We start from the raw sequence: 288,358 nt of genomic DNA, 5'->3' as shown, positions 1-288,358 counted from the left end.
ACCGGGATACATTTTTGGTTTAATGTAAATATTAAAAGACAGATATTTGAAAATGAGATGGCAAAGAACAGTAAGGACCGGCAGGGACTTAGAAGACAGTTAATGGCGAAAACACAACACCCTTATTGTCAGAATGAAAAAGCAACCTAGAATTACGAAACTGATTATCCCATAATTCAAGAGCAACTAAAATAGGAAAAATTTTAAGAAAAACAATGTTCCAATTCAAACCTCTGTCTAACCAAGACAAAGGCCACAGAGAAGCCGACCAATGCCCATTCCAGAAAACACCATAACTGAAGGATCCAGTAGCATTGGTAAAAAGCGAAATGGCAAAAGCATCACAAAAAGGAGATAGCCAAAAAGAAAGGGCATTAAAAGAAGCCAGAAAACAGTCCCAAACTCTTAAATCCTCTCTCAAGTCAGAAGAAATCCTAACAAAATGGTGAAGATACTTTAAACCAGCTAGCGCCTTATAAACTAAAATACCCTACCAACCGCTATAACCCAAGTCACGAAAGCCAACAATCCCAATAAAGATTGCAATGTATGCAGTGTAACTTTTGGTCTACTAATAACAAAAGAGACCAAAAAAACGTAAACTGCTCACTTTGTCGGAAGGTAAACAGAATTCGATCTTATCTGTATCAATTGTGATACCTAGAAATTCAAGAGAGGTCATTAGCCAAACTGATTTTTCATCAGCCAAAGGCACACTGAACTTCCTACAAATCATCCAAAATACCGTAAACAAATACAAACACTCAGTCGAAGAGGCAGGACCTTTAAACAGAAAGTCATCGAGGTAATGGATCAAATTCTTGGAACCAGTGACATGTGAAACCGTCCATTCCAAAAAGGAGGAAAAGTCCTCAAAATAACAACAAGAAACAGAACATCCAATTGGGAGACAGCAATCAAAATAAAAACACCCATCGAAACAAAACCCCAGCGAATTAAAAGCGGAAGGGTGGATCAGTAACGGTGGAATGCCAACTTGACGATGGCTTTATACAACAAAGCAAACCTACCAACGGCACAAACTATAGTAATCGCATCATCGAATGAACTATTGCAACAACTAAACAACCCAAGCCAAAAACTTAGGGTAATAAGAAACCAAAGCAAAAACCATTAATTAACTCAAATTAACTAATTTGCTTGAATGTGGAGAAGCGGCAACATTTCTATTCAAAGCCATCTTCTTAAAGCTGCTGAGAATTTGATGTCAGTGAAGAGGGAATCATATTCAGGGGAACCGGAGGCAGAGTTGCTGCAGGAAGAGACATAATAGCAGGAGACACAGATACGCAATCTTCCTGCCCGGCCACAGAAGATGGAGGAGAGGGAGACAGGCAGCGCATCACCCACTTGTCCCCGTGGGGTGCCGCTGCTCGATCCATCAGCTTACCCATGTAAAATTCCATTGAGGGGAGCGCAGAGAGTGTGTCTTCTGAATCATCACCACCGCTCTGCTAAATAAATAAATAACTTATCCACTCTTATGTAGCGGCCACAACCTTTGCTGCGTGGCCTTGACTTAATGGGATTACCGGTTACCTTCTCCTGGCCTGCTCTTCCGCATCTAGGGGTTCCCAGGGTTGATACCCAACAACTTGTACACTGACACAGATAAAGTCCTTTCAAAAGGTTTTATTTTGCAGTAGAACTTTCACAACATACAGTCTCTTTGGGAACAGAGGGCATGGGTGAAGAACTCGGATACCTTGAACTGCAGGTTTAACAATGTCTCTACTTCCGCCCAGAGAGTAGCCACTCGCAACTGGGTACTTTAAGGCTGAACAGACCTCTAGCCAGAGGTCATGGCAGTCAGCACGTTGACTCAAACTTGAACAATCAAACTGAAGATAATCAGGAACCTTTTTCCAACTGTACCTGGAGCGTTTCCCGCTTCCTTTGAGGTACTGGAAAAGTGTGGACTCGTCAATGTCCTTCCCAACTCAGTAACCAGGCACTTCTTAGGATGCCACTTGTCGGCCCTCCTTCGAGTCCTCCCCCGGTCACTTGCACGAGCTGTGGTGCCCCTCCAAGCCGAGAGCACATCCGGACACTCGGAATCCTCCTTCAGTTACAGCACCTTGGACCAGCCGGTTCTGAGACTCAGGAAGAGACGGATCCCTACCCCAGACGGGTCTATCAGGGGCCACTGACAGGAACATGTTGCGGGATGTCAAACACCCCATGACCAGGACCCCTCACGGGGCTACCCCAGCCCTGGAAACAGAACAGACCACACAGGTCTCTCGAACAACTCCAGAACCCCAAACACGTGACCCACACCTGTTTAAGTAACCTCTCTCAGACTCCTCAGTGGGCCTGGCACTCCTGCGGATTGGCTCTGAGAGGGCCATACTCAAACATCCAACCAGGCCTGGTTCTAGCCTGTCATGTGCACCTCACCGCTCACATGACCAGGCAGAACATCAATCATGGCCTGGCCAGACTGGTGTTAAGGCTTACCTACACAATTAGCCCTCATTACTATAAGGTTCTGAGGCAAAAACTAAATTTACAATGCGTGTGACATTTGATCCCAAATGTCATCCGCTACACTAATTTATAGGTACCCCAGGATCCAACTGACAAAGGGCTTGTGCATATAGGTAAGTAACCAATCATTTAAAACTTAGCACATTTTTTTTTTTTTACAGCTTTATCCCTTATTCTGTCTCATTCCCATATGATGGGCAACTAATCGTTCCCCCTCTTTTATTGCATTCCTTTCTTCTCTTCTGCTCATCCTTTTGGTTTAGTTTGATTTCTAAGGACTACGTATCTCATGGTACCTTGCTGACTACGAGCAGTGATGTCACATGTGGTGGGATTTCTGTACTAACTCCACCTCCTGAACCTCCTTCTTTCCACGCCCCTGCAGTTCAGAAGCCAGGCTCTGTGAAATATATGACACATCAGTGTATATTCACAAGAAAATAAATGTGTGGATTCTTGAAAAAATAAGTTTACAAACTTCAAATTAAAGTGATTATAAAAGTCTTGTTTTTTTAATTATTAATAAAATAACAAACCTGTCATAATGGCATAATTATCTGCTCTGTGCAGTGGATTTGCACAGGGAAGCCCGGATCCTGCTTTTCTCAGGTCCCTGGCTGGAGCTCCTGGCTCCTCCCTCCTGTTGAGTGCCCCCACAGCAAGTAGATTGCCATTGGGGCACCTGAGCCAAGCTGCTGCTCCTCTGTCACATTTAAAAAAAAAAACTGTTGCGCGCACTAGGTAGTTTATTGATGTTTCCAGTCATTGTGTAACTGCCTGCCCGTACGAGGTATGAGCAGACAAACACTGACAGTCTGCAGGAGCCTGAGGCCGCGTACACACGGGTGGACTGTCTGTCCAACTTAGTCCGCTGAAACGTGTTTCAGCGGACAATCCGCTCGTGTGTGGGCTTCAGCGGACTTTTTCAGCGGACAGTCTGGCGGACTTTGTTTTTCGGAATTTCCGTAATTTTGTCCGCTGAAACTTGGTTTTGTCCGTCCAAACTTGGTTTCAGCGGACAGTCCGCTCGTGTGTAGGCAAGTTGGACGGACTAAGTATGGCGCATGCTCAGAAAGGATTTACATGGCCGAAGGTTGCATTGCAGTGTATTGGACGTTGTTTTTCTAGTCCCGTCGTACGTGCTGTACACGTCATCGCACAAGTTTTCAGCGGACTGTCTGTTCATCGTGTGTGGTCAAGTCCGTTCATTCAAAATTTGAACGGACTGTCTGTCGGATTGTCTGACGAACTTAGTTGGGCAGACAATCCGCCCGTGTGTACGCGGCCTGAGACTGCACCTACGATCTGCTGATTGCCTGTACAATGCTTTGCAAAAAGATGTGCATTTATAATTTTTTTTTTTTACAAAGGTGAACTTATCCTTTAATCACAACGTTCTGCCCTACACATACATCAGTGGTGTGACTTCATCAGGGCTAGATGAAATTACTCCTAAGGAGGTAGCCCCTGACAGACTCTGTTATGGCGCCAAAAAGCTCTGCTCTGTGTTAGACCGCTGTTGAGCAGTTTCCAGGACTCCACATGCCGGGTTGTGCTGTTGGACATGCTTATACAGTTTAGTGTGTTGCTGTTTTAGTACCCGTTGACTAGGACTTCTAGTACACTAGGTCCCCTAGTCTGATCTTACTGTATGCCCTTTTATATGTGCTTACGGTGATTGCTCTGTGTGTAACCCCACAGATGGCGATCAGTGTCCAGGCTCATGTTTGTTTCCTGGCTAATGAACTACCATATCATTTATCAGGATCACCTGGTGTGCTAACCTGCAATACACCTGTGGTGTCCACCTACAACAGCAACCTGTTCATACATACTTACCAGTTCCTCTCTTTGGTGAGTATGTATGTATATATATGTGTGTGTGTGTGTGTGTGTGTGTGTGTGTGTGTGTGTGTGTGTGTGTATATGTGTGTGTGTATATATATATATATATATATATATATATATATATATATATATATATATCGATACTTGCCCTGCACACTATTACATTTGTTTATGTATTCTTTGGCTACTATGGTGTTTCCCTGTTTGATCTCCTTCTATGAGCATAGGTGCTGTGCACTGGATATTACTGCCCAAACGGAATGTTTGGCTTTCAGCTTTACGCTTATTTCACTTATACCCTTTTCACTGTATTCTTTGTGGTGGTTCCACTCTTTCTACTGATTCCTTATCTCTTATTCCTTTCTATCCTAACTTGGTTAGGTCCTTTGGTAATTTTCGTATGTTTAGGACACCTTTGAATGCACAATTAAGCACCCCTTTTTTTTCAGGATCTCTGTAGCCCTTATGCACACTCTATTCTTCATCTCCTTTCACTTAGGCCGCGTACACACGCGGGGACTGTTCGCCCAACTTTGTCCGCTGAACAGTGTTTCGGCGGACAGTCCGCCCGTGTGTGGGCTTTCAGCGGACAGTTTCAGCGAACAGTCTGCTGAACAAAGTTTTTCGGAAATTCCGAAAAACTGTCCGCTGAAACTTGGTTTCAGCGAACAGTCCCCTCGTGTGTAGGCTTGTTCGTCAAACTAAGTTCCGCGCATGCTCAGAAAGGATTTACACGCCGAAAGTTGTAATGCAGTGTATAGGACGTCGTATTTTCCGTCCCGTCGTACGTGCCGTTCACGTCATCGCGCACGGTTTCAGCAAACTGTTCGTTCGTCGTGTGTGGGCAAGTCCATCCATGCTAATTTTGAGCGGACTGTTCGCTGAAACTGTTTGACGAACAAAGTTGAGCGAACAGTCCCCGCGTGTGTACGCGGCCTTATACATCGCTCTTTAAGTGTGTATAGGTTAGTGTCTCATCTCACTATAACTCTCATATCATATATATCTGTTTAAATTTGAAGAGTTCTTTACAATCCCCCGCATCTGCCTTGGGAGGAAACCGATGGGTCCTGTGATCTACTGCTTCCTCTTTTGTGGGTGAGCTGATCCCCTCACTATTTAAATTATTGTAAATCTTCTGTTGTGTCATTATGATTCCCTGTTATTTGATTATTTGTAAATATTTTTATTTATTCTGTAGACTATCCTCCTAAAGAAGCGGTTCACCACGAAACCGGTAGAGGAAATGTTTCTATACCCCTCTTCAACAGAAACCTTACGGGGTCACCCATCAGTAGTTTGTTAAACTTGGTGTATGATTTTAGCATTATGAATGTTTGATGGATTTAATTTTTTTGGCCTTTATTAAATTATTTGTAATTTCTTATAATAAAGTCTTCTGTGTATTTTCTATCAAGTACTGAGATAGTCCTTATAACAAACATTTTTGGGTGTGAATACCAAGGGAGCAGCCTCAGCATCTGCCCCGATATTCCTAGAATTCCCATTTCTTGACAATTATCAATTGGGATGATGGTACTGTTATGTGTATTACGTATATTTTTTATTTGAGGCTATACTCAGTCTATGGTTTCAACTGAATCTGTTCAAATAAGATCAAGTTTGACCAAGCTTCTGTCGGTTTCTTGTGACTGTAGTAGATTCCTAGTAACCTTGCTGCTGTGAAGTGAAATCGTGCCACGTTAAGCTATGCTAGACTGCACATTTCATTATTTATCAACACAGATAAAAAGGATCCTGGTGTAACCAACTGTTTGCAAACCTGTTCAGGCTAGGGGATGGTGGTGGATACAGCGGGGATCGAAAGTTTGGGCACTCAAGGTAAAAATGTGTATTAATGTGCATAACGAAGCCAAGGAAAGATGGAAAAATCTCCAAATGGCATCAAATTACAGATTAGACATTCTTATAATATGTCAAAAAAAAGTTACATTTTATTTCCATCATTTACACTTTCAAAATTTCAGAAAACAAAAAAATGGCGCCTGCAAAAGTTTGGGCACCCTGCAGAGTTAATAACTTCTACTCCCCCTTTGGCAAGTATCACAGCTTGTAAACACTTTTTGTAGCCAGCCAAGAGTCTTTCAATTCTTGTTTGAGGTATCTTTGCCCATTCTTCCTTACAAAAAGTGTTCCAGTTCTTTGAGATTTCTGGGCTGCCTGTCACGCACTGCTCTTTTAAGGCTTATCCATAGATTTTCAATAATGTTGAGGTCAGGAGATTGTGAAGGCCATGGTAAAACCTTCAGTTTACACCTCTTGATGTAATCCCCCATGGATTTTGAGGTGTGTTTAGGATCATTATCCGTTTGTAGAAGCCATCCGCTCTTTAACTTCAGCTTTTTCACAGATGGCATCAAGTTACCATCCAAAATTTGCTGAAATTTTATTGAATCCATTTTTCCTTCTACTGGTGAAATGTTCCCTGTGCCACTGGCTGCAATACAACCCCAAAGCATGATTGATCCACCCCCATGCTTAACAGTTGGACAGAGGTTCTTTTCATTCAATTCTGTGCCCTTTCTTCTCCAAACGTACCTTTGCTCGTTTCGGCCAAAAAGTTCTATTTTAACCTCATCGGTCCACAGAACTTGTTTCCAAAAAGCCTCAGGCTTGTCTATATGTTCATTTGCAAACACTGATTTATGTGGTGAGGACGTACAAGAGGTTTTCTTATGATGACTCTTCCATGAAGACCATATTTGTACAAGTATCTCTTTATAGTGGAATAGTGTACCACAACTCCAGTGTCTGACAGATATTTCTGGAGGGATCGTGCAGTCAAACGTGGGTCTTGAATTGCTTTTCTGACAATCCTGCGAGTTGTTCTGTCTGATATTTTTCTTGGTCTTCCAGATCTTGCTTTAACTTCCACTGTTCCTGATGACTACCATTTCTTAATTACATTCCGAACAGAGGATATTGACATCTGAAAACGCTTTCCTATCTTCTTATAGCCTTCTCCAGCTTTGTGAGCGTCAACTATTTTCAGTTTTCTAGACAACTGCTTAGAAGAACCCATGGTGCTGATTGTTGGGGCAAGGTCAGATGAGTCTGGCCATTTAAAACCTTTGAGATTGACATCACCTGGTCTTCCCAGAGGATGACTGAGAACAATCCATGACACTGGCAGGTCTCAGCTTTGCAAAGGGGGCAGTGCATGCTATAAATTCTGCAGGGTGCCCAAACTTTTGCAGATGCCTTTTTTTGTTTTCTGTAATTTTGAAAGTGTAAATGATTGAAATAAAATCTAACTTTTTTGACATATTATAAGAATGTCTAATCTGTAATTTGATGCCATTTGGAGATTTTTCCATCTTTCCTTGGCTTCGTTATGCACATTAAAGTGGAAGTAAACCCATCAAACAGTTAAAAAAAAAAAAGGCATGCCGGGAATGCTAACTGTACATTGGTTGTGCTCTCAGCCAAACTATCAAACCATCCAATGGCTGGTGTCATAACGAATCACATGTGCAGCACCATAGCAGTCGAAGATTAAAGAGAGGCAAAGATGGCAGCTTCCTTGGCTGAAAAAAGATAGGGGAGTTTACTTCCACTTTAATACACATTTTTACCTGGGGTGCCCAAACTTTTGATCCCCACTGTAAGTAATGGTAATGAGAGCCTGTCCTGTAACTATGTGCAAGATGTCATACCAAGCGCAAAAGGTGTCCCCAGTTAAAGTGGCAGAATTACCAAGGAGGACCAGTTGTATGGCGAGTGTGTGTATTAGGCACTCCATGTTACACATACACTATTCGTTCAGGAGTGAGGGAAGAAGACTGAAGTACTGGAGGGCTGTGGACTATAGTATTGTCAATGTTAGATGACGTTTCCCATAGTGCCTCCAGCTAATAATACTACCCATGTTGTTGAATACTGTAGCCTACTTATAGGCAAGACTGCTGGGATTAAGTTATGGTTCCCCCGCTTCCTGTTACTTTAGTTACTATAAATATTTGGTATTTATATTTTATTACAGACATTCCTAGATTACATTTGCTCCTGATAAGTGGAATTTATCCTCAAACATGCGTAGAGCTATATACCGATGTATTGTCACAGCTACAATGCGTTTACTATGCGACTACCTTGAAGAACTTTGAATCAATTTTATATTATCATGTGTGCGATCAATAATGTTTATATGCAAGTGTCTGCTACATTTAATACATTTTTAAATATTTACTATTTAGGAACATTTATGTATACATTTCTATGTATTTATTATATTACTATGTTATTTGTTACATGCTATTTACTGTCCCACATGCTTCCATGTGCACCATAAATATTAAATAGTATCTACCAATTTATTCCTCTGGTTTTGGTGTTGTGCTTCGTATAAAATCCCACCATTCCCCTTTCCCCTCTTTTTTTCTATTGCCAATGTTAGGTCCAAGTGAGCTCTGATACAGGTGGATCCCTGGATAATTATGTGACATTTAGTGGGATCTGCCCACAAAAGGATGGAAGGTGAAAACAAGTATTTATTTGAGAAATGGCTATGAATCCCAATGCTTTAGTAAACTACATGATATTCATTTAAGGTTTACTTCTACTTTAACCACTTATGGCCACTATTTAAAGCTAAATTCCAGGCAAACATAAAAGACACAAATAAATCACCACATGTGTTTTTTTTTTTTTTTAATACAACTAGTCTAACTATTTGAGTTTTATACAATATACAGCAGCATTAAGGCAGAAAGAGGTAAGGGCAGGTCTGGGTGGCAATCCGGTGTGCTACATGCAAATATGTTGACAAGGAACATGCTGACAGGTGAATGTGCAGCAGGCTGCTGACAGGACAATTTGTTGCAGTGTCAGGGATACAGAGAGGCATGGTAGTTGACATCTCCTGGACAGTGGGAACACCACTGTCAAGCCTGGTGCTGCCACCTGGTCACGGGGAGGTCATCACTGCAGCTGGTATCGCAGCGCCCCAGATGGAGAGTGGAACAAGGCAAGTCATCATCCTATGTGTTGGTGAGAGGCCGCTGGCCATCCTCTAGTGCTCCCTATTTAAAGGAACAGTATTGCTCACTTAGTACACTGGTACTTGGAAAACTGCTTAGGCCCACGTATACTTGAGTTCAGAGGGACTTATATTTGAGTGTTCCAATGCTAGATTTGGGCACCAAAGCACTGGCAAGTGAGAGGAGGTTTGCCAGGGACTGTTGGACCTCTATTCTTGCTTGGCCCTGTTAGGACCGAGTTCGCCTGCTGGTGACACTGTGGTGTTCTGGGCGGAAAGCTTCAGTTTTAGTGTCCACCAGCAGCCAACAGGTTCCAGGGATCAGCTCCACTTGGCTATACCTGCTAGAGAGTACTTACATTCCACCTTTACTACTGCGCCTCGCCACAGTGTTTTGGCAGGAATCAGCAACTTGGAAACCAGATTGATGTAGCTACACAAGGAATCTTTAAAGTGAGATTATGGGGGTGTGACTGGATGTAAACTGCGGCGGCCACTTCTCACCTGAGTTCCGGGGATCCTACTGGCGATCCCACCCTGGCGATCCAGCACCCGGTGATTGAGGTTTTCTCCCATGCAGCCTGCCTGTTGCCTCCCATAGCGCGCTCCAATGTCATCGTGGAGCCACTCATTGAAACTTTAGCATCACAAGCAGCTGCCTTCCTCCCCTGCCTTCCTCCCCTGACACACCGCCCAATTCTATCTTCATTGAATAGTTGAGGGCGCTACTGGCTGAAACCAGGATGGAGACAACTGGGACCTTTACAGTAGCGGCGCCGGCTCCAGCAGCTCAGGATGGGGCAGCAGTGATCCTGGTGGCCATTGAGCAAAGCAAGACCTCCCTATTGGTGTGCATTGACCATTTGGTAAAGGAGTGCACTCTTATCCCGAGTGGTCTGGATAAGATTCGGGAGCTGGTGGATGTTAGAGACCTTGCACTCCTCCTCCTTCCATTTTGAGGATGCCTCACAGATGCTCAATAGGGTTTAGGTCTGGAAACATGCTTGGCCAGTCCATCACCTTTACCCTTAGCTTCTTTAGCAAAGCAGTGGTCGTCCTGGAGGTGTGTTTGGGGTCGTTATGTTGAAATAATGCCCTGCTGCCCAGTCTCCAAAGGGAGGGGGATCATGCTCTGCTTCAGTATGTCACAGTACATGTTGGCATTTATAGTTCCCTCAATGAACTGTAGCTCCGCAGTACCGGCAGCACTCATACAGCCCCAGACCATGACACTCCCGCCACCATGCTTGACTGTAGGCAACACACACTTGTCTTTGTACTCCTCACCTGGTTTCCGCCACACATGCTTGACACCATCTGAACTAAATACGTTTATCTTGGTCCCATCAGACCAAAGGACATGATTCCAGTAATCTATGTCCTTTGCCTGCTTCTCTTCAGCAAACTGTTTGCAGGCTCTCTTGTGCATCATCTTTAGAAGAGACTACCCTCTGGGATGACAGCCATGCAGGCCAATTTGGCCTGAGCACTGACAGGCTGACCCCCCCCCCCCCTTCAACCTCTGCAGAAATGCTGTCAGCACGCATATGTCTATTTCCCAAAGTCAACCTCTTGATATGATGCTGAGCACATGCACTCTACTTCTTTAGCCGACCATAACTGTTCTGAGTGGAACCTGTCCTGTTAAACCACTGTATTATCTTGGCCACCGTGCTGCAGCTCAGTTTCAGGGTCTTGGCAATCTTCTTATCGCCTAGGCCATCTTTATGATCTTTATGTAGAGCAACAATTCTTTTTTTCAGATTCTCAGAGAGTTCTTTGCCATGAGGTGCCATGTTGAACTTCCAGTGACCAGTATGGGAGAGTGAGAGCGATAACAACAAATTTAACACATCTGCTCCCTATTCACATCTGGGACCTTGTAACACCGAGTCACATGACACCGGGGAGGGAAAATGGCTAATTGGGCCCAATTTTTACATACTCACTTGTTGCCAGCTGTTTACGCCACATACACATGAGCGGAAAATACAACCCTAGAGGTTCTAGCCCTTCCCTATTCTTAAAAAAAAATTGTACATTAATGTAAACCAATTTGTATATATGATTCATAAAACAGATGGCCAAAAAGTTAGGAGTTTTTAAAAGGGTAGTATTGGGGGCATTAGTGGTAGGTTGACCAAAGCACATAAACCCAAGGTAAGTATAGGAGCAAGTCCTAGTTGCAATCTCGGAATACCCAATAAGAGGATAATATATGACCGATCTCAACTACGTGGCATGATCACCACTGCCAGGAGCCTGGTGGACATAATGGGTGAACTAGACATACTACTGTACGAGGAGGATTTGGATTTTGTGGTAATTTCAGAAACCTGGTTCAACAGCTCTCATGATTGACTGGCAAACATTCAAGGGTATACCCTTTTTCGTAAGGATAGAGAGGGTAAAAAAAAGGGGGGAAAGGGTATGCCTATATATCAAGAATAATGTACAAGTGATTGTGAGAGATGACATCGCTAAGGGAGCTAGAGAGTAGGTGGAATCCTTATGGGTAGATCTCCAAAAGGGATGAAGCTAAGGGGAAAATACTGGGAGTATACTATAGGCCCCCAAACCTGAGGGAGGAAGGGGAGACAGATCTCCTATCACAATTTGGATTAGCAGCAAGGATGGGAAGTGTTATCATAATGGGGGATTTTAATTATCCAGACATAGACTGGGCAGAGGGAACTGCGCATTCTTCTAAGGCACGCCAGTGCTTAAATGTCTTGCAGGACAATTTTATGGGTCAGATGGTAGATGCACCAACTAGAAATAAAGCGTTACTGGATCTACTGATTACCAACAACACAGACCTGATCACGGATGTGGAAATACGGGGAAATTTAGGGAACAGCGATCACAGGTCAATTGGCTTCCATATAAGTAATACAAATAGGAAGCATAAGGGGAATACAAAGACACTGAATTTCAAAAGAGCAAACTTCCCTAAACTACGAACCTTACTAGAAGGCATAAATTAGGATAAAATCTTAGGAACAAAGAACGCGGAGAAGAGATGGATTTGCTTTAAGAGCACATTAAATAAGGGCATTAGCCAATGCATCCCATTGGGTAATACATTTAAAAGAGAAAACAAAAGTCCTGGATGGCTTAACTCCAATGTAAAAATGCACATAAAAAGCAAAGGAGAAGGCCTTCAAAAAATACAAGTTGAGGGATCATCATCAGCATTCAGACTTTATAAAGAATGCAACAAGAAATGTAAGGGTGCAATAAGGACCGCTAAGATAGAACATGAAAAACACAGCGGAGGAGAGCAAAAAAAAAAATTCCAAGAAATTCTTTAAGTATGTAAACAGTAACAAAGGGAGGCCAGGCCATATTGGCCCCATAGAGAATGAGGAAGGACATCTGGTTACAAAGGATGGGGAGATGGAGAAGGTGTTGAATTTATTCTTCTCAATCTTCACAAGGGGATCGGGGGGGCTTCAGGTAACCAAAACTGCAGTGTTTATCCTCATGAGACCTCATAGGAAGCGCCTCCATGGTTAACAGAGGACAGAATTAAAATTAGACTTGGGAAACTTAACATTAATAAATCACCGGGACCAGATGGCTTGCACCTGAGGGTACTTGGGGAATTTAGTCAAGTTATTGCCAGACCATTGTTCCTAATTTTTACTCACAGTCTACTGACTGGACTGGTACCAGCTGATTGGAGAAAAGCCAATGTAACACCAATATTTAAAAAGGGCCCAAAATACATCCATGGGAATTACAGACCAGTTAGCCTAACATCAATAGTATGTAAAATCTTGGCGGGGATGATAAGGGACTATATACAAGATTTTAGTAATGAGAACAGTATCATTAGCAATAATCAGCATGGATTCATGAAGAATCGTTCTTGCCAAACCAATCTACTAACCTTCTATGAGGAGGTGAGTTGCCAGCTACATAAAGCAAGGCCTGTAGACGTGGTGTATCTGTACTTTGCAAAAGCATTTGACACAGTTCCCCATAAACGTTTACTGTAAAAAATAAGGTCCGTTGGCATGGACCATAGGGTGAGTACATGGATTGAAAACCTGGAGACTGAAAATGACCTGGAGGACGGGGTAAACTATAGTCGATACTAAGCTAAGCAGGGCAATAACTCCTCCGCAGGATGTGGAAACCTTGCAAAAAGAAGATCTGAACAAATGAATGGGGTGGGCAACCACATGGAAAATGAGGTTCAATGTGGAAAAATTTAAAATAATGCATCTGGGTGGCAAAAATATGCCTCTGGGGGAATCTAGGATGGAAAAGGACCTGGGGGTCCTAGTAGATGATAGGCTCAGGAATATCATACAATGCCAAGCTGCTGCTAACAAAGCAAACAGAATATTGGCATGAATTAAAAAGGGGATCAACTCCAGAGATAATGCGATAATTCTCCCGCTTTACAAGACTCTGGTCCGGCCGCACCTGGAGTATGCTCTCCAGTTCTGGGCACCAGTCCTCAGGAGGGATGTACTGGAAATGGAGCGAGTACAAAGAAGGGCAACAAAGCTAATAAAGGGTCTGGAGGATATTAGTTATGAGGAAAGGTTGCGAGCACTGAACTTATTCTCTCTGGAGCAGACGCTTGAGAGGGATTTCAATATACAAATACCATACTGGTGACCCCACAATAGGGATAAAACTTTTTTTTGCAAAAGGGAGTTTAACAAGACTCGTGGCCATTCATTAAAATTAGAAGAAAAGAGGTTTAACCTTAATCTACGTAGAGGGATCTTTATTGTAATGCCGCGTACACGCGATCGGAATTCTCGTTGGAAAAAGCTCTGATGGTTTTTCTGATGGAATTCTGCTGAAGCTGTCTTGCCTACACACGGTCACACCAAATTCCTATCTTTTAGAAAGCAGTGCGTACAACACGTACGACGGGACTAGAAAAAGGAAGTTCAATAGCCAGTAGGCAATAGCTTCCGTCTCGTAGTTGAATGTGAGCATGAGTGATTTATGGCCTTTCGGAATTGCATACACACAATCGGAATTTCCGATAGAAAGCTTTTCCGTCTGGAAAATTGAGAGCATGATATCAATTTTTGGCTGGCGGAAATTCGGACAGCTAAATTCCAATGGAGCATACACGCGGTCGCATTTTCCGATAAAAAGCTCTCATCTGTCTTTTTCTGGCCGGAATTCTGATTGTGTGTACGCGGCATAAGACCGGCAAGGATGTGAAATTCCTTTCCACAGGCGGTGGTCTCAGCAGGGGGCATTGATAGTTTCAAAAAACTGTTAGATAAGCACCTGAATGACCGCAACATACAGGGATATACAATGTAATACTGACATATAATTACACACATAGGTTGGACTTTATGGACTTGTGTCTTTTTTCAACCTCACCTACTATGTAACAATCCAAATTATCAACTGTACAGTCATTCTATGCTACATTATTGGTATTCCATAATGTAATAGGATTTTCATCATTTGCAATGCTTACCCACCTTCCACCACTTGCCGACAGCATTACTAGTGCCAGGCATCCAAGCATTGGTCCTGCAGCATCTCTCCCCACCGACTGCCACCCCTCACACTGGTTTAAAAGAGCCAAGGAAGCTTCCACTAGGCTCCTCCTCGGCTCTAAACTTGCCTGGGAGGAAGAACCTCTAGCACCCCCCATTGAGCTGCATTGTATCTGAGGTCTGTGTTGGAAGGGGAATATTTAAGGGGGAAGGATAAAAAAAAATGCTTTGTTGGCACTTGTACAGCTAGGGGGAGAGGGGAATCGTGATGGCAGGATAAGAGGATTTTCAGTGGATTGGGGGCTAGGGAGGGCTTTTGCTAGGATTGGGAGGATGGGGGTGGGAGGAGAAATCTGTACTGGAGGAGATTTGGAGTAAAAATGGGGAGTAATTTTTGCTTTAAACTGGCTAAATGCTCCTTAACTCTGCACTCTATAAATAACACGCTCCTGAACCCTGCACTTTGTACTCTGTACATTGTGCACTCCTGATTTATTTTCTATTTAATGTCCCTTTAAGACCTTCCCATTCTTAGTGTAATTTGGCCACCCCCACCATTTCCTGCTCTCTCCAAGCCCGAAGAAAAGTGGGGTCATGGTTGAGTTTCTGCACCTATTCTCTGAGAAAAATGCCATGTGTATATATTGTGATATTGGGGGATTGTTCAGCTCAGTGGTAGATGCGTTTTCATGTAGTGAGTCCACATCAGACAGGCGTTTATAGTTAAGTGCCTGGTAGCCCACATTTATTAAATGATAAAAACAAAACAAAAGTCCACTCAGGAATCCCACGCAGGGGTTTAAACATCATTCAGACACAACTGAAAATACAAGCCCACCTGGCTACCCTTCAACAGCACTGCTACTACAGGTACTGGTCCCTCAAACCACCAGCTCTTCCAGACCCACAGTCTTGGCTGCAAACAGGCTTCAAGCCCCTCAATGCACATAGCTTCTGTCTTCACACAGAGACACTCACTAGGAGCCACTGCTCCAATTCCACCTTCCTTCTTCTGCTCTCACCAGCCCCTCGTTCTATGGGCTGTGTGCAGCTAGGCACACACCCTGCTTGCTATAGTCAAAACCCGGACACAGGGTTGGAGATCCCATCCCACCCATGACTCTCGGGGTTCTCCAAACGACTGAATCCCATCCAGAACTAGCAAAACCTGACAGAGCAGTTTTCTCCACTTAAACTCTACACTCTGTAGTTTTGCAGTCCACAGATATGCAAACGCTGTGTCTCTTTTACCTCCATTTTCATAGGGACAGAGCCTCACTCTGCCACAATATCTCACACACACACACACACACACACACACACACACGGGGCATTCAAATCTAACAGGGACTTTCAAGTTTATATAATAAAAGAACACATTTCAGGAATTGGAAACTGCATTTATTTTTCGAAAATACTTCCCTGCTACATTAATACACTTATCCCAGTGTTTAATGCCTTTAACCATCCTAGGACATCAAACAGCAAAAATATTCTTGAGCATAAGTATGATGGTACAGATAAAAGTGGTAGTTCACTTCACAGAGGATATTGCTTCAAGCCTTTCTGCCCCCTAGGATTGGGGGTGTCAGTGGTTGCCCACGCACTGTGGGCGCACGGGCGTCGCCCCCCCCCATTCATGTGCCCGGCCCCTTTCAGGATGCCAGATGCATGGATTTCTATGGCGGGGTGGGAGGGGGTGGTACTTTTTGAAGCACCTGATTAGAGCCAGAGGCTCTAATAAGCTTCAAAATAGGTAGGGCTTAGGGCACAGATTGTGCGCCCTGATCCCACCCAATTGTGTGACAATAGCGAATTAATTTTCGCTATTTCTACACTAACCTTCCTCCCCACCAATCAGGAGACATGGTGTCAGACCTGCTTCCTGATTGGCCAAAGCGCTGGGCAACCCTATTAGATGCCTGGCGCTTAGGAAGAGGAGTGGAGGAGATATGCGCTGGAGTGGAGGTCGCCGCCACTCTGAGAGGAGCTGTTGCAGTGCTATGGTAAATCCCCTCAGCCCACGTGGGGGGAGGTGCTGCCAGAGCCGCAAACCCTGCGAGTGGGGGGGGGGGGGTGGGCACGGTGGCTGCATTTGATGGGCTCAGTGGCTGCATATACTGGGCACAAGTGGATGCCTTTGATGAGCAAGAAGCTGCATATGATGGGCACAGGTGGCTGCATCTGATGGGCACAGTGGCTGCATATACTGAGCACAAGTGGCTGCATTATATGGGCACAAGTGGCTGCATTTGATGGGTACAGGTGGCTGCATTTGATGGGCACAAGTGGCTGCATTTAATGGACACAGGTGGATTTGTGTGAGGGGCACACGTGGCTGCATATGAGGGGCACACGTGGCTGCATATGAGGGGCACACGTGGCTGCATATGAGGGGCACACGTGGCTGCGTATCGTGGGCACACGTGGCTGCGTATCGTGGGCACACGTGGCTGCGTATCGTGGGCACAAGTGGCTGCGTATCGTGGGCACAGTGGCTGCATTTTATGGGCACATTGAGGCTGCAATTAATAGGGGGGTTCAGTATTTTTCAGTTTGTTTGCGCCCCCCCAAAAAAATTTGAGCATCTGCCGCCACTGGGGGTGTCCTTATCATCTCTAGAAAAAGTAAAGAAAGAGGGCACACCAGCCTAGTGAATTACCCCACATGTTTTTTTTTGCAAAATAAAATCATCAAAAATACTCACAAGCATGAGATAATCAGTGCACTTAAGCAAGCCACATTTCTGTAGCTTCAAAGTCCCAGAATCAACAGCCTCCAAACCATGGGAGAACCATGCTAGGGCCCCCGCTGGCTGAAACATTTTGAAAGGTTTTCCTTCTTCCTCAGAGCCTCCTGGAATGGGGATTGGCAACAGGTCGATCGCAATCTACTCATTAATCACTGCCATGTTGAGGCATAGAAGATTTTGAAAGAATTTACCAAACCCTGGTTTCCCTAAGGTTGAGGACAACTCCTCTAGATTGAACATGGATTCCTTGTAACTTTTTTCAAGTTAATTCATTCAGTGTGTTAAAGCGGGAGTCCGCCGTTTTTTTTTTTTAAAGGCCAGCAGCTACAAATACTGCAGCTGCTGACTTTTAAAATAATGGCACTTACCCGCCCAGCGCGCCCGCGATGTCGGCACCCGAAGCCGATCTCTCGATACTATCTCGGGTGCTCCCGCCGCCATCTTGGGTATGGGAATCAGGAAGTGGAGCCTTTCGGCTTCATTTCCCGGTTTCCTACTGCGCATGCGCGGGTCGCGCTGCGCAATAAGGATGGTCCCCGCTGTCTCTGGGATCCGTGTGTTTCCCAGCAGGCAGCGGGGGACCTTCGGAAAGGGGCGTAGATTCTGCGGAAAGGGGCGTACCTTCTGCAGAATCTACACCGGAAGTGGGTGCAGATACCTGTACTGTACAGGTACCTGCACCCACCTCCCCCCTGAAAGGTGCCAATTGTGGAGCCAGAGGGGGGGGGGGGTTCCAATGATCGGAAGGTCCACTTTAGGGTGGACCTCCGCTTTAAGGTTGTTTAATCCATACAGATTAAAGTTGAAAAAAATGCACCTTTCAGTGATGAACAAGACATAATACCTTGTTCCTCACTGCAGTGAGCTTCCTCCGCACTGTAAAATTCTTCCCCAAAGCCACTCCTCTTCAGCACTTTACAAATCATACCTTTCTGCATCATAACATATACTGTCAAGGGTCTGCCTGTATTTAGGTTGTAAATAAGTTGACCTCAGTTAATTAGTGGCTAGGCCAGGCTCGGGGAAATGGTTAAGCGAGTTCAGTTCCTGTGCTTTTTGGTTCCAGCAAGCCCACGTTAGCTATAAAAAGAGGAATGGCTAAGGTCCAAGGGCTTGTCCTTGGTAAGTACTGTTACAGATCTTTGTATCAGGACTGCTGCACCTTGCAGTCCACTGAAGGCACCATAATTTTTGGACGACAACTAAGCCATGGAGAATACCAAGATGGCCTAACACCCCATGGAGGTATACCTAAGCAGCCACACAACTGTAGTTAGATTAGGGACAAGGACATTGCTTATGTTGAACTGTTATGCCCTGTACACACGGTCAGACTTTCCGATGGAAAATGTGCGATCGGAGCTTGTTGTTGGAAATTCCAACCATGTGTAGGCTCCATCGGACTTCTTCCATCGGAATTTCTGACACACAAAGTTTGAGAGCTGGATCTAAAATTTTCAGACAAAATCCATTGTCAGAAATTCCAATCGTGTGTACAAGTGCCACATATGTTCGGAATCAAGCAGAAGAGCAGCACTGGCTATTGAACTTCATTTTTCTTGGCTCGTCATACGTGTTGTACATCACTGTATTCTTGACGTTCGCAGTTTCCGACCAACTTTGTGTAACTGTGTGTATGCAAGACAAGTTTGAGCCAACACCTGTCGGAAAAGATCAGATGGATTTTGTTGTCGGAAAATCTTATCGTGTGTACAGGGCATTATGCTGCAACTTGTTTATTAAAGTTACATTAACTGTGCCAAGCCTGGTCTGAAGTTGTTCAAAGGGATGCATGTTGGTTCTGGAGTATCTAAAGAACCAGGGTCTGTATAGCACAAAAATATATCAAGCAACACTACTACAAAAGGGGTTAACGCTGCAAAACAGGGAGAAGAAGTATAGTTGCTAATAGAAACCAAGCACTAGCTCAAGACATTAAGCAACCAATCATTTGGAATGGTACCTGGTAAGGTGACAGGTACTCTGGTAATGAGGGGGGGGGGGGGTCACTGTCTGGCTTCCTGCCTAGTGGTCAGTATCCAAAAGCAACTGGATCTGAAACCACGTTATGGAGATAATATCCTCCTGTTGCCACACTTTTGACACCCACAGTGGCAGTGATACCTTCCAAGATTTTCCCCACACCACCAACCTCATGGATTTACCTGTTCCTGACCATGATGAGCTGCTGTGTTAGTTTCTGGCTGCTTCCTCTGTGTTCGCTGCTCCTGATCCACTGGAGTCGCCGGTCTTAATGAGCATGCATGAGGTCTGCGCTATGTGCTTGCCGGAATCCCATTCTGTTACTAGGAGTGAGGCAACAGAGGCATGCTGGACTAGTGTTTGGTTCCTTCTTAAAGTGGATGTAAACCCTCACATTTACCCAGTGAAGTGAAAAGCCTCAGATGATACACAGAGGTGAAACAAATCTCCCTACACAAGTTTTATTTGTATATCTGCTGTCTTCAGCTTTCTACACTTTTAAGAATGTGCAAATTGTGTTACAAATCTTTCCTCTTGTTCCAGCAGTGGGTGTGGAATGTGGGCATACACTGTGTGAAAGCTGATTGGAAGAAAGGCACACACCCCCACTTCACTTAGGCAGAGGAATGAAGAAACTTGCAGAGCTGCAGTGTCAATAGACCAGCTCTCTGCTAATTTATAGCCCCCTTCCCGACATGAATTTCATGCTGATAACAGAGGAACAGAGCAGCAGAAAGACACAGAACTTAGTGCTCTGGAGAGAGATAAGTAAACACCACGAATATACAGTATCTCACAAAAGTGATTACACCCCTCACATTTTATTATATCTTTTCATGTGACAACACTGAAGAAATGACACTTTGGTACAATGTATTGTAGTGAGAGTACAGCTTGTATAACAGTGTAAATTTGCTGTCCCCTCAAAATAACTCACACCTCCATTAATGTCTAAACCGCTGGCAAAAAATTGGGCCCAATTAGCCATTTTCCCTCCCCGGGGTCATGTGACTCGTTAGTGTTACAAGGTTTCAGGTGTGAATGGGGAGCAGGTGTGTTAAATTTGGTGTTATCGCTCTCACTCTCTCATACTGGTCACTGGAAGTTTGTCATGGCACCTCATGGCAAATAACTCTTTAAGGATCTGAAAAAAATTATTTTTGCTTTACATAAAGGTGGCATAGGCTATAAGAAGATTGCCAGAATCCTGAAACTGAGCTGCAGCATAATGGCCAAGAGCATATAGCAGTTTAACAGAACAGGTTCCAAGCAGAACAGGCCTTGTCATGGTCAACCAAAAAAGGTGAGTGTATGGCTCAGCATCATATCCAGAGGTTGTCTTTGGGAAATAGACATAAAGTGCTGCCAGTGTTGCTGTAGAGGTTGAAGGGGTGGGTGGTCAGCCTGTCAGTGCTCAGACCATACGCTACACACTGCATCAAACTGGTCTGCATGGCTGTTCCAGAAGGAAGCCTCTTCTAAAGGTGATGCAAAAGAAAGCCCGCAAACAGAAATGCACAAGAAAACCCGCTGAAGACAAGCAGTCTAAGGACATGGATTACTGGAACCATGTCCTGTGGTCTGATGAGACCAAGATAAACTTATTTGGTTCAGATGGTGTCAAGCATGTGTGGCGGAAACCAGGTGAGGAGTACAAAGACAAGTGTGTCCTGCCTACAGTCAAGCATAGTGGTGGGTGAGTGTCATGGTCTGGGGCTGCATGAGTTCTGTCGGCACTGGGGAGTTACAGTTCATTGAGGGAACCATGAATGCCAACATGTACTGTGACATACTGAAACAGAGCATGACCCCCCTCCCTTCAGAGACTGGGCTGCAGGGCAGTATTCCAACATGATAACAACCCCAAACACACCTCCAAGATGAGCACTGCCTTGCTAAAGAATCTGAGGGTAAAGGTGATGGACTGGCCAAGCATGTCTCCAAACCTAAACCCTATTGAGCATCTGTAGAGCATCCTCAAATGGAAGGTGGAGGAGCGCAAGGTCTCTAACATCCACCAAGTCCATGATGTCGTCATGGAGGAGTAGAAGAGGACTCTAGTGGCAACCTGTAAAGCTCTGGTGAACTCCATGCCTGAGAGGGTTAAGGCAGTGCTGGAAAATAATGGTGGCCACACAAAATATTGACACTTTGGGCCCAATTTGGACATATTCACTTAGGTGTGTACTCACTTTTGTGGCCAGCGGTTTAGACATTAATGGCTGCGTATTGAGTTATTTTGAGGGGACATCAAATTTACAAGGTTATACAAGCTGTACACTCACTACTTTACATTGTAGAAAAGTGTAATTTCTTCAGTGTTGTCACAATAAATATTTTCAAAAATGTGAGGGGTGTACTCACTTTTGTGAGATACTGTACATGCCCAGATTAGATTTAATGAATGGGGTTTGAGGGCAGCACAGTGGTGTAGTGGTTAGCACTCTCACCTAGCAGTAAGAATGGTCGCTGGTTCAAATCCCAACCACGACACTACCTGCCTAGAGTTTGCATGTTCTCCCTGTGCCTGCGTGGGTTTCCTCCAGGCACTCCAGTTTCCTCCCACAATCCAAAGACATGCAGGTAGGTTAATTGGCTTCTGTCCAAAATTGGCCCTATTATATAAATGGGGACCTTGGATTGTGGGCTTCTTGAGGGTAGGGACTGATGTGAGTGTGCAATGTACAGGGATAGGGACAATTGTAGACACTCACTCAGGTTGGACTGGTGTCTTTATTCAACCTTACTAACTATGAAACTATGAAACCACTTTAAATCATAATGGTTAGAGAAATTACATAAATGGCCCTGATCAAAATTTTACATACCCTGGAATGTTTGGCCTTGGCACAGACACACAATGTGACGGGGTGTTTTAAATTGGAATTAGTGTCTATGTATAAATAGTCAATGAGTTTGTTAGCTCTCCTGTGAATAGACCTGAATAGCAAGGTAATGGGAATGGGACATTATGAAGATGGAAAAGGATATACAAAGATATCCAAATCCTTGGCTATGCCAGTCAGTACTGTTCAATTACCTATTAAGTAGTAAAACATTTGGGGATCTCTTGATACCAAGCCAAGGTCAAGCAGACCAATAAAGATTGCAGCCCCAACTGCCAGAAGAATTGTTTAGGATACAAAGAAAAATCTGTAAATACAGGCTGCTCTGGAAAAATATGGTATGGTTGTTTTTAAGGAGCACAATACTGAACTCACCAAATACCGATTCCATCCACAAGATTCTTTTTTCTGAACATCAGGTTACAGCAGATGACAGGAAACAACAGCTGAATAGGTTGCGGTATTTATGCGGTCAAAAGATGATATTGTCTGTAGCTTACAATGCAGAATACATGTGCCCTGCTACATGTGGCCTGGATCTGCATCCATGACACAGGAAGTACAAAACACAGGAAGAAGGGTGGAGCATTACATACAAAGGAAGTGTGTCATAACATCAGGAAAAAGACTTGTGAAAACAAGTGCATTACCACAAAAGGTCACTAGATGGCAGCATGTGAACTAAATATAAACATCCATAGAGAATGGTTAGGAAAACCGTCTATATAAATTCTATGCCCTATTGGGGCAGCACAAGGTGTGTAAAGGTTTTGTTGGGCATATTGTCAATGTGCTTTTTTGTGGCAATGGCTTCTTTCTGACAACTTGACCATGCAGCTCATGTCCCCTTTAAAGTCAGGACAGGGCTCCATAGACAAATTCAGCTCACTCAATGCAGAGATCTCCCATTATGATGATGAACTCATAAAAGATAAAAATAAATCATAGTGCTCTCTATAACATTCAACAACTTTATTATAAGGATATAAGTTGCACTCAAGTGTGTTTTAAAACAGTCAGACTTATCTTGTGACTGCAAGAAAACACTAGTCAAAGGCTGGTGCAGTGCAAACTCTCACCACTCACATAGCACTATCCCCTTCGGGCATTCCTAGGCAGCAATAGCACCACCTACTAGGGTTGCCACCTTTTCTTCAAGCTAAACCTGAACACTTCAGCGGCGCAGGGCAATTTTTAAACACTATATGATTATAAAAGACCTGGGAAACATTTGGGTGCCCCAGTGAGAGTTGTAATGCGGAGCGCACACAGTGGGTGTGGCCAAACTGCTCTTACTGACATCACTGCCTTTCAGTGATGCCAAACCTGCCCCCAGACAGCCGCCCGCAGCTCCCAGATGGCAACAAAGCCTGGTCTGAATAATGTGTCCGGGTTCCAGGGGGACTGAAACCCGGGCACATGATTCAAAACCCAGACTGTCCAGGTGAATCCTGGACAAGGGGCAACCCTACCTCCTACATGCAAGTCAGTACATGTGAACATTGCCCAGGTGTGAGGGCTTACCTAGGTTGGAGTCCATGGTACAGAGATGTAGGCTCACCCTTGCAAATAGACACAGCCTACGGTAACAAAGAGATAAGCTACCTGGGCTGTGAATCTGTGCATGGGGGCTTGACAGGAATTTGCCAAAGGATTGTCCAGGTAAAGACATAGTCAGGGATTCCAGAAGTCAGAATAAATGATATACAAGCCAGAGTCAGAAGCCGGGGTCAGTCCTGGAACCCTGGAACACTGGAACAGAAGCCAGGCGCACAAGGCCACTTGGCAAACATGACAGAATGAACTGCCAAAGTGACACAGGGTTTTATACCCAGCTAATTAGGTAACCTGCCTCAGCTGATCCAGGAGTGACAGGTACAAACAGAGAATTGCCCACGGTACTTTATGCTAAACTAGGCATGGCTGGAAAGCAGGCTGAATAGAACTGAGGTGTGGCTCAGAGGTAAAAAAACAGTAGCAACAACTGGCAGTCTTGAGTTCAATACCACCCAGAGCCACTTGGGGTGCAACCACACCTAGCCATCTAAAAGACACAGTAGGGACCATGACACCAGGTTAATGACACATGCCATATTTCTGCTTTCAACACATCGACTTCATGGACACCATGTTTAATTGCTGCCTAATATATCCCACTGACTTTCAGATGCCATTGTAATAAGAGTGTACAGTATGTTAATTTTCAGCAGAAGGAAAGTGTGACTTGAGTCACTTTAGGCAGGGGGGCTTGTGGAACCCAGCTTACCTTGGGGAGCACTGGAAGATCCTTGTCCAGCTCCCATGGTGCCTCCTATGTGTAAGTTACCCTGTGTCCATTCGTGGCACAGCGTGACTGAGAACCCCAGTCTGATCTGTACTAATCAGACTCACTGTACAACTATACTTGAATGTTGTGTATATATATGCATTTTGTCTCATACTGTTGTGGACTGTTTGCTGGGTCATTTGGGGTGTGGCTGTAATCCATTGTTGTATTGTTTGTGTCTGCCTTAGTATTATGGGATGTATGTCTATGTGGATAAGCTGTGAGAGGGGAGGGGAATTCCTCCAGCACCCCCTCCCAAAGACAGTCTACTATTGGATAGTTGAATACCTGTGTGTCATGCTACTGGAGGAGGTAAAGTTAACCCGCCCTGAATGCAAAGGTGGGGGGAATTGTCCGAGTGTTACCTCTAGTGATGGACGAACTTCCGACGGGACGTTTCGCGAACGCGAAACGCGAACGGACACAAACGTTCGCGAAAACGACCGTTCGCCGCGGGCTCCATTGACTTCAATGGGAGGCGAATTTCGCAAACCTTTAGGTCGAATTTGCGGCCACGGGGTAATTATTAGGGGGTAGCACGTAGTCCCACCACCTGGACAATAGCATAATACATGTATGAGGTGAATTTGGGATCGATAACTACAAGCATTTTTTTTTTATTTGGGAAATTGTTCTGACAATTCAGGACTATGGAGCTAATGAAGGCAATGGAGGAGAGGGAAGGTCAGGGACCAGGGTAGGCAAACAAGAGGGTGCAGGAGATACAGAGCACTGACAGCAGCACCGTAATACAGAGCACTGACATCAGCACCGTGACATACAGCGCTGACAGCAGCTCCGTGACATACAGCGCTGACAGCAGCTCCGTGACATACAGCGCTGACAGCAGCTCCGTGACATACAGCGCTGACAGCAGCTCCGTGACATACAGCGCTGACAGCAGCTCCGTGACATACAGCGCTGACAGCAGCACCGTGACATACAGCGCTGACAGCAGCTCCGTGACATACAGCGCTGACAGCAGCTCCGTGACATACAGCGCTGACAGCAGCTCCGTGACATACAGCACTGACAGCAGCTCCGTGACATACAGCGCTGACAGCAGCTCCGTGACATACAGCGCTGACAGCAGCACCGTGACATACAGCGCTGACAGCAGCTCCGTGACATACAGCGCTGACAGCAGCTCCGTGACATACAGCGCTGACAGCAGCTCCGTGACATACAGCGCTGACAGCAGCTCCGTGACATACAGCGCTGACAGCAGCTCCGTGACATACAGCGCTGACAGCAGCTCCGTGACATACAGCGCTGACAGCAGCTCCGTGACATACAGCGCTGACAGCAGCTCCGTGACATACAGCGCTGACAGCAGCTCCGTGACATACAGCGCTGACAGCAGCTCCGTGACATACAGCGCTGACAGCAGCTCCGTGACATACAGCGCTGACAGCAGCACCGTAAGCAGCCCCAGGAGGAAGTCAGCACAGCACAGGGATGGTGTGATCCCCTCATAATAAGAACCCCCAGGAGGAAGTCAGCACAGCACAGGGATGGTGGGAGCCCCTCATAATAAGAACACCCAGGAGGAAGTCAGCACAGCACAGGGATGGTGGGAACCCCTCATAATAAGCAGCCCCAGTAGAAATATGACACCGCTCAACCTCTTCAAAGAGGAGGGTAGGGGCATATAGTACGGTGTGCTTTTTTGGGTCAGGGAAGTGAGCCAAATGAATTAAGAAGGTCTGTGTGCTTGATTCCAAAAATTGTTTATAGACATATACATGGTCTACTGATCACATGTGTTGAATTCCTCCGAGATCCATGCCTCATTCATTTTTAGAAATGTGAGGTAGTTAACACTGTGGTGAGCTAGGCGAGTACGCTTATCGGTCACAATCCCCCCTGCTGCGCTGAACGTCCTTTCGGACAGGACACTGGATGAGGGGCAAGCCAACAGTTCGATTGCAAATTGGGCAAGCTCTGGCCAGAGGTCAAGCCTGCCCACCCAGTAGTCTAGGGGTTCATCACTCCTCAGAGCGTCCACATCGGCCGTTAACCCAATGTAGTCGGACACCTGACGGTCTAGGCGTTCCCTGATGCTGGATCCGGATGACACCTGTCGATGGGTCGGCTGAAAGAATGACCTCATATCCGAAGTCACCAACACATCTTCAAACCGGCCTCTTCTTGCAGGCGCTGTTGGATTGGTACCCGCAAATCCTTCTCTGGGAGTGGGAATTGCTCCTCTGCCAGCGCACGCAAAAGCAGAATGCAGCATTTCTCGAAGCAAGGCCTGGAAGTGCTGCATTCTGACAGCCCTCTGCGACGGCGGTAACATTTCCGCCATTTTGTGTTTGTACCGGGGGTCTAAGTACGTTGCCACCCAGTACTGGTCCTTGACCCTCATGCTTTTTATACGGGGGTCCCTATTAAAACACTGGAGCATGAAGGCCCCCATTTGCACTAAAGTGGAAGCGGTGTGGTGGCCTGGCTCCTGCTCATCATCCAGGATAATGTCGTCCTCTTCATTCTCCTCTCCCCATCCTCGCACAACAGGGATCCCAGAAAGGTTTAAAGCATGCTCTTCTTGCTCCTGCTCATCCGCCCCGGCACCATCCTCCTCTGACTCCTCATCAGACTCCTGTTGTTGACTTGTCTCAGATAGAGTAGCCCCCCCTGGGAATTCATCCAGCATTGCGACTTCCTCATCTTCCCGCTCCTGCTCCTCCACAGCCTGATCAATGACACGACGCAATGCACGCTCCAGAAAGAAGGCATAAGGTACCATGTCACTGATGGCGCCATGGCTGCGACTGACCAGTTTGGTGATCTCCTCAAATGGCCGCAGAAGTCTGCATGTGTCGCGCATGAGCAGCCACTGGCGCGGTGAAAAAAAACCCAGCTCCCCAGAACCGTTTCTTTCGCAGAGTTCATACAGGTAGACGTTAACTGCACGTTTCTGCTGGAGCAGCCTATCAAGCATATAGAAGGTTGAGTTCCATCGCGTCGGGCAATCGCAAATAAGACGTCTGACCGGCAGATGGTGTCGCCGCTGAATGTCAGCAAGGCGAGCCATGGCCGTGTAAGATCTTCTGAAATGGGCCGAGATTTTCCTTGCCTGCCGCAAGATGTCCTGGACCCCAGGGTATTTGACAAGGAATCGCTGCACGACCAAGTTTAAGACGTGTGCCATGCACGGCACGTGCGTGATTTTGCCCTGTTTCAATGCGCTAAGCAGATTGGCACCGTTGTCACACACCACTTTACCAACTGTCAAATTGAGCGGTGTTAGCCACTCATCTGCCTGTGAACGCAAAGCTGAAAGGAGTGCCGGGCCAGTGTGGCTCTTTGCTTCCAGGCACAACAGACGCAGCACGGCATGGCAACGTCTCACCTGGCATGTGGAATAGGTTCTGGGGAGCTTGGGCGGTGCAGTGGAAGAGACGCTAGCAGCGGAAAAGGAGGAGGCAGCTGAGGAGGAGAGGGAGGAGGATGGAGTAGGAGGAGGAGAAGAAGAGTCAGGCCTGCATGCAATCCGTGGCGGTAAAACCAAATCTACACGGGTGCCACGGGTTACATGCTTGACGGCCGTCAGAAGGTTCACCCAGTGGGCAGTAAAACTGATATACCTTCCCTGCCCGTGTTTGCTAGACCACGTGTCTGTGGTCAGATGTATCTTGGCACCGACACTGTGTGCCAGAGATACATTCACTTGCCGCTGAACATGGCCATATAGCTCTGGGATGCCCTTCTCTGAGAAATACTTCCTTCCTGGGACCTTCCATTGTGGTGTTCCAATGGCCACAAATTTGCGAAAGGCCTCCGAGTCCACCAGTTTATATGGCAGTAGTTGGCGGGCTATGAGTTCTGACAAGCCAGCCGCCAACCGTTGGGCAAGAGGGTTATCCGGCGTCATCATTTTTTTACGCTCAAACATTAGGCCCACGGAAGCCTGCCTTTTTGCAGAAAAATGTGAGCTTGGCGTGATGGAAGGTGGAGTGGAGGACAATTGTGAGGAGAGAGGAGAAGGAGAAGTAGAAGACGAGGCTGGACGGTGAGAGCCTGCAGTGTGGCTTTGTGTGTTCCGTTGCTCCCACTGGGCTCGGTGATGGCTGCTCATGTGCCTTCTTAAGGCGGTCGTCCCTAGGTGAGTATTGGGCTTACCGCGACTAACGCGTTGACTGCAAAGATTGCAGATGGCAACGCTATTGTCAGCAGCGGACACGTTAAAAAAAGCCCACACTGCGGAGCCATGTGCCGGTGTCCTGGGAGCGCCAGATGTGACCGTACATGGTCGATGACTCGCTCCTGATACATTTGCAGTCTGCTTTGTCCCTGCTGTGCAATGTAAGTCATTGCTGCTTCTCCTCCCTATCTGCTGGTCCATATCTCCCTCTGAACTCCCCTCCTCTTCCTCTCTTGTGGGCACCCACGTGACATCACTAGACACGTCATCATCAACGTCACCTTCCCCACCGCTATAAGTAGAGTAGGCAGCAACACCGGGGACCAACCTCCTCCTTGGGCTGATCTGGGTACTGGCGTCAGACTGCTGAGTAGCGCTTGTTGCTACCTCCTCTTCCTGATCCAATACCAAGAGTGGCTGCGCATCAGAAATGTCCTCTTGATATGGATCGGAAAATAATTCCAGTGACTCAAGCGGAAGGTATGTGGTGGTGGTGGTGGTGGTCGTGTTGTTGGTGGTAGTGTCTTTGGGGGTGCACATAGCAGAGAGTGAAGAAGAGGGTGCAGATCGAGAGGATGAGGAGGGTGCAGAAGAGTAAGGCTGAGCGAGCCACTCAACCAAGTCTGGTGCATCCTTTAAAGTAATTGAACGCACCTTCTGCAACTTCCCACTTTGGCTCAAGCCTGTTGCTCCTGCCCTACCCCTACCACCCCTGCGGAAGGGCCTGCCTCTTCCTCTGCATGTCATTTTTTAAATGACCCTGTGACAAAACTCTTAGTCCCTATACCAATGAAGGACTGCTGCAGTATAGGGCAGCGGTCAGCAGTAGTGCACGGCAACCCTATGTATTGTGGACCGATAGCGGTCCTTACAGAACAGCAGACTGTAACGCACTCAGGCCTATGTACCGTAGCACCCTATACCAAGTTACCAGTCCTTATAAGAACTTTTGTGGAACAAGCAGGTTGTGTGTTAGTGATTAGCAGACTGTACGTCAGTCCCTATACCGCTGAAGGACTGCTGCAGTATAGGTGAGCGGTCAGCAGTGGTGCACGTCAACCCTATCTATTGTGGACCGATAGCGGTCCTTACAGAACAGCAGACTGTACCGCACTCAAGCCTATGTACCGTAGCACCCTATACCAAGTTACCAGTCCTTATAAGAACTTTTGTGGACCAAGCAGGTTGTGTATTAGTGTTTAGCAGACTGTACGTCAGTCCCTATACCGCTGAAGGACTGCTGCAGTATAGGGCAGCGGTCAGCAGTAGTGCACGGCAACCCTATGTATTGTGGACCGATAGCGGTCCTTACAGAACAGCAGACTGTAACGCACTCAGGCCTATGTACCGTAGCACCCTATACCAAGTTACCAGTCCTTATAAGAACTTTTGTGGACCAAGCAGGTTGTGTGTTAGTGATTAGCAGACTGTACGTCAGTCCCTATACCAATGAAGGACTGCTGCAGTATAGGGCAGCGGTCAGCAGTAGTGCACGGCAACCCTATGTATTGTGGACCGATAGCGGTCCTTACAGAACAGCAGACTGTAACGCACTCAGGCCTATGTACCGTAGCACCCTATACCAAGTTACCAGTCCTTATAAGAACTTTTGTGGAACAAGCAGGTTGTGTGTTAGTGATTAGCAGACTGTACGTCAGTCCCTATACCGCTGAAGGACTGCTGCAGTATAGGTGAGCGGTCAGCAGTGGTGCACGTCAACCCTATCTATTGTGGACCGATAGCGGTCCTTACAGAACAGCAGACTGTACCGCACTCAAGCCTATGTACCGTAGCACCCTATACCAAGTTACCAGTCCTTATAAGAACTTTTGTGGACCAAGCAGGTTGTGTATTAGTGTTTAGCAGACTGTACGTCAGTCCCTATACCGCTGAAGGACTGCTGCAGTATAGGGCAGCGGTCAGCAGTAGTGCACGGCAACCCTATGTATTGTGGACCGATAGCGGTCCTTACAGAACAGCAGACTGTAACGCACTCAGGCCTATGTACCGTAGCACCCTATACCAAGTTACCAGTCCTTATAAGAACTTTTGTGGACCAAGCAGGTTGTGTGTTAGTGATTAGCAGACTGTACGTCAGTCCCTATACCAATGAAGGACTGCTGCAGTATAGGGCAGCGGTCAGCAGTAGTGCACGGCAACCCTATGTATTGTGGACCGATAGCGGTCCTTACAGAACAGCAGACTGTACTGCACTCAGGCCTATGTACCGTAGCACCCTATACCAAGTTACCAGTCCTTATAAAAACTTTTGTGGACCAAGCAGGTTGTGTGTTAGTGTTTAGCAGACTGTGCGTCAGTCCCTATACCGCTGAAGGACTGCTGCAGTATAGGGCAGCGGTCAGCAGTAGTGCACGGCAACCCTATGTATTGTGGACCGATAGCGGTCCTTACAGAACAGCAGACTGTAACGCACTCAGGCCTATGTACCGTAGCACCCTATACCAAGTTACCAGTCCTTATAAGAACTTTTGTGGACCAAGCAGGTTGTGTGTTAGTGATTAGCAGACTGTACGTCAGTCCCTATACCAATGAAGGACTGCTGCAGTATAGGGCAGCGGTCAGCAGTAGTGCACGGCAACCCTATGTATTGTGGACCGATAGCGGTCCTTACAGAACAGCAGACTGTACTGCACTCAGGCCTATGTACCGTAGCACCCTATACCAAGTTACCAGTCCTTATAAGAACTTTTGTGGACCAAGCAGGTTGTGTATTAGTGTTTAGCAGACTGTGCGTCAGTCCCTATACCGCTGAAGGACTGCTGCAGTATAGGGCAGCGGTCAGCAGTAGTGCACGGCAACCCTATGTATTGTGGACCGATAGCAGTCCTTACAGAACAGCAGACTGTACTGCACTCAGGCCTATGTACCGTAGCACCCTATACCAAGTTACCAGTCCTTATAAGAACTTTTGTGGACCAAGCAGGTTGTGTGTTAGTGTTTAGCAGACTGTGCGTCAGTCCCTATACCGCTGAAGGACTGCTGCAGTATAGGGCAGCGGTCAGCAGTAGTGCACGTCAACCCTATGTATTGTGGACCGATAGCGGTCCTTACAGAACAGCAGACTGTAACGCACTCAGGCCTATGTACCGTAGCACCCTATACCAAGTTACCAGTCCTTATAAGAACTTTTGTGGACCAAGCAGGTTGTGTGTTAGTGTTTAGCAGACTGTGCGTCAGTCCCTATACCGCTGAAGGACTGCTGCAGTATAGGGCAGCGGTCAGCAGTAGTGCACGTCAACCCTATGTATTGTGGACCGATAGCGGTCCTTACAGAACAGCAGACTGTAACGCACTCAGGCCTATGTACCGTAGCACCCTATACCAAGTTACCAGTCCTTATAAGAACTTTTGTGGACCAAGCAGGTTGTGTATTAGTGTTTAGCAGACTGTGCGTCAGTCCCTATACCGCTGAAGGACTGCTGCAGTATAGGGCAGCGGTCAGCAGTAGTGCACGGCAACCCTATCTATTGTGGACCGATAGCGGTCCTTACAGAACAGCAGACTGTACCGCACCCAAGCCTATGTACCGTAGCACCCTAGACAGACCAAGTTACCAGTCCTGATAAAGAGCTTTGTGGAACAAGTGAGTTGTGAATGATTAGCAGACTGCAGCAGAAGGGCAGCAGTCAAGTATAATATTCTTTCTATATTTGGAAGAAAGAATATTATACGTGTACAAGCCTATTACCGTACCACTGATACCAGTCCTGAAAAGAACCTTTGTGGAACTAATAGTAACAGCAAGTCTTTAAAATTATCCTCACTGCCTGACACACTGCTTCCTGCCTGTCCCTATACAAATTGGCAAAAAAGAGTAGGCTGGAACGATTAGCTGGAACAGCTCTTTTGTGGACCTGATAGTAACAGCTAATGATGATGATGATGATGATGATGAAGAAAGACTAATCTGGCTGAGCTGTCCCTAAAATAGCAGCATACAGCGCTCTGTCCCTTTATCTAAACTGACAAAAGAAACTCAGGCTGCTGACCTAACACCTATACCAGTCCTGAAAAGAACTTTTGTGTACCAAATAGCTAGCGTTTTCTCTGTCCCTACTCCACACAGGATCCTTTCCCTACAGTGACAGAAGAAAGAATGTAAAATGGCCACCGGATCGGGTGTATTTATAGGTTAGGGGGAATGTCCAAGTGTCCATGAGCTGTCATGTCTCAATTGGTTGTCCTGTAACACATGATAAACGTGTCACGAAAGGTTAAAGTTCTTGTATACATTAAACACGTAAGTCCGCCGGGGCGAACGACGGAAAAAGGCGTTCGAACCCGCGGACGGCGAAAGTCGGAAATTCGCCGCGAAACGACCGCCGGGCGAACCGTTCGGCCATCACTAGTTACCTCTGTGTACCTGTGTTTCAATAAACAGTTCCATGTTCAGCTTGTAACTAAGCTACTCTCGTCTGGTTCTTGGTTACAATATATGGCTCTAATATTTGATATCTGAAGGTCCAGATTGGAGGAAGCAGTGTGTGATTGAAGCACTCAAGCGGAATACAGGGATCCGTTATATTGGTGGCAAGCAATGGGACGCTTCCTGCAGTCTGGGACATTCAAACCTCCACCTGGTTTCAAGGTCCAGGTAGCAGGAGAGGAGAGATACAGATACCAGCGGCCATGGAAGAGGAATTCGGAAGGAGGTTGCGAGAGATGCAGATACAGCACAGTGGACCAGTATCAGAGCAGGTCCTGCTGGGATGGTATGATTCTATCAGCTGCAAACTCTAGAAGGAAACGCTAGCTCATAAGCAGCAGTACCAAAATTCTCCCCTCCATACAGGAAAGGCACTGGTCGCAGTATGGATTGCAGTTGCTGTTTTGGGGAGAAAAACCACATAAGGAACAGACAGCTGAGTTAAACAAGCTGGTCTGGGCAGAGATGCGGCTGGATGAGAGCTACAGAGCCCTCCGGTGGCATGTATCCCAAGCATGCCCTTGGATAGCGGATGACAGTGGGACATGGGACTGTCGTACGTGAAGCTAACAGGGGACCATAACTTTGGGAGCGATTTGCAGCGGAAGGATTCATGCCTCTGGGATACAGTACAAGAGAAAGGGCGTCCCTGCAACAGACGGTGCAGCAGAATGATGACACCAACCCAGCTGAAGTGCTGGCAACCCGGACAGAGGGTCCGAGACCTCTGCCCCATACCTGCAGCAGATCTGGAGGCCCAGAGAGAGAAGGCTGTCATCTTCCCTCCCCAACAGTCAGCCGGAGTGGAGGAAACTGTCTTACCTCCCCAAGAGTTAGCTGGATCAGATAATGTGAGTGTTGAAGTGCTAACATAGCAGAACACTGTTCTATTGTTTGTGTCTGCCTTGTGAGCAGGGCCGCTGATAAGCCAGTACAGCTGACCCTGTTGTACCGGGCCCAGCCAGTAGGGGGGGCCCGAGCAATCTTAACAGCATTTAGAATAATAAAAAAAAAGAAAAAAGTCTGACTGCACAGGGCTGACCGAGGGAGGAGGAGAGCATCACCCCAGGAGCCTGGATCTCAGATAACAGGGGTCTATGGATAAGAGAAGAGGGGACGTGTATTCCTATCAGCACCCAAGCCTCCCTCCCCCCCTCCTCGGGAAGGACAGAACACAGGAGCTCTCCTAAAGGCAAGATAACAGGTGACAGATTGCATTCTTCTCCTGTGATCCCTTTCTGCCTCTGTACAAATCTGTGCTGTAAACTTGCCCTGCACCTCAGCAGGACAGGTCTGGTGGAAGTGAAAGCTAAATTCATGAATATGTTAGGAAAAGAATGGGACTTTTCAGGGACTACACACAGATGCATTTCACAAAATCATTCTTTTAATATAGTTGTATGTTGAATATATTTATATAGCACCTGAAAAGTCCCAGTATATTCCTAACATATTCATAAAGTTGAGTATTAACAGCAAAGAAAGTGTATACATATATATATATATAATACAGCCCATCTCCAGCAAATGAAATAAAGTCCAACCTTGCAGTGTGTGGAGGGGGGGGGGGGGGGGGGTATAGACTCTTTCACTTACCTGTTTCCATGCTCCAGCCAGCTGCAGAGCCCTCTTCCCCCACCAAACCTCATCACATCGCAGGGGGGCTGAAGTGTGAGCAACTGGGCTTAGGTGTCTGTTTGTGAAGCAGTGATCAGCAGTGATCCAGAGGATCGCCGCTGATCACAGCCCATAAACAGTTTATGAACCAGAGATAATCGGGGGAGAAGTGTTTGAATATGTTCTCCCGCCGATTATCTCCACACACTGAGAATCCTCATTGAATGACACAGAAACGGCCAGTTTATGAAGCTGCGATCTCAGCGCTTCACTGGCGATCTGTGTCAGAATTCACACTCCCCGATTCACCAGCTCAGAGGTGGAGAATCGGGGAGTGAAGAGAGAATCTGGGGGGATCTGAGGAGGAAAGAGGAAGATGATTAACTTCCTTATGCCTCGTTCAGACCCCCAACACTGTAACCATGTCCCCCTGTCATATTTATATATAATGTGTATATATATAATGTTTGTGTATATACATGTATATATAATGTCTGTGTGTGTATACATGTATATATTATGTAGAGGGACTCTTTATTTTAGTAACACTAATCACACCGTGTGTCAGTGTATTGAGCTGTGATAATTTATCACTGCTTAATAAATTGACATCTCTGTGTATTGGTGAATTTCTCGTACTGTAATCTTGTAAAGTCTCACGAGATTACAGTATTAGGGGCCGTTCTCCAGTGTTAGAAGCGTTTGTAGATCGCTTCACTCCTCCAAGGGTGAAGCGATCTACTCCGCTTTATAAACTGACATACAGAGGAGAAAGATCTCCTCTGTGAATGCCGGAGAATGAAGTAGTGAATAGATTTCACTGCTTCATAAAAGGACACCATAGTCAGTAAAACATACACAAGCGCTGTAGGGAACCATTCAGCGCTGGAAGAAGCCAGCTAAAGCAAGAAATTGGGTAAAGCTGGGTACACACACATCAAAATTCAGTTTAGCAGTAATCGGACAAATTTTAAACTATGTGTAGCCCTCCGTGTTAGAAGCCAATCATTATACCACCTTGGTATATTCATATGCCATCCCACATACTGACTCCTACCACCTTTGATCACTTCAAATCACTGAAGTGGTCATTGTGGTTAGAGTGTTCCTTTAATATCTCTCAGAAAAAGTTAACCTCTGTATACTGATTCCATTTCATTTGATCATCCTCTAGTTGTGTTAAATTGGTGGGGGGTGCTGCCTGTATACCCTAGCCTCTCGGTATAGGGGCGGGGCCAGGGATGTGGCTAAAGGGGGCCCCATCAGGTAGGCTGTACGGGGCCCCATGATTTTTATCAGCAGCCCTGCTTGTGAGTAAAGTATTATGGGATGTATGTCTATGTGGATAAGCTATGAGAGGGGAGAGGGGAAATTCCCCAAGCAGCCCCTCCCAAAGACAGTCTACTATTGGATAGATGAATACCTGAATGCAAAGGTGGGGTGGATGGTCCCAAGTGTTACCTCTGTGTACCTGTGTTTTAATAAACAGTTCCATGTTCAGCATGTAAGTAAGCTAGTCTCATCTGGTTCTTGGTTACAATACATGTAATATTTGATATCTAAAGGTCCAGATTAGAGGAAGCAGTGTACTGACTGAATCACTCAAGTGGAGTACGGGGATCTGTTACAGAAAGTGAGGCTTCTTCATGCTTTCTATGGCTTCAGTGGCATTGGGCATTCCAGCAGTATTGCAAAATCCATTTTTCACAAGATCATATTCTGATCTGAAAAATAATTTTTTTATTTATTTTTGCACTAATTGGTACATAGCTTTTAAGACATCCACAAGACACCGTGATAAATAGACCTGAAACATAGGAAATTGAGACAGGAAAGAAACCTTTACTAGGCCAGTAACTACATCTCTATGATGTTCTGGTTTCCAAATGTGGGCAAATTTTCTCATACAGACAATAAATGATATCTGCGGTTAGCTGAAATAACCACTGTGTCAGAGAGTGATCCAAATGACACCTTGGATGAAATAACAACTATCCTTCTTTTCCAACAACTTGGGAAAATGTCAAATTCAAACAGAAAGCCTGAAAAGAGCTCCATAGCATTTATACAGGATCAGATTTAAAGCTGGCACAGAATCGCCCTAAAAGCTGACAGAGAACCACAGCTACAGCACAAATAAATACTGCCAAAAACACAGTGTCTCAAGCCACAGAAAGAAGACAACCCTTGGCCCATAATTATCAATCTGTGCTATGTTTTTATCATTGACTTCAATGCCACTGTCTGTAGTTGTACATATATGAGGGAAATTTGAAATTTGAAATGCGAATACACCCATTAGTAAAGCTTAGTGAATTGACCTTAATGCCCCTTGAACTACGTAGAATAGGAACACCTGTGTAGGTGTAGGGGCTGCCATTTAACCCCATTTGAGCAGGGCCAGACTGGGAATAAAAAACAGCCCTGGAAAAAATTTCATACCAGCCCCACAGCATTATTATACTGGCCCAACAGCATAACGTAATTTCATGAAAGGGAAAACCATACATTTTAAAGCACATTTGATGAGGAGAGTATTATATATATATATATAAATATATATATATATATATATATATATATATATATATATATATATATATATATATATATATATATATATATATATATATATATATATATATAAAATCACATAGGGCTTTATATATATTCATATATATATATATATTCAAATTCCAGACTCCCTCAGAGACTGCAGACATGATACAGGAAATGGTCAGAGACTGCAGACATGATATACAAGAGCTCAATGCAGCCTCCTCAGTGCCCTTCAAATGTAGCCTCACTGTCCCCATCACTGCAGCCTCACTGTGCCCACCAATTCAGCCTCACTGTGCCCACAAATGCAGCCTCACTGTGCCCACAAATGCAGCCTCACTGTGTCCATCAAATGCAGCTTTACTGTGCCGTGAATGCAGCCTCACTGTGCCCATCATTGCAGCCCCTCCTGTGCCCCGTGTCCCAGTCTGCAGTCCCTGTCTGTGAGAAGGTGTGTTGTTGAAGCTCGGTACGGTACCTTGCATGCCAGCAGGATATCCATTACGGCCAGCAGCAGGCAGGGTGTGTTCTCGTTTTGGATGGGGATGGTGCTCCTTTCAGAGGATCTGTTTGCTGTGAGATGTAGTGGTCCCTGGCCACCTGCACCTTTAGCCGTCCTCAAAGAGCAGGGGGGAGTGGAGATCACAGGGGTGGGGAGCGAAGAGTGCTTGGGGGGAACTTGAGAGCACTGGGGAGGGCAAAAAGAACAGGGGTGGAGAGCACGGTAGGCTGAGAGCACTGGGGGGGGCTAAGAGTGTAGGGTTGTGAAGAGCACTGGGGGGGGGGCAGAAAAACAGAGGTGGAGAGGACGGGGGCTGGAGAGTACTGGGGGGTACAAAGAGCAGGGGGGAGTGGAGAGCAATAGGGGGGACCTTGAGAGCACCAGTGGGTGCCAGAAAGAACAGAGGTGGAAAGCACAGGGGACTGGAGAACACTATGGGGGGTGGAGAGCACTGGTACGGTTGGAGAGCACATGGGTGGGGGCAAAATGCAGGGGTGAGTGGAGAGTACAGGGGTGGGGAGTGGAGAGTGCTGGGGGGAGCCAAAAAGAACAGGGGTGGAGAGCACGGGGGGTAGAGAGCACTGGGGGGGGGGGCTGGAGAGCACCAGGGGGCCAGAAAGAACAGGGGTGGGGAGAATGGGGGGCTGGAGAGCACTGGGGTGGGGGCTGGAGAGTGATGGGGAGAGCTGGAGAGCACTGGGTGGGGCGAAAGAACAGTGGGCAGAGCACTGGAGGGAGTGGAGAGCACTGGGGGGGAAAGAACAGGGGGGAGAGCACTGGAGGGGGTGGAGAGCACTGGGGGGGGGGGGAAGAACAGGGGGGAGAGCACTGGAGGGAGTGGAGAGCACTGGGGGGGAGAGGAGAGCACTGGGGGGGAAGAACGGGGGGAGAGCACTGGGGGGAAAGAACAGGGGGGAGAGCACTGGGGGAGTGTAGAGCACAGGGGGGGGGGGGAAGAACAGGGGAGAGCACTGGGGGAGTGTAGAGCACTGGGGGGGAAAGAACAGGGGGGAGAGCACGGGGGGAGCACTGGGGGGGAGTGGAGAGCACCGGGGGGGGGGGAACAGGGGGGAGAGCACTGGGGGGGAGAACACTGGGGGGAGTGCAGAGCGCTGGGGGGAGAACAGGGGAAGAGGGCACTGGGGGAGTGGAGAGCACTGGAGGGGAGAACAGGGGGGAGAGCACTGGGGGGTAGAAGGGGGGAGAGCACTGGGGGGAGGGAACGGGGGGAGAGCACTGGGGGGAGTGGAGAGCACTGGGGGGGAGAACAGGGGGGAGAGCACTGGGGGGGAACAGGGGGAGAGCACTGGTGGGAGCACTGGGGGGAGAATGGGGGGCAACACTGGGGGGAGTGGAGAGCACTGGGGGGGCAGGGGGAGAGCACTGGGGGAGTGGAGAGCACTGAGGGAGGGAGGACGTGGGGGAGAGCACGGGGGGAATGGGGGGAGCACTGGGGGAGTGGAGAGCACTGTTGGGGGAGCACTGGGGGGAACAGAGGGGGAGAACAGAGGGGGGGAGCACTGGGGGGGGGAACGGGGGGGGAGAGCACTGGGGGGAGGAGAACAGGGGGGAGTGGAGAGCACTGGGGGGACAGGGGAGAGCACTGGGGGAGAACAGGGGGGAGAGCACTGGGAGGGGGAACAGGGGGGAGCACTGGGGGAAGGAGAATAAGGGGGAGAGCACTGGGGGGTATAGGGGGGAGCACTGGGGGGAGTGGAGAGCACTTGGGGGTGGGGGGAGAGCACTGGGGGGAGTGGAGAGCACTGGGGGAGAACAGGGGGGAGAGCACTGGGAGGGGGAACATGGGGGAGAGCACTGGGGGAGAACAGGGGGAGAGAGCACTGGGGGGAGAACGGGGGGGGCACTGGGGGGAGAACAGGGGGGAGAGCACTGGGAGGGGGAACATGGGGGAGAGCACTGGGAGGGGGAACAGGGGGGAGAGCACTGGGGGGGAGGAGAACAGGGGGGAGAGCACTGGGGGGAGTGGAGAGCACTGGGGGAGTGGAGAGCACTGGGGGGACACTGGGGGGGAACAGGGGGAGAGCACTGGGGGAGTGGAGAGCACTGGGGGGAGAACGGGGGGAGAGCACTGGGGGGGAGAACAGGGGGGAGAGCACAGGGGGGAGAACTGGGGGGAGAACGGGGGGAGCACTGGGGGGAGTGGAGAGCACTGGGGGGAGAACAGGGGAGAGCACTGGGGGGGAGTGGGGGGAGAACGGGGGGGAGAGAACTGTGGGGGGGGCAGGAGAGTGTGGTGGTGGAGGCGAGCACTGGGGGGGCAGGAGAGTGTGGTGGTCGAGGCAAGCACTGGGGGGCAGGAGAGTGTGGTGGTGGAGGAGAGCACTGGGGGGGGGGGGCAGGGAGCACAAGGTGAACTGGGGACAGTAAAATAAGTTGGATAGGAGAATCGGCAGGGGGGGCCCCTGCAGCCCCCCCCCCCCCGCGCGCCGATCCTCCGATCCAGGCACTGTGGCACACAGGGCGGGCTGTACCTGCAGCATCTCCTCCTGCGGATCACAGAGCTGGCTGGCTCTGTGTTCGGTGGCCGCTCTGTAACATGGCCCCGCACCCTCAGACCTGCTCGTGTGATAGGCGGAAAGTTGATTCTATCTACTATCACACAAGCCAGTCTGGGGGGACGGGACTGTGTTACAGAGCGGCCGCCGAACACAGCCAGCCAGCGCTGTGATCCCCAGGAGATAGCGAGGATGCAGCCGCAACTAAAAGCGGCCCCAGGGCAGGCGGCCTACCGGGAAATCTCCCAGTATCCCGGTAGGTCAGTCCGGCCCTACATTTGAGCATTTGAGCCTAAGGCCGCGTACACACGGGCGGATTGTCTGCCCAACTTAGTCCGCTGAACCGTGTTTCAGCGGACAATCCGCTCGTGTGTGGGCTTCAGCGGACTTTTTCAGCGGACAGTCTGACGGACTTTGTCTTTCGGAATTTCCGTAATTTTGTCCGTCCAAACTTGGTTTTGTCCGTCCAAACTTGGTTTCAGCGGACAGTCCGCTCGTGTGTAGGCAAGTTGGACGGACTAAGTATGGCGCATGCTCAGAAAGGATTTACACGGCCGAAGGTTGCATTGCAGTGTATTGGACGTCGTTTTTCTAGTCCCGTCGTACGTGCTGTACACGTCATCGTGCAAGTTTTCAGCGGACTGTCTGTTCATCGTGTGTGGTCAAGTCCGTTCATTCAAAATTTGGACTGACTGTCTGTCGGATTGTCTGACGAACTTAGTTGGGCAGACAATCCGCCCGTGTGTACGCGGCCTTAGGGTAAAGCGAATATTAATGTCTAAACACTTTTTTTTACAACTTTGACATGGGTTAGTTAAACCGCACATGTCATTGAACTACTGTACCTTTGTGCATCCAGGTGGATTATTCCTTGTTTTTTGCAGGACAACTTGGGCTTTCATTTGGTGGTAAATGGTAATGGATATCTCCTGATTTTTATTTATTATTATCAATGGGTAACTGGCCCAAAATAGTAAAAAAAAAATAATAAAAAAAAAAAAGCTGATAATTTTCTGCTACTACCTTAACCTACCACCAAATTACAGCCTAAAATAAATTCTCCTCCTCCTGAAGGTCCCAGCGATACCACATATGTTTATGTTAGTTGTTGTATGTACCTATAGTACAGACAAGAAGCAATAGTGTACATTTTGATTTTTTTTTTTTTGATTTATTCTAATACATACTGACACTGACAATAACTGACACTCTTACAGATTTAAAAAAATCCTTTTAATAAAATAAAATAATAAAAGCTATGCCCAAAATATGCTGACCATAACCTTTGACCCTGACTTTGACCCATATACTATCCCTGACACTGACCTAGATCAAGCCTTGATCTCAACATTGTTTTCTTTATTTTTTTCTTTTATTTAATTAAAAAAAAAATGTACACACACTTGTTTCTTTCTTACTGCAAGGAGAGAGATACAATGAATCTTTCCCTCTATTCAGAGAGAAAGAAAACACAGAGGCGTGCTGCACAGTGACTGATCACTGTGATAGCCAAATAGTACAGGACCCAGGGCTCCCGGTGAAAGCCCAATCTCTGTGCTGGAAGCTCACTGTGCGGTGTGCTCCCAGCACAAAGACAGATGTGCATGTACGTGGTCCCAATGAAAAAAGTCCAGATCAGTGAAGCTGCAAATTTGCATACTGTTGGCAGGGAGGGTTTAAATACGGTGGCCCCTTCCTACGACCCCACTGGCCTGAGAAAAGAGCAGGCAGCTATGAATAGCATAGCCATGCCATATGAACATTCAAGTGTGACGTCACTTCCGCGCATGCTCCCCGGGTGCGCTCCAGGGTGGTTTTCTGGCACTTGTGGCTTCTGGCTTTCAGCGTCCATCAGCCTCTACCACACCAACCTGGCGGCCTGCGAAAGAAGGAACATGCCACAGCAGTTCCTATGTTTGAGATTTACTTCAGACCATTGAGTGAGTTGCCAACTGTCTGGTAATAAAGTGGATGTTATTAATACTACACTTAGTGGGCACTCCCCTCTTTCTTTTTTTTATCTATTATTACAGAGGCTTCATCATTACGCTGAGGTGGTTGCCCTTCTGCTCCTTGAGGATGTCGTATGATGTTGTATGACAAAACACATAGGGAAAGGGCTAGGACGCTGACGTTACAATGCACATAGTTGCTCGGAGCTCCGGCCGGAGGCAACTTGGCTACCCAAGTGTGCTGTTTGTACTAGTGTCAGTGGAGACACCTGAAAATGTGAGTGTTTTAAATGCTTTTAAAATAAAGGAACCTTTCTGACGATTTTACATCTTTTCTTTCTTCATGTGAGTATGGAATTTATAAGAGTGACATCTGATAATTGCCTTTGGAGTAGAAACAGCTCAGGTGAATTCATCTAGTGATAATGGTGGAGGATTGCACTAGGTGCTTGATGCACCCTGAAAATATTTTTTGGGGGAAAACATTTATCATCTCTAAGATCACACAATCAATGGTTTTGGGACTTTTTCTTGCACGAAATATACAGACTTTGATTTTTTTGCACATAGTTTTTTGCACATTTATCTGAACATACCTTGTTGCACAAGCATATTGCACTATCACTTTATTGCAGAGCTCAAAATTTCAAGTCCTGAGTTGCTCGCCACCATGTACCCCACCCAACCCCCACCCTGCCCTGCCTCTAAGTCTGTCCCTAAACATGCCCTGGTAAATGATCTTATGAAATGACACTGTTAAATGTTTTATGCAGAATTAAGTTACAAAAAAAAAAAAGTAACAACAACTTTAACAATATTAACATAAAACATCTATCAGTACAATATCAGTACATCAGTGCAGCCTCATTAGTGCTCATCAGTGCAGCCTTATCAGTGCCCATCAGTGTAGCCTTATCAGTGCCCATCAGTACAGTCCCATCAGTGCCCATCAGTGTGGCCCCAACAGTGCCTATCAATGCAGCCTCATCAGTGCCCATCAATGCAGCAGGGAGGAATCGGAAGGATCTGGCAGCTGGATAACACAAAGCTGGGATTTCCCGCTGAGACACAGCTTGTATATGAATAGCCGACCACTTTCAAACAAAGTCCCGCCTCCTAGACCAGCATTGGACCAGTGTGCTGTCTATCATAGTAGCTGGTCCAGGAGGCGGGACTTTGTTTGATAGCAGCTGTCTATTCATATACAAGCTGTGTCCCAGCGGGAGAGCCTCACTCTGTGCCCCCCTCCGGGCCACTCTGATGGCTACACAGCTTTGCCAGAAGCGATCAGCCAGGAAACTGTCAGCCCAGTCCGACCCTTGCTCCACACTTGCCCTCCACTAATTTCCACTTGCCAAATGCGAGCAGGCGAGTGGAAATTTTGAGGGTTGCTTTATTTTATATGAATATTAAGCAACATTATTATAATTTGTATTGTATATTTATTGCACTTGTTATTTTTACACATTGTGATATTTGTGATTTTTTATTTTTTTAATATGTGGTAAGGTGTTAGCACACTATGAGAGATTCATGCAGGTCAGCGCTGTCCATTTTCTAATGTTACTAACAGCCAGGGCAGGACTTAGGGTGGTGAGGGCCCCTGGGCTTGAGTCCCCTGGGCTTGAGTCACTTTCGGCCCTACCTTCTATACATTATTGGATTTATAAGCGTATAACACGCACCGGCGTATAACACGCACCCGAAGATGAGGAGGGAAGTTTAAGGAAAAAAACGTACATTTAAATGCCCATCAATGCACCCTTATCAGTGTCCATGCGCAGCCTTGTCCAGTGCCATTGCAGCCATGTCAGTGTCATTTACAGCCTTGTCAGTGTAGCCTTGTCATTTTCAGCCTTGCTACAAAGTCATTTGCAGCCTTGTCATTGCAGTCTTGAAGTTTAAAAATGGCGCCGCTGAGATACAGAGTCCTGCGGCTCTCGGTCCTCTTGGCGGGTTTTCGGGTCCTGTCGCAGTCCCGAGCAGAGCAGCGAGTAGCAGAGTGTACTCGGCTTGGCTCACAGTCACGCCCAGTCCTTGTTTTATGTCCATCATAGGGCGGGACTGGGCGTATCTGTGAGCGGAGCCAAGCCGAGTGCACTCGGCTATGTATCTCGGCGGGGCCCCCTATTTGGCGGGGCCCATGGGCTTGAGCCCAGTCAAGCCCAATGGTAAGTCCTGCCCTGCTAACAGCTTACAAACACCTTTTGTGTGAGCTGGTAGGCAGGGAAGAACTAAGATTTAGGCCAAATGACATTGATCAAATATTGCCATGTAGCCATATTAGGTCAATGATGTCACCAGCATCCCTCTCCCTTTGTTGCATGTAGCTTCACAGCAGGAATTCCTCAGCCACAGCCTGGTGTCATGTGACAGTTTCCTGTAGGTTCAGGCCGAACTGAATTCAACACAAATATTAGTTCAACTTTATATATTTTTTTATACAAAAGATAATACCTGTATTTGATGGAGAAGGAAAAAGATCAGTCTTTAGGTAGATGCAGAATAAGCTTCCCCGAAGAGATGAGTTTTCAGGGATTGCCTAAAAGTGGACAAAATAGGAGAAAGCTGAACAAATTGGGGTAGGGGTTCCAGAGGAAGGGCGAGATTCTAGAGAATTCCTGGAGGCGAGCATGAGAGCAAAAGATGAGGGAACTAGAAACCAAGAGGTCTTGAGGGGAGTGAAGTGGACGGTTTGGGTGATTTTTTCAGACCGGTTTGGTGGTGTATTTTGGAATTGTGGATGGCTTTCTACATTGTTGTTAGAAATGTATTTGTTGGGTGAGCAGAAGCCAGTGGATGCTTTGTTTCTGAATCTTATTATGGGAACAGTGAAGATTGCTGGGAGTAGCTATAAAAGGAGCGAAAAGCCCATGAGAGCTCTTCCTTCTGGGCCTGACGCAAGAAGGACAGGGAGAGAGATCGCGGCCTACCACGCAGAGTCTTACTTCGAACCCGAGGCCTAAGGGGCCTAGCTCTGTCAATCGCTGTCGGACATCCTGTCACCAACATCACTCGGATTGCCTGCCTGTCGGTGTGGGTGCGTGTGGCAAGCTTCACTTCGGAAGACCAAGACAGCGGATCCGTTGCACGAGTGCCACTACGCGAGTTCCTGTCCAGGTGACATCAGAGCGATTTGATCATTGGTGAGAGGGCAAATTGCTCGACCTTTATTTATTCCTTGCCACTACTACAGAGACACATTGCACAGACATCTTTACCCCAAGAACACTTTGCTGCATTACTTGAACACTGTGCTCAGTTGCCTTTAGATCTTTACCACTAGGAATCTATTGCTTTCATTATACCCAAATGGATTACAGTTAACAAGCTCTAACTAGCCAATGAAGAACATCAGATCTGCAACGTGGAACTCTTTTGCATTACGAAGGGCCCGTACTCTTTCTAGAAATGTTCCCTTCATTAGGATAGCAAAGACTGACTAGATTACATCCTTCTCAGTGTGGCAGCATAAGTAGTTAACTGAAACATCCACTATTAGGTGACCTCTGATCAAAAGGGAGTGCACATATATATATATATTATATTGTTATTGCTGAACCAGTGTCTTGTGTCTTTTCGAAGAATTTGTTTGTTGAGTTGGCGCTGTTATCCCGGCACAGCAAATTTATTATCTCTCTTTGAAATAACTTTATCTTGTTTGGTTCATGTAAAATATTTTAGAACCTAATTATACTGAGTTGTTTGATTATTGCCCCACAGTGCTACAAGGATGACTGAACCCAGAATGTCAGGTGGGTTGGAAGGTCCACTTGGTCGTGGCTGTGCAGATGAGCAGGTAATTCTCAGCAGTCCCCTAGAGGGACATGCTACATTTGGGGGCTCGTCCGTGATGCTATCTGCAGCAGGCCCTAGACAACCTAGATTTGAGCCGCAATCTGCATGGGAATCTGCATCCATGGCCATGGTCACTTGGGATAGAAGTTATGGGGCCCCAACAGACACAGGCACCGTTCTGGAGATCTTTGGGAGTGAGCATACTGAAAGGGAGATCAGAAGATGGCTGAGAGCTCTGGCGACAGGACATACCTAACTGGTGGAGACTGAAGACTTAGAGGAGATGGATCAAGTCAGGGCACTGATAGAATGGGAGGAAGAGATGCCACTGTGCTTTCAGGAGGAACAGATCTGCTTAAAGGAGGGATTGACTGCAAGGATATTTCCACTCAAAAGCAAGGTAGGAGGGACTGAGAGGCCATCCCCTACAAAGCATCACAAGAGAAGTCCTGTGCATACAGGGACCGACTCCCAGGGGGCCAGCGCTCCTCCATTCTCTTTCTATACAGATATGAGTCATCTGGTCGATAGCCTGGTGAAGAATGGGTCTGGGAATGCTAATCAACGTTATCGAAGACTTTGATTTCTCTCAGGACAGTTACCAATGCCTGTGGGAGAAGAAGAGTTTGAAATATTGATGAGTCAAGCTTTACAGGCTATGGAAGAGTGGTGTGTTTCAGAGACTGTGAAATGACAACGACTTATTGAGAGCCTTCGAGGCCCAGCGGACGATGTGATCCGTAACCTAAAGATGGGTAAGAGGGCTTGTGTTGCCATGCACTACATTGATGCTTTTTGCACTTTTTTGGAAAAGTTGAAACAACCGCTGATTTGATGTACAACCACACCCATCAACAGAGAGGGGAAAGTCTGTCCGAATACATCTCTTGGGTAGATTGTATGCTACATCAAATCATTTTCAAGAAAGGTCTTGATCCTGAAGACGCTGATCAGGCCCATCTGGTTCGGGTGCTACACGGGGCCTGGCCTGATCATTGTATTGTGCTGAAGCTGTTGCTGAAAAGAACTCAGGTGGTACCCACTTATCCCGAATTGATAAAGGAGGTTCGAAAGGAAGAGGCTCTGTTGGAATAGAAAAGTCAACTACCAAGTGAATTCTGCTACTGGAAACAAAAAGAAAGTGGTGGCCCACCCTGTCCATGGAGAAATAGAGTTTTCCAATGATGACACTGGAACTGAGTCTGAACCGAAGGGACCGGCTCTCCCTGACATCCATAAACCAGTTGCAGAACACGGGCCAACAGAACTGATGGCTCAGATGGCTCAGGCTCAGACTCAAATATACTATGACCTCATGTGAGTGATGGAGACCCAAGCAAAAGTTCAGGAGCAAGGTACTCTTGAAAGTGAACCAAAACTGTAACTAGAGCGAGAAAAGAGATGTTATGGATGCAGAGAGGCTGGACATTTCCGAGCCAAATGCCCCAAGGCTGATGTCAACCCTCAACTCCTCAATGAAGTCTTGAGAGCGTTACAGAAATTACTTTTTCCCAAGCCAGCTGCAAAGTTCAAGGGACCTCAGTGAAGGAGCTAGTTGGGAGTTCCAAGGGAAGACTCGGCTCCAACAATAAGAAGGGAGACCAGAAGAAAACCAAGAAAGGAGGACACAAGTCATCAATTCTCCCTCACCTGTCAGTGTCTAAGCACGACACAAAATTAAAACCCCTGGAGCATGGAAGAAGGGGACAGGAAATCAATGCACACCTTGCTAAACAAACAATTAAATGACAATCGTCACCTCCCACGAGGCATGTTAGAGCACACACCCTAGAGTCACCTGGGGGAAACCTACGCAAGAACTTAGTGGGGCCTTTTTATATAGCATCAATCCAGGTGGAGGGCATTTATATGCAAGCACTGCTGGATACTGGAGCTCAAGTAACATTTCTGTATCAAGACTTCTATCAAAAATGCAGCCTGGGGAAAGAGCCTGCCCCAAAGCTACCATTAAGTAGCGGTAGAAGCTGATCCCACAGGGGAAGAAATCAGGATAGAGATAGTTCCGGAGATTGTAGCCACTCGGGCTTTGTTAAGGAGTGGGGGGCAAATTCCTGTCAGCGTGCGGAACATCACTAGTCACCCGGTCAGCCTGAAGTCTCGAATGGTGATCGGGAAAGTGAGTCCTGCCACCCCGGTAGCAAAGAATAAGACAGCCCAAGTGGGAGATGGAAGAAACACCACTGCTTACTGCCCAAGCCTCCCCCTTTTCTAGGAAGGAAGGATTAAACCTCAAATAGCTCAATGGGAGAAAATTTTCTCGATAAATTACTTTGACATGGGCTGTACTAAGAGTGCTCAACATTGAATCTGATTGGCCGAGGATAAGCCATTTCGAGAGAGGGCAAGGCGGGGCCCCTTATGCAGTTTGGAAGACCTTTGGGAGCAATTGGCTAAACTGAAAAGTTCAGGAGTGATTAAAGAGTCGCGAAAGCACTTACGCTTCTCCGATTGTGGTGGTGAGAAAGTAGAATGGGTCTCTGTTTTATGGAAACTTGAATCGAAGGACTATCCCAGATCAATAAACGACTCAGGGACCAAATGGTTCAATGTGTTGGTCTTGAAGAGTGGATACTACCAGATCTCTATGCACCCAGAAGACTCAGAGAAGATGGTCTTTATTAGCCCACTGGGATTTTTCAAGTTTGATTGGATGCCTCAGTGATTGACTAGAGCTCCTGCCATGTTCCAGCAACTGATGGAGAATACAGTAGGTGATATGAACTTGGTAGAAGTATTAGTCTACCTAGATGACATCATCGTGTTTGGCCAAACCTTGGAAGAACATAAGGCTCGATTGGAGAAGATTTTCCAGTGATTGCATGAAGAGAGGTTGAAGCTGTCATTGGCGAAATTACAATTCTATCAGACCTCTGTTACCTACTTAGGACATGTGGTATCCACAGAGGGGATAGCCGCTGACCCCCAAAAACTGGAGGCGGTCACTTATTGGCCCCGTCCAACTATGGTCACCAAATTGAGGTCGCTCTTGGTTTTCTACTCCTGCTACAGATGATTTGTGAAGAACTTCTCCCAAATTGCTCGGCTATTCAACGAGATGCTACAGAAGCAAATGAACAGAGAACAGCAGAAAACCCAGAAAGGGGAAAGCAGGAAGCCTAGGGTCCTTTGAATGGTTGGAGAGTCTGGTCGAGGCTCCGGTGTTGGCCTTCATTGACCCCTCGAAGCCTTACGAATTACATGTGGATGTCAAGAGATGGTATTGGGGGAGTGTTGTACCAGGAGTCAGAGGTGAAATTCCACCCAGTAGCCTATGTGAGCTTCAGAATTAGAAGAATTATCTGGTTCACAAATTGGAGTTCTTGGCTCTCAAGCGGGCCATAGTGGATAAACTCGGGGACTACCTTTGTGGTGAAGATGGATAACAACCCCCTGATCTAATTACTATCCACTGCTAAGTTGGATGCCACTGGGCATTGGTGGCTAGCTGCTTTATCTGAGTTCCAATTCAGTTTGAAATATAGTCGTATGGATGTGGTGAATGAAAATGCTATGACCGAAATGCTGACTGAACGTCGAGCCAGAAACACTGAGACTGAAACGGCGAGCCAGAAAAAGCTGGGCAGAACACTGACAGAACTCCTAGGGCAGGACCGCTATGACAGAAATCCAGGGGCATAAACTCAATGACAGAAATACAGGGGCAGAAACGCTATGACAGACATGCCGGGCAGAATGCTATGACAGGAACCCAGGGGCAGAAACACGATGACCGCCATGCTGGACAGAGCGCTATGACAGAAATGCTGGACAGAATGCTATGACGGAAATACTGGACCGAACGCTATGACGGAAATACTGGACCGAACGCTATGACAGAAAAACCTGGACTAAATGCTATGACCGAAACCTGGACAGAACGCTATGACAGAAATGCTGGACAGAATGCTATGACAGGAAAGCTGGACAGAACGCTATGACAGAAATGCTGGGCAGAATGCTGTGACAGAAATTCTGGGCAGAACGCGGTGACAGAAATGCTGGGCAGAACGCTGTGACAGAAATGCTGGACCAAACGCTGTGACCGAAATGCTGAACAGAACGCTGTGACAGAAATGCTGGACAGAACGTTATGACAGAAATGCTGGGCCGAACGCTGTGACAGAAATCCAGGGGCATAAACTCTATGACAGAAATCCAGGGGCAGAAACGCTATGACAGACATGCCGGGCAGAATGCTATGACAGGAACCCAGGGGCAGAAACACGATGACCGCCATGCTGGACAGAGCGCTATGAGAGAAATGATGGACTGAATGCTATGACAGAAATACTGGACCGAACGCTATGACGGAAATACTGGACCGAACGCTATGACAGAAAAACCTGGACTAAATGCTATGACCGAAACCTGGACAGAACGCTATGACAGAAATGCTGGACAGAATGCTATGACAGGAAAGCTGGACATAACGCTATGACAGAAATGCTGGGCAGAATGCTGTGACAGAAATTCTGGGCAGAACGCGGTGACAGAAATGCTGGGCAGAACGCGGTGACAGAAATGCTGGACCAAACGCTGTGACAGAAATGCTGAACAGAACGCTGTGACAAAAATGCTGGACAGAACATTATGACAGAAATGCTGGGCCGAACGCTGTGACAGAAATCTTGGACAGAACGCTATGGCAGAAATGCTGGACCGAACGCTGAGAACAGGAATGCTGGACAGAACGCTGTGACAGAAATTCTGGGCAGAATGCTATGACAGCAATGATGGACAGAACGCTACGACAGAAATGCTGGACAGAAACACTAAGCCGGAAATGCTGGACAGAATGCTATGACGGGAATGCTGGACAGAACGCTATGGTGGAAATGCTAGACAGAACGCTATGACAGAAATGCCGGACCGGATGCTATGATGGAAATGCCGGGCAGCGCGCTATGATGGAAATGCTGGGCAGAACGCTATGATGGAAATGCTGGCCAGAACACTGAGAACAGGAATGCTGGACAGAACGCTGTGACAGAAATTCTGGGCAGAATCCTATGACAGCAATGATGGACAGAACGCTACGACAGAAATGCTGGACAGAAACACTAAGCCGGAAATGCTGGACAGAATGCTATGACGGGAATGCTGGACAGAACGCTATGGTGGAAATGCTAGACAGAACGCTATGACAGAAATGCCGGACCGGAATGCTATGATGGAAATGCCGGGCAGCGCGCTATGATGGAAATGCTGGGCAGAACGCTATGATGGAAATGCTGGCCAGAACACTGAGAACAGGAATGCTGGACAGAACGCTGTGACAGAAATGCTGGGCAGAACGCTATGACAGCAATGCTGGGCAGAACGCTATGACAGCAATGCTGGGCAGAACGCTATGACAGCAATGCTGGACAGAACGCTATGACAGAAATGCTGGACAGAAACGCTAAGCTGTAAATGCTGGACAGAACGCTATGACGGGAATGCTGGACAGAACATTATGGTGGAAATGCTGGACAGAACGCTATGACAGAAATGCCGGACCGAACGCTATGACGGAAATGCCGGGCAGCACGCTATGACGGAAATGCTGGGCAGAACACTATGATGGAAATGCTGGGCAGAACGCTATGACAGAAATGCTGGACAGAACACTGACGGAAATGCTGGACAGAACGCTGAGACAGAAATGCTGGACAGAACGCTATGACGGAAATGCTGGACCGAACGCTATGACGGAAATGCTGGACCGAAAGCTATGACGGAAATCCTGGACCGAACGCTGAGACACAAATTCTGGACAGAATGCTATGACAGAAATGCTGGGCAGAACGCTATGACAGAAATGCTGGGCAGAACGCTATGACAGAAATGCTGGACAGAACACTATGACGGAAATGCTGGACAGAACGCTAAGATGGAAATGCTGGGCAGAACGACAGAACGCTATGACGGAAATGCTGGACCGAACGCTATGACGGAAATGCTGGACTGAACTCTATGACGGAAATCCTGGACCGAACGCTATGACGGAAATCCTGGACCGAACACTGAGACACAAATGCTCGACAGAATGCTATGACAGAAATGCTGGACAGAACGCTATGACAGAAATGCTGGACAGAACGCTATGATGGAAATGCTGGACAGAACGCTATGACGGAAATGCTGGACCGAACGCTATGATGGAAATGTCGGACAAAATGCTATGACGGAAATGCTGGACCGAACGTCAGAACGCCATAACGGAAATGCTGGACAGAACGCTGCGTCAGAAAACGCTGGACAGACCACTAGCTGCGATAAAGAACACTGATCAAAGAAAGTAAAACAAGTGAAAGCAGCAAACCTGGCCTCAGGTCTGGCCGTTGCCATGGCTGCAGTGGGTGGTCTGATCCCCACTGACACTGCAGCAAAGATGCCGATTGAGGGGAAGAAAGGAGTGACTGGCGGGAGACTGCCCATCCTCAGTGAGCACCAGGAGTAAACCGACAGCCTGCCCCCCCTCATGAACCAAACATACAGGAGGAGGAGCAGGCGGCCGATCACACCCCCCCCACGTGCGGCGTGCACGCTAGTCAGGTGGAGCTGGGAACCTTAAGAGATGGACGGACGCTCCCCCCGCTCCCCCCGGCATGAGCGCCGGGAAAAACGGGTGGGCCGCTGTGGGGAGATATCGAGGTGGATGGATGGCCGGAAGAACGCCCCCCCGCTCCCCCGGCATGAGGGCCGGGAAGAGCGGGCAGGCTGCGCGCTGGCCCCACGAAGCTGTGGGGAGATTTAGTAAAGGAGGACTGATGGCCAGAGGAACGCCCCCCCCCGCTCCCCCGGCATGAGAGCCGGGAAAAGCGGGCGAGCCGCACGCTGGCCACATGGCGCTGAGGGGGGACTGGGAAAAAGCGGGCGGACAGACAGACGGACGCCCCCCCAGCATGAGCGCCAGGAAAAGCGGGCGGGCCGCACGCTGGCCACATGGCGCTGAGGGGGGACTGGGAAAAAGCGAGCGGACGGACAGACGGACGCCCCCCCCCCCCCCCCAGCATGAGCGCCACAAGAAATGGGTGGGCTGCACGCTGGCCAGGTAGCAGAGGGGAGAAAGTGAGGAGGACAAACCAGGACCGAACGCACCCCCCCACCACCCAGAAATGGCAACCCTGGCCCTGACAGAGGAGGAGGATTAAATAGTCCCTCAGACTCCTCCCACAAATACGGCCAGCCTTTCCACTTATCCAACAGTTGAAGTATCCAGTTGCGAGTGGTTATTCCCTGGATTATCTAGAGAGAGACATTTATTAAGTGTCAGCAGTTTCCAAAGTGCCTGAGCTTTCCTACCCATACCCTCTATTCCCAACTGAGAGACTGTGTTTTTGTTCAACGTTGGATGCAAATAAAAATTCCTAAAGGAATTCAAGTGTCGGTCTCTTCAGTTATTGGACCATCAACCTCGGGAACCCCTAGACAAGAACGACGAGCTACGAGGTGGAGAAGGTAAACGGTAAGCCCAAGAAAACCAGACGCTCCTTTGGGGGTCAGTGCTACACTAACATAATGGAGAGAGAGATAGTCCCCAAACACGAGCCTGAAATAGAACCAGAACCTGAAATAGAACCAGAACTTGAGGTAGAGCCAGAGACCGAGGTAAGCTCTGAACAAAAAGCTGGATGCAGTTATTGGGAACGGAACAGGAACCTGAGTCACTGGAAGACATTCTCAGCTGAGAAAAGATATGCCCCCCAAAGAGGTTAATCTACGACACTCAGATGAACTCATACTCACTGCTCAATGTCCCAGTCATGCACTTGCCTCTTTCACTGAGTCCTTGGTGAAGGATGACCTTGATCGACCCTCTGACACTACTGGGTGGGCCACTGATCTACTTTTGGCCTGTTATAAACTTAACATGACTTGCTCTGCTGTTGATGTATATTGTTTGTTATCAGAGGATCCTTCATTAAGCCAGTTATTAGCTGTTGCAGCCTCTAGTTTAGTAGACAATTAATTGATTAGCTTCATGCAGTAAAGTGATTCTAGGTTATGCCCTGTCTTTAGGGACCAAAGACTTTCAAGTGGGGGGAGGATGTATTGCTATGGACTACCAGCAGAAAGCACCATACCTTTCAGTGTTTCTAGACATTGCTGGTCCTTTTGGTAATCAGTGTAACCAGAGACCTAATATTTCTGTGCCCAACAAAGTGAATTATGGGACATATAGTTCTCCTTCAGATGGTTGCTTTGCACCCATGTACCTTAAGACTACACATCCCAAGGGTCTTTGCTGTAACATGAATATTGCTGGGAGTAGCTATAAAAGGAGCAAAAAGCCCACGTGGAGATCTCTTCCTCCTGAGCCTAACGCAAGGTGGACCTCTCTGTGCAACAGGGAGAGAGGTCGTGGCCTACCCCGCAGAGTCTTACTTCCAACCCGAGGCCCAAGGGGTCTAGCTCTGTTATTTTCTGTCGTTCATCCTGTCACCAACATCACCCAGATTGCCTGCCTGTCAGTGGGGGTGCGTCTGGCAAGCTTCATGTCAGAAGACCAAAACAGCGGATCCACTGCATGAGTGCCACTGCATGAGTGCCGCTACACAAGTTCCTGCCCAGAAGACATCGAAGGGATTTTGTCGTTGGTGAGAGGGCAAATTGTTTGACCTTTATCTATCCATTGCCACTATTACAGAGACACTTTGCACAGACATATTTACCTCATGAACACTTTACTGCATTACTTGAACACTGTGCTCAGATGTTAGAGTTAACGAGCTCCAACTAGCAAGCGAAGAACATCAGGTCTGCAACGTGAAACTCTTTTGCCATTACTTATAAAAGGGCCCCTATATTACCCCTTTGTAGACCTGCTCTCTTCATTAGGATAGCAAAGGCTGGCTAGATTACATCCTTCTTAGTGTGACAGCATAAGTAGTTAACTGAAACATCCACTAGGAGGTGACCTCTGATTAAAAGGGAGTGCACACATATGTATATAATATTGTTGTTGCTGAACCATTGTCTTGAGTCTTTGGGATGAATTTGTTTGCTGTGTCTCAGCTCAGCAGATTTATTATAGCTCTCTTACAAATAACTTTCCCTTATTTGGTTCAAGTTTAATATTTCAGAATCTAATTATACTGAGTTGTTTAATTATTGCCACACAGTGCTACGAGGATGTCTGAACCCAGAGTGTCAGGTGGGTTGGAAGGTTCACTTGGCCATGACCGTGCAGATGAGCAGGTAATTTTCAGCAGTTCCCTAGGGGGCTGTGCTACACTAGTGGCTATAGCTGCAAGTAATAATCTCATGGAAAATCCGACAAATGGTTGTACAATCAGGCCATACATGATTCTAATCTCTGCCTGTCCCTACTGAACCAGCCGAGATTAAACTGTCTATGGCTGCCGATTTAAGCTAAAACTTTCATTTCAATTATATATATATATATATTATATTTCAACAATAAAAAATGTGGAAAATTAAAAATGTATTGCCCCACTGGAGGAGGAGGGTTTATCTTCAGTTTTGATCCTGTGTGACACCAGGACAAATGAGAGAATAGTGGTCTTTGGGACAGGAAGGCATAGACATTAATAAAACCTTTATAGAGGTTCAAATTTCATCCCACTCCAGGAAAAAAAAAGTGTTTTTGTGGTTATCTCTGTCCTCATCTGAGAAAGTTCTTATCACTTTCTGTTCCTCTGAACCCCATCACCAAAACAAGAAGTGAGTGTAATCCCAGAACACCAATATAAACTTGCTAGAGGTTTTAACTCTTGTCCAAATGCTTTGGTCGAGATTAAGTTTATAAATCGCCATGAGTTGTCAGTCTGCCCCTGGTGAAGGCCTCCAGCTGGACACCACTTCTGTATAGGTGGGATGCTGTCTCCTATGGCAACAGTCTTGTAAAAGTTACTAACTGTAATTGTATCCAACTGTTTGCAACATGAACAGTTCTCAGCTTACCCCACAATCACTCACTGTGGGTCTTCACACGATGAGCTCCCTGTCTCTCTCACTAGACTTCAGATCCAGTAGCCACTGGATCCCCTGAGCTCCTTCACTGTTAGCACACAGTATCTTCCGCAAGTATCTTCCTCAAGTGTCACCCCCGCTTCCCTGCTGAGTCCCTGGCTTGGCACTCACAGATACTCTTCAAGTGCCACCACTGCTGACACGCTAGATCCCAGGCTTGACACTCACTGATGCTCCACAAGCGTCACCTCTGCTGTCCCGCTGGGTCACTGACTTGGCGCCTGTTGAGGTTTTCCCACTTCTTCACCATCCCCGGCTTATGAGAATGTCCTCAGCTTACTCACAATGGTCTCCGGTAACAAAGTGGATGGTCCCTTAGTGGCAACAACTTCCCCTCTACCTCTGAATAGAGCTGGTTCCCCGGCTTGCAGATACTTCTGGTTGGACTACAAGCCTACACAGTCCCAACCCTATGCTGCTCTCCTGCTTCTGGATAGACCTCAGGCAGCCTAGCAGCCAGATGTCCCCGGATAGGCGTCAGGCTTCCGACCTAGCAGCCCGGGGCAGTACAACACACGTCCACCCAGACAGCCATCCAGGTGGCACAAAACCCTGATCACCTGACTCCACCCAAATAAATAGGTTCTCCCAGCATGCCAAGGGACTCAAACAAAATCCTGCCAATTGGCTGAGACACCACATTCACTCATAATCTGTCCTTGCTATCCCTTGTCTTATCTAATGTCGCCAGCCACCTAGGGACAGAAGGGAAAAGTGCAGCAAGTCCAGGATTAGGGGGAAAGCAGTTGATCTCCTAACAAATGGCCAAGGCAAAACATTCACCTGGCAACCAAATTTAATAGCAGCCCTGCCTAAACATCAGGTTGCTACATCTGCTATGCATAGAACTGTCTGATGGCTTAGGATTCGGAACATATAGGGACGAGCAAAAATGTACAGTTTTCAGTTTGCCAAGATTTCACTAAACATGGGGTCATTAGAGGGTAATAAATCATGAAATAAGGCTATACATGACTACTGAGGGTTAGAGAAAGTTCCTGTCAGCAATGCTGGACCTGAAGTGTGGCAAAATATACTATCCTTTAACCCTCAGGGTAACACTTACCCTAACGCTAGGGTAAAACATAATAACCCATGCACTTGCCATGTTAGTACTGTCATGATGAGCACAAAACTGTATTTTTTTAACAAACCCATGTGATGTCATGTGTTGGCATGGTGATAAATGGCTTTGTTGATAAACAAATTATTTATCATCAACATCGATGATGAATGGCTTTGTTTATTAACTACTACAGTGCCAAAAGATTTACCCCCCTTAATGACCAGGCCATTTTTTGCGATACAACACTGAGTTATTTTAACTGACAAATGCGTGGTTGTGCAACACTGTACCAAAATAAAATGTATGTCTCCCCCCCCCCCCCCCCCCCCCAAATACAGCTTTCTTTGATGGTATTTGATTACCTCTGCGTTTTTTTGTTTTTTTTTAACGCTATAAACAAAAAAAGACTGACTATTAAAAAAAAAAAGTATTCTGCTACATATTTTTGGTAAAAACAATTCCCAATAAGCATATATTGATTGGTTTAAGCAAAAGTTATAGCGTCTACAAACTTTTTATATATTTATTTTTTGCTAGTAATGGCGGCGATCAGTGACTTATAACGGCCTGGGACTGCGATATTGCGGACAAATCAGACACTAACTACCCAGAAGAGCTGGATCATGTACGTAATCCGCTGCACAACTTCTGCCCTGTAGCGGTAAAACTCCTATGGGGTGGTTGGCAAGTGGGTAAACAAAGCCATTTATCACTAGCTCAGTGTAAAAAATATATAGCTATCAACAAAGTCAAGTCACACAGCAATGTGTAACACGGTTTTGCTGATAAACAAAGCCACATCACACATCAATGAGGTTGGCTTTGCAAAAAAATAAATTAAAAATACTGTCAGTGGTCTTAATATATCTGAACTTTATCCCAAAATTAGAAAGTGAAAGTGAAAAAGGTTTTGGCTTAACATATCCATATCTGTCCGCACGAGTTATAATTTATTTGGGCCATCATAGAAGACTGCCAAATGATTCTTAATAATGGCACAGGTCTTTTTAAAATCCAGACCTAAATCTATGAGAAAAACCAGAGGATTATACCTCTTATTAGCACCAGGAGGTGATTTATCAGTGAGTAAAGCCATGCAAACATTCCTAAGGGCTGTCTGATAATCTCTACCCATCATCCATTTAGAATTCCCCCTGACAAAAATTATTTTCCACATTTTCAACTCTCAAATTAATTAAATAAATTAATCCACATTAGTACTAATCTTTTTATGTGTAGTAAATTGTTTAATTAGAATAGTTTCACGCATGCAAGCAGATGCTTTAAAAACCACAAACTTAAATGACCATTTACATAAAAAAAGAGTCAAATGTATTGAATCATTTTATTGATGCACATATTAATGCAGTTCTTTATTCATATTTGCATCAATACATTTTTTTTTTTAAATGCAAGTGTAACCTGGACTGTAGCTAATAACCGCTGTGGAACTTCTTCCTGTGTTGCTGCTGTATAATCCTTCTGCAGCGTGGACAGGGTTAAACGAAATATTCATCAATTCAAAATGCAATAGTCATCTATAAGGAAAACACTTTGCAATGCTTATTTTTATTTTTGTGTCTTAAATTCTAAGTTTAAGTTTGATTATTTATTAATTATTGTCTGCCCTGTTGTAAGATGGTCATTTGTAAAAAAGATAATGTTATGGTGCTTGGTGCTGCCAGAGCCAAAAGGATGTTTTATGCCTTTAAGACCAAACTTCCATGCCCCCGTAGTACCTATTTAAAGTGGTTGTAAACCCTTACAGACCCCTTTTCCCTACAGGTAAGGCTATAATAAGGCTTAAGCCCCATACACATTATCAGATTTTCTGTTGATTTTTGTCGGCTGCAGAAGGAAGAGGGTTGAAGATGGATGCTCCCACCAGCGGGGACATCGTGGGCTTCGTTTGCAGGTAAGTTGCACATAATATACTAGTATGCAATGCATACTAGCTCATTATGCTTTTACTTTGCAGGGGAATAAAGAGGACGTAAAACCCATCAGTGTTTACTTCCTCTTTAAACTTTCCAGGCTGTTCAAGTCCCATGATTTGATAAAAGGCCATGCCCAAAATGCGTTATTTGGACTACAACCTACTGACACCTTTCCATCTGCTCTACAATTGCACCTTTGTTCCATCCCAAGCCTTGTTACGTTGAGTTGGTTCAACATTGCGCTGTGTTGGTAACGTCACATCCAGCGCACCACCTGACCACCCCACCTGCACCATCCAGCGGTTTGGAGTCTGGCACCTACACCAGATTGAGGTTTAACACCTAGAATTTGTCTGTCAATCATGTTTTAACCCTTTCCATTCTTGGAATCCTTTAACTTTGATTTTACAAAATCTTTTTTGTTGTTTGTTACTCTGCAATGCTTGTCTATGGAGTGTCTCCAATGCAGGGGTCAGCTATCTTGGCTGGGTCTGGATCAATGTAAAAGGGCAGTGATGTGGGGACAGGAAAAAGGAAGGGGAAAAGAAGGAGAGTTGAGAGAGAGCAGTTGCAGTGAAGGTAGAACAATGATATGTGGCCAGAATTTGCTGAAGATATCCGGTGCTGTGCTTCCCAGAAGAAGAGTGCTGATCACAGACTGCTGCTGGTAGTATAGTCTGTACATTTGGGAGAGGACCACTAGCTACTACTGATGGGCGCTAGCTTCAGAGGGAGGACCCTTTCAGAAACTTACATAGAAAGGCTTGGCGTTCGAGAAGAGCTTACTGTGATAGGTGGCCTCTTGGTATGTGGCTTTTCTTGTTTCCTGATTCCATAAAAAAGTTGGGATGGGGTTTCCTTAACGCCCTTTATCTGGGAACAATCTAGTGCCCCTTAAGATTACAAAGACTACACTAGAGAGAATCCCCCCCCCCCCCACACTTATAAAGAAGGGAGAGGGACTGCCTCAGCCGTATTGAAAGAGAGAGATCGCTTCTGTCCCTGTCTGACTTAAACTTGACTTTTACTGAATCAGATAACATGTCCAGAGACCTAGAAGAGGGAGACCTGGGTCTGGTAAAAGACTGACGTATAAATCATATAAGCTAATATGTTGTCTGCTGGGAACTGTTGTGCTTTCTTTAAGGGCCCCAACTTTGCCGGACATTTTTTTCTTCATTCACTGGCCAGTGTGACAAAACAGGGGCTGTTATAGCAAGTCAGGACTGTCTTTGTATACTGTTACTAGGTAAATGCAGTTAATTTCTGTTAGTCAGAATACTGGAGGCATTTAACCATATCTCTCAGAGTAATGTTGTTGTTTTATTGATTCTTTGTATAAGCACACTTGCTAATCCTCTCTTCTTTTCAGCTATGTTTAGCGTAATAAATTCTTTGCAATGCCCAAGGTGTCATCTCCAATTATACAGAGTCATTATATCCAGTAGCTATCCCAGGGGTAGCGCTACAAACACAAAAATACAAAATTCCAGTACCTGAATTTGACTCAATCTCTTGCATAGCACAGTTTACACCGAGATAGGAAAATTCCACTATGCACCTCTCTGATTTGGTTTTGCTTTGTTACTGGGTCCTAAAGATGGCCAACAACTATGAAAATTTCTACTGGTTCCCGAGGAACCAACTGAAACTTGCTCTGTGGGCCTCCCTGTCTCCACTCTCCGAATCAAATGTAACCAGTGTTTGGTATTCTGACAACTGCTGGTTCTGGCAGGAGATCTATACATTCGCACTGTTTAGACTCAGGGATGAGGAATATGTCAGTGCGGCCAGCTTTACTGTCTGAATGAACCGAAGGCTTACTGATTGGGGACATCTGGTGAGTGGCCATTTTGCTTGGTGACGGTGGCACAGATTTGGTCATTTTAGTTCACACAAGTGGACTTTTGATTAGAAGATGAACGGTGATTAAGACGGCACAGTTGGAGCAATCGAATGTAAATATCACACAATAAGGACACTATTTTTGCAAATATAAATTAATGTCTTGTGTATACATTTTGGATAATACGGGGGCACAGTGATTACTTAGTGAATAAATGTATTATTAAGCATAATTTATTGAGAAGGGGGTGGTTAAAATAGTGAGTGGGAGGCGCAATCCCCTAAGATATACATATATACCCTGATTTTTTGGGGGGAGGACTAGGACTGGGATTGCAGCGGACCCTTAAGCACAGGGGGTTGGGCGCCGGTACAACTTGTTTTTTTTTTTTTTAGGTACGTTAATCTACCTGTACGTGCCCTCCTGCCGCAGTATATCTGTGTGAGGCGGTCGGGAAGGGGTTAATGTTTGATTCTTCACATTACCGCAGCCTCCGTCTGGTCCCGGGCATTGGTGAGCACACCTTCAGGCGAGGTGTTAACCCACATGCACAGGCACAGTTAGACCCTGCCCACAAACAAGGCTATGTGAGCAACTGTTGTCACCTTAACAACTTCCACCAGAAACAAGGATGATACATCAAAGCAGTTAGACAGGTTGCCACTCATTATAGGACATACAGTATAAATTGCATTCGATTAGTCAGAGCTATCTTTTGAATGCAATACTATGTATGGTGTTGCTCTCCCTGCATGCAGGTCTCTCTGCATGCTTCCATAATAAATACATCTACATTTCAATTCGGCTTCAGCAGTCAAAATGTTAGTGAAACCCATGAGTTTGGGTTCAGGGGGATTTCTTATACACTTTGCTTGTGTGGATGGAGGAATCTATCAGTTTCATTTTCAATGTATGACCAGCAGTGGCGTAACTAGAACCTTCAGGGCCCCGATGCAGGAAACCATGGCACCCCCCCCCCCCCCGACCTCCGGACAGGGCTCTTTTCTCCGAGCCCGATGGTGGAACACCAGGGCCCAGTCCCAAGTGGGTGGCCGCATATAAAGGAACCGAATTAAAAAACATCAATTACAGCCACTGTGCCCATCAAACACCACCACTGTCCATCAAACGCCACCACTGTACCATCAAATGTCACTACTGTGCCCATCAAACTCTGCCGCTGTGCCATCAAACTCTGCCGCTGTGGCCATCAAGCTCTGCCGCTGTGCCCATCAAGCTCTGACGCTGTGCCCATCAAATGCCTCCGATGTGCCCATCAAATGCTGCCAGTGTACCCATCAAATGCTGCCACTGTGCCCATCAAATGCCGCCACTGTGCCCATCAAATGCTGTTGGTGTGCCCATCAAATGCTGCCACTGTGAATCCCCACCGCCCGCTCGCTGTCTGCCCGCCACTTACCCTGTCTTGGTGGAGCAGAGGGTAACGGCCATGAGCGGGGTCCTCCATGCATCTCCTGCCATCCTCATCTCCCGTCCTCTCCTCCTGATGGGCGTCCAATAGCTGTGTCTATCGTTTCAGCCAAACGGGTGATGGGTAACAGACCCGCACACCTGATTGGTGGAGAGGTGGTTCAGTGTTAGGAAAGTGAATATTAATTCACTTTTCTAACACACCTGGGTAGACTGTGAGTGTCAAGCATGGCGCTCGCAGTTCACCTATTTTAAAGCCTATTAGAGCCCATGGCTCTAATCAGATGCTGCAAAAACACCCCCCGCCGCTGTAATTCAGGCACCCCAAAAGGGACCAGACACCTAAATATGGGGGTGGCAGCGGTGGCCATGGATAGATTCATGCTATGCTATGCATGAATCTATCCATTGGTCATAGAGGAGGTGGAACCTGTGCACCCTTTTGGATGCACCGCCACTGATAAACACATGCACATTCACATACATACATATGCATACATGCACACTCACATACATGCATACATACACATACATATATGAACACACACACATACATGCATGCTCTCACACACACACACATACAAGCATGCTCACACACACACACACACACACACATACAAGCATGCTCACACACATACAAGCATGCTCACACACACACACACACACAAGTATGCTCACACACATACATGCATGCTCACACACACACATGCATGCTCACACACATACAAGCATGCTCACACACACACACACACATACATGCATGCTCACACACATACAAGCATGCTCACACACACACGCACATACAAGCATGCTTACACACATACAAGCATGCTCACACACACGCACATACAAGCATGCTCATACACACATACAAGCATGCTCACATACACGCACATACAAGCATGCTCATACACACATACAAGCATGCTCACACACACACGCACATACAAGCATGCTCACACACACATACAAGCATGCTCACACGCACATACACGCATGCTCACACACACACACAGACAAGCATGCTCACACACATACAAACACAAATACAGTAGCTAGTCTTATTAAAAAAAATGGCAGACATTTACCTTGGCTCTTCCTGCTGTGTACTGCACTGTAGGGGGAGACAAAGAGCACACACTGTGCTTTCACTAAAGGCTAATGTGAGGAGCTCCGTGGGGCCCGGTCACCATGGCGATCTTGGCGACCCCTATAATTCCGCCACTGATGACCAGTGCTTTAGGGAGAAAATTTATCCTTAAAGGGTTTGTAAAGGTTCATGTTTTTTCCCCTTAATGCATCCTATGCAATAAGGTGAAAAAATACCTGTCAGTGACCAGCCCTCAGCCCCCCCGTTTTACTTACCTGACCCCTCGAACTTGACCCACAGGGATGCGCTGCCTCTCTGCCTGGGGTTCTCGGCTGTTGATTAGATAGATTGATAGCAGCACAGCCATTGGCTCCCACTGCTGTCAATCAAATCCAATGACATGATCGCCAGGGGGGCGGGGGCCAAGTCCTGCATTCGGTGTCTATGGACGCCAAATGCAGGACTCCGGAGCGCACCCGCAAGGTAACCCCTTCGGGAGATCTTCTCCCAGGGGGTTATCTGCTGTGGGGAGGAGCCGCGAGAGCCGCTGAGGGACACCAGAAGTTGAGGATCGGGGGCCACTCTTTGCAGGTAAGTATGACATGTTTTAAAAAACAAAAAACAAAAAAACAAAACAACCTTTAGTGTCACTTTAAAAGCTTAAAATCTTTACTTTAACCACTTGCCAACCGCTGTCGGCATATATATGTCAGCAGAATGGCGCGGCTTAGCAAAGTAACGTACCCGTATGTTACTTTCAAATTCCTGCCGAGCGCACACGCACCTGCCGCTAGTTCTGTGACCATGCCCACGGGACCTACAGACTTGATCTCTGGGGGGATACCCTCAAGAACAGGAAGATGCCGATGTAAACAGCATCTCCCCATTCTGCCTAATGACAGAACACTGATAGTCTGCTCCCTGTCATTGGGAGCAGCGATCAGTGTCCACGTCACACAAGCCCATCTCCCAGTCAGTTAGAATCACTCCCCTGGGACACACGTAACCCCTCCCCGCCCCTTGGTGATTAACCCCTTCACTACCAGTGACATTTTTACAGTAATCAATGCAATTTTAAAGCATTGATCGCTGTATTAATGCCAGTGGTCCCAAAAATGTGTCAAAATTGTCAGATGCATCCACCATAATGTCACAGTCACGATAAAAATCGCTGATCACCACCATTAGTAGTAAAAAATTAATTATTAATAAAAATGCCATAAACTATCCCTTATTTTGTAGACGCTATAACTTTTGCGCAAACCAATCAATAAATGCTTATTGCGATTTTTTTGTTTACCAAAAATATGTAAACGAATACGTATCGGCCTAAACTGAGGAAAAAAATGTTTTTTTTATATATTTTTGTGGGATATTTATTATACAAAAAATAATGTTTTTTTTTCAAAATTGTCGCTATTTTTTTGTTTATAGCGCAAAAAAAAAGCGCAGGGGTGATCAAATACCACCAAAAGAACGCTCTATTTGTGGGGAAAAAAAGGACCCCAATTTTGTTTGGGAGCCACGTCGCACAACCGCGCAATTGTCAGTTAAACTGACGCAGTGCCAAATCGCAAAAAGTGCTCTGGTCAGGAAGGGGGTAAATCCTTCCGGGGCTGAAGTGGTTACAGAAGCAAGTGTAAGATGCTTTATTGGTCTGTTGTGAAAAGTACCTGCATTTCCTCATTTTATCCTCCCCTCCCCGAGGCGCATACTGTAGTACCAGTCCCTTGTTTGTAGTATAAAGTTCAGGGGTGTGGTGTGAGAGCTACACATATTTTCTGTAGACACCAGCAGCACAGAGCACTTAGTACAATGTATGGACAAAACTCAGGATACGGAACAGGTCCAAGCAGACAAAGTTCTCAGTCTGGATCTCAGAGTAGGTATCCCTATAGAAGGGATTTCAGCACTGGAAGAATGGAAGATCAGCAGGATCAGCAACAGGACCCAGACCAACAGCAGTTCAATACTCCTACACAGGAACCAACCCCACAGGTATCCCAGGAACCCCAGTAGTAAGTTACGCTTTTTTTTAAATATATATATATATATATATATATATATATATATAAGTGACATCTAAATGATAATCTGTGTACATTATAAAAAATATATATATATAATAATTTTTTATAAAATGTTATCCAGTTAAGTATTGACTACCTATATATATATATATATATAATATATTAAAAATATTTATTTTTATTATTTGATTATGTAGCATTTGAGAGAATGCAGGAGTGTTTACCAATACTTTATTGCTTTCTGATTTCACATGACATTTGTATCAAGCTAGAAAAAGTACAGTAGTTCCCCTTAGTTTCGTTTCTCTAATTCCCATCTGTAGTTTCACTTTCATTTCTCTACCGTACAGACACATCAGCTTGGCAAGGAACATTGACATTGTCTTCTGTCTCTGTAATGGTGGCCATGTATGTTTGAATAAACAATTGATTTATTTTCCAATCGACCTCTTGCAATAGGAATAACCAGTTTATAGATGACAACCCATGTAATCAATATGACACATAAAATCCAATCTTAACTTATGATCTTAAAGAGGATCTCCAGTCATTTTTTTTTATTATTATTAAAAGTCAGCAGAAACAAATACACGTGAGTTTAAAAAGTCACTTTTCTATAAAAAAAAAAGCCACATTAAAGTGAAGGGCCACCCAAAAAAAAAATGCATGAATAATCTTCAAAAAAAAAAAAAATTCACTTACCTGAAACCGCTGTTGCTAGGCGGTCTTCCTAATCTGCCTCTTCCTATTCTGCGGCGCTTCCTCCTATTTGGTGAGCGGCCCCGTTGCCTTCTGGGACACGTGTGTGTCCAAGAAAACAACAGGGCCACTCAGAAAGCACAGCGCGACACGCGCAATGCGCAGTAGGAAATGGGCAGTGAAGCCGCAAGGCTCCACTGCCTGTTTCCCTTCGTTAAGATGGAGGCGCCAGCAGCCAATCCGATGGGCGACATCCATGGCTGGTGCAAGGATTTTTGGCACCCTAGGCGAAATCTAATTTTGCCGCCCCCATTGGCTCTGCCCCTCACTGAGACTTTTGCGGCGCCTCTTCACCAATTTCTTCAGCCGTGGTCCACAGGCCTGTACCTGTGCCTCTGGACCCGGCCCGAAAACAAATAGTGGATGGCACCGGCTTGCTTAATCAAACCAGCTGTGGTCCACAAGCTAGGGCAGTATACAGACAGGCTAACTGTATAATTGCCTGTCTGTACGAGTATACAGATACACTTACCATGCTTTACAGGCACCTACTAAAAATAATGATAAATGCACATTTTTGTACCTTTTTGTATGCAAAAAGATCTTCATTTCTTAATTTTTTTTACAAAGGTGGACTTGAACCTCCACACCTCAAATCACCCCAATTTCTTTATTTTCAAATTTCAGATCACCACAATTCTTCCATCTTCACACGTCAGATCACTCCATCACTTTATCACCCTGAATGCTTGTTCCCCTCTGCACCCCTCCTCTGCATCTCTGTTCCCCTCAAACCCCCCACACACATATCAGTTCCTCTCTCACACACACACAATCTACCCCTCTGTACCCCCCTGCACGTCTGTCCCCCCACCACACATACACACAAATGTTACCCCTCTGTACCCCCCTGCACGTCTGCCCCCCCACACACACACCTGTTACCCCTCTGTACCCCCTGCAAGTCTGACCCCCCCCCCCACACACACATCTGTTACCCCTCTGTACCCCCTGCAAGTCTGACCCCCCCACACACACATCTGTTACCCCTCTGTACCCCCTGCAAGTCTGCCCCCCCCACACACACACCTGTTGTCTTTCTGTACCCCCCTGCACGTCTGTCCCCACACACACACACACACACCTGTTACCCCTCTGTACCCCCCTGCATGTCTCCCCCCCTACACACACACACACCTGTTACCCCTCTGTACCCCCTGCACGTCTGTCTCCCCCCTCCTCCACCACACGCGCGCACACACACACCTGTTATCCCTCTGTAGCCCCCTGCACGTCTCCCCCCCCCAGACACAAACAATCTGTTACCCCTCTGTAACCCCCCCTGCACGCCTGTTTCCCCCCCCAAACACACCTGTTACCCCTCTGTACCCCCCTGCACATCTGTCCCCTGTCCTCACACATCTGTTCCCCCTCTGTACCTCCCTGCAAGTCTGTTCCTCTCCCCCCCAAACACATCTGTTCCTCCTATGTACCCCCCGCACGTCTGTCTGTCTGTCCCCCCCCCACACACACATCTGTTCCCCCTCTGTACCCCCCCACATACACAAACACACACCTGTTCCCCCTACGTACCCCCCCCCCCCCACACACACACACACACACCTCTGTTCCCCCTACATACCCCCTGCACGTCTGTTCCTAACCCCCCTCACACATACACACACACACACACACACACACACACACACACACACACACACACACAGTGAAATACACTATAAACTTGACAGAGTACATTTTTATTTCATGTGATTGCAGGCTGCAGCACTAAGCATGCTGCCTGAGCTTCCACTATACCTGAGCCAGCGGCGGTGATGGCTTTACTCCAGGAGAGTGGCGCTGCTGCCTGCCTGTTCTTCCATAATAGATGCCCGAGCGGCCAGGAGGAGGGGGAGCGGATATCGGCAAGCCCAAAGTTACATGCCATCTCATCCGCCCCAGCCAGTTCCACCGATCATGCTGCACTTCCGGACCGGCCGGTTGTCTCCCCTCATCTTCTCACTGCCGCTGCTAGGGCGGCACTGCAGGCTTGGGACAGGGCGGTCCGGGATGTCTTCACAGGCGCAATCGCCCTCTAGCCTGGCGGCTGGCGCCAAGAGGCAGCATGTTTTTAAAAAATGACAATCCTGGAGATATTTTAATAATCCGAATCACAGCGAGTGGCTGGGGATCCGTATTTTGCCACCCCCCCCTACCCTGGCACCCTAGGCAGCCGCCTGACGTGCCTATTGCTAGCGCCGGCCCTGGCGACATCGCAGGATCGCTGGACGGGTAAGTGTCCTTATTAAAAGTCAGCAGCTACAGTGTTTGTAGCTGCTGACTTTAAAAAAAAAAATTTATTGGCCGGAACGCCCCTTTAAGTCGGATCAAAGTAGGACAAAGCAGGGCAAAGTCGTGCGACTTTCATATGTAAATGAGGCAGGGTCAGTGCAAGGATTTTTGACACCCTAGGCGCAACCTAATTTTGCCGCCCCCTTGGCTCCACCCCCTTTGCCCTGCCCATGTACACCCTACCTTTTTAATGAAGCGCCCAGCAAATACAGCCTACCAGCCTACAAGCCTACCAGCGCCCATCAATGCAGCCTCACCAGCGCCCATCAAATACAGCCTACCAGCGCCCATCAATGCAGCTTACCAGCGCCCATCAAATACAGCCTACTAGTGCTCATCAATAAATGTTTGCTTGCTCCCATTCATTCAGGAGTCGTGACACAGACACAGTCCTCCACTGCATATCTGACACTATGGGGTTGATTTACTAAAGGCAGCGTGCAGTTGCCCTCTGCAAGAGCAGTTGTTCCAGAGCTTAGTAAATGAGCAAAAGCTCTGCTGACTTCCATCATCCAATCATGTGCAAGAAAAAATGCATTTTTTTTCCCTTGCACGTGATCGGGTACTTTTTAAGAAGTGAAGCTTTACTTAATTTACTAAGCTCTAGAGAAACTGCCTTTGTAGAGTGCAACTGCACTTTGCAAAGTGCACAGTCTATTTACCTTTAGTAAATCAACTCATATGCGCAAACAGAGCAGAGGCTGCCTGCTGATGCTGAGACTTAGTTGCTTGCTGCAGAGAGAAGAGAATAGGAACACCAGTGGCCTGGCGCCCTAGGCAGCATTGTGCCCTAGATGGCTGCCTAGTTTGCCTAGTGGTAGCACTGGCCCTGGAATGAGGCATACCTTCTGAGGAACAAGAGTCCAAGGGCCATCAGGGAAGGTGCAGACCACTGGATCTACATCCCTAAGGGGAAAGCAAGTTCAGACCCCTAACAGGGTCTCCCATGGGAGGTGAGCGCATAGTTTGAATGGTGGAGGGCACTTTGTTTTTTTATCAGAGAAGCACACTAATTTCACGGAAGTTTTCTATTGGATATATGATCATTGCACAACATGTGCATCAATTTAATGTAAAATGTATCTATATGATTTACACTTTGCATATGTTTGTATGGTTAAATCAGTTTGAAAGTCTGCTTTGAGTATGAACTTATGTTTCACTATTTTGAGCTAGTCACTATAAAAGGATTTATATGGACATTTATAGTGATGGACGAACTTCCGACGGGACGTTTCGCGAACGCGAAACGCGAACGGACACAAACGTTCGCGAAAACGACCGTTCGCCGCGGGCTCCATTGACTTCAATGGGAGGCGAATTTCGCAAACCTTTAGGTCGAATTTGCGGCCACGGGGTAATTATTAGGGGGTAGCACGTAGTCCCACCACCTGGACAATAGCATAATACATGTATGAGGTGAATTTGGGATCGATAACTACAAGCATTTTTTTTTTATTTGGGAAATTGTTCTGACAATTCAGGACTATGGAGCTAATGAAGGCAATGGAGGAGAGGGAAGGTCAGGGACCAGGGTAGGCAAACAAGAGGGTGCAGGAGATACAGAGCACTGACAGCAGCACCGTAATACAGAGCACTGACATCAGCACCGTGACATACAGCGCTGACAGCAGCTCCGTGACATACAGCGCTGACAGCAGCTCCGTGACATACAGCGCTGACAGCAGCTCCGTGACATACAGCGCTGACAGCAGCTCCGTGACATACAGCGCTGACAGCAGCTCCGTGACATACAGCGCTGACAGCAGCACCGTGACATACAGCGCTGACAGCAGCTCCGTGACATACAGCGCTGACAGCAGCTCCGTGACATACAGCGCTGACAGCAGCTCCGTGACATACAGCACTGACAGCAGCTCCGTGACATACAGCGCTGACAGCAGCTCCGTGACATACAGCGCTGACAGCAGCACCGTGACATACAGCGCTGACAGCAGCTCCGTGACATACAGCGCTGACAGCAGCTCCGTGACATACAGCGCTGACAGCAGCTCCGTGACATACAGCGCTGACAGCAGCTCCGTGACATACAGCGCTGACAGCAGCTCCGTGACATACAGCGCTGACAGCAGCTCCGTGACATACAGCGCTGACAGCAGCTCCGTGACATACAGCGCTGACAGCAGCTCCGTGACATACAGCGCTGACAGCAGCTCCGTGACATACAGCGCTGACAGCAGCTCCGTGACATACAGCGCTGACAGCAGCACCGTAAGCAGCCCCAGGAGGAAGTCAGCACAGCACAGGGATGGTGTGATCCCCTCATAATAAGAACCCCCAGGAGGAAGTCAGCACAGCACAGGGATGGTGGGAGCCCCTCATAATAAGAACACCCAGGAGGAAGTCAGCACAGCACAGGGATGGTGGGAACCCCTCATAATAAGCAGCCCCAGTAGAAATATGACACCGCTCAACCTCTTCAAAGAGGAGGGTAGGGGCATATAGTACGGTGTGCTTTTTTGGGTCAGGGAAGTGAGCCAAATGAATTAAGAAGGTCTGTGTGCTTGATTCCAAAAATTGTTTATAGACATATACATGGTCTACTGATCACATGTGTTGAATTCCTCCGAGATCCATGCCTCATTCATTTTTAGAAATGTGAGGTAGTTAACACTGTGGTGAGCTAGGCGAGTACGCTTATCGGTCACAATCCCCCCTGCTGCGCTGAACGTCCTTTCGGACAGGACACTGGATGAGGGGCAAGCCAACAGTTCGATTGCAAATTGGGCAAGCTCTGGCCAGAGGTCAAGCCTGCCCACCCAGTAGTCTAGGGGTTCATCACTCCTCAGAGCGTCCACATCGGCCGTTAACCCAATGTAGTCGGACACCTGACGGTCTAGGCGTTCCCTGATGCTGGATCCGGATGACACCTGTCGATGGGTCGGCTGAAAGAATGACCTCATATCCGAAGTCACCAACACATCTTCAAACCGGCCTCTTCTTGCAGGCGCTGTTGGATTGGTACCCGCAAATCCTTCTCTGGGAGTGGGAATTGCTCCTCTGCCAGCGCACGCAAAAGCAGAATGCAGCATTTCTCGAAGCAAGGCCTGGAAGTGCTGCATTCTGACAGCCCTCTGCGACGGCGGTAACATTTCCGCCATTTTGTGTTTGTACCGGGGGTCTAAGTACGTTGCCACCCAGTACTGGTCCTTGACCCTCATGCTTTTTATACGGGGGTCCCTATTAAAACACTGGAGCATGAAGGCCCCCATTTGCACTAAAGTGGAAGCGGTGTGGTGGCCTGGCTCCTGCTCATCATCCAGGATAATGTCGTCCTCTTCATTCTCCTCTCCCCATCCTCGCACAACAGGGATCCCAGAAAGGTTTAAAGCATGCTCTTCTTGCTCCTGCTCATCCGCCCCGGCACCATCCTCCTCTGACTCCTCATCAGACTCCTGTTGTTGACTTGTCTCAGATAGAGTAGCCCCCCCTGGGAATTCATCCAGCATTGCGACTTCCTCATCTTCCCGCTCCTGCTCCTCCACAGCCTGATCAATGACACGACGCAATGCACGCTCCAGAAAGAAGGCATAAGGTACCATGTCACTGATGGCGCCATGGCTGCGACTGACCAGTTTGGTGATCTCCTCAAATGGCCGCAGAAGTCTGCATGTGTCGCGCATGAGCAGCCACTGGCGCGGTGAAAAAAAACCCAGCTCCCCAGAACCGTTTCTTTCGCAGAGTTCATACAGGTAGACGTTAACTGCACGTTTCTGCTGGAGCAGCCTATCAAGCATATAGAAGGTTGAGTTCCATCGCGTCGGGCAATCGCAAATAAGACGTCTGACCGGCAGATGGTGTCGCCGCTGAATGTCAGCAAGGCGAGCCATGGCCGTGTAAGATCTTCTGAAATGGGCCGAGATTTTCCTTGCCTGCCGCAAGATGTCCTGGACCCCAGGGTATTTGACAAGGAATCGCTGCACGACCAAGTTTAAGACGTGTGCCATGCACGGCACGTGCGTGATTTTGCCCTGTTTCAATGCGCTAAGCAGATTGGCACCGTTGTCACACACCACTTTACCAACTGTCAAATTGAGCGGTGTTAGCCACTCATCTGCCTGTGAACGCAAAGCTGAAAGGAGTGCCGGGCCAGTGTGGCTCTTTGCTTCCAGGCACAACAGACGCAGCACGGCATGGCAACGTCTCACCTGGCATGTGGAATAGGTTCTGGGGAGCTTGGGCGGTGCAGTGGAAGAGACGCTAGCAGCGGAAAAGGAGGAGGCAGCTGAGGAGGAGAGGGAGGAGGATGGAGTAGGAGGAGGAGAAGAAGAGTCAGGCCTGCATGCAATCCGTGGCGGTAAAACCAAATCTACACGGGTGCCACGGGTTACATGCTTGACGGCCGTCAGAAGGTTCACCCAGTGGGCAGTAAAACTGATATACCTTCCCTGCCCGTGTTTGCTAGACCACGTGTCTGTGGTCAGATGTATCTTGGCACCGACACTGTGTGCCAGAGATACATTCACTTGCCGCTGAACATGGCCATATAGCTCTGGGATGCCCTTCTCTGAGAAATACTTCCTTCCTGGGACCTTCCATTGTGGTGTTCCAATGGCCACAAATTTGCGAAAGGCCTCCGAGTCCACCAGTTTATATGGCAGTAGTTGGCGGGCTATGAGTTCTGACAAGCCAGCCGCCAACCGTTGGGCAAGAGGGTTATCCGGCGTCATCATTTTTTTACGCTCAAACATTAGGCCCACGGAAGCCTGCCTTTTTGCAGAAAAATGTGAGCTTGGCGTGATGGAAGGTGGAGTGGAGGACAATTGTGAGGAGAGAGGAGAAGGAGAAGTAGAAGACGAGGCTGGACGGTGAGAGCCTGCAGTGTGGCTTTGTGTGTTCCGTTGCTCCCACTGGGCTCGGTGATGGCTGCTCATGTGCCTTCTTAAGGCGGTCGTCCCTAGGTGAGTATTGGGCTTACCGCGACTAACGCGTTGACTGCAAAGATTGCAGATGGCAACGCTATTGTCAGCAGCGGACACGTTAAAAAAAGCCCACACTGCGGAGCCATGTGCCGGTGTCCTGGGAGCGCCAGATGTGACCGTACATGGTCGATGACTCGCTCCTGATACATTTGCAGTCTGCTTTGTCCCTGCTGTGCAATGTAAGTCATTGCTGCTTCTCCTCCCTATCTGCTGGTCCATATCTCCCTCTGAACTCCCCTCCTCTTCCTCTCTTGTGGGCACCCACGTGACATCACTAGACACGTCATCATCAACGTCACCTTCCCCACCGCTATAAGTAGAGTAGGCAGCAACACCGGGGACCAACCTCCTCCTTGGGCTGATCTGGGTACTGGCGTCAGACTGCTGAGTAGCGCTTGTTGCTACCTCCTCTTCCTGATCCAATACCAAGAGTGGCTGCGCATCAGAAATGTCCTCTTGATATGGATCGGAAAATAATTCCAGTGACTCAAGCGGAAGGTATGTGGTGGTGGTGGTGGTGGTCGTGTTGTTGGTGGTAGTGTCTTTGGGGGTGCACATAGCAGAGAGTGAAGAAGAGGGTGCAGATCGAGAGGATGAGGAGGGTGCAGAAGAGTAAGGCTGAGCGAGCCACTCAACCAAGTCTGGTGCATCCTTTAAAGTAATTGAACGCACCTTCTGCAACTTCCCACTTTGGCTCAAGCCTGTTGCTCCTGCCCTACCCCTACCACCCCTGCGGAAGGGCCTGCCTCTTCCTCTGCATGTCATTTTTTAAATGACCCTGTGACAAAACTCTTAGTCCCTATACCGCTGAAGGACTGCTGCAGTATAGGTGAGCGGTCAGCAGTGGTGCACGTCAACCCTATCTATTGTGGACCTATAGCGGTCCTTACAGAACAGCAGACTGTACCGCACTCAAGCCTATGTACCGTAGCACCCTATACCAAGTTACCAGTCCTTATAAGAACTTTTGTGGACCAAGCAGGTTGTGTATTAGTGTTTAGCAGACTGTACGTCAGTCCCTATACCGCTGAAGGACTGCTGCAGTATAGGGCAGCGGTCAGCAGTGGTGCACGTCAACCCTATCTATTGTGGACCGATAGCGGTCCTTACAGAACAGCAGACTGTACCGCACTCAAGCCTATGTACCGTAGCACCCTATACCAAGTTACCAGTCCTTATAAGAACTTTTGTGGACCAAGCAGGTTGTGTATTAGTGTTTAGCAGACTGTACGTCAGTCCCTATACCGCTGAAGGACTGCTGCAGTATAGGGCAGCGGTCAGCAGTGGTGCACGTCAACCCTATCTATTGTGGACCGATAGCGGTCCTTACAGAACAGCAGACTGTACCGCACTCAAGCCTATGTACCGTAGCACCCTATACCAAGTTACCAGTCCTTATAAGAACTTTTGTGGAACAAGCAGGTTGTGTGTTAGTGATTAGCAGACTGTACGTCAGTCCCTATACCGCTGAAGGACTGCTGCAGTATAGGTGAGCGGTCAGCAGTGGTGCACGTCAACCCTATCTATTGTGGACCGATAGCGGTCCTTACAGAACAGCAGACTGTACCGCACTCAAGCCTATGTACCGTAGCACCCTATACCAAGTTACCAGTCCTTATAAGAACTTTTGTGGACCAAGCAGGTTGTGTATTAGTGTTTAGCAGACTGTACGTCAGTCCCTATACCGCTGAAGGACTGCTGCAGTATAGGGCAGCGGTCAGCAGTGGTGCACGTCAACCCTATCTATTGTGGACCGATAGCGGTCCTTACAGAACAGCAGACTGTACCGCACTCAAGCCTATGTACCGTAGCACCCTATACCAAGTTACCAGTCCTTATAAGAACTTTTGTGGAACAAGCAGGTTGTGTGTTAGTGATTAGCAGACTGTACGTCAGTCCCTATACCGCTGAAGGACTGCTGCAGTATAGGTGAGCGGTCAGCAGTGGTGCACGTCAACCCTATCTATTGTGGACCGATAGCGGTCCTTACAGAACAGCAGACTGTACCGCACTCAAGCCTATGTACCGTAGCACCCTATACCAAGTTACCAGTCCTTATAAGAACTTTTGTGGACCAAGCAGGTTGTGTATTAGTGTTTAGCAGACTGTACGTCAGTCCCTATACCGCTGAAGGACTGCTGCAGTATAGGGCAGCGGTCAGCAGTGGTGCACGTCAACCCTATCTATTGTGGACCGATAGCGGTCCTTACAGAACAGCAGACTGTACCGCACTCAAGCCTATGTACCGTAGCACCCTATACCAAGTTACCAGTCCTTATAAGAACTTTTGTGGACCAAGCAGGTTGTGTGTTAGTGTTTAGCAGACTGTACGTCAGTCCCTATACCGCTGAAGGACTGCTGCAGTATAGGGCAGCGGTCAGCAGTGGTGCACGTCAACCCTATCTATTGTGGACCGATAGCGGTCCTTACAGAACAGCAGACTGTACCGCACTCAAGCCTATGTACCGTAGCACCCTATACCAAGTTACCAGTCCTTATAAGAACTTTTGTGGAACAAGCAGGTTGTGTGTTAGTGATTAGCAGACTGTACGTCAGTCCCTATACCGCTGAAGGACTGCTGCAGTATAGGTGAGCGGTCAGCAGTGGTGCACGTCAACCCTATCTATTGTGGACCGATAGCGGTCCTTACAGAACAGCAGACTGTACCGCACTCAAGCCTATGTACCGTAGCACCCTATACCAAGTTACCAGTCCTTATAAGAACTTTTGTGGACCAAGCAGGTTGTGTATTAGTGTTTAGCAGACTGTACGTCAGTCCCTATACCGCTGAAGGACTGCTGCAGTATAGGGCAGCGGTCAGCAGTGGTGCACGTCAACCCTATCTATTGTGGACCGATAGCGGTCCTTACAGAACAGCAGACTGTACCGCACTCAAGCCTATGTACCGTAGCACCCTATACCAAGTTACCAGTCCTTATAAGAACTTTTGTGGACCAAGCAGGTTGTGTATTAGTGTTTAGCAGACTGTACGTCAGTCCCTATACCGCTGAAGGACTGCTGCAGTATAGGGCAGCGGTCAGCAGTGGTGCACGTCAACCCTATCTATTGTGGACCGATAGCGGTCCTTACAGAACAGCAGACTGTACCGCACTCAAGCCTATGTACCGTAGCACCCTATACCAAGTTACCAGTCCTTATAAGAACTTTTGTGGACCAAGCAGGTTGTGTATTAGTGTTTAGCAGACTGTACGTCAGTCCCTATACCGCTGAAGGACTGCTGCAGTATAGGGCAGCGGTCAGCAGTGGTGCACGTCAACCCTATCTATTGTGGACCGATAGCGGTCCTTACAGAACAGCAGACTGTACCGCACTCAAGCCTATGTACCGTAGCACCCTATACCAAGTTACCAGTCCTTATAAGAACTTTTGTGGAACAAGCAGGTTGTGTGTTAGTGATTAGCAGACTGTACGTCAGTCCCTATACCGCTGAAGGACTGCTGCAGTATAGGTGAGCGGTCAGCAGTGGTGCACGTCAACCCTATCTATTGTGGACCGATAGCGGTCCTTACAGAACAGCAGACTGTACCGCACTCAAGCCTATGTACCGTAGCACCCTATACCAAGTTACCAGTCCTTATAAGAACTTTTGTGGACCAAGCAGGTTGTGTATTAGTGTTTAGCAGACTGTACGTCAGTCCCTATACCGCTGAAGGACTGCTGCAGTATAGGGCAGCGGTCAGCAGTGGTGCACGTCAACCCTATCTATTGTGGACCGATAGCGGTCCTTACAGAACAGCAGACTGTACCGCACTCAAGCCTATGTACCGTAGCACCCTATACCAAGTTACCAGTCCTTATAAGAACTTTTGTGGACCAAGCAGGTTGTGTGTTAGTGTTTAGCAGACTGTACGTCAGTCCCTATACCGCTGAAGGACTGCTGCAGTATAGGGCAGCGGTCAGCAGTGGTGCACGTCAACCCTATCTATTGTGGACCGATAGCGGTCCTTACAGAACAGCAGACTGTACCGCACTCAAGCCTATGTACCGTAGCACCCTATACCAAGTTACCAGTCCTTATAAGAACTTTTGTGGAACAAGCAGGTTGTGTGTTAGTGATTAGCAGACTGTACGTCAGTCCCTATACCGCTGAAGGACTGCTGCAGTATAGGTGAGCGGTCAGCAGTGGTGCACGTCAACCCTATCTATTGTGGACCGATAGCGGTCCTTACAGAACAGCAGACTGTACCGCACTCAAGCCTATGTACCGTAGCACCCTATACCAAGTTACCAGTCCTTATAAGAACTTTTGTGGACCAAGCAGGTTGTGTATTAGTGTTTAGCAGACTGTACGTCAGTCCCTATACCGCTGAAGGACTGCTGCAGTATAGGGCAGCGGTCAGCAGTGGTGCACGTCAACCCTATCTATTGTGGACCGATAGCGGTCCTTACAGAACAGCAGACTGTACCGCACTCAAGCCTATGTACCGTAGCACCCTATACCAAGTTACCAGTCCTTATAAGAACTTTTGTGGACCAAGCAGGTTGTGTATTAGTGTTTAGCAGACTGTACGTCAGTCCCTATACCGCTGAAGGACTGCTGCAGTATAGGGCAGCGGTCAGCAGTGGTGCACGTCAACCCTATCTATTGTGGACCGATAGCGGTCCTTACAGAACAGCAGACTGTACCGCACTCAAGCCTATGTACCGTAGCACCCTATACCAAGTTACCAGTCCTTATAAGAACTTTTGTGGAACAAGCAGGTTGTGTGTTAGTGATTAGCAGACTGTACGTCAGTCCCTATACCGCTGAAGGACTGCTGCAGTATAGGGCAGCGGTCAGCAGTGGTGCACGTCAACCCTATCTATTGTGGACCGATAGCGGTCCTTACAGAACAGCAGACTGTACCGCACTCAAGCCTATGTACCGTAGCACCCTATACCAAGTTACCAGTCCTTATAAGAACTTTTGTGGAACAAGTGAGTTGTGAATGTTTAGCAGACTGCAGCAGAAGGGCAGCAGTCAAGTATAATATCCTTTCTATATTTGGAAGAAAGAATATTATACATGTACAAGCCTATTACTGTACCACTGATACCAGTCCTGAAAAGAACCTTTGTGGAACTAATAATAACAGCAAGTCTTTAAAATTACCCTCACTGCCTGACAACACTGCTTCCTTCCTGTCCCTATACAAATTGGCAAAAAAAGAGAACGATTAGTGGTTACTGGAACAGCTCTTTTGTGGACCTTGATAGTAACAGCTAATGATGATGATGATGATGATGATGATGAAAGACTAATCTGGCTGTCCCTGTAGCATACACCGTCCTTTCCCTTTCTCTAAACTAACAAAAGACACTCAGGCTGCTGCAAGAATCAGCAGCACAGCAAACCTATCAACACCTAACACCTATACCAGTCCTGAAAAGAACTTTTGTGTACCAAATAGCTAGTGGTTTATCTCTCCCTACTCCACACAGGAACCTGTCCCTATCTTAACAGAAGAAAGAATGTAAAATGGCCACCGGATCGGGTGTATTTATAGGTTAGGGGGAATGTACAAGTGTCCATGTGCTGTCATGTCTCAATTGGCTGTCCTGTATCACATGATAAACGTGTCACCAAAGGTTAAAGTTCTTGTATACATTAAACACGTAAGTCCGCCGCGGCGAACGACGGAAAAAGGCGTTCGAACGTGCGGACCGCGAATGTCGGAAATTCGCCGCGAAACGACCGCCGGGCGAACCGTTCGGCCATCACTAGACATTTATACTTTTACCATTTTTGGGGTCATCTCTATTATTGCCATTTATGTATTGGAATCTAGATGCCATTGGTATCAATATCAATGGCATCATAGGAAACAGTATTAATTTTTCAGTTTGGTTGTTAGATATTTGGGGAGGTAGCGGTTCACTTTTATTATAGCATTATTGATTAGACCCCTTTCACACTGGAGGCGTTTTTCAGTCGCTTTAGCGCTAAAAATAGCGCCTGTAAAGTGCCTGAAAAATGCCCCATCTGCAGTCGTGCTTTCACACTGGGGCGCTGCGCTGGCAAGACGTAAAAAAAAAAGTCCCGCAAGCAGCATCTTTGGGGCGCTTTAAGAGCGGTGAATACACTGCTCCTAAAGCACCCCTGGCCATTGAAATCAATTGGCAGTGCCGCCGAAGTGCCTGCAAAGCACTGCTTTGCGGGTGCTTTTAACCCTTTATTGGGCTGCTAGCCACTAGGGTTAAAAGTGCCCCGCTAGCGGCCGAAAAGTGCCTCTAAAACGACGGCAAATCGCTGCTAAAAGTAGCGGCACTCTACCGTTAACGCAGCCGTGCTGTCAGTGTAAAAGGGCTCTTACTGTATGTGGGAACACAGTATACTAGCTACCCACTACGGTGTGTAACTAAATCTTCAATGACTTGCCCTCCTGAAGGTTTTACCCCCTTCAAGACTGGGCAATTTTTTTACTATTCAGCACTGCGCTAATTTAACTGAGAATTGTGTGGTCATGAAACACTGTACGCAAATGAAATTCATAAAAAAAATTAAAAATGTAGTTTGGTGGTATTTGATCGCCACTGGGTTTTCTATATTTTATTATATAAACGAAAAAAAAAAAAACTCAATATTTATTACTTTTTGCTATAAAACAAATCCAATAAAAAATTGAAAAAATCTAATTTCTTCATAATGATATGCCAAAATGTATTCTTTGGTAAAAAAAAATCCCAATAAGTGTATATTGATTGGTTTACGTGAAAGTTATAGCATCTACAAACTATGGTATATATACTGGAATTATTATTTTTTTATACTAGTAATGGCGGCGATCGGTGACTTAGGCCCCTTTCACACATGCTGATGGTATGTCCGTATTTCATCCATCCGTTTGCGGATGAAATACGGACATCCATTCATCCCTATGGGATAGCGGGTGTCTGCGGATGAGCATCCGCAGACACCCGCTATTGTCCGCCTCCGCAAATGTCCGATTCTGCAGACGGAGGAAAATCCTATTTTTCTGTCCGTCTGCAGAGTGGATCGGATGAACACGGACACACGGTCCGTGCTCGTCCGATCCCCATAGAGGAGAGCGGAGAGCTGACAGGGCGGTCCCCGCACAGTGTGCGGAGACCGCCCTGTCCGCAGCTGGCTCAGCGGGGACAACGGAGCGATCCCCGCTGAGCGAGCGGATCATCACGGGGCGGATCTTTACTGATCCGCCCCATGTGAAAGAGGCCTTAGGCTGTATTCATACTCATGCATTTTTTGTTTTTTTGCATTTTTCATATTTGCACTACAGAACGTGTCCCATAGGAAACCATGGTAAATGGACTGTAGTGCAAATCTGCAAAATGCAAAAAGCACAAAAAATGCATAGGTGTGATCCAGCCTTATAGTAGCAGACTCGGAGCTGTCACTCAAGTGACACCTACATTATTCTGATGTGTCCTTTTTCTAGCGGCTACATAAAAGTGTTTCTAGGGAGGTGAGGGAAGGGCTGGAGGAGCTGGGCCAGCACAGAAAACAGATAAAGCTGATCTCCAGCCTTATCATCAGTTCTGCACAGTTGTAAAGGCTACTCTTCTGTACTGAAATTGTTTTTGCTGATTTCAGGATTCACTGCACACTGTGAGCTTCTCACAGTGTGCATTGCAAGCTGCAGCAAGTCAGATCGATTATGCCTCATTTCCTGAGTGAATGACCTCCAGCAACATGTAGTCTTTTTCTCCCCAGCTTTACCACCCCTGGTCCTTCCCTGTCATTCATTGGATTTCAGTTCTCTTAATCACAGAGGCTTCGCATAACATGTGGGCATTACCTAGTGTTGTCTACATGCAAGCACAGCCTGCCTAGGAATGCTTACGCCTCAAGAATGATAATTGACCATAAAAAGTTTTTTGATATTTGCACAACTCCAAGTGCCAGCCACTTGCGTCAGAGATGAGGACTCCTGGGTGTAGTACTAAGGCAGAGTACTGTGATGTAATATGATGCCAATAACACGGGGACATTAATTTTAAACTAGCAGGAGGAAAGTTCAAAACGTAGAAAGTATTATTTTATTGAAAAAGTAGTTGATGCTTGGAATAGACTTCCAGCAAAGGTGGTGAGTCAGTCCACAGTAAATGGATTCCAACATGCTTGGGTTGAATATAGATCTATATATAAAAAAAAAAATACATTGAAAATGTTTGGGCAGACTCGATGGGCACCTTGGTCTGGCCTACATTGCATAGAGAAGCACAGAGACCCAGTAATAATGTCTGTGAGTCTAAAATAAGGCATGTAATGAAAGCAGGAAGGTTTCATTAAACATTTTATTGGAATATTGATGGGGGAAGGAATGGGGGGGGGGGGGGGTGTGGACTAGGCTATTCAAAATAGAACTTTAGATTAAACTTTAACTCAGCTTTAATATACTTGTTTTTTTGTTTTTTGTGCTTTTCAATTTTTTTTTTTTTGAAAGTTGGTGGCAAGGTTTTTTTTTTTTAAAAACTTACTGTATTATGTCTGTTATATACATGAGTTATTTGCTAAAACACTGAAATCTGTTGTGGGGATCTTAAAAAAGGAGGTACTACTTGGGATATTAATGTCACTGGTTGAGTTCCAGAAATTTTCATCAGTAATTGAAATAATCTCCTGTTGTCCCCTCACTTAGCATCTGATTCTTATTTCTCTCTAGAGATTCTTTCTGGAGATGCACCAAAATTTTGGCGGCCGAAACATATCAGGCAAAACGGTGTTAATGGCAAAAAGAGAAAAAGGTGCCAATAATGGTGCCGAAAACGCCACAGTTTTACCACAATTTTACTGCAATTTTAACACAATTTTACCACAATTTTACTGTTTTTCATAGGTCATGTGACTCAAAAACCAACAAGGGTGCATTATTGATGCATTCTTGCTGTGTTTTCAATGCGTTTGAACGGGGGGGGTACATTTCTGGTGCGTTTTTTTTTACGAACCAAAAATGGCGGCCGAAACATATCAGGCAAAACGGTGTTAATGGCAAAAAGAGAAAAAGGTGCCAATAATGGTGCCGAAAACGCCACAGTTTTACCACAATTTTACTGCAATTTTAACACAATTTTACCACAATTTTACTGTTTTTCATAGGTCATGTGACTCAAAAACCAACAAGGGTGCATTATTGATGCATTCTTGCTGTGTTTTCAATGCGTTTGAACGGGGGGGGGGGTACATTTCTGGTGCGTTTTTTTTTACGAACCAAAAATGCAGCAAGCAGTATTTTTAACACAATGGAAGCACAAGGGACCAGTGTGAAGACATACATAGAATTTAACCACTTAAGGACCGCCCACCGCCTATATACTGCGGCAGGGCAGCCCTATTGCGCAAAACCTGTATGCCGTTTCATGCATGAGACACTGTGGCTGCGCACACATGCCCGTTGCACAGTGTGGAAGCCGATGCATGGTTCCTGGGGCTGCGGTGTCCACCAGTCACCTGCCATCGCTCCTCAGAGAGGCACAACAGGGATCTGCCAATGTAAAAAAAGCAGATCCCCATTCTGGGAGTACAGTGAGAATGTCTGTTCCTAGTTATCAGGAACAGCGATCTCTCTGTACTCCCTGTCATTACACTCCCCACATAGTTAGAAACACCTCCCTAGGGAACACTTAACCCCTTGATCGCCTCCTAGTGTTAACCCCTTCCCTGCCAGTGTCATTTATTCAGTGATCAGTGGATATTTTTAGCTCTGATCACTGTAATAATGTCACAAAATCTATCTATTTTGCAGATGTGATAACTTTTGCGCAAACCAATCAATATACGCTTATTGCGATTTTTTACCAAAAATCTGTAAAAAAATACATATTGGCCTAAACTGATGAATAAATTTGTTTTTTTACATTTTTTATTGGATATGTATTATAAACATATGCATACTTGCAACTACACCCCAAAACACATTCTGCTACTCCTCCTGAGTATGGTGATACCACATGTGTGAGACTTTTTCACAGCCTGGCCACATACAGAGGTCCATAATGCAGGGAGTACCTTCCGGCGTTCTAGGGACATAAATTACACATCTTATTTCCTGACAACCTATCACACTCTTGAAGGCCCTGGAGCACCAGAACAATATAGATGCCCACAAAATGACCCAATTTTGGAAAGCAAACACCCCAACACATAATCTAGGAGGCATAATGAGTCTTTTGAAAATGTCATTTTTTTCCACAAGTTTTTGAAATATGTTGAAAGAGAATGAAAACACAATTTTGTTACACAAAGTTGTCAATTTATAAGATTTTTCTATCACATAGCATGTGCATAGCACAAATTACACCCCAAAATACATTCTGCTACTCCTCCTGAGTATAGCAATAACACGTGTGTGAGAATTTTACACAGCCTGGCCACATACATTGGCCCAACATGCAGGTAGCACCGTCAGGATGAGCACTGATGTGGCATGGATGTGTCACAGATGAGCACTGATGTGGCACTAATGAGCACTGATTTGGCACGGATGAGCACTGATGAGGCATGGATGAGCACTGATGTGGCATGGATGAGGCATGGATGGGCATGGATTAGCATTAATGTGGCACAGATGAGCACTGATGTGGCATGGAACAGGCATGAATGGGCACAGATGTGGCATGGGTGTGGTACGGATGAGTACTGATGTGGCATGGATGGAGCACAGATGGGGTATGGATGAGCACGGATGAAGCATGTATGGGCACGGATGGGCATGTGTGAGGCACGGATGGGCATGTATGAGGCACGGAGGAAGCACAGATGGGCATGTATGAGGCAGGGATGGGCATGGATAAGCCATGGAAGGGCATGGATGAGCTTTTATGAGGCATGGATGGGCATGTATGAGGCATGAATAGGCATGTATGAGGCATGGATGGGCATGTATGAGACATGGATAGGCACGGGTGAGCATGGATAGGCATGTATCAGCCATGGATGGGCACGGATGAGTATGTACCAGGAACGAATGGGCATGTATGATGCACGGATGGGCATCGATCATGCATGGATGAGGCATGAATGGGCATAGATCAGCACTGTGGGCACTTCATATCCAGCCCACAGCATTCCTGCACCGCCTCCCTCCTCTTCTCACAGGCTGTACCGATTGCATGTGAGGAGAGGAGAGAGCTGCACTGAACATGCGCTGATTTGTTGACAAGTGATCATGTGGTAAGAGGCCAATGTCATCCGTAGTCACGGAAGATTCTGGGCGCACGCCCCAGGAGGCACGCAGGCAGCGTGAGTCTGGGAGGACATAGTACGCCCACCTAGAATTAGCCGAATGCGCTGTAGTCGTCTTTCAGCTATGGCCCGGTCAACAAGTGGTTAAAAACTGTAATTTTCAGTTTCAGTTTTCAGCCAAGTGCATCCTGCATTTTTGGTTTCAGCACACAAATTTCCATTTGGTGCACCTCTAATTCTCTGTAACAGAACTTTGCATCCAAGGACATAGCCAAGAACATACTACTACACAGGTGCACCCAGGGGGTCAGAATAGTATACATTTGGAATGGTTGCATTTAAGCCCCAATGTAGTGATATCATACCGCTGTTAGAAATTATGGGACCCCGTACAGCCTACCTGATGGGGCCTGCTTTGACTCCACCCTCGATCCCACTCCTGGCCCTGCCCCTAGCCCCTTCCCTGATCCCATCTTAAAACAAAATGCAGCTTTGTCTTCAAGTGATATATAATAATATAGAATAAGCATATACATCGCCTTGAAAAAGTATTCACACCCCTTAACATTTTCCACATTTTGTCATGTTACAACCAAAAGCATAAATGTATTTTATTGGGATTTTATGTGATAGACCAACACAAAGTGGAATGAAAATGATAAATGATTTTCAAAATGTTTTACAAATAAATATCTAAAAAGTGTGCCATGCATTTGTATTCAGCCCCTTTTACTGTGATACCCATAACTAAAATCTAGTGGAACAAATTGCCTTCAGAAGTCACCTAATCATTAAATAGAGTCTACCTGTGTGTAATTTATTCTCAGATTAAATACAGCTGTTCTGTGAAGCCCTCAGAGGTTTGTTAGAGAACCTTAAGGAACAAACAGCATCATGAAGGCTGATAGGGAAACCCCAAAACTCATGGGTTTCAGCAACATTTTGACTGCTGAAGCCAGATTGAAAATAGATTTTATTATTCAAGAATGTAGCCATCCACAAGCAGGGAGAACAATACAATACATGGTGATACGTTCAAAATAATGTTTCTACTCCCTAGTACAGCTGATACAAATTTATATGTCTTACAAAAAGGGTGGGAACTAGCTAGCTAAAGGGTCTTTGAAGTCAAATCTTGATTGAAATGCAAAATACTTGTTTACGTAGTTGTTAATTCTTGCCTGACCAGGCCTTCAAAGGCCGAGATAGCATTCTTTGCCAATGAAGGTGTAAATAGCCTTTGAACACAATCAAGACAATTGTTACACAATATGACTATACTAAATCAGAAATACATGTTTTGATAATCATGAATAAATGTTTGCTAAATAAAACGGCTATTTCATTTACCCAATCAATCCCATCTCTTGGTCAAATTAAAAATTGACCACATAACTATTGCTCCCAATAAAAATTACATTTGAAAACATAACAGTGCTATAATAAGCAATTCATACACTGGTTGTGGACAGTAGGGTTCTTGACTATTCAGTGTAGTGATTCCTTTGGTGACAGTTAACCACTTAAGGACCAAGCCTCTTTTTTAGATGTGGTGTTTACAAGGTGAAAACATTTTTTTTTGCTATAAAATTACTTAGAACCCCCAAACATTATACATATTTCGAACACCCTAGAGAATAAAAATGTGGTCGTTGCAATATTTTTTGTCACACTGTATTTGCGCAGCGGTCTTACAAGTGCACTTTTTTTTTTTTTTTTAGAAATACACTTTTTTAAATTAAAAAATAAGACAACAGTAAAGTTAGCCTCATTTTTTTTTATTGTGAAATATAATGTTTCGCCAAGTAAATTGATACCCAACATGCCACGCTTCAAAATTGCGACCGCTCGTGGAATGGCGACAAACTTTTACCCTTAAAAATCTTCATAGGCGACATTTAAAAAAATCTACATGTTGTATGTTTTACAGAGGAGGCTTAGGGCTAGAATTATTGCTCTCGCTCTACCGATTGTGGCGATACCTCACATATTTGGCTTGAACACCGTTTTCATGTGTGGGCGCTACTCATGTATGCGTTCGCTTCTGCACGCGAGCTTGGTGGGACGGGGCATATTTAAAAACATTTTTTTTCTTATTTATTTTACCTTTTATTTTTTAATTTTAAACTGTTGTAAACATCCCCTGTAATAGAAAAAAAGAGTGACAGGTCCTCCTAAATATGAGACCTGGGATCAAAAAGACCTCAGATCTCATATTTAATTTGTAATTGTAAATGCAATTTAAAAAAATATAAATAAATGCCCTTTAAGAGCTATGGGCAGAAGTAATGTTATGACGTTGCTTCCGCCCTGCAGTGTCATGAAGACGGGTGGGGGCCATCTTCCCCTCACTCGTCTCCATGCACAGTACTGAGAAGGATCTGATGACCTAATCTGCTGCCGATGGCTCCGTTAAGCGGCCAATAAAAGTGATCTTGTGGTAAATCCACCACAGAGACCACTTTTATCGTGTACCAGACCGCCGGCCGAACACGAGGATACTGAGGTTATGACAGCTAGCTGTTGCCATAACAACGATATCCGTCCCCAAATAAGGGACATACATCAGCGTGCGGCGGTCCAGAAGTGGTTAAAGCTGTGTAGGGCCTAACTAGATGTGAATATTACAGGTAGTGATATTGGGAAAATGGAAAAAAAAAGTCTCATAACGCATACAAAACCTAACATAAATGGCATTTTAAAGAAAGGCAGATAAAATTACAATTCCTATTAATCCCTTCTAAATTCCGACATCTCCCTCTAACTGCCTAATCTTAGTTTAAATATTTATTTTTTTTGCTTTGTCAAGGCTAAAAAATACAAAAATATCTAAAAATAATGTGTTGGTCTAACAGTGTATGAACTAGTTGATTCCTCTGACTTAACTTTGACAGCTAGTCCTCCACAAGGCTCCACTCCTAAGAACACATGTTCTTACATGATATTCTTTTCTTCAGGACTATCCACAGGACAAGAAACTTCCAGTAGGTGTGCAGATCTTTTTTTGCAATTATAGCAAACCAAGCTTTCACTTTTTCAGACATCTGCAAAATGCAAAAAGCACTAAAACTGCATAGGTGTGAATCCAGCCTAAGAGTAGGTAGAGTTGCATGGTGACACCGAACAGGAAACTGGCTTGAAATACACTTGGAGACACAAAATCAGACTGCTAGGGACATTAATATACAAAGTCTAAGCCAATGACCCTCAGCTTGAAAAGGCAGTACTGGCTGGGCATGTAGCTAATTCAATGAACAGCAGGAGGCCTAACTAGTCTTGAACACAAGTCTTGCGGGACAAGATGTAACTGCAGACCTTATGAATTAATCGGACCCTGAAATTGCCAAAAGTAGTACAGAACCTGCAAATGCGGCGTGGCACCAATTCGGATACTGCAATTGCCGCCTATTTGACATGCTGTTTGGCACGTCAAATCGCATGCTAAATCGCATCAATGTGAACCAGGGCTAAAAGACAATAAACTAGACAACAAAAAGATGCTTAAAACTGAAATGTTTACCTATTTCCTTTAACTTGCTAATAAAAACTGATTTGGTGTGAATAAAGTCTATTAGTGTGTAGAAATCTGTTTTATGTATATAGTTGTATTGATTCTTTTTTTATTTCATTACAGCAATGGCAGCTATGTAGTTATTCCACCGAATCAAGCAAAAAGAAACAAACTTTTGACAAGTAAGCATCTGTTTCTTTCAGTCTAATATATGTATACAGTGCATTTTATTAGTATGTATAAAACTGGTGACTGTAACTCATCTGCTGTACACCAATTTACATGAGCATTTGTGAACATGTGATATGAATTCACACAAACAGAAGATAATTTCAGTATGCCTGGCAGCATTCAGCTTGAAGCTGAACTCCAAGCACATAACTAAATACACTGAATAAATACACAAGAACTATTTTACCTGCCAAAAGATTTGTACTTCTGTCCATCCAAACCTAAGATTTACATAGCTCTGCTCTACAGCCCTGCCCTGTCTAGCAGAAAATGGAGCAAGATCTCCCCTGCAGTTTTGTGAAAAGGAGAAACAGCACACTGATGAGCATATATCTTCAACACCCTGCTGTTTCTTCCTATCAGCATGGCTCTTTTAGTTGCAGCAAACCTGATTGGCTGATTGTGCTGCTTTTCCCTCCCCTTCTCTCAGCTCTGCTGTATAGACTTTACATTTAACTGTTATCCCCTGTACACACGGTCGGACATTCCGACGACAAAATCCGTCTGATTTTTTCCGACGAACTTTGGCCCAAACTTGTCTTGCATACACACGGTCACACAAAGTTGTCGGAAAATCCAAACGTTCAGAACGAGGTGACGTACAACACGTTCGAAGGGACTATAAAGAGGCCAGTAGCCAATATCTTTCATCTCGTAATTTATTCTGAGCATGCATGGCACTTTGTGCGTCGGAATTGTCTACACACGATCGGAATTGAAACGGTCGGATTTTGTTGTCAGAAAATTTTTGATCCAGATCTCAAACTTTGTGTGTCGGAAATTCAGACGGAAAAAGTCCGATGGAGCCCACACACGATCGGAATTTCCGACAACACAGTCCGATCGCACATTTTCCATCGGAAAGTTCCGACCGTGTGTACAGGGCATAAGAGACTGTTACTAAGTCAAATTCAGGTATTTTTACTGCTTTCATTTAAAAAATAATTAGAGCTACAATTATTTGTGCCTTTAATACCTGCCTAGAGTTCTGCTTTCAAGAGCACACAGCGCTCAGGCAGATTTAAAACAGGTTTTACCCCCGTAATGACCAGGCCATTTTTTTGCGATAGGGCACTGCGTTATTTTAACTGACAATTGTGTGAGTGGACAACGCTGTACCCAAACAAAATTGATGTACTTTTTTCCCCCACAAATAGAGCTTTCTTTTGGTGATATTTGATCAGCTCTTCGGTTTTTATTTTTTGCGCTATAAACAAAAAAAATAGCAACAATTTTGAAAAAAAAACAACAATATTTTTTACTTTCTGCTATATAACATACCCAATAAAAAAATGTAAAAAAATCGAATTTCTTCATCAATTTAGGCCAATATGTAATCTGCTATATATTTTTGGTAAAAAAATACCAATTAGCTTATATATTGATTGGTTTGCGCAAAAGTTATTGCATCTACAAACAATGGGATAGATTTAGGAGCTTTTTATTTTTATTTTTTTTCTACTAGTAATGGTGGTGATCAGCTATTTTTTAGCGGGACTGCGACATTGCGGCAGGAAAATTGAACACTGAGTGACACTTTTTGGGGGCTAGTGACACCAATACAGTGATCAGTGATAAAAAAATGCACTAACACTGTATAAATGACACTGGCAGGGAAGGGGTTAACATCAGGGGTGGTCAAAGGGTTAAATGTGTTCCTTGTGTGCTTACTAACTATGTGGGTGATGGACCCACTGCTGGAACAGAGAGATCTGTGTTCCTGATTAACAGGAAGAACAGATATCTCTGTTTCTGTCTAACGGAAGGATATCTGCTTTGTTTACATCAGCAAAAAAGAGAGACACAGGCACCTCTGTGTAAGGACTGTAATATTTAATGGAAAAGGGAGCATTAAAAACTCACATTTGAGGTATCTGTATGTAGGCACAATAAAGTCCAATCAGAGGCGCTTGTGTCTTTCTCTTTTTCTCCTGACACAGTGGACTGATTCTCAGCATAGAGCTGGTTAGCTCTAATGCCCCGTACACACGAGCGGACTTTTCAACATCCAAAGTCCGAAGGACCGAGTCCGTCAGACTATCCGATCGTGTGTGGGCTGCAACGGACTTTTGATTCGCCAAAGTCTGACGGACTTTAGAAATGAAGCATGCTTCAAATTTTCCCGAAGGAACTCCGCCGGACCCGGTCCCCTTCGAAAACTCCGCTCGTGTGTATGCTACTCCGACGGACTAAAACCGACGCTAGGGCAGCTATTGGCTACTGGCTATGAACTTCCTTATTCGAGTCGGGTCGTACGTCATCACGTTCGAATCCGTCGGAGTTTAGTGTGATCGTGTGTGGCCAAGTCCGTTCGGCCAAAAAGTCTGTCAGAACTCCGTCGGAACTCCGGCGGAACTCCGGCGGAACTCCTTTGGAAGTCTGTCGGACATAAGTCCTCTCGTGTGTACGGGGCATTAAGGACTCCCAATGGACTTGTACTACAACTAAATATATCACAGAATGCGCCACTACCCTATGTATTTTTGTTTACATCAGCAGACCACCGCTCTGTTATTCCCCAGAGCGATCGCGGGAGGCCATCAGGGCCGTCAGGCCCGCTGATTTGTTCACGCTCTGATCTGGTGCGCACCAGACCAGGTCGCGCGGATAACGTATAGGTACCTTGTTTCGCAAAGCCTGGCCTCCCTGCCGCAGTATATGTGTAATGGGTGATCTGGAACTAGTTAAGTACTGTAGTGTGAGCTGCAATGCAGTTCATGGCACAAGGAGGGTGACCTGGAGACACACACATTAGTTCATTAACCACTTCCTGCTTACCCTATTATAAAATAATGGCCGGGTGAGAGCACTAATATCCTTGGTGGACATCAAATGATGTCCTTTTGTTCTCTTGGTGTACATCTAGAGCGGGGGTGCTCAGTGGTAGGATCTGTCACCCACTGTGTTCACCAAGCGCAGTGGAAGACCGGTCATTGTACCGGGCTGGCCCTGGTATCATGTGATTGCTGTGACCAACTCGGGGACTGCCTGTATATATATATATATATATATATATATATATATATATATATATATATATTTATATGTATATATATATATATACACACACACACACAGCATATACACTGTTTTTATATTAAAGAGATATAAAATAGTATCATATAGTGTTTATAATGATAGCTATATGATTGTCTTACCTCTTCCTAGCAGTTACATACTGGCAGCACTAATAAGCCATTGTTTTTCTGAAAAGGTAAAACACCTAAAACAATTATAGTTGTAATGGTATTCTTGTTTCTTAGGTAATGCAGTCAGAAATTTACAGAATAGATGCATATACCATTGGCTACTGCCTGGCTATTAACAGGGTTTTCTATTTCCTTTTACACAGTGGAAACCCCATTTAAGAATTTTAAAGTGGTTAATTATATTTGTATAACCAATACTTAAGGCCCCTTTCACACGAGCGCCTACGTGTAGGGGATTCCGCTTGCTCAGCGGGGGATTGCTCCGCTGATCTTTGCTGAGCAGGCAGATGACAGGTCCGCGTCCCTTCCGCTGTGCTGAACGGACACAGTCCCGCTGTCTCTATGGAATAATTGGATGGAAAGGGTCCACCTGTCCGCTTCGATCCAATCTGCTGGACGGATGTTAAACAGGACCACATTCCATCTGTTTTTTTGTGGGCAGGAATGAATCGGATGGCAGCGGGTATCAGTGGACATGTGTCTGCTAACACATGGGGAGACCTGATTGGTCAGCCCATGTAAAAGTGCCCTAAAGGAGTGGGCTATAAAAATAAAAAAAAACATTGGCCAGCGCCAATCACATGGTAATTTTCACTTGGATTGTTTATTGGGACAAAGTCCCACTTATCACAATTAGCGCTAGTGACGTATTCTGTGTTGGCTTTGCTTTGCTTTGGATCCGATAAGGAAACTGTAACCAATGCATATCTTTATCTATACTCTTGACTTTGAAACACGGTTATGATTGTCACTTACTTAAACTGATGTACTTGCATTTGTCAAATAAAGCTCTTTGGAAAAAAACAAAAAAACAAAAACAACATACATATGCAAATCTATGCTGCCATATTGGTCTGATGCCACGTTGCCCAAGAAGTGAGAAATCAAATGACTGCTGATTACTCAGTTCTTGATCTGCTTAGAGCAGAGAGTGGTGACTAAGTCACCACTCTCCACTCTGCCCCTCCATGGGTCAGGCTGGAGAAAGGGTAAGTGCAGCTGGTTTTAGCTCTCAGCCACATGCTGAGAGCTGGAGCCAGATATCAAGTAGCTGGGAGGATCCTGACAATTATTGTTGGGATCTTTTCAGAGCCTGGAGCTGATTTGCCACATCAGCTGACAGTGGGAAATAATCCGCTATAAACTGACATTAGGTCACAGGAGAGCAAAATTAACCCATAAGTGACGTTTGACCGGAAAAAACTTTGGTCCTACATTTCTTTCTCGCTAATTCTGCCCAGCAACATTTTGATGGTTACTGTTTGTACAAAATAACTGAATTTAGCAAGTTTTTATTATTTTCTTTGAAGATGACAAGTTGGGAATGGGGTGGTACTATAAAAACAGAAAAATACAATTAGAATGCTCATTAAGTCAGTGCTATACTTTAATACCTTCCCCTGCTTTAAAAAGTGAGTATAATAAAGAGATATTATATTGTGAGAACAACTTGTTCCAAATGGGATGCAGTCTTAATTATTGGGGTTGGAGGGGGCTATGTATTATTTCTACTTATGATAGACCCCTGAATATATGTTGCACTGGAGACCATGAAACGTGTAACAAATTATAATGTTTTAAATATGCACAACAAACAAAGCTTTTCTTTTTATGCTTTACCTAATGCTTACACATTAAAGTATGAATAATTCATGCACTGGAAAATAAGCTCAGCAGCACCCTATAGAGAACATTTAGGGAGCTGTTCATTAAAATGACATTTGGTTTAAAACAGACAATTAGAAATAAATTTGCATCTCCCAAGTCACATGATCATACTGTGGAAACACATTCTCTGATGCGTAATGATCGTATTACTCCACCAATACTCTATGCTAATCTTCTGCGCATTGAAATGAGGCAAACTACAAAATTGCTTTTTACAACTGTGTATTATTGTACAAGATTTCAACTGGCTGGGAAGCTGCAGGCAGAGCTTTGCAAATTATTTACTTCAGCTTAAGCTTGCTAAGTAGACTGGACTTGTCCCCATTTGTGCATATAGTATATTTGAAATGAATCCCAAATACATGGCATATTGCAGAGCTGAACTAGAATTTCCTTGTTTGATATCACAATGGATTTACTTTCAAGAACGGTAGAAGGTACTCCAGCTAGGCGCAAGTACTTAAACTTAAAGCGGACCTTTCCCCCTTTCACTAACAGTCACATCAGAACGAAGCTCTGCATGATGATAGAAAATCATCCTTCATCAGTAATTTGTTAAACAAGCACGTTTTTCTTTTACTTACAGTGCCTTGTAAAAGTATTCACCCCTTCCCCCCCTTGGCATTTGCCATGTTTTGTTGCCTCACAACCTGCAATTAACATGGATTGTTTGAGGATCTGCATCATTTCATTTACAGAACATGCCCACAACTTTGAAGATTTTTTTATTTTTTATTGTGAAGCAAACAAATAGGACAAAATAACTGAAAAAATCAATGTGCATAACTATTCACCCCCCTAAGGTCAATACTTTATAGAGCCACCTTTTGCGGCTATCACAGCTCCAAGTCACTTTGGATAAGTCTCTATGAGCTTGCCACATCTTACCACTGGAATTTTTGCCCATTCCTCCTTGCAAAACTGCTCCAGCTCCTTCAAGTTGGATGGTTTGCGCTTGTGAATAGCAATCGTTAAGTCTGACCACAGATTTTCTATTGGATTGACGTCTGGGCTTTGACTAGGCCATTCCAACACATTTACATGTTTCCCCCTCAAGTGTTGGTTTAGCAGTGTGTTTGGGGTCATTGTCCTGCTGGAAGGGGAACCTCTGTTCTAGCCTCAAATCACACACAGTGGTACAGGTTTTGCTAAAGAATATCCCTGTATTTAGCACCATCCATCTTTCCCTCAACTCTGACCAGTTTCCCAGTCCCAACTGCTGAAAAACATCCCCACAGCATGATGCTGCCACTACCATGTTTTAACTGGGGATGGTGTTCGTTGGGGTGATGTGATGGGTTGCGTTTGCGCCAGACATTTTCTTTGCTGGCCAAAAAGTAAAATTTTAGTTTCACCAGACCAGAGCACCTTTTGTCCATACATTTTGGGAGTCTCCCACGTGCCTTTTTCGCAAACTCAAAACGTGCCATTGTGTTTTTTGATGAAAGTAATGTCTTTCTTCTGGCCACTCTGCCATAAAGCCCAACTCTATGGAGCGTACAGATTATTGTCGTCCTATGAACAGATACTCTGGTCTCTGCTGTGGAACTCCTCCAGGGTTACCTTAGGTCACTGTGCTGCCTATCTGATTAATGCCCTCCTTGCCCAGTCCTTGAGTTTTGGTGTGTGGCCGTCTCTTGACAGGTTTGCTGGTGTGCCATGTTCTTTCCATTTAGTTATGATAGATTTGATGGTGCTCCTAGGGAACTTCTCAACAACATTGTCCCTTACTTGTTTGGAGAGTTCCTTGGTCTTCATGGCAGTGTTTGGTGAGTGTTGCCTCTTGTTTAGGTGTTGCAGCCTCTGGGGCCTTTCAAAAGGGTGTGTATATGTAATGACAGATCATGCGACACTTAGATTGCACACAGGTGGACATCATTTCACTAATTATGTGACTGAAGGTAATTAGTTGCACCAGAAATGTTTATGGGCTTCATAACAGAGGGGGTGAAGACATACGCACATGCCAATTATCATTTTTTTATTTCTGAAAAATAGTTTTATGTAAATATTTTTCTAATTTTACTTCACCAAATTAGACTATTGTGTTCTGAAAAGCCAAGGGGGTGAATACTTTTGCAAGGCACTGTACAATTACTGTTGAGTGCCCCACAGATACATCCTGGAAAACCTCTGTGGTAAACTGCGAGATTTCACGGAAAGACATTTTTTTTCTGCCTCTGATTTTGCCCTTAGTGAAAATGGTCATACTGAGAAGAATGGGAAGGAAAAGAGAAATAAGAAAAAAGCCTGCAATTATCAATAAGTATCTGTTTGCAGATTGTCACTACTAACAATTTTAAAAGGTGTCTTTGTTGTAATATTTAAGATGAGGGTGACGTTTCTCTTGAACTCCTTGATCTTAGCCACGTGAAATCCTGAGTGTTGCACACCAGGATGTGTTAAGCTGGCCATAGATGGAAAATTCTTAGGAAAAGTCTTCGAAAATTTGTAAAACATTCTCAAAACATTTTCAGAACATTCGAAAGTCGGTCAAAAGATTTAATTTGCTTTTAACATTTGATTTTGGAATGAATGGACTCTACCTAATGAAAACCATACAGTCCTGCTCCTTCAAATTGCACTGCAGTTGAACAGGAACATAGATTCGACTCACTAAAGGGTAGTCAAATATTTACCTTCTTAGAACATTCTTTTTCTAAGAATTGCCATTCAAAATTCTTCCCATGGCCAGTTTTAAACATCCACTACTTTATTTGAAGCAAAGTCAAATATAATTGTCCACCCAAAGTACATCTCTTGGGCAGGCCATACATTACACATTTTTTGTTCAGCCAGCAGGTTGAACAAAAAATGTGCATACGATGTGGATAGGTGAATCCCTCCGCTGTGCTATTGTGTTCAGACAGCAGGGAGCCGTCAGAACATAATCATAAGTGTTGCTGGCTATAGCTGGCAGTACTGATCATTCGAAAAAAAAACTGACAAAGTGGTTGTACAGAAGTCAATCAATAGATCAATTTCTGTACAACCTGGGTACCAATACAACATGGGTTGAATTTCGATCCATGTATGGCTGGCCTTAAAGTTGAACTAAAAGCAGAACTTTTATTTTCATTTTGGATAGAGGAAGGAAGGGCTTTAATCTCAGTCAGCATTTTCTTTATTTTGCCCTCTGTGTACCATTTGGGAGATTTCACTTCCTGTTAATTTCCAAAACATGTGAATGGAAATCTCTCCAAAGGGAGGAAATCCAGAGTCACCAGAACCAGTGTTCTCCGTGGAAGGTTTCCCCTCAATTGTTCTAGGGGCTGGCTGGTGTTTTCTACAATTACCAGTACAACTAAAATGAACAAGTACAACTACTTTGCAACATTTTCCCATCACTTGCCCCCTTTTAGTATTTTAACAACTCTCAGGGCTTAGTCGTGGCTCTTGCTCACTCAAAGGGCCACATCAACAGTTATAGGAGACTTCATTTACCACATTTATGTAACTCATGAACAAAGTACATCCTATGTCTATGTTGCCAGTGCCAGTGTAGGGCCCATAAGAAACAAAAGCAGCATGCTGCAGGGACACATTCAACCCTGGTCACAACCACTGCCCTTCTACACCCATAGGCACTGAACTGACCCTGGTCATAACAATTGCCCTTCTACAATTTTTGGGCACTGCACTAACACACACTTCTTAAACCACCACCACTTCACCGACATGTACTTGCTGCCACGGAGCCAACGTGCATGTTTGCACAAAGTTCCTTTATGCACCTCTAGCACTGTAACAATGTGCCCTTCTGTGTCTACCTCCATTACTGTGTAGGCAGGTATGAAGTTTACGTTATGGGTATATGTGTTAATCTTTGTCAATGTTTTTTGTCACTTTAAAGGGGTTGTAAAGCATTGTGTTTTTTCACCTTAATGCATCTTAACACAGAGCCCCCGTTTTACTTACCTGAGCCCCAAAATCTCAGTAGGTGCGATCCCGCATTGTTCTCCCCCAGCTCTTTTGGGCTCTTCATTGGATGATTGATAGCAGCGCAGCCATTGGTTCCCGCTGCTGTCAGTCAAATCAATGACAAGATGCTTTGGATTCCTGCACTTTAATGTGTTACAAGGACTCTGTTCTGAATTATGATGTGAATGTACAGATAATAATTCATAAGTCTGCTAAGTAAAAGGATTTTCATAATAAAGATAAATGCCTGATTAGATATACTGGGTAAGAGGTCATCAAAGTGTGGGATTTAGATTTAACACTGGTGTGTGGAGAAGTGAAGCCATGTTAACTCTCTAGGGTTAAGAAGAGGCAATTACATGTGTGACCAAGTTAACCCTTGTGGTTAAGTATATGTAAGTGAACATCACAGTCAACCATTATTGTTACCGAATCAAGGTAAAAGGGGCAGTGAAAATGTGTAAGCCCTTGTACACACAGTCTGACATTCCGACGGAAAATGTCCGATCGGACCGTGTTGTCGGATAATCCGACCGTGTGTGAGCTCCATCTGACTTTTTCCGTCGGACTGTCTGACCAACAAAGTTTGAGAGCTGGATATAAAATTTTCCGACAACATGATCCGATCGGACTTTGTCCGATCATTTGTAGAGAATTCCGATTGGACAAAGTGTCACGCATGCTCAGATAAAATTACGAGACCAAAGCTGTTGGCTACTAGCCTCAACGTTGTCCCGACGCAACAAACGAACGTCATCACGTTCCGAACGAAAGGATTTTCTTGACAACTTTGTCCGACCGTGTGTATGCAACACCAGTTTCAGACAAAATCTGTCAGAAAATATCCGATGGAGTTTGTTGTCGCAATGTCTGACCGTGTGTACAAGGGCTAACAGTAGCAGATGACGAGAGCTCTGGTGATGAAGGAACAGACATACTTTATGTTTCCCACCTAGGGGCTTGGTGTCCATCTTGGAGCCTGCTGTGGTACAGAATTCACATAGGGATCTGGCCTGGGGTCATGAATGCAAGGCCTTCCAAATCAAAAGTACAGTAGCTTACCTGTGTGCCTAAGAGGTGGAAAAAAACGAAAGATACAGAGATGAGAGTGAGAATTAAGATTACATTGTCAAGAGAAAATCTGAGAGGGCTGGTGGAGTTTAGGGCATGCATTACTTGCTCAAAATGCTACATAGTCCATTGTCAGGGCAGTTAGGAACAGACTTAAAGCGGAGTTCCACCCGAAAGTGGAACTTCCGCTCATCGGATCCCCCCCCCCCACTGCCACAATTGGCACCTTTCAGGGGGGAGGGGGGTGCAGATACCTGTATAATACAGGTGTCTGCACTTCTGGGAATAGCTAGCCGCAGATTCCCCCCCCCCCCCCCCCCCACCCCACCCTCTTGGGATCTGGGAAACACACAGTTCCCAAAACACAACGGGGACCAGTAAAGACGCGCAGCACAACTCACGCATGCTCAGTAGGGAACCGGGCAGTGAAGCCGCAACGCTTCACTTCCTGATTCCCTCACCAAAGGATGGCGGTGGGGGCAGCCGACAGATGAGCAATTGCTCGTCATCTGCTGCCGACATCACGGGCACCCTAGACAGGTAAGTGTCCATTTATTAAAAGTCAGCAGCTGCAGTATTTGTAGCTGTTGTCTTTTAATATTATTTTAAGGTGGACCTCTGCTTTAAGCTGGTCATACATGAGTAATTTTTGTTTTTTTATAACCCGAGGGTTGAATGAGAAAATTACTTGATTCACCCAACCACACATTCAGTATGGATGAGGGAATCCTCCCGCTGCGCTATTGCATTCTGAGAGGAGACTAAGAGGAGACTTCACTGCTGTCAGAATACACTGATCAGCAGATTACCAATCAAGTAAAAATTTTCTAGCAGGCTGGTTGTACACAAATCGATCGATAGAAAGCCTGCCCATACATGGGTCAAAACTTGGCTGGTCCCTGCTGCACTGGCTGAATTTCGATCCACGTAGGGCTTTATCCAATAACTGAGGAGGGTACGCGATCCTTCTTTGGGCACAAAGTAGAAAGTCAGAGTGCTACTTTATTAACTTGTAGGGGGTGTGGCCAGCCCCTGAGGGCAATCTTTTAAAACTTGACAACAACTACACCAATATGCCCTTCTGCACATGCCATCATTGCACTGATGAGTCTTTGTGCCCATTCTTCCACTACAACGTACAATTATAGTTTGTATCCACTTTACCACTAGAGAATTTGTTTTCTGTAGATTGCCAAAAAACTGGTTGATCTTGTTGTTCATTGTCCCTCCCTCCTTGTCTGTGTCCCTACTCCAGCCTGAGATTGTGTAGACCACATCTACTGAGCATGTTACAGTTTCAGTCCCCATTTAAACTGTTCATTTCCTCTTTTTTCTTATGTGTGCAGCACACATGACTATAGAGTCACACATGTGGGTGTATACACAGTGGTAAATTACTGTCCCTTCCCTCCTCCTCCATGCCCTCACATTGATAAACACTATGGGGGTGAGATATAAGATGTTGATTGATGGAGTTTTTACCTCCTTGTTAGTCCCAGCACATGCACATTATAGACATAGGCTGGAGGGGTGTGACACAGCCTGTGATTGGCAGAACCTTCTCTAGATATCTTTACAATGTGAACAAAGTGAAATCTATTGTCAGTTAACCTGCACCATGGTATTGCAAAAAAAAAATTAAAAAAATTGCTTTAACCACTTCAGCTCCAGAAGGTTTACCCCCTTCATGACCAGGCCATTTTTTGCGATACGGCACTGCATTACTTTATCTGACAATTGTGCCGGCGTGCCACACTGTACCCAAAATAAATTTGTGTCCCTTTTTCCCCACAAATAGAGCTTTCTTTTGGTGGTTTTTGATCACGTGCGTTTTTTTTTTTTTTTTAATTGTCGGTCTTTTTTGCTTATAGCACAAAAAATAAAATAAAAAACATAATTTTTTACTGTCTGCTATAAAATATACCCAATAAAAAAAATGTAAAAAATCTTATTTCTTCATCAATTTAGGCCAATATGTATTCTGCTACATATTTTTTGATAAAAAAAAATCCCAATGAAGTCCTTCTACAAAATATGGGGTATTTTTATTTATTTTTTCTTACTTTCTTTTTTTTTATTTTTTATTAGTAATGTTGGCGAACAGCGACTTTTAGCTGATTGCGATATTGCAGCAGAAAAATCAGATACCTAACTGACACTCTTGAGACTTTTAGGGGACCAGTAACACTAATACAGTGATCCGTAATAGAAAATATGCACTGTTACTGATACTGGCAGGTAAGGGGTTAACATCAGGGGTGATCAAAAGGTTAAATGTATGCTTAAGTTGTGCTTACTAACTGTGGGGGAGGGGCTTTGAATAGGGGAAGGCAAAGATCCGTGTTCCTGCTTAGCAGAAACACAGAATCAGTACCTTTCCCTCTGACAGAACGGCAGTCTGCCTTGCTTACATAGGCAGACTGGCGCTCTGCCTGTGTCCTGAATGATCGGCGGGTCCTGGTAGACATTGAATCAGCTGCACCAGATTATTTGCTCCAGCTGAGTCCAATAACAGTGGGAGCGGGTTGCTAGTGGCATGCGTGCGCTCCCCAGAAGTACATGATCTGGCACAGAGTGTCTGCCCTGCTGCAGTAAATGTACGTGGTGCGGTCCACAAAAGGTTAAAATATATGTATTAAGCTTTAAAGAGGAAGTAAACCCTGATGAGTTTACTTCCTCTTTTATTCCCTGCAAAGGCAAAGCATAATGGACTACTATGCATCGCATAGTAGTCCATTATGTGTCACTTACCTGACACAGGAGCCAGCGACGTCACCGCTGTCCCCTGTAGTCCGCCACATCCATCTTCTTGGTGGGGTCTTGCAGCTCCGCCGTTGTCATTCGGCGAAGCCGCGATGACGTCACTCCCGCGCATGCGCACGGGAGCCGACACGCGCGGCAGCTCCGTCGTTGAGAATGCCGCGCTCAGTGCGCCTGCGCGCCGCTGTCTACGGCGCATTTGCCGTAGACAGCGGTGCCTGTTTTCGGGCGAATATCTCCTAAACCATATAGGTTTAGGAGATATTTCTTGGACCTACAGGTAAGCCTTAATCTAGGCTTACCTGTAGGTCAAAGTGGTTTGTAAGGGTTTACAACCACTTTAAAACACTGTGCATTGGAGTGGTGTTGTGTCCATCATAGGAGCCGGGAAAAGGGGTGGGATTGCGAGACAAGCTGAGTACACAGGACATCCGGCTCTGTCTATCTCGACAGCGGTAACTATTTATAACCCAGTTCTTCCTGCCCTATATCCTGGAAAACACTCTGGCAACAGCAAGCAATTGTCTGACCTTAGGGGAAAACCCAACTAATACAGAAACCAGACCAATTTAAAGAGGAACTGCAGTCAATAACAATTTAAAACCGATCATGCTGCAATTTTGGGCAAGGCTGCAGATGGACACTGATCATTCTGCAATGATGGGTAAGGCTTCAAATGGACACTGATCATTCTGCAATGATGGGCAAAGCTGCAGATGGACACTGATAAGGCTGCATTGATGGGCATTTAAAATGTCGTTTTTTTTTCCTTAAACTTTCCTCCTAAACTTGGGGTGTGTGTTATACGCTGATATATACGTTAATTATTTTTATTCTCTATTCTGAAAGACATTTTTTTATGTCATGTTGATTTTCTATTCTGAAAGCCAATTTTTTATGTCATGTGACTGGCACAACACCAATCAGTGCTGTGCAGGCACAGATTCATAGTGCAGGTGCCCTCTGCTGCTACAGAGCATACATCAGCAGAGTACTATAAACTAGGGTTGCCACCTGTCCGGGATTCACCCGGACAGTACGGGTTTTGAAACATGTGCCCGGGTCTCTGACCACCTGAGACCCGGGCACATTATTCATTTCAGACCCGTCAGTGGCTCCCTTCCTGCGTGGCCGTGTCTCCTCAATTTCGGGGTCCGCAGCGGCGTAGCGCTTATTAATTTCTGCTCCTGTTTAACTGTCTGAGACTCTGAGTACAGGACGGGAGTCGGGACACAGAGGCAGAGCCTCCATGGTGCTCTCCTCCAATCCCCTGGCTGGCTGCAGAAGGGACAAGGAGGTGGGCGGAGCCTCCATGGTGCTCTCCTCCAATCCTCTGGCTGGCTGTAGAAGGGACAAGGAGGTTGGCGGAGCCTCCCCATTCCCTGCTGCTCTGGAATGTGTGCAGAGATCGCGCTGGGACTGCAGCCAAGCTTGTAAGGTAAGTTTTTTCATTGTCAGGTTTTCAAAGTACTCTCATCTCTCCTCCCCCCACCATACACCCCCCTTCCCCCACCATGCACTATACATACACCCCTCCCCCCACCATACACTATACATATACCCCCCTCCCCCCACCATACACTATACATACACCCCTCCCCCACCATACACCCCCCTCCCCCACCATACATTATACATACACCCCCCTCCCCCACCATACATTATACATACACCCCCCTCCCCCACCATACATTATACATACACCCCCCTCCCCCACCATACATTATACATACACCCCCTTCCCCCACCATACACTATACATACACCCCTCCCCCACCATACACCCCCTCCCCCCACCATACATTATATATACACCCCCTCCACCACCATACACCCCCCTCCCCCACCATACATTATACATACACCCCCCTCCCCCCACCATACACTATACATACACCCCTCCCCCCACCATACACTATACATACTCCCCTCCCCCACCATACACCCCCCTCCCCCCACCATACACTATACACACACCCCTCTGCTCTACTGACACCGTCCTCTGCTCTACTGACACCGTCCTCTGCCCTACTGACACTGTCCTCTGCCCTACTGACACCGTCCTCTGCTCTACTGACACCGTCCTCTGCCCTACTGACACCGTCCTCTGCCCTACTGACACCGTCCTCTGCTCTACTGACACCGTCCTCTGCTCTACTGACACCGTCCTCTGCCCTACTGACACCGTCCTCTGCCCTACTGACATTGTCCACTGCCGTACTGACACCGTCCTCTGCTCTACTGACACCGTCCTCTGCCCTACTGACACCGTCCTCTGCCCTACTGACACCATCCTCTGCCCTACTGACACCGTCCTCTGCCCTACTGACACCGTCCTCTGCCCTACTGACACAGTCCACTGCTCTACTGACACTGTTCACTGTCCTACTGACACCATTTACTGCTCTACTGACACCATTTACTGCCCTACTGACACTGTTTACTGCCCTACTGACACCGTTTACTGCTCTACTGACACCGTCCACTGCTCTACTGACACCATTTACACACACCCCTCCCCCCACCATATACCCCCCTTCCCCCTCCATACACTATCTATATATACAGTCCCCCCATATATACTGTTCTCCACTCCCAGACAGCATCCATATATACAGTTCTCACCGGGTGACACCGTCCTCTGCCCTACTGACACCGTCCTCTTCTCTACTGACACCGTCCTCTGCCCTACTGACACCATTTACTGCTCTACTGACACCGTCCTCTGGTCTACTGACACCATTTTCTGCCCTACTGACACCATTTACTGCCCTACTGACACCGTCCACTGCTCTACTGAAACCATTTACTGCCCTACTGACACCATTTACTGCCCTACTGACACCGTCCACTGCTCTACTGACACTGTCCTCTGCTCTACTGACACCATTTACTACTCCACTGACACCATTTACTGCTCCATTGCTCTACTGACACTGTCCACTGCTCTACTGACACCATTTACTGCCTTACTGACACCGTCCACTGCTCTACTGACACCATTTACTGCCTTACTGACATTGTCTACTGCCTGCCCTACTGACACTGTCCACTGCCCTACTGACACCGTCCACTGCTCTACTGACACCATTTACTGCTCTATTGACACCGTCCACTGCTCTTTTGACACCGTCCACTGCTCTACTGACACCATTTACTGCTCTACTGACACCGTCCACTGCTCTACTGACACCATTTACTGCCCTACTGACACTGTCTACTGCCTGCCCTACTGACACTGTCTGCTGCTCTACTGACACTGTCCGCTGCTCTACTGACACCATTTACTGCTCTACTGACACCGTCCTCTGGTCTACTGACACCGTTTTATGCCCTACTGACACCATTTACTGCCCTACTGACACCGTCCACTGCTCTACTGACACCATGTACTGCTCTACTGACACCATCCTCTGGTCTACTGACACCATTTACTGCCCTACTGACACCATTTACTGCTCTACTGACACCATCCACTGCTCTACTGACACCATTTACTGCTCTACTGACACCATTTACTTCTCTACTGACACCGTCCACTGCTCTACTGACACCGTCCTCTGCTCTACTGACACCATTTACTGCTCCACTGCTCTACTGACACCGTCCACTGCTCTACTGACACCATTTACTTTCCTACTGACACCGTCCACTGCTCTACTGACACCATTTACTGCCTTACTGACATTGTCTACTGCCTGCCCTACTGACACTGTCCACTGCCCTACTGACACTGTCCACTGCCCTACTGACACCATTTACTGCTCTATTGCCACCGTCCACTGCTCTATTGACACCGTCCACTGCTCTACTGACACCATTTACTTCTCTACTGACACTGTCTACTGCCTGCCCTACTGACACTGTCCGCTGCTCTACTGACACTGTCCACTGCTCTACTGACACTATCCACTGCTCTACTGACACCATTTATTGCTCTACTGACACCGTCCGCTGCTCTACTGACACCGTCCGCTGCTCTACTGACACTGTCCGCTGCTCTACTGACACCATTTACTGCCCTACTGACACTGCCTACTGTGTGCCCTACTGACACTGTCCACTGCCCTACTGACACCGTCCACTGCTCTACTGACACCATTTACTGCTCTATTGACACCGCCCACTGCTCTTTTGACACCGTCCACTGCTCTACTGACACCATTTACTGCTCTACTGACACCGTCCACTGCTCTACTGACACCATTTACTGCCCTACTGACACTGTCTACTGCCTGCCCTACTGACACTGTCCGCTGCTCTACTGACACTGTCCGCTGCTCTACTGACACCATTTACTGCTCTACTGACACCGTCCTCTGGTCTACTGACACCGTTTTATGCCCTACTGACACCATTTACTGCCCTACTGACACCGTCCACTGCTCTACTGACACCATTTACTGCTCTACTGACACCATCCTCTGGTCTACTGACACCATTTACTGCCCTACTGACACCATTTACTGCTCTACTGACACCATCCACTGCTCTACTGACACCATTTACTGTTCTACTGACACCATTTACTTCTCTACTGACACCGTCCACTGCTCTACTGACACCGTCCTCTGCTCTACTGACACCATTTACTGCTCCACTGCTCTACTGACACCGTCCACTGCTCTACTGACACCATTTACTTTTCTACTGACACCGTCCACTGCTCTACTGACACCATTTACTGCCTTACTGACATTGTCTACTGCCTGCCCTACTGACACTGTCCACTGCCCTACTGACACTGTCCACTGCCCTACTGACACCATTTACTGCTCTATTGCCACCGTCCACTGCTCTTTTGACACCATCCACTGCTCTACTGACACCATTTACTTCTCTACTGACACTGTCTACTGCCTGCCCTACTGACACTGTCCGCTGCTCTACTGACACTGTCCACTGCTCTACTGACACTATCCACTGCTCTACTGACACCATTTATTGCTCTACTGACACCGTCCGCTGCTCTACTGACACCGTCCGCTGCTCTACTGACACTGTCCGCTGCTCTACTGACACCATTTACTGCCCTACTGACACTGCCTACTGTGTGCCCTACTGACACTGTCCGCTGTTCTACTGACACTGTCCGCTGCTCTACTGACACCATTTACTGCTCTATTGACACCGTCCACTGCTCTACTGACACCGTCCACTGTTCTACTGACACTGTCCACTGCCCTACTGACACTATCCACTGCCCTACTGACACCATTTACTGCTCTATTGACACCGTCCACTGCCCTACTGACACCATTTACTGCTCTACTGACACCATCCTCTGGTCTACTGACACCATTTACTGCCCTACTGACACCATTTACTGCTCTACTGACACCATCCACTGCTCTACTGACACCATTTACTGTTCTACTGACACCATTTACTTCTCTACTGACACCGTCCACTGCTCTACTGACACCGTCCTCTGCTCTACTGACACCATTTACTGCTCCACTGCTCTACTGACACCGTCCACTGCTCTACTGACACCATTTACTTTTCTACTGACACCGTCCACTGCTCTACTGACACCATTTACTGCCTTACTGACATTGTCTACTGCCTGCCCTACTGACACTGTCCACTGCCCTACTGACACTGTCCACTGCCCTACTGACACCATTTACTGCTCTATTGCCACCGTCCACTGCTCTATTGACACCATCCACTGCTCTACTGACACCATTTACTTCTCTACTGACACTGTCTACTGCCTGCCCTACTGACACTGTCCGCTGCTCTACTGACACTGTCCACTGCTCTACTGACACTATCCACTGCTCTACTGACACCATTTATTGCTCTACTGACACCGTCCGCTGCTCTACTGACACCGTCCGCTGCTCTACTGACACTGTCCGCTGCTCTACTGACACCATTTACTGCCCTACAGACACTGCCTACTGTGTGCCCTACTGACACTGTCCGCTGTTCTACTGACACTGTCCGCTGTTCTACTGACACTGTCCGCTGCTCTACTGACACCATTTACTGCTCTATTGACACCGTCCACTGCTCTACTGACACCGTCCACTGTTCTACTGACACTGTCCACTGCCCTACTGACACTATCCACTGCCCTACTGACACCATTTACTGCTCTATTGACACCGTCCACTGCCCTACTGACACCGTCCACTGCTCTACTGGCTGACAGTATCCACTTTTAAGGTAGGCTATTTTCACTGACATTTCTTTTATTAATCGAATCATATTTTATGGCTACACTAAATGCTTTTGTTTTATTTAATCATGCCCCTTTAAGTCCCCCCACTTTTAATGCAATTTGGCTATAGCAACTGTTCACTGTAGCACACTTCATTACTACTCTTTTTGCGTAACCCAAGGTATTTTACAATCCTATAGCATGTACTACAAAAAAATTGGCATGCGCCGTGAAAATGTTCGGGTTTGGCTTCAAGAAAAGGTGGCAACCCTACTATAAACTCCTTCTCAGATCTCTCCCTGAGGATGGGAAAGACCTGGGAAACGTCACGTGACCGCTTTACAGCAATGAATAAATAAGGTACTCAGATGATTTTTTTTATATTAAATTAAATAAAGTGGCATGATCTTTACACATAAATGGATGTGATAATGGCAATTCAACTTTGTATGTTTAGTCTCACTTTAAGCTTGGTGATCTTGGTGATAGGATGATAACTACTAATGATGAACCCTTGAAAAATGTAAATATATATATATATATATATATATATATATATATATATATATATATATATATACACACACACACAGAAAAACAATATAAATGATTTCTTTTTTAAAAGAAATGCTAAATATATTGATGTAATGATGTTTCTGACCATGACAGTTTTATGTAGTCTTTTTTCATATTTTATTAATAGCATCAAGCCATTTGTAAATGTTAATCTCTCAAAATGATTACCACACAGTGACATAACCATGGTTTATACATATATAGAATTTCTGAAACAATAATGGATTAATTAAATCTCTTTAAACCAAAATAATGGGGAAAATAATGGGCAAATCATTTTATTTGTCTTCCTGCAGGTCAAAGCTGCTAGAATTTACAGAAGTTTGAACTTGATAGACATGCTATTACATTATGAAAATAATAACAATAATAGTAATAATCATAGTGCATATTATTAATCAACATATTCAGCTATATCATGAAACAGATACAGAAAAAAACATTGAAAGGGAGTTTTAAGATGTTAACCTTATGTTTTGAAAGCTTACTATTCTTCAATTTCTGATTAATTTCAAACAGTTTTTGGCATTTGACTTATTCAAGTAAATGAGAGCTACATGGCCTGAAAGGGCAATGTTTGACCACTAGAAAAGCAAGATCCTACTACTGCTGAAAGGGGAGATAGAGATAGTGTGTATGTGTGTGCGTTTGTGTGTTGGGGAAGGTGTTAAAATTAACAAAACTTTTAATATAGGTAGACATATGTCTGATTGGAATTGGATTTATAGTCAAGGAGTGTTGTGCACGTTTTTCCGCTTCCTAACCCATGCCCAAACCCTTTAGCTGTGTCATTAAGAACTTTTTTTAACTTTGCTAATAAATCAAACCAAATTGCAGGGGTTGATTGACTTACAATGAATTAAATAAAATACTCCACATGCCACAACATTGGAAACCGTACTACTGCCAGCCATGCAGGGATACTCATTACCAAACCAGTAATAATGACATTTCACAATAAACCAAAGAAAAAGAAAGGTATAAGGGAATATAGTGAAAAATCCCCTCCAAAACACTCTCCCACCATTGAAAGAATGACATCAACATCAACTTCTGCACAGAATCAGTGAAACGAAATCTTTGCTTTTTTTAAAAAAGATCCCAAAAAAATAAAAATAAATCATGAATGTGCCTAAAAAAATAAATAAAAAATGTAGATTTTTTTTTTACTCACCTCTAAATGGCTGTTGCTAGGGGGTCCCTCGTAGTTTGCCTCCTTTAGTGCCTGGGCTCTTGACATCACTTCCCCTTGGCGCAGGAAGGGCTCAGCTCTGCCCCCTCCCTCTTGTAAATCATCTGGGACATGTGACAGGTCCCAGATGATTGCATGGCCAATCACAGTGCAGTGAGTGTCTGGCTGTGAAGCCACAGCTGGGCGCCCACAGTTACAATGCTGCCGAATGAAGGGGGAGATGGGCGGGGCTTAAATCCCCCACATCGCTGGACCCTGGGACAGGTAAGTGTCCAATTATTAAAAGTCAGAAGCTTCAGTATTTGTAGCTGCTGACTTTTTTTTTTTAGATGGGAACCCTTCTTTAAGTAATTTTATTTTACTATACAAAACAAAGCCTATTGGGCATTTCCAAGAATAAGGTAACAGAGACAAAAAAAAACTATCAAAATAACCATAATGACAAAACTATTCAGATGTCTAAATCGGATTAAGCTCAGTGGCATAGGTATAACCATAATGGCACAACACAGTCTCCTGCTCTTGGGGTCTTATCTTATAGGTAGGTGGTGCAGCCAACTCTTTGGATAAAATGTGGAATGTCTGAGAGGTAACTGAAGAAGGCCAGTCGTTAACATCCTCCCTCAAAACACGTAAGACGTTTGCAATGCCATATGGTCCCCCCTAACATCCGATCCAGGTTGCAGGTGTCTAGAGACAGGGCTCCATTTTCTGGTATATTGACAAGCCTTTTTATCACGTTTGTTTGTGAGTATGACTACTGCTGTTACACTTTTTAATAAATGTTATCTTTGGTAATGCACAAGGTCGGTGCACCCTCCTTTCTTCTTTATAAACATAATGGCACCACCCGTTGTGCCTCTACTCTGCCGATGCTATTATTAGGCCAGTAGAATGAATTTAGGGAGGGGGGATGGATCCTGTGGAGGCATCCCCAGAAGGGTTCATTCCCACGCAGGCAACCCAAATATCCCATATTTTTGTGAATTTCCCAGGGCAACACCCTAGACTCATAAGTGAACTTATACAGCGGTATTGCTGAGTTGACTAGAGTTTTCCAAAAATCAATGGTAGGTGCCATTGGAGACTTGGGATTTGAGCAGTATGGCTTTGAGGGTGTAAAATAACAACCCTATCAGTGCCCTCATTGCTCGGGACATGGCCAATAAATAGATCAGACCAAGTATACAAACATCAACCATCAATGGTATAGTGATCAGAGTGCACTTTTTAATACACTCAGTAACCTCTTTCCAAAACCATTGGGCCAATGGACACAACCAAATTACATGTATAAACGTGGCTGGGTCTTTAGCAGAAATGTTAGGATAAATCCTATGCAGTTTTTGCAGGCTGATTGTCTGCTTTTGAGTGATGGAAACTTGAACTGTGGGGTTTATTTACTAAAGCTTGAGTGTGCAAAATCAGGCTCACTTCTGCATTCTGGCGTCCAATCACAGTGCCTGTCGTTTTAGCCAATCAGGTGACGGGTAACAGAATCCGAGCACCTGATTGGCAGAGAGGCGGTTTAGTGTTAGGAAAGCGAATATTCATTCGCTTTTCTAACACAGCTGAGTAACCTGCAAGTGCCCAGCATGGCACTCGCAGGTCATCTTTTTTGACACCTATTAGAGCCTATGGCTCTAATCAGGTGCTTAAAAAAAAACCTGCCGCTGTAATTCAGGCGCCCAACACCCGAAAAGGGGTCGGGCGCCAAAATTGGGGTGTAGGCAGTGGCCATAGATTCATGCAGTCTATAAGGACTCCTCAGGCACCCTTATGGACACACCGCCACTGCGTAATGGTTTCCTCAATTATTTACTGTGGACCACAAAGCTACTAGGATGACCTTACAATTTTTATTCATCAACCTATAATTGATATAGCAGAATGCTGACTTCTAAATGTTTCTGTTTTATAGTGGCTAATAAAGAAGAAGAGGAATATAATCATTTTGTGGAATCTCGGAGGTCTGGATCAATAAAGCTTACCCCAAAAAAGCTAGGTAAGTGACCTGTCCCTGTCCTTTTTTCTTTTTCCCCTTTCATTCCTTTGTTGCCAATTCCTTTTTGACTTTTCACTGTTTTATTTTTCTGATCCATCCCTTTCCCCCTCTTCCCTCATTATTCCCTTATTGTCTTACATTATTCCCTTATTGTCACCCAGCGCCCGGGGCAAAGATGACAAACTTCACCCCCCCTTTCCCTTAGGGTTAGGCTCAGGGTGCCCCCTACCCCTGCAATATACCATTGCGCCAGGGGCAGCCATCCCTCCTGCCCACCCCTTGTTCCAGCCCTGCTTACATTCCTTCCCTTATCATAACAATACAACAGAGTGTAGTACTATGCTATGCATCAAGCAAAGCAGAAAGTTTGGAGTAAAAGCAGCCCAATTCTGGAATAATTTTTAAATGATTCCCAAAGAGGTTTGAAAATAAATGCAGGTCATGCAGCAATACCTTTCCTCCAGCACTGTACCCTCAATAATTCCTTTACGCCCATAGATGTCTTCAGTCTTCCAGGTCAAATGATGCCCGGTATCCCTGAAGGGAAGCCAGCATGACACCTTGCACTCACAATACAATTTGTCAGAGCGCTGCGATGACATCATCAAGTCAATGCCACTCTCTGCATCATCGCCGATTACCCACCGCTGGAGATCTGGTTAAGAAGCAGACCCATCACTTGACGGGCCTGACAATATCCTTTGAAGATAAGCATAACAAACAATAATAATTTAATTCCAGCTGGCGGTATCTGGGGGAGAGGCAGGAATGATTATGTATGAACACAGTTTCAGTGCCATTTAGAGCGAATGCTGGCACCATTTATTTTTGCGTTTTGATTTATTTTTTTACTGTACCTGAGTTAGGTACACCCACCAGGAATGTGCGCTGGTATCCCCAGAGCAAAGAAGCACAAACATACAGTCCCCTGCTATGCTGATACTTTTCCACATGCCCTTCAGCATTGGGGGAGCTTTGAGGCGGGTTCCCCTTTCTCCAAATGACCCCTAAAATCAGTTCCCTAGGGTGGGATTGAACACCTATTTGTATATAGTTAGCTCTTAGTGGGAGACCATGCATTAAAATAAAAATAAGAACACTAGAAGTGCTAAACATGTCTTAAAAACAAAGGTTTTGGATTCTCCATAGGCAAAAAAATCCCCAAAAACACACCCCCAAAGCAAAAAATAAAACACTTTTAACCACTACAATACTGGGCACTTTCGATCCCTTCCTTCCCAGCCCAATTTTCAGCTTTCATTGCTCTTGCACTTTCAATGACAATTGCGCGGTCATGCTACACTGTACCCAAATGAAATTTTTAGCATTTTGTTCGCACAAATAGAACTTTAATTTGGTGGTATTTATTCACGACTCAGTTTTTTATTTTTTGCAAAATAAGCACAAAAAGAGCGGAAATTTGGAAAAAAAACTATATTTTCTTCTTTCTATTTTGAAAGAAATCCAATAAAATAAATTTTGTCGTAAATTTAAGCCAAAATGTATTCTACGTTTTTGGTAAAAAAAATTCCACTAAGTGTATAATAATTGGTTTGTGTGATTACGGACATATGTACGCAAATGATCATGTACAGATTTGTGCAGGTGATCACGGACATATGTGTGCAGATAATCATTGGGACATGTGATTTTAGTGGGACATATGTGGGGGACATGTGTTTTTATAATTTGGGCACATGTCTTTTTATTATTTGGGGCCATGTGTGTTTTGGGGACATGTGTGTTTTATACTAGACTGGTGATCAGTGAGTAAAAATCTTTAAAAACAGCTCATACTCACTGATCACCAGCCGGCTGCAGCGATCTGCTCTCCTCTCCTCAGCAACGGCTTCCGTGTGAGGAGAGGAGAGCCGATTGTCTAGCAACCGGCTGTTTGTTTACATTACATGATGGCTGTGATTGGACAAGGCCATCATGTGATCAGGAGGGCCAATCACAGAGCCCTCCTGCCGATCCGAGATGTGCCGTGTGCGGGTGACACGAGCGCATCGGGATCATGCTGCTGGGCGGGCACGTGCGCGCGCAACCCCCCTCCTCCCGAAGGACGTTCCTGAACATCCAGTCAGAAGGAGGAGGCTCCCAAGGCTCCCATCCAGGCGTATATATACATTGGCTGGGGGGGGGGAGTAGTTAAATATATATTCCCAACTGGAAACCAGTGAATAGTTTAAATATTGTACAAGGTGAAAATGGGTGAATATTGGGTGAATTGCAAAATAAGGCCTCATACAACCGATCGGACTTTCTGCAGACAAAGCCTCAGACTTTTTTCCGAAGGCGTGTGCCTGGATTTTGTCTTGCATACAAACGACAGGGAATTGTTGGCCAACAAACACGAACATAGTGACATACTACGTGGTTTTTCAGCTTTTTAGCGCCACCCTTTGGGCTCTTTCTGCTAATTTAGTGTTAGTAGAAGTTTGTGTTGATTCGTGCTTTTCATTTGGCGCTTTTAATTTAGTGCTTTTCAGTTCATTTCTGAACGGCCGTTTGTCAACCAGACATGTTGCGGAATCGGAGGAGATAATGTGTTATTGGCCTTGGAGTTATTGCTTTGACCCAAGTCCAGTCCAAGAACAGGATTTCTTGGACCAAAAATTGGTTGCTTTATTAAACGTGACCAATTATGTCATATACCTTTGCTGCGGGAGCTCCAGGAGAATAATCCAGATGTTTTTTGGAATTATCTCAGGATAACCGACCCCTGCTTTCACCAACTCTTGACATTGTTGACCTCCTATATTAAGAAGCAGGACACATGCATGAGGCTTTTATTTTATTTTTTGGTTGGATAATGATTTGATTTGTTATATTTACTTTATTTTTGGATGCATAGAATGCACTTTTTGGTTAAGTTCTATTGGCAGATAGCATGTCTAATTTTTTTTTTTTTTTTTTTTTTAATGCACAATAACTAAAAACGTAAAAACTATGGGATAATGGTGTTGTGGTAACTTGCACCAAAATAAAAATAACAAGCATAATAATATTATTCTTGATATCACTAGAAAAAAAAGCCTTATAAAATTTGTTTGCAATAACTCCATCAGTATTACCAGCAAAGCAGCTTCATTATTATCCCATTAAAGAAGAAGAGAATGTGTGCTGCATTTCAAGATTTCATAATTTGCCACGTCACGAATGTTAATTCTCCATTACGAACGCTAGTTTACAAGACCGACCGCTTCTGGCTCTGGGCATGTGTGTTTGTACTTGTGTACACACGCTCGGAAAATCCGACAACAGACATTTGTCAGCGGAAAATTTTAAAACCTGCCATCCAACATTTGTCCGTGGAAAATCCGGCAACAATTTTCTGATGGAGCTTAAAAATGGTCGGATTTTCCTCCAACTGCATGTCATTACACCTTTCCCGTCTGAAAATTTGATCGTGTGTACGTGACTTAAGTTTATATTCAATGAGTGATAAATAGGATATTTCTCTTGTATTTTCACCTGGTGATCCTGCCAATAAGTCTGTGTTTTTTTCAACAGAACAAGCTGTCCTGCAAATGTAGCAGTTAGAGGGTTGAGACAAACCATTTAGCATTGACAGGGGTACTTATAATGTACTCAGCTTTAATTTATTTATGTATTTTGGGCGGCACAGTGATGTTTGGGGCGGCACAGTGATGTAGTGGTTAGCACTCTTACCTAGCAGTAAAAGGGTCGCTGGTTCGAATCCCACCCATGACACTACCTGCCTGGAGTTTGCATTTTCTCTCTGTGCCTGTGTGGGTTTCCTCCAGGTACTCCGGTTTCCCCCCACACTCCAAAGACATGCTGGTAGGTTAATTGGCTTCTGTCCAAAATTGACCCTACTATATGAATGGGACCTTGGATTGTGGGCTCCTTGAGGGTAGAGACCGATGTAAGTGTGCAATGTACAGGGATAGGGGCAATTGTAGACACTCAGGTTGAACTGGAAGGACTGGTGTCTTTATTCAACCTTACTAACTATGTAACTATGTAAAAGCTCTATCGTAAAAAAAAGAAAAAAAACTGTTGTAACTGCTTAAAATGTGTGAGTTTGGCTTAAATTTGTAGTGTATTTAAATCTGCTGTTCACCCCCCTCAGTGGCGAGCAGTGTGTCTCCGTGACACGCCACCACTAAAGGAACAGGGATGCGCGCGCACAATCGCACGCATTCCCTGTTTAAATGGGAGGCCGTCATACTCTTTATTGGCATTTATTGGCAATCTATGCCTGAACAAGTAACCTATTGTACATTGGAAACTTGCTTTTCTGTATTTTGAATTAGCTAATAAAACAAAATACCTTCAATTTCAAATTTTCTCCTTTTATCCGGGAACAAAAAAGAAAAAGAAAAAAGGAGCAGTCTGCTTTACTCTTTTATTCTTTGCATTGTAGGAGGAGACACACCTGAGACAAAAGCAAGAGAGCAGCAGCAAATTACACAGTTGCAGTCAAAATATCAAAAACAGGTATGGTATTCACTACTGTGCTATAATATAACAATATGTATTAGAATATAGTATTACAATATTTTATATTGTAAAGATTCAGTATATACCATCAAGTGATTGTAAAAAAAAGTAGGTTAATTATAATTTTTTGATGGGATAAGATTAGATGGCATTGCGTTATATAATATCTGTGCGAAAGTATCACATAGTCTGGTGAGTTGGTTTCTGGCACTGAGAAGGAGGTGCTCCCAGATGTCCCTTGTCAATGCAAATAAAGTGTGTGCCCACGTGTCCTGGACCCAAATTTCACTCCTAAACTGACTTTAATGCTTAAGGGCCGGTTCACACTGCGAGCCGCGGCGAGGCGTCTCCGACTTCCTCGCCGCGACTTGCAGGGGGGGTCAGCGGCGACTTGCAGAGGACTTCTGCATAGAAGTCAATGCAAGTCGCCCCCGAAGTCGCCCCAAAGTAGTACAGGAACCTTTTTTCTGAGTCGGAGCGACTCGAGTCGCTCCTCTCAGAACGGTTCCATAGCGCTGAATGGGGGCGACTTGCGGGAGCGAGGCGAGGCGAGCCGTGTCGCCTCGCCTCGCGTCGCAGTGTGAACCGGCCCTAACCCTGCCCTTACTCACTAGAACCCTAAAAATGAACCTAAACCCTAAAATCAACCCTTAACACTTAAAGTGATTGTAAATGAACACCTTGTAAAACAACCCATTCAGTTTAAAATAAAAATGAAAGGCAAAACATTTTTGTATAGCTATAAAAAACATTATAAATACCTTTTTTTTTCCCTTTTTTATAAGCGATCACATTCCCTCTGTTCTCAGCTGCACAAAAGTTGGGGGGGGGGGAGAAGCAGCAGCACACTGAGCTTCACAGGGAATTACTGTGCAGTGGAAGTGTGTCAGGACAAGTCTGAACATTGGAGGAGAGTACACTGAGTTCCCAGCACAGCTGCAGAACTGACCACGGTCTGTTCCCCTACTTACTTTCTCAAACAATTACATGGTACAGCAGGCATATATCAGGCATATATCAGGAATATAAAGTAGGGGGGAAAACGCTTTAACTTCCATCTGGTACTTAAAATGCTTGCTTAGACAAGGACTGAAACTTCACATTTAAAGAGGAGCTCCAGACTCCTTCAGAAAAAAAAAAAAATGACTTTTAATATAAGAACACTTACTTGTCCAGGGATTCTGCAATGTCGGCACCCCAAGCCGATTCTTTAATCGGCTTCGGGTGGAGGCATGGCATCTGTAGTAAGGGAAACAGGAAGTGAAGCCTTGCAGCTTCACAGCCTGTTTCCTACTGTGCATGTGCGAGTCGCACTGCACTTTCTGAATGGTCCCACCATCTTCTGGGACCTGTGTGTCTCCCAGAGGGGAGGAGGAGGGGGGTGGAAAGTAGATTGCCAATCGGCAATCTTACCCAGAAGTGGGAATGGGTACCTGTCAAAACCAGGTACCCGCTCCCTCCCCCCCCCCCACCCCCCAAAAAAGTGCCAAATGTGGCAGCGAAGGGGGGAAGGGTGCAAACAAGCAGAGCTTCCCATTTTGGGTGGCACTCTGCTTTAATCTATCTTTAACATTAAAATGAGGTCAGAACTTTTTTCATTTTGCATAGAGTAGTGGAAGGTTAAAACTGCTGCCATTTTTTTGCCATCTGTGTTTCATTAGGGGGAATATCCCCTCACTTCCTGTTCTGTGAACATGACAGGAAGTGAGAATTGCGTTCCGATGTGATTTACTCTCACTTTCGTTCCGATATTTTGCGATCAGGACAATTAAAGAGAGTGAATGACTCTAAGATTGGCCATACACTAGTCTTTTTTTATTTTTTATTAATCTCAGTAGGTTAAACAAAAGGAAATGACTTGATTCGATTGTGAGAAATGACTTGATTCATCATGTGTGGGGATGGGGAATACCTCCCACTGAGCTATTGTAATCTGCCTCACTGATGGTGGCGTTGACTAAAAGAGACCAGTCCAAATCGACTTCTGTACAACCAGCCTGCTCATACATAGAAAAAAATGTGGCTGGTCCCTGCTGAACCTGCTAAATTTCGATCCACATATGGCTGGCTTACCTGAGACACACTATTAAAAAAGTTATACTTGAAGTTCTATCCTCACCCTAACCTTTAATCAAAGCCAAAGACTTTTTTACATTTTGTATAGATTGGAGAGGAGTTTACGGTAATTTGTGACCCATATTGACTTGAGATTGTACCTAATTTCCTGTCCCTATAATGCCTAGGGAAACTAAACAGAAAGGCATAGGCAGCAATGAAAACATTGAAATCCAAACCCTTCCTCACTAACACTGGGTTGACACGTATGCATTTTTTACTGCGTTTTGCAGTTTGCAGAAGTGCATTACAGTCCATTTAACATGGTTTCCTATGGTATGAGTTGACATCTATATTTTTTTCCAGCCAGTGTATTTTTGGAAAGGGTCAGGGACTTTTTACCCTCAGCAGATTGTGTTCTGCATGTAATAGACTTCAATACATCTGCACCAAACACAAGTGTTGCGTTTTTGATGCATTTTTACATGCACTTTGTGTTTTGCATTTTTTTTTAATCACCATAACAAAATGTGTATAGCTGGTTGTTAAGGAGTGGGCCGGGAAGCTGGAATGAATCATCAGCTGTCAGCGGGGTTCCTGGTGGCGCCACCCCTGTGACGTCATCGACCAGTGCATGCTGCGAGCAGAGCTTTTTTTCTTCTTTTTATTTAGGTCAGCAGTGGCAGCGGGTGTTGTGATTGATGATAGCTATACATTTGGGGACATTGTTTTTTATTTTCCAATAAAAGTCAAAAACTAGTGTTGTGTCTACTCACTTTTTTGGTGAATGGGTAGAGATACTATGTACCCCATACTCATTCATATGGGTGGGGGCTGGAATCTAGAGGCCACCTTGTTAAAGGGTGCTTCCAGGTTCCAAAGAGCCCCTGCCCTCAGCCACCAACAACCACCAGCCAGGGCTGTAGGGAAGAGGCCCTTTCCCCCTTGCCCCCTGCCCCAAACCACTCACCCTATGTTAAGGGCAAATGGCCTGGTATGGTTTAGGAGGGGGGGGCACTCGCTCGTCCCCTTTCTGACCTGCTGGGCTGCATGTTTGAATAAGCGTCTTGTATGGATTTTGTGGTGGGGACCCTGAGCCTTTTTTTTTTTCGTGGCATTCCCCTTAAATTCCATACCAGACCCAAAGGGTGGGCACACCCTAATCACTCCATGTGGTAGAAATTCCCCCTGTTTAGACCCCTAATATTTCACCAAAGACCCCTAAAGGCTCCTAAAAAAAAAATTATAAGCTAAAGTAAAAAATAAAAAAAAATAAAAACTACTGCAAGCAATCTCTTCCCTACTGACACCGTCCATTGCACCTTGGTTTCTTCTTTAGTCAACCCAAGGCTGAAAACTTTGAGATGTATTTAAAATGTACTCTGCATTAAAATAATACAGCTCTTATTACTGTTCTCTCTTTGTAAAAAAATGGAAAAGCTCCCTGTCACACAGCAAAAAAAGTAAATTAGACAACAATACCTGCCATTAATAATTACACCATACTGAAACTGAGCTTGTGCCTCCCTTTTTAAAGAACCTTTGACTGATATATAAATGCTAGAAAATTCAATTAGAAATCTGAAAGGTTGCTTATTACAGCACACTAGCACAAATCAATACATTTGACATATTCAAATTATAAACACAAATGACACAAGGGACAATTTTTTTTATTTTTTTTGTCATAGCAAATATTTTTTATTCTCTTTAATGAACAAGCAGGTTATTAAATCTGTGTACTGCAGAGAAATATTGTCTAATCACAACTGAACAGCGAGAATAGTAATGCAGGCGGTTATTACTGTTGTCACATCACCTTTGTGTTTAATACTGGAATTTTACCTTTCTTGCAAGCTTTTAATTTTTTTGTAATAAACATTCTGAATATATTAATCAGGTTAAAGCAGAACATTACAGGAGGTATTTACAATCTCACAATGTTATATAAGGATTCATTAAACCATTTGTTTCCCTAAAAAAATAAAAAAAGGATCCTGTTCCTTTAAAACATGAATAACAGCACAGTGCTTGTGCTGTGTAATTTGCCCCCCCCCCCCCCACTTCATCACCTGAAATACCTGGCTGATCCTGCCTGGTGCTATCCTCCCCCCTGTAAACTGACCACAGTTTATCATGGCTGTTGAGCCCTGACACCATGATCAGTTTATGTGCCTCCGTCATCCGTGGCTCTCCTCTCTGCTCTCCCCCATCCTCCCCTGTCTTCCTCCCCCCTCCCCGCCTGTCAGCTCTTTGTGTGAGCCACCCCTTCTAGCACCATTCCGAGTAGTATAAATTACTGCACACAATCACTGCCAGACCCACTGCTAGGATTACATGTAGCATATTACATATGCCATTTTGTAAAATTCATCTTCTAAACATCTTTTTTTCTTCTCGCTGATCAGCAGTCCCGTGACCGCCTGCCGCTCTCTTCCTCTGATGAATGTACTACAGAGGGAGGTCACTTGACCGCCCAGCAGACATCAGAGGGGGATCTCAGCCCCTCCCTCTGTAGTACATACATCGGAGGAAGAGAGCGACGGGCGGTCACGTGACCGCTGATCGGCGGGAAGAAAAAAGGTACTTTGGAGAAAAGTTTTACAAAACCATATATGCTATATACTGCATGCAATACTAACAGAAGGGCGCGGCAGTGGTTGTGTGCACTGCCTTAACAAAACCAGATTTACCAGTGTCAGTATGTGTCTAACTAACAATAACTCTTTTGTAAATTTGCTGACCTTTTTATGCCCCACCCCCTGTACTGTATGCAATATGCTCTTCAGTGTTCCCAAAGAAATAAGACAATGGCACAGGACCCAGATATAGTAGCAGATCCCAGCAGGAGAAGGCTTACCAAATGAGTATGTTTTGTATGGTATGTATGTATGTATGTATGGTGAGAACTCAGCATAACAGGTAAGAGGGAATAGCAAAATAACAGGGGGGTGAAGTTCCTCTTTAAGCTTATCACACATAGTACAATTTAGTTGTACAATCTTTGTACAAACTCACTTAACCACTTAAGGACTGCCGCATGGCAATGTACGTCGGCACAATGGCACCGACAGGCACAAGCACGTACATGTACGTGCTTGCCTTCCAGTGGGTGGGGGGTCCGATCAGACCCCCTCCCGCTGGATGTGGTGGTCCGTTTCGCTTCAGGAGCGATCCGGGATGAGGGGATGGCCGTTGGTTTCTGGCCATCCCCTCTCGATCGCTCCTGGCGAATGAGAAGCTTCCCCCGCTGTGTATTGTAAACACAGGCAGGGAGGAAGTGATGTCATTCTCCTCAGGGCGGACTGTAAGGAGAACACAGAAAGTAAGTGCACCAAACACTACACTGACATGTAGGTACACATAGGCACACAAATCCCCCCCCCCCCAGTCACAGTGTCACTGATTGCAGTGATCATTTATTTACTGATCACTGCATTTAGTGTCAGTTGCGACAGTAAAAACTGTCAGGGCAGTTAGTGTTAGGTCCAGGGTAGCCCCCTACCCCCCCAATAAAGGTTTAACCCCCTGATTGCCCCTAGAGTTAACCCTTTCACCCCCTTTTGCCAGTGTCACTAAGCGATTGTTTTCTGATCGCTGCATTAGTGTCACTAGTGCTGCTAGGTAGCTAGTTATTTTTTTAGGTTCACCGCCAGGTTTTTATAGCGCTAGGTACCCCCATATACTACCCAATAATGGTTTTAACCCCCTGATTGCCCCTAGCTAACCCTTTTACCCCCTTTTGCCAGTGTCACTAAGCAATTGTTTTTCTGATCGCTGCATTAGTGTCACTGGTGCCGCTAGGTAGCTAGTTATTTTTTTAGGTTCACCGCCAGGTTTTTATAGCGCTAGGTACCCCCATATACTACCCAATAACGGTTTTAACCCCCTGATTGCCCCTAGTTAACCCTTTCACCCCCTTTTGCCAGTGTCACTAAGCAATCGTTTTTCTGATCGCTGCATTAGTGTCACTGGTGCCGCTAGGTAGCTAGTTATTGTTTTAGGTTCACCGCCAGGTTTTTATAGCGCTAGGTACCCCCATATACTACCCAATAATGGTTTTAACCCCCTGATTGCCCCTAGTTAACCCTTTCACCAGTGATCACCGTATAAGTGTTACGGGTGACTCTGGTTAGTTAGTTTGCTTTTTATAGCATCAGGGCACCCACCATTTATTACCCAATAAAGGTTTAACCTCCTGATCACCCGGCGGGTGATATCAATTAGGTTTTAGGGTCAGGGTCTGCGTCGCCCCAGGCAGCGCTAGGTTAGTGCCAGTACCGCTAATACCCACGCGCAAAGCATAAACCTCCCGTAGTGGTATAGAATCTGAACAGATCAATATCTGATCTGATCAGATCTATACTAGCGTCCCCAGCAGTTTAGGGTTCCAAAAAAACGCATTGTTAGCGGGATCAGCCCAGATACCTGCTGGCACCTGCGTTTTGCCCCTCCGCCCAGCCCACCCAAGTGCAGTATCGATCAATCACTGTCACTTACAAAACTCTAAACACATAACTGCAGCGTTCGCAGAGTCAGGCCTGATCCCTTGCGATCGCTAACAGTTTTTTTCGGTAGCGTTTTATATTTAAATCCTGAAGGCAGTGCTTGGTTTTTGGGGTCCCATACGTGGCTAGGCTCCCAAAAAGTCCCCCACATGTGGTATCCCTGTACTCGGGAGAAGCAGCAGAATTTATTTTGGGGTGTCATTTCACTTATGCCCTTAGCATGTGTGAGCAATATATCATTAAGTGACAACTTTGTGCAAAAAAAAAAAAAAATGTAATATTCCTGCAACTTGGGGCAAAATATGAAATATTTAATGGACTCAACACACCTCTCAGTAAATAGCTTGGGGTGTCTACTTTCCAAAATGGGGTCATTTGGGGGGTTCCTCGTACTCAGGAGAAGCAGCAGAATATATTTTGGGGTGCAATTCCACATATAACTATGGCATGTGTGAGCAATATATTATTTAGTGACAACTTTTTGTAAACTTTTTTTTTTTTGTGTCATTATTCAATCACTTTGGGACAAAAAAAAAATAAAAATATTCAATGGGCTCAACATGCCCCTCAGCAATTTCCTTGGGGTATCTACTTTCCAAAATGGGGTCATTTGGGGAGGGGGGGGTTGTGTTATTTTGGCATTTTATGGCCTTCGAAACTGTGATGGGTAGTGAGGAGTGAAATCAAAAATTTGCACCCTTAGAAATCCTGAAGGCAGTGATTGGTTTTCGGGGTCCCGTACGTGGCTAGGCTCCCAAAAAGTCCCACATATGGGGTATCCCCGTACTCAGGAGAAGCAGCAGAATATATTTTGGGGTTCAATTCCACATATAACTATGGCATGTGTGAGCAATATATCATTTAGTGACAACTTTTTGTAAACTTTTTTTTTTGTGTCATTATTCAATCACTTGGGACAAAAAAAAAATATTCAGTGGGCTCAACATGCCCCTCAGCAATTTCCTTGGGGTGTCTACTTTCCAAAATGGGGTCATTTGGGGGGGGGGGGGTTGTACTGCCCTGCCATTTTAACACCTCAAGAAATGAGATAGGCAGTCATAAATTAAAAGCTGTGTAAATTCCAGAAAATGTACTCTAGTTTGTAGACGCTATAACTTTTGCGCAAACCAATAAAAATACGCTTATTGACATTTTTTTTACTAAAGACGTGTGGCTGAATAAATTTTTACCTAAATGTATGACTAAAATTGAGTTTATTCAATTTTTCTTATAACAAAATGTAGAAAATATATTTTTTTCTCAAAATTTTCGGTCTTTTTCCATTTACATCGCAAAAACTAAAAATCGCAGAGGCAATCAAATACCATCAAAAGAAAGCTCTATTTGTGAGAAGAAAAGGACGCAAATTTAGTCGTTTGGGTACAACATTGCATGACTGCGCAATTACCAGTTAAAACAGTGCAGTGGAAAATTGTAAAAAGACCTCTGATCCTTAGGCTGACAATTGGTCCGGGGCTGAAGTGGTTAAATTTCAAACTATGTAAAGCAAGAGTCTACCTGCACAAACCATTCAATTTACATCCAATCAAGCATCCCCTAATAGTTCATAAATCTAAGGTAGATTGCCTGCCGTAAGCAGGGTTTTCTTGGCTTTGCCAATTATTATCAGAAGTTTATTTGTAACTTCTCTTCTCTGGTCAAACCCCTGACTGATATGACCAAAAAGGACGTTAACTCATAGAATTAGTCTCCAGATTCCATTAAAGCCTTTGAGTCTCTCAAGGCTGCCTTTGTTTCAGCTCCTATCTTAACACATCCTGATCCCACATTACCTTTTATTCTTGATGTTGATACATCTGAGACTGGAATTGGTGCTCTTCTGTCTCAACGTTCTACCTCTGAGAGCGCTATGCATCCTTGTGGCTAGTTTTCCAAGAAATTGTCTCCTGCAAAATGCAATTACGAGATTGGGGACAGAGAGCTGTTAACAATCATTTTAGCTCTTAAAGAATGGAGGCATCTCCTTGAAGGTACCACTGTGTCAGTTCTCATTTTGACTGACCACAAGAATTTCACATTCTTGTCTGAAGCAAAACATTTATCTCCTAGAAAGGCACAATGGGCTCTTTTTCTGTCAAGCTTCAATTACATAGTCTCGTTCTTACCCGGTACCAAGAATGTAAGGGCTGATGCATTGTCACAACAGTTTTCCTTCGCTTCCAAGATGGAGTCGGTTCCTGTACCTGTGATACCTCCCGATCGTATTCTGGCCACTGATTGTACCAGTCTTGCTTCACCCTTGAGTCACAGAATTCTTGCAGCTCAAATCTACTCTCCCCCCGAGAAACCTTGTACCTGCTGCTTTGTCCCCGAGAGTCTCCACACTGCTTTGCTCCAGATATACCATTCTCCCAAGGCAGCTTGCCATCCAGGGAAGAATCAACTCATTTGGGCCATTTCCCCACAATTGTGGTGGCCTAGTCTCCATGCAAATGTAGCCGCCTTCATAGCGAGCCGCTTGTTCCATGTGAGCTCAGTGGGTCTTCTACAACCCATACCCAATGGAGAGAGGCCTTGGACCCACCTGTCTATGGATTTTATTGTGGATTTAACCAACTCCCAGGGCAACATAGTTATTCTTATGGTGGTTGACTGGTTCTCGAAAATGTCACATTGTATTCCACTTAATAAGGTGCCCAAATCCAAAGAACTGGCATCCATTTTTGCTTGGGAGATCTTTCGATTACATGGGCTACCCAAGGTTATCATCTCGGACAGGGGTAGCCGGTTTATCTCCAGATTTTGGAGAACCTTTTGTGCACAGTTGGGAATTCAGCTTTCCTTCTCCTCTGTGTATCACCTGCAGTCCAATGGGGCCGCAGAACGAGCTAACCAAGCCCTGGAGCATTTTCAAAGCTGCTATATTTCTGACCACCATAACAACTGGTCAGGCCTCTTATCTTGGGTGGGGTTTGCTCACAATAGCGCCATCAATACAGCTTGCCGATTGTCTCAGTTTTTGGCGAATTATGGTTTCCAACCATCCATGTTCCCTGATTTATTTGCTCATCAAAGAATTACTGCATTAGAGGAGCATTTCTGTGGTCTTCGTTCCACTTGGGTACAGGTCCAAGAGTCCTTGCATTGTGCCAGTGAGAGGTACAGACTCCATGCTGACTGCAGACGCCGACCTGTGCCTTCCTACCAGGTTGGGGACAGGGTCTGGCTGTCACCTCGCAACCTCCGATTCTGGGTTCCCTCACTGAACTGGTATCATGGTTTATTGGGCCTTTCTCCGTAAGATCAACCCAATGGCTTACACATTAGACCTACATTCTAACGTGCGTATTTCGAATGTATTTCATGTGTCCTTATTAAAACCCTTGGTGTGCAACCGCTTCACTACCTCAGTACCATGTCCTCCCTCGGTTTATGTTAAGAACCATGAGGAGAATGAGATACAATCAATAATTGACTCCCGTAGGTTATGTGGGCTCATACAGTACCTAGTTCACTGGAAAGGGTATGGTGTGAAGGAGGAGGTACTGTCAGGGCTGGGCTCAGCCCTCCCTTCTCAGAGCTCAGCTGTCGGTTAATTGTCAGCACTTGTTCCACAGTGCCTCACCTAGTGATCATTTCCTGCTTGTCAGCCAGCCCCTTCTGGCTATTTAAACTGTCTGGTTCATTTCTACTATGCCTTTGCCTTGGGCAACATATCTGAAGATTCTCTGCTGTGTTCCTGTTAAAGACTTGCTTGGCTGACATCCCTTCTGGTTTCTGATCCTGTTTGCTGTCTCTGACTACGCTGATCTCTGGCTTCCTGATTTACTGGCTTGCACTGACTACCCACTTTGATTACCGAACCCTGGCTATGTTTTGACTATGTTTACTGTTTGAACCATTTTTAGCACTATATTAAAAGGTGCGATTTTTACTGCATTTTCTGTCTCCGTCTGATTCATGATTCCTGACAGGTATTGCGGTAGTGGGGGCACACAGGTGAGTCTGGGAAACAAGGGGAAATGTGTGGTACACAGGGAGGGTGATCAGTGCAGCGAGGAGACAATTAATTGAATTGATCCCCTGTATATCTCTCTCTGCAGGAGCTGAAAGCCAGCAGGCAGATGAGTAGCCAGCTTTCAGCTGCTGCAGAGAGCCATACAGAGAATCGGTTCTAGTAATTGTCCCTCTGCTGTGCCGATCACCACATCTGATTTAACTAGCTGCCTGGGCCCCCCTGCTGGCCTGGGCCCAATACAGGAGGACTGGTAGTATCCTCTTATCCACAGCTCTGCACACACCCCCTTCCTAAGTAAGCAAATTTTTCTCTTATTAGTGTACTATTAACCACTCTCAACCAATCTGCATAACAAGTGGCAGAGGGGTCATCCATTTCCGGGCAACCAACTTTCTAGCCTGATAGAGACACCACAGTACTCCTATCTGTGTTAAAAGAAGTGCTACTTGATGTTCTCTATACCTCAACACACAGTATCTGGACATCCCCAGAGACAATTTCCGTGTATAATATACCCTGTGGATTATAAAGATCTGCATTAATTTTAAAATATGGCTCCACTGCTCGTCTGTCAGCTCTCCCATGCCTTCTACCCATCTTGCTCTATGTGGAAGATCCAACTCTTTTCCCAATACTGCTAGATGTATACTGACATACAGCTTTGCTATTAATCCCTTAGTGGAAGTAGCTCTTACTAGAGAGGGCCGTTATTCCAATCCTACCATTTTAAACTGAGCTGCCAGTGCATGCAAGTATTTGTAAAAACATTTATTTGAGAGACTGAACTTGTCTGTCAGCTCCTGGAAAGTTTTTTCATATCCTAGAAGAGTATAATTGCGAGAGTCATACAATCCACTTCTGTTTCTAGTTATTAAAGTTCTCTAACCCACCAATCTTTGATAAGTTTTTATTATCCCAAATAGGGGAACACTCTATGAACCCTGTATAACAGAGCTGTGTAGCTCAGACTTAAATGACCCAGCCTCCAGTGCTTCAACCAGTGTAGAGTGTGGGGTGCAGGCCAGCAATGTCCACTATAACAAGCTGAGCCCTCTGCCACTGCACAGCCCTGTAAATGCTGCAGTTGAGCTGCCAAAAATATCTCCAAGGATGTGGTAAAGCTAATCACCTCTATCTCTTGCCAACTGCAATACTCAGAGGCGTATCCTTGCCTGTCCCTGCCTCCACACCAGATATCTGAATGAGGTATCTATCTTAGTAAACCATGCCCCAGCATCCATACTGCATCCATACTGGTGAGTTATGTAATACTGGTGAGTTATGTAAAACATAAAACTTAAAGACGTTGGAGCACTCAAACCATCTTAATCAGATTACAGCAGCCCACTACCGACAAGGGAAGGTGATACCTCTCCACCACTTGTATATACATGGCACTATTAGGCAATGCTCCTCCTAATGGATCTACCAGGAGTAAGGTATATTTTTTGCAGTTAATAGATAAACCAGAAAAGGAGCCAAAACTCTTTATAATATCCATTACTGCAGTCAACGATTGGCTTGTATCCCCAGGAGTAGAGCACTGTTAACTTGCTGAAACGTGTTAACATTTTTTCTCCTGGTGCATGCTGTGCAGCATATGCTTTTATTTGTTGATCACTACAATAAAGATTTTGGCATCCTTCCGGAGTGTGCAGCCATTTATTCATTTTTCCCTGTTGAAATCTAAGCCGGTCGGGCACCTCTGCATTGGAAGCAACACGAGACTTGCAGCACTCACACTTTGAGCGGTGTTTCCCCATTATTTGACTAGGTTCAAAATATCAATGTGATAAAACCTTAAATTACCTTTCAAGAGCAACCACTTTTTGTGAGCAGTTTCTGTCCAATGTCCATCCAGTTGACAGATTCTACAATGAGGTCAGCAGTCAATTTTGTCTGCCGCTTTGATACTCTCCAATAGGGGAGTTTTCCAAGTGGCATGACACTTAGTCAACTGGGCCATTTGCAATGCAAAATATTAACTGGTAAAATGGGTAAGTATGATGTTGACCTTAGCAACCGAGCTTAAATGTGCATACATATTTTAGCACCCGTCCTTGTAGGATCCGTAAGAAGTGTGTCGGTCCTGAGACTGAAAGAATGCGGAAGAGATATAGTATTTTTGGCAACAGGGTAATTTTCACAGCGGCCACTCTACGCAGCCAGGCGGTTAACAAAGGGGTTTACTATTTCAGAGGAGAGGTCAGTTTAGGTGGATAGTTGGCTTGGTAAAGACTTCATAAGCTGCTGTCAAATTTATACCTATATAAGAAAGACTATGGGAATCCATGTGAATGAAAATGAGGTTTGCAATGAAGAGAGGTCACGGGTGGCAAAAGCAAGATTAAGTGCTTGTGATTTAGTCTGGTTAACCCCAATGCCTGAGAATAATGTAAAATGACATAGAACTTGAAATAAATTGGGGGGTCGAAATGAAGGGAGCTGAGACAAAGTGTGAACACTTACTTTAAAATAGTATTCTGGCTGCTACTGAGCATACAAATGTGTTTGTCTTGAAAATCTGCACTGTGAAAGATGTGTTTCAGAATAACTCTTGAGCTGATTTGTAAAAGAACACATGACCTGCCTTTCTTTTCTGATGAGGAGCACCTCCAAGTGCAGCCTCTCCATATGTAGATTAAAGCACAAATCCTCCAAATGTATTCTCCACATGGCATAAGGATATTCAGTGTGGTTCAGTATTCAGTTCACACAGTAAGTCCATGTACACATGGTCGGACTTTCCGTCAGAAAAAGTCAGACGGAATCATTTCATTGGATGTTCCGAACGTGTGTGGACTTTAGCTGACTTTTTTTCAAAAATTCTGACGAACCTAGAAATAGAACATGTTTTAAATCTTTCCAACGGAATCAATTCCTATCAGGAAAACCGTTCGTCTGTATGCTGTTCCGAAGGACCAAAAATGGCGCAACGGCAGCTATTGGGTACTGGCTATTTAACCTCCTTTTTCTAGTCCCGTCGTACGTTTTGTACATCACCACGTTCTAAACAATCGGACTTTGGTGTGATCGTGTGTAGGCAAATCCGTTTCAGTGGAACTCCGTCAGAAAAACTGTCAGAGTTTATTCTCACGGAAAAAACGGTCGTGTGTACGGGGCATTAGTATATACTGCATATTGTCTGATCTACCACTACCACGAGAAGTTGTCAATTTCAGTGTTTTCTTTAATAATAATCCAGATTATGAAACCATTAAATCTAATTTAGTGAAGTAAGACATCATGAAATATTCCATAGAACTACAGTCACCTATTTTGGTATATTACATAGCACTGTTTTATATTGGGGCGCAAAGATATCAAATCCTGCACCAATTTAGAAGAATTTATGAAATTAGTAAAATTTCTAGATCCCTGCATATATTTAAAGTGTTTGTTATCCCCAACACTTCATATTCCTGATATGTGCATGCTGTACCATATACGTATATGAGAAAGCATCCTGTTCTTTTTGTGTTGCTGGTGTTTCTGCCAGTCCCTCTGCTTTCCTATTAACCGATTGCCCCCGCCAGCCGTCAGATGACAGCCAGGCAGTGCGGCTCTCGTTCTTGTCGGGCATCATATGACTTCCGTCCATTCAAACAGGGAATGCGTCCAATTGTGTGTGTGTGTATCCCTGTTCCTTCGGTGGCAGCATGTCACAGAGACACTGTTCACCACTGAGGGGGGTGAACAGCCATTGGGCATGGCTGTTTACGATGAGATCGGCTGTGATGAAGTACCGCCCCACTTTGCACAGCGCATGCACGCTGGTGGCAGTGTGTTCCCAGGGACACTGCTCGTCACCGACGCTGGTAAACTGCCATTGGTCAGCGGCTGTTTACCACATGATCGGCTGTGATCCTTTCACAGCCGATCACTAAATGTAAATACAGAGCGGTAACGAGATGTTACCGGGTCCTCCTCCTCACAAAACGATCATCTGTGGGAAGGAGATTGCGGTAACATCTCGTTACCACTTACAATGTACACCAATCACACTGATTGCCCCCCCAATAAAGAGTACAGAGTACTTGTCACCGCCCTTCAGAGTACTCAAATACCAGTCACCAGCCCATCAGAGTCCCTGAGTACCTATCTGTATCCCAACAGAGTACCCAAGTACCTGTCACCAGGCCATCAGTGTACACGAGTACCTGTCACCAGGCCATCAGAGTACCGAGTACCTGACACCAGGCCATCAGAGTAACCGAGTACCTGTCTGTAGCTCATCAAGTTACCCTAGTACCTGTCTCCAGCCCAGCAGAGTACCGAGTACCTATCTGCAGCCCATCAGAGTACCCAAGTACCTACTTGCAGCCCATGCCTCATAGAATATACGTTGGGGTATTTGCTTTCCAAAATGGGGTCATTTTGTGGGTAATTCCACTGTCCTGGTGCTCAAGGACCTTCAAAAGTGTGATAGGTAGGAATGAAATGAGATGTGTAATTTATGCTCCTAGAACGCCTGAAGGTACTACTTCAAAGTCTTACAAAGTATTATTTCAGGTCCTCTGTATGTGGCCAGGCTGTGTAAAAGTCTCACACATGTGATATCGCCATAATCAGGAAGAGTAGCAGAATGTATTTTGGTGTGTAATTTTTGCTATATACATGCTATGTGTTAGAAATATCTTAGAAATTGACAACTTTATGTAAAAAAATGCATTTTTTTCTTTTTTTTTTTCCACATTTTCCAAAAACTTCTGGAAAAAAATGAACCATTCAAAAGACTCATTATGCCTCATAGATTATACGTTGGGGTGTTTGCTTTCCAAAATGAGGCCATTTTGTGGGCAATTCCATTGTCCTGGTGCTCCAGGGCCTTCAAAAGTGTGATAGGTAGGAATGAAATGAGATGTGTAATTTATGCTCCTAGAACGCCTGAAGGTACTACTTCAAAGTCTTACAAAGTATTATTTCAGGTCCTCTGTATGTGGCCAGGCTGTGTAAAAGTCTCACACATGTGATATCGCCATAATCAGGAAGAGTAGCAGAATGTATTTTGGTGTGTAATTTTTGCTATATACATGCTATGTGTTAGAAATATCTTAGAAATTGACAACTTTATGTAAAAAAATGCATTTTTTTCTTTTTTTTTTTCCACATTTTCCAAAAACTTCTGGAAAAAAATGAACCATTCAAAAGACTCATTATGCCTCATAGATTATACGTTGGGGTGTTTGCTTTCCAAAATGAGGCCATTTTGTGGGCAATTCCATTGTCCTGGTGCTCCAGGGCCTTCAAAAGTGTAATAGGTGGTAGAGAAGTGGGATGTGTCATTTATGCTCGTAGAATGCCTGAAGGTGCTACTTCAATGTTGGTCCTCTGTATGTGGCCAGGCTGTGCATTGCCAAACTCGGGAAGAGTAGCAGAATATATTTTTAGGGTGTAATTTGTTGTATGCATAGGCTGTGTGTGAGAAATAACCTGATAATATGACAATTTTGCAAAAAAAAAAAAAAAAATCTTCATTTTGCAAAGAACTGCGGGAAAAAATTACAACTTAAAAAAACTCACCATGTTACTTACTTAATATCTTGGAATGTCTACTTTCTAAAAAGGGGTAATTTGGGGGGGGTATTTGTAATTTTCTGACTTGTTAGTGTCTCAAGAAATTAGATTTCCTGATGATTGGCACCATAGTTTGTAGACTCCATAACTTTCACAAAGATCAAATAATATACACTAATTTGGGTTATTTTTACCAAAGATATGTAGCAGTAAAAATTTTGGCCAAAATTCATAAAGAAAAATTACTAATTAGCAAAATTTTATGACAGAAACAAAGAAAAAGGCATTTTTTTTTCACAAAATCGACTGTCTTTTTTTATTTATAGCACAAAAAATAAAACACCCACTAGTGATTAAATACCAAAAAAAGGACACAAATTTCATACGGGTACAGTAATTATACTGAGTAATTGTCATTCAAAGTGTGAGAGCGCTGAAAGCTGAAAATTGGTCTGGGCAGGAAGGGGATGTAAGTGCACTGTATTGAGATGGTTAAAAACATAGCGTGGTCAAGTTCTCTAGGTATGCTGGGAACTCAGTGTGCTCTCCTTCAATGATCAAACTTGTCCTGACATGCCCCCGCTGCACAGCAATTCACTGGAAAGATCAGCGTACTGCTGCTTCTCCTCCCGCAGCTCTTATGCAGCTGAGAACAGAGGGAATGTGATCACTTCTAAAAAAGAGAAATACAAGTTTTTATGTTTTTTTATATCTATACAAAAATGTTTTCCCTTTCATTTCTATTTTAAACTGAATGGGTTGTTTTGCAAGGTGATCGTTTACAAACACTTTAATATAATATATTTACCCATGATTCAAAGTGTGTAATATATATATATTTTTAAAGTAAAGGACATGTCAAAAATGTCAGTTTTACATCTTATTTCAATATAACTGGGAAATCTGTAGTTCTTCAAGTGATGGTGTTAAACCCAAAAACAAACATTTGATATATTGTAGCTTACAAATTCTTAGATGTGATAATTGCATTCAATTTCTTTTTTAGTTTTTTTTCCTTTATTTTCACTGGTGATCCAACCAGTAAGTATGTTTTTAAACAGAGCAAGCTGTCCTGAGATATAGCATTTAGAGGCCTGAGATAAACCATTTACCACTGACAGGGGTGCTTACAACAATCTGCTTTTATTTATTTATGTATAACTTTTAATCCAAAAGGAAAAAAAAACTTTTGTTGTAACTGCTTATAAAGTGTTAGCTGGAATTTGGCTTTTTAGTGTATTTAACTCTGATAGTAGATCTAACATTCCCCCACCCCCAGACTGGCAATGCAGAGTAGGGGTACACTAATACAAGAGGTGTGCTACTGGCCACATCACCAGGGAAAAATGCCTAAAAAATAAAATTATTGTAACCACTGCATCTAATAATTGGTATACTGCAATATATTACATTTTGGTTTTTGGGTGTAATATCACTTTAAGAAGTGTGAGTACCTTGTACTTCAAAAACACCCATGCGCTAACAAAGCTTGTGCTGCATTTACCACTTTACTATACTTATCATTACCATTCTTCACTAAATAATACATCTATTTTAAGTTCAAGAGAGATGAATACAAAAGGAGACAACGGGAAGAAGAAGAAGCTGAAATACAGAAGAAGAAAGACATTCAAAGAAAAAAGGTAAGAGTGCAAGAGGCTAAATATATGGCTGTTGTAGACATTAAAATCCTTTATGCCAAAACGAAACCCTAGAAAAACAGCTAAATACACAATTAACCCCTTTCCACCCAGCCCTAGCATCCTTTTTTATCAGAACAAACTGTTTATTGTTATTGTATTACAAACAGTACACTAGTGTGTGGATGGGGCTTAAGGTGCCCTAGTGGGGACACTGTGGAACTGCGCTCACTAATGCCTGAATCACAGCCAGGCCAATTCTGACATTTCTCTCCTACATGTAAAATTCATAATTTTTTTGCTAGAAAATTACATAGAATCCCCAAACATTATATATGTTTTTTTAGCAAAGACCCTAGAGAATACAATGGCGGTTGTTGCAACTTTTTATCTCGCACGGTATTTGCGCAGCAATTTTTCTAATGCGTTTTTTTCAGAAAAAAAACAGTTTCATGCTTAAAAAAAATTAGCCCAATTTTTTTGCATAATGTGATAGATGAGGATACGCCGAGTAAATGGATACCCAACATGTCACGCTTCAAAATTGCATGCGCTCGTGAAATGGCGCCACACTTTGGTATTTAAAAATCCCCATAGGCGATGCTTTAAAAATGTTTACTGGTTACATGTTTTGCGTTACAGAGGAGGTCTAGTACTAGAATTATTGCTCTCGCTCTAACGTCGATACCTCACATGTGTGGTTTGCACACCGTTTTCATATGTGGGCGGGACTTGTGTATGCGTTCGCTTCTGCATACAAGCTCACGGGGACAGGGGTGCTTTCATTTTTTTTTATTCTTAATTTTACTTTTTTTTTTTTAGTTTAACACTTAAAAAAAATAAAAAATAAAATTGATTACTTTTATTCCTATTACAAGGAATGTAAACATCCCTTGTTATAGAAATATGGCACGATCGAGACCTATTTACAGTGAGATGTGGGGTCAATAAGACCCCTTATCTCACCTCTAGGCTGGGAAGCCTAAAATAAAAAAAAATAAAAAAGATCCTGGCTTCCTAGCCAAATTGGCGCCATTATTTTGAATGCAGAGGCCAGGCGTGACGTCATAACATCGTGCCAGGCCTCCGAACGATCATAGAGACTCCGGGGGCGTTCTGGTCCGCTGGAAATCTCTATGGTATTATCCGGGCGCCGGCGGATCCTGTGACCGACTCACCGAGGGAATCGGTGAGATGGTACAAGCACCAGAGGGTGGCGGGAGGGGGGGACGTCCCCTCCCGCCTCCCGTAAGAACGATCAAGCGGTGGAACAGCCACTATGATCATTCTTATGGGGCAGGGAATCGCCGGCTGAAAACGCCGATATCTGAATGATGTCTGTGGCCTCAGGCATCATTCAGATATACCCCCGGAAAGTCAAGGACATCCCTGGATGTTCCTTGGGCGGGAAGTGGTTAAGGTAGATCTCCAGACTTTAGAAGTGAGCAGCAACTTGCACAGTTAACTCCTTATATTCCGTGGCTGAACTTCTAGACTGCATACTTCAGATACGCTTCTGTTAGAGAACATTACTTCCCCAGGTACAGCATTTCTGAGCTGGTACCGCAGAGAATGTACCGGTTGCCACCAACTCAGCAATTCTGTCACTTCACTCCCAGTGACTGTTTCCAGTATTGCTACTGGATACAGGAAACATTCATTCTCCATAACTATATGCCTGTTCTCCTTCCTCAGACCCATCTGCCGCTGACAGCGCCCGTTTACCAAGTGATTGTTCCATTAAATGACAGAGCGATAACTTCTAAACAAACCACGTCATGGCCGGTTCCTTTCTCCCCTCTCTGTACCAATTGATACAGTGTGAGCGCAGAGGGGAGAGACCGGTTGCAGCAGCACTGTGGGCTGGATCTGTAGTTCCCATTGCAGCCTCATTCATTCATCCATGCTCAGCCATCCCTCTGTCATACTCATCCATCCATCCTCATCCATCCATACTCAGCAATACTCATCCATTCATGCTCAGCCATCCATACTCAGCAATACTCATCCATCCATCCATGCTAAGCCATCCATACTCAGCAATACTCATCCATTCATTCATGCTCAGCCATCCATACTCATCCATCCATCCATCCATCCATCCACGCTCAGCCATCCATACTCAGCAATACTCATCCATCCATCCATGCTCAGTCATACCCAGCAATACTCAGCCATACCCAGCAATACTCAGCAATACTCAGCCATACCCAGCAATACTCAGCAATACTCAGCCATACCCAGCCATACCCTACCATACTCAGCCATACCCTGCCATACTCAGCCATACTCAGCCATACCCAGCCAAACACAGCAATACCCAGCCATACTCAGCCGTACTCATTCATGCTCATTCATCCCATCCATACTCAGCCATCCACATTTATGGCTCAACCATGCTCAGCCATCCCCATCCACGGCTCATCCATCCCATTCATGCTCATCCATGCCACATCAGTACAGTGCCTCACAAAAGTGTAACAGGTAGTCAAATTCGATTTAAGAAATGTATTCCCCTAGAACACTTGATACTGCTCCCTGCATGTTGGTCCTCTGTATGGGGTCAGGCTGTAGAAAAGTCTCCCACATGTGGTATCACCATACTCAGGAGGAGTAGGAGAATCTATTTTGTGGTGTATTTTTTTGTATGTACATGCTATGTGTTAGAAATGTTGTATAAATTGACAACTTTGTGTAAAAAAAAATGCGTTTTCATTTTATTTCCACATTTTCCAAAAACTTGTAGTAAAAAAATGACACGTCCAAACACTCATTATGCCATTTTTAGGGCGTTTCCATTGTCCTGGGTATCCAGAGCCTTCAAAAGTGCAAGAGGTAATCAGGAAATTAGTTATGTAATTTATGTCCCTAGAGTGCTTGAAGGTGCTCCCTGCATGTTGGGCCTCTGTATGTGGCTAGGCTATGTCTCACACAAAAGTCTCACACATGTGGTATCACCATACTAAGGAGGAGTAGCAGGATGTTTTTTGGGGTGTAATTTGTAGTATGCATATGCTGTATGTAAGAAATACATTTCTAATATGACAATTTTGTGAGGAAAAAAAAGGACAATAAAAATCTTGAATTTGCAAAGAATTGTGGGAAAAAATATAACTTAAAAAACTCACCATGCCTCTTACTAAATACATTGGAATGTCTACTTTCCAAAACGGGGTCATTTGGTTTTTTTTGTACTTTCCTAGCTTGTTAGGGTCTCAAGAAATGAGATAGGCCGTCAGTACTTCAGGTGTTATAAATTTTCAGAGATTGGCACCATAGCTTGTGGGCTCTATAACTTTCACAAAGACCAAATAATATACACCAATTTGGGTTATTTTTTCCAAAGATATGTAGTAGTATACATTTTGGCCACAATTTATGAAGAAAAATGACTCATTTGCAAAATTGTATAACAGAAACGAAGAAAAATTCATTTTTTTACAGAATTTTCAGCCATTTTTCTTTTATAGCACAAAAAATAAAAAACCCAGTGGTGATTAAATACCACCAGAAGAAAGCTTTATTGGTGTGAAAAAAGAACAAAAATTTAATATGTGTGCAGCGTTGCATGACTGAGTAATTGTCATCCAAAATGTGAGAGCACCAAAAGCTGAAAATTGGTCTGGATAGGAAGGGGGTTTAAGTGCTAAGTTTAAGGGCTAACCACGTCAGCCCAGGAAGGATATGCCCCCTTCCTGACCAGGCCATTTTTTGAGATTTGGCTGGCACTGCGTCGCTTTAAGTGACAATTGCGCGGTCGTGCGACGTTGTACCCAAACAAAATTATTTTGGTGGTATTTGATCACCTCTGCGGTTTTTATTTTTTGCGATAAAAATAAAAAAAGAGCGGCAGTTTTTAGAAAAAAACACAATATTTTGTCGTTTTTGCTATAATAATTACCCCAAATTTGAATTTTTTTTTATAAATTCCTCAGTTTTGCCCGGTATGTATTCTTCTACATATTTTTTCTAAAAACATTGCAATAAGCGTATATTGATTGGTTTGCGCAAAAGTTATAGTGTCTACAAAATAGGGGATAGATTTATGTAATTTTTGGTGGTGATCAGTTTTGGCGGTGATCAGCGATTTTTATCAGGACTGCGATATTGCGGCGGTCAGACCAGACACTTTTGATACTATTTTGGGACCATCAACATTTATACAGCAATCGGAGCTAAAAATAGCCATTGATTACAGTATAAATGTAATTGGCAGGGAAGGGGTTAACACTAGTGGGCGATCAAGAGGTTAACTGTGTTCCCTAGGTGTGTTATAACTGTAGGAGGGATGGGACTGACTAGGGGAGGAGAAAGATCGGTGTTCATACTTAGTATGAACACACAATTTCTCTCCTCTCCCCTGGGAGAACCGACATTTGTGTGTTTAAACACACAAATCCCGGTTCTCACTCTGTCACGAGCGATCGTGGGTGCCCAGCGGTCATCACGCCTGCCAGGCATGTGCATGAGCTCCGGGGACACGCTGTCAGGGCTGGCTGCTCAGCTGTTGGCTAATTGCCAGCTCACATCTCTCTCCACAGTCACCCAGCTGTTCTTGATCCTACTCGTCTGACGTGTCTACTTAAAGCTGTCCAGCTCACTTCATCTCTGCCTTCGCCTTGGTCACATCACAAAAAAACATCTCCTGCGATTCTGTTTAAAGACTGGCTTGCTGACATCCCTTCTGGCTCCTTACCTTGCTTGCTGTTGCTCCACTTGGATCCCTGGCTTCTGGCCTGGCTGATTATCCGATCTGGTTATTGAACTCTGGACTGGCTGACTACTCGATCCAGTTACTGGACTCTGGCTATGCTTTGACTACGCTTACTCTATTTACCTTTTTATTTTTTATTAATATACAAGTGTGATTTAATTGTACTTCTGTCTCGGTCTGGTTCATGGTTTCTGACAGTAGGCGAAAGTCATGAATTCAGGAGATACAGTCAATCCACTTGTCTGGAATATTTTTTCCAGATTGGATGAGCAAGATCACCGCATGGATCTTTCGTTTGCCATCCTCGTTGACTCCAGACTCAAGAGAAAGATCTTCTTTGAAAGAGAGCTTGCGGGAGCCTCCTGTACGTTTGCCTCCGAGCTTTGACGTCCCACCCGTGCCTCCCTCACCTCCCATGCCTCCTGGTACTGAGTCGGTCTGTGAAGATGAACCCATGCACTTGGGCTTTTACGCGTCTCTCTGCGGATGAGAGAGCCTTTAGGAGGAGGGAGAGATTGTGCCTTTATTGTGGCCAGGCAGGTCACTTTTTGAAGTCTTGTCCTAGCCGTCCAGGAATGCCCGAGTCTTGACGTCCTGTCATGGACAGACCATAGGTGGCATTGTTTCATGCCCAGTTACCCAGAAGGATAAGCCCCTGGTTTCGGTCATCCTTTCTTGGGCTGAGTCGCCCATCGAAATACAGGCTCTAATCGACTCTGGGGCTGCAGGCCTGTTCATTGATGCAGTATTTGTTTCACAGCACTCACCTCCGCTGCAGCTGCGTTACACTCCACTTGCCATTGAGGCTCTTGACGGGAGACCTTTACAGCCTGCCCATGTGACTCATGAGACAGTTCTGTTGTCCATGGCCGTAGGGGCTCTTCACCATGAGATAATCCAATTCCAAGTTATTTCCTCACCCTGGTTTCTGCTGGTTATTGGTTATCCTTGGTTACAGAGGCACAACCCCTCTTTTGATTGGCTGCTTGCTGAGGTTCTCTCCTGGTCACCACAATGCAGTGAGACATGCTTCCTGAAGGTATCCAAGGTCCTGTGCACCTCTTCACTCTCCTCCCTCCTGGAGGAGTACTGCGATTTCAGTGATGTCTTTGACAAAGGTCAAGCCGGGAGTTTGCCTCCACACCAGTCTTATGATTGCACAATTGACCTTCAGCCTGGTGCCATACCTCCTCGTGGCCAGGTTTACCCTTTGTCGGTCTTGGAGGATAAGGCCATGGAGGAGTATGTTGCAGACGCACTTTCTCGAGGTTTCATCCGCAAATCCTCTTCTCCTGCTGGTGCTGGTTTCTTCTTTGTGAAGAAGAAGAGTGGTGAACTGAGACCTTGTATAGACTATAGGGGTCTCAATTGTGTCATGATTAAGAATGCCTACCTGATTCCGTTGATTACAGAGTTATTTGACCGCCTCAAGGGAGCAACAGTTTTCATGAAGCTTGACTTGAGAGGGGCATACAATCTCGTGCGTATTAAGGAGGGTGACGAGTGAAAAATTGCGTTTAATACCAGAACAGGCCATTATGAGTACCTGGTAATGCCTTTTGGCCTTTGTAACACCCCTGCAGTTTTCCAGGAATTTATTAACAATGTCCTCCGAGATTTGTTGCAGTTATGTATGATGGTTGATCTCGATGATGTCCTCCTCCGCAAGTTCCATAGACGTTTCCCCCTCAAGCCTGGTGGCCCTCCGAGGGAGAGGAGTCATTGAGGAGGGGGTACTGTCAGGGCTGGCTTAGCCCTTCCTTCTCTGGGCTGGCTGCTCAGCTGTTAGCTAATTGCCAGCTCTCATCTCTCTCCACAGTCACCCAGCTGTTCCTGATCCTACTCGTCTGACCTGCCTACTTAAAGCTGTCCAGCTCACTTCATCTCTGTCTTCGCCTTGGTCACATCACAAGAAACCATCTCCTGCGGTTCTGTTTAAAGACTGGCTTTCTGACATCCCTTCTGGCTCCTTACCCTGCTTGCTGTTGCTCCACTTGGATCCCTGACTTCTGGCCTGGCTGATTACCCGATCTGGTTATTGAACTCTGGACTGGCTGACTACTCAATCCGGCTACTGAACTCTGGCTATGCTTTGTCTACACTTCCTCTATTTACCTTTTTATTTTTTATTAATAAACAAGTGGCGGCTGGTCAGCTAGTGGTTAAAGTAATAGTAAAGGTTCATTTTTTTTTGTTTTAAAATAACAAGCATGCTATACTTACCTGCTCTGTGCAATGGTTTTCCACAGAGCAGCCCCAATCTTCCTCCTCTTTCCGGGTTCCCCCGTCAGTGCTACCAAAACTGCTTGCTATGGGTTCACTTGTGCATGCTGCTCGCTCCTGAGCCCTGCTCTGTGTGTCCATAAGACGCACAGATTAGGGCTCAGCCTCACCCCCCGCTCCTTGTCACAGGCCTCATTGGCTGCTGTATCTGAGCAATGAGGAGCGAGAGAGCCTCAGCTTACATTACTGGATCAAGATCAGGCTCAAGATCAAGATATAATTTGTTAACTTTAACACTGCAAAACAATATATATATATATTCTCTTCCTGATCTTTTTGTTGCCTGTCTCTGCTTTAATCAGGTTGTTATTTGCAGCACTGTGATGGGCAGCTTCACTGGCCACTAGAGAGATGAGGAAAGTGAGAGGAGGTGGGCCACAGAGACCAGGAAAATATCTGCTCCCTGTTTCATGGAAACCGGGTACTGTGAAAAAAAGTGTGTGCGCTAGTCTTCATAGGCATCCCAGCCCACACACGCACACAGACAGTGGGAGGCTGAAAATATCCCCAGCATAAATTTCTCAGCATGTTCACGTGCCACAGGTATGGAGAGCAGGGGACTCGTAAACATGTTATGTTTACCAGCCCTTCCTTTCTCAAATGAACACAGTGGGAATTATTTACTAAAACTGGAGTGTGCAAAAATCTGGTGCAGCTCTGCTTAGAAACCAATTAGCTTCCAGTTTTTTTTGCCAAGGCTTAATAGAACAAACTGAAGTTAGAAGCTGATTGGCTACCATGCACAGCTTCACCAAATTCTGAGTGCAACAATTTTACTAAATCTCCCCCACTGTGTGATCTTACCAAGCACTACTGTGTTCATTCATAACTGAAGTATAGTAAACTGTGTTAACTATGCCTCAATTTGTGAATGAACAGGGAGCCTGTGTACAGAGCGCTTTCTGTTCATTCATTATGCAGTGCAGCTGAGGCTACAGAAAAAGAATTGGGGATCTGTGTCCTTAATCTCTTTCTCTGTCTCTGTCCCCCCCCCCCCCCCCCCCCCCACAAGGCTTCAAATATTTACACAATTATTTTCATTCATTCAGGTAATCTGGAGACTTTGTGTGTTTGAATCCGTAGGTTCATGCAGACGCAGAAGACAGTGGCTCACCATGCAGAACAGGTCTCAGTGCCCCTCTGAATGATCCTTAAAAACAATAAACATATTCAAATTATTCTGTATTTTTCTGTCCAAAGAACTGTGTGTAAATTCAATCCATGCATTCAAGTTTTGTCAAAGTGAACATTGCTCTCTTTTTATAATGGTTTTAGGCAGAGAAACTAGAAGAAAAAAGGCGCCTAGAGGAAATAGAGAGAAAGGAAAGATGGCATGCACACAGGACAATGTAAGTAAAAACATGTAAACACTAATTACAATAAACGTTTGGAGCAGTTCAAATATGTATATAACTGCACTCCATTATACAGTAATGAAGGGCTTTTATTTATGGGTTGTAGCAATAACACTAACCCAGCATACTGTAAGAACAATAAAAAATAAAATTAAAATGAAAGGAAAAGAAAAATAACCAATTCTAAATCATTTTCAATGTTTCATAAACAATTATTCTTTACAGTAACTGAGCTCATCTGAATTTCAGCTTGCTTTATCTTGTTTCATTCTAATAAAAATTGTCCTCTATGTGTATTTATATAAAACAGTGCTAATGCTGTTGTATACAGTAAAATATCCAACACACTACTGTAAGATGTGCATTGAAATAAACATGCCAATTTTTTTTGTGTTTTGTTTTTTATATTCAGTGCATGGGTTTTTGCTTTCCGTGTGTTCCACTTTTTTGTGTCTTTACACAAAACAAAAAGAAAACACAGAACCTTATATTCCTTAAAGAGGAGTTCCAACGAAAAGCGGAACTTCCACTCATTTGATTCCTCTCACCTCCGGTGCCACAACTGGCACCATTCAGGGGGGTGCAGATACCTGTCTAATACAGGTATCTGCACCCACTTCCGGGAATAGACTCCCCCGGGAGTCACGCCCCCCCCCCCCGCTGTCTCCTGGGAAACACACAGGTCCCAGGAGATAGCGGGGACCACTTACGACACGCAGTGCAACTCGCACATATGCACTACGGAACCGGGAAATGAAGCGGCAATGCTTCACTTCCTGATTCCCTCAATGAGAATGGCGGCGGCAGCAGCCGAGAGCCGAGCGACTGCTTGGCTTCAGCTGCCGACATCGCTGGACCCTGGCATATCTGTAGTATTTGTAGCTGCTGGCTTTTAATCTTTTTTTTTTAGGTGGACTCCCTCTTTAAGTTCTTCTTTGCCTACTGGACGGCGGTATTAGATTTTACTGTTATTGCTGGTGAAATTAGATTTTTTTCAGCCGAGCAAAGTAGTTATGAGCACACGATCGGACTTTCCGGCAGACTAAGTCCGATGGGATCAGTCCGTCGGGCAATCCGATCGTGTGTGGGCTAATCTGATTGTTTTTCATTATAAAAATCAGACGGACCTACTTCTCTCTGCCACCCCCCATGCTATCCACCACCCCCCCATGCTCTTCACCTCCCCCCATGCTCTCCACCTCCCCCCATGCTCTCCACCTCCCCCCATGCTCTCCACTTCCCCCATACTCTCCACCTCCCCCCCATGCTCTCCACGGCACCCCATACTCTCCACCTCCCCCCCATGCTCTCCACGGCACCCCATATTCTCCACCTCCCCCCATGCTCTCCGCCACCCCCCCATGCTCTCCCCCACCTCCCCCCATGCTCTCCGCCACCTCCCCCCATGCTCTCCGCCACCTCCCCCCGTGCTCTCTGCCACCCCCCATGCTCTCCTCCACCTCCTGCCATGCTCTCCGCCACCCCCCCCGTGCTCTCCGCCGCCCCCCGTGCTCTCCACCGCCCCCCCGTCGTGCTCTCCACCGCCCTCCGCCGTGCTCTCCGCCGCCCTCTCCCGTGCTCTCCGCCACCCTCCCCCGTGCTCTCCGCCGCCCTCCCCCGTGCTCTCCGCCGACACTCCCCGTGCTCTCCGCTGACACTCCCTGTGCTCTCCACCTCCCCACATGCTCTTCACTGCCCCCCTGTGCTCTCCACCTCCCCCTATGCTCTACGCTGCCCCCCTGTGCTCTCCTCTTCCTCCCTGTGCTCTCTGCTTCTCCCCTGTGCTCTCGCCCCACCCCATGTTCTCAAGATTCTTCCCTGTGCTCTCCAACCCCCCATGCTCTTTCCTGGTCCCACCTCACCCCCTCCCCCTATCAGGGGATCTGTCAGGGAGGAGAGTGGGGAAGGGGCCGGTTAACATGTCATTGGCTGCTCAATGCAAAATGCCCGGGTCTATTTTTTGTCCCAGTCTGGGCCTGCTAGAGAGTCCTTTTTCCAGGCTATTCTGAAGTGTTCTGCTTAGCTAAACCACTATGTTAGCCTGTGTCAACCATAGAGGTAAATGTTGCTCTACTGCTTGCCACTTTTATAAGGAATCTGGTGATCTTGGAATGTGCCTTCTTGAGATGCTGGAACACCCTCTACAGACTTCTTACTATCGTTCACATATAGAAAGATGGATGTAAAAAAATACTAGTTCTTTAGCTTTACATAGCTATACCTGCAAAAGGGGCCAGACTGATGTGATCTATCAAGACTTAATTTTCTGACAAAACTTCCACTTTAATGAAAGGGAGGCTGCTATATAAGAATGCATGTGAAAGTATTACTGTTTTGCAAACCTGGACATGAACTAGTAAACCTTACAAATGGTCTGGAAAAAAAACTGACAGTTAAAGTGGTTGAATACCCTGTATAACTACTTTTACCTACAGGTAAACCTATATTAAGGCTTACCTCCAGGTGCTTGAACTATCTCCTAAACCTCCACGGTTTAGGCGATATTTACTAAAAAGACGAGCGGCAATGACTATGGCGCATGTCATCGGCGCATGCGCTCTTTAGAAAGGGTACATCGTTCAGTTTCTAATAGGGGTCATGCTGTGACTGGCGGCTCCTGCACGCATGCGCCAGTCACAGAGCCGGAGTTCGCGGGCCAATGGAGACATCGCGGGCTTCGGTTTCAGGTAAGGTGACACATAATGGGCTACTATGCGATGCAACCCATTATGCTTTACCTTTGCAGGGAAATAAAGAGGAAGTAAAACCCACCAGGGTTTACTTCCTCTTTAAATACAAAGAACTCATATAAATAGCTGTTGGATTTAGGGTGTGCTCTTGGTGTAATTATTGTATTATACCTGCTGTTATACACAGTCTGCCTTAACTCCTTCACCTGTTATCAGATCTCATTAATAAGGTGAACTTAGTCAAATGGCTTATATTAGCTTCAGTTTTTAACTGATAGAATTTGTTTAATTTTACTAGGGCTGCGGAAATTAACGATTAAGTCCTCGATTAATCGTTAATTTTTTTGATCGATCAAAATTCTTTTGATTGGTGCTCACCTCTCTGCCGGCTTCCAGGTCTTCAGGGAGTTCCGTCAGATTCGGTGACGTCACGAACATCGACGTCACCGCACTCCTCCCCCCTTCCCCAGTCATTGACAGTGCCCACAATGGACAATGGTAAAGTGATGGAATACAGCAGGCACCTGACTGATCCAATCATGGCCTGAAAGGCTTTGACCGAGTGGGCGTGTCAGCGAATTGCAGTGGTGTGGCTGTGAGACGGTTTTGTCATTGGCTGGACTCGCCCCATGCTGATGATACATGACCCTTGCTGGGAATAAACAAGCATTGGAAGGCATTATGAAGGTGAGTGTGTTGTCTGTACTGGACAGGTCAATTGTGGTGATTTAAAGTATATATACAGCTTGAATGTGTATTTTAGTTTTAGATTAGGTCATTCGAAGAGCGAAAACACCTCTCGGTTTAGGCTTTGCCTTGTGCATCCCAGTGAGGAGCTTTAATTTCACTTCCTGTCCCAGAGACACAACGGGAAGTGAAATGGCATTCCCATTTTAGATGGTTGTCAACAGGACTGGTATACCCATTGGAGGCATTACCCAGATAGCAAGCAATTGAGCTACAAGTTTGAAAATGTCTTGTTAAAGTGGAGGTCCACCCTAAAAACAAATTTAACATTAAAAGACTCCTTACATTTTTTTTTTTTAAGTTTAAAGTTAAACTGTTAAAATGTTAAAGTGTTAAAGCGGACCTCCACCCTGAAGTGGAATTTCCACTCATCTGATCCCTCCCCCCCTCCTGTGCCACAATTGGCACCTTTCAGGGGGGAGGGGGTGCAGATACCTGGATAATCCAGGTATCTGCACCCACTTCCGGGACAAGCTAGCCGCAGCTAGCCGCAGATGCCCCCCCCCCCCCCGTTGTGTTCTGGGAAACACACAGTTCCCAGGACACAGCGGGGACCAGTGGAGACACGCAGCGCGAATCGCGCATGCGCAGTAGGGAACCGGGCAGTGAAGCCGCAATGCTTCACTTCCCGATTCCCTGACAGAGGATGGGGGCGGGGGCAGCGGAGAGACGAGCGAATGCTCGTCATCTGCCGCCAACATCGCTGGACCCTGGGACAGGTAAGTGTCAATTTATTAAAAGTCAGCAGCTGCAATATTTGTAACTGCTGGCTTTTAATATTTTTTTTAAAGGTGCAGCTCCTCTTTAAGTCATGGATTGTGGAAACTAGTGTTGGGTGATTGTATATAATGTATACCACATTTACCACTGACTAATGCAGAGTTGCAATGCAAGGAGATCAGCTAAAAGTAGTTGGATCTGTATGTGCGTTATAATTAATCGAAATTAGTTGATTAATCGATTTACCAAAATCGATTAATCGAACAGAAAAAATTTAATCAGTAACAGCCCTAAATTTTACCTGTTGTCCAGAGTACCTTATGATATATCTGTGAAGTCACATGCAATTTCATAAGTGAAAGAGTCCATAGTGCTCCATGGGAACCCTTTTTCAAAGATAAACATGACCTGTCATGTATCCATAACATCCAAAAAATAAAAATGTATCCCCATTTAAAGCAAATATATCCACAAATAATCAAAAACGTAACCATAATTTTCATTCACACAGTATCGCTAGTTATACTGTATGTCTTTTTCAGAAGTTTGGAAAAGCAATAAAATCATAAAACTTTCTGTTAATCCACAAAATGTGCAATTATACTTTTAATTCTGCTTGATTGCTACTTAACACAGCTGTCACTTATTCTTTTGAGGTGCTGAATTAAGCACAAACTAATTTGCTCATCTTACTGCTTATCCAAATGTCTAAAATATACTTGTTAAGGAAATAAAGATAAAATAAAAATGTACAGTAAATTAGAATTAGAATACGTGATTTTAGTGGTCAGGAGCTGTGGGAATGACAGTAATGCTCCATACGCTGTCGGAAAAATCTTGGATGGTTTTTACTACGGAATTCCACTCAAGCTTGGCTTGCATACACAAGGTCACACAAAAGTTCTCTGAACTTTCGACCGTCAAGAACGCACTACGACGAGCCGAGAAAATGAAGTTCAATGCTTCCGAGCATGCGTCAAATTGTTTCCAAGCATGCGTAGGAATTTTGCGTGTCGGAATTGCTACATACGATCGGAATTTCTGATCTGAACTTTTTCCGTTGGAAAAATAGAGAACCTGCTCTCAATCTTTTGCTAGCGGAAATTCCGCCAGCAAAAGTCTGATGGAGCATACACATGGAATTTCCGACCAAAAGCTTACATCGGACTTTTGCTTTCGGAATTTCCGATTGTGTGTACGGAGCATTAGAAGGCAAGCGATAGAAGGGGGGTTTCTCTTCTGAAATTCACAACAGAGTAAGAAGCTCATTGATCCAGGAGCTGAGCCCTTGAGAGACAGTGGAGGAAGTTTCGGCATTTTCCAAAGCTGCTTCCCAGGTGTCTCCTATCTACAAAGGTATGAGCAGCTTGAAGGTGGACTGTGGCACGCAAAGAATACACTGTTGTCACTATATTTCCCTGTTGGCTTGGAAATCTTTGAAACCTTGCAAGAAATCCCCAATCACTTCTAAATTGTTTTCTTTTCAATAAATATATACTTACATGGTATGCTTTTCCTACGCTTTAAATTCTGGAAATTCTCAGCAGTGCTGTTTTCCCAAGAAACACAGTCATGAAAAAAAAATATGTATGTAGCGCTACCACCATAGGAGTTGCAGGTGATAGGGTTCCCCATTGCTGCACAGCCAGGTGTATAACATTTTCAGCTTTCATCCAGACACAGTGAACAGTCCTTGAGCTTTTTTTGTGTTTATATTAGGGGTTAATATCTTGGATGGGGATAGGAATTATGGGATGCCCAACTAATAGTAACAAAACTAGGGTCAAGGTTCTCCCTATGTACAACTCCAATTGTTTCCTCTGTACAAGCTAACCGTCTCTGTTAGATTAGTAACAGCCCCTTACAGGCTAGGAACGCGTTGCAAACTGAATCCTGGAGTACCTTCAACTCCCCTGTAAACACTGGTCCCAGCTCTACTACTGCAAGAAATGTTGGCCCACGTGTCTGCCTCTTCACCAGCCCATGAATTTAGAAGAAATGCTGTAGATCAAAATCCTTTTTATTTGGACATGCCAAAAACTACAGGAATCAGAATGTTGGGTAGATGCTTCACATGTGCTTAGTCATAGGTGAAGCGCACGTGAAGTGTGGGAAAAGCGTCTACCCGGCATTCTGATTCCTGTCGTTTTTGGGATGTCCAAATAAAAAGGATTTTGATCTACAGTGGTGTACGGCCATTTCTTCAAAATTCATTGTGTGCAGAGGCGAGCACCTACTGGATCATTAGGCTTCCTGGTCTCACCTGGAGCAGCGGGTGTGTCTTTTTCCACTCTTCACCAGCCCACCTGTCTGACTTATTTCACCAGTTTATCCGACTGATTCTCTTCGCCAGTCTACCTGACAGACTCTCTGGAGATCTCCCAGAGCAGGGTTTTTAAGAAGATTTAAGAACACCGCTGTCTTCAAGAGAGTCCTGCTACATATGGCAGTCTCTTCCTTTGTAAGTCCCTGCACCGTGCTGTAGTACTCACACTGTCCTCCTTTCTCCCAGTGCCTCTCAGGAAGCACTCCCTCCATGCTCCTCCTGATCCTCTCAGGCCAGCACCTAAGCCCAGCCCGAGGCAGAGAACCCCCGCCCCAGACTATTGGGTTCGCCTCAAGGGCCACAGTCAGCCTCTTCAGCACTGCATCTTCATCTTCCATCCGACACCCCTGCTAGCATGACTCATTCATATTTAAGGGCTCACTTATTTCCCTGCCAGGCCCACCACCCGGGTATTGGCTAAACTTCCTTAAGTATGCAGAAAAACCCTCCTAGCCTCCACATTCTCCAACATTCCAGAACCAGGGGGAGGCATCAGAGAGCTGTCTATATTAGCCATGGTGCCCTAAACTCTAATAACCATGACCCAGATCCAAAGACTCACAGGGTTTAGACATGAGTCAGAATATATTTTACCTGCTCTGACACTAGTAGCACACTAGAGGGTTCTACATGTAAAATGCCATTGACGACCTGTGTTACTAGTCACCTGGATGACTTGAAACACATTTTAAGATGAGGAATTCTGACTTTTTTCCAACACTTATTTGTTGTATGATTGTTCCTTACCTGATACTCATAAGTTTTAAAGCCACACAGCCTATCAAAAAGCATTTATTTTCAGAAGGAAGCCAGTAATGGCTGTTCCCATATTTATTTCATGGCAGGTGTACTCAAAGAGGAGCAAAAAAAAAATATCAGACAGCAGCTGCAAAAACTGTAGCTACTGACTTTTAGCAAACAGACACTCACCTATCCAGGGATCCAGCGCCGTTCTCACCTAGGCCGGTTCTTTGCTGGTTTAGAGTCCCCAGCCTTGGGATGTTAACTGTGGGAAGCTGGCTGTGACTCCTTGAGGCTTGACAGCCAGCCTCTTACTGCGCATGCGCAGGTCACGCTGAACCCTGTGAATGGTCCTATAGCCTCCTGGGACCTGTGACATGTCGCAGAAGGCTACAGGCAGGGAAAGAGGCCTAACCTCTGCTAGGATCGCCTAGGCAATCCAAGCAGAAGTGGTAGCGGGTAGCTGCCAAAACTAAGTACCCGTTCAGCCCCCCCCCCCAAATATTCCAAATATGGCAGAGGACGAGGGAGGAGGAAAAAGAGCAGAATTTCCCCTTTTCCGTGAAGTTCCATTTTAACATTTCACTAGATGAAATATCACTGGAGGGATTATACATCTTCACGTTATTTTGTTGCAAGCTGATATCTTGTTGATTTTTTATTTATTTTTTTATATTTTTTAGACATACTACTTCAAGCAAGTCTTTTAAGTCTTAGTTTGCTAGTTTTTCAGTGATATGTATGAATTTTGTGTTACACAGGTCACAACATGAAAATACCACCCTGTCTTTTTTAGTGACAGAGCTCTTAGTTTTAAATATCCTTCTTTCACAAAGTTTGACACACCAACCACAAAATCGATGTCATTACAGAGGAATCTCATGTAACACCTGGAATTGTAACTGGCCAAATTTAATACATAGGGTAAAAATGACAGTGTAGACAAGAAAGTCACTGACATGATATGTGAAAGGCTTTGCAATGCTATTGTCTCTGTGGATTTTCCAGAGTGCAGAAAAAAATCTCCTGAAAGACTGCAAGAGAGAGATGTCTCAACTCTGAGCAAACTAAAAAAAAAATGTCATAATATCTTTTAGTTATATGCAGTTCAGTGAATATACAGTCATTTTATTCACAGAGGATGAGTAAAACATGCTCTTAATTAATTGAATTTTGGGGAATTTATTATGAAGAGGGTATTGGCTGAATATACAAATTTGCATTAAAACGGTATCAAGACCTCAGTACACAATATGGCCGATTTACAAAAGACAAATAGGCTGTTCACTTTGCAAGGGAAGTTACACTTTGAAAGCACATTTCCCCTACAGCTTAGTGAATGTGATGCAATTTCACTTTGCAAAGAATACCCAATCACATGCAAAGAGATTTTAAAAAAAACTAAGCATTTTTACTTACAATCACATGATACTATGATTAAAGTCAGCAGAGCTTCACCTTATTCACTAAGATCTGGGTAAGATTCTCTTGCACAGTATAACTTCCCTTACAAAGTGAACAGTCTGTTTGCCTTTAGTAAATCAACCCTAATGTGTTAGGCTACTTGGGCAATTTTAATTGCTTGCTGCTGGAAGATACTTGCTGCCAGTCACCCTGTTATCATAGGATCACCATGGAGAATTGTAATAGTTCAATCATGCTACATAAATTTCTAGTGATTAAGGGTGCTTATTAGGGTCACACACTGCCCAGAACAGCGTGTTTCTGTGGCAGGTACAGCCAGGTGTTTCTGATCAGCTTTGGAGAGGAAGCCTGTACAAATCAATAACAGACTGACACTGTCTGCAGGTAATCACACATTGAATGATTACCAAAGGTTAGCAACATATATGCTCACCTGGATCTTAACTGTGTCCTTGGGTGCACATTTCTCTTTAACTGCGGGTATTCACTCCATGTGCCCATCATTGATTTCTACAGGCTCCCTGTCCGTGGCTGATCAGAAACACCTGGCTGCAGAAATACGTTGATCTGGGCACTGTATGGCCTTAATTGGCTGTGTGCATCAGCCCAAAGTGCTAGAAGTAACAAATAAACACTGGAAAAATAATGTGGAACAAATGGCTCCCCATGCAGAAAGCCACTCAATAGCATGTGGTAGAATATAGGTATAAGGTATTCTCGCGCCAAACTACATGCCCTAAAGTAAAAATAAAGACTATGGTTGCAGCAAAACACCAGTAGGGGTGATAACCCTCCCCAAAATAAGTGATGATAAGTAATAGTTGGTGTTGCGCTCCAAATAAACAGAAAAAGATACCAATATAGTAAAATAAACTAGCTATAGTGCCTAAACGTCAGTAAATGGTAAATAAATAGACTACGTGCCTTAATAAACTCAGACAGTGTATATATCCACTCTGGTGCAGTACATCAAACTGTGCACCTAACCCAGTGCTAACAGTAACAGATCAAGTGCTATAAAATGCACTGATTACTGTATAAATGTGGCTGGCAGGGAAGGGGTTAACACTAGGGTTAACTGTGTGTCCTAGGAAGTGATTCTAAATGTAGGGGGAGGGAACTCACAAGGGGAGGAGACCAATCAGTGTTCCTCTGTAATGGGAACACACGGATCGGTCTCCTGTCATCTGACAGGACGTGGATCTGTGTGTTTACACACACAGATCCACATCCCTGCTCTGTGACGAGCAATCGCGAGCGCCCTGGCGGCCGCCAGGCATGTGCATTGGGTCCCAAGTGATGCGGAGGCACGCGCACACTCTCCACAATGCAGGGAATCCCAAGACGTCATATGACGCCCGCCCGGAGGAACGAAGGGTTCCTGCAGTCGTTATATCACTATACAGCGGTAGGGAAGTGGTTAACTTGCACAGGTAGTTTAGCCTGTAAAGCCCAACTCCATACAAGTTTTGAAAAAAAGAAATAGTCCTCACTAATTCCTTTTTATCAATAGGTGTCCTCAGTCTTTGAGGTAGAATGAACCCCAGAATCAACCAGGAAGAAAGGTGACAACCTTTGAGTGTAGGGCATCATAAATCATCATCACCATGGTGCCCTATGTTCACCAGGTGCAGCACTAATTTCATCAAGTCAGCACCTCTCTCATCATCATTGACGACCTCCCACCACTGGAGAAAATTCAGAGAGGTAGAGAACTATGCATGACTGGTATTTTTGGCTGCATTCGGCCATACTCGAAGCCGAATGCCGAAAGCTGACGAGAACAGCCGAGTGTGGCCGAAAATAGCCGAGAACGGCCGAGTGTGGCCGAAAATACCCGAAAGCTGGCGAGAGCGGCCAAAAATACCCGAAAGCCGCCGAGAGCAGCCAAGAACTACCGAGTGCCGCCAAGATACACAGGACATCCACTCTGTATCTCGGCAAGCCTGCAAATGGGTGACGAGGCTAAATGCAAGGGTGCAAATGAGTGACAAGGCTAAATGCAAGGGTGCAAATGAGTGACAAGGCTAAATGCAAGGGTGCAAATGAGTGACAAGGCTAAATGCAAGGGTGCAAATGAGTGACAAGGCTAAATGCAAGAATGCAAATGACTGACAAGGCTGCAATGGAAGGCTGCAAATGACTGAAAAAGCTGCATTGATGGGCATTTAAATGTAAGTTTTTTTTTCCTTAAACTTCCCTCCTAAAAGTTTTTTTCTTTTAAATTCCCTCCTAAACTTGGGGTGAGTGTTATGCGCTGATAAATACGGTACCTTATTTTCTTCATAAAATTATACATTTTCACAGTTTAAACATTTGATATACTTTCTATTGTGAATAAAATATGGGGTTAGGATATTTGCAAATCATAGCATTCTGTTTTTATGTAGATTTTACACAATGTTCCCAATTTTTGTAGACTAACCACTAAGACACGTGTACATGTTTTGGAGAGATGTACTCCATAAAACAGTTCCCTGATATGTGTTTCATCTGTGTCTTAACGTTTGTCAGGAGTTCAGCTTTAATCCGGTAGTAAAGCCAAAAGGAAAAACATTTTTATGTTGCAGCTTGCCAATCCTTGGATTTGTGGCTGCATTCGTTTTCTTTTGTTTAGGATTTTTTCCCTGATAATATGGCTAACAACTCACGTTCTGTGAAAGGGGGCTTCTCTATCTATGAAGGAGCATCGGACAGCAGCACTGTATGAAGAGTAGTGTTAGACAGACTAGTAGATTTAGATGGATTTTACAGCATTAGCATTTACAGATTTTTATTTTTTTTGTTCTTAACTAAATGCATGGGAACTGACCATTGTAAGCACCCCAGCCAGTTAAATAGTTTGTCTCAACCATCTAACTTTTGTTGGACAGCTTGGCCTTTTAAAGGAAATTAAAAAATAACAGCAGGATGAACAGATATAAAAACATATACAAGAGTAACTCAGAAAACAAAGATTGTTTTATTAATGCTTTTGACAGACTGCATCATTTATGTCATTTTGATTGTCTTTAGGGCCACTTTAACTACAGAAATTGTGCTGTTCTTTTTGAGCTGAAGCCTACAATTTCATGTGTTGTGTGCTATCACACACATATATAATAGTCCTCTGTGAGCAATGCTGATTATAATGGGATGAGCTTGGTTCAATGACAGAACCACCGTGAGAAAGTCCTAGTGTTGCTTCCAGGAGAAGTACAAGGGGCAAGAAAAATTTCCATGTTACTATATAATGGTCTGTAGTAGAGCTCCATTTACCAGTGCCATTATCACTACCATGACCACTTGCAATCTTTGGTAAACTTCAAACCTGGAACCTCGTTCCACCACGGCTTTGCAGTTGGCCTTTTCTTTTCAAAAGTTAATCTTCTACTTTACATCATAGCTGCCTGCCATTTCCTGGATGTCATCCAGCCAATCTGATCTTGAACCCTTCCCTTCCACAATCTTGTATAGCTCCTCTACCTTCTTGCAATATGGCCAAAAATTTTAATTTTCTCTTTAATATTCATTTGCATCTTCTCTGTGTTTCTTCTTTTTATTTATGACCATTTACATCCAGCTACTTTTTAAGATCCTTCTGTAGCACCACAGTTCAAGACTTAAGACCATCTTTTTTTCGAGATCAGTTGTTATAAGAGGAAACCATACCAGACAACATACTAGACCTGGTTTTCTATCAGTATTTTCTTTGTTCCTCAATAGTTGTTTTTTGTGTTTCTTATTTAAAATGGCCTTCTTTTAATCCAATATTTGTAAAGCTGTAGGACTGCAGTTGTGCGCTCATAATGACAACAAAGAATAAGCTGTATAAGAGCTGCGCTGGATATTTTACACTTTGTCTATTATATCACCTGCAAGGTAGTAGTTAGTAATCAAAGTGCAGACATGCTTTACATCATACAATGGATTCTGAAGTTTTAGTTTTGTCTTAAACTGTTTTATGATTTCTTTAGTTTTAGGCAAATTACTCCCTCCTGGTGATTTAAAGGCAGGTCAATTATTTAGCTAACAGGCAGAAAACTAGGCTTTTATAGTCTTTTCAAAGAGGCTCTCCGGAGTGTAATAATGAAAGCAATTTATTGAATGCCTATGAGCTTGCTTTCCAAGCTGTGCACATTAATCTAACGGTATTTTCTAGTGTAAAGTGTGCAAACAGATTGCACCAGCTAATCTATATCAAATGCTGCCTTTTATGTGAAAGGACAATGGCAGCTACTATATTCTACTATGAGAATGCTGGCCTATTTATTTAGGACAGTTTTGATAAGGTTCTTTGTTATGTTATCCATATTTTGTTAATGTCACCCAGTCAGTATTGTTCATTTGTGGTAACTGGAGGTTATTAATAACAAATAAAAAAAACACAAAGTCAAAGTCATTATTGATGATTTGAAATAATGAAAGACCGATCACCTGCACCCTTCCTAAGATTGCCACTAACCTTAAGCCCAGGTTCACACTGAGCTGGAGGAATGAAGCCGTGCGAGTTCTGAGCTCGCACAATTTCACTCCCGCATGGCAGTCCCGATTTTGGCCACGATTTCAGAGACATATGTGCAGGTTTCTGCACAGATATCAATCATATCGCAGCCCAAAATCGCAAAAAGTAGTACAGAAACTAATTTTTTAAATCTTTGAAAGATTAGGACAGTTCCATTGACGGCAATTACTGCCGATTTGACACGTCAAATCACATGACAAAACGCACCAGTGTGAACCAGAGCTAAAGTAGAAGAACGGACTAAAGTTATCTAAGCCTAAACCTACTCCCAACCTTATTCTAAGCCCTATACTAACTCTCTTATAAAGAAAAAATGTCTATTCTCACCTATCTAGAGGCCTTCCAGTCCAGTCATGCGATCTCTCTAGCATCTGGCTTCAGGGAGAGGAGAGAGCAGCTGCAATGGCTGCAGTTGCCGGGCAATAACATCAACCATATGTGGCATCCATTGTCCATTCTCCCCCCTCTCCCTTGAAGCCAGTGCTGGGAGACAATCCCTTGACCGAACTGGAGCCAACTTAGATTAGCTAAGTATCCACATTTCCTTTGAAGGCTAATTAGTAAAGGGCTTAGAATGGGGGTGAGAGCAGGCTCAAAGGGGTTGTAAAGCCTTCTGTGTGCAGCAGCTGCCCTAATACTTACCTGAGCCCCATCTCTGTCCAACGATGTCCACGAGTGTTTCGGCCATCAGAGACTCTCCACTGCTTTCAATCAAATTTAGCTAGCTGATCAGGAGAGAGAGGGGACCAGGCCGGGCCAAAGCTCTGTGTCTGATTGGACACAGGGAGCTGTGACTCAGCTCGAGTGCCCCATAGCAAGCTGCTTGCTGTGAGGAGCACAGAAGAGGGACCCAAGAAGAGGAGGATCTGGGCTGCTCTGTGCAAATTCACTTCACAGAGAAGGTAAGTATGACATGTTTATTATTTTTATAGAAAAAAAAGGAGACTTTACAATCACTTTAAGCTTAGATAGCTTTAGACTGAACTCCTACTTTAATATTTAGCAAGCATATGGAAGGGTTGGGAACCTCCCTGTCCCTGCTGGGCAGATTCACCCCTTTGTTTCTGATAGTGGGCACCTGTATCTGTTAAAGAGGTGATTTTTCCATCAAATTTACCTCAAAATCTTTCTTATTTCCTGGTGTGCCTAGATGACAAGTTTGAAGGGAAGTCTATCTAACTTGACTCAGACTGCAAAAAATAAGCTAGCAGAAGAATGCATACACTTTAAAGACATATATAAGGACAGTAAGAATACCCATTGCATAGCACCACAAAACTGGAAGCAAAGCAACACTATCTAATAAACAAATATGGCAGGCCTATGTATGCATAAAGTACAGGCTTATTTATAGAAAAATATCCAATAATATACATGGAATGGATATGAGCCACACACATTGCAGAGTTACCTTCAGGGGCCAATATAGTGTGTTGTTGGCTGCTAAAGTATATCATGGTAGATCTATACATTGTATATGCATGTAATCTTAAATTAATCACAGAGGCATATCAAACCTACCAACAATTTGAAATGGGAATAACTGATGAATAGCAGTATGAATATACAATTTAAACACACTTCTGTTGTCTTCACAACAATTTCTCTCTACTAGGTTGTTATAGCAGCATACATGTTGGGATTCAACATAAATTTAGAGCATCATGAGCATTTTGGTTACTAAATAGCACAATTTTGGTATACAGATCTCCACTTTAGAACTAACATATGGACAGCTATGGAGGAAAGAGGTAGCGAGCAATTGGTCTCAAAAATAAGAACACAAAATTGGTCCAGCTGGCAGTTTTAATCCAATTCTGTAACTATAGTAAAAAAAATTGCTGTGTACCTGTCCCATATAAATAATCAATTCTGTGAAAGTAAAGCTGTGCTTTTCACTCTCCTTAATAGGTGGGGTCTCTGTCCCTGACCTACCACTTGCTACAGGCACACCTGATTGATGCAGATAACCTATTTTAAAAGGTCTGGCACCAAGATAGCCACCGAAGGTCACTAGAGGTTGCAGGGTTGAATCAAACATCTGATTCCTCTGAGACATCGACAAAGTCCATGAGGGGACAATTCCTCTAATTGGACTCCATTCCATCTGTTACAGAAAGAACCTAAAGGTGGCGTTTAGGTTCCACATCCCAGAAACCTTGGAAAAAGATCAAATAAATATATCAAATATAGAAATAAGCTATACATGGTACTTGGGTATTAAATATAGAAAGAACCTATAGGTGAAGTTTCACTCCACCTGCATAACAGCACAGTGCAACCTACTGGATGGAGGGGAACTTGCACTTGTCTGCAAACTGCAAATATACACCTTCCAGCAGTATATTTTCCATTAATGACTCATACCTTCATATGTGTGGGCACCTTGAGTCAGCTCAGCTGCCATGAATGTAATCCTCACCAATGGATTTTTCGCTGACTTCACATTATAGAGATTATAGCAGAAGGAGTCAGAATAAGTTGGCAGATTCAGGAATTCTAGCAAGGAAGTCTTCTCTCTAGTGCCCCTGTGAGATACAGTGCCTTGAAAAAGGATTCATACACCATGATATTTTCCACATTTTGTCATGTTACAACCAAAAATGTAAATTAATTTTATTGGGATTTTATGTGATAGACCAACACAGAGTGGCACATAATTGTGAAGTGGAAGGAAAATTATAAATGGCTTTCAAATTTTTTTACAAATAAATATCTGAAGAGTGTGTATTCAGCCCCCTTTACTCTGATATCCCCAACTAAAATGGAGTGGAACCAATTACCCTCAGAAGTCACCTAATTAGTAAATAAAGTCCACCTGTGTGTAATTATTCTTAGTATAAATACAGCTATTCTAGGAAGTCATCAGAGTTTTGTTAAAGAACCTTAGTGAACAAATAGCATCATGAAGACCAAGGAACAGACCAGATGGGTCATGGATAAAATTGTGGAGAAGTTTAAAGCAGGGTTAGGTTATAAAAAAATATCCCAAGCTTTGAATGTCTCACGGAGCACTGTTCAATCTATCATCGGAAAATGGAAAGTGTATGGCACAACTGCAAACCTACCAAGACATGGCCGCCCACCTAAACTAACAGGTTGGCCAAGGAGAATATTAATCAGAGAAGCAGGCAAGAGGTCCATGGTAACTCTGGAGGAGCTGCAGAGATCCACAATTCAGGTGGGAGAATCTGCCCACAAGACAACTATTGGTCATTTACGTTTTTGGTTGTAACATGACAAAGTGTGGAAAATTTCAAGGGGTATGAAGTCACTGTATAACAAACCAATGTTTGACTCCAACCTCCATGCTGCTTTTGATGTATTTCAATGCTCTATCCATTAAATACATTTTAAAGGTGTTTCAATGTTGGCTTCTGTATCTTTTATTGTAATATTTGAAAATAATTTTAAAGCACGTATTTTTTTAACCCTAGGAAAAATAGTGAATTTCTTGACCGACTTTCACAGCCTGCAAATAGTTCTTCCTACAGCAGCTATGAGAGAACACCAAGTGCATGGGTAAGAGTTTAATTTTATTATAATCATTTACAAATTGATTCAAATGTGCTAATATAATGTGTCTTAGATTTTCAGAGTAAACAATCAAAATAAACACAAACTATGGGTTTTCAGCTAACAGGGAGTAACGTTGAATAATAAGCAGCAGATAATTAGATATAATTTCTCTGCTGTTTAAAGGTATACCTCAGTAGACATTGAAAATGATAGCGGCATTAAACCCAAAGCCAACATTTATTATATTGCAGCTTACCAGTTCTTAGCTATGATGGCTGCATTCATTTTCCTTTTTAGGCTTTCTTTCTTTTATTTTCACCTTGTGATCCAGCTAGTAAGTCTATTGTTTTTCAACAAAACACACTGTCCTGCAGATGTAGTGGTTACAGGGTTGAGAAAAAACATTTACCACTGAAAGGGGTGCTTACAATGATTGGCTTTCATTTATGTAAAACCTTTATCCAAAAAGGAACACAACTGTTGCTGTAACTACTTAAATGCTGTTAGCTGGAGGTTGGCTTCAATTTGTTTAGTGTATTTAAATCTGCTATTGCATCGAACTCTCCCCTCCCCCAGATTGACAATGCTGCTGTCCAAAGGGGGGGAGGGTGCTGGAGTGTGCAAAATCTGGTGCAGCTCTGTCAGTTAAGGGAGTCAAGCTCTGAAGAAAGTCTGCCATAATTGGGGGGGGTAATTACTAAAATTGTTGGGGTGTGCAAAATCAGGTGCAAATTTGCATAGGAACTTCCAGTTTTTATTGTCCAAGCTTAATTGAACAAGCTGAAATTAGAAGCTGATTTGCTACCATGCACAGCTGTACCAGAATCTGCTCCAGTTTTATTAAATCTCCCCCAAGATATGTCACTGACTGCATCACCAGGTGCAAACAGAGAAAAAGCCTAAAAAGGAAACTAATACAGCCACTACATCTAATGATTGGTAGGCTGCAATATATTACATTTTTGGTATTGGATTTAATATTGTCTTAGCCCTTGTACACACGGTTGGACATTCCGACAACAAAATCCGTCAGATTTTTTCAGACGGATTTTGTCCGAAACTGGTGTTGCATACACACGGTTGGACAAAGTTGTCTGAAAATCCGATCGTTCAGAACGTGATGATGTTCGTTCATTACGATGGGACTACGTTCAGGCTAGTAGCCAATAGCTTTGGTCTCGTAATTTGATCTGAGCATGCGTGGAACTTTGTCCGATCAGAATTCTCTACAAACGATCGGACAAAGTCCGATTGGATCATGTTGTCGGAAAATTTTATATCCAGCTCTCAAACTTTGTTGGTCGGACATTCCGATGGAAAAAGTCAGATGGAGCCCACATACGGTCGGACTATCCGACAACACGGTCCGATCTGACATGTTCCGTCGGAATTTCCGACCGTGTGTACAAGGGCTTAGACATTAAGATTCATACAATAAGCATATCCTATCTCCTGAGTAGTATAGATCATAATTTTTTTTGTATATAATCTGCTGATCCTGTAATGCACCTCTGTAATACAGCATCACTGTAGAATCATTGCTGCTTCTTACACAAAGCAAATTGGATGTAAAGAACATTCCAGTGCTAAGATGCCCTGAGCTGCCCTCTTGAAACTATGTGTTTGGTATTGCAGGAGACAAAGAGAAATGTACGTGTAGCAGAAAAAGATCAAGTGGTCCATCAAGTCTGCCCTTTGTTGATTTATTTTTCGTTTGTGTTTTTTTCTTTGTTTGAAGGCATTTCTCTGAGTATAGATTTATGTTTGTCTTAAGCATTTTTGAGTTTTCTTATTGTTGATGGACTCACTAACTGTGCTGGAAGTCTGTTCCAAGCATCAACTAGTTCTTCATTAAAATAATAATTTCTAAGGTTAGTTTGAAGTTCCCTGCTGCCAGTTTGAGGCCAGGGTTTTGATTTTAGCTTAATTTTGGAAATACTGCCCTTCCAAAGCTTATTCACACCTCTACTGTTTTTAAAGGTTTTAGTTATGCACCCCCTTTCCCTTCTTACCTCAAGGCTGTACCCAAGCTCTAAGTGAGGTCTAACTAACAATCTATATAGGACAATCAGGGTCACCTTCTTTCTGCTGTTCATGCCTCTAGTGGTGTACCCCAGAATTCTAATTGCTTCCCCCACTACTATGCCACACTGATTGCTCATTTTACAGTCACTTGAAATAAGGACTCCCATATCTTTTTTCCTCTGTAGTTGTGGCCAACATTACATCCAATCCTTTTTGAAAGGGTTCAGATGATTTGTATGTCTTGTCACCACATTCCCATCAAATAGTGTCTAAAAAATTATAGTTTATACTTAAAGATGAAGCAAACTCTCCCACTCTGATGCTTCTTTTCATTTAGTCCATTATAATAAGTAATTATCAAACTATAGCCACTGTAATCCAGCCCAAATCACATATTACTTGCTGTTTAAAGAAAGACTGTTTCCAGGGGTTAGGCAGCACCATCTTAAGTATTGGTTTCTGAGTCCACAGTGGAGTGTATTTCCGCCCTTACATTGAGCACTTCCTGTACTGTTAACCAAGCCTCCATCTCAATCCAACATTTCTATGGCAACCCTGCTTCCCAGTTCATAGCTGACTTGTTTTATTTCATAGTATTTACTTGTGCCGATTGTCTAATGTTTGTCTTTGTCAGTCTAATCAGCTTCAACTGATAAGACTGCAGTAATGGCCAGGTTTCCACTGCATGTGATGTCACATGGTCACATGGTGTGTAGGAGGAAGCTCTGAATGATTCTGCAGCCTCCTGGGATATCAGTGGTGTGCCTTAGGAAGTCCTGATAACAGATAGACAAGCACATAGAAAGTCCAGTAAATCAGGGGAGATCTGGCCATGCTCAGTGACGTCATTCTAAAGAACAAAAAGGATTACAACAATACTAAGCAAATAAGGAGATCTCTACAAGCAGTGTTCATTAGGGGTTTTTTATGCTGATTTACATGGAACAAAGTTGTGGGGGAGAGTTTACAACCACTTTAACGGTGCTAAAATATTTGCAAACAATGCAAGCTAAAAAGATGATTTATGTATAAATAAATATTTAAAAACATCACTTTTATATATATATCAAGACTCACAATTTTACATTTAAACAAGATCAAACCATCTATATTTATAGATTGATACTATACAGTATATGGATGACTATGTTGCATTCAAGCAAAGTCATATCTCCACGCGGTTTGCAAGATAGCTTGCTCAGGAGAGAGATGAGGTGCTAAAAAATAAAATGAATATCAGACTATATTACAAGCATTCATTTTCAATAATATCTTCATTTAGTACACCAATACTTATAAGGGGGGTTATTTGCAAAAGGCAAATACACTTTGCACTACAAGTGCACTGCAAGTGCAATCGCTGTAGATCTGAGGGACTTGCAAAGAAAATAAAAAAACTAATTTTTGCTTGCATATGATTGGATGATAAATTCAGCAGAGCTTCCCCTCAGATCTACAGTGATCTACAGCGACTGTACTTGAAGTGCACTTGTAGGGCAGAGTGGATTTCCCTTTAGTAAATACACCCCAATGTGTACTAGAATACTCACATGCTGTTAGGTAAAGCCCAAGGGATAATTGGGGTCTAAAAGGTGAATGAGAAAAAAAAAATTGTGTTTGTGACAGATTTGTCTCAATATGTCACTATTTCCTCTATCACTTGCTGTAAAACAGCCTATATGAGAAAATTGGTTAGTAATGCCAGAAAAGGTCTAAGTTTAGATGTATAGTTTGCATAATTCATTGTAGCTATATAGGTACATAGAGCTTTGTAATAGCTGTCTATCAGCTACATTTTCTGTTTTGTTGTATCTCCAATATGAGGATTTTTTTTATCCTTTACTATCCCACTTACCTCTGCAATGAACTATAATAATTTTTCTCCTGCTTACTCTTCCTATTGTGCCTGACATATAGTCTAATTGTCTGCAGGATTGGAGACTTTAATAGTGTCCACTGATTCCTGCCATTTTACCCAAGTTTGTTGTTTGTTTTTGTTTTTTTAATTCATCAACTAAATTCGTCCTTTTGAGATCTAAAACCTTTCTTTTCGTTTATGATCTTTCAGTTTTATGTTACTATCAAACTAAAGACATTTAGTCACAATAACCCACATTTTCTCCCACCTTAACATCGGACAGTCGACCCTCATTTGATCTCATTACTCAGACAATAAAGTTAACGGGAAAAAAAAAGGCAAACTTGATGAACTACTCTGTCTTTTTCTGCCATCAATTTTCTATGTTTCTATGTCAGTCCCAAATCATGATCTCTTCTAGCTGAGCTTTTTACTAACAGTAAATGCTTCAGCAAGGACATTCCAACTTTCCTCCCACTGCTCCTGTTTGAGGTGTCATTGTTCTGAACAATCTTTCCAGCCAGGACATAGAAAAAAATATTTATTTAAAGGGAAGTTCCACTCAAAAGTGGAACTTCCGCTTATCCATCTCCTCCCCCCTCCGGTGCCACATTTGGCACTTTACAGTGCATCTAAAAGCAAACATAGTGCTGTGCTCACGGCCTAGTTAGCATTTTTACATACAGAACTGCTAATTAAAAGACTGTTTGTAAAATATAAAGTTTTATACAAATCATAAAAATGTGATATTAAATCAGTTTATAGGCTTCTTAACGTGAATAAATAAAACTAACAAAAGACCTTTAGTTTCCTTTGCAATTTGGACCCATATTTATATAGAGTGCTCTCCAGCTTTTTGTTATAACCTACCCTAATGTTTGACTGATCAGGTCTTTGCAATCAACTGTCCACTAATGTGTACCGGTAGTTTAATATGTGTAAAGAATTTACAAAAGAATACAATAATTTTAATGTTAATACAGTATTTGGATGAACATTTAAAGGCGATAGTTAAGCAGAACTATACAAAAATTCGATCTTTAAAACTTTAGTCTATAATATGATAATTTACATGAATATAATCAATTGCATATATATTATATATATATATATATATATATATATATATACATATATATATATTATATATTATATATATATATATATATATATATATATATATATATATATATATATATATATATATATATATATATATATATAAATAAAAAATCAGTCAATTCCCATGTCTACACATTGATTTATTAATGGTAGCCAATCAGCTTCTAACTTCAGCTTGTTCAATTAAGCTTTGACAAACAAAAATAGCTGATTGGTTTCTATGCAGAGCTTCGCCATATTTTTCACTCTCCAGTTTTAGTAAATCAACACCCCCCACCCCAGTTTTGCTTTCATGTCTTGATCTGTCAGAACGGGAAATTTATTTTTCTTTCTCAGTGACAAATTTTAGCATATATATCATGAAGTAGTTTAGAAAATAGGAAATAAGAAAAAAAAAACAGCTAGTAATTATAAAAATTCAAATGTAAAAGTCAGATCTCTGAAATTATTTTTATAAACCAAGAAATCTAGTCAAACCAGAATATAGATCTTGGTAATTTGAATGTATCATCCATAATAAATAACATGGATAGTAATGATTGCATAAACAATTATAATGATTTCTGTTCGTATCAAGAAAAATATTATTTAACGGACTATTAAGCAGACCTAACTGTAGCAGCTACATCAGGGACTGACTGACACGTAACGTGCACAGCTTTTGTAAAATGTAAAGTCTCAATGAGTTCTTTATTTTATAGGAAAGAAGGCCATCTGGTGAAGAACAAGACTGGAACAATTATATTGTAATTACATTACTTTTATTTTAGCTTCTCCATTAATATTGTTTACATTTGAGCAGGCCAGAAGGGTGCTCCTGGTGAGGATGGGTGCTGCACTGGGTCTGGCTGAAGGGCTGGGTTTTCCCGGCCTTCTGGCTAGGATTGGTGTGGTTGCTGTTCCTGTCAGCATCCGGTGGAGGGGCTAGTGTCACCCTGAAGAGGGATCGGGGTGGTGCTATGCAAATCCGCCAGATTTCTGGGGGCCTGGAAGGGCTAGTACCGGTGGAGGCTGCTTTGTCGTAGCTCTTCCCAAAAAACCTGGCCGCACTGGTCAGGCTGAGGGTCAGACCTAAAAAGAGGCCCATGGTGTATGTGCCCCTGGAGTGGCAGTCCAGGGGTGCCGTAAAGTCACTGTGAGCGATTGTCACTTTGATTTATGGCACCATGGTCACCGCACCATATCACACTATTTTTCCACCTGCCTCCTGGGCCGGGCCTTTTGGCTGGTACCAGAGGAATTTTTGATTCCTGGCCAGAAGGCCTGGTCATTGTTTCACACAATGACCACTTTTCACTCTCCTCTCCGCTTCCTTCTCCCCACTTTCTTTTATTTAATTCATAAAGTTATGTTTGTCACGTTTTTTGCACGTGTGACTGGTAGGGTGTAGGTCCTCGGGCCTGCCCTGAAAGTCTTGGGAGGGGGTGGACATGGCCTTCTGGCTTGGTTCACCTTCTCTCATGGGGTCTCCTTTTGAGGGAGCCCCACCAAGTACTTGGGTGGATCTGTTTCGGCAGACCCTCCAGAGAAAGGGGTCCATCTGGTTTCGGCCAAATGGACTAATGCCGCGTACACACGAGCGGATTGTATGGCGTACTTAGTCCGTCATACAATCCGACGGACAGTCCGTCGTACTTTCCACTGAACGGACTTGACCACACACGGATACCCAAACAGTCCGACGAAAGCTTGCGCGATGACGTACAGCACGTACGACGGGACTAGAAATAGGAAGTCCAAGACACAGCAACGCCCTGTAAATCCTTTCTGGGCATGCGTCATTCTTAGTCCGTCCGACTAGCATACTGACGACCATATTGTCCGCTGAAACCAAAGTACGACGGACAGAATTTCGGAAAAACCAAAATTCTTAGTACTCCGGACTGCACGCTGAAAAAGTCCGCTGAAGCCCACACATGAGCGGATTGTCCGCTGAAATGTGTTTCGACGGACTAAGTACGCCATACAATCCGCTCGTGTGTACGCGGCATAAGTCTAAAGTCTAAAGTACCCCAGTCCCCTCCTGGAGCCTAACACCCCGGGGAATTAGGGCAAGGCCCTCTGATTTTAGAGTGCTTGTGTACACCCATTGCATGTTTTTATGTTTATATTTAGAATGTATAATGCACTAATATTAACCTCCAAATATAACACGGTGTAACGTCCTAATGGTTAATCAGTGAATCATGTGCAAAATAAGCAAATGGAGCCTATTATAAATAACATAATAGGCTCCATTTGCTTATTTTGCACATGATTCACTGATTAACCATTAGGACGTTACACCGTGGTTTCATTGAGTAACCCCAATGATAGAACTGGCTTGCTCATATATTCAGCTGCTCATTAGCATGGGCTGGCTTCTGGCTTTCAAAGAACTTCCGCAGTATGAAAGAAAAAGACTATTGCGCAGATAGTATATTGAACATTTCGTATAAATTAAGGGTAAACTTCACTCAAACTTTCCAGCAGAATGAATCGCATATGGTCAGGTCAGTTATGGCAACCGGCATGCACACTATAAATGCTACGCAAGGTCATCACATGGTCTCCCTTGAAAAAGGCACATGTCTAATGATGAAACCGGTCGGGAGGAGCCAGTGACAAGCAGTGTTGTGTGTTGGTGTGTTGGTGTGTGAGGAGATCCCAGCTGTTAGCTGTATGCAACTGACCTTACCATATGCGATTCATTCTGCTGGAAAGTGTGAGTGAAGTTTACCCGTTGTTTATAGGGAATATTCAATATACTTTCTGCGCAATGGTCTTTTTCTTTTGTTGTTTCATACTACGGAAGTTCTTTGAAAGCCAGAAGCCAGCCCATGCTAATGAGCAGCTGAAGATATGAGCAAGGCAGTTCTATCATTGGGGTTACTCATTGAAACCTGTCTAAACTCATCAATCACTAAAGACGTTACATTTATTCACAGTGGTATGCTGTCCTATCGAGATATTTTGCACTGTGGTTGATCACATTATTATATTTCATTTTTCTTTTTTATTGTGTTTAATAATTTATCATTACATTGATATTTAGTTTTAGGATTTTGTTATGGTGAAGGATGTTATGTTTATAATAGGCTCCATTTACTTATTTTGCACATGATTCACTGATTAACCATTAGGAGGTTACACCGTGTTATATTGGGATGTTAATATTAGCACATTATACATTCTAAATATAAACAACACTTTTTTGTGTGATATCAGTTCACATACACAATAATTGCAGCTATATTATTTGGTCTTCTTCTAATACCGTATTTATTGGCGTATAACATGCCCGGCGTATAACACGCACCCCAAGTTTAGGAGGGAATTTAAAAGAAAAAAACTTTTAGGAGGGAAGTTTAATGAAAAAAACTTACATTTAAATGCCCATCAATGCAGCCTTGTCAGTGTCAATTGCAGCCTTGCATTACAGCCTTGTCAGTCATTTGCAGCCTTGCATTGCAGTCTTGCCAGTCATTTGCAGCCTTGTCAGTCATTTGCAGTCTTGTTATTGTGTTTGCCATTTAAAAATGGCGCTGCCGAGATACAGAGCGGATGTCCTGTGTATCTCAGCGTCGCTCGGTAGTTCTCAAGCGTTCGACGGTCTTCGGGTATTTTCGGCCATTCTCTGCTATTTTTGGCCTCACTCGGCTGTCCTCGGCTATTTTCGGCCATACTCGGCAGCTTTCGGCTTTCCGAAAGCCACCAAGAACGGCTGAAAATAGCAGAGAACAGCTGAAAATAGCCGAGAATGGCTGAAGATAGCCGTAAATACCCGCAAGCCGCAGAGAGCGGCTGAAAGGGATAGAGACAGCGGGGTATAGACGTAAAAAGTGCGTGTTATACGCCGATAAATACGGTATTTGTCAAATATTTATTTATTAGTTCATATCAGTGCTTTAGTACACTTTTTACTTTAATGTTTTTGTGTTTCACTCTTTGTATGTGCAAATTTTTTTGGGCACCAGGTGAAGTTTTTGAGTGTGTTTCACTGCCATGGGCTTTCAAAAATTAATATTGTATACATAAAAATATATACTGACTGCTTCTATTGTATTTTGAATACCTTCTCTTACATTCTATATGTCACTGCACAGGACCAGGAGGAAGAAAGGATGTTACAGCTAGCACTGAAAGAATCTATGAAAACGGTGTGTATGATTACATAATGAAAACAAGCATATACTCCATTCAATTTGTATCAAATCAGGCTGTACTACATAGTTTATGGTAGATAAAACAGAGATTTTTACAATGATCGAAGGTATTGTATAATGTATGGTCAGCATAATATAAATCAGTTGAGAACATATTTTGAGTTATTGTAACAATTGATAATAGCATTTTTGTGCCAGCTTCTAGTAGCATTTTAGTAGCTTTTAGAACCTTTTAGGAGCATTAGCATTTTATTAGCATTTTTGCTGTACACAAAGTTAAAAAAAAAAAGCTAAAAAAAAAAGCTGCTAGCAGCTGGAAAAACGCGACAAAAACTGAACAAAATGTTTTATTTTTTGCTCCTAGACGCTGAAGATCACAAAATTAGCTTCAAGGAGCAGAAAAAATGCTAATAACAGCTTCTAGGAGCTTAAATAAAACAATAGTGTGCCTGGAGCCTTAGGCCTCTTTCACACTAACGTCCCGTTCAGGCCCACCTGTCAGTTTTTCAGGCGGACCTGAACGGGTGCTCCATAGAGGTCTATGGAGCGTCGGATGTCAGCGGTGACATGTCCGCTGACATCCGACCCGCTCCGATCCGAAAAAGTGTGACGGAGGAAAAAGCTATTTTTCCATCCGTCTGCGGATCGGATCGGGTGACGACGGGCACTGCGGTCCGTCGTCATCCGATCTCCCATAGGGGAGAGCGGCGCTGTGACAGGTCCGTCCCTGCGCAGTGTGCAGAGACGGAGCTGTCATCTCCCTGCTCAGCGGGGATCGGCGGAGTGATCCCCGCTGAGCAAACGGATATCCACGGGGCGGATCAGAACTGATCCGCCCCGTGTGAAAGGACCCTAACATTTGATGGTTTATAGTTTCATGATTCTATTTAATAGGTTCAGTGGGCAGATCTTTAGTTGAGTAACAGCTCATTTAAAAATCACAATTTTTAGTACAAATTACTACAAAAAGGTATAATATGTCACATTTAGCATAACAATCAAATAGTAGCACTGCATATGAGCTTGACCAAACACTGCTTACCAAAGCATATGTCAGTATTCGTTTTCATGGTATCATATTGTAACAGCATTTACATGTGGATAGAATACTCAAGACCACTGTCTCCTTAAAGGAAATGTTTAGTCATTTTATATTTTTTCTTTACTTAGGGCTAAAAAAAGGGGATTTTTAAAATTGTTCTTTTAATTTGGTAATATAAATTAATATTGTATATGTACTGGTTGGAGATGCAAGATGGCAAGTTTAAAGGATATCATTGGCTGACAGCTGATCACATGGTAAGGGGACGGGATCGACTCCTTACGCCAATCTATAATCAGCTGAGTCTCATAGACTCGCTGATCACAGAGCGTGTTGTGTGTGCCCTGCAAAGGGTGAACAGGCCGCTCAAGCACGGGAGGATGTCTATTCATGCCCTCCCGGCAAAGTAGGTCCAGGCTGTAGCCGTCATTCGGCTATAGCGCAGGTCTGAAGTTCACAAAAAATGGTTTTCCCTTTAAGAACTGTGTTTACAAACATTATTGTTTTGGTCAGTGTCATGCAAAGTCATAAATTTGCACTTTAAAATCAGTCAATAAATAGGAATAATATAAGATTTGACTACTGGATAACCTATATGTCATACTGTCAAGTGTTTAATTTTTTGTTGCTTATTTTATGTCTTTGTAGCGGTGTAGTTGGCTCTAGTAACAAACATCCACCATATCACCCCGCTGCCAGACTCCCATATATCACTTGCAGAGACATTGAAAAGTAATTTGCTGTGTTTTTTTATTTTTTTTTATTGGTGGGTACAACTTGGTTGGGGGAAAGGGGTATATGCGATGCCCATAGGATAGATCACTTTGCCATCATATTTAGAGATTTTATAACTTAGCACATAGTTTGAGCCTGAAGGAATGATGCGCATGTGTAACAGCTGCAGTCTTTTCCCTGCATCCCCATGCAGACTATTGCTCTTCCTCTGCATAATACCTGCAGACTATTGCTTTTCCTCTGCATAACTCCTGCAGACTATTGATTCCAGAACTTCCTCATCTATGACCGTATAAAGATGAGGACATCACCCTTGACCGTGTAAGGGTGTTCACAGAATGCCTCTCCTCCTGCACAAACTTGTACTGTAGCATATTAATTTTTTGTCACATTTTCTTCTGTAAGCAAAATAACCCACCCTGAATAGTTTCTCATGCTGGCTCTAGTTGCTCGCTGCTACTAGGCTAGAGGCCTGCAGTACCTCTCCCCAGAGGATTAGTATTTTAAAAGAATGTTCTGGGCGGTGGATTACTGTTCCCAGCCAGCCCAACTTGCAAATCCTGTGCCCTCAGGCTACATCGATTTGACACAGTCTCTCCTCTGATCCAGGACTCCTTATTAATGACTGTGTAATGATAAGGACTTTGCCAATGACCGTGTAAAGGCGAAGTTGCCTCACAGATTCCCTGGTATGTCTCCACATCCCCCCCCCCCCCCCCGATGGGGATGGCCTCCTGCTGCTGTCTAGTACTTAATTCTCCGCTTCTCCCAGTTGACTACTCCCCCCAGTGGCATTTTACCTCAGCTTATATAGGAGACCCGCCCCTGCCAATACCAGTTGGGGATTGGTCAGGGCGCCCACATGAGCTGCCGGCCACTCCAGTTCCTGGCCCTGCCCCTCTTCCAGAACATTCTCCCTGATTCTCCCTGGAAGCAGGGGAGGCGCCTCAGAACTAGAGCACAGGTGGTCACACCCACTGGTACTCTAACCACTCCCTGCCTCCAGATCAAAACAGACAGGCCTAGCTTAAAGCATACACCTGCCTAAATTTACCTGTGCTGACAGTCTTCCTAGCAAAAATCCTATACTAGCACCCACAGTGCCTTGCGAAAGTATTCGGCCCCCTTGAACTTTTCAACCTTTTGCCACATTTCAGGCTTCAAACATAAAGATATAAAAATTTTATTTTTTGTGAAGAAAAAATCACAAAGTGGGACACAATTGTGAAGTGGAACGAAATCTATTGGATTTTTGAAACTTTTTTAACTAATAAAAAAAATGAAAAGTGGGGCGTGCAAAATTATTCGGCCCCCTTGCGTTAATACTTTGTAGAGCCACCTTTTGCTGCGATTACAGCTGCAAGTCGCTTGGGGTATGTCTCTATCAGTTTTGCACATCGAGAGACTGAAATTCTTGCCCATTCTTTCTTGCAAAACAGCTCGAGCTCAGTGAGGTTGGATGGAGAGCATTTGTGAACAGCAGTTTTCAGCTCTTTCCACAGATTCTCGATTGACTTGGCCATTCTAACACCTGGATACGTTTATTTGTGAGACATTCCTTTGTAGATTTTGCTGTATGTTTGGGATCATTGTCTTGTTGGAAGATAAATCTCCGTCCCAGTTTCAGGTTTCAGTTTGCAGACTCCAACAGGTTTTCATCCAGAATGATCCTGTATTTGGCTGCATCCATCTTCCCCTCAATTTTAACCATCTTCCCTGTCCCTGCTGAAGAAAAGCAGGCCCAAACCATGATGCTGCCACCACCATGTTTGACAGTGGGGATGGTGTGTTGAGGGTGATGAGCTGTGTTGCTTTTACGCCAAACATATCGTTTTGCATTGTAGGCAAAAAGTTCGATTTTGGTTTCATCTGACCAGAGAACCTTCTTCCACATGTTTGGGGTGTCTCTCAGGTGGCTTGTGGCAAACTTTAGACGAGACTTTTTATGGATATCTTTGAGAAATGGCTTTCTTCTTGCCACTCTTCCATAAAGGCCAGATTTGTGCAGTGTATGACTGATTGTTGTCCTATGGATAGACTCTCCCACCTCAGCTGTAGTTCTCTGCAGTTCATCCAGAGTGATCATGGGCCTCTTGGCTGCATCTCTGATCAGTCTTCTCCTTGTCTGAGCTGAAAGTTTAGAGGGACGGCCAGGTCTTGGTAGATTTGCAGTGGTCTGATACTCCTTCCCTTTCAAAATGATCGCTTGCACAGTGCTCCTTGGGATGTTTAAAGCTTGGGAAATCTTTTTGTATCCAAATCCGGCTTTAAACTTCTCCACAACAGTATTACAGACCTGCCTGGTGTGTTCCTTGGTCTTCATGATGCTCTCTGCGCTTTCAACAGAACCCTGAGACTATCACAGAGCAGATGCATTTATACAAAGACTTGATTACACACAGGTGGATTCTATTTATCACCATCAGTCATTTAGGACAACATTGGATCATTCAGAAATCCTCGCTGAACTTCTGGAGTGAGTTTGCTGCACTGAAAGTAAAGGGACCGAATAATTTTGCACGCACCACTTTTCAGTTTTTTATTTGCTAAAAAAGTTTAAAATATCCAATAGATTTCGTTCCACTTCACAATTGTGTCCCACTTGTTCGTGATTCTTCACAAAAAAATTAAATTTTATATCTTTATGTTTGAAGCCTGAAATGTGGCAAAAGGTTGAAAAGTTCAAGGGGGCCGAATACTTTCGCAAGGCACTGTACCTATTGGTAGAGCATGCTACATCTTCATAATACCTAGAAAAGGGAAGAAGATCAGAAGAAGCAAACACTGAAAAAAAAGAAAAAACTACCTTGTCAGGTATGGCCAGACAATAAAGTAAATATATTTTCAAATATCAAAAGAGTTGATCTACTAAATGAGTAAAGTAAGCTAAATGAATCCTGTGCGCAGCATGGACGGATATTATGGCAGATTTCTTCTTAATTCTACTTCCTTCAGAGCCGGTTCACACTGAGGCAGCACGACTTGCAGAGCGACTGCCTCAAGCGACCTGCACACAACTTGATCGGTGACTTGCAAAACGACTTCTGAATAGACATAAATGCAAGTCGCTCCCAAAGTAGTCCAGGAACCTTTTTCTAAGTCGGAGCGACTTGAGTCGCTCCTATTATAATGGCTTCATTGTACAGAACGGAACACGACTTGTCAGACGGCTAAGTCACCTGACAAGTCTCCCCAGTGTGAACCGACTCTTACTGACCGCTCTGTAATCTTGCTGCTGCTTTGCTACTGCTGCCATAGCAATCTCTGGGGCTTCTTTTGTACCTGTTGTCCTCTCCCTCTGGCCACTGTATGATCACTGATAATGTAGCTTCATGTACACTTGGATTTGCATCATCCCAGAATCAGGCTCCACTCCTGATATAGACCCTAAATTTACATTGCACTATGGGTAAGTTATAGGTAATATACCAAAAAAATCTAAGAGAAATTTAAGACATTCTCCTAGTCATTTTGTTTTAGACTAGTTTGACCATAGAACACGCCCTCAATGGCCTCTGTACCTGCCAGCATTGAGTGCTTAATTCTCAAAGTACTTAATGGGAGCAGTAACGTTTTTCGTCATGTCTTAGCACTCTGCTTCCCCTTGTTCCTATGTAACTTCCCTGTGTTTACCTTTGAGATTAAAAGGGTTGCAGGCTGCAAATGTATTGCTGGGATAGGGAAGCAGAGGGGAGAAATGTGAAATGAGCTGCTGTAATAAAACTTAAAGGACTGGCTATTGTAAAATTTGAGTATGACTTAATTCACAGTTTCCTGTTCTCTTTGTATTGCTTACTTTATGTGAAATTACTAGTGTACCTGCTAGTCCCCCGCTTTCCTATTAAAAACTGATCACACTAAGCAGGAGAGCACAGCGTGGTCAGTTCTCTAGCTATGCTGGGAACTTGGTGTACACTCCTCCAATAATCAGACTTGTCCTGACACTCTCCCACTGCACAGCTAATCACTGAGAAGCTCCGTGTGCTGTCGCTTCTCCTCCCCCCAGCTCTTATGCAGTTGAGAACAGAGGGAATGTGATCACTGATATAAAAGGGGAAAAGGGTATTTATAATTTTTTTTTTTTATCTATACAAAAATGTTTTGCCTTTCATTTCTATTTTAATCTGAATGGATTGTTTTACAAGCTGATTGTTTACAATCACTTTAATTATTGCATGTAATTAATATCTAAATTTTTCAGTGTCCAAAGCCTGGCCGTAGTTCTATTGTTGAAATAGCCGGTGCAACTGTTCCAAGGAAAGCAAATCTACATTTGCATAATAGAGCCTAATAGTAGTAGTTATAAATTATCTTCGCGCCACAATATTTAAACAAATAAAGAAAAACGTATGGTTGCAGCTAAAACACCGGCAGGGGCTCAAACCCTCCCCTAAGAAGATATGCTGTGTATATGTTGAATGGTGTTGCGCTCCACACTTAATACAAATAAATAAATTGATATACGTATAAATCAATATATAATACACAAATAGAATAACTACTAACACTTTCAAAATAGTGAATCAGTGCCAACTCGGTAAAATCCAGTCGCATGCAATATGACGGTAAGGACCCTCTTAAAATAAAGTGCATCCAGTGCCAGAAAAATATAGCCAAACTATAATGTATATATTAGAGTTCAAAATTATGATACAATCCAAAAAGTGCATATAGTGTGAAACACAATATATAATAAAAGTTAAAAAATAAAGAATAAAAATGTGTATTAGCAAATATGAACAAAGCAATAAAAAATTCAATGTCCAATAAAGTGCAACAATGATTAGTATCCCATAGTAGTGATAGTGTCTCTGTCTATAGCAAAAAAGCAGCAATCCGTATTGCAACATGCACTATGTGAATCCACTCTGTGTCATAAGCATATAATGACTTTGTGAGCAGAGAAAAGGTTCCACCGGTGATGTTGTGACTCCTCAAAAAATCAGTGTCCAAACACTAGGTGCAATGGCTACCTTACCTCACTGCTGTGAGGTAAACAGCAGATATTAATTCCAGCAATAAGATGGTGTAGGTAATATAGGTGGTCCCCTCTAGGTCCTCAGCCATAAACCATTACTCATATGCATAGGAAAAAAGAGGGAGCTCCAATAGTGAAGTATGTAATAAAAGCAGACTTTATTCTAAAAAGGACTTAGTCCTGGGTACTCACATTTAAACATATAATGTATAGGCAAAGTAAAAACGAAATGACAGCACCAGACGAACGGGCTCCACGTTCATACTCCGGACGTCACTTCCGGTATCCTCCTAGTCCAATCCTACACGTATCATCACTTGGACATGTGACTTCATCCTACGCGAAGCTCTCATCTGTCTTTTTCTGGCCAGAATTCCGATCGTGTGTACACGCCATTACACAATGGCAAGACTGAGCAAAGTAACAAGACATAGGAGGTCTTACTGCATCAACCAGGTCTATTCCAAGCATTAAGTACGGGCATTTCCAGACGTGTTCTGGAAAAAATAGTATGGTTTCCTCAGAGCCTTGATTTCAAAATCAATAAGTCTGCCTAGGATTACATAAAGAGACAGAAGCCAATGAGAGCTGATCGTATCATACAACTGCTAAGTTTAAAAATGGAGGAGACAGGGTTTTATTTATACAGTCATTTTTTGTTTTTCCCCAATACAAGTCAGAGGAAGTACAAAAACAGCTCAAAAGGAGATCAGAAAGAACTTGAAGGATATCTACACCACAAAACCATATTTTAGCATATTGTATCTTACCAATATTAACAGGTATTTTCTATATTTTCTAAAAATGTTCTTGCCAAAAAAAAAGAATAAAGATTAATGTAACAACAATATCTTAGGATAGGTAAGCTGGAATACATTACCTTTTGAAATTTTTGTTTTTGGGTTTAGTGTAGCATTAAAAGCATCTTAAACAAAACTCAAAAGCAAGCTAAATGCACCTGTAAACATGCTTTCATTTCCTATCTACACAAGCACTTAGGGAGTTGGGGATGGCTTGTTTTAAAGCTCTTTGCTGTTTGTTAAGAACATGTGAATAATTTAATGTCAAAATCTGAGCACAGGTGTGCTTTAAAATACATTGTAAAATGACTACCTGTTCTTGCTAAGAAGAAACAGGCTTGTTACCTTGAAATAGTTACAATTCTTTTAAATCGTATATTTTTTGTAAGTAATATTTTAATAAAAACTAGTAACGTTTTTTAAAATCATTTATTTTCAATGAAAAAAAAAAAATATTTGAAAGCATTCCTGAAATTTACCACAATTAAAAGAAGTATGGGTTTTTTTTTTCTTAACCCATCGTACTTACCTAGGTGGATGCAGCATCGGACTGATGCTGCATCTGTCCCCCGGTGTCACTAAACTGAGAACCGAGCAACTGAATATCCCCGATTGCTTGGTTCTCTCAGCTCCCCGAGCGGAGAGCTGCTGCCTGTCAGTCAACAACTCCTGCTCTGCTCCTCCATGCTCACAGGAGCGCTGAGCTGTGGAGGGGCAGGGGGATCCAGACTTTGTTGTCATGATGAGGCAGTGCCTGGACTGATCTCTGTGACATCACCTGAGAGCGGACTTCAGAACGCTCTCTACTGAAAACGGGTCACAGGAGTGCAAAGCAAATTGCACTCTTGTGACCCATTGGAGAAGCCTAGCCAAGCGAACTCAGACTGGACTTCTCCTTTAAGGATCCATACACACTAGCATTTTTTATAAACTCAAAAAACGATAGATGATAAATGCTGATAATGTTTGTGTGCCAACTTGTAATAGCATTTTAGTATCTTTAGTGTTTTATTAGCATTTTTACAGTACATGAAGAAAAAACCTATTAAGGGCATTTTTAGTAGTCTTTAGGAGCATTTAGCATTTTTTTCTGCCAGGAAAACAATCCCAAAAACTCTACAACACAATTTTTTTCTGCCCGTATATGCTGAAGCTTGAAAAATGCTTCTAGCATAAAATAGCGTGCGTGGACAATTGGGATAACACTATTAGCTTCTAGGAGCAGAATTAGAAAATCCTCATTATAGGTTCTAGGAGCTTAAAAAAGGCTAGTGTGCATAGAGCCTCAGCCTAACTGCGCACAAAATTACACTGAATCATGCAGCGGATTGGTAATTCTTGTATAAGCAAATCTTGCCAAATCATGTGTATCCCAAAAGCTGATATGCTTATACTTGTAACATATCCGTGAAGTACTTGCTAGTGAGTAAAGGATAAAGATCCCAGTTCTGAAGCCTGCTTCATCCAAAACAAGTTAGAAATGAAAGCAGCCTAATTTTTTTCCTAAAGACCCATACACACGATCGGACTTTCCGACGTAAAATGTTCGATGTCAGGATGTTGGCGGATTTTACATTGTGTTTTTTAAAATGTACCTGCCTACTCCCAAAATGTCATTTGAAGTAAAACACATTGGCAAGTATTATTCTCCACAGGTTTTTTATTGTGCATTAAAAAAGAAAACAAATTAAAAATGTTAATTAAAATTAGACATGTTATCTGCCAATAGAACTGTACCAAAAAGTGCATTCTATGCATCCAAAATTTTAGAAAATATACCAAATCAAATCATTATTCAACCAAAAAATGTCAAAGCAATAACTCTAAAGCCAATAATAAATAACACGTTATCTCCTCCGATTCCACAACATGTCTGGTTGACGAACGGCCTTTCAAAAACGAACTGAAAAGCACTAAATTAAAAACAAGAAAAGAAAAGCACGGATCAACACTCACCAAACTTATACTAACACAAAGTTAGCAGAAAGAGTCAAAAGGGTGGTGCTAAAGCGCTGAAAAACCACATAGTACGTCTAGTACGCCACTACGTTTGTAATTGTTGGCCAACAATTGTGTGATTGTGCGTATGCAAGACAAGTTTCAGACAACACCCTTCAGATAAAATTCCACGGTTTCATTGTCGGAAAGTCCGATCGTGTGTAAGACATGACTTCTGGGGATGCTAAAAATCAGTCTATATGACAAATGATTCTCCATGTTACAGCAAAAATGTAAAAAAACTGAGTAGGCTACAGTGACAAAAAAAAACATCCCAAGAAACTAGAATCTGATCTTCATTATTATAAAGAACAGAAGGTCTTCTTCTTGGCTGCGCACATTGGGTGCATATAACCATCCTCTAACATCTAATCTGTGCCCCTCATGAGTCGAACGACCTGTACAAACGATTAAAAATTACGCCAGCAAAAGTCCGATGTGAGCTTTTGGTCGGAAATTCCGACCATGTGTAGATTGAGAGCAGGTTCTCCATTTTTCCGACGTAAAAAGTTACGGGTTGGAAATTCCAATCGTCTGTAGCAATTCTGTCTCACAAAATTCCTACACATGCTCGGAAACAATTTGACACAAGCTTGTAAGCATTGAACGTCATTTTCTCGGCTCGTTGTAGTATTATACGTCACCGCGTTCCTGACAGTTGAAAGTTCAGAGAACTTTTGTGTGACCGTGTGTATGCAAGCAAGCTTGAGCAGAATTCCGTCGGAAAAACCATCCAAGATTTTTCTGACGGAAATTCCGCTCGGGTGTACGCGGCATAACGCCAACATCCAACTTTGATGTAGGTCACATGAGGAAATCCAAAAATCAAGATTCTTTCTCTGCCCTTAATAGGAGACACTGGGTCAGACACAAAACCAGTTCCAATAAAGATATATCCTGTGGATTGTCCAATACCAATACCATTGAAAATGTCAGTTTCCTCCAATAGTGTGCAAAGGCCATTTCTCCTTTCCTTACTAATACCCAGACCCCAGTTACTGCCAATATTGACCACCTCAGACATGATAAAAAAATTCAGCCTATCCTCTTATACACTTTCCCCTCAGGAAATCTCCCTATTGAAAAAAGGTCTTAAGTTTTCACTCACTAATTACCCTACATATATTGACACTAAAATGCTGCTATGACAAGAAGGAACAACCAGTGCCACTGAACTACATTCCACCAATCTGTTGAATAACACTCAACAGATTGGGACACTGAGGATCTAGTGGCCTTGAACACATTAGAGAAGCTGTGGTTTGGTGGAACAGTCTCTGAGGGTGTACTACTCTTGAACAATTATATCCAGGTGGTCCACACTGGACCCAAATCCATTTTCTGTCCTGTCGACAAATAAGAATAGGCGTTTCTCCATAGAGACCTTTATAAAACCCTTAATTTCTACATTTTGCCCAAGGTCCATAAGGACCCTATCAACCCCACTAGTAGGCCTATCAAAGCATTTTACAAATGGGTTGTCCCAGTATGTGGACTTTTTCCTACAGCCTTTAGTCCAATTTCAACCTTCCTATTTCAGGGATTCTTCACAACTACTAGGCATTTTCAGAAATTATGGCCATAGACACCACCAGCTGCTATCTCTTGGTGGGTCTGGCATTCCAATGGAGACTTATTAATCCAGTTTATCAGGTGTCGTCCTTGAAAGTGTTTACATGATCCTCTTCTGCACTTTTACAACTAACTTTGATGTAAGTGTGCAATGTTTTTATTAATAAATGCTATACACTTTTACTAATCCCTGCACCCTTGCAGCTGTTCTTTTTCATGCAAAGGAACAACCATGCCCAGACAGAATCCCGCTTAAAATACATATATGTCATTGAAGATTGTATGCCATAAAATTAAAAAAAATACATGTAAAAGAAAGAATGAAAGTAGTCAAGCTGTCAATCAGTTTCAAAACTGATTTGGATTGGTTTGTGATTGGTAATGCAAAAAGAGGCCATACATACTTTATACTAGGCTCAAATTTTATTTTGGACTGAACGAGATCAAATTAATAATTTCCCCCATCCATGCTAAAATTGTGGATGGAGGAGTATCCACTGTAGGTTATTGTACAATAGCACTGCCAAAAGTTTAATACTTTTTAAAGCATGTATAACAGTTTATTTTCCTTTTGGGATAAAGGTTTTAAATAAATTAACAAAGCTGACCATTATAAGCCCCCCCTGAGGTAAATGGTTTGACTCAACCCTCTGTCACTTTTGCTGGACAGCTTGATCTGTTAAATGAATGTGAAAAATAATGGACTTACTGGGTGGTGCATTAGGTGAAAATAAAGCAAAATGCACATCTAAGGCTTGGCATGCTGCATAATAATGTTTTTGGGCTTATAGCACTTTAATATTCTTCAAAATTGATGTATAGCCCTTATCAATTATCTAATAACATGAATACCAAAACGCTATCAGTCTCCGATATTCTACATCTTCTTAGTGCCAAAAATATGAATTGCTAGATCCGGGAAATCACCAACATTTACAGTAATGTAACTAACAAAAAAACAAACTTTCCTGATGGGGATTTTTTTACATAAACGCAATTTGACTGTGCGTGTTCTTTCTTTTTTTAGGCAAAGAGTGCAAGTGCTGAAGAAGAACACAATCGGGCACCTTGTAGTCCAGGAATGAAAGAATATACAGTAATAACTAATTTTATTTACGTTTCACACATGATACAAGATGTTCAAGTTAAACCGGAACTTTTGCGATTATATAATAAAAGAACATTTATTTTTTAACATACTCCCCTGCTACATTTATACACTCAGCATTTATCTAATGCCTGGAAAGCTTTGGCAAAGAAATATTTGTCAGTACGACTGAACCATCCTAGGACAGCCCTGCTTCACTTTGTCATCAGTACATAACAGAAAGATTTGTCTATTGTGCAATTTCACGACAGGTTATGCATCAATTATCCAGGATCAGGCATTCCACGCTCTAAATATTCACAGGAATGACAGCTATGGGCTGGAAACCACCACGGCCGGGATCGTCACGGACAGACGTACGGACACCTGGAAACGTTTACACCATTCAAATGTCTGCGATTTAGCGTTTCATCATCATATTGCTCTTGACATTTTTTGTAGCTATCCGCAGTATTTACACCTTTGTTGATAAGAAAACGTCATCACCACACACTGATCCATGCACGTAGTAACACTGTTGTCTGCCATCTTGATTAATGGTCTCTGGACTGGCCAGCGACATGTGTGACGCCTATCAGTAATAGGACACATTTGCCACTTACTACTGCATGTAGTACTGCTACACTAGCATTCCCTTTTATACTGATAAAATTAAAAGTCCCAGTTTGACTTGAACGCCCTTATAATATAATATACTACATGCATTTTATTGTATATTGAATACCTTCTCTTGCATGTCACTGAAGTGGGATGAAGACAGGACGTTTCAGCAGGCACTGGAAAAATCAATCTATAATCCTGTTAATTACATAGTGCCGTTTTAGGGCTCTTTCATGTTGCTCTGTAGCAAACACAGCGATTTTGCTGTGTTTCAGACTTTTTTCCTGTGCTTTTCAGGTGCATCTTTGGGTTGCCCACACAAAGCACGTTGCGCTTTTACCACAATTTTTGCATGATTATGCCACGATTTCTGTTCATTTCAATGGAAAGCTGCGGTTTTGGTGCGGTTTTGAAAACCACACCAAAGACGCAGCTTGCAGGACTTTAGGGATTTAAAGAAAAACATTTTTAGGCAAGGATTTAAAGAAATAAAATTTTTCTTGCATTTTTTTCTTGCAAGGTACAAATGCAGGAAAAAAGTATCGGTGTGAAAGGGGCATAAGACCTGGTTCACACTAGTTTGACTTGTCATGCAATTTGACAGTTCAAAGTCACATGGCAAGTGGAACCGTTAAAATTTCTATGCCTCAAGTCACAGCAGCTTGTTTCCTGAACCAGAAAATGTTTCCTGTACTATTTCTGTGAGATTTCAGTGCGACTTTAAAACCACACTGGTGTGAACCAGGGCTAAGTGTCGATAGGTTTGACAGGAACTCTCTTATGCCTATACAACACACCAACTATCATTTTAAAACAATCTATGTGAGCCTTACAAAATGATGTACAAATGAGGGAAATGTGTGCAGTACATAAATTACATAAACAAGAAAACTAGATTATATAAAATGGTAACATGTCCTAGCTAAATATTTTAGTACAATATAATGTATATATCTCTTAGTTGTATAGTTTACCCATGCAGCAGTAAAGTGTTGGCAGTTTTTCTAATCTTCGGAAAAATGAGGAAAGAGATGAAAAGCTACAACCTTTACAGATATGTCCTAACATTACTGCATCGGTCCCAACTGTCCCTGATTTCAAGGGACTGTCCCTGATTTGGAACAATGTCCATCTGTCCCTCATTCCTCCTCATGTGTCCCTCGTTTTGGTCTGATCTATATAGATGTGTATATAAAATGCACTTTTTATCTATCAAAAAGTGTTTCCCAATGCTAAACCTTTCATCTGATTTCTAAATTGCTGCATTTGTAAATACCAAAAGCCAATATGAAGGAATAGTAGTGGTAAAAAAAAGCACTTGTGGGTTGAACCAATCTTTTATTTTTTGTACAATTCTCCTTTAAGGGGACGTGACAAGGGGTGTGTCCTATGCCTGCATACTTTTGCTGATAGGTGTCCCTCATTCCCATCTCTAAAAGTTGGGAGGTATGTTACTGGAAATGCGTGTTCACACTTTATAAAATTGTAGTGGCCATAACCCTTGGCAGGGCGGCCTTAACTTTTGGACTTACCGGTTAAATCCACTTGGCTTGTTCTTCCACATCTAGGGGTTCCCAGGGTTGTTACCCAACAACTTTTGACACTGACACCAATAAAGTCCTTTTGAAAGGTTTTTTATTTGCAGGGGTAACATCCAACAAACAGTCTCGTATGGGAACAGAGGGCACGGGTGAAGGAACTCAGGCACCTTGAACTGCAAATATAACAAAGTCTCTAGTACCACCCAGAGAGTAGCCAATCGCAGCTGGGCACTTCAAGGCTGAACATATCTCTAGTCAGAGATTATGGCAATCAGCACTTTGATTCAGAACTTGTGAAATCTCTGACCTTGAACAAGTTGTAACTGGAAGTGAACAGGAACTTTTCCTCAATACCTGGAATGTTCTCTGTCTCCTTGACAGTACTGGAAAAAGCGTGAATTCGTCAGTGTCCTTCACAACTCAGGAACCAGGCACTTCTCAGGATGCCTGCTGGTTGGCCCTCCTCCGAAGAGTCTTCACCCCGGTCACTTACACGAGCTGCGTTGCCCCTCCAAGCCGAGAGCACACCTGGACGCCTTGAATCCTCCCTCAGTTACTGCGCCTCGGACCAGCCGGTTCCGAGACTCGGAAACAGACGGATCCTTACCCCAGACCAGATGGGTCTACTGGGGCTAACCAACCGAAGCATGTTGCGGGGCGACGGATGCTCCTGTGACCGGGACCCCTCACGGGGCTACCCCAGTCCAGAATCAGGATAGACCGCTTGGGCCTCACAAACGAACAACCCGGAACACGTGACCTCAACATCTTAAGTACCCTTCCCCAGACTCTTCAGCTGGGCCCGGTGCACCCACTGATTGGCCCTGAGGAAGCTGATACCCAAAACGTCCAACCAGGCCTGGTTCTGGCCTGTCATGTGCACCTCACTGTACACATGACTAGGCAGAACTCTAACACAGCCCAGCCAAACTGATGTCAAAGTTAACCTACACAATTAACCCTCAGAACCCCTGTCACGTACCTGGTTGGAGAGCCCAAGCGTGCAGGGAGCGGCGCCTCGTAAGCCCCGGCTCGAGAGCCCCTGGAGATGGGAACAGGGATTCAGGAGTCCGGAGGGCACAAGTGCCAGACTGGTCAGCTGGTAGAAGAGACCGGAGCAGAAGGTGGACCGGAGCGGAAGGTGCAACCAGCGCAGGATGCCGGACAGGAACTGCTGGACGGCTGGCACAGGCGAACAGGCAGGAGCTGCGGAAGTAGTAGTCAGTGCAGGTCCGTAGGCAGACTGGCAGAAGTAGTCAGGGACGAGCTGGGTCGGCAACAATCGGGCAGCAGAGGTACAAGGCAGAAGGCAGAAGCGTGGTCAATCAGGCAAAGGGTCGGAGGCAGGCGGCAAACAGGCAAAGTCCAGGAACAGGCCGGGTACAGAATCAGGAACACACACACAGGAACAGATAGCAGGAGTCACAGGAACGCTGCAGACGGGACAGCACAGAGGAGCAGGAGCAGGTCCCTTAAGTAGGCAACTGGGCGCCAAGAACGGTCGCACGGTACGTCTACGTACCCCCGCGGGTGACCGTGCTCCCGTTCGTGACCCCGCGTACCCGCGTACGCCCGTTCGGCTCGTCGCGCACCCACGTGCGCCCGCTCGTGCCAACGCGCACCCGCGTGCGCCTGTTGGGGACTATGTGCACTCGCGTGCGTTCGTTAGCGCCAACCCGCGTCCGAAGGCACCGACGATCCCCTCATACAGGGAACCTGCGGGTAAGTCTTACTTGGGTGACCGGGGTGGTGGAACGACCGTGACAACCCCATTACTGTTCTGAGGCAAAAACTAAATTTACACATGACAAACACTTTGTCCAAAGTGTCATGGCTACACAGTAAACTACGTTAGCATTGTAGACCTGCAGTATTTGGGTTTAGCTGTGCCCAGAAATTATCAGTACAGAGATTGTGTCCTCCTCTTGGGTTTTCATATTTATCTTAAAGTGGGGTGCCCCCTAAAAAAAATTAAATAAAAGTCAGCAGCTACAAATACTGCAGCTGCTGACTTTTAATAATCGGACACTTACCTGTCCAAGGGTCCAGCAATGCGGGGGAACGAAGCCCCCCCTCTTTCCCCGCTCCGCTCGCGGCGCCGGCATTCTTACTGTGGGCACCCAGCTGTGGCTTCACAGCCGGGCATCCACTGCGCATGCGCGAGCAGCGCCGTGATACGTCGCACAGTCATCTGGGACACGTGACAGGTTCCAGATGACTGTGCGGCGCCGGGGGGAAGTGATGTCACCAGCCTGGGCAGTGAAGGAGGCAGACTACGAGGGACCCCCTAACAACGGCATTTAGAGGTGAGTAAAAACATTTCTTTTTCCAATAATTTTTTTATTTTTTATGAATTTTAAGCAATTTTTTGTTTTTTGGTGGCAACACGACTTTAAAATGCTCCATTTTCTCCTTCCAAAATCTAAATATATTGCTAAATTAACTGGCTTTTACCATTAGTCATTGTAAAGTTTATGTTTGTAATCCCTGATCATGGACCAGCAGAAACACATATTAAACAGAAATTTCAGTATATAATGTTTAATATTATTCAGTGGGGAAAAGATCAATACGTTGAAAGAACTCTACACCACACTAACTTGGTACAAAATGCTGTTTGCTTCTGATTATGTGGATATTTACACAAAATCTGATGCTCCTTCACACATCCTATTATTTCAGTGTACTGACCCATGTAATGTTCATTACAGGCAAGTCAACAACTTTACAACCAGCTAAGGGAGGAAGAAGAAAGAAAAAGGCAACAAATGGAGGAAGAACATTATAGAAAGGTATCTATATAAAGCTATTTTCTGTGAACGTGCATACAGATTTTCTTTAAATTCTTCGATTACTATTCCATTATCATATGCTCATAAATGAGCTAAATGAAAAAATATAAAGGTGAAAAATTCAAAGGTGCAAAATCAATATAAACACATCCAGTCCACAGTGAAAAGCGAAAAAAAATCCAGTTATTCGTGCTTTATAAATGAAGCTAGCTTGACAAAGGAGGCCCGCCCCCTAGCCTCTCACATACTTCTGTCACCACCTCTCAGTTCCTGGACCAAGCAGAGTCACACCCATCAGATCAGCGAACGGAAGTGACGTTCACTCAGCTGCTCATGCATTCCATGGGTTTGCTAATCTGACAGAACAGCGGCATCGGACATCTTACTCCACCCAGCTACGGCTTGCATTTCTGAGTAATTTTAACAATAAAGTGAGCGAATATAAATAAATATAGTATATTGACATCTGTGATGCTGTTTCGATGTTTCATTTTGAAAGCCTAAAGGTTTAGCACCGAGCAGTGTGGGGTGTACCAACATGGCCTCCGCTACCTTCCTACTGCTGGTGTCCTGCTTCTTTCAATATGTAACATCAAAACAGTATTGCAGATGTCAATATACTATATTTATTTATATACGCCCACTTTATTGCTTAAACTACTCTGAAATTTAAGACATAGTTGGGTGGAGCAAGATGTCCGCTGCCGTCCCTCTGACTGCATGTGTTCTGTCAGATTAGTAAACCTGGTAGAGGTGGAACACATGCGCAGCTGATGGAACTTCACTTCCGTTTGCTGATCTGATGGGGTCGCTAATGTGATAGAACACTGGCTTGTTAACCATGAGCAGGTACCTGTCTGTACCCTGCAGCTATGAACAGCCTGTCCTGACTGCGGAGAGCCATGTGTGCTGAACCACACTGACCAGTGCAGCTTTTTACAGGCTTTTTACTGTATAAGCGTAAATGTAGAGATGGGGTATAAACTAAAGTAACAAGAGTTATACAATGTACAAAGGTAGTTGCTTTTGGTGAACAAAATGACAATTATGGGTGATACTTGAGCATCATTGAAGAAAGTCGGCCATGGCAAATATAAGCAGCATTGTTTATTATGGAGATGCTTATCATCCCTGTTCAAGCATCAGCCAGAGGGCAAACACTATCCACAGGGATCTCTCTTCACCTTAGCAGGCAGTGCAGGAGGTATACATATCTTATTAGTCCATAGTTGTCATTGAGCATAGCTTGCCTTTAAAAATAAAATTGGGAAATGTATAGAGGAACACGATAAAGGAATACATTTTATTTATTTAGTTAGTTAATTTTTATTTGTATGGTTTCTTTAACAAATGTTATATGCAGATGACAGGTCACACCTTTAATATACATATGAATGAAATAGTAAACACGAGGAATCATAAGCATTCTTACATTGGATTTACATAATTGATGCTTGGAGACTATTAGCAAGTGATTGCCGCTAATAGAGGGAAAGAGGGGTTAGCGTTCGAGAAAGCTTGCTTTTTAGACCATAGGTCTTAAGTTCAAAATCCTCAACTGGTTGAAATTAGAATGATTTGTGTTGGAGGAAAGAAAAGATTGCCCTGGGCTTACCAGTCTCTTAGGATGGCCATACATTATATACAGTAATTTTTTATGTACAATGTTCCATTGGATTTACCAAAACCATAAAATTTGAGGTCATACCTAAAATATTTTCAATTTTTATGCAATCAGGCAATCCCTTGCACTACATAGTTGATGGTGAATCTAAAGGAAATTGAACAATAACATTTTATAATGTATGGCATGCTTTAAAACAGATTTGATGATTACATGTTATAAACAGATCTGATGATTATATATGTTATATACACTATATTACCAAATGTTTTGGGACCCCCTGCCTTTACACGCACATGAACTTTAATGGCATCCCAGTCTTAGGCCGTAGGATTCAATATTGAGTTGGCCCACCCCTTGCAGCTACAACAGCTTGGGAAGGCTGTCCACAAGGTTTAGGAGCATTTGTGAGGTCGGGCACTGATCTTGGGTGAGAAGACCTGGTTGTTCTATCGGGTTGAGGTCGGGACTCTGTGCAGGCCAGTCAAGCTCCTCCACCCCAAACTCGCTCATCCATGTGTTTATGGACCTTGTCATGTTGGAACAGGAAGGGGTCATCCCCAAACTGTTCCCACAAAGTTGGGAGCATGAAATTGTGCAAAATGTCTTGGAATGCTGACGCCTTGAAGCCCCGTACACACGATCGGATTTTCTGATGGGAAATGTACGATGTGCAGGCTGTTGGCGGAAAATCCGACCGTGAGTATGCTCCATCGGACAATTGTTGTCGGACTTTCTTCCAACAAATGTTGGCTAGCATGTCTTCAGATTTTTTGCCAACAAATGTGTGTTGTCGGATTTTCTGATCGTGTGTACACAAGTCCATCGGACAAAAGTCCAAAGAACAAACACGCATGCTAAGAAGCAAGGACGAGCCAGAAAGTGGTCGGTCTTGTAAACTAGCGATCCTAGTGGAGAATTAACATCCGTGATGTAGCAAATCATGAAATCTCCAAATGCAGTGCACATTCTCTTCTTTTTTAATAAGATAATAATGAAGTTGCTTTGCTGGTGATACTGATGGAGTTATTGCAAACAAATTTTCAAAGGCTTTTTTTTTCTAGTGATATCAAGAATAATATTATGCTTTTTTATTTTTTTTTATTTGGGCAAGTTACCACAACACCATTATCCTGTAGTTTTGAAGATCAAAGATGCAACTATGTTGGTATCCCTTGTCAATTTTACATTGTATTTTTTAAAATGTAACTGCCTACTCCCAAACTGTCATTTGAAGTAAAACACATAGCCAAGTATTATTCTCCACAATTTTTTTTATTGTGCATTAAAAAAAGAAAACAAATACAATTAGACATGCTATCTGCCGATAGAACTTAACCAAAAAGTGCTTTCTATGCATCCAAAAATATAGAAAATATACCAAATTAAATCATTATTCTTTTCAAATGTTTTTATTGAGATTTTTAGCAGAGTTAGTTACAACAAGGGTTACAAAACAAAAAAAAAATAATATATAGTAATAAAAGTAACATAACACAGTATAATGTAGTGACAGGGTTTTCTCAGCATAATATAGCATAGAAACAAATAATCCACAATAAAGAATAAAGTAGTATTCCTAAGTATCTAATATTCATAGTCATAAAGGGACTCGAACAAGAGTAGGTCTCTTAAAATTTGTATAATAAAGTCTGTAATATAATTATTGTAAGATTTATAAATAGCGATATGGATAATGGCCACTTCTGGACCCCAAGACACCCCTCACAGGGATCTATCTGTGTCTTGGAGTACCTAGGCCAACATCCTAAAGGAAATTCAAACACAGTAGTTATCTTTTATGAAGGAAAATAAAGATCTATTCTTACTCCGCAGCTCAATTCAGATAAACAAATATGTGATATATTTGTCACTTTGCTATGAAATTATTTTTAAAGCCATCCAAAAAAAAAATATTAAAACGCACAGGAGTTCTTTCTTCTATATGATTAAAGAATCAGCATTATCTAAATTGTGGAAGTATAATTTTTGTACCATGTACTCCAAGGTTCCCATAGTTGTTGTTCCTTAATATATAGGGATTTGTCATTAGGAAATAACAATTCATAGGAGTGGTGGAGTTGGGTTAATTCTATAACTTCTGTCATAGTAGGAAGAGAGTCAGTTTTCCATTTTCTAGTTATGGATAGTCTCGCAGCTAAAAGTATATGTGTTACTACTTTACGATATTGTTTGGGAATCGTATGTAAATTCATATTCAGAATGGCTAGTTCTGGTGAAAGTTGAAGGACAATACCTGTTACGGAAGTGAGTAAATGGGAGATTGCCTGCCAGTAGTTATGTAAGCTTGGGCAGTCCCACATAATATGAAATAGGGTCCCCAATTGGGTACAATTTCTCCAGCAATTAGGTGACGAGTTCCCCTTGAATTTTGCTAGGATATGTGGAGTCAGGTATTGTCTTTGAACAATTTTTTGTGCCAGTTCCCATAGTGTAACACATGCAGTGGCCCTATATATGCTTCGTAGGGAAGCCATCCATTGTTTAATTGAAAAGTCTTGCCCCAAATCTTGTTCCCATTTAAGGAAGGAAGGTAGTTTGCTGGGTATGTTTTTTTCCCCTAGAATTGGGTATATTGTAGCTACTCCTTTCTGTGAGGTGGCATGGTTATTGAGGAAAGACCATATTTTAACCGGGATTGAAGCTCTGAGTTGTGGATTGTGTAGCAGACACTTTTCTATTTGAATATATGTAGATCGCTCAGAATTCGGAAGCTGTAATTCATTACTTAACTGAGAAAAAGACTTTAATGAGCCCTGTTGGAAGAAGGAACCAAGTTTGATATCCCCACCCAAATTTCAGTCGTGTATTTGTACGCCAGGTGTTGGTATAATGTTGGTATAATTGTTAGAGGAGGGTTTAACACCGTGATTGGAGTTTTATCCCATTTGTATGTGATGATTCTCTGCCAAGAGTGTAGCGTCGCTTTCACCGTTGGTGGGTATTGAGCTGTAATTGTGGACTTAATTTTCCTACTAAGTAACCAGAATTGCATATTAGGTTGTCGTGTGATGTCTTTCTCAATTTGTCCCCATAAAGTTTTAGGAGTAGGCAAGAACCATTCTTGCAATTGGGTCAAAAGAGTTGCGTCATAATAATCCTGTAGATCAGGTACGGTCGCACCACCTATATTTCTATGTTTAATTAGTATATGGTATGCGCAACGGGATTTTTTGCCATTCCATAGATATTTTCCCAAACTGCTTTGTAAGGATTTAAAGTAGTATTTAGGGATACATATTGGAAGGGACCTGAGTTGATATAATAATTTTGGTAAGGTCATCATTTTGAAAGCTGCCAGGCGACCAGCCCATGTAAATTCGAATTTACTAAGTGTTGTCAGATCTGTTTCAAAATGTTTCTTAAATGGTAAAAAGTTTGTTTTAAATAACTGTTTTGTTTTGTTAGTGAGAGTGATTCCTAAGTAAGAAATCCCCTCGTCTTTCCAGTGGTAGGGGTATTTATTAGACAATAACTGCCTGGTTGTGTTATCTAATCCTAGGTCTAAAATATTGGACTTAGTTTCATTGATTTTATAATATGATGCTGCTCCAAATGTCGTTAGTATATTTTGGAGATTCGGGAGAGATGAAATAGGATCAGACACTATAAGCACTATGTCATCTGCGAACAGACTTATTTTATTATCTATTTGCCCAATTTTTATACCAGATAGTTTTGTGTCAGATCGTATACGTTCTGCTAGAGGTTCGATGGCTAAATTAAATATTAAAGGAGATAAGGGGCAACCTTGTCGTGTTCCATTCGAGATGCCAAAGGGCCTAGACATCATATCATTTGTGTATACTCTCGCTGAGGGGCCCTTATACAGTGCAAAAATTGCCGATAAAATATTTCCACGAAAGCCAAATTTTAAAAGCACTGACTGTAAATAGCCCCAATGGACCCTATCAAACGCCTTCTCTGCATCCAAAGAAAGGAGCAGAGAAGGCGTTTGATGTCTCTCAGTGAAGTGTATAATATCAATCAGACGTCTTGTTGCATCTGAAGATTGTCGACCTTTAGTAAAGCCAGATTGATCTTTGTGAATGAGGTCTGGTATGTAGTTCATCAGTCGATTCGCTATTGCTTTGGCGTATATTTTGATGTCAATGTTCAATAATGAAATCGGTCTGAAATTTTGGGGAGCATTGGGATCTTTGCCTGGTTTCGGCAGTGTTATGATCAAGGCCTGAAGCATCTCAGCCGGAAATTCTGATTTGGATGCCGCGTCGTTAAAAAGTGAGCATAAGTGGGGAGCCAGTATATCTCGAAGTAATTTATAGTATTCTCCTATCATTCCATCTGGGCCCGGAGATTTATTGTTGGGCAGGGAGTCTATAGTTCTAGCAATTTCTTCCACTGAAAATGGGACGTTAAGATCAGAGATTTGATCAGTAGTTAATGATGGGAGACTAATAGTATCTAAGAAATCACTTATTATCTTTGGGGTAGGTGTGGGAGTTTGAGAATCATCTTTAAGATTGTAAAGGGAGCTATAATAACAGCTAAATACATTCGCTATGTCTTGGGGGTCTTGCAATTTTTCTCTAGTAATAGGGTGGTATAGATATGGAATCTTTGATTTGGAATATCTGCCTTTGATCCGAAGTGCCATGTTTTTTCCTGCTTTGTTGCTAGTATGGTAATATTTAGCTTTAAGTTTTCTAGTATGTTTTTTTAAATGTATCCAATAAAGTCGTTCTGAGTTCCTGTCGTAATATTTGTAGTTTAGTTTTCAGTTGTTGTGATGGGTGAGATTGGTTTTGGGAATCTAATGTTTTAATGTCAGCAGTAAGTTTGTCAATGAGTTTCGTTTTATTTTTCCTGAATTGAGCATTCAGTTGCATTAGGATTCCCCTACTAAATGCTTTATGAGCACCCCATAGGGTGGCGGAGTCTGACACCGATCCCACATTATATTTAAAGAATTCAGTTATCTGGTTTTGTATAGCTGTAGCATAGGTAGGCATTTTGATAAGATATGCATTTGTTCTCCATAGAAAATGGGTCGTTTGAGAGTGTTTAGGTAGAATAGTCATACTAATTGGGGCATGATCAGTCCAAGTGATGGGTGCAATGTCAGACTCCCTCACCCGCTGCAATAACCACTTATCCGTAAAAATATAATCGATACGAGTATAGGTATTATGTACCAGGGAATGATATGTGTATTCACGATCTCCAGGATGATGGCATCTCCATACATCATAGAGATCGCTTTTATTCAAAAAAGTTTTAAGTGCACAGTTGGTTCTGGTTTTGGGATTAGAAGTGTCTAGTTCTTGTTCATGTATTGTGTTGAAGTCTCCACAAATTATTAAGGCACCTTTTCGGCATTTACCTATTTTTCTCATCAGGCCATTCAGAAAATGGGATTGCCTTTTATTAGGCGCATACACATTTACCAATGTAGTAAGTGTATTATCAATGGTACATATTAATATGAGGTATCGTCCATTGGTATCTACAATAGATTCATGCAATTGAAAATTAACTGAATGATGTATGGCAATAAGTACTCCTCTTTTTTTCTGTTGGCCTGATGCTGTAAATATGTGAGGAAAGTTCTTATGGGTGCAAGTGGGAATAGCGCCTGTTTTGAAATGGGTTTCTTGTATACACAATATTTGACATCGCTGGGTGTTAGCCATTTGCCACATCGACGCTCTTTTTGCTGGATGGTTAAGACCATTAGTATTTAAAGATATTAACTTTATACTCATAAAAGGATATTAATAAGATGGAAAAAGTAAGTACATACTATCCTGATAATAGCTTTAAATTCTACTTCCATGTGAACAATCTGTAGTCTGAAATGACTATGAATGTCCAAAAATTTAGTGACTGAAAAGTTTTGATTCAAATTTTGTAGGTTCACAACATACCTGTCCCTTTGAATGCTATGAGTTGTGTATAGGATACTGTGAAGAAAAAAATAAGAGTAAAAGCACAAACAAAAATATAACCAAACATTAAACTTAACTTGCAGTGGTAAACATTTCAATGTATACTGCAACATTAGAATGGGGAATTAGTTCAAAGGTCAGCTGTTCCAAAGATTTAGTATCGCACGGCACGGCGGGCAAGCTGATAGATCGGTTTCCTATAGATAGGATTGTATTTTGACCGGATCTGGTCAATGAAAGCTAATGCCATTGTGGCGTAAGTTTCTCCAGATTCTTCTTAGCTCCGATAGGTGGAGTTGGTTCGGGGATAATACCCCATGCGTGAAGTAACTTAATGCCTTGTTCCACAGAAGTGATTGTATGGTAGGTGTCGTTCTTCTGTATCAGTAGTTTAGATGGTTGTTTCCAACGGTATTCAATTTTATGATTACGCAGAGCTTTTGTAATCGTGGAAAGTTGTCTTCTCATATCTAGAGTATGTTTAGACAAGTCAGCATAAATCTGGATTGTATTATATGGTTGTGGAAGTTGTCCTAGATGTCGCACTTTATATAGGATTTGTTCTTTAACATGGTAGAAGTGTACTCTAAGTAGTACATCACGTGGTATCTGTGGAGGGAGAAATGACGGTTTCGGAATCCGATGGATACGATCAATTGTGAGCTCTAAGGCTGGTATAGCTGGCAGCAAGTTGGAGAATAAGTCAGTGGCATATTTTTTAAGATCAGACTGCTGTATATTTTCAGGGATACCCCTGATTTTGAGATTGTTCTTCCTTGAGCGGTCTTCTAAATCTGCGATTTTAAATTTAAGCCACTCTTTTTCAGCTTTATTTTCTTCATGAGCATCTATTAAATCATTAATAGTATTGGTCATGTCTCCCATAGAGTTCTCAATAGTGTGTACTCTTTCACCTAAGGAGTTCACTGCTTTGGAGAATTGATTTGTGAGTTGTAAAATATCCGTATGAAGCGAAGTATGTAAAGTTAATAGCATTTCTTTTAATTGGGTGTCCAGAATAGGCTGGTTATTAGTGGGGAATGCGGCTATAGGTGAAGCTATAGGAGTTATGACTGTGTTATCTTGACTAATATGAGGTATTTTATAGCTTACCTCCTGGCCTGTGAAATCCAGTTTGATACGAGTTTTAGCCGGGCTGCGACATGTAGGACTGAGGTAATCTTCCTCATGAGGAGATTCCAGATATGTTTTCTGAGGTGATTCCTCTAGAGCAGCATCAGGCCTGTCAGTGTATTGCGCTCTCCCTGAGGAGGCTGTTGCTGGTACAGCAGCTGTGAGAGGATCTGTGCCATCTTTTTTTCTCCCTCCCGCTGACTGAGAGGAGAATGTCGTTAGTTTTTTCATTTTCCGTTCGTCTTTCCGCTTTTTTGACATCACCTTCGGATTCAGGAACTCTTCCGTTGTCTGTTCGTATCTTTTTTACCGATATTCGCTGTGAATTGTCGCTAATATGCCCGTTCGTGTCACAGAGCTCTCTCACAGAGCTTCCATTCAGCTCATGCGCTGGCCACGCCCCCAATCAAATCATTATTCAACAAAAAAAAATAATGTCCAAGGCCAATAATAAATAACATGTTATCTCCTTCGATTCCGCAACATGTCTGGTTTACAAACGGCCATTCAGGAACAAACTGAAAAGTGCGAAATGAAAAGCGCGAATCAACACTCGCCAAACTTCTACTAACACAAAATTACCAGAAGGAGCCCAAAGGGTGGTGCAAAAGAGCTGAAAAACCACGTAGTACGTCTAGTACGTCACTATGTTCGTAATTGTTGGCCAACAATTGTGCGACCGTGTGTTTGCAAGACAAGTTTGGGCCAACACGCTTCAGACAAAATTCCATGGTTTTGTTGTCGGAAAGTCCGATCATGTGTACAAGGCATAAGAGTTCTCTTTACTGCAACTAAGGGGCCAAGCCCAACCCCTAAAAAACAACCCCACATCATATTCCCCCTCCACTAAATGATTTGGACCAGTGCACAAAGCATATATATGTATATACAGTATATGTATGAGAGAATCTACAGCGGTATGCTTTGTATGGATCCAGTGGACACACAAGATAAATTGTATCAAGTGGAGCAGTAACCTTACACGGAGGGAGCACACTTAAAGGAGCTAATGAGTGGAACTTGAGATCCAGTCCTTCTGGTAAGAAGCATGTGTTCTTGTGGGGAATGCACCTTGCTGAAGATCCTCTTTTGTGAATCACTGTTCATTTATAGAGCACGAATAACTGGACTTTTTTCATTTTTCACTGTGGACTGGTTGTGCTTTATAAAATTTTCACCTTTGAATTTTATTGTTTGATATTTGGATCATTTATGAGAAAAAAGGTTGCACACTTATATTTTATATATACAGTGGATATAAAAAGTCTACACACCCCTTTTAAAATGTCAGGTTTCTGTGGTGTAAAAAAAATAGACAAAGATAAATCATTTTAGAACTTTTTCCACCTTTTAATGTCTAAAATCTTTTTTGGGGGGGGGGGGTAAAAATAAAAAAATAACTGGGGCTGTAGCTGTGTTCAGAATGAAGCAATCACATTCAATATCATGTTAAATAGGAGTCAGTAATTTAAATTGCCTTTAATTAAGCCCAAATAAAGCTGTTTAGTAGGTCTTTCCTGACCTTTTCGTGGCCGCATCCTACAGCAAAGAGAGCTTCCAAAGCATCAGAGGGATTTCATTGTTAAAAGGTATCAGTCAGGAGAAGGGTACAAAAGAATTTCCAAGGCATTAGATATACCATGGAACACAGTGAAGACAATCATCATCAAGTGGAGAAAATATGGCACACCAGTGACATTACCAAGAACTGGACGTCCCTCCAAAATTTATGAAAAGTCGAGAAGAAACTGGTCAGGGAGGCTGCCAAGAGGCCTACAGCAACAATAAAGGAAACAAACTATGAGGATCTTGCGAGCTACCTGTTGTGAAAGTAAAAATATATATCAAAATAAAATTGGCGTGTAATAATGATAGACAGCTGCTAGCACAAATAATGTTTCATAAAGCCATGTGAAAACAATATAATCTAAAAATGCCTATGCTGCGCTCTCTCCTAATACTAATTCCAATAATAATTTTAAAGTGCCAACATTACAATAATAATGAAAAATAATTATAAACTGTGATACATTTACAAAAAATATATATTGTAAACTGTATATAGAGTTCTTTAATTACTGTGATAAAATCTATATAAAGTGTCACATTCCACAGGCAAAATAAAATTTTGAAATGTTATATCTACTGTATGTATGTATGTATATCGTTAGTTGTTTATTCGGGCATACATAAGTAGCAGCGTTGTTGATTTTATATTTCATTTAAACACTTGATTTTTCATAGTTTTGGCAAGCACAGAATATTTATATATTTTCTATAATAAAACATTTCTTTCATGCTCTGGCCCTTGACTTCCACACATAATTACACAGAAACTGTATGATTTAATATAATGCATTAATCAAAATGAGTTGGGATCTTCCTTAGCAATAATTCCCAAGGGAGATATTCTAAAAAAAATTTAATGGAGGGTAGCTAAATGGTCCTGCTATTCTGCCCACCTTAATTTCCTTATCTAGCTTCTCTTTGACAATATGGTAGAATTGTGAGACCGACTTAATTATCAACCAATTTGCACCCTTTGCCCTTAAAAACTGGCAAAGGGAAACTGCTGGAGAAACCTTTAATTAAAAACGTGACTGTCTCCTGGTCTGGATACATTTGCAATCATTGCTGCATGTTTGGTAGGTTCACTGGTGTTCGAGCCTTTTGCATGGTTATCCCTTTGACCGTGTATAGTGACATTCCTTTTGAAACATTTGAGTAAGGGGTAGGGGCCTGAGCAGTGTGAGCACTCATATTTGTATTTGCAAGACCCCCCCCCCCCCCCATTTGCACTGGTTCTCGTTAAGGGGACACTGTGGCTGAGGTCTGTTTTTTAGGGTATACCGGTTTTTGAGGCACTATGCAGTTTAACCATAAACCTATATCCTTATTACTCCATTTTAATGACGGATAAATAGATCATTTTTGTCTAAATGATTTGTTGTACTGGTACAAGCCTAATCCACCAAATCTTTTGTATGTCTCAAGCACGTGCTCAAGGTGCTGGAAAAGGCCGCTACAGTATTTCAGATGTTTTTCTCAGAGAACATTAGCATAAATGGTAAAAGACTGCAACAAATTATGAAACGACCTTGCCACATCTTCCTCAGGCTTATCTTCTGATTTTTTGTTAGATCTGTGGATAAACTCTTTTGCCGAGGGCAGTAAAGACAAAATGTCGATTTAACTGCCCTTTCCATATCTTATCTTTAACCTGAGCAGAAAGGTGATACCCGAGTGGCAAGATCTCGCAAGTCAATATTTCTTTAGGACATGATTCTGAAACTGAAAAATTAGTAATGCTCAGTTCCGCTGGCAAAGTATTACTAGCATTCACATTAACCGCTGAAAAGGAAGTATTGCTGTTAACATTGGCACATTATCAATTCTATTCCTGGATTCATTAGCCCATACACTAGCATAATTGGTATTAACGTTTATAGGTGTATTAATGCTGTCAGCTAACTTATTGATAGATTCCATTATATTTTTTAATACCTGCAACAACTTACCCTAACCTCTAGATGTCGCTGGTGTATTAGCTTGCATTGAAATATTCAGCTGCAGCACTCTATAGCCTCCAGTGGTCACTGTAGGTATTACTTGCACCTGTGCATGTGTAGTTCTTCTTAGACTGACACTAGGCATATCTCTATGTCATTGGTGTTGAATCTGCCACCTACCTCTGGTTCTGTACGGCAATGGAGATAGTGTTCTCCTCCTCCTTTCTCTTTGTCTGGCTCTTCTTATCCCCACACTTATAGCCGCCTCTTCCGGCAGCACCATACTGGGTTCTTCTTGTACTGAGGGGGATGAGGCGCATTGGCGTGTAGAGCTGGTTCTGCTGGCGGAGTTACAGGTCTGCCTCTCCTGTTATTGCTGCTTGGCACCTCTGCAGCTACATGTCCGTCGTCTCCTTGCACCCATTCCCGCTGCTTGACATCCTGATCATGGAACAGCAGAACACATATTAAACAGAAATTTCAGTATATAATGTTTAATACTATTCAGTGGGGAAAAGATCAATACGTTGAAAGAACTCTACACCACACTAACTTGGTACAACATACTGTTTGTTTCTGATTATGTGGATATTTACACAAAATCTGATGCTCCTCCACACATCCTATTATTTCAGTGTACTGACCCATGTAATGTTCATTACAGGCAAGTCAGCAACTTTACAAACAGCTAAGGGAGGAAGAAGAAAGAAAAAGGCAACAAATGGAGGAAGAACATTGTAGAAAGGTATCTATATAAATCTAAAGGAAATTGTGCAATTACATTTTATAATGTATGACATGCTTTAAAACAGATTTGATGATTACATGTTATAAACAGATCTGATGATTATATATGTTATATACATTATATTACCAAACGTTTGGGACCCCTGCCTTTACACGCACATGAACTTTAATGGCATCCCAGTCTTAGGCCGTAGGGTTCAATATTGAGTTGGCCAACCCTTTGTAAATATAACGGTTTCAACTCTTCTGGGAAGGCTGTCCACAAGGTTTAGGATAGTAAAGGAAAGGAACAAAGAGCAACAGAGAACATAGACCTGAAGTGTGCCAGGGTCACATGGTCAGTATGCCTAAAAGGGGGCAAAAATAAATGAAAGCTACCAACCAGATTTATTACCCACTGAATTACCGCATAACCTGCCAAATTTACAAATGCTTGAGGAATCTCAAAAGTGGCACTGGGACATGCCCAGAGGAAACAAAACAACCTCCACCTACCCAACTACCTGGCCCAAAGTTGCAGAAGCTACTCCTATCCAGAAGGAAATAGACAAAATATGCTTAAGAGTCTAGACCCTGTTTGGCCAAACAAGGGGGCGGCAATGAAGTATGCATTCCGCTGCGGAGAGGGGAGCATCAGGAAAAAAAACAGAGGACCATCCCAGGGTTTGACAAATGTAGTACTGACGAGCTGGTAAACCAACACCGGGCACCACGCCTTGCCAGGCTTCAAAAACCTGATAACAGTGCCGACCTGATTGCTGCGTCTTGCGAGCATGCAGATGTAACAGAAAAGGCCGGGGGGCAACCAGTTGATTGGCCAGAAATAAGCGAGACCCTGAGCCAGAAACGCCACTCCCCTTCTCCGAGAACCACAAAAAAAGGCCAGCTATAGCGCTGCCTTGAGCTCCAGGCTGATAACCAACGCAAAAGGAGACCTGAGAGAATGTAAGATATGTCACAAAGAATATGACCCACAATGGGAAGACTGCTGAGCACAGCAGGAGGGCTACTCTTCTGGATCACCTGAGAATGGCTTAAAAGAGTGCGCAGAAAATAAGAAAAGCTTGTCAGAGGCCTTCAACAAACATGAAATGCTGAGTCTCAGCCAGATACGCCCGGAAAGTGCTAACAGACCGATACGAGCTGGAAGAGGCAAAAAAACAAAAGCAAATAGGGATAAAAACCCGTCAGGACTAGGAACCTAGCCCGGAATGCCTGGAAAACAACCCAAGCAGTATCATGAGCCTATCTGGTATTTAAAATAAAACTAAATGAACAAGGCTGCTGCGTCAGCCAAATGTGAACCCAATGCCTCCCAAATGATGGAGACTGAAGAGAAGTCATGACGCCGGTGTCTGCATCTGAGACCTGGGCCTACTGGTACCTACTGGTACTGGGCCTAAAGGCTGACTTACCAATGGTACCATACTATTACGCCACTCCTGGCCTGCCGTAGATAGGAAATAAAAGATAGCGTGGATTTGGGACAGGGAAGAACCACAGTCAGCGGGGTAAACCGCTCCACCCTTGACGTGCAAGGGAACAGAAACCTAAATAGCTTACCAAGCCCAAAGCCGGGAAAGCGAACCCCCTGCGTTTGACAATACCGCCAACAGAGCAAAAAGTTGAAGCTAGTTATGTGTGAACAATGAAGCCTTGGGATGGATCAGGTTCCGAGAGAGGATGAGCTATCGAGCTCCGACCCTCCAGCTGGAAAAGGAGAGAAAGAAGCTAAAACCCCCAATCTGCGCTGCTTGAGACATGAGAAACGAGAGTAAAACAGGAAAACGAGAGTGAACCTGGGAAAACGAGAGAAACGTGAAAATGTGAGATGACATAGAGACAGCAAAAAGCATTAGAAACACAAAATGCATGAGAAACGTCAATTGCATGAGGAACATCAATTGCATGAGAAACCGTAAATTGCATGAGAAACTGTAAATTGCATGAGAAAACGTCAATTGCACAAGAAAACGTAAATTGTACGAGAATAGGTAAATTGCATGAGAAAATGTAAAATTGCATGACATTTTTTTTAAATTGCATGAGAAACGAGAGATTGGTACGAAATATGTAAGCAGCGTAAGAACAGATGAGGAGACTTGCCACTGAACAAGCCAATTAAAAACGATCACCTCAAACTGTTAAACTCATAGATGTGATGGGTAACCTGCAGTGGAAGAACCTGGGCAACCCAGCTGTGTGAAAAACTAAAAACGACCCCTGGAACCTGACCAATATGAGAAACGTGGGTGCAGTAATGACAAGACCAACAGAGCATGAAAGTGAACCTAATGACAGCACCACCCTACTATGCCGTAAGCGAGCCCGAGCAACCTGCAGCGCCAAGACAGGAAAAATGAACACTCAGGGCTAAGGTACACACAGACCGTGGTGGGTAGTAGTAAATGTGTAATGGTGAATGTGCACATATGACGTATGGAAAACAGGCAAGAAGATTGTGGGACAGCAACCAATTAAAAACTAAACCTCAGCCCGTATAGATCTGTAGACGTGACAGATCCTGGATGTGAGCACAAGCAAAACGGAAATGCAATGAAAGGGAAACAACATAAAAAAAAATGCATGTGACATGAAAGGTGAGAAACACTACAATAAAGGAAACAAACTATGAGGATCTTACGAGCTACCTGTTGTGAAAGTAAAAATATATATCAAAATAAAATTGGCGTGTAATAATGATCGACAGCTGCTAGCACTAATAATGTTTCATAAAGCCATGTGAAAACAAAAACAAAAACAAAAACAAAAACAAAATAAATAAAAATTTACTATGCTGTGCTCTCTCCTAATACTCTCTCCTAATACTCCTAATACTAATTCCAATAATAATTTAAAAATGACAACATTACAATAATAAGAAAAAAAAAATTATAAACCGTGATTAATTTACAAAATATATATATATTGCAAAAACCGTATATAGAGTTCTTTGATTACTGTGATGATAAAATCTATATGAAGTGTCACATTCCACAGACAAAATGAAATTTTGAAATTTTATATCCACCGTATGTATGTATATCGTTAGTTATTTATTCGGGCATACATACGTAGCAGCGTCCTTGATATTATATTTCATTTAAACCCTTGATTTTTCATAGTTTGGGCAAGCACAGAATATTTATATATTTTCTACAATAAAACCTTTCCTTCATGCTCTGGCCCTTGACTTCCACATATAATTACACAGAAACTGTATGGTTTATAAAGTACATGGAAATGTAGGCCACACCTCTTCCTCCCTGAATACCAAAATGTATCATTCTAATAAATAAAGAAACTCAACAACGTAACTGGGTGTATAATTGGCTGCGGCACGTTTATTGGTGTAGAATGCAAATAACTTTAAATCCATTCAATCATTTTATTAATACATAAAATTCTCAAATAATAAATATAAACAGCTCAGTCTTCAGGACTGGAGCAATATCTCATATCAATAAAACAAGTCCCTCCTCTAAATGTAAAGGGTGAACCACATAATTGTGCCTACCACAAGGAGGGGGGTGGGGGAAGCTTGTTGCTGACTCTGACCAACTGTGAGGTATATTTTTGTGATCATACCAAACAGTTGCAGAATAAATAAACAAATAGGAGAGTGAGCGGGGCCAATAAATAAAAATTCCTCAAGGTAGTGCAATATACCATAATGACCAGATTCAAATAAAACCACCCATTGAAGAAATTATGCAAATTTCTCAAAATACGCAAATATAGAACATCCCATAGGGAGGCACATGTAGTAGTAAAATGTATCTTCAAATAACATGCCAAGGGAATTATAAGAAGCTGGACTAATCAAAAGCATTAGCATCTAAATGCCGCTTTAATGTCTGCCCATACACTAGCATAATTGGTATTAACGTTTATAGGCGTATTAATGCTGTCAGCTAACTTATTGATAGATTCCATTATATTTTTTACCTGCAACAACTCACCCTGACCACTAGATGTCGCTGGTGTATTAGCTTGCATTGAAGTATTCAGCTGCAGCACTCTATAGCCTTCAGTGGTCACTTTAGGTATTACTTGCACTTGTGCATGTGTAGTTCTTCCTAGACTGACACTAGGCATATCTCTGTCACTTGGTGTGGAATCCACCGCCTCTTCAGCCATCCCAGTGGATGCTGTTACATTAGCCCGCCTACCTCTGGTTCTGGGTGGCAATGGAGATAGCGTTCTCCACCTCCTCTTCTCTCTTTGGCTGGCTCTTCTTATCCCCGCACTTGTAGCCGCCTCTTCCGGCAACACCATACTGGGTTCTTCTTGTACTGAGGGGGGTGAGGCGCATTGGCGGGTAGCGCTGGTTCTGCTGGCGGAATCACAGGTCTGCCTCTCCTGTTAATGCTGCTTGGCACTTCTGCAGCTACATGTCTGTTGTCTCCTTGCACCCGTTCCCGCCGCTCGACATCCTCCTCACTTAGCTCCGGGCACCTAGTATTATAGCTCTTTAGAGCTGAGCTTGTTGCTGACTCTAACTGTGAGGTATTTCCCGAGGGGGGGGCACCTTATAAAGATGAGCCCCCCTTCCAGAATGTTCCCGCTGGTCATGTGACCCTCTGGAACATTCCATGGCAGTCATGTGACATTTCACCAATATTCTCCAATGTCACATGATCCCGATTTTCCCGCCTGGCATTCAAATCTTTTTTCTTAAAGTGACCATGACACATTTTTTTTTTATTATTATAAACATTAGACAGCTGTACGGGGGGCGTCCACATGTCCATGCTTTTAGGGCCCAATTACTTTAGCCCTCTCAGTCCATGATGTTAAATGCTCTTAAATACTACAGCAGGAAAAAGGCAAACATTATGTCAAAGAGTGTCAGACCAACCATACCTCATGAAACATGCTTGCTTCAATTTTTGATCATATTTACAGAAAACCGCAGGCATAAAGGCTATTCAAAAAACGTTCCGCCAGTCTCCAGCCTAATGATTAATTCACTGTTCTGACTCTAGGAATGTTTATTAAAGGCAAGTCAAAAATATTGCAGACAACAACTAAAGGAAGAAGAAAGAAAATTACAACAAATGAAGGAATAGCATTGAGAAATGCCATTTCCATGTAATGGCGCTTTTCGTAAACATACATTCTTCATTTAGCATACCAGTGGTGCTCTGTCATATGATGAAAGGCATAATATATAGATGTACATTTTTCAAATTCATACTAGGTTTACCATGGGAACCATGGCCATTTTAACTTATTATTGTATTTGTACCGAAGCTGCAAAAAGCATTGTACAACAGGACCTGGCCCCTAACTTTAAGTTAACCCTTCTGCTGAGTTTAACACTTAACTTACCTCATCTGAACACTTTTAAGCAACTCATAAAATGAGAATGTACGTAATATATATATTTTTCATTTTGAATAGATTAGGAAAGAATTAAAACCTATGCCATTTTTTCATGGCAGTTTGTGTTCCTATTAGGCAGATTCACTTTCTCTATTTGTCCTGGCGGCCATTATCACAAAGACAGAAAGTGATCTGAAATCCAAAATTTTACTGTTGTCACTGTTACAAGAGGTGAGGATGAATCTTCTGATGTTGTAGTAACAACTGTCTAAAATAGGGAATTCATATCTCTTTGTAGAGATGTCTTCTCACTTCCTGGCATTTCTCTAGGACAGAAAGTTAAAGGAAATCTCCCCCAACGGACACGGGCAGGAAAAAATAAACTGACAGACCTTACTTGCTTTATTCAAAAGCTTTGGCTATACCTTCACTTTAACACTTTTAATCTTTCTCATAACATTTAAGAGATGTATTGTTTTTTTTTATAGAATCATACTTACCTAGGTGCAATTCTGCATCTGTCCCCCAGTGCATCTACACTGAGAACCGAGCGATCAAACACCGCTGATCACTCAGTTCTCACAGCTCCCTGATCAGAGAGATGCTGACTGTCAGGCACTGCTGTCTGCTCTGCCCCCTCTGTGGAGGGGGTGGGAGTGTCTGGCTCAGGTTCTCACTGGCTCGCTGGGTGTTGCTCCAGGCACATGAGTGGATCCCAAATCCATTGTCATGATCTTGCCCGAGCCTGGACTGGCTCCATAAAGTAAATGGTTCACAGGTGTGCAGAACAAACTGTACTCCTGTGGTTCACAGGAGAAGTACAGCAAAGGGAGCTTTAGCTGTACTTCTTTAATTGAATTGAATTGTAGCAGCAGAAATATTTTGTTTACACTGTAGATGAGAGCGGGTAGGTGCAGCTGCCGACCCCGTTCACTATAATGACAGGTCGCCAGCAGCTGCAGCTATTCTCAGCTCTCTGCACAGCTAGTGAATATTTGCGGGGTTGTTACCTGTTTGAAAAAAATAAAAATTACATCTGTGTGCAGCAAATGACTTGTAAGTACTGTAAGTGTGTCATTTTTTCCCCCCCAGAAAATAGAGGAAGAGAGAAGGAGACAGCAGGTGGAAAAGACAGAACCTTATCAGGTAGGGTCAGACACTAATGTAAATGTGTTCAAATATCAAAGGGGTTGGTTTACTAAAATGAATATTGACTCAGCTTAGAAAATAAAGCTGAGTTGTGCTTGCTTTGAATACTAAATTAGGTGCAAGAGAACCAAAAACTTGCAAATGGTTGATTCATTGCAATGAGAACTGCTTTCCCTTCTCTACTAAATTAAAGTGATTGTAAAGTCTTGTGTTTTTTTTTAGTTACAAATAACAAACATGTTATACTTACCTGCTTTGTGTAGGGCTTTTGCAGAGCAGAGCCTCTTCGGTGCTCCTGGCTCCTCCCTCCTGGTGAGTGCCCCCATAGCAAGCCGCTTGCTATTGGGACACCCAAGCTGAGGCACAGCTCCCTGTGTTCATTCAGACACAGAGCCGCTGTCTGGCCGTCCCCTTTCTCTCCTCATTTGCTGACTGACTTTGGTTGACAGCAGTGGGAGCCAATGGCGCGGCTGTCTCAGCCAATGAGGAGGAGAGTCGAGACAATCCTAAAACATCGCTGCATTTAGATAGGGCTCAGGTAAGTATTAGGAAGGCTGAGAGGGTTGCTGCACACAGAAGGCTTTTTAAAAAATGCATTAAAAAACCTTCTGACTTTACAATCACTTTTCATCAGCTAACATTCAGTTGCTAAGTGAATTTTCTTGAATCCTTAAACACATCACGCAAAACAACGTACCAGTACATCAGCACTTTGACCCTAAATATTGGGGTTATGGCAAAAGCTAGCTGCCCTAACCCTGGTATTTTTGGGAACGCTGTGCGTTTCTCTTTAAGATAAAAGTGGTCTCCACAGCGGATTCGCCACGAGATCACTTTTATCAATGGCGGGAGAGGTACCCCCCCCCCCCCACTGGTCTAAGGTCATCTCCACTGCTTAGCAGACTCGCCGATTCGATCGCGTCCTCTCCTGTGGATTCGTGCCTGCCAACTGAGGGGAAGATGGCCCCTGCTTGGTTTCATAGCATGGGATGGCGGAACCAACGTCAAACATCACTTCTGCCCACAGCTCTTAAAGGAGAATTTTCTTTTTTTTTTTTCAAGTGACTTTTTTTTTTATTGCATTTTAGTGTAAATATGAGATCTGAGGTCTTTTTGACCCCAGATCTCATATTTAAGAGTTCCTGACGTGATTTTTTTTCTATTACAAGGTATGTTTACATTCTTTGTAATAGGAATAAAAGTGAGGCAAACACTTATTTTTAAAAAGACCTGGCCTGCAAAAAGCTGTATTACAGTTTTTTTCTTTGGTTAACCACTTCAGCCCCAGAAGGTTTTACCCCCTTAGTGACCAGGCCATTTTTTGCGATACGACACTGCGTTACTTTCAGACCCCTTTTACACTGAGGTAGTTTTCAGGTTTTTTAGCGCTAGAAATAGCGCCTGTAATGCACCTGAAAACTTCCTCCCACGCTGCCTGAATGTGAAAGCCAGAGTGCTTTCACACTGGGATGGTGCACTTGCGGGACGTTCGAAAAAGTCCTGCAAGCAGCATCTTTGGGGCAGTTTGGGAGTACTGCCCATTGAAAAACACAGACGCTTTTAACCCCTACTTTGGCCACTAGCAGGGGTTAAAAGCGAACCACTTGCGACCAACAAGCGCAGCTTAAACTGCACTAAAGCGCCGCTAAATCTAGCGGCGCTTTAGCACTAACGCTCGGGCAGCCCCAGTGTGAATTTAGCCTAGCTGACAATTGCATGGTTGTGAGACACTGACATTTAAAATGTCCCTTTTTCCCCACAAATAGAGATTTCTTTTGGTGCTATTTGATCACCTGTGCGGCTTTTATTTTTTGCACTATAAACAAAAAAGGCCCAACAATTTTGAAAAAAAATATTTTTTTACTTTCTGCTATAAAACACATCCAATAAAAAAAATGTAAAAAAATCAAATTTCTTCATCAATTTAGGCCAATATGTATTCTGCTACATATTTTTGGTAAAAAAAATCACAGTAAGCATATATTGATTGGTTTGTGCAAAAGTTATCGCGTCTACAAACTATGGGATATTTTTATGGCATTTTTATTCATTTTATTAAAAATTTTTTTACTAGTAATGGCGGCGATCAGCGATTTTTAGCAGTACTGCGACATTGCGACGGATAAATTGGACACCTAACTGACACTTTTGACACTTTTTTGGGGATCAGTGGCATTATTACAGTGATCAGTGCAAAAAATATACACTGTTATTGTACTAATGACACTGGCAGGGAAGGAGTTAATATCAGGGGCGATCAAAGGGTTAAATGTGTCCCTAGGGGGTGCTTGCTAACTATGTGGGGGATGGTCTGACTGGGTGAAGATAGAAATCGGTGTTCCTGCTTAGCAGAAACACAAGATCTCTATCTTCTACCCTGTTAGAATGGCGATCTGCCTTGTTTACATAGGCAGATTGTCATTCTGCCTCTTTTGGGAACGATCGTGGGTGGCCAGTGGATATCAGGGTCCACCAGACCCGCTGATTGACTTCTCCTCTGTCCAATCAGTGTGCAATCACGCCTCTGGTGGCATGCGACCCACCCAGTGACTATTGCACAGAATGACATAAAGGTACGTGATTTCGCGCTTGTCGTAGTACATGTAGGTTAGGCGGTCAGAAAGTGGTTAAAGCGGGAGTCCGCCGGGACTCCGCAATTTTTTGTTTTTTAAAAGCCAGCAGCTACAAATACTGCAGCTGCTGACTTTTAAAATAGTGACATTTACCTGTCCAGCGCGCCCGCGATGTCGGCACCCGAAGCCGATCTCTAGATCGTCTCTCGGGTTCTGCCGCCGCCATCTTGGGTATGGGAATCAGGAAATGGAGCCTTTCGGCTTCATTTCTCGGTTCCCTACTGCGCATGCGCGAGTTGCGCTGCGCAATAAGGACGGTCCCCGCTGCCTCTGGGATCTGTGTGTTTCCCAGCAGGCAGCGGGGCACTTGCGGAAAGGGGCGTAATCTACGCCCCTTTCCGCAGAGAGCTATCCCGGAAGTGGGTGCAGATACCTGTACTGTACAGGTATCTGCACCCCCTCCCCCCTGAAAGGTGCCAATTGTGGCGCCGGAGGGGGGGAGGGTTCCGATGAGCAGAAGGTCCACTTTAGGGTGGACCTCCGCTTTAAGAAATCTTTTCTTGGCTTCCACCAAAAATGACCTTGTATTTTGCCTAAGCGTTTCCAGAAGTAGGAATTACTATAGATGGTTTCCCTGGCAGGAAACAAACCCAGGTCCTTACATACTGTACCTTCCAACTTTTTGAGATGGGAATGAGGGACACCTATTAGCAAACGTATGTAGGCTATCCCCTATTAAAGGAGAATTAAAGAAAATAGCCAGTGCTTTTTGTTTCTACCACTACTATTCCTTTATACTGACTTTTGAAATTTACACATGCAGCAATTTAGAAATTGGATGTAAGGTTTAGCACTGGGAAACTCTTTTTGAGAGATAAATAGTGCATTTAATACACAACCATATATACATGAGACCAAAATGAGGGACAAATGAGGAGGAAAGAGGGGAAGAAGAACTTTGTTCCAAATCAGGGACAGTTGAGAGCTACAGTATGTCATTAGTGCCTTTAAGACAAAAGTGTTAATTACACAGCCACTGAGCTGGACACTAAAACTGTTGAATTTGTACTCTCATAAAGAAGATTTGGATTCTGTTTTTTTCTAATCCCTCACAGCGTAACTGCAGAGTCACCTATCTTCACACACAAATTTCAGTATATGATGGGAAACTTTTAAAATGACATATTAATTTCCACTTTAAATTTAAATTACTGTATCTTATAGTCTAATCTTATTAATCTGAGGGATACTGAAGTTTGAAATATTACTTTTTGAGTAATGCCACACATTCACTTCCTTGAATTCTGTAACAAATGTTCACTATGTCTTGTGAATATCTGCTGCTTGTGTCACACATTTCACAGAACCTGCAGTATGAACTACAGGAAGCACAGTCAGTACAGGAAACAACACATCATATCTGTTTCAGGTAGCAAGGTACCATGGGATATGTAGTCACTAGAAATCTAAAGCAAGCAAAAAGAATGAGCAGAGATGATGCTGTTCTGACCCAAGTAATGCTCATTACAGGCAAGTAAGCAGTTTTACAGATCTTACAAGCAACAGATAAAGGAGGAAGAAGAAAGAAAACTGCAGGAGATGAAGGAAGAACAGCAAAGAAAGGTATTTATATAGAAGGCTGTTTCCTGGGCCATGCATGAAGTCATTAACCCATTACGATTACATATGGCACTTTAAAGGAGCTGTTGTCAGCTTTACATTTTCTGCATGTATAGCCCTGGGGTTATGACACATGGCCCTCCCCAAACAGGATTTGCATTAAACTTGTTGGTAAATAAGAAAACCAGAACCTTTGCTAATAAAGTTGTCAGTGCCTCCAACTAGGACAGAGTCCTGTTGGAATTGTCCTCATATACACTGATTTATAAAGTTATTAATAAACATACCTCCAGATGAATGTTGCAGCAAAATTCAGTTCTAGGGGGCCCTGAGCATAATCGTGATGCAACATCTGTCATTGTTTCAGAGACCGGAAGAAAAGATCAGGGTTGATGGGAAGTTACTTCAACTCTTGTCCAACCAGCCTGGAATGCATATTCTCACCCGCAGAAACCGTGGTGTGGCAAAACAAGTCAGCCTTTCTACCCTGTGGCTTAGTCCTTAGTTGTTTTCAATCTGTCATGCAACCAGACCTCTAACTATCAGAAGTGGCCATTGGATGTCTAACCTGGCTCTAGCCTATGCTGGTTATTGTGCCCTAAACTAAAGCCAACTATAGAATCCCAGACCAGAAGGAACAGGGTAAACAAAAATAACAGGAACTGTAAACAAACTATATTGAAATAATCAGATTCACCTACTAATATACTAGAAGGTGGCCACTACACACATACAGTAGCATAGACCTATCTATCTGGCACTGTGCGAGTGAGATAACAACAGTAATACAGTAATACAGCAATGAGACTGTGACAAGGATTCAGAAGCACGCTTTAGAAGAGCTATGAGGAGCTTTAACTATTAGAACATGGGAATACTTGCCTAATGGTCTTTGCTTCTGGTCTTGGTGAAACAGCAACACCAACAGCAGCACTTATGTGTGTAAGGTCACAAGGTTCAGTTCTGTGTCTGCTTCCTTTTATATAAAATCACAGTCCTCTAAACAGGGTTTCTGACCCAACTAGCAGGGACAGGAAGCCCATGTCTGTCATCTACCAACTCTCTGGTAATTAGAAACAAAGCTATTTACAAATGCAGGGAAGTTGAGGGCAGCAGACCCCAACATGCATTTTCACTACCTGGCTAAAATGGCACAGATACACTCACATACAGAAGGGAGACTACTTCTGCATGTGAGATTGGTTCACCTCCACACTGGCAGCTGCACCTGGATCTCAGCTTGCCTTACTGAAGTATGATATATATGGCCAAAAGTTTGACGAAACCTGACCATCACACATAGATAAACTTTTTAAACAACCCATTTCAAAACCAAAGAAAATAAAGTTGGCCCCACCATTTGGGGCTATAACAGGCTCTACTGTTCTTGGAAGTCTTTCCACCAAATTTTGGAGTGTGTCTCAAGCAATTTAGTCCCATCCATCCAAAAAAAATCATTAGTCAGTTATTGATTTTTAACAAGAATTCTGATTTACATATTCAGTGGTGTAATGCCACTGGGTGCAGGGGGTGCTGTATTGCATGACAGTATCTACACTATTAGGGCACTTTCACACTGAGGTGCAGGAACATCGGCGGTAAAGCGCCGCTAGTTTTAGCGGCGCTTTACCGTTGTTTTAGAGGTGCTTTTCGGCCACTAGAGGGGCACTTTTAACCCTGCTAGTGACTGAATAAAGGGTTAAAAGCTTTGGCTGCACTGCCCATTGCCTTCTATGGGCGGGGCACTTTAGGAGATGCTGCTTGCAGGACTTTTTTTAACATCCTGCACACGCACCGCTGCAGTGTGAAAGCCCTGGGGCTTTCACACTGGAATGACAGGAGAGGCGCTTTACAGTTGCTATTTTTAGTGTTATCATGCCTGTAAAGTGCCTCAATGTGAAAGTAGCCTTGGAAATGCAGTGGCACTTCTGCCCACTTGACAGCATCAGTTCAGAGACAAGGGGAGGCCAGTTACATCACACAGCCAAGGTGAGCTCCTCCCCTTACTCTGATGGGGAAAATCTGTACTGAAAGAGGGTCTATACTTGGGGGGGGGGGGGGGGGTTGGCCGAGGAGCGGTTAGACTAAGTAGGGTGTCTGTACAAAGGGGGTGGGCTGGGGGGGCCTGGGATTTAGGGCTATGGGGGTAATATGTACCTTGGTGGATTTTAGCTTGGGAGTAAAGGCACACTCTTCTGAATCCTGCACTCAGTGCAGTATCCATTTCTGACTCCATTCCTGACTCCTGTACTCTGTTACGCACTTCTGAGCCCTGTACTCTCTGTGTTATCCTGTTGTACATTTCATACTCCTAACTACTGCACTCTGTATGCTGGGCTTTATATGACATAATCTTGACCAATGCACTCTTAGCCCTTGTACACATGGTCGGACATTCCGACAACAAAATCCGTCGGATTTTGTCTGAAACTAGTGTTGCATACACACGGTCGGACAAAGTTGTCGGAAAATCCAATCGTTCAGAACGTGATGACGTTCGTTCGTTACGACGGGACTACGTTCAGGATAGTAGCCAATAGCTTTGGTCTCGTAATTTGATCTGAGCATGCGTGGCACTTTGTCCAATCAGAATTCTCTACAAACGATCAGACAAAGTTTGATCGGATCATGTTGTCGGAAAATTTTATAGCCCAGCTCTCAAACTTTGTTGGTCGGACATTCCGATGGAAATAGTCTGATGGAGCCCACACACGGTCGGATTATCCGACAACATGGTCTGATCAGACATTTTCCGACCTTGTGTACAAGGGCTAAGTGTACTAAATACTCATAAAGTTCTTCCTTAAGGTAGACTGCGTATGTAGAAACGCATATGTGATGGAACTTTTGCTTGTGGCACAGGCAATAAAGCTTATTTTGTGAGTACAAGGACTGGCATATGTGTGCCCTAGGCCTTTTATGTCCCTCTCACTATTAGTACAATTTGATCAGATCCACAATGGGCGTTAAATAATTATTTTCCCCAGATGCTAGATATACTAGGTACACCGCCAGGCATACCATTTTAATCCAAAGGTGTTCAGCAAGGTTGCAGTTAGGGCTTGCTCTACAAGTACACGGAATTACCACCCCCCTCTCTTTCTTTCCCAAAGAAGATTGCACTGTAATGGCCCTATTACAATCATGCAACCCGAGACCTTAGCAAAGAAAGACATAAATGTAATATTTTATTCGTGGGAGACATACAGAATGTATTATTTATGTGTTTTCCTATGAAACAAGCAACACAGCAGAAACTATGGTTATCTTAATTTTCTCGCAGCCATTAGTCTACCTAAATTCTGACCCGTGGGGTGTTTCTGACTTTGGTATATAACCACTTTGACATGTATATTGAAATTCTACCATAAATCCCCCAGCAGCTGACAAATAAAATTGATTAGTTTTGTTAGCTAACCTTTATTTTCCCTAGCATTTATAAATCTGTCACTAAGGTGTTATTGCATTAACTTCTGTCAGCCGCTCAGATTTGCCATCGTTGTTCCACAAAGACACTACATTTTTTTTCTCTACTTAATATTGCATTAAGCTTCTTCTCTGAGCATTTTTCCTGCTGCATCAATCATTCTGCTCTCTTGTGATGTATCTTTTATGTTTCCTTCAAACCATTTTTCTCTTATGCATTACCCTAATCATCACGCCGACTGGCTTCCACATTTGTTAAATCACCTTTTATTCTTGCCGGTGTTTCATCAACTTCTGATAATCCTCTGGCTATTTCCAGAGTTACATCAGGTTTTTAACTTCTGTTTTGAAAGAGTAATTAGACTTTTTCTTACAGTTTTAATATCATATCCTGAGATTTTAGTGTTGGTTATAGGCACATAATTTTTTCCTCATTAACGCAGATGTAACTGCCTCTAATTTTATGTGAGTGAATTGAATAGAATAAAGAAATATATCTCCAAGTGCTGTCAGCTTCTTCATAGAGACACACTGTTCTCATCACTCCCTATTAAAATGTACCTGCTGCATGCACTTGATGGAGGCAGATATTTTTCAAGTTACTACAATACACAAAAGGGAACAGACAGAGAACTATGTTTTTTAGATGGAGAGATCATCAAAGCTCCACAATTCCTCTGGTTTACTTTATAGACTTTGCATAGAGTCAGCACAAAAACTGTTGTAGGCATAAAGAGCAGTTACCTAGAGGTGCTGTGTATACCTAGAGCCCACCCATCATGGCTGAATCCTGTTCTAACTGGCAAAGTTTTTGCATTTTCTGAGGCCAAAGCTGGCCCACCCCTTCCTATCTCCTGTACATCCTAATTTCTCTATGAAAAGTCTATCAAACTGATTGGCCAATAGAAATGTGTTATTTGAACTGGATACAGCAACCTCTGATAGTGCCCAGGAGTATTTTGTCAGAACGGCCCCAGACTCAACTGTGATGGCAAGATTGTGGTGGTTACTGCTGTTATCTATAAGCAACATTTACCTTAAAGTATATTGCTCCATTTGTACATCCAGTGTCCACAGTGAAATTCCACCTATTTACCCTAACCAGGCCTAGATTCGTAGTCGGATGTAAGTTCTTGAGGGCTAGTCAGCTTCAGTTAATCCTGACCCATTAAAAAAATTGACAAGAGCTGAACTAGATCTTGTCTACATTAGACATGTCTGGGTCAACAGAAGTACCGGTTTCAGATGATTGCTCAGGGAATAATAATTATGGATGAGCAAATCGGGTAAATAGGCAAACCAACAAATCACAAATATTTTCCATTCACCATTATGTAGTCAACCTGTGAAGAACCACATGGATCCTGAATTGCACAATTGTCTGCATCTATCATATAGATATGATAGTGAACATTCGGGTGGAACAAACATTTCATCAAATCTCTTGTTTCTGTAAGATGGAACCAGGACAACCAGTGATTAAAACATTTCAGCAAACTTTAAAATTCTATTTTAATTATATTTAATCCTTGTGTATATATATTTATGAAATCCTTATTTTCTCTTTCGTACATTGACAGACACAGCTCCTTTAATTCTTGACCTTAGGCAGATTTGCCCTTCCAAGGTGAGAGGCTTTTTGGAGCTTCGCTGGATGACATTATTAAAAATGTTACCGGTGGGAAGAGCACATTGCTTCCACAGTCCAGGAAGGGTAAGGAGCCACGCCGTAGGCAAGGGCTCGCTTTTTCTGCTCAGAAACTGCTTTTTAGCCCACCAGGGTCAGGCAGGTAAGCGTTCCCAGTCCGACAAGGTACCTGCTGAAAGACAAAAGCGTCCCTGGTTTCGCAAGCCAAACAAGTCTGCAAACGAAAATTTTACCGCATGACGGTTTTCCCCTGCCCAACTCTCGAGTGGGGGGTTGCCTTCGGGAGTTTGCAGCCCAGTGAACCTCTTTACTGTCCGACCAGTGGGCTTGCAAACTGGTTTCATTAGGAATTACTATCTTGTCCACCAAACAGATTTTTTTCCCTTCAACCTACATCTACTTCCAGCTCGTCGGGAAGCCCTGTTCGAAGCAGTACGGGACCTGCTACTGCACGGGGTGATAGCACCTGTACCGACGCTGGAAAGGTTTCAGGGATTCTACTCCAATCTGTTTGTAGTTCCCAAAAAGGAAGGAAATCCTGGACTTAAAGGCCCTCAACAGCTTTGTGGAACTGCAAAGTTTCAGCATGGAATCAATTCGCTCCATGGTCACTGCACTCCATCAGGGGGACGTCCTGGCATCCCTGGATATCCAGTTTGTGGCTCTACCTTTTGGCCTGTCGTCAGCACCCCAAGTCTTTACCAAAGTGTTAGCACCAATTCTGGCGCTGTTAAGGCAACGTGGGATCGCAATCGTGGGTTACCTAGACAACCTCCTTCTGAGAGCAGCTTCCACCTTAGAATTAAGAAGAGGATTTAGCAATCCGGGAGTTTGGTTGGGTGCTGAACCTAAAGAAGTCAGTGTTAGTGCCGACTCAATGCCTGGAGTACCTGGGCTTGCTGCTGGACTCCTCAGAAGCAAATGTTTTTTTTCCCTTCAGACAAGCTGCAGACTCTTTAAACTGCGGTGAAGTTGTTGATGAACCGCAGGTGGTCATAGCTGCGCTTCTGCATGCGTGTTCTGGGTCACTTTCAAGGCGGTACTGTACGCTCAATTTCACACTCAAGTCTTGCAGAAGATTTTATCAAAATGGAACAAATCTCCATTATCCTTGGATTGTCAAATTTGGTTGAGCCAGTTAATCAGGGATTCCCTTCTCTGGTGGCTGAGGTCTCCGGCCCTTCGGCCCGGGAGATCGTTCCTTCCTCTCAATTGGACGGTGATCACAACGGATGCCAGCCTGACTGATTGGGGAGGAGTGCTGGGAGTACAGTCGGCCCAGGGCCTTTGGTTGTGGGAAGAATCCCAACTGCTGATCAATGTGCTTGAGCTTCGGGCGATCAGACTTTGCCTCTCCACATGGTCAATGAGGCTACAAGGGCGTCTGATCAGGATCCAGTCGGACAACTCCACGGCGGTGGCGTACGTCAACTATCAAGGAGAAACAAGGAGCTCAGCTGCAACACATAAGCCCGCTCGCATCCTCCAGTGGGCAGAGCAACATGTGACGGCCCTGTCGGCCATATATATCCCGGGAGTAGAAAACTGGCAGGCGGACTACCTAAGTTGTCAGATGCTGGACCCAGGGGAATGGTCATTATAGCCGGAGATCTCTTGGCCTCTCGGTTCAATCGGAAGGTGCAGAGGTTTGTGTCCAGGGCAAGAGACCCCTGGGCGGACACATCAGATGCGTTGGTGGCTCCATGTGGGCATTATCAGCTGATTTATGCCTTCCCCCCACTCAGGCTTCTACCACGTCTGCTGCACAGAGTGAAGACCGAGGGGATTCCAGTAATTCTGATTGCCCCAGATTGGCCTTGGCGTCCTTGGTACGCTGACTTAGTATGACTGGTGGCGAATGTTCCTTGGTGGCTAGCGCTGCGAGACGACCTTCTAGCACAAGGTCTGATACTTCATCCTGCTTTACCGTCCCTGATTTTAATGGCATGGCTGTTGAAAACCAAGTGCTAAAGGACCAAGGTCTGTCAGATTCGGCAATTTCCACTATGCTGAGGGCATGGAGGTCTTCTTCCCAGAAGATTTGCCATCGTACATGGAAGGCTTACATCTCCATGTGTGAGGAGATGGGGTAGCATCCGCGCACTTATTCAGTTTCCAGGATCCTGCTGTTTTTGCAGCAAGGAGTGGATCAGAAACTTGCCTTAAGCACCATCAAAGGACAGATATCAGCCTTGGCTGTCTTTTTCCAATGCCCCTTGATGAATTTTGCAAGGGGTTTGACACGTAGTCCCTCTGGGTTGGACCACCACTACCTCTGTGGGATCTGAATCTGGTGCTATCAGTTCTTCAGAAACCACCATTTAAGGACATTAAAACTTGTTAACACTCTCTCAGAAAGCAGTTTTTCTAGTGGCTATTACATCTGCCAGGAGGGTTTCTGAGTTGGCGGCTTTGTCATGCAAATCTCCCTAACTGGTCATCCACTAGGATAAGGGGGTGGTTTTGGCATTCCATCTAAATTAGGACATTGTGTTACCTTCCTTATGTCCTAAGCCGACACACCCAAAAGAGGTTGCCTTGCATTCCCTGGAGGCTTTACGGGTGTATCTGTCTGCTACGGCTCCCTTCCGGAAGTCAGACTCTTTTCTTTGTCTCAGTGTCTGGTCCAAAAAAAGGTCTGGCGGTCTTGTCATCCACCATTTCTCGGTGGATCAGTCATATAGTGGTTCAGGCCTATGCCTTAAAGGGGTGGGTGCCCCCTTTTTCCTGTCACGGCTCTTTCCACCAGAGCAATTGGGACCTCCTGGGCTTTCCGACATCAAGCGTCTGTCTCCCAGGTGTGTAAGGTGGCAACTTGGTCGTCGTTAACACTTTCACTAAATTCTACAAAGTTGACGTAAGCGCATCTTTGAATGCTTGCTTTGGCCGTAAGGTTTTGCAGGTGGCTGAATAAAGTTGCAATTACACTTTCTTTAAAGTGGAAGTAAACCCATGGATTTAAACCGTAAAAAAAAGGCATGCCAGGAATGCTAACTGCACATTGGCTGTGCTCTCAGCCAAACCATCCAAAGGCTGGTGTCATAACGAATCACATGTGCAGCACCATAGCAGTTGAAGATTAAACAGAGGTAAAGATGGCAGCTTCCTTGGCTGAAAACGATAGGGGAGTTTACTTCCACTTTAAGTTACTAGTTTATTGTAAATGCATCTTTTGATGCACAAGTTGGCCGCTGGTTTTGATGGCGGCCATTTCAGGTGGTGACTCCTCTGTTGAGGTGTTCCCTTTGTTGTGGGTGAAGTTGCTGTTTCCACCCATCGTTTTTTGACACTGCTTGGGGACGTCCCTAAGGTCAAGAATTAAAGGAGCTGTGTCCATCAATGAAAGAAAGAGAAAATGGGATTTTTGTACTCACCGTAAAATCCTTTTCTCTGAAGTTCATTGACGGACACAGCACCCACCCCTCCTATTTGTTTGTACTGCTTTTTGACGAACTGAGCTGCAGGAAGCAGGGTAAGGGGTTATAGCCAGAGGGACCACCCCCTGGGCGATGCTGTGCAGTCTTGCTGTTTTTACATGTGTTACATGTTCTGCCTAGTCTTCTCTTAAAGTGGCGTGATAATCCTTGTATATGTATATGAAAGGAAATCCTAGACTTCCTTTAATATACATGCCTTTGTTGATCTTGCAGCAATAACAATGTCTCTTCCTTAATTATTAGATTTGCTTGCTATGTACTTTGTGCAAATGTACAATTAAAAAGTAGCATATACAAAACAAACCAGTCAATAAACCTATTGTCACTACAACACTCTATAACCATCCAAAATGCTACATTCTACAATAATTACTTTTTTTTTCTTGGTAAAATCTTAAAAAATAGAATCCACTTATTTATTAGCTTTCTGATTCCCACATGCTGTTCTTCTAAAAGCTTTTTTTTCCTTTTTCTTCATCAAGTTCATCGGGTGTCACAACAAAAGCCATTCTGCGTACATACAGAAAGGGCTGCTAGAAAAAGTCACAAAACTAATGCAAGTATTAGCCTTTCTGTTGACCTTTTGCTGGAGCTGGGCGGTCGATACTCTGACAATGTGACTTGTAGTGTTGAAATAATTGCTTAGAGGTGTGCTGTAACTGAAGTATTTTCTAGCACAGCTTTTGGATGGGAGCATGTTTATTTCAGTTTCAAGAAACCATATAAAAAAAGAACACTGATACTGCAACTGTTCATGTGTGCATACCAAAACAAGGCTGTTTCTTTTTTTTTTTTTTTTTAAAGGCTTCTTAAGACATTTAACTCTTGCTGTCTCCTCATCATAACACAAAGACCAACCTAAAAAGGGTTACATATTACTAATCTCTCTTTAAAATATGCTTATCATCTACAGTGCTTTCATTACATCTGCTAACTTTGGTAAACAATTGTTTTCGTCATTTTTGATTATTTTCAAGGCATTCCTTGTAAAGTAGAGAAAAAGATCCACTTCAAACTAAAATAGAATACCTCCATGAAAAACCTGTCTCCTGAGCATCCTTGCTCTCTGTATGGAAACCGTGGTCTCTCTACAGAGTTATAGCACACCTCTCCTGAGTTACAGATAAAGATTTCCAATTAGAAAAGTTCATACGTATACTCTAGCTCTGACTCAGCAGAGGGTTGCATAGGTATATAGATAGTCAAGTTGAAAAGAGACACAAGTCCGCCTTAACCCCCAATTCCCAAAAAGTTTGGACACTGTAAAATCTACATAAAAACAGAGAGCAATTATTTACAAATCTTTTAAATCCACATTTTATTCACAATAGAAAATCGAACACTAACTCTAAACATTTAAACATATTTAGTTAAACCTGGATACATACATGTCCCCGAGAGAAGGTCTGAAATCTATTTTTTTTTCTCCTTACAGCTCTCTTTGAAGTTACATAGTCTGTTTACAGTTTCTGTCTATAACCCCCCTTAAAGATACGGTAGAAGATCACTACTTTAATCACATCGCTATGCCTCTATATGTTTAGAGTTTGTATGCCTTGTAATCAAAGTATACCTGCAATCTCGTTATGTTAATATTAATATTTCATGTATATTTTCTTCTGTATGATGTTGAAAATTTAAAATAAACAATTACAAAAAAAAGAAAATCGAACACATATCAAATGTTTAAATTCAGAGAATGTACCATTTTAAGAAAATAAATACTATAGGTAATTTTGAAATTGAGTTCAGCAACATGTCTCAAAAATGTTGGGACTGGTCAATAGAAAGCAGACAAAGCAAGCAGTATGAACAAGAAAAAGCTTGAAGAATTTTTTGCAAGTGATTTGGTTAATTGATAACAGGTCAGTAACATGACTGGGTACAAAAAGAGCATAATGCCGCGTACACACGGTCGGAGAATCCGTCGGAATGCGTCTTATCGGACCGTGTCGTCAGATAATCCGACTGTGTGTGGTATGCATCGGACTGATTCCGTCCGAATCTCCGTCAGACCCAATTTTCCAACATGTTGGAAATATTTCCCGACCAACTGGGCCGGTCGGACGTAATCCGATCATGTGTAGAGAATTTTGATCGGACCAAGTTCCACGCATGCTCAGATCAAATTCCTACATCAAAGCTATTGGCTACTAGCCTGAATCTAGTCCCATCATAACGAAATTACGTCATCACGTTCTGAAAGATTGGATTTTTCGACAACTTAGTCGGACCGTGTGTATGCAACAGTTTCGGACAAGATCTGACAGACAGAAAATCCGACGGATTTGGTTGTCGAAATCTCCGACCGTGTGTACAGGGGCTCAGAGTGTTCAGAGTGTCTCAGAAGTAAAGATGAGCATAGGTTCACCAATCTGTGAAAAGCTGTGTCTAAAAATTGTCAAACATTTTTAGAATAAAGTTCCTCAACATAAGATGGCAAAGACTTTCATCATCTACAGTACATAATATCATGAAAAGATACTGAGAATCAGAAGCCCTCAGAAGGCATTACATTAAAAACAGACATGATTCTGTGATGGACATCACTGCATGGGCTCAGGAATACTTCCAAAAATCACAAACTGTGAACACAATTTGCTGTGCTATCCAAAAAGTTAAAGCTCTATCATGCAAAGAATCCAAGTCTGAAAATTATTCAGAAGCATAGCTGTCTTCTCTGGACCAAAGCGAATTTAAATGATCTGTTGCAAAGTGGAAAACTGTTCTATGGTCAGAATGAAACATTTGACATTCTTTTTGGCAATCATGGGCGCTGTGTCTTCAAGGATAAGAAGGAGAGGAACTTTTCCAGCTTGTTATTAGCACTCAGTTCAAAAGCCTGCATCTTTGATGGTATGAGGGTGCATTAGAGTACATTAAATTGGCAGCTTGCACATCTAGAAAGGCACCATCAATGCTAAAAGTTATATCAAGGATATAGAGCAACACATTCTGCTATCCAATGTCTTTTTTGCATTTTTTTAGCAAAAATTAAACTGCATACTGTATCTATGACAACAGTTTGGCTTTAATACTAGAAGAGTCCAGGTGCTTAACTGGCCTGCCAGCAGTTCAGACCTTTCACCAATTGAAAATATTTGTCACATTTGGGCAGTTAGAATCCTATATCAGGCAAGAGTGGGACAACATTCCTCTCCCAAAACTCCAGCAACTTGTCTTCTCAGTTCCCAGACATTTACATAGTGTTATAAAAAGAAGGAATGCTACACTGTGATAAACATAGCCCTGTCCCAACTTTTTTGAGAAGCGTTACTGCCATGAATGTAAAAAATATTTTTATTTTTTATTAAAATTTTTTCAGTTTAAACATTTGATATGTTTTCTATTTTCTTTTAATAAAATATAGGTTTATGAGATTTGCAGATCATTGCTTTTTGTTTTTATGTAGAGTTTACACAAAGTGTAAATGGAAAACCTCCATATACCGTACACAATCCTATACCCACAGTTTATCCAGAGGAAGTAAAAAACCCCCATAAAGCATGGTCCAATTTGCCCTAGTGGGGGGGAAAATTCCTTCTTGATCTCCCCATAGAGTGCAGGACCACTGCTTCCATACAGAAGGGTACATACAACTGAGAATAAAACAGAACAGTGATGCTTCTAAGTGTATCAATATGGTTACATTTATTGAAGGTACAACATTTAGCAAGGCACATCTAAGTATGCAGACATCTGGGGTAAAGTGGTCCACATAGACCATCCTCCACACCACCATCAATGTCATCCCTCCACAAGTGCTTGAAGCTTCGCTTTCAGATCGCTCTACTGCAGGGTAGTCTTTCCGGTCAGGATTGCAGACTGACAGCTACCCCCAGATGCTTGCATACTTAGATGTGCCTCTTTTTAATCATCAACCACGTGAGTTGCTAAATGTTGTATCTTCATTAAATGTAACCATATTGCTACACTTACATGTGCCTCTCTTCTCTTTTATACTCTGTTGCTCCTGATGGATTTTGTGTTTAATCCCTTTGTGGAGGCTGCCATTTGTGGATGGACATTTTATGGTTACACAACCAATCACATTGCTATAATCTTTTTATACGAGCTATAAACTAAAGGACTTGTGAATAAATTGCTGTGGAATGAATCCTCTGAGTTTCCATTATTTCTTATGGGGAAATTTGCTTTGATATACAAGTACTTTGGATTACAAGCATGTTTCCAGAATGCATTAAGCTCGCAATTCAAGGTTTTACTGTAATTGAGTATTTAAAGTGAACACAGTCTCACTTTATTTACTAAATAAACATAAGTTTTGCAAAGCTGACATTCCCTTTGCTAAGTGGACATACTCTACTACTGTACTAAATAGGACCCAATGCATTTTTTTGCATGTAGCTGGGGGAGGGGGGGGGGGCAGCCTAAACGGACCAGGATCATGCTTGTGTTACATTTCTGAAGTTTAATCCATGGGAACTCAACACTGATCATTGTTATCTCTCACCAACAATTGGTCAGTATGCTTAGAAACTCTGGATTCATAAGTTGACACCTTAATGATACTAATTCACTCCCTTGTTATCTCTTGCCTTGATTATTGCAAATCCATCCTTGTTTCCCTACCTATACACAGGCTACTCCGCACCCCTTTAGTCTGTCATGAATGCTGCTGCAAGACCCTTCCATTTTCCCAGCCATTCAGGGTCTGCTTCCTCTCTCTGTCAATCCCCCCCCCCCTCTTGTCTTCAACTTGCCAAACACATTCAAAATACTAACAAAAATACTAACAAAAACAACAAACAAAACCATCCACAACACTGCCTCCAACTACATCTCTAACCTTGTCTTAAAATATCACTGAAATCCTGCTCTTCACTTCTCCCAAGACCTCCTGCCCTCTAGCTCCCGCATCATCTCTGCCTTCAGGACTTCTCCAAAGCCTCTCCCATCCTCTGGAACTTCCTACACCAATTGGTATGACTATCTCATTATGTCCACCTTTAGATGATTCCTAAAATGTATCTCTTTAGGGAAGCCTATCCCACCACTACCTAAAAACTGAGATGTTTGCTTTCTCCAGCAACTCATCTCTGATAGTTAAAACAGCAATTGCACCTCCCTTTTACATTGTAAGGCCCGTCTAACCCTCCTTTATTGAATTGTTTTTTAAATTTACTGTTTCACTTTATTTTGTAAAGTGCTGCACAAGTTGTTGGCAATATATAAATCCTGTAGAATAATAATAATTTAAAAGCATGAAAAAAACTCAGTTTAAAAAACAAATCAAATGTATAAATTCAAAAAATCTCATACTCTTGGGAACAAGTAGTTTTACTGTGAAGTTGCAGATACTAGTATCAATATTCCTTAATAATATATTTTACAAAGTGGACAGATTTGGAATGGGTTACTTTAGAATACACATAACCTTCACCCAATCTACAATATGATACAGCCATGAAAACAGGGAATACTCAGCCTACCCAAATGATTGTTAATTATGAGTTAATTATCATTTAAACCTAAATTGAGGAAAAAGTAGCAGATGCCTGCATAATTTTCCCAAATTTAAAGGCTGTTAAGAGCAAGAGCTCTAATTCTGATCCACTCACTTCACTCTGGTTGAAAATTAAAGACTGACTTCTTGCTATGGAACTACATCTTAATTGTTTAACGACTGGCAGAAAACCTGTATGTGTCTCAACCTCTACTGTCATCATTGAGTTACAAGCAATTTCCAGTACGTTACACAAATTCACATGGCTGTTTTCAAATGTAATAACCTTGATGCATCTTTAGTGCCATAGTTTATTATAGAAACCTAATGATGCATTCCCTTTTCCATTAAAAGGAATGTGTCAGTATCCATCGTACACACCAAGGATTGATGAAAACAATTTGATTGCCTTATGTTGTATGCACATACAGAAAATGATTTTTTTCTCTTTGTAGAGCGAGTTGTTAGAAGTGAAGAAAGCAGAGGAAGAAAAGGAAAGAACACTGTCTCAACAGGAAGAACGTAGAAGGTATGTCTCACTGAACAGAAGAAAAGATTATTCAAAATATACACAAAGAGCAAAAAAAATATTTTATAGCTATGAAGTAGTTACTTCAGCCTTAGTTAGTTAGTTGAATAAAGACACCAGTCCATCAAGTTCAACCTGAGGGTCTACAATTGCCCCTATCCCTGTACATTGCACACTCACATTGGTCCCTACCCTTAAGGAGCCTGCAATCCAAGGTCCCCATTCATATACTAGGGCCAATTTTTTTGACAGAAGCCAATTAACCTACCTGCATGTCTTTGGATTGTGGGAGGAATCAGGAGTACCAGGAGGAAACCCACGCAGGCACAGGGAGAACATGCAAACTCCAGGCAGGTAGTGTCGTGGTTGGGATTCGAACAAGCGACCCTTCTTACTGCTAGGTGAGAGAGCTAACCACTACACCACTGTGCCGCCCCACTGTGCCTTACACCAAAACATATTCTAAAAGTGTATCTAAAGCTGAAACTATTTTTATTTTGGATACAGTGGTAATAAATTAGAACCCCTGTCATGTTTTTTTTGCTGTTTATGTCTCAGAGATTTATCCTCTCTATTTGTCCTGGTGAAAGTTGTTACAGTGTCTAAGATTAGAGGGTAGATTTTCCTACTGTGTGGAAGAAATCTCCATAATAAGACAGGGATTACCAAAAACAAAAAACAAATCCTGATAGGGGTTTTTGACATTCCTTTCTCAATCCAATCAAGGTTTTGGCTTTACATACTGTAGCACCTCTAGTGTGCTACTAGTGCTAGAGTAGGAAAAACATATTTTTACTCATGTTTAAATCCTGTGAGTCTGTAATTGAGTCAGGGTTACTAGAGTTCAGGGCAGAATGACTCTCACAGAAAAAAAAGAAAACAAAGAAAAGAATGACTCTCACAGACAGCTCTCTGTTGCCTACCTCTGGTACTGAAAAGTTGGGGAACATTCTGGAAACTAGAGGGTGGAGACTGGGGGCTGTTCTGCATATTTAGGGGTGCTTAGCCAATCCCCAGGAGGTGGGCCTGGCAGGGGACTAAGTGAGCCCTTAAATAGGAATAAGTCATGCTGGCAGGGGAGTCAGGTGGAAGATGGAGATGCAGTGCTGAGGAGGCTGTCGGGGGCCCTTGAGGCACATCTACTAGTCTGGGGAGGGGCTCTGCCTTGGGCCGGGGCTCAGCAGCTGGCCTAGGAGAATCCTGACAAGAGGCAGAGGGAGCAAGGAGGTGCAGTGAGTACTACAGCACAGTGCAGGGATTTAAAAGGGGAGACACTGCCACATGTAGCAGGTCTCTTTTGAAGACAGCAATGTGCTTAACCACTTCAGCCCTGGGGGATTTGGCTGCTCAATGACCGGAGCACTTTTTACAATTTGGCACTGTGCTGTTTAACTGGTAATTGCACAGTCATGCGATGCTGTACCCAAACAAAATTTGCATCCTTTGTTTCCCACAAATAGAGCTTTCTTTTGATGGTATTTGATTGCCTCTGTGATTTTTATTTTTTGGGATATAAACGGAAAAAGACCAACAATTTTGAAAAGAAATTATATTTTCTATTTTTGTTATAAAAAAAAATAATAAACTCAATTTTAGTCATACATTTAGACCAAAATATATTCAGCCACATGTCTTTTGTAATAAAATTGTCGATAAGCGTAAATTTATTGTTTTGCGCAAAAGTTATAACGTCTACAAACTAGGGTACATTTTCTGGAAATTACGCAGCCTTTCGGTTATGACTACCTACCTAATTTCTTGAGGTAAAAATGGTAGGGCAGTACGAACCCTCCCCAAATGACCCCATTTTGGAAAGTAGACACCCCAATGAGATTGCTGAGAGGCATGTTATGCCCATTGAATATTTTTATTTTTGTCAAGTGACTGAAAAATGACAAAAAATATAAAAATTACACTAAGTTGTCACTAAATTATATATTGCTCACACATGCCATGGTTATATGTAGAATTACACCCCAAAATACATTTTGCTCCTTCTCCTGAGTATGGGGATACCACATATGTGAGACTTTTTTTGAGCCTAGCCGTGCACAGGACCCTGCAAACCAAGTACCGCCTTCAAAATTTCTAAGGGTGTAAATTTTTGATTTCACTCCTCACTACCTAAAACAGTTATGAAGGACATAAAATGAAAAGATAGCACAACTCCCCCCCATGACCCCATTTTGGAAAGTAGACACCCCAAGCTATTTGCTGATAGGCATGTTGAGTCCATGGAATATTTTATATTTTGCCACAAGTTGCGAGAAAATGAAAGTTTTTTTTTTGGCACAAAGTTGTCACTAAATGATCTATTGCTCAAACCTGCCATGGGCATATTTGAAATTACACCCCAAAATACATTCTGCTGCTTCTCCTGAGTACGGGGATACCACATGCGTGAGACTTTTTTGGAGCCTAGCCACGTACAGGACCCCGAAAACCAAGCACCGCCTTCAGGCTTTCTAAGGGCATTGTGATTTCACTTCCTCACTACCTATCATAGTTTCGGAGGCCATGAAATTACAAGATAGCTCAAAACCCCCCAGATGACCCCCGTTTTGAAAGAAGACACTTCAAGCTATTTGCTGAGAGGCATGTTTTTTTTTTTTTACTCAACGTTGTTACTAAATTATATATTGTTCAAACATGGCATGGTTATATGTGGAATTACACCCCAAAATACAATCTGCTGCTTCTCCTGAGTATGGAGATACCACATGTGTCAGACTCTTTGGCAGCCTAACTGCGTACAGGACCCCAAAAACCAATCACCGACTTCAGGCTTTCTAAGGGTGTACATTTTTGATTTCACTCCTCACTGCCTATCACAGTTTCGAGGCCATGAAATACCCAGATAGCACAACCCCCCCCCCCCCCCAAATGACCCTATTTTGGAAAGTAGACACCCCTAGCTATTTGATAAGAGGCATGTTGAGTATTTTGCAGATCTCGCCTTTTGTCTTTTCTTACTTCATTTTCAAAAATAAATGAGATCTGAAAAATACTCTCACCATACCAATTAGCAAATACCTTGGGGTGTCTTTCCTAAATGGGGTCGTTTGGGGGGGGGGGGGTTGTGCTATCTGGACATTTCAGGGCCTTTAGAAAGCCTGAAGGCGGTGCTTGGTTTTTGGGTTCCTGTACATGACTAGGCTCCCAAAAAGTCTCACACATGTGATATCCCTGTACAAAGGAGAAGCAGCAGAATGTATTTTGGGGTGTAATGCCACATATAACCATGCCATGTTTGAACAATATATAATTTAGTGACAACTTTCTGTAAAAAAATAAAAATAAATACATTTTCCTGAAACTTGTGGCAAAATATCAAATATTCCATGTACATAACATGCCTCTCAGCAAGAAGCTTGAAGTGTCTTCTTTCCAAAATAGGGTCATTTGTGGGGGTTTTCTGCTCTCTTGACATTTCAGGGCCTCCGAAACTGTGATAGGTAGTGAGGAAGTGAAATCACCATTTTACGCCCTTAGAAAGCCTAAGGCCGCGTACACACGGGCGGACTGTTCGTCCAACTTTGTCCGCTGAACAGTGTTTGGGCGGACAGTCCGCTCGTGTGTGGGCTTTCAGCGGACAGTTTCAGCGGACAGTTGGACGGACAAGGTTTTTCGGAAATTCCGTAAAACTGTCCGCTGAAACCTTGTTTCAGCGAACAGTCCGCTCGTGTGTAGGCTTGTTCGTCAAACAAAGTTGCGCGCATGCTCAGAAAGGATTTTCACGCCGAAAGCTATAATGCAGTGTATAGGACGTCGTATTTTTCGTCCCGTCGTACGTGCCGTTCACGTCATCGCGCACGGTTTCAGCAAACTGTTCGTACGTCGTGTGTGGCCATGTCCGTCCATGCTAAGTTTGAGCGGACTGTTTGCCGAAACTGTTGGACGGACAAAGTTGGGCGAACAGTCCGCGCGTGTGTACGCGGCCTAAAGACTGTGATTGGTTTTGGGGTCCTGTACACGGGTAGGCTCCCAAAAAGCAGAATGTATTTTGGGGTGTAATTTCACATATGCCCATGGCATGTTTTGAGCAATAGATCATTTAGTGCTAACTTTGTGCAAAAAAATAATTTATATTTATTTTTCTGCAACTTGTGGCAAAATATAGAATATTCCAAGGACTCAACATGCCTCTCATCAAATAGCTTGGGGTGTCTACTTTCCAAAAGGGGTCATTTGGGGGGGGGGGGGGGGGGTTGAACTGTCCTGGCATTTTATGTACAACATTTAGAAGCTTATGTCACACATCACCCACTCTTCTAACCACTTGAAGACAAAGCCCTTTCTGACACTTTTACATGACAAAATAATTTTTTTTGTAAGAAAATTACTTTGAACCCCCAAACATTATATATTTTTTTGAAAGCAAAGGCCCTACCGATTAAAATGGTGTGTGTTGCAATTTTTTTTTGACACAATATTTGCACAGCAATTTTTCAAACAAATTTTTTTGGGGAAAAACACACTTTTTTTAATTTTAGTTCACTAAAACACTATATTGTCCAAATATTTTTAGATATACAGAGGAGGTCTACTAAAATGACTGCCCTCGATCTGACCTTTGCGGTGATACCTCACATGCATGGTGCAATTGCTGTTTACATATGATACCAGACCAACGCCGCTTGCGCTCACCTTTGCGCATGAGCACGGGGGACAGGAGTGTTTTTTTTGTTTTGTTTTGCTTTTTTTATTATTTATTTTGCTTTTTTTATAATATTTTTAAACTGCTCCTTTCATTTTTTTTTTAGATCATTTTTATTGTTATCTGAGGGAATATAAATATCCCCTATGACAGCAATAGGTAGTGACAGGTACTCTTTTGAAAAAATTGGGGTCTATTAGACCCTAGATCTCGCCTCTGTCCTCAAAGCATCTGACCACACCAAGACCGGTGTGATAAAATGCTTTGCCAATTTCCTAATGGCGCTGTTTATTTCCGGCAAAATCTAAGTCATGAAATGCTCGTAGCTTCCAGTTTCTTAGGCCACAGAGATGATTGGAGCCATTCTGGTCTCTGATCAGCTCTATGGTCAGCTTGCGGGTTCCCTGTTGGGACAGGAGAGCCCAAGAAAACCATGGAAGATGGTGGGGGGGAAACGTTCCCTCCCACTGCTTATAAAAGCAGTGTAGAGGCTAATTAGCCACTAGGATTGCTTTTACATGAAAGCTGACCACTGGATGAAAAGAATGTTACCAAGATGATATCTAAACCTGCAGGCATCATTCTGGTATAACCACTCAAAGTCCAGCAACATACCAGTACGTTGCTGGTCCTTGTTGGGCATACATTGTAATGTTCTTTTTTTCATGCAGCTTGTGGGCTGAACGAAAAAAAGATTGATTGGTGGGTACCACCATTAGAATACCGCCCTTCTTCCACCCACTTCTAATGATGGACATACATGCACCATTTTTTTATCTGTGGTGATGAAATCACCTCCTACAGCGATGGAGTCGCTGATTTACCTATCGTGGGAGCAAACGCTGTTGCTGTCAAGATAAATAAACCAGTACTGCAGCTGAATGGTGTACCTGCTAAGCAAATGATAGTTAACAATAAAACAAAGTAACATTACAGTATAACAGTAAGACTTACCATACCTGCAAAGCAGATACAATAAAACATAGTAAAAATAAAACATTGCAATCTGTGCCTAAAAAATATATGCCAAAACATGGGGGCAATCCGCCCCTAATGTTAGGAGCAAATCGCTCCTCCACCCCGGCCCCCATACTTCTGCAAATATGCTCTTTTTTCAACTGTGGTGGTGAGTCACGGCTTTATGTATTGAGGGAGCAAACACTGTTGCTGCCAGAATAAATAAACCCGTGCTGCAGCTGAATGGCGTACCTGCTAAGCAAATGATGGTTAACAATAAAACAAACATTACAGTATAACATAGCATACCTGCAAAGCAAATACAATAAAATATAGTAAAAACAAAACAGAGAGAGAACGATAGATATATAACAATAGTGAGCAAACAGTAGAGCGGACAGTAGAGAATGAACATAAGAGAGAGAACAATAGAGAGAGAGAAGAAAAATAAAACCACAACAATTTTTGGCTTTTTTTTTTTAAAAATCGTGTTTTATTTATTTTTTACTTTTTTCACTTATATAAAAACTGTAAAAAAAACAGTAAACTGAACATTGCAGATTAGGGTCTCTCAAAATGTGATGGCCATCACATCTTTCGAGACCCTGTGTACATGTGCCTAGGACTGTGTAGTGATGTACCCTAAGCTAATACTCAACAAGTGTGTTGTAGCGTTCAAAACAGTCACCAATGAAAAGACAGGTTGGTCAGGACAGGAAGGGCAATAAAAGCGGGTGTCACACCTATATCTGTGCTTTCTACAGAAACGACATCTTCTTTGGGGGTTTCTTTGGGTAGGGGTACCAGAGATGACATGCAGAAAATGCCTCTTATGCAGCCAGCTTACTGCATTTGGATTGGGAAGTTGGGCCACAGCACTGTCTGGAAACAGAAGGGCTGTGATGGTCTCTTCCTGGAATTTAAAAAAGGATCCAGTTTGTCTTGAAGCTTTGTATAGCATATAAGCATTCAGCAGAGCCAATTGAAATAAGTATACAGACACTTTTTTGTACCAGCGTCTGACCTTACGGGCAATTAGGTATGGCACCAATAACTGGTCCTTGAGGTCCACCCCTCCCATATTAAGGTTATATTCGTGGACACAAAGGGGTTTCTCCACAACACCAGTCGCCGTAGGAATTTGGACATCTCAAGCAGGCTCTCTCCCCCAGCCTAAGATGGGAATCTACAAGCAACTGGGGTAAGCCCTGGTGATTAGATTGCATGGTGCCACATGCACCAATTTGGTGATCAAGCACGCTTGTGTAATAATTGTCCACGTATAAAGGGTGAGACTAAGTCCCACACAATCTTACCAGTGCTCCCTATGTAGTCTGGGCAGTTCTCCGGCTCTACGTGACTGTCTTTTCCCTCGTAAACCATAAAACTATATGTATAGCCTGTTGCCCTGTCACAGAGCTTAAATATCTTGAGTGCCACTAGTACTCACTCTCAGTTCAATACAGTAGGAGAGCCCTGCGGTTCTTGCACCACAACAGCAGAACGGGGTCTGGTACGACTGACCTTGGAAGGGACCACAACTCCATCATCAGAGCTATCTGTCAGAGTGCCGCTGCTGTCTACAGGTTCATATTCTGAGCCTGAAACTGACAGATGAGTGACTTCCTATTCACTATTTGTCATGCTCAGAAACGTGTAGGCCTCTTCACTAGTGTACCTTCGATTTTACATTTTGATCTCTAAATTTACTGGTACGCTAATGAGACTCACAAGACAAAAAGCACCAGACTGTCAGCGACTAATTCAAATGCTAACAAAAAAACTGTTGGCGTTCGCAGAGATCAGGCTGCAGTTATGTGTGTTGTATTTTTGTAAGTGACAGTGATCGATTGATACTGCACTTGGGTGGGCTGGGCAGAGGGGCTAAATGCAGCTAAATGCAGCTGCTAGCTGGTATCTGGGCTGATCCCACTAACACTGCGTTTTTGGGAACCCTAAACTGCTGAGGACGCTAATATAGTTCTGATCAGATCAGATATTGATCTGTTCAGACACTATACTAAGTGTACTATACTAAGGGAGGTGTATGGTGTGTGCATGGGTGTTAGTGCTGCTGGCATTAATCTTATGCTGCCTGGGGTGACGCAGACCCTGACTGACTCTAAAACTGATCTCATCTGCTGGGTGATCAGGGGGTTAAACCTTTATTGGGTAATATTTGGCGGATGCCCTGACACTATAAAAAAAATCTAGCTAACCAGCATCACCCGTGACACTTACACAGTGATCACAGGTGACAGGGGGTGATCAAAGGGTTAAACACGAATTACCCTAACGCTGATTTTTGTCACTAATGACACCAGTAGAGCGATCAAAAAAAATCTGAAAGTTGCACTGGGTGACACAGTGACAGGAGGTGAAGTGTTTAACTGGGGGGGGGGGGGGGACCAGGGAGTGGCAAGTGTACCTACGTGGACTGGTGTCAGTGTAGTATTGGTGCCCTTACTATGAGATGTTATTTCTCCTCGGTCTGGAATGGAAAAGACCGCCATGAGGAGAGATGATACTTCCCCTGCTGTGTTTACACTTACACAGACAGGGGAAGGATCTCATTCACCAGGACCAATCACCAGGTCCAGGCCAGATTTCATTGGCCTGGGCCTGGGGATTAATCGGTTCTGGTTTGAATCCGATCATCGCGGTCGCCGTGACATGTTGGGGATTCCCCTGCCCGTGCCATTCTGCTGCAGTACAACTGTGGCGGCTGGTCGGGAACAGGTTAAGTCTTCTTCAAACCTTGTCCTGGGAGATTGCCAGAGAGTCAGTTGGGTATGCTGGTGAAAAGAGTCAGTTCGGTAGACTGGTGAAGAGAGTCAGTTCGGTAGACTGGTGAAGAGGCAGCCAGATGGGCTAGTATTTCCCGTGGGGGTAGAGCTGGGACCCGTGTCTACAGGGGAGTTGAAGGTACTTCAGGATGCAGTTCACAATACATGGTGCTACTTTCTAAAGGGGCTGAGAGTTCTTAGCCTATAAGGGCTGTTGCTGATATAAGAGACTATTAGCTGGACAGAGGAATCCATTGGAGTGGTACAGAGGATACAGGGGGGCTGTATATAGGGAGGAAGTTGTCCCTGGTTTTGTCACTATTAAGTTGGACATCCTGTAATTCCTATCCCCATCCAAGTTAATACCCCCTAATAAAAAAACACAAAACAAAGCTCAAGGACTGTTCACTGTGTCTGGATGAAAGCTTAAAATGTTATGTGCCTGGCTCTGCATCAGTGGGGAACCCTTTCACCTGCAACTCCTATGGGGGTAGTACTACATATACTTAAAGGATAAGTTCACCTTTAGGACCCGTTATGTGCTAAACCCGTATTTAGGTATGGGCAGAAAGCTGGAGGAAGAGTGTGCAGAGGCCTGACATTGCACCTGTGATCCACTGATAATGGATGAAATCCTTTACAGGCTCCTGTGGAAAAAAATATTGAGTACATATGTTTTCATGAAGATGAACTTAGCCTTTAAATGCCTTGTCCCTTAGGTATCTGCTTTCAACACCTTGCATAAATTAAGCTTGAAAATGCATCACTTTCAGTGAATTATGCTATTCGGATCTGGTCAATCTGCAGGTGTTGCTGTGAGTTGTAATAGTTACAATATGGTCAGTTTAGTAAACACTTTTTATTCAAATCTGGGGAAACAGCTATGTCATCAATATTCTTATTTTCTTGTGCAGAATGCATCTCCTCTACTGCCAGAATATATTTAAAACCCATTTAAATCTATCTCACATTCACCACTGTATACATAGCTATCTCAGCATATATGACTGTTACATTTTGATAGTACTGTCACAGCAAGTAAAAGCATGTGTTTAGCATTGCAAAACAATTATTTAAAATGACTAACTACATGTTCTTGTTTTTTACAGAGTAAACAATGCTTTTCTGGATAAACTCCAAAGACTTAGCACTAAAAAAGAAGAATATTCTGGGGAGTCAAACACATGGGTATGTATATATCATTAGCGGTGCTAGTTACGCTTTTTTAAATATTGTTTTGTTTAGTACAAAATACTGTAGCTGTCATTTGATAGGTCAAGGTGATTATTTATACCCTCAGAGAGTAAAGTATTAATAAGGATTCCAGGTAAAACTCGTACAAGTGAACAGTGATATATGTGACCTAGACATTAATTACACAATTTTTTCCTTTTCTTTCAGGCTTAAAGTTCACTTGTGGAGAAATCAAGCTACAGTCAAGTGTAATTAAATTCTCAACAAATAACCTTCAGAGATCCGGAGCTGTTGACATGAGACACTTCAATTAAATAAAAACATTGAGTTTTGTCATTTACTTCTTATGCAGCCTAATCACGTTTCCATTTACTTAAAAATTTAAAGGTGGCAATGCACACCCATGCTCTTACAGGGGATAGTTATTGGTAGAGAAATTCTAAGGCTAGGCTGCATTTGTGTGTGCATGTGTCCTACAAATGTCAGCCTGCCAATGGTAAGCATTAAAGTACTAATTAAGATACAAATTCAGGTGTCGGGTGGTGGAAGGATATAAGGGACGACAGCTTTCTATACATGCTGCCAGACCACAAGGTTAACTGGATGCTAGAACCAACTCACCGCATGGGCTTAGTGGATGAAACCCCTTCTATTTATTTGGGCACACATTTGTATGACCACATCCAGTTTTGATGGATTTGAGGATACCTAGAGACTCTCAGATCTATTACTCCTACAACTATAGTCTGATTTGCCCCAATCCCTGATATCAGGTGGATGGATTACATATTGTAAACTGATAGTGGGCTTGCATGAGTGATCTATCATGGTTGACTCCACATTTTGATGAAGCAAAAGTTGGTGAAATGCATCAGTACATGAAGACCCATTGTATCAGCATTCATCCTTGGTGTAAAAAAACTACATAGGGAATCCTATTAGCACTATTATTGTTTTTAAATATTGGAGACATACTTACAGTTGTGCTCATAAGTTTACCCTGGCAGAATTTATGATTTCTTGGCCATTTTTCAGAGTATATGAATGATAACACAAAAACGTTTCTTTAACTCATGGTTAGTGTTTGGCTGAAGCCATTTATTATCAATCATCTGTGTTTACTCTTTTTAAATCATAATCACAACAGAAATTATCCAAATGACCCTGATCAAAAGTTTACATACCCTGTTGATTTTGTCCTGATAACATGCACACAAGTTGACACAAAGGGGTTTGAATGGCTATTAAAGGTAATGATCCTCACCTGTGATCTGTTTGCTTGTAATTAGTGTATGTGTATAAAAGGTCAATGAGTTTCAGGACTTGTGACAGACCCTTGCATCTTTCATCCAGTGCTGCACTGACGTTTCTGGATTCTGAGTCATGAGAAAAGCAAAAGAATTGTCAAAGGATCTGCGGGAAAAGGTAGTTGAACTGTATAAAACAGTAAAGGGATATAAAAAGATATCCAAGGAATTGAGAATACCAATCAGCAGTGTTCAAACTCTAATCAAGAAGTGGAAAATGAAGGGTTCTGTTGAAACCAAGCCACGGTCAGGTAGACCAACTAAAATTTCAGCTGCAACTGCCAGGAAAATGTTTTCTGGTTGCAAAGAAAAACCCACAAATAACTTTAGGTGAAATACAGGACTACCTGAGAACATGTGGTGTGGCTGTTTCAAGATGCACAATAAGGAGGCACTTGAAGAAAGATGGTGCATGGTCGAGTCGCCAAAAGAAAGCCATTACGATGCAAATGCCACAAAGTATCCCTCTTGCAATATGCCAAATAGCACAGAGACAAGCCTCAAACCATCTGGCATAAAGTCGTTTGGAGTGATGAGACCAAAATTTAGCTTTTTGGCCACAACCATAAAAGCCTATATTTGGAGAGGAGTCAACAAGGCCTATGATGAAAGATACAACATTCCTAATGTGAAACATGGAGGTGGATCGCTGATGTTTTGGGGATGTGTGAGCTACAAAGGCACAGGAAAAGTGGTCAAAATTGATGGCAAGATGAATGCAGTATGTTATCAAAAAATACTGGAGGAACATTTGCATTCATCAGCCATGAAGCTGCGCATGGGATGTACTTGGGCATTCCAACATGACAATGATCCAAAACACAAGGTCAAGTGGACCTGTCATTGTCTACAGCAGAATAAAGTGAAGGTACTGGAGTGGCCATCTCAGTCTCCTGATCTCAATATCATTGAGCCACTCTGGGGAGATCTTAAAATGTTCATGCAAGACAGCTCAAGGATTTACAGGAACTGCAGGCCTTTTGCCAAGAGGAATGGACAGCTTTAGCATCTGAGACGTTAAAGAGACTCATTCACAAATACCACAAAAGACTTCAAGCTGTCATTAAAGTTAAAGGGGGCAATACATATTATTAAGAATTGGGTTATGTAAACTTTTGATCAGGATCATTTGGGTAGTTTCTGTTATTATGATCTAAAAAGAGTAAACACAATTGATTGATAATAAATGGCTTCACCAAACACTAAGCATTAGTGAGAGAAAAGTTTTTGTATTATCATTCATATTCTCTGAAAATGGCCAAGAAATCATAAATTCTGCCAGGGTATGTAAACTCATGAGCACAACTGTATTTGTATGTATTCTTTTTATCTCTGTTATAAATAAATAAATTGTATGGTTTTATAGTACGAATTGTCTGCTCCTTGTGTGACCTGTATAGTCCGAAATCTCTTTGCTTAGTTTCCACATATATACAACACAGATGATGACCCTGAATGTCATAATAATATATTGATACTAATTCATACTAATACATTTAACCACTTGCTTACTGGGCACTTAAACCCCCCTCAGTCCCAGACCAATTTTCAGCTTTCAGCGCTGATGCACTTTGAATGACAATTGCGCGGGCATACAACACTGTACCCAAATGAAATTTTTATCATTTTTTTCCCACAAATAGAGCTTTCTTTTGGTGGTATTTAGTTACAGCTCGGAGTTTTATTTTTTGCTAAACAAACAAAAAAAGATGCAAAAAAAAAAAAAAAAAAAATCATGTTTTAATAGTTTGTTATAAAATTTTGCAAACGGGTCATTTTTCTCCTTCATTGAAGTGCGCTGATTAGGCGGCACTGATAGGCTGCATTGGTGGGCACTGATGGGCTGCATTGGTGGGCACTGATGGGCTGCACCGGTGGGCACTGATGGGCTGCGCCGGTGGGCACTGATAGGCATAGTTAAGGCGGCACTAATAGGCACAGATAAGGCGGCACCGATGGGCACAGATAAGGCGGCACTGATGGGCAAAGATGGGCACAGATAAGATGGCACGGATGGGTGGCACAGATAAGTGGCACGGATGGGTGGCACGGATGGGCACTGATAGGTACCACAGATAGATGGGACTGATGGGCACTGATAGGTGGCACTGATAGGTGGCTCTGATAGGTGGCACTGCTGGGCACTGATGGGCGGCACTGCTGGGCACAGATGGGCGGCACTGCTGGGCACTGATGGGCGGCACTGGGGTGCAGCACCTTTGAGGCAGATTGGGTGGCACTGTGGGTGGCACTGTGGGGTGGCACTGTGGGTGGCACTGTGGGTGGCACTGTGGGCACTGTGGGCACTGAGGGGGGGCACTGACGGGGGGCACTTACTTTTGCTTTTATTTTATTTCAGGATGGCACTGCGGGAGGCAGGTGGGCACAGGCAGGTGGCAGGTGGTCCCTTTTTTCATGGCCGTGATCGGGACCGATGTCCCGATCACGGCCGCCGGCGATCGGCTTTTTTTTTCTCTCCTCGCGCTGTCAGCGCGAGGAGGAATAATAGCCGATTACCGGCTCCGTTCTATCACATGATCAGCTGTCATTGGCTGACAGCTGATCACGTGATAAGGGGTCGGGATCGACCCCTTACACGGATCGGTGATCAGGCGAGTCTCACGGACTCGCCGATCACAGAGCGCGCCGCGCGCGCCCCTCAGGGGGCGCGCAGGCCGCTCGTAACCAGGACTACGTCAATAGACGTAGTCCCGGAAATGTAGGTCCGCGCTAATGCCGTCATTTGGCAATAGCGCGGATCTGTAGTGGTTAAACATCTTGGAACTGGTGTAGTTAGCAACTACAGCATCTGGTTGATGGGTAAGCAGAATAATTGCCTGCATGAGGTACTTTAGCTCAGGGGGAGATACAAAAAGGGCTGAACTTGCAAATTATGCTGCTGTTTACTCTGAGTAAAATGTTATAATAAAAAAGTAAGTACAAATACTTATTCCAGGTAAAACTCCTGCAAGAGAACAGTAATAGATGTGACCCACCCAATAATTACTGAATTATTGCCTTCCCTTTATAGCTAATAGACAGTTACAGAATGCCTGCCCTCTTACAATATAGATGTGGGCAGATAATTTTATACTTTTCTGTTTCAATCATTTTTATTATATAAAATAAAAAAAATATTATAAAATATAAAGTAAATGAACACTGTGAAGAGCAGCAAAGAATCCTTGCATGATCTGAATCGTACAACAAGAACAGAAACAAAATAAATGAGGGGAGGAGAGTATGAAATCGTCAGGGGAGGATCTTGGTAAACAGTTTAGGTATTTAGTAAGACCACGGTGGAACATGTGGACATCAACAGAAAATAGATGGGAAAAATAAGCTTTGGGTCATGAACATTGTACATTACAAAGACATTATTATACCTGAGGGGTAGCCGTCTGGACTATTGCCTTGTATATCAAGATAAGGATCAATGAGGGCAGGAAGATCCTGAGGTTGAGACCTTGCTGAAACATAATCACTGTGAGTAGGCCCTTGAGAATGATATAGAGGGTTCTAGTCCAGCGACCACTTTTCTCCAAATATCTTTCCCCTGTAGAAGTGGGGACACTTGGGAAAAGAGAAAAAAGTGCTGCACACCCCCGAATAATTAACAAAAAAGGAAATTGTCGCCCAGGGTGGGGTTTTCTATGCAACAACAAATTATAAAAAGTGATGGCAGTGATTAAAAGTTGAATAAACTTTAATAGAACATATAATTTTCAAAGGTAACAATAACAGTAAAAATATGAGCTATGATCCAAGAGATACCGGCAAAATAACACATATCAAGCTAAACACATTATTATAAGCTATTGAAGTGCTGTGATGAAATGGTTTGAGTGAAAGCTAGCGCATTTCGACCCCAACGGGTCATCTTCAGAGGATTAAGCGCTATAGAAGAATTTACAATTATTCAAATATATCATTATCACTACTCGAGTTGTACACAATCATTATAATAGTGGTGTAACAATTCATTATTTTGAATATAATTAGCAATCACATGTGTTTAGCAAGTTACTCCTGAGTTTAAAATCCTCTTGAATTCTCCACCTTAACAGTTCCAGTATGGGTCCCCAATCGGCCAGCCACCAAGGGAAAGAGCAAAACACCACTGCAAAACTTACGAGGAATTACATGTATGGAAAAGTCCAATAGGGCCAAGTGAGGGCAGGCAACGCAATTCCTGCAGTGCATTATATAAGCACAGATAGAATTTTATACCTATTTATATTATAGAGTAAAAATTAAGGATGATAGATATATTTTTGTTATTCTAATAGATGTATATTTCTTTATTATAACTCTGGATCTATACTCTGTCACTGATTAGTAGAAGGTTAATGGATAAATGGGCAAAAAAAGAAAAGAAAAATGATGCTAAAAAAAAACCAACTGAAAGTGTATGAATAAAGCACAAGATGAGAAGGATGGAATAAAATGGAAAGGTGAATGTGCATAGTGCAAAGTAGATAATGGAAAGGATACAAAAGGCTTGAAAGCAATAAAGTGAGAGGAATTAAAGGTGTAAGGATGTAAGAATGGGGGCATCTATGTAAGGCCGATTAAAAAAAAAATCAGGCTAAACAGCAAAAATTTACTACAAACAATCCAAACTTGATAAAAGTTATGGGGTGCAAAAAAGAAGACGCACAGGGATGCATGTTCAGACCCGCCCATGGATATGGATCCATCTGTGGATTTGGGTCAGACTCTCACCACTGGATTTAGTGAATCCAACCATTTGTCTCATAATACTGACATAAACCCCACAATTACGACATCGTGTCAATCAAAATTGATCCTGAAAAACCTTTAAACCCAACATGGGGATCTTGCTCTCCCCAATTATACAGAGGAGGCAAAGGGATGGACCCATTTGTTGTACGGATACCACCCACCTCCTAAGTGTGATTAACCTATCCTCATATAGGTTATCACGAGCCGAAATGCAAATTTTATCTCAGGGATTAACTTTTTGTCCAGAACAAAACTTTGATGTTTTCAAAGCCATTACACATCTACAGCTTTTCGCATGTAGACTACTTTTAAAGTATATACATGCCAAAGACAATCCTGATGATGACACTACTGATTGGTCATTGTTTAGCATCCGTGAGTTTAAGGCCCTACGGGACTTAACTCTGCTATATCAGGAAAACAACACTGTTGACCTGATAGATAAAATTTATCTAGACACTCTGTTGCGTGATGTCGACAGACCACCACTCAATCTTGCAACCATGTTCAAAAAGGCCTCAACCAAATTCCCACCTGCAAATACTAATCCCAATGCTACTATTTTTCTCCGACAAGCCAATCGAGTTATATGTATAATTTCCCGCACTAAATGTAATCCTCATAATCTAACCCCTGAGGAGAACGAAGCCCTTACAGCAATGAGAAAAAATCCTACAATTGTAGTGAAATCTTCTGACAAGGTTGGCAATGTAGTTATTATGCACAATTAGGATTATATAACCATGTGCTTAGACATCTTAAACAACCGAGATTGGTACAAACAGATTTCTATTTTGAGCATTAATCAATATAACACAGCTTTTACACAATGATAGATCATGCTTTTACCCCCTGCGTGATCACCACGGACATATATGATTTTATTAGAAGCAGACATCCTAAAGTGGCTACATTTTATAGCCTACCTAAAATTCATAAGAACTCTACCAAACATCCCCGGTCGCCCCATTGTCTCTGGCAATTGGGCTATATCTGAAAATCTCAGCCGTGTTATTGACTTCAGCCATATGTCCTTTCCCTGCCATCCTATGTCAGAGACACAATACAATTTTTACAGGTCAATGATCTCACCATATCAGACCATGCTATCCTCGTCACCATTAACGTAGAGGCCTTGTACAGCAGCGTTCAACATGATTTGGGGTTGGCTGCTGTGCAAACAATTCTCTAATGAGGTCTACACTATGAACCAGCACTCAATACCTTTATCCTGACTGGCTTGCGGTACATATTGTATCAGAATTATTTCAGCTTCAACAACTCCCACTACCTCCAGATGCAGGGCGTAGCTATGGGGACATGCTGTGCCCCATCCTATGCCAATCTGTACCTAGGGGAGTGGAAGGAGTCCCTCCTGGGTGACGAGGGCCTTGGTGAGTACACTGGCCACATCACTAAGTGGCTACAGTACATCGACGATGTCTTCATCATCTGGGAGGGACCTGAGGCCAAATTGATTGAATTTTTCAATTTGATAAATATAAACTATGGATTGAAATTTACTATGACCTATAATCATGAAAGTGTCACATTTCTGGATGTTTTGGTCCAAACTTCCTCCGCAAATAGGTTGTCCAGCACTCTGTTTTGCAAAAGTACTGCAGGGAACATGGTACTTGACGCCACAAGTTTCCATCCTTTGCCACTCAAAAACAGTATCCCTTATGGGCAATATCTGCAACTTCATCGCAATTGCTCAAATAATGCCCTTTTCAAATAAAAGGCCGGACTTCTTCAAAATCGCCTTCTGGCATGTGGATATAGCAGATCTTGCTTAAAGAAAGCATAAGATCAAAAAATAATACAATCTCAGTCAACTTTGCTATACAAGACTCATGACCACAGCAATTCCAATCTCACCCGCATTATTATGCATTTTTCACGCATGCGCGTAGTTATTAGAAACATCTTGCAAAAGCACTGGAGTATCCTAACGGATGACCCCAAATTAAAATCTTTTGTTCCTAAACAACCATCAATAACCTTCAGGAGAGCAACCTCTCTTAACCACTTCAGCCCTGGACCATTTTGCTGGTCAAAGACCAGACCACTTTTTGCGATTCGGCACTGCGTCGCTTTAACTGACAATTGCGCAGTCGTGCGACGTGGCTCCCAAACAAAACTAACGTCCTTTTTTTCCCCACAAATAGAGCTTTCTTTTGGTGGTATTTGATCACCCCTGCGGTTTTTAATTTTTTGCGCTATAAACAAAAATAGAGCGTCAATTTTGAAAAAAACGCATTATTTTTTACTTTTTGTTATAATAAATATCCCCCAAAAATATATATAAAAAAATATTTTGCCCTCAGTTTAGGCCGATACGTATTCTTCTACATATTTTTGGTAAATTTGGCATTTTTATTAATATTTTTTTTTTACTAGTAATGGCGGCGATCAGCGACATTATGGCGGACACATCGGACATTTTTGACACATTTTTGGGACCATTGTCATTTATACAGCAATCACTGCTATATAAATGCAGTGATTCCTGTGTAAATGACACTGGCAGTGAAGGGGTTAACCAGTGGGTGGCAGTGTAGGGGTTAAGTGTTCCTAGGGGTTCCTAGGAGTGTGTTACTAACTGTTGGGGGCTGGGCTTTAATTTAGTGAACACTGATCTCTGCTCCAATCACATAGAGCAGAGATCAGCATCACTAGTTGCTAGGCAGAACGGGGAAATGCTGTTTACAACGGCATTTCCTCGTTCAGCCACCCCGTGAGACGATCGTGGGTATGCCCGCGGCGATCAAGTCTGCGGGACCCGCGACCGGACTCACGGGGGTCCCGACCAGCACGCGAGCGCGCAGCCGGTGGTGCACTCACGACGGCAGGAGTGGCATTAAAGATTGGACGTACCTGTACGCCAATATGCCTGCCCGTGCCATTCTGCCGACGTACATCGGCGTGCGCTGGTCGGGAACGGTTAAAGATATGCTGGTTGAAAGTGAATTTAAAAACGAACAAATAAGATCTAAACCATGTCATACCCCTGATTTCTGTGGGCACTGTTCGCACTGCTCGCTGATAAGGAAGGAAAAAACATTTTGTCTTCCTAATGGAGAAACCTTCAAGCCTTCACACTTCGTGAATTGTCAGACCCCTGGCGTGGTCTACTTCATGGAGTGTGAATGTGGTGCCTAGTACATCGGCAAAACCAAACAAGAGTTTTGGCGACGACTATCCAAACATACAGCATGGCAGTCGGCAACCGATATCTCCCTGTAGGGAGACATTAGACATGTGCATTCGTTTTCATCCGAATGCATTTTTGTCTGAATTTAAGGTATTTTCGTTTTCGTTTTGACAAACGATAACGAAAGTGCAGAATACGAAAAACTAAAGATCCAACATAAATAAATGCTTTATTTTCCTTTTCGTTGTTACAACAGTTCGATATAGAATAGGAGATTCAACGTGACTCTGACAATAACAATCTGTGTCTATTGAACCTGTGGTCGGATGTGCCTAACCTTACCTCTATTAGTCCAAGATTATATAGAGAGAATATTCGACAGAGAGAAAATATTCAACAGAGAGAAAATATTCGACATAGAGAGAAAAGATTTGACAGAGAGAAAAGATTCTAAAGTGCTAATTTTAAAGGCTAATATGCAAGTTACTGTCCTAAAAAGTGTTTGGGGACCTGGGTCCTGCCCCAGGGGACATGTATCAATGCAAAAAAAAGTTTTGAATGACAGTTGAATAACATTTTATATTAAATGAGAATGCTTTCTCCTTGTATTAAGACATTTTTCTTTTCTTTTCTTCTAGGTCTTATTACCTCTAGAACATAGATTTACTTCAGCAGTAGGGATGAGCTTCGAGTTCGAGTCGAACTCATGTTCGACTCGAACATTGCCTGTTCGCCTGTTCAGCGAACAGTGAACAATTTTGGCTGTTCTTGGCAAATTTGAAAAGCCGGAACACCCTGTACAAGTCTATGGGAGAAATCTATAGTGCTATTTTTAAAGGCTAATATGCAAGTTACTGTCCTAAAAAGTGTTTGGGGACCTAGGTCCTGCCCCAAGGGACATGGATCAATGCAAAATTTTTTTTTAAAAACTGCAGTTTTTTGGGGAGAAGTGATTTTAATAATGATTAAAGTGAAACAATAAAAGTGTAATATTCCTTTAAATTGCATACCTGGGGGGTGTCTATACTATGCCTGTGAAGGGGCGCATGTTTCCCGTGCTTAGAACTGTCCCTGCACAAAGTGTAATTTCTGCAGAAAAATAAGTCTTTTAAAATCACTCGCGACTATAATGAATTGTCGGCTCCAGTAATACAGAGAACACTCATTGAAAGTCATTGATAAAAAAATTAAAAAATAAAAGCGTGGGGTTCCCCCAAATTCAATTACCAGGCCCTTCAGGTCTGGTATGGATATTAAGGGGAACCCCGCGTCAAATTAAAAAAAAAAATTGACGTGGGGGGTCCCCCTAAAAATCCATACCAGACCCTTTATCCGAGCACGCAACCTGGCAGGCCGCAGGAAAAGAGGGGGGACGAGAGAGCGGCCCCCCCTCCTGAACCGTACCAGGCCACATGCCCTCAACATTGGGAGGATGCTTTGGGGTCCTCCCCAAAGCACCACGTCACCATGTTGATGGGGACAAGGGCCTCATTCCCACAACCCTGGCCGGTGGTTGTGGGGGTCTGCGGGCGGGGGGCTTATCAGAATCTGGAACAAAGGGACCCCCAGATCCCGACCCCCCCTGTTTGAAATGGTAAGGGGGTACAAAAGTACCCCTATCATTTCACAAAGAAAGTGTAAAAAATAGTTAAATAAGACAAACACACTTTTGAAAAACAAAAGAAAAGGAAAAACACCACGCTAATTCAAATATAAAAATTATGAAACTGCAATATTCCTGTGAAAAACACAGCCCAGCTGCTAGCACACAAACAAACCAAGTTCAAATTCACATATATAAATCAGTGCAGCGCTTAAAGGCACCTATCTCAATAAGTGAAAATATATTTCAAGCAAACAGACATATAATAGTGATAAAGAAGTCCACTAGATATGTGTCTCAAAATTAATCACTCTAGTGCATCTGGAGCTTTGTTAGAGTCGTCAGATGGTATTCAAGGTTGAATGACTCGCAACGTTCTCAGACCTCAGAACCTCTTAACCTCCCTGGCTGTATGATTAAGTCTGGTTTTAGGTGCTGAAAGCGGTACAATTATTTTGTATGGAAATTTGGCGTTTTATATTGTAGTCCTGTAATTCTTAGGAATAACTCTCTTAAATCTGTTCAAACCAAAGTCTAGCAGACATCCCCTGTATGATAAAGTTTATAATATAATAAAAATAATAAAAATTATTCAATAATGTAATCAAATCCAAAACACTGAAATTTGCTCATTTGCAGAATTGTCGCTGTCATTAGATTTAGTGTTTGATGACGAATTTCCCCACAAATCGCTCAATTCTGCAAGTGATTCTAATTTATTATTGCTGTTTTCTAGTTGGTCTAAAATCACTTTTGACATAAAGGGACACTTTTTGGTTGCTATGGACAATCTCCAAATTCCAGGCAGAAAAAACTGTATTTATAATATAAAAGTGCATGCAGGGCACTGCACAGACCACTAGGGACAAAGGGGGTGTGTAAATTTTTTATACAGTACTGCAATCTGTAAGATTATAGTACTGTATGTGTTTTCTGTGTTTTTCCTTTTTTTAATTTGGTGCCGATCTCCGCTCCCGTGCGCCGTAACGTCGCAGGGAATGGAGCTCGGCGGCACTGGGGCACTGTGTGAATCGAGCGGAGGACAGCTCGTTCACACAGCGTGGAGGACATTGCTGGATCCAGGGGACAAGGTAAGTAACCTCTCCCTGTATCCAGCGATGCGATCCCGAGTCTGGCTCGGGGTTACCGCTTATGATAGTAAAATCCCAAACCGAGCCAGACTCGGGATCACCGCCAGGGAGGTTAAAAATTTTAAGCAAGTTAAAGAAGGTAGGTACTCTTACCAGATGGGTTGGACACATCCACCTTATAGTAGTGGGTCTTACGAGCTGATGGGGGGGCTCCAGCCACTTACTCCAATACACCGGCCTGATGATTTTTTCCTCTTGGGATTCCTTGCAATATCCAGATGGAGAAGGTGAATGGAGTTTCCGTACCGTGAATCGCTATAGAACCTGGTGCCAGAATTCTCGTGAAGGTTCACCATAAAAGAAACAAAACATAAAAAACGCCTTGCATGGTGAAATACAACCAATGATGGTCTATTGGAAAATCACGTGATACATAAAAACTAAATAATTGCAATGTGGGGAGCAAACAACTGCTGGCCCGACACTTTTGAAAAAGTCCTTTATTAAAAATAAAAAAAAATAAAAAAAGATTCTAGCGGTGGAAATCCACTCTTGCTATCCAGCGACGGATGATCATCTTTCCAGTGATGGCAACTGATCCTTATTTGGAGCATGGTAGGTATGAAACATTATCAGTGAGCCTTCCAGGTCCCCTTTAATCAGAAGAAAACGGCCATCTGGGTCATTGATTATCTGTGAGGGAGAGAAAGCTAAGCTTTTCGTGACACAGATAGCCACTCCCCTTTTTTTGTCTGGTGCGTTTGCAAGTAAAAATGTTGGGTGATAATTTTCTACTTTTATTGAACTGTCTGAAAAAGTCTGTCTAAGTGCACAAGAGCTACTTCTGCGGCTTACTATTTTAATTTATGAAAATTGGGAAGCTGAACCCTCTAAGGCTTAATGTACATGTGATGTTTTTACAACCTCTCCTGAACGATTTAATTTGACAGATAGTATCCCACGTTTAAAATGCCAAGTTTACATGCCGCGTTTAGTGGTGTTTTGGCATGTTTGCCTTTAGAAGCGTTTGAAATTTTTATTTTATTTTTTAAAATAGCCAAAAATGAAAAACGCCTGTAAAAAAAATGCAGCTAAATGCGAGTTACCACGTTTAGCAGCATTTAGCACTTGAAATGCCTCTAAACTCAGCATCTAAACTCATTTTTTTGCTTTCCAAAAAAGCCTCTAAACTCAACTGCCTAGAAACAAAACTATAAATGACCCTGTATACAAGTACTCATAAGATAACAGAGGAGCAGTTGAAAAAAATGCCCAACTGCTCCTAAACGTCAGTTTATCAGCAGCAGTGTACATGAGGCCTAACAAGACCTCATGCATACAGATGCAAAATATTGTGCTTATAGACCTGTATGACGGGGGCGGGGGGTTTAGTATCTGAACACAAATATTTTATAGCCAATTTCCATGCACATGGTAGCATTCAGTATATGTGCTGCCGAAGCAATCACTCACATGGTAGCATTTAGACCCAAATTTCAAGGCAGGGTTCTGATCTGTAAGAAAATGCCCACATTTAGTTTTTGGAGGCAGGTTTTTCTTCCTGCAAGCTTATCTTACAACGTTGTACCATAGCATAGAGTACAAATGCATTTATTGGAGCCACTAGACTCCTAGCAACAAGTTGAACTATGTGGCAGAAACTAGGATGCAGGGGACTCAAGCCACTTAGCGTCCTAGCAGGCAGGTGGCAATATTGGCTGGGGCTGCTACTTAGGACCAATATGTAAATACTAGTGTGTAATCAGCAGGCCCCACTGCCACTGTTTATATACTGTTGCTGTTTACTTGTCGCTCGTAATGAATGAGTCATTTGTGCGACAGCCGGGCATGCGCAAAATGACCAGGCTTCAGTCATTCATTCGGTGCCCCAGAACGTTCCCAAAGCTGGCTGACAATTAGAAAAACAAGGTCAGGAAGGTAGATGTGTTAGTGTGATGACAGCATTTATGCATTTATCAGTATATGCTTTTATCAGAAATGTTTTCTGTGGTTCACAAAATGTCTATATTGCTGTATCATCATATATACATTTACCAAGAAGCCATTATATCTATTATTTAACCACTTTCAGACCGGACCATTTTGCTGGTAAATGACCAGAGGTCTTTTTACACTTTGGCACTGCGCTGCTTTAACTGGTAATTGCGCGGTCATGCAATGTTGTACCCAAACAAAATTTGCGTCCTTTTCTTCCCACAAATAGAGCTTTCTTTTGATGGTATTTGATTGCCTCTGCGATTTTTATTTTTTGCGATATAAACGTAAAAAGACCGCAAATTTTGAAAAAAAATGATATTTTCTACTTTTTGTTATTAGAAAAATCCAATAAACTCAATTTTAGTCATACATTTAGGCCAAAATGTATTCAGCCACATGTCTTTGGTAAAAAAAAGTCAATAATTGTATATTTATTGGTTTGCGCAAAAGTTGTCACATCTACAAACTAAGGTACGTTTTCTGCAATTTACGCAGCTTTTAGTTTACGACTGCCTATCTCATTTCTTGAGGTGCTAAAATGGCAGGGCAGTACAAAACCCCCCCAAATGACCCCATTTTGGAAAGTAGACCCCCTAAGGAAATTGATAAGAGGCATGTTGAGCCCATTGAATATTTTATTTTTTTGCCTCAAGCGATTGAATAATGACAAAAAAAAAAATTTTTTTTTTTTTTTACACAAAGTTGTCACTAAATGATATATTGCTCACACATTCTATGGGCGTATGTGAAATAACACCCCAAAATAAATTCTGCTGCTTCTCCTGAGTACGGGGATACCACATATGTGGGACTTTTTGGGAGCCTAGCCGCGTACGGGGCCCCGAAAACCAAGCACCGCCTTCAGGCTTTCTAAGGGCGTAAATTTTTGAGTTCACTTCTCACTACCTATTACAGTTTTGAAGGCCATAAAATGCCAAGATGGCACAAAACCCCCACAAATGACCCCATTTTAGAAAGTAGACACCCCAAGCTATTTGCTGAGAGGCATGTTGAGTTCATGGAATATTTTATATTTTGCCACAAGTTGCGGGAAAATTACAAACTTTTTTTTTTTTTTTCACAAAGTTGTCACTAAATGATATATTGCTCACACATGCCATGGGCATATGTGAAATGACACCCCAAAATAAATTCTGCTGCTTCTCCTGAGTACGGGGATACCACATATGTGGGACTTTTTGGGAGCCTAGCCGCGTACGGGGCCCCGAAAACCAAGCACCGCCTTCAGGCTTTCTAAGGGCGTACATTTTTGAGTTCACTTCTCACTACCTATTACAGTTTTGAAGGCCATAAAATGCCAAGATGGCACAAAACCCCCACAAATGACCCCATTTTAGAAAGTAGACACCCCAAGCTATTTGCTGAGAGGCATGTTGAGTCCATGGAATATTTTATATTTTGCCACAAGTTGCGGGAAAATTACAAACTTTTTTTTTTTTTTTTTTTTTCACAAAGTTGTCACTAAATGATATATTGCTCACGCATGCCATGGGCATATGTGAAATGACACCCCAAAATAAATTCTGCTGCTTCTCCTGAGTACGGGGATACCACATATGTGGGACTTTTTGGGAGCCTAGCCGCGTACGGGGCCCCGAAAACCAAGCACCGCCTTCAGGCTTTCTAAGGGCGTTACAGTTTTGAAGGCCATAAAATGCCAAGATGGCACAAACCCCCCCCAAATGACCCCATTTTGGAAAGTAGACACCCCTAAATTTAGGGGTACACTAGTGAGACTAGGTAATAAATGGCGGGTGCCCTGAAACTATAAAAAAATAACTAACCAACCAGCGTCACCTGTAACAGTTATATGGTGATCACTGGTGAAAGGGTTAACTAGGGGGCAATCAGGGGGCTTTATGCGGTAGTATATGGGGGTCCCTGGCGCTATAAAAAGCTGCGGCGAACCTAAATACCTACCTGCCTAACTAGCGTCACCTGTGACACTAATACAGCGATCAGAAAAACGATCGCTTATTAGGCTGGGTTCACACTGGAGCGATGCGGGAACGCCACGAATGCGCGGCGGGTTCCCGCATCGCATGCCTCCCGGCGGCAGTTCACACTGCCCTATGCGAACTGCTGGGAGTGTCAGTGAAATGTTACTGACACCCCCAGATCAGTTCGCATATCGCAGTGCGATCTGCAAACTCGGATCGCATGGTGTGAACACCCATGCGATCCGATTCAGCTGCGGGCCAAAAAAAGGGTCCCGTGCGAATTTGCGGCGGGTGCGGCGGGTGTGGCGGGTGCGGCGAATGGCTGAACTCGAATCGCACAGAGATCGGATGTGATTTGCACTGCAGTGCGGTGCGAATCACATCCGTTCTCATAAACCGCTGCAATGTGAACCCAGCCTTAGTGACACTGGCGACGGGGGGTGATCACGGGGTTAAACCTTTATTGGGGGGGTTAGGGGGGTACCTTAGAACTAAAGGGGGCTAACCCTAACTGCCCTAACAGTTATTAGTCACAAATGACACCCGCCGGGTGATCAGGGGGTTAAACCTTTATTAGGTAATAAATGGCGGGTGCCCTGAAACTATAAAAAATAACTAACCAACCAGCGTCACCTGTAACAGTTATATGGTGATCACTGGTGAAAGGGTTAACTAGGGGGCAATCAGGGGGCTTTATGCGGTAGTATATGGGGGTCCCCGGCGCTATAAAAAGCTGCGGCGAACCTAAATACCTACCTGCCTAACTAGCGTCACCTGTGACACTAATACGGCGATCAGAAAAATGATCGCTTATTAGGCTGGGTTCACACTGGAGCGATGCGGAAACGCCGCAAATCCGCGGCGGGTTCCCGCATCGCATGCCTCCCGGCGGCAGTTCACACTGCCCTATGCGAACTGCTGGGAGTGTCAGTGAAATGTTACTGACACCCCCAGATCAGTTCGCATATCGCAGTGCGATCTGCAAACTCGGATCGCATGGTGTGAACACCCATGCGATCCGATTCTGCTGCGAGCCAAAAAAAGGGTCCCGTGCGAATTTGCGGTGGGTGCGGCGGGTGTGGCGGGTGCGGCGGGTGCGGCGAATGGCTGAACTCGAATCGCACAGAGATCGGATGTGATTTGCACTGCAGTGCGGTGCGAATCACATTCGTTCTCATAAACCGCTGCAATGTGAACCCAGCCTTAGTGACACTGGCGACGGGGGGTGATCACGGGGTTAAACCTTTATTGGGGGGGTTAGGGGGGTACATTAGAACTAAAGGGGGCTAACTCTAACTGCCCTAACAGTTATTACAGTCACAAATGACACCAATGCAAAAAAAAAAAAAAAAAAAAAAAAAAATGACATTGGTGTCACTGTGACTGGGGGGCAGGGGTAATTGGGGGGGTGATCGGGGGGTAAAGGGGGGGTGTGAGTGTGCCTGGCATGTTCTACTGTGTGTGTAGAGTGTTGGTGCAACTCACCGATCCGCTCTCCTCCGTGTCGGAACGAAAAATACCGACACGGAGGAGAGAATACATCACTTCCTCTCCTGTGTTTACATTACAGGAGAGGAAGTGATGTCACGGGGGATTCCTATTCGTCGGGAGCGATCGCGAGGGGGTGGCCATGAACGAATGGCCGTCCCCTCGTCCGGGATCGCTCCCGCACGAATACCGACCGCCGCAGGCACCGGGCGGGGGCCCGATCGGGCCCCCGACCCGCGGGAGGCAAGGGACGTACATGTACGCCAATATGCCTGCCCGTGCCATGCTATCGACGTACATCGTCGTGCGGCGGTCGGCAACTGGTTAAGCGGAGTTCCACCAATTTAAAAGTCAGCAGCTACAAAAAGTGTAGCTGCTGACTTTTAATAAACAAACTCACCTGTCCCAAGATCCAGCGATGCGGACGCATGAAGCCTCGCTCCTCTCCCCCTCCTCTCCACGGTGTCAGCATTCTAACTGTGGGCGCCCACAGCCAGGTGCGCACTGTGCATGTGTGAGCTGTGCTGCACGCTGTGAATGGCCGGGCAATCTTCTGGGACCTGTGACATGTCCCAGAAGATTGCAGGAGGGGAGAGGTGAACTTCCTTCCGGCACCATGGCACCAGGAGAGGAAGTGGGAGCTGGGTGCCTGTAAAAAATAGGTACCCGCTCTCCCCCCAAAAAAATGACATGCCAAATGTGGCATGTCAGGGGGTCACCAGTACTTAAAGCGAAAGTTAAAGTTACATTTTTTGGTGGAACTCCACTTTAACATGTTTTCTCTTTAAAATAAAAGATGTTAGAATGTTTATCAGTTTTTAATTGTAATCTGTGTCCAGGATGGCAAGACATCTCCCCATTTTTCCTTGTAAAAGTGAGCAGACTTTAAATATCCAATAATTTTCTAAGTAAATTTTCACTTTATTAACTAAAGTAAGTGAAAATTCACTTTAATAGTACACATGCTCTACTCCTTTAGTAAATCAGGGTCACTGTGCCCATATGACTGGTGCTTTCAGGATAACAAAGAAGTAGAAATCTCTGGGCACAAAAAAAAACACATTTTCACATACGGTAAGACTCTATAAGACTTCCTGTTAAAGAAAGGGAAGAGAAAGGGAACGTTTTACCAAGATGGACAGCCTAAGGACTCACTGACATGTGCGGTTATACTGTCACTCCTTTGAAAAGCAATTCCCAAAGATGAATTTTCAAACAGCGTTTGTTTAATGAAATTGTAGGGTGGTTGCGGCACTCACTTGAATGGGTTGCATATGATGGTAACACTTGCTGAATGCAACATACCATTTATCTTTTGCTGCGTATTACGGCTGGGCCATGGGGAACACATTGCTGTGTTTAGGTGGGCAATGGTAAAACCACAGCTGGCCTGACCCCGCCCTTATCCAGAAAAAGTTTAGACCGGAATTCTACTTTAAGTATTTTTCATGTAAATTTCTGTAATTCTTTAGTGCCCACCAGTGTTGCCAACTGTCTGTATTTTTACTGGCAGCCAGTAAAAAACTGACACTTCTCCTGTCAGTAAATGCCAGTGACAGAAAAAGGTTGCCAGTAAAAAATATGGCTGTGATGCTCGGAGACCATCCGAGTGCCTGTTAGTGTGTTCATTGGGGGGGGGGGCAGGTCTGGCAGAGGTGGTGCCTAAGCAGATCATGTGATCTCATGGTGCAAGGGAGCTGAGCGGAGCAGCCGCAACCTCGTGTGCAGGTCTGCAGGATGGGAGAAGCACTGTCAGAGCTGTTTGGACTGGAGTGGACTGAAGGTACTACCTGGCATGGAGAGAGACTGTCACTGTGATTCAGAAGGGGTTGTGTCAGTGAGGTGTCATCATCATCTTTGCTGCTGCACACTGCTGTCAGTGTCACTGTGAGAGTCAATTTCATGTATGTGTGCTGCCCATTCATTTCATGCCCTCCTGAGTCCTGTCCCTGACCTACTGTACTTACTTACTATATCGAAAATAAAGTAAGAAATATGTTTTTTGCCTTAATATCTACCTTACATTGCATTGCTAATTGCATATTGTACTTGTTTGTAGCCTAAATACTTACATTTGAACTTGAAACTGTAAGTTTTGGAAATGCCAGTAAAAACTTGGCCATGCCAGTAAATTTTGGGTACCATGTCAGTAGATTTCAATCTGGTAGGTTGGGATTACTAGTGCCCACTCCACATCATAACATTTTTTTTTTATCTGCAGGCAACATGTTTATACCATACACTGTATAATATGGTAATATTTAAGCTACATTGAAATTCAAGTATGCTAAATAAGATTAAAAGAAAGATGTCAGGAATTCTTTAGTAACCAGTAAGCTTATTTGTTGTCCTCACTGACCTGTACTGTAAAATAACCATTGGATTATTGCTGCTGCTATGTGCAAGGCAGACTTTTTCTGTCGGTATTCAGTTTTACACTTAAAGTTCAACATTTTTACGTCAGGTCATAAAAACATATGAAGTGTTCATACTTAATGCAAAGATCCCAGTACTATTCTTCATCTATATTGCTGCTGAGAAGAAAAAAAAAACTCTGTGTCCTTTCCATTAGTCCAGAAATACTGCTGCAGACATAAACAAAAAAAAAAAAATCTCTGTTTCCTTTTCATTAGTCCAGGAATACTGCTGCAGAGATAAAAAGAATTTTGAAAAATGTCCTTTTCATTAGTCCAGGAATAATGCTGCAGGGATAAAAAAAAATTGAAATAAGTGTCCTTTTCATTAGTCCAGGAATACTGCTGCAGAGATGGAAAAAAATGTGTCCCTTTCATTAGTCCATGAATATTGCTACAGAGATTTAAAAAAAAAAAACTGTTGGGGAAAGTTACTAGGGATCCTTTCACACTGGGGTTGTGCGGGCATCGGCGGTAAAGCGGCGCTATTCATATCGCCGCTTTACCGTAGTTTTAGCGGTGGTATTTGGCCGCTAGCGGGGCGGCTTTAACCCCAGCTAGCGGCCGAAAAAGGGTTAAGACCGCCCACAAAGCACCGCTGCAGCGTCGCTTTGCCGGTGGTATAGCCCTCAGGCTTTCACACTGGAGTGAAAGTGCCAGTTTTTTTCAGGCCCTATAAAGGCGTTATTTTTAGCGCTGTAGCGCCTGAAAAATGCCTCAGTGTGAAAGGGGCCTAAGACAAGAGCAGACAGAATCTGGAGCAGCTGTACATACTAACCAATTAGCTTCTAACTTCAGCATGTCCTGTTAAGCTTTGAAAAAAAAGTTAGATGCTGATTGGCTGCCATGAACATCTGCCCCACATTCCATCTGATCAAGGCTTTTACTTCCTCTCTGTGTCCACTGCATTAGTCCAGGAATACTGCTACAGAGAAAACGCTCTTAATCTGTTTTATTTTTATATCTTTTTTTTTAAATGTTGGTAGTTTAACATATCTAACACTGCATCCTTTTCTTAGCTTGCAATACTTAAGTGGTAATTAGGTTGTGTACACTCTTTTCTGCAAAAATAAATTGTTAATTACATGAGGAGTTGTTTTGTGGTGGCACAAAGGTTTAATATATGTGATTAGAATACCTTTGTATTATTAAAATAGTAACAATCAGGAAACAACTTTGTGAAGTTTTAGCAATTTTGAATAAATGTACAATCTGAAATAAATTATAACTATCTATAAGAGAGAGTTCAGCCTTACAGATATTGCAAACAAATTACGACGAAAGTTACCTTTGAAAATGAGTAGTGTGTTACACAGTTACACAGTAGGCGAGATTGAAAAAAAGACATAAATCCATCAAATCCAACCTATATGTGTACAATATATAAATAAAGTGCAGCGCTAAGCAAATAAAGTGCAATATGCGTGATCAATGAAAAAGGTTCACAAATGTGAGATTATAGATGTCTCAGAACACATATGACAGTGTTATAGTACATACATACATATATATATATATATATATATATATATATATATATATATATATATATATATATATAGTGCAGTTCTGTGCTAACACAATTCATATAAACTAGAGTCCATTTAAGAAATCCCATAAAAGAATGTGTGTTGAAAATAAAGATCAAGCACCAGCGGCATGACACCCATCACCAGAGCTAAGATGGAGGATTACCAGATAGCCAGCGACCCCCCTTACTCAGGGAGGTCAAACAGCGATTGGTCGGATCTATGATCCATATAAGGGAAGACCAGATGTCCTCTCTAATGACCGCAATTGGTGTATACTGGAAGGCTCACAGTAAATCAGGAAGTAGTATCAGAAGACCATCAATGGAACTCGATGACAGAGTATATATGGAACATAAAACTACACATAGTATGATACTGTATCAACATCCAATTAATTAAAAAGTAGTGCACTTACATTAAAATAGTAGAGTTCAAGCATGTAGGCATATGGAAATCCAAATTGATCAATTTCTCTTATGAAAAATGGCCGAACAGTGATCGCACATGTGCAGTAGCATGTGTACGTGACGCACTGACACGTTTCATCATAGGTGATGTGATTGGGCGGTACGTGCACACACCAAGTACTGCACTATAAATACAACCATTGAGAGACGAAGAAACATTTCCATTGGTTGAATAAACTGACATATGCAATGTGGAGTTTTATGTCCCATATATACTCTGGTATAGAATTGCATTGATGGTCTTCTGATACTCTTTCTGATTTACTGTGAGCCTTCCAGTATACACCATCTACGGTCATTAGAGAGGACATCTGGGCTTCCCTTCAGTGGATCATAGATCCAACCAAGCGCTGTTTGACCTCCCTGAGTAAGGGGGGTCGCTGGCTTTCTGGTAATCTGGTGATCTTAATTTTCAACACACATTCTTTTATGGGATTTCTTAAATGGGCTCTAGTTTATATGAACAGAACTGCACTTTATTTATATGTACTTTAACACTGTCATATGTGTTCTGAGACTTATCCATAATCTCATATTTTTGAACCTTTTTCATTGATCACGCATATTGATTACACCGATTGCACTTTATTCACATGTGTTTTGAGATTTATGGACTCTATTTTATTTTTTCATTTGATCACACATATTGTTTCATTGCACTTTATTTGTTTAGCACTGCACTTTATATATTGTTATTGTGGCTGGAATCTAGGTTATAGTCTAAAGCTGCTGTTTGTTTAGTTCCTAGAGCAAATATATATTTTCACTTCTTTCTAGTATGTGTACAATAACACATCTCTAAGGCCCCTTTCACACTGGGGCGCTTTGCAGGTGCTACAGCGCTAAAAATAGCACCTGCAAAGTGCCCTGAAACAGCCGTTGGTGTCCCTTCAGTGTGAAAGCCCAAGGGCTTTCACACTGGAGCGGTGCGCTTGCAGGACTGTCAAAAAAGTCCTGAAAGCCACATCTTTGGAGAAAACAACATAGAAAACAATGGAGCAGTGCTGCAAACCCACCTGCAAAGCACCGCTGCAGTCAGCCACACTCAGTAAGGCTAAATAAAGGGCAGCGAGAGGCTTGGAGAGGGGATACTGTGAGAGAAGATCCTCGATTGAATCTGTCTCCAAAGTTGGGAGGGGGGTTAGAGAACTGTGATTGAGCTTCATGAAGCAGTTGGCAGCGACGGAAATACATCCAATGGGATAAACCAAACTTAAGGGAGAGTTCAAAAAAGGACAACAACATACCCCCTCATAGGGAACCGTTGATTTATACACCAAAGTTGGAGGGTATGTCGCACCAGGGTCTTAGCGCTTGTACACACGGTCGGAGATTCCGACAACCAAATTCGTCGGATTTTGTCCGACGGATCTTGTCTGAAACTGTTGCATACACACGGTCGGACAAAGTTGTTGAAAAATCCGATCTTTCAGAACATGATGACATAATTTCGTTACGATGGGACTACGTTCAGGCTAGTAGCCAATAGCTTTTATGTAGGAATTTGATCTGAGCATGCGTGGCACTTTGTCCGATCGGAATTCTCTACACATGATCGGAGTATGTCCGATCGGAGCAGTTTTTCAGAAAATATTTCCAGCAAGTTGGAAAATTTGGTCCGACTGATATTCCGACGGAAACAGTCCGATGCATACCACACACAGTCGGAATATCCGACAAACTGCTCCGATTGGAAACATTCCGACGGAATCTCTGACCGTGTGTACAAGGGCTTAGTCTAAAACTTAGGACAGAAGCTTGGAAAACATTGGCTAGTTGATATTTAGCAGCTATTTTAATTGCTTAAAAATTACTGTGTTACAATTTGTCACAACCTAGGTGCAACTCCCCGGGAAATGTATACATGCATATATAGCAGCCGTCATTAAATGGCGGCCCGCGGTCCGAGTCCGGACCGAGCGGCGCTTCTGCCCGGACCGCCATGCCGCCAGTGTAGTAAACTACAGCAATCACTGGTTTGCTGGGACCGCGGGTTTCCCCAGCAACCAGTGACGCTGCGCGCATGCACCCGCCCCCTAGTCCTAGCCGCGTCTCTCAGAGCTAAAGAGACACTCACGCTCACGGGCAGTAGGGGTGTGACATCACGTGCGCGCCCCGCCCCCTGCTGCCCGCGGTTCTCGATTCCCGGGTCCTGGATCTCATTGCGAGGCAGCTTCAGTTGTGCCCACCCTCCTGCAGTTAAGGTAGTGATCTATAAATAAGAACGTTTTTATTGTGCACACTGTTGGGCATATTTTAAGGGGCACACTGGTATACTGTTGGGCATATTTTAAGGGGCACACTGGTATATTTTTAATATGCACAATGCTGGGCTTTTTTTTGTGAGGGGCACGCTGATGGGAAAACTTTATGTTAAAGGGCACTCTGATGGGCACATTTTATTTTAAGGGCCACGCTGATGGGTATATTTTTTATGTGCACACTGATGGGCATGTTTTGTTAAGGTGCCCCTTAACAAAATATGCCCATCGGTGTGCACATTAAAAATATACCCATCAGCGTGGCCCTTAAAATAAAATGTGCCCATCAGAGTGCACTTTAACATAAAATTTTCCCATCAGCGTGCCCCTTAACATAAAATAAGGGTCACGCTGATGGGCACCTTTTATGTTAAGGGGTACTCCAATGGACACATTTTATTTTACGGGGAACGCTGATGGGTATATTATTAATGTGCACATCGATGGGCATATTTTGTTAAGGGGCACGCTGATGGGTACAACAAAATGTGCCCTACAAAATATGCCCATCGATGTGCACATTAAAAATATACCCATCAGCATGCTCCTTAAAATAAAATGTGTCCATCAGAATGCCTCCTAACATAATAGGTGCCCATCAGTGTGACCCTTATTTCATGTTAAGGGGCACGCTGATGTGCAGATTTTATTTTAAGAGCTACACTGATGGGTACATTTTATATTAAAAGGGGCACTTTGATGGGCAAATTTTAAGTTAAGGGGCACGTTTTGTTGTGTCTATCAGAGTGCCCCTTAATATAAAATGTGCCCATCAGCATGACACTTATTTTATGTTAAAGGAAATCCTGATGTGCACATTTTATGTTAAGGGGCACTGTGATGGGGACACCTGATGTAAAGGGGCACTGTGATGGGGACACCTGATGTTAAGGGGGCACTGTGGTGGGGACACCTGATGTAAAGGAGAAATGTGGTGGGGACACCTGATGTAAAGGGGCACTGTGGTGGGGACACCTGATGTAAAGGGGCACCGTGGTGGGGACACCTGATGTAAAGGGGCACCGTGGTGGGGACACCTGATGTAAAGGGGCACTGTGATGGAGGTACCTGATGTAAAGGAGCACTGTGATGGGGACACCCGATTTAAAGGGGCGCTGTGATGGGGGTACGCTGATGGGTATATTTTATTTTAAAAGCAACACTGATCGGTACATTTTATATTAAAGGGGCACTCTGATAGGCAAATTTTAAGTTAAGAGGCACGTTTTGTTGTGTCCATCAGAGTGCCCCTTAATATAAAATGTGCCCTTCAGCGTGACCCTTAACATAAAATTTACCCATCAGCGTGACCCTGATTTTATGTTAAGGGACACCCTGATGTGCACATTTTATGTTAAGGGGGACTCTGATGGGGACATCTGATGTAAGGGGACACTCTGACAGGAATGTCTGATGTAAAGGGGCACTGTGATGGGGACACCCGATGTAAAGGGGCACTGTGATGGGGACACCCGATGTAAAGGGGCACTGTGATGGGGACACCCGATGTAAAGGGGCACTGTGATGGGGACACCCGATGTAAAGGGACACTGTGATGGGGACACCTGATTTAAAGGGGCACTGTGATGGGGACACCTGATTTAAAGAAGCACTGTGATGGGGACACCTGATTTAAAGAAGAACTGTGATGGGGACACCTGATGTAAAGGGGCACTGTAATGGGGACACCCGATGTAAAGGGGCACTGTGATGGGGACACCTGATGTAAAGGGGCACTGTGATGGGGACACCAGATTTAAAGAAGCACTGTGATAGGGACACCTGATTTAAAGAAGCACTGTGATGGGGACACCTGATGTAAAGGGGCACTGTGATGGGGGCACCTGACGTAAAGGGGCACTGTGATGGGGACAATTGATGTAAAAGGGCACTGTGAAGAACACACCTAATTTAAAGTGCACTATGATGGGCACACCTGATCTGTAAGGGGGCACCTTTATATAATGGGGCACTCTGATGGTGACAAATTATATAAGGGGCACACTGATGGGAAACACCAGCTGTAAGGGGGCTTTCCATTGCAGAAACCTGATGTAAGAGAGTACTCTGCCTTTGGCAACTTATTTTTGGGGGTAGTCTGATGGGGCACCCAATGTAATGAATTATTTTAATAGGGGCAACTGATGTAAGGGGGAAAACTAATGGGGACATTTACATTTACAGAATATTAACAAAGTGTGTGGAGGAAACCATAGCAAAAGCGACAGAGAGCATGGCTTGTGCCAAGAAAGGGAAAACCGAGTCTTCAAAGATGAATGGACAGACCAATATATGTTCATTCTTCCTGTGGGAAGTTTAAAACCGGTTTGTCTCATTTGTTGCCAAACCGTTGCGTTAATAAAAAGTAGCAATGTGAAGCGTCACTACGAAACAAAACACAGTTCGTTTGGGCAAACATATCCACAGCATTCCGAGGTAAGGGCACGTAAAATAACGGAACTGAAAGCCCAGTATGACAGATCCACCAAATTCCTCTCACATTCATTTACAGCCCAGCAGCGTGCAAATGAATGTTCACTTAAAGTAGCATGGATTTTGGGGCAACACAAAAGACCATTTACCGATGGTACATTTGTAAAGGAGTGTTTGAATGCTGTTGCTGAAACTTTACTTGAGGGTAAACAAAAAGATGAGCTGTGTGGAAAAATCAACAGATCCCACTGTCAGCGTCAACGGCAACAAAAAAGACTGAAATATTAACAGAGGATGTATTGGGACAACTTGATGCAGCGATTCAGAGTGCAGTATGCATTTCTTTAGCCATTGATGAATCAACGGATATAACTGATAATGCCCAGCTTTTGGTGTATGTAAGATTTTTTCACAAAGAAACAAAAGAACTTTGTGAGGACCTGTTAGACGTAACACCACTTGAGACTGAAAGAGGACAACCCTGACCTTATTTCTTACCACTGCATTATTCACCAGACTGTCCTGTGTGCCATTCTATAGGACAAGTTTGCAGAAATCATGGACACAATGATGAAACTCATCAACTTCCTCAGGGTATCCTCATCCCATCAACATCGTTTACTAAGAGAGTTTCTTAACCACTTGCTTACTGGGCACTTAAACACCCTTCCTGCCCAGACCAATTTTCAGCTTTCGGTGCTCTCACACTTTGAATGACAATTACTCAGTCATGCAACACTGTACCCAAATGAATTTTGTGTCCTTTTTTTCCCACAAATAGAGCTTTCTTTTGGTGGTATTTGATCACCTCTGGGGTTTTTATTTTTTGCGCTATAAATGAAAAAAGACCGAAAATTTTGAAAAAAAACGCATATTTCTTTGTTTCTGTGACAGAATTATGCAAATTATTAATTTTTCTTCATAAATTTTGGCCACAATTTATACTGCTACATATCTTTGGTAAAAATAACCCAAATTAGTGGATATTATTTGGTCTTTGTGAAAGTTAGAGAGTCTACAAGCTGTGGTGCGAATCGCACAAAATTGATCACATCTGATGTACTGGTGGCCTATCTCGCTTCTTGTGACCCGAACAAGTCAGGAAAGTACAAATACCCCCCAAATGACCCCTTTTTGGAAAGTAGACATTCCAAGGTATTTAGTAAGAGGCATGGTGAGCTTTTTGATGTTGTCATTTTTTTCCCACAATTCTTTGCAAAATGAAGATTTTTCATTTTCTTTATTTTTCTCCACAAAATTGTCATTGTAATAGGTTATTTCTCTCACGTGGCATGTGTATACCACAAATGACACCCCCCAAAAAATTCTGCTACTCCTCCTGAGTATTACAATACCACATGTGTGGGACTTTTTCACAGCCTGGCCACATAGAGAGGCCCAACATGCAGGGAGCGCCATCACGTGTTCTAGAAGCATAAATTACACATCTAACTTGTTGACTACTTATTACACTTTTGAAATACCAGGACAATGACACGTGACACTGATGACAGATGGCACTGATACGTGGCAATGATGACACGTGGCACTGATGACAGATGACACTAATATGTGGCACTGATGACACGTGGCACTAATACGTGGCACTGATGACACGTGGCACTAATACGTGGCACTGATGACATGTGGCACTAATATGTGGCACTGATGACACGTGGCACTAATACGTGGCACTGATGACATGTGGCACTAATACGTGGCACTAATACGTGCCACCGGTGACAGATGGCACTAATACGTGGCACCAATGACACGTGACACTGATGACAGATGGCACTGATAAGTGGCATTGATGACACGTGACACTGACAACAGATGGCACGTGACACTGACAGGTGGCACTGATGACAAATGGCACTGATACGTGGCACTGATGACAGATGGCACTAATACGTGGCACTGATGACAGATGGCACTATGTGGCACTAATAACACGTGGCACTGATGACAGATGCCACTTATACGTGGCACTGATGACAGATGGCACTGGGGACAAATGGCACTGACAACAGGTGGCACTGGGGACAGATAGCACTGCGGGCAGGTGGCACTGGGGTGGGGTGGATTGCACTGGGGTGGATGGCACTGGGGCGGATGGCACTGGGGCGGATGGCACTGGGGCAGGATGGCACTGGGGCGGATGGCACTGGGGCGGATGGCACTGGGGCAGGATGGCACTGGGGCAGGATGGCACTGGGGGGGGGGGCATGGCACTGGGGGGGGGGGGTGGCACTGGGGGAGGATGGCTCTGGGGGAGGATGGCACTTTTTATTAAACTTTTTTTTTTTTTTTTTTCTTTTTTACACTGACGGCTGCTGCAGCCGTTCTTCTCTCCCCTCTCACACGCTGTCTGTGTGAGGAGGGAGAGCGGCGCTGAGAGATGATCTCATATGTTTACATATGAGATCATCTCCCATTGGACACGCCGATCACGCTGTAAACGGCCGCTGTGATTGGCCGTTTACAGCGATCTGTGTTTGCCTGTCCCCGGGGGACACGGCAAACACAGAACTTCCGCGATGCGCGCCCGCGGCGGCGCGCATTGCGGAAGTAAACACCAGGCCGTCCAGGGACGGCCAGGCACGGGAAGCCGCCCGCCCTAAGGCCGTCATTCGGCTATAGGGCGGGCGGGAAGCGGTTAAAGAAGTTGAGGCAAATGCAAATTACCTTTTCCTTCACAACAATGTTAGATGGCTAAGTAAAAGCAATGTATTGGAACGCTTTTGGTCCATTCGAACTGAAGTAGCAGCTTTCTTAGTGCAACTCAAAAGTCAGAAAGCAAGACAGTTTTCACTGTTTTTACAAGATGAGAGCACAATGGATAATATTGCTTTCCTAGTGGACATAACATCACACCTTAACGAACTCAATTTAAAGCTCCAGGGCAAGAACAATTCCATCTGTGATTTTATGCCGCTGTCCGCTCCTTCCAGAGAAAACTGGATTTGTTCAAGGAAGATCTGCAAGGAGAGTGCTTGCATTTCACAAAGGTGAAAGAACAGATTCAAGGAAAGAGAGATGTTTCTCCTTTCGTTGACTTCATAAATAAACTCATTGGAAACTTCAGTAAAAGGTTTGATAGCTTCAGTCTTGGACATCAGATCCTCCTGTTCATTCACAATCCATTCCTCATTAAGGATGTCAGAGTGTTTTCAAAGGAGGTGATGCAGACCTTCAAGTGGGCACATGAGGGATCTCTACAGACAGAAATGATTGACCTGCAAACAAATGTCGCACTAAGAGAGCACTTTGGAGGAACTGATCCGGCTAACTTCTGGCTACAGATTGTGCCTGAGACTGATTTCCCTTGTCTAATCAAGGTAGCACTACACACCTTGACCATGTTTGGATCTACGTACAGCTGTGAGTCAGCTTTCTCTACTATGAACATTATTAAAACAAAGTATCGTTCCAGGCTCACCAATGAGCACCTACATATGTGCATGAGAATGGCAGTAACTCAATTTAAGCCAAGATTCAAACTACTGGCAGGACAATCAAAAGCCCATTTTTCTCACTAGACAGGAAAGGTTTTTGGGTGGTAAAAATTGAAATAAAACTGAGAATAATTTGTGCACTTTTTCAAACTGACACCTTTTAGTTGTTTAAGTCAGAATGTGCTTATTTCTTTTACTTGAAAAATGTATGTGCTTTTTATGTTTTATTAAAGAGTCATTGATTTGTTTCCATATTGTTTTTGTTAAAAATAGTTGTTTGTTTTCCATACAAAAAGACAAGAGCAAATGTAAAGCTATCCTAGTTCCAACTGTCCACATGTTTAATATTGTAACTTAAACTTGACAATAAATATTGTTGAAATGCTAAAGAAATTGTAAATTTCTCATGTTTTTGATAGATATACAATTACTACAATATTTCTGAGTCATAGCACAGATTTCAGATTCAGACCTCGGCCCAAAGAAAATTTTGGCGACCGGACCTCCTTGAATTTTAATTCATTACCACTGATATATAGTATACAGTATATATAAGAAGGCCAGTATGGTGGCCTGAAGTTATGGGAGGAGCCCAGGGGGGTAACTATTCAGCCAGCTCACCTGTATCCCTTGTTGGTTCCAATACACAATACCCTCCCACCCATTCCCCTTTTCAGGGCACTTCCCTTGCATGTCCCTTCTCTTTTAATTATTCATTACTTTTCATTGGGTATGCTCCCTTTTTTGGTGTACCGACCAGATGACAAGGGCACACCTCAGGTCTGTGTTATGTTGTGAATCTTGTGGTGTCTTTATGTGGTTCCATGTCTGTCTCGATTGAAAAACTCTGATCATAAATGCAGGCTAGCCTAGGCACAAGGTTATTCAATCAGGAACAGACCACACACACAGTCCTTGATGTTGTAATGTATCTTAGGTTAGTGCTAATGAGATAAAATATTCTATAGGCACTGGTATTAGGCAATATAAGTTGGTATTTGCAAAGTATCATCAGACTAGAGCCTATATCACCAGAGAACAACTTCTGCTGAAGGGCTGGCAGTTTGAGGTGTATTGGTATGGTACTCTGATGCTGATGAGAAAAGCTCAACTTTACTGGTCCAGACACTGGAAGGTTACCCCCGCACAGACAATGTCCCTGACCCGACTTGCCAGGAACCAGTCCATGTGCTAATTACTCTCCTTAACCTAACACTTGCTTACTGGTACTAAGGGCACAATGAGCTCTGTTATGTCAAACAAAATGTTTCTGAAGTAGAATTAAAGTATATGCAGAGTCCAAACTTTTCTTTTTGTGGGGAGGGAGATAGAATTTGCCAGAGAAAAAAACAATTCCATATTGCTGTCAGTGTGCCCGCTGGGAAGATTCATGATCACTGCTGATCATACTAATCCGACTCATTTAGAGAGAGACATATCATTTTACCCCTGTACAAATCATTTGTTTTTTAAGTTGACAAGGGAATAGAGAGGAAGTATTCTAGCGACAACTGTTTAGGAGAGTATTTTCCACTTTGGGGGGGGGGATTTTCTCTCACTTCCTGTTGTGTATTTGGGATAGACAGTGAAGGGAAATCATTGTGCAAAGCCCAAAAAAAGGGGGTCTTAATCATTTCCTACTATATCCAAAACAAAAAACAAAAAAAAGCTTAGGAACACATTTTTGATAATATAAGTGTAAACCATAGCACAAGATTATTGAAAGCCTTGCTGTAAATGTGTCTTGTTTGTAAAACATTACAATATAAGAATCATCAACCTACATCAAGGTACCGTAAAAAATGCCCCAAATGGATCATTTGAAAAAAACACAAACAGAAGAGAAAGAGACTGCATTTCATAGTACCAACACAAATTGTACAGTTTCAACCACTTAAGCACCAGACCAATTTGCAGCCAAAGGACCAAACCCCTTTTTGCGATTACGCACTGCGTTGCTTTAACTGACAATTGCGCGGTCGTGCGATGTGGCTCCCAAAGAAAATTGGCGTCCTTTTTTCCCACAAATAGAGCTTTCTTTTGGCAGTATTTGATCACCTCTGCGGTTATTATTTTTTGCGCTATAAACAAAAATAGAGCGACAATTTTGAAAAAAAAAATCAATATTTTTTACTTTTTGCTATAATAAATATCCCCAAAAAATATATAAAAAAACTTTTTTTTTCCTCAGTTTAGGCCGATCCATATTTTTCTACATATTTTTGGTTAAAGAATTAGCGATTATTGATTGGTTTGCGCAAAAGTTATAGCATTTACAAAATAGGGGATAGTTTTATAGCATTTTTATTAATATTTTTTTTATTAGTAATGGCGGCGATCAGTGATTTTTATTGTGACTGCGACATTATGGCGGACACATCAGACATTTTTTACACATTTTTGGGACCATTGTCATTTATACAGCAATCGGTGATATTTAAATGCACTGATTCCTGTGTAAATGACACTGGCAGTGAAGGAGTTAACCACTAGGGGGCAGTGTAGGGGTTATGTGTGACGTTATGTGTTTTTTTATTGTAGGGGGCGTGGCCTGGCATGTGACATCACTGATCGTCTTTCCCTATAAAAAGGGAACAGACGATCGGTGACAGCCACACTAGAAAGCACGGGGAGAGGTTTGTTTACACAGACCTCTCCTCGTTCTTCAGCTCTGTGACCCGATCGCGGGACACCAGCGTGATCGGGTCCGCTGGGGCGCACTTCCGACCCACGGCTGGGCACTTAAAGAGCCACGTACAGGTACGTGATTGTGCCCAGCCGTGCCATTCTGCCGACGTATATCGGCGTGAGGCGGTCCTTAAGTGGTTAAATAAATTCCAAATTTTTTAAGTCCATAAAATTTCTATCACAAAGTTAAAAACTATATATATTTTGTATATATGCCTTGTTTCTAGCCTTGACAGCAAAAGGAATTGATGACAATGATTGAAATACGCAATAGCAAGTACAAGTAGCATGGATTTTCATTTCATATCTAGGTGTTAGGAATCTGTATGTGAACAGTGAAAGAAACTGGAAAAACATGGTCCTTTTTTATTATAAGGTGCAATTGTTTCCCGCAGAATACAATATGTTACTTTGTTGTGGCTGCCATTCATCCATAAGGTCGTGACATGTTCTGTTTTAAAGTATGCTATGTGGGCTAAAGATGTAGCTGAATGTTCTATAAAATTAATGTTCCAGAGGTGTACAAATACATTAGGTGAGGAGGTTACTGTTCATGATTAAATGTTATCCAGTTAGCTCTGAAATTATTCTAACTATTTTTAGTTTATTACTGTTATATTACTATGATTTTTTTTTACCATAAGTTATCTTAATACCTTGAAACTTTGAAAAAGTTAATAACCCTTAGTTTCTATGCTTCAAACACACAATTTAACATATACCTTTATTAGTGCTCCTAGTTTACAAAAATCTGGAAGGAACAAGCTCAGAACTAACATATTGGGGTTGATTTAATAAAACTGGAGTGGGCAAAATCTGTTGCAACTCTGCATAGAAACCAATCAGCTTCCACGTTTATTTGCCATAGCTTAATTGAACAAGCTGCAGTTAGAAGCTGATTGGCTACCATGCAAAACTGCACTCTCCAGTTTTGGTAAATCAACCCCATTGCTTTTATAAAATCGAAGAGTGTTCAAACTAGCGCTGTATGAGAAAATAATGATCACATAAAATTAACTGGTTGGCTCTGCCATGTGCGACACACTCTGTTAAGCAATATGAGCTATTACACCGCTGTAAATAATTGATACTGTAAAACAATCAAGTTGAATAGTAGAGACTGTTCACTTAGAAAGTAAAGGGGAGATTTCCAGAAACTGGTGCACACAGAATTTGCTGCAGCTGTGCATAGTAACACTAACCAATTAGCTAATATGTTTCATAGTCAAGGCTGAAGTTAATGTGATGCTAAATAAAATAAAAAAATCTCCTTTAAAAATAACAATTATGTTATACTTACCTGCTCTGCTACAGCAGCCCAGATCCTTCTCTTCCCGGGTCCCTCTTCGGTGCTTCTGACCCCTCCCCCCTGCCGAGTGCAGCCACAGCAAGCAGCACCATTTAGACATGGAGCTGTGGCTCGGCCGCACCCCCTTGCTCTCCTTATTGGCTCACTGACTTTAATTGGCAGCATCTAGAGCCAATGGTGTCCGCTGCTGTGTCTCAGCCAATCAGGAGGGAGAGCCCCGGACAGCTGAATCTCTCATGCAACATTGCTGGATCAAGATGGGGCTCAGGTAAGTATTAGGGGGGTGGAGGGAGGCTGCTGCACACAGAAGGTTTTTTATCCTAAAGTGGAACTTTACTCTCCCAATTAACATTGATTATTTTTAATCCTCATGGATAGGAAAGTAGATCATATTTAATTGATTAAAATTTTTTTTCACATATCTCTTTGTTACTTCCTGGTTTCTTGCCTAGGCAAATGATGTCATTCATCCCAGGAGTCTTCAGGAGAGGAGAGGAGGGGGGGGGGGGGGGGGGTTCTCAGCTAATCACACTCTCCTGCATGCATGCTGGTGCTAAATGCAGATGGATTCCAGGAAGTAAATGCTGCGTGAATCATTTGCCCTTGCTCAAGATGGCCATAGCCAGAAATGCTAGGGGGTGTTTTTTAAAGTGATTTCTCAACAAAATAAATCATAGAGACATGGATGAATGGGGGAGTTTGCTTTGAATATTTAAAATGAATTAAATTGTGTTTTTGGTGCTCAGATGCAGTGATGATCTCCTTTAATGCATACAATGCATTAAGATAAAAAAAAAAAAAAAAACTTCTGCCTCTAGAACCACTTTAAGGCTGGGTTCACACTGCTGCGGGGGGAGATCCGGATGTGATTCGCACCGCAAATCACATCCGATCTCCGTAGCGATGCGAGTTCAGCCATACAGATAGTATGGCTGAATTCGCATCGCTCCCGCAGCAAACTCGCACGGGACCCTTTTTTTGGTCCGCAACAGAATCGGATTGCATGGGTGTTCACACCATGCGATCCGATTCCTGTGCGAGTCGGCAGATCGCACTGCGATATGCGGACGGATCTGGGGGTGTCATTAACATATCATTGACACTCCCAGCCGTCCGTATAGGGCAGTGTGAACTGCCGGCGGGAGTCATGCGATGCGGGAAAACGCCACGGATTCGCGGCGTTCCCGCATCGCAGCGGTGTGAACCCGGCCTAAATGCTTATTGGTTACTAATCACTGCTGAACCAGATTCTGTGTGTCTCAGTTTTAGTAAATTCACCTGTAAATGTCCATTTTGCAAAGTTTATATTTACTTAGTGCATAATAGCTAAATAAAGGGCACCTGTGTCCACTTTACGTAACCAATCAATACAAATAAAAAAACATGGTTTTCTAGCTCTTTGCTAGCTATTACATGATTGATTGAAATGGACGCAGCTTCACAGTAAGCCATTTGCTAAGCAAACTGTCTCTAGTCCTTTCCTAATTTAACTCCAGTGTATCTCTGCTCCTTAGTAGCTGTTCAAGTTCTGGAGGTAACAATGTGAGGCTGGCCTCTAAAAACATTTATAGTGAGAGGGGTTAAATTATATACCCACCACCACATGATATATAAAATAAAATGCAATAAAAACTAAAATCTGCAGGAATCTGGACTCTTGCTAGAGGTTTAATAGGGGATTGAATACATAAATGGGTGGAGCAGAAAGTCAATTTAAAGCATGTTAATGAGTGGTTGGAAGTTTTATAACAAAACCCCAAAAAACTTTATTTTTTTATGCAATAGCAGTACAAAATGACCTTTACAAATAATGTATGCACCTTTAACGTGACTATATATTGGAAGTAAACCATTACTATGAATATTCAGAATTTTATAGAAATCCTAGCAAATTAATTCTTTGGAAGGAGGGCATTGGCTAGTAGTGGGTCGTGGTTTTCTGCACATGTACACTGGGGGAGATTAGAGCCTATCACTTTGCGTATGTGGCTGGTAAGAGATGGAACTGAAGAAGGGGCTCTATATCAGTGGTCAGGGGAAATTATCTCAGAAAAGGCAGGACCCAAACACTAGATCACACAAGACCTGGAATGTTGAGCCAGTGCAGATGAAATGCAGAAAGTCAAAGAAAATTGCTGATTAATGACACTTAACCTCTAAATATCCACAGGATATAAGCAGATGAAATACAAGTCTGGAAAAAGTTTAAAAATGCAATCTAAAGCCATATGTAGGTAAAAATGTGATATAAAAGAACATAGAGAGATACAGACTACCGGTGGAGACTAGAAGCAGGGAAAAAACACATAAAGGAGGAAACTAAATGACGTTCCTCCCTAATTTACAACGAGACAAAGCTCAAGTTAAGATTTTTAGATGAGCCAGTCCCTGAAAGGGTTGTGGTTTCCGTATAGAGAAGTTATATTAAACACTATCTTTTCCCTGTTCACAGGTGTTCTGCTTCCATTTAAGACTGAAGGGACCAGAAAATTAGTATAGCGCACCTGCCCTAGGCTGTCTAAATGTAATCTTTTGCTCTGCTGTATCCAGCTGTGCTGCAATTTATTTTCCAGGTCCCATCAGGTCTATCCCTAAACCTGGGGGTTGATTGCTCCTGTCTGCCTCAGAAATACTGTGGGAGTATCAATCCCTGGGCTATGAATATTTATTGGACCCTTCCCAATCCCTGGGAGGGGTCCTAGAAGGTATGGCTGAGAAGAAGATAAATGTTTGGGAGAGTCTGATCAGAGCTCTCTCTCTCTCTCTCTCTCTCTCTCTCTCTCTTTCTCTCTCTTTCTCTCTCTTTCTCTCTCTTTCTCTCACTTTCTCTTTCTCTTTCTTTCTCTTTGTGTCTCCTCGGTAGGAGGTAGCCCGTGTGTTACAGAAGAACTACTGCTGGTAGGTCTCTGCATGTGCTAAGGCTGAGGGCCTGGAGGAAGCTTGACATATAGAAACTTGTTGGAAGATACCAACTGTGAAAACTCTGCTGGAGAGGCAATCCTTTCACTGGAAAGTGTTGCAGGGGAGCTGGTCGGGGAGCTGCCTTTGGACATTGTTAGTAGGACTTTGTGCTTAGAACACTGGGTGTGCAAGTACATTGAGCAGCCACTTGTGCCCATCGTATGCAGCCACTTGTGCCCAGTATATGCAGCCACTTGTGCCTATCATATGCAGCCACTGTGCCCACCGACCCCCCCACTTGCGGGGCTCACTGTTCTGGTAGCACCCCCCTAACCCCCCATGCGCGGCTCTGGCAGCTCCACCACCCCCCCCCCCCCCCCCGACACTTACTGCCAGGCAGCAGCCCAGTGCACCAGAGCGATGTCAACCTCTGCTCCAGTGTGTGTCTCCTCCGCTCCTCTTCCTAAGCACCAGGCATCCAATAGGGTAGCCTGGTGCTTTGGCCATTCAGGAAACAGGTATGATGCCCTGCCTTCTGATTGGTGGGGAGAAAGTTTAGTGTAAAAATAGGGAAAATTAATTTGCTATCATCACACAATTGGGTGGGATCAGGGCGATCTCTCTGCGCCCTGAGTCCACCCTATTTTGAAGCCTATTAGAGCCTCTGGCTCTAATCAGGTGCTTCAAAAAGTACCACTCCTTCCCGCCCCCACCATAGGAATCCATGCGTCCACACTCCTGAAAGGGGCTGGATGCATCGATGAAGAGCAGCGCCCGTGTGCCCACAGTGCACGGGCCACCACTGGTTACCACTCACCTCTCTGCACACCACGCTCCTGCACCAATTAAAGAAAAACCTTACACACAGCAGGGAGCAATGATGGAAATTCAGCCACAGTGGTCCCTGTGGTGGGATAACTATTACACAACATAACTGAATCAGAATTTGCAGCAGACTTGCAGAATGTTTGCAAAGAAAGTTGATCTGGAGTCATGCAATGCAGACTTGCTGCAATTGTGCAACAAACTTGTGAAGCTTGGCAAGTCTAGCAAGAGCTTAGCTAGTCATTTTCAAACTTGCAGCACAATCACTTGCTATCTGGGCTGTGTGTGTTTTTGGAGTATCCTGCAACCTCATCCCTCTACTCACTTGATTTTAAGTACTGCAATAAATCTTCAAAAAGACACTCCTAGGCTAAGCATGAATTTTGTCACAACTAGTACCTGGGCTGGCAGCCACTGAACAAATAAGGCAGACCTGGTTTATTTCCAGCAGCCCTTATGGGGGTTATAGCTACATGAGCAACTTAAAGGGGTTGTAACGTTAGAAGATTATTTTTTATCTTAATGCATTCTATGCATTAGGATAAAAAAGCCTTCTTTGTACAGCAGCTCCCTCAGCTCACCTTGAACAAAGACCACAACAGGCCTGGTCCACTTTCGTATACTTAATGGCAGTTCGCACATTCCACTCTTCTCTCCTCGCCTGCATCGAAATCCATAGCTGGTCTGACAAGGTTCTAATATATGGATCCTTTATGGAAAATCACATTCCACTCCACTCTCCTCTTCTAAAAGCACCACTAGACCTGTTGTGGTCTTTTTTTAAGGTGAGCTGCTAGCATATAAACAAGGAAAAATTAAATTTTCCAAATTGTGCTCCACTAATGGGATATTATGGTTAGTCACTCCTACCTCTCTGAACTCCATATCAGATCTCATGGATACCACCAGTGGTGGCTGGTGCTCAAAGTTTTGGGGGGGGGGGGTGCAAACAAACTGGGAAATACTGAACCCCCCATCAATTAGAGCCTCGCTGTGCCCATCATATGCAGCCACTTGTGCCCATCATATGCAGCCACTGTGCCCATCATATGCAGCCACTTGTGTCCATCAAACGCAGCCACTGTGACCATCATATGCAACCACTTGTGCCCATCAAATTAAGCCACTTGTGCCTGTCAAATGCAGCCACTCTGCCCATCATATGCAGCCACTTGTGCCCATCAAATTCAGCCACTTGTGCCCATCATATGCAGTCACTTGTGCCCATCAAACGCAGCCACTGTGCCCATCATATTCAGCCACTTGTGCCCATCATATTCAGCCACTTGTGCCCATCATATGCAGCCACTTGTGCCCATCATATGCAGCCACTTGTGCCCATCAGATGCAGCCACTTGTGCCCATCATATGCAGCCACTTGTGCCCATCATATACAGCCACTGTGCCCATGATATGCAGCCACTTGTGCCCATCAAACGCATCCAATGTGCCCATCATATGCAGCCACTTGTGCCCATCATATGCCCATCAAATGCAGCCACATATGCCCATCATATGCAGCCACTGTGCCCCTGATATGCAGCCACTTGTGCCCATCAAACACATCCACTGTGCCCATCATATGCAGCCACTTGTGCCCATCATATGCAGTCACTGTGCCCACCGACCCCCCCCCCCCCCAAACACAAAACTCGTGGCTCTGGCAGCACCCCCCTTACCCCCCCATGTGTGACTCTGGAAGCACCACCAACCCCTCAGTGCACAGCTCTGGCAGCACCAACAACCCCCCCGCATGTGGCTCTGGCAGATCCCCCTGACACTGATCCAATAGGGTGCCCTGGTGCTTTGGACAATCAGGAAACAGGTCTGATGCCCTGCCTCCTGATTGGTGAGGAGAAAGGTTAGTGTGAAAATAGCAAAAATGAATTTGCTATCGTCACACAATTGGGTGGGATCAGGGCATACTCTCTGCACCCCGAGCCTACCCTATCTTGAAGCCTATCTTGAAGCCACTTTTTTCTACTGGTAAGCTTATGTAAGCCTTGTACATACGCATTCCCTTACCGAAGATGGCGGCAGCAGCAGCATCCAAGGACCGAGGGACGGTTCGGCCTCGGGTGCCGACATCATGGGCGCCCTGGACAGGTAAGTGTCCTTATTTTAAAAGTCAGCAGCTGCAGTATTTGTAGCTGCTGACTTTTAAACAAAAAATTTTGAGGGACTTCAGCTTTAATCGGCTTACAATCTGGTAAGCATGTTTTTCACGGTGATGGTACACTTTCTTGTGGTTTAGTCACTAGGTGGACGTTGAACTTATCTCTAGTTGTTCAAGCATTTGGGACAACATAATAATTTTATAATACAATAATAACATAATCATTTTTTGGACTGGGAATAGCGCAATTTTCTCTTTTTTCACCTAAATATTTATGTTATGCTGCTGACTTTAGAAAAAAACATGTTTTGCGGGACTTCCGCTTTAATCGGCTTACAATCTGGTAAGCATGTTTTTCACAAGGTGATGGTACACTTTCTTGTGGTTTAGTCACTGGGTGGACGTTGAACTTATCTCCAGTTGTTCAAGCATTTTGGACAACATAATAATTTTATAATATAATAATAACATAATCATTTTTTGGACTGGAAATAGCGCAATTTTCTCTTTTTTCACCTAAATATTTATATTACAAGTCTTAAAAAAATGCAAGTGTAACAAACTATACAGAAAAGTAAGTACATTTGCTGATAATAAAAAAGTTCTATCTCTGCTGGTTCATAATTGACCTCCAGTGTGTTGTTAATAGACTTCTATGATATAAACCGTCGTTTATTAAACAGAAACCAATAGATAAAGTGGAGGGAATGACATACAGTTTAATGCCTCTTTAAACTATAGAGATTAAAACGTGTTTTATCGAGGAAAAGTAAAGAGAAATCCAACACTTTTAAAAGTCGAATGCAGGAGAATTTCCAAGGGGACACTTATGAGATAGATGTTCACCAGTGTCACATATACAACTGCTTCAACAATTTTTTTAAGTTTTTGCAACATAAAAATAGCAGAACTGAAACAAATGAACTGCCTAACTCAATGGTTTTTATTGGTTACGAAATTAACAGCCACTGATTCTTACTTAGAGGAGATTGTGATAAATTAAGAGTAAAATAGCATTAGAAGATTTAGGAGCTGTACTTTACTGTATACGTCTACAGAGTTTAGCAGCAGTGATTACGCTCATTTTAGAAATAATAGACTGAGAGGACATGACAAATTAGATAGCAGACATCCCTTTTTAGGAGATAAACCATGTTCCAAAGATATAGGAACGTTCTCAGAAAATAATCTTAGAGAAACAGCATACACTGGGCAAAGTGTGGAGAGTTACAACTTTTATAGCCAAAAAAATGCTGTGCCATAAAAAGCTAAGTTTTATTTTTAGTCTTTAACAGCCTTTAATACAGGAAGGTAAGCAGTAGTTACAGGGTAGTGGTTAGTTTTGTGGTATAATTTTTAATGTCCTACTTCAAGAAAAATAATCAAAAGGTAAAAAATATATCAGTGTGGGTTTTAAGTGTATTCCTACCTTTTTGATCAAATATTATACACATCTGGGATATGAAGAAATCACTAAGTATTTTTTAAACAAGTGTTTATTCATGCATTAGAATTGTCTCTTGGCAAAGCTTTCTGAAAATGTATTTTCTCTTTGCCTGTATATGAGTCAACAGGGACGGAAACAATTTGCTACAATGATTGGCAAGCTCTGCACTGCAAGATATAAGTGCAGAGTGAGTGGAAAATACATGTAAGCATTATGCATGTTCAACTATATTGGGCACAATAATAAGGTGTAGGTTTATTATAGTGCAGTGTTACCATTCTGCATTCAACACATCCCTGACAGTCTGAAAAATCTGATGAGACATGTAGTCATATTTTAAAATAATTACATTTTGGAAAATGTAGAAATAACAGCTGCTAAAATCATATATTTCCAAGTGCTAGCATAAAGTACCCTCTTTAACCTCCCTGGCAGTATGATTATGTCAGATTTTAGGTGCTGAAAGAGGTACAATTATTTTGCATGGAAATTTGGCGTTTTATTATGTAGGTCTGTAATTCTTAGCCCTTGTACACACGGTCGAACATTTTGACAACCAAATCCGTCGGATGAATTCCGATGGATTTAGTCCGGAAGTGGTCCGGAAGTGGTGTTGCATACACACGGTTGGACTAAGTTGTCGGAATTTCCGGTTGGCAAGAACACGATTACATAAGCCGCGTACGACAGGACTAGAAAAGGGAAGTTCAGCACCACGTCCGGCACCCTTTGGGCTCCTTCTGCTGATCTCGTGTTTATCGCGTGTTAGTAGAAGTTTGGTTGGAGACGATTCGCGCTTTTCAGATTTGTGCTTCAGATCGTTACTGCTCTTCAGTTTGTGCTTGTCGGTGCATATCTGCTTATCAGTGCGTGTAGTCAGTTAGCATTTGTTGCTCATTGTGGACTATATCTTGGTATAGTACGCTTTGATTTTCATTGCTTATTGTCTGCTCGTTTCTGGTTTTCAGTTCGTTCTTTCAGGCCTTGCTGTTTATCGGCGCTCTCTGTTGTCCGTTCTGACTAGCCGACCGTTTTCAAGCCATGTTTCGTGTAAGTACTCATCGCAGAATTCGTGCTGTGCAGGGGCTTGGTGTTGGGCTTTTAGCTTTGACACAAGCCCGGTCCGTGAACAAGGCGAGGAGGAGTTTGTGGACCAAGAATTGGTTGCGCCAGCGTGACCAGTTGTTGCACCTGCCTTTGCTTCATGAGATCCGGAAGAATAATCCCGAGGATTTCAGGAATTATTTCCGGATGACGGACCCCGTTTTTCACCATCTGCTGGCTTTGCTGTCCCCTTATATCAGCAGGCAGGATACCCGCATGCGGCAAGCCATCACTCTGGAGAAGAGGCTCATCGCCATGTTGCGCTACTTGGCGACAGGGAGAAATCTTCAGGACCTCAAGTTCTCGACAGGCATCTCCCCCCATGCTCTAGGAATCATTATTCCAGAGACCTGTTCTGCCATCATGCAGATCCTGCAGAATGACTATATGAAGGTACGTTTTATCCTTTAACATCACATTCTATGTATTTAATGTTTGCTAATGTATTGGATTTCTTTCCTCATTCCCTAATTACCATGATTGCAATATGCTCTAATTGATATGCTGTGCCCCTTTGTCCTCATGCATGCTGGAAGCTTTTCAAGTTCCTTTTTTGTCCTCCATGCATATTTGCCTTCACTAACTTCCCCAGCATGCTCTTCTGGGGCCCTAAACCTATAGCCTAGTCACTTAGCAATGTATTTTGTCAGCTCCATAGTATTGCTTTCCCCTAAACACCCCCTAAAATGTGTACAAATGTGATGTGTGTGCTTAAATTCATGCAGAGTGCCAGAAGTTTTTTTTGGTTGGGCCAAACTCATTAGCAACCCCCCTCCCCCCAACTGCTAGGTCAGCTGATAGCAATCCTCTATCTGCTGACTTTGCCAAACACAATACACACTATACCTACCTTTTTCTGGTTAGATTTATGGATGAATTCACCAAAGCATGTAGTGCACGGGCCTGCCTCAATAGTTTCAAATGCTACAGTTTAAAGTTTTTTTCTCCTATTATTATCTTGATAGGTAATAGCAGAATATTAAAACGTGCTTCCACTTGTTCCTTTTTTTGTATTATGACACTGCTTACCTGTCCGGTGGGCTGTCAATAGTGTAAGTAAGGAGGGGCTGGCCAAAGCATCACACATTATTTATGCATTCAGCTCTCCATGAAGTGGAGAGGGTTACCTGTCCAAAACATCCCCCCCCTAATTTTTTGCAATGGCCCATCAGATAGGGGGGGGGGGGTGATACTTTAGGCTTTAAATACTCATTTCCCAGAATGTTATACTAATATTGTCCAAAAATGTTTGTGTCTAATCTGCTTGCAATGTTGATGTGCAAAATTACAATTTTTTTTTCTTGTTTCACTCCACAGTTTCCTTCAATGCCACAGGAATGGCAGACCGTGGCCTCCCACTTTGCCAGCCATTGCGACTTTCCCAATTGTGCAATTGATGGGAAACAGGTCCACATCATCCTACCCCCTCAACTCGGGATCCTACTATTATAATTAAAAGGGGTATAATAGTATTGTGATGTTGGCGGTAGTGTCAGCGACCTATGACTTCCTGTATGTGGTCATGGGGAAAAATGGCCGGATGTCACATGGTGGAGTGTTCGTACGGATGGAATTCTACTGGCATCTCCAGAGTGGCAGTCTGGGCTTGCCACCTCCAGAGGAGAATGTAGAAGAACTCCCATTCGTTTTCGTCACGGATGAGGCGTTTGCTCTGGCAAACCATCTGATGCAGCCTTTCCCGATGAGGACCCTCACCCTGGATCAGATGATCTTTAATGTGCGGCTGGCCAGAGCCAGAAGAGTAGTGGAGAACACTTTCGGGATAATGGCCAGCCAGTTCCGCCTATTTTTGACGCCAATCCACATGGCAGAATATAAACTAAATCACATTGTGCTTGCCTGCTGCGTTCTGCACAATTTTTTGAAAAAACATTCATCAAACTATGTGGCCTCAGTTGGCCCTGATGCGGACTTGCTGGAAAATGTCAACCTGACGGCCTTTGAAGCTGCTCGTCCTGGCTTGACCCCCCCCCAAAGCACCCGCAACATCAGAAACCAATACATGGAGTACTTTGTGGGTAGGGGGGCTATTGATATGCCAGACAATGTCTGAGAGGCATTTTTTTAATACATTTTTCTTTGAAACTGCAATAACCTTTGTTTTCATTTACTGCTTGGCTTTGTCTTAGGTGTCTCCTAGGTTTTTTTTGTGTGTTTTTTAGGCCTTTTTCTACAACAGTGCAAACCCAAGTTCTGAGCAAGATGAGGTGACAGTCTCTTCTTCAGATAATCTTATTATGTTGTGGGTCTGCTACACACACACACCTTGTTTTTGTTGATAATGTATGTAGTGCATTAGTGACAAAAATATTGCTAATTTTCCTCACCATGGCAGAAATATGTGGGGTCATGAAAATGGCGTGATTGGGGAATTTTAAACATCACTGTGGGTGTTATTTACTAAAGGCAAATCCACTATGCAGCTGAAACTGCGCTTGGAGTGCAAAGTGGATTTGCCTTTAGTAAATACCACCCATTGCCACAGAAAACAACAACTTTACTCCAAATACTGCTTTTGCACATTGAAAAAGGAAGCCACACATTGTTGATAATTTCACTTTTTACTCAAAGCACATTCACATTTAGAAATGGGTTTTAAAACAAACCAACATATTTGGTGTATATAACATTATTTTGGGGAACATTTTTTATAACTTGGCATTTTTGTGTAAACAGGCATGTATCAAAGCATAACATACAGAACACAGGAACTTACAAAGTTTAACTTTGAAAAGTGAAGACAATATTTGACATGAGTATGTACAAAGTGTGCTGATATTGCCTTCATCAGATGGGGTGTCACCCCTGGAAAAGCCAAATTTGGAAGATGCACACAAATTGAGAATCATAAAGTGGCCAGTTTCCTCCTGATCCCATGCCTAATGCCAACATGTGCTATCTCCCATCATGGTGTATCAATGTACATGTTTTGGGGGTGCAACCCCTTCATCTCAGCCACTTTAGTAGCAAGGAAGGGGTTGCACCCACAAAACACATACATTGATCCCCCATGATGGGAGACAGTACATGTTGACACACTGTGTGCATCTTCCAAATTTGGCTTTTCTAAAAATATTAAAGTGTTTTTGAAAATTTAAAAAGGATGCTAGCTAGTTTGGGGTGTTTCAGACTCTCCCCAAAACATCAATGATGTTCTTCATTTTTTGTTGAACATTATTGATGTTTTTCTGTATATTCTCTAAATCGCGATTGCACCCCATTATGTCCCCAATGAGGATCTGGGCACTTTCACTGGTAAAACGCAATTCTTCTTCCACATCACCTAAAAAAACAAAAACAAAAAAAATAACCACACCATGTATTATAAATATGCAGACATACATTGATTAGCTTACCAGAAGCTGTGGTCTCTGATACTCACCTGTTGTGGTGCCAATTTCAACAATCTCTCCTTCCTTCACCTCCTCTGCTTGTGCTTTTGGTATTTCCCCTTCTTTGGGAGGTGTGGGGTCCCTGGTGTCCTCGGACATTGCGAGTCTTCTCTCCCCTATGAGAATGTAAAAAATTAATACTTAGCACACAGAGGGCAGAAATGGGAATATGAAACATTGCTTTGAAGTGTGGTACAATTGTGTTTTTTGGCCGAGTTCAAAGGTGAGAACATTATTGTGGACACTTTGTTAAGCTGGAATACTTACCTGCAGAACGATGTTTCTTACGAAAGATTGAACCCATTAACTTGATAGTGGCCATTTTAGACTGTACAACATGAAATCAAAGCACATGGAGCAGTATGCAAGCAAGAATAATCATATGAACACACGACAACTACTTACTTTTTTGAAGAACACGCTTGATCCTTCTGTACTGATCGTGCTCCCTCAGTTTCAGGTCTGACCAGTGTTTTCTCAGTTGATCCTTGGATCGTCGTACCCCAAAATTCTTCTGAAGACTCTTCACAACTTTAGTCATGATCTTGGCCTTTCTGATATTTGGTTTTGGGTACGGTCCATACTTCCCATCACAGTCGTTCCTCTTCAATATGTCCACCATCTCCAACATCTCAACAAAAGACATATTTGAGGCCTTAAATCTTCTCCTCCGGGATCGGGACGTTTCAGGCTCTGGGCTTTCCTTGTCCTCCTCCTCGTTAGTGGAATTATTATGGTGCACCTGCTGTGTCTCCACCATGTGCTCTCCCCACTGCACCAAAAGAGAAGGGGCGGGGAATAGTCTAGAAAGAACGTCAGGGGCAGGCGGAGTTTCACGCATGGGCACTATATATAAAACGCAACACGCGTGTGTCATACGTACAATCTGTGAGCAGAGTGAGGAGCTGATGTGCTGATCATGCAAACGAAGGTGCAATTTTTAACTTGGTACATCACTAGCCTATACTGCTTCTATATAGGCCTGTGTTGGGACGAGATTAGGAGAGTTTAGCATGGCATTATTTTTAGGGTTTGTCTTGTGTTGTGTCTTGCAGACAAGATGGATCCCTTCCAGAAATCTCATTTTATGGGGCTATTCATTGATCTGCTCAGGGAGCTGCCCTGCCTGTGGCAGATAACCAACCCCTTTTATAAGGACCTAAGAAAGAGGAAGGCAGCGCTGGATAAACTGCTTGGTTTTGTAAAGACCGTGGTCCCCACGGCAGACATGACCTATGTGAAGGCCAAAGTTGGTGCCCTGAGGAGTACATATCTCAGGGAGCGCAAGAAGTACCAGGATTCCCTGAGATCAGGAGATCCAGATGCCATTTATGTCCCCAGGATGGTGTACTACGAGAAGCTAAATTTTTTGGCAGACCAGGGGGAACCCAGGCCACCACTCTACAGTCTTCCTTCAAGGCTTCCTTCATCCCCAGCTGAGGCTTCTGATGTCCAACCTGGGCCTTCCAGGCAGCAACATGTGGAGGGGCCCAGTGGTTTACATATCAATAGACAGTAGTGACCAAAAATGATTGAAACAAGAATGAAAAATGCTGGGCTCAGAATGATAGTCTGTTCTATTTGGTAACATTCAATTTGCAACAGTCATGAGCACAAAATTATGTGATTGATGACCAAAAAACGAAAACTATGTCCCATTTTCATACACAAGAAGACCTCAGCCGGGAGGAGGCTGTGGCAAGTGGCAGCCAGGAGGTTGACCATCGCCCTCCTTCTCCTCCTCCTGCGCCAACTACAGGAGCTGAGCCACAGCCTGGAAGGAAGCCTGGAGGGAAGTGCCTAAGGAAGATCAAAGAGTGATGGCCTGGGTTCAGTCTGGTCTGACAGAAGATGCAGCCTCTTGTATGACCACAGCCTGGGGACATAGATGGCATCTGCTCTTCCTGATCTCTTGGAATTCTGGACCAGACTGCTCTCCCTGAGATATTTACTCCTCAGGCCACCAATTTTGCATTTTCAAATTAGTTCATGTCTGCCATGGGGGCCAAAGGCTTTGCTAAATTGACTAGTTTCTCCAGCGCTGCCTTCCTGTTTATTTGTTTGACACCTAAATAAAGTTTATTTTTGGTTGAAGAAATACTTCCCTATGTGTTTTACTTCAAAAAGGACAGTTTATTTGTAAGTAGGCAGGTACCTTTCAAAAATACAAAGTCAAGGGGCAAGGGGCACCAACACCAAACAACCTCCTCTAGATTAAAAAAGAAAACAATAAAATAAAAAGATAATAATGGTGTTGTGAATAAGAATAAAGAAATACGTTTGGGAGAAGTGTATGGGAATATGAGCAGCAAAACAACTTAATTCTTGTAGCATTATAAAGAAAATGAGAATGCGCTGCATTAAAGATTTTTTAACATTGCAGCGCGACGAATGTGCTATATCGATTACGAGTGGTAGTTTTACCTGACCGAGCGCTTCTGTCTCAGAATTTTATTGTGAGCATGTGTGGCACCTTGTCCATCGGACTAGGCTACACACGATCGGAACTGACGCGATCGGATCATGTTGTCGGAAAGTTTTATAGCCAAGCTCTCAAACTTGGTCCGTCAGATATTCCGATGGAAACGGTCCGATGGAGCCCACACACTGTCGAATTATCCGACAACGTGGTCCGATCGGGCTTAGGAATAACTCACTTAAATCTGTCCAAACAAGAGTCTAGTAGGCATTCCGGGTATGATAAAGTTTGAAAAACAAAATGATAAATTTAAATATAATAAATAACTATAAATAATTATACCAAATAATAATATAATAATAATAAAAATTATTCAATGTAATCAAATCAAAAACACTGAAATTTGCTCAGTTGCAGAATTGTCACTGTCATTAGATTTAGTGTTTGATGATGGATCTCCCCACAAATCACTATCGTTCAATTCTGCGAGTGATTCTAAATTATTATCGCTGTTTTCTAGCTGGTCTAAAGACACTTTTGATGTAAAGGGACAGTTTTGGTTGCTATGGACAATCTCCAGTTTCCGGGCAGAAAGAACAGTTTTTATAATATAAAACTACATGCAGGGCACTGGGCAGACCACTAGGGACAAAGGGGATGTGAGATAATTACATACAGTAATGTAATCTGTAAGATTACATTATACGGTATGTAATGTGTGTGTTTCACTTTTTTAATTTGGCGCCGTTCTCCGCTCCCGTGCGTCGCAACGATCACAAGGAATGGAGCCCGGCTCCGTGATAGATCGAACAGAGGAGGAGCCGCTCACACTGCAGGGAGGACATTGCTGGATCCAGGGGATAAGGTAAGTAAACTCATACAGGATCCTGCGATGCGATCCCGAGTCTGGCTCGGGGTTACTGCTAATGGTTCTGAATTTTCACCCTGAGCCAGACTCAGGAATACCGGGGTTAAAGAAACAAGACTGAAATGGGCTCTGTGAAGTTATTGGTGGGACAACATGTCCCAGTGTGACTCAGAGACCCCCCCCCCCCCCGAAAAAAAAACCCTGCAAGACAATAGCATAATGTGCTAGTATGCATTCTAGAAATAGAATTCCTCCTACTCTATCCATCTGTGCTTCCTTTTCTTTTCTAAAGTATTACCTTATAAACACTTTTAGAAGAATTGATGGACCTAATCAAGATTTACTACTTATGCACCATAAAAGACAATCCCCAAGTAAGCTGGCAAAACAAAAATAAAATAAAAATTACAGTTTGGTGATAATTTCCTCTTGTCTTAATTGTTAATGTTAACCGCTTCAGCCCCGGAAGATTTTACTCCCTTCCTGACCCCTTTTTGGGATTTGGCACTGCGTCACTTTAACTGACAATTGTGCTGTTGTGCGATGTTGCACCCAAACAAAATTGACGTCCTTTTTTTCCCACAAATAGAGCATTCTTTTTGTGGTATTTGATCACCTCTGCGGTTTTTATTTTTTGAAAAAAACTCAATATTTTTTACTTTTTGGTATATTAAATATCCCCCAAAATATATAAAACATTTTTTTCCCTCAGTTTAGGCCGATATGTATTCTTCTACATATTTTTTGGTAAAAAAAAATGCAATAAAGCGTACATTATTAGGTTTGCACAAAAGTTATAGCGTCTACAAAATAGGGAATAGTTTTATGGCATTTTCATTATTAACCACTCGCTCTATAGCCAAAAGACAGCTACAGAGCGGACGCTGTCTGCCGGGAGGGTGTCCCTGGACATCCATCTATTTACTTCCCCTCTGCGCGCCGCTGTGGGCGCGCATCGAGGAAGTTCTGTGTTGACTGTGTCCCTCAGACACAGCCAATCACAGATCGTGCTAAATGGCCAATCACAGCGGTCGTTTAGCACTCAATTGGCCTGTCCAATGAGAGGTGATCTCATATGTAAACATATGAGATCATCTCTCATCGCCGTCTTCCCCTCCTCACACAGACAGCGTGTCAGGAGGGAGAGCTTCCGTGCTGCAGCTGCAGCAACAGTGAGGACACACACACACAGTAAAACACACACCCACACACACACACACACACACACACACACACACACACACACACAGTAAAACTCACACACACAGTAAAACACACACACAGTGAAACACACACACATGTCCCCAGTGCCACCTATCAGTGCCATCTGTCCCCAGTGCGACCTGTCCCCAGTGCCACCTATCAGTGCCATCTGTCCCCAGTGCGACCTGTCCCCAGTGCCACCTATCAGTGCCATCTGTCCCCAGTGCCACCTGTCAGTGCCATGTGTCCCCAGTGCCACCTATCAATGCCACCTGTCCCCAGTGCCACCTATCAGTGTCATCTGTCCCCAGTACCACCTGTCCCCAGTGCCACCTATACGTGCCACCTGTCCCCAGTGCTACATGCTGCCTGTCCCCAGTGCCACGTGCCACCTGTCCCCAGTGCCACCTGTCCCTAGTGCCATGTGTCCTCAGTGCCACCTGTCAGTGTTATCAGTGCCATGTGCCACTGTCACATGTCATCAGTGTCACGTATTAGTGACATCTGTCATCAGTGTCAGGTGTCATCAGTGCCACGCATTAGTGCCATCTGTCATCAGTGCCACATCAGTGTCACGTGTCATCAGTGCCACATATTAGTTTCATTTGTCATCGGTGTCAAGTGTCATCAGTGCCACGTATTAGTGCCATCTGTCATCAGTGTCACATCGGTGTCACATGCCATCAGTGCCATCTGCCATCAGTGGCACGTCAGTGTCACGTGTCATTGTCCTGGTGCTCCAGGGCCTTCAAAAGTGTAATAGGTAGTCAACAAGTTAGATGTGTAATTTATGCTCCTAGAACACGTGATGGTGCTCCCTGCATGCTGGGCCTCTCTATGTGGCCAGGCTGGGAAAAAAGTCCCACACATGTGGTATCATAATACCCAGGAGGATTAGCAGAATGTATTTTGGGGAATTATTTGTGGTATACACATGCCATGTGAGAGAAATAACCTATTACAATGACAATTTTGTGGGGAAAAAAATTAAAAACAAAATAACTATCTTCATTTTGCAAAGAATTGTGGGAAAAAATTACAACACTAAAAACCTCACTATGCCTCTTACTAAATACCTTGGAATGTCTACTTTCCAAAAAGGGGTCATTTGGGGGGGATTTTTACTTTCCTGGCTTGTTCGGGTCGCAAGAAATGAGATAGGCCACAGTACATCAGGTGTGATCGATTTTTTATGATTTGCACCACAGCTTGTAGACTCTCTAACTTTCACAAAGACCAAATAATATCCACTAATTTGGGTTCTTTTTACCAAAGATATGTAGCAGTATAAATTGTGGCCAAAATTCATGAAAAAAAAATAATTTGCAAAATTTTATCACAGAAACAAAGAAAAATGCGTTTTTTTTTCAAAATTTTCGGTCTTTTTTCATTTATAGCACAAAAAATAAAAAACCCAGAGGTGATCAAATACCACCAAAAGAAAGCTCTATTTGTGTCAAACTTGGTTGGTCGGACATTCCGACGGAAAAAGTCAGATGGAGCCCACACACGGTCGGATTATCCGACAACACGGTCCAATCGGATATTTTCCGGCGGAATTTCCGACCGTGTGTACAAGGGGTAGAGGGGACATACAGGTACACCCATTTACCCACCGCTGCCATTGTGCCGACGTATATCGGCGTGCAGCAGTCAGAAAGTGGTTAACCGCTTTGCGCCCGCCCTATAGCCGAAATACGGCTGCAGAGCGGACGCTAACTGCCGGGAGGCCGTTCCTGAACGGCCTCCTGTTTACTTGCGCAATGCACGATCCCGCAAGTGCGCATCGGGGAAGTTCTGTGCTGGCCGTGTCCCTTGGACACAGCCAGTCACAGATTGCTGTAAACGGCCAATCACAGCGGCCGTTTACAGCGCGATCGGCGTGTCCAATGTGAAATGATCTCATATGTAAACATATGAGATCATCTCTCAGCGCCGCTCTCCCTCCTCACACAGACAGCGTGTGAGAAGGGAGAGATCAACGGCTGCAGCAGCCGTAAGTTTAAAAAAAAAAAAAGGAAAAAAAGTGCCATCCGCCCCAGTGCCATCCGCCCCAGTGCCATCCTCCCCCAGTGCCATCTGCCCCAGTGCCATCCTCCCCCAGTGCCATCCTCCCCAGAGCCACCTGCCCCCAGTGCTACCTGTTAGTGCTATCTGTTCCCAGTGCCACCTGTTAGTGCTATCTGTCCCCAGTGCCACCTGTTGTCAGTGCCATTTGTTCCCAGTGCCATCTGTCATCAGTGTCACATATTAGTGCCATCTGTCATCAGTGCCACGTATCAGTGCCATTTGTCATCAGTGCCACCTGTCAGTGTCACGTGCCATCTGTTGTCAGTGTCACGTGTCATCAATGCCACTTATCAGTGCCATCTCTCATCAGTGTCACGCGTCATCGGTGCCACGTATTAGTGCCATGTATTAGTGCCATCTGTCATCAGTGCCACGTATTAGTGCATCTGTCATCAGTGCCACGTATTAGTGCCACGTGTCATGAGTGCCACGTATAAGTGCCATCTGTCATCAGTGCCACATATTAGTGCCAACTGTCATCAGTGCCACATAGTGCCATCTGTCATCAGTGTCACATATTAGTGCCATCTGTCATCAGTGCCACGTATCAGTGCCATTTGTCATCAGTGCCACCTGTCAGTGTCACGTGCCATCTGTTGTTAGTGTCACGTGTCATCAATGCCACTTATCAGTGCCATCTGTCATCAGTGTCACGCGTCATCGGTGCCACGTATTAGTGCCATCTGTCATCAGTGCCACGTGTCATCAGTGCCACATAGTGCCATCTGTCATCAGTGTCACATATTAGTGCCATCTGTCATCGGTGCCACGTATCAGGGCCATTTGTCATCAGTGCCACCTGTCAGTGTCACATGCCATCTGTTGTCAGTGTCACGTGTCATCAGTGCCACATAGTGCCATCTGTCATCAGTGTCACATATTAGTGCCATCTGTCATCAGTGCCACGTATCAGTGCCATTTGTCATCAGTGCCACCTGTCAGTGTCACGTGCCATCTGTTGTTAGTGTCACGTGTCATCAATGCCACTTATCAGTGCCATCTGTCATCAGTGTCACGCGTCATCGGTGCCACGTATTAGTGCCATCTGTCATCAGTGCCACGTGTCATCAGTGCCACATAGTGCCATCTGTCATCAGTGTCACATATTAGTGCCATCTGTCATCGGTGCCACGTATCAGGGCCATTTGTCATCAGTGCCACCTGTCAGTGTCACGTGCCATCTGTTGTCAGTGTCACGTGTCATCAATGCCACTTATCATTGCCATCTGTCATCAGTGTCACACGTCATCGGTGCCACGTATTAGTGCCATCTGTCATCGGTGCCACGTATTAGTGCCACATATTAGTGCCATCTGTCATCAGTGCCACGTATTAGTGCCATCTGTCATCAGTGCCACGTATTAGTGCCACGTGTCATCAGTGCCACGTATAAGTGCCATCTGTCATCAGTGCCACGTATAAGGGCATCTGTCATCAGTGCCACGTATTAGTGCCATCTGTCATCAGTGCCACATAGTGCCATCTGTCATCAGTGTCACATATTAGTGCCATCTGTCATCAGTGCCACGTATCAGTGCCATTTATCATCAGTGCCACCTGTCAGTGTCACGTGCCATCGGTTGTCAGTGCCACGTGTCATCAGTGCCACGTATAAGTGTCATCAGTGCCACGTATCAGTGCATCTGTCATCAGTGCCACGTGTCATTGTCCTGGTGCTCCAGGGCCTTCAAAAGTGTAATAGGTAGTCAACAAGTTAGATGTGTAATTTATGCTCCTAGAACATGTGACGTGCTCCCTGCATGTTGGGCCTCTCTATGTGGCCAGGCTGTGAAAAAGTCCCACACATGTGGTATTGTAATACTCAGGAGGAGTAGCAGAATTTTTTTGGGGGTGTCATTTGCGGTATACACATGCCACGTGAGAGAAATAACCTATTACAATGACAATTTTGTGGAAAAAAAAAAAAGAAATCTTAATTTTGCAAAGAATTGTGGGAAAAAATTGTGGGAAAAACATCAAAAAGATCACCATGCCTCTTACTAAATACCTTGGAATGCCTACTTTCTAAAAAGGGGTCATTTGGGGGGTATTTGTACTTTCCTGACTTGTTCGGGTCGCAAGAAGTGAGATAGTCCACCAGTATTCGCACCACAGCTTGTAGACTCTCTAACTTTCTCAAAGACCAAATAATATCCACTAATTTGGGTTATTTTTACCAAAGACATGTAGCAGTATAAATAGTGCCCAAAATTTATGACGAAAAATTAATAATTTGCATAATTTTGTCACAGAAACAAAGAAATATCAATATTCAAAGTTTTCGGTCTTTTTTCATTTATAGCACAAAAAATAAAAACCCCAGAGGTGATCAAATACCACCAAAAGAAAGCTCTATTTGTGGGAAAAAAAGGACAAAAAATTAATTTGGGTACAGTGTTGCATGACTGAGTAATTGTCATTCAAAGTGTGAGAGCACCGAAAGCTGAAAATTGGTCTGGGCAGGAAGGGTGTTTAAGTGCCCAGTAAGCAAGTGGTTAAATATATTTTTTTATATAAATATTATAAAATTATAAACCCTGCAGGCAACTTGGATTTAGCAAGGCCATCCCAGAGTCTCAGAAGTTGCTTAGCTCCTTGAAGTCTTTTTTTTTTCATTCTTGTAGCTTATCTGTTTTGGTTTCTGGTATTCCTGTTACAGGTCAAGTTTTAAACAGCTGGGCCCCATCACCATTACTAAAAAAAAAAATCTCCATAAATCTCCAGTCTGTTTTGTGACTGCATTGCGTAGTTGCAAATTATTACAATGTTGTGGTTACAGTTGTATACCTTGTCTTTGTTGACTCATTTACCTTCAATATACTCAAGGTCATTTAAGACTGGTGTGATATATTGGTGTAAAGCAGGGCTCGAGTCCTGCGGGAACGCATGGGAACGGCGTCCCTGCACTTTTTTCACAGCAGGAACGCCGTTCCCTTTGCAGGACAAGAGCCGCCTGTGCCGAATGAGATGTATGCAGAGTAGCGCAGGAAGCGCCTGTCTGTAATAGGTTCTCTCTCTTGTCACTCAGTGCTGTTCGCTCCCCGGTGGCCCCTCCTCTCTTCTCGTCTATCCCCATTGGCTTGTGACTTAATCTGGGATAGACGAGAAGAGAGGAGGGGCCGCCGGGGAGCGAGCAGCGCTGCGTGATATGAGAAAGAACTTACTACAGATAGGCGCTTCCTGCGCTACTCTGCATACTGGCAAGTAAGATCCCCTCATGTGCCCCGTGCCCTGAGTGCTATCTGCCCCATGCCCTAATGTGCCCCATGCCCGGATGTGCTATGTGCCCCATAATGTGCCCTGATGTGCTATGTGCCCCATAATGTGCCCTGATGTGCTATGTGCCCCATAATGTGCCCTGATGTGTCCCATGCCCTGATGTGCTATGTGCCCTGATGTGCCCTGATGTGCCCCCGTGCCCTTATATGCTATGTGCCCTGATGTGCTATGTGCCCCATAATGTGCCCCAATGTGCCCCATAATGTGCCATAATGTACCCCGATGTGCCATGTGCCCCGTGCCCTGATGTGCCATGTGCCCCGTGCCCTGATGTGCCATGTGCCCCATAATGTGCCCTGATGTGCCATAATGTACCCCGATGTGCCATGTGCCCCATGCCCTGATGTGCCATGTGCCGCATGCCCTGATGTGCCATGTGCCGCATGCCCTGATGTGCTATGTGCCCCG

At 43.5% G+C, this 288,358-nt stretch overlaps 1 protein-coding gene across 3 annotated transcripts; it reads left to right on the top strand.

Moving 5' to 3' along the window:
- The first annotated feature begins 65,382 nt into the window (after positions 1–65,382).
- EPSTI1 (epithelial stromal interaction 1) lies at positions 65,383–235,067 on the top strand. Of its 3 annotated transcripts, none has more exons than XM_077483195.1 (17): positions 65,383–65,662; positions 88,487–88,545; positions 111,085–111,168; positions 115,562–115,635; positions 133,257–133,340; positions 141,610–141,683; positions 158,280–158,364; positions 164,068–164,112; positions 167,452–167,505; positions 179,664–179,732; positions 184,597–184,677; positions 197,539–197,619; positions 204,042–204,095; positions 208,202–208,294; positions 222,725–222,798; positions 232,308–232,386; positions 232,600–235,067. In XM_077483195.1, exons 1-17 carry the CDS (start codon positions 65,484–65,486, stop codon positions 232,603–232,605), a joined length of 1,275 nt encoding a protein of 424 aa, XP_077339321.1. In that variant the 5' UTR covers positions 65,383–65,483; the 3' UTR covers positions 232,606–235,067. The 3 variants fall into 3 exon arrangements, with proteins under 3 accessions (XP_077339321.1, XP_077339322.1, XP_077339320.1); XM_077483194.1 differs by having other exon boundaries at positions 65,385–65,682; XM_077483196.1 differs by lacking the exon at positions 184,597–184,677 and having other exon boundaries at positions 65,383–65,682.
- The last annotated feature ends 53,291 nt before the right edge of the window (positions 235,068–288,358 follow it).

This window comes from Lithobates pipiens, unplaced genomic scaffold, assembly GCF_037356315.1.
Source record: "Lithobates pipiens isolate NorthernLeopardFrog02 unplaced genomic scaffold, aLitPip1_a1.2 Scaffold_16, whole genome shotgun sequence".
NCBI lineage: Eukaryota > Metazoa > Chordata > Amphibia > Anura > Ranidae > Lithobates > Lithobates pipiens.
Note: the sequence above shows the minus strand (reverse complement) of the source record. Positions and strands in the feature narration are given on the sequence as shown.

Bases quoted from the DNA above. Each gene is read 5' to 3' on its own strand.
- EPSTI1 (XM_077483194.1), top strand. From the start codon at position 65,480: ATGTATGGACAAAACTCAGGATACGGAACAGGTCCAAGCAGACAAAGT. The intron at 111,169-115,561 runs GTAAGTGACCTG...TTTGCATTGTAG, and splicing joins GCTTACCCCAAAAAAGCTAG to GAGGAGACACACCTGAGACA. The intron at 141,684-158,279 runs GTAAGTAAAAAC...TTTTAACCCTAG, and splicing joins TGGCATGCACACAGGACAAT to GAAAAATAGTGAATTTCTTG.